Consider the following 288358-nt stretch of genomic DNA (forward strand, 5'->3'; position numbering starts at 1 on the left):
TTCTGCATCTCCTACAGATGCTGGAGGACATTAACTAAGTGGAAATGTGAATGCAAATAAAAGCAGTATGAACTTGTGGATTTTTCTGGACTGTTCATGCTTCTAAATAAAAATTTATTTCAGCAGTTTGCTTCCCATCTGTGTTAATCAGTTCCAGAGAGACTTCATTTATCATAAAGACAATGCTTTATGTATTACAATGGAAACATTATAAATAGAAGGATAGTCCCATAAAGGAATATAATTTCATCCTTTACAGATTTTTAAAAAAAATCATTGTGTGTCTGTGATTCTCTTTATGAAGCCAACACAATCATTTGGTTTCTTATAGTTTCTCAAGCTGCGTGCTGGGTTAATGATCAAATATTAGGAAAATGTTTAAATGACTGCTTGAATTGTATAAAGCTTATTATAAAGAGAATGGTAAGCAGCTGTTTTCCATTTCTCCTGATAGAAAACAAGAATACAGCCCTATCCTAAGCTTTAGAAACTTGGGTAACAAAAAAAAAAAAAAATGAACTTTTGCCTAGAACAGAATGAATAATGGAGAGTTCCTGGAGTACATAATACCACATGGCTTCGTTGGACCATGATTTGGGGACTTCTTGGGGAATGTTCTCAGTTTCCATGGCTGTGGGCATTGCTGCAAGTGGGGCTTTCTTTTGAAACACATGCAGTTCTTAACTTCTCTCTGCCTTAAGCATCCGTCCATCCTGAAGATGGCAAAGCCTCTAGAATTTGATACCAATGTAATTTTGAAGATGTATTTCCCATTTTTCCCCTCGGCCCTCTATTTCAGGAAACCTGCTATCTCCAAATAGGGCCTTTGTGCCATTTTCAGACTTTTCTCTAAATCTTTGGACTATCTGACACAGATGTCCCTTCTCCCATGGAACCTTCCAGAACACCCCAATAAAATGTGATCTCTCCTTCTTACTGAATTCTTTAAGCTTTCTTGAAATGCCATTTATTTACAGCTCATTCATTCATTCAATAAACATGGACTGAGTGTCAACAGTGACGGGCTCTGTATTTGTGATAGATGCTGGGACTGAAGCAGTCCTTGTTCTTCTGGAGTTTGCATACCTGCGGCAGGCGAGCGGCTGAAGATTCCATGCTCGGGGCCACTTTTCCTGGTTCACACCCTGTTACTCTCTGTGTCTTCTTGTTCAGTTTTATATTTCTGGGCATCGGCGTCTTCCTCTGAAAACTGCAAGTAAATTGCAATTACCTGAACCAACCAGATCCATGTCTTCATCTTGCTTTCTAGCTGGAACCGTCCTGGTGACATCTGGTCTTCTTCCCTTAGGCGTGGAGCCAGGGTGTGGTCTTGGTGATAGACTTGGGTCCTGCAGAGTGGCTGCCTGGTCTGTTTGGAGCTGGGATGGTCTTTTCACAGACACAGCGATTTGTACTCCTCTGTCTCCCTGAGTAGCTCTTGATTTCCTGATAGCACCCAACTTGGCACGAAGCTGTGGCCAACTCGGTATCCCAGTCCCTCATGTTTCTCTTCTTCCCTGCCCCATCAGCCTCTTTTAACCCTCCAGCTTCCCGGGCATTGCCCACCTAATACAGTGTGTATGCCAGTGTGCTTCCACTAGCATACACATAGGCTAGTGTGTGTGCTTTGGGTGCAGGCTGTTTTCTAGGGAAACAAACTAGTAGGATACTACTTCAGTGGCTTACTGCGAGGATTATGTGTCCAAAACAGGACCTGGCACAGAGTAGATGATAAATGCTAGCTAGTATTCTTGTGGGAAAAGTAAATGAGAGAAGAGGGTCTAGGTTGAAGGAAGGTGGGTTCTCCAAGGATCCTCAGAAGAAACCCTGTTTAAACCAAGACCTAAATGTTGAGTTAATGGGACATAGAAACCAGACAGAAAGCAGTGTTGTATTTGAGAACCGGAGGATAAGAGCCGAGGTTTGAGGAACTGGATACATTAACGATTAACATTCATGTCTGTTTTATGCAGCCTTGGTTCTTTGCATATTTGCATTTCGTAGGACAGTAGGGTTGATATTTCGTAGTCTTCTTGCAGTTCTGTATAATCATATGTGAAAGCTGACCTGTGTCACTTCTGGGCTGAGGCAGGGTCAAGTCCATATTCCTCATTTGCTACAGTGATCAGAGACCATGTGTTCCAGAGGGATGGCATGTGAACGAGAATCCTTTGTTGAGCATTTGGGGCCTGGTTTGTTATTGCAGCGTCTCCCAGCTTATCCTGCCTAGTACAGCCGTGAATCTTCCTGGTGGCAATGTTAACTTCTGGACTGCGATCACACCTGGGGTGAAAGTGAGTGAGCAGGACCAAGGCAGAGGGAGTGTGCCGGAGGTGAGTCAGAGAGCTGTGGCTTCAAAGGCCATTGGGTGATCTTTGGACTTGTGGTGGAATTATAGTTTACTCTTGTTTTCTACAAAGTAAGGCAAGGATGTTTAAAAAACCAGAAGACTTCATATAGACATTGAAAACTTGCTTTCATTATTTAAAGCAAAGTTGTACTCCGAAAAGGGGCTTCTTTGAGAAGAAAATTAATCTTCTCCATCCACTTTCTTAAAAGTCCTCCCTGGAGATTCCGCGTTGTCTGTGATAAACTTCCTTTGAGTTATCTCTACCTAATACTTTCTTTTGATTTAAGTCTGTGGTTACAAAAGAACAACTCTACCAGGTATAGAGTCATTTTCTGAGGGAGGATAAAAAAATAATTTGGCTTAAGCCTAGATTCCCGAATAACATTCTCCTGTTCAACTCTCTTATTAATATTATTGGGTCTAACCCTTTTTCACTGTTGCTGAATTTGAAACACCATGTGTGTGGTGGCATGGCAGTAGGTCACGCCTACACTCTGGGTTAGAATCCAAATGTTCATGTGAGAACGTATGTCATGCTTATGTTCCTTGATAAGGAGATTTTTCCTGAAAATGCCCAGAACGAATCCAGGATATCAAACTGTGGCTTGGAAACCAACAAATGATGAACAAATGATGAACTGGCCATCGGTTTCTTTAAAGTCTAATTATAACAGGCACATATTTGCCATCTGACATAACTGGCTTTGTGAAAACAATCCTAAGCAACAGCAATATTCTCTTCTGTGTCCTTTGGAGAAACTTGCTTTTGGGGAAAGTACATGTTTTTCTAAGAAGTTATTAATTGACTTAAGGGTCCATGTGTAACTGTCCCTGGTGATTGGATAGTTGAGAGATACTGCCAAAAAAGAAACAATGGGATGCTTTCAGAGAAGACTGTATATTGGATGTGCTCAATTCTTAGAAAAATAAATGCAGAACATCTAATCTCACCACAGTTGGATACATATGTTTTTGCAGATGGAATGTAATTTTCTAAAATGTCAGCTGTGTATGTCTCATAAATACTGAAAACATATGCTAATTTTTGGCAGCAGCCGAGGGAAGCCTTGGCTTCCCTTAAATGGGGCCTTAAATTCAAATTTAAATGCACAATTGGTGAGTGAATCCTCAGCAATGATGGGAATGTACAAGAGAGATGGCTCATGTGGTGCAGAGTCAAAGATTGACAGAAGGAAGAGCAGCAGGTGGAGAAGGAGGCTGCTGAAGGCACTTAGGGGCCTGGTAGAAAGGCAAATGGCAGCAGGGCTCAGGTTGTTGGGGGTGCAGTGGACCCCAGGACAGGATGGCTCTGACTCAGACTCTGAGACCATTACAGTCCCAGAATGGCTTGAGGGATGTTAGAGCCTATTATCTTATCCCTCCTTTCCAAATCAGCTCTTCTGTTGGCCAGGGCTTTAACTTGGCTTTAAACTCCACTTTCAGAAAACTAAGATCATGGCATCTGGTCCCATCACTTCAAGGCAAATTAGATGGGGAAACAATGGAAACAGTGACAGACTTTATTTTTTTGGGCTCCAAAATCACTGCAGATGGTCACTGCAGCCATGAAATTAAAAGACACTTCCTCCTTGGAAGAAAAGCTATGACCAACCTAGACAGCATATTGAAAAGCAGAGACATTACTTTGCCAACAAAGGTCTGTTTGGTCAAAACTAAGGTTTTTCTAGTAGTCATGTATGGATTTGAGAGCTGGGCTATAAAGAAAGTTGAGTGCCAAAGAATTGATGCTTTTGAACTGTGGTGTTGGAGAAGACTCTTGAGAGTCCCTTGGACTGCAAGGAGATCCAGCCAGTCCATCCTAAAGGTAATCAGTCCTGAATATTCATTGGAGGGACTGATGCTGAAGCTGAAGCTCCAATACTTTGGCCATTCTTCTTGATGTGAAGAAGTGACCCCCTAGAAAAGACCCTGATGCTGGGAAAGATTGAAGGCGGGAGAAGGGGATGACAGAGGATGAGATGGTTGGATGGCATCACTGACTCGATGGACATGAGTTTGAGTAAGCTCCAGTAGTTGGTGATGGACAGGGATGGTGTGCTGCAGTCCATTGGGTCACAAAGAGTCGGGCACAACTGAGTGGCTGAACTGATTGGCCAGGGCAGGGTATCTCCAAGAGTGTTCCTTGGGAGTGCTGCTTCTGCTGGGTATATTGGATGTTTATATGTTCCCATTAAAACAAAGGGCAAGGGGCCAGTTGGGGTAAAGGGGGGCTGAAAGTAAGTTGGAGATACAGTGAATTGAACAAAGTTATATACAAATCTTTACTTTTGGACTTTGCAAAGCCATATATTGCCAGGTGGTGCTAGTGGTGAAGAATCCACCTGCCAATGCAGGAGACACAAGAGAAAGGGGTTTGATTCCTGGGTGGGGAAAAACCCTTGGAGAAGGAAATGGCAATCCACTCCAGTATTCTTTTTTTGAAAATATTTTTATTTATTTTAACTGGAGGCTAATTATGTTGCAATATTATAGTGGTTTTTGCCATACACTGACATGAATATTCTTGCCTGCAAAATCCCATGGACAGAGGGGCCTGGCGGGCCCCTCACAGTCCAAGCGCGCACACACACACACACACACACACACACACACACACACACGGGTTGTCCAGAACGTTTGTTTGGGTTTTTCCAAACTATCTTACATATATATATATATATACACATATATATGTACATATATATGTATACATATATAAGAATTTTGAGTCTTTAAAATGGAATATGGTATTCAGTATCTCTCAAAATGATCTAAACACAGATTAGTTTTTTCCTTTGCTATATCTCATAGGGCAAGCGTTTGTGAAATATGCTTGGGGAATGCTGGCTTGGATGCCTGAAATTTGCCCGTCAGCTAATTATTCAATTGAGTTAAGATAGTAAGATTCCAATCCTCCTTTTAAAATAAATATAAAGCTATTTCCAGAGGTCCTGCAGAGTGAAGTGCTATCTGGTACACACACCCCAGCACTGACAGAGCAAGCAAGGGGTTGCTTGCTAACTGAGCGTGAGTAGGGAGTAGGAGAAGTGGAGGTGAGTGGCGGGGGCATGCTTGTGGTTTTTGAACAGTGAGTCTGAGGCTGCAGGAGGGCAACCGAGGTGCTGGGATGGATGCAGGCAAGGTGAGAAGTTGGAGGTGAAGTTACTGTATCGGTATGAAGAATGGATATTTTAAGACTCTGGGAGCAAGGGTTGCATGCATGTGCGAAGTAGCTGGGGAGAGTCGAACGGTGCTCATGGCTGGAGCGAAATGAAACAGAGGGAGACAGGCTGACTTTGGGGCTACGATCTAAGTATTTAAAAGACATATGCCTCTGAAAATAAATGAATTGTCAGCTTCTGTTGAAAAAAAAAAAAGTGGGGTTGTTTAAAAGTTATTCCTAAAACACAGTGTGAGCTTTGTCAAGAATTTCAGCATGTCCAGAGTTTCTGAGTAATGTCTAAAAGAATGAGAAAAAAATGCATCTTCTTAGCCAAAAAATTTCTCCTTAAAATATCATTTTTAATCATAAAATAACATGTATCTATTGTAGAAAATTCCAGAAATATAAAAAATAAGACAAAAAGAAAGGTCATCTTTATCATCCATAATCTTTCAAACTAGAACAATCCATTATTATAAAATACTGTAAATCTTTTACCATATTATCTTCCAGTTTCCCCTCCCCTCTCTAGGCTCCTCAGTTTTCAAATTGTGTAGTTCTGATTGATATTGAATATCAAACATAACATTTTCATGATGATATCATAGCTTAACTGAGTGCGTGCTTAGTCATGTCCAACTCTTTGTGACCCCATGGACCATAGCCCACCAGGCTCCCCTGTCCATGGGATTTTGCAGGCAAGAACACCAGCGTGGGTTGCCATTTCCTTTTCCAGGCGATCGTCCCAACCCAGGGATTGAACCCACGGCTTGTGCATTGCAGGTGGACTCTTTACCGATGAGCCACCAGAGTCGGCAAATATGGCCTGCTACCTGTTTTTGTAAAAGCCCTGAACCAAGAATGGTTTTTACATTTTTAAACTGTTGAAAAGAATCAAAGAATAATATTTCCTGATATTTGAAAATTCTATGAATTCACATTTCAGTGTCCACTAGTAATGTTTACGCGGACACAAGCATGTCCACGTCTTTACTGGGCTGCTTTCCTGCCACCATGACAGAGAAGTAGTTGGGACAGACACAGCACGGTCTGCAAAATTTAAAACATATACTCTTGGGAAAATTCCCGAAAAATCTTTGCTGACTTCTGGTTTAGTCAGTCTACAATTTGTGAGCTTCTGTTTGTTTCTTTGTTATTATTTTGCCTATTATATTAATGTTTTAACTGATATCTTTTGATGGAAATCTTTGCCTACTTTTTTGGTTATTCTACTGGGTATTTGCCTAAAAATATGATTACTCTGTCAATATGAGGTATGAATATTTTAGGGCTCCTGATGTATGCATATCAATTTCTTTCCAGAAAGGTCAAACTAAGTTTTACTCCCACTGGAAGCATACAAGGGCTGCATAGATTTTGCTTTTGGAAAGATAATCTTTGTACTATCCTGTCTTAAACTATCATCAGTTTGATAATGAAGCAGTATTAGTCAAGTCCAGCCTTGCTAGTTATGAGGATTTGCTGGGGAGTAAGTTTCACTTCCTTCATCATTTTCCCTTCTCCTTTCAAGGCAGCCCTGACTGCTAACACTTCCTGTTCTGAGACCTCAAACAACCTGTCTGCTCCTCAGTCACTGCAAGCAGGAATGTCTAGTGGAGAAGGAGAAATAAAAGATTCATCAGGGTCTGCGTCTGATTCTGTGCAAATCTGAGGTTAGGGCTCCTTTGCTGGTCTACATGAATATACCTATATTTTGCATGACTGATTTTATACTCAGCCTTACAAATTCCACCTGAATCTGCCCACACCCTCCTGTTCTACTGGTGAATATTTTCATGTCCTGAAGAGGGAAGCGTTGTTAGTATCACTCCCACGGGGGCTAAAAAGGATAGAACGGCGCACATGCCCAGGGCCTAGCGACTCTCACTGTAATGGTATTTGGTTGGAGAATGGATCTTTAAGCTTCAAAATGTTAAGTTTAGATTTTACCTGTCCTTAATGTGAAACTGATTTAGGCTCTAGAGAATCCAGTTTTTTTAAATGTATTTTTATTGAAATATAGTTGATTTACAATGTTTCAGGATTAGGGTGGATTGATTCATATATATATATATATATATATATGGTATATAAATAGAATGATATATATTTATTCTTTTTCAGATTCTTTTCTGTTATAGATTATTACAAGATATTGAATATAGTTCCCTGTGCTATACAATAGGACCTTGTTGCTTATCTATTTTGTATACAATAGTGTATATCTGTTAATCCCAAATTCCTAATTTATTCCCCCCACCTTTCCCCTTTGGTAACCATAGTTTAGGTCCCAGGTTCCAGCCTATCTTCGCGGGACTGGGACTGAAAAGTATTATGAGACCATTGAATTAATTAACTTTAATCATTTTACTTTATTATTTTTTATAGCACATCATCATATACCACATTACCTCATACCTCATGTGTACCACATAATATAATACATATACTACAAATTGTTTAAAACATTTTTTATATTGGAGTATAGTTGATTTACAGTGCAATGCTAGTTACAGGTATACAGCAGAGTGACTCAGTTATACATATACATACATCTGTTCTTTTTAGAAAGCTCTTTTCCCATTTGGGTTATTACAGAACATTGGGCAGAGTTCCCTGTGCTGCACAGCGGGTCCTTGTTGGTTATCTGTTTTAAATATAGCCGTGTGTACATGTCCATCCCAATCTCCCAGTTTATCCATCCTCACCATATTTCCCCTTTGGTAACCATAAGTTTATTTTCTAAGTCTGTGAGTCTGTTTCTGTTTTGTAAATAAGTTCAGTTGTATCATTTTTTTTTTTTTTTTTAGATTCCGCATGTAAGGATATCATTAATCATTTTAGCTTGGCCTTAGGCTGGTTGCCATCTAGAGACCCTCATTCCTTTATTCAGCAACTATTTAATGGAGTAGTCTCTACTGAAAATATTCTTGAGCCCTTAACTTTTCCTTTTCAAAAAATCAGAAAAAAAATCCTAGGGAGACCGCAGAATTACCACCTCCCATGCGTCCTCACATAGGTTCCACCGGTGACTGGATGGGGCCCTGATGAGGCTCCCCCAGCTGAGCCCAGCAGGTCTCCCAGGCTCCTCACACTGCGGGTCTGCCGGCAGCCTGTGGGGCCGGGCCTTCTGTGAGGCTTGCTGTGAGCAGGTGCACTGTGGCTTTCTCAAACTCAGGCGCCAGCAGGTGCTCAAACCCGAGCTTTCAGGAGGGCTGAGGGGGAAGCCACGTCTCTCCCGTGCACAGGTTCTAGCAGACGACTGGCTGTCCCGGCAGAGCTCCTCTGAGTCACTTGGCGTCTCGGAAGCCGTGTGCAGCCTGCCAAGTCTCCACCCCGCCCTCGCCACCCCAGGAGGCCTCCCAAGTATGCTTTTAGCCAGGGAGAGACCTTGGCAGAGTGTAAGGGACAGATTTCTCCCTCTGTTCCTTACAACAGGATGTCATGCAGGCAGGCGGCCTAATTTATCATGGCAAGTTCTAATAAAGAAGGCACATACATCTTCAAGAAAAAAATCAGCTTCCCAGGGCTCTGGGGCAAAATCCACAAAAGTACACACACACACTCTCCCTTTGAAGGACAATGATGAATCTAGAAAGTTAGGAAAGAAAGATTTTATACCAAACTCTGAAATGAAAGTGATGAATCTAGAAGACAGTTTGTTAAATTAGCTATGATTTACAGAACATGGGAAGTAAGGGAAAAAAATGCAGTTTCTAAGGTAGGATTGTAACGCTGATGTGACAGTCCCCACAGAGGACACAGAAGTTCAGACTCTTTAGATCTGGAAAGACAGAGACATAATTTCATCCATTATCCTAATTTTTCATATGTCATATGATGAAATATCTCTTAAATATGGTCTAAGTGACCTTTATAAAAAAACATTTGGAATTAAACAGAATTAAAATTTAAGAGGCTGAGTGCTGAGTCATTTACCTGGAGAAAAACTGCAAGTTGGATAATAAATGTCAGATGATGACAGAAAATAAGTCAAGGGATTATGAGCATGAATTGTGAAGCTGAATAGTATAGGACTGATTTTTTTTTTTTTTGAAAGTAAGTAGCATACTGCGGGGTGTTCTCTGCAAGTCATCACTGACAATTTTCTGGATGAATTATGATTCAGGGACATATGCAGCACTTGAAGAAATCTCAGAGGGGTACTAAGAAAATAACTACAGAAATGAAAATACAGCATTTAAGAAAACTTAAGGAACTGGGACTTTTAGAGTTTTCAAAAAATATATTAAATAACTTCAATATCTTTAAATATTTCCCATTCTCTCTCTCTTTTCTCTCTTTCCCATTTTCTTTCTCTTTTCTCTCTCCATCCCTCTCTCTGTCTCTCACACACACCCATTGGAGCTTGAAACAATTTTTTTCTCACATATTGATATATTAACTTCAAAGTTAATAGAAATTGAGCTGTTCATTACCTATCCTAGCCTGTTACTAACCATTCCTATTAAGAATTCAGGCTAAATGTTCATTCATGGATGAATGGATAAAAATGTGATACATATATACAATGGAATACTACTCAGCCATAAAAAAGGATTAAGTAAAGCCTTTTGCAACTACATGGGTGGACCTGGAGATTATCATACTGAGTAAGTCAGAAAGAGAGAGATAACTATCATATGATATCACTCATGTGGGGAATCTAAAAAAGATAAATATGAGCTTATTCACAAAACAGAAACAAACTTCACAGACTTAGAAAACAAACCTGTGGCTACCAAAGGGGAAAGAGGGAGGGTGAAGTATGAGTTTGGGGCTAAGAGAACAGATGTATACTACTGTGTTTAATGTGTATACAACCAACAAAGAACCAGTGTATAGCACAGAGAACTCTGCTCAATATTCTATAACAACCTAAACGGAAGTGAATTTGAAAAACCTAAGTACACGTATTCAGATAACTGAAGCATGTTGCTCTACAACTGAAGCTAACATAACATCGTTAACCAAATATCCTCCAACAGGAAATAAAAATTAAATAAATAGATTCATTGAATTAAAAAAAGAAAGAATTTGGGGCCCTGTAAAATCCTAACTGATGAGTCCAATTTTTAACCGCAACTCAAAGGAAAACCAGTAAATATGTTTTCACTTCAGATACATTTCAATCATAGAAGGATGACCAACAAAGCATTTATCTTCCTCCTATTTTTGAAGATGTCTGCATATAAATGACTCCAACACAGAGGCCAGTCACATCTCCACTTCCCTCTCCACTGGGATAACCAAAGTGAAGCATCTTTTGAAGAATTTCTGTGGGAAGAGGCCTCACAAGAAATCATGGGTTAGAAATAGTCTAGTTTCTCATTTCTATGTTATGGTTTAAATCTGAGGAAAGTTGAATTTGCCTTTCAGCCCTAAGATAAAAATATAAGAAATGTGACCCAAACTGTGGGGAACGTAAATTCCTTCAGTGTTCTTTTGTCCAGGAAAACTTGGGACTCTGAAATTAAGGAAGAAAGAAGCTATAAAATGGAGGAATTATCTCCAAACTCTTTTGGAGTATACTTGTATGCACTTTCGTATATACTTGTAATTTTTCTTTCTGCATCTTTATTTGCCAATGTGGGGGTCTCACAGTTGGATCTAAGAACAAGCCTTCAGAAATAAGACTTGCAGATAGCCTGGCCAAATTAGAATGTAAGTCAAATTTCCTTGGGCTTTTGGACTTTTAACTGAAGTTATAAAAATATCCATTATAGGTGCTAAGTTGTGATATTCAGCACTAATAGTTAGCAGTGAAAGTTAGATATTTAAGCAGGACTTATGGCACAAGAGGGTTTTATATTGACATTCTGTTTTCCTAAGTGTCTTTCATCTTCAGAATTGCTTTGGGTGTTCAACTCAGGGCTCTTCTGGTTGACAGCAACAGAAACCCAAGCCAAAGGAGCTTAATGAAAGCAAAAAGGGTTTATTAGCTCACAGAAGGGAAAAACCTGAGAGTAAGCCTACTTGCAGGACCCTTGGTCTTATTGCATTAGGTCCATTCCTTCATGCAGTGAATATTGGTTTATTCTTCCATAGGAATGAGCTGGTGAGAAGTACAGACATGGCCCTTACACTCCACGACACTGCCTCTTAGGTGTAGGTTTGTGGCTCAGCAGGTGTAGATGGATGAAAGATGCTTTAGTTGTTGACACTTAAAATGTAATAGTACAGCAAATATATAATGGTTTATTCTTCTGGACCTCAAGCAGAAGTGAGTCCTGAAGAGTCAAGGCAGAAGGCAGAAGCCATTTCTAAGATGGCAGTATTTCACGTACAGGCAGTCCCTTTGTAACATAACTCCTAAATCTACAGCCTGGGTTGGTATGAAGCTGAGGTGAGACAAAGGTAAGACTGTTTCCTGTTTTCTAATTTTGAGGTCTATGACTTAGATCTCTGTCATTGAGGAGGAAGGGGCCACATTGTGGATTTGGATACAATAATGTTCTCAAACAAAAATCAAGGAATTTTACTTGACAAACATAGAATTTTCTAATTTTAAAATTTAAATGCTTATATCCCTGTCTTAATAAAGAAAACAATTAATAAATATTAAATAAATAAATTATTGAATAAAATGAAATAATAAGATATTTACTGGAGGATATGATAACTAAATGATATTAAACTAAAATTGAGAGACTTGCCTGGTCAAACCAGTGGTTAAGAATCTGCCTTCCAATACAGGGGACCTGGGTTCGATCCCTGGTGAGGGAACTAAGATTCCCACATGCCATGAGGTAGCTAAGCCTGTATGTTCTAGAGCCCACATGCCACAACTAGAGAGAAGCTCATGTACCACAACTAGAGAAGCCCCTGAGCCACAACAGAAGATCTCAAGTGCCTCAACTAAGACCTAACATGGCCAAATAAATATTAAAACAAAAATAAAATAAAATTCACATTTTTAAAAAATTGGGAAACTTTACTTGGCACACATATTCTATTTTTAAAATTTCAATATTTCTACACCAGTCTGAAAGAAAATATTCAGTTCAGTTAAGTAGCTCGGTTGTGTCCAGCTCTTTGTGACCCCATGGATTGCAGCATCTCAGGCCTCCCTGTTCATCACCAACTCCCAGAGCTTGCTCAAACTCATGTCCATTGAGTCAATGATGCCATTCAACTATCTCATCCTCCTCTGTCGTCCCCTTCTCCTCCCGCCTTCAATCTTTCCCAGCATCAGGGTCTTTCCAAATGAGTCAGTTCTTTGCATCAGGTGGCCGAAGTATTGGAGTTTCAGCTTCAGCATTAGTTTTTCCAATGAATATATAGGATTGATTTCCTTTAGGATTGACTAGTTGGATCTCCTTGCAGTCCAAGGGACTCTCAAGAACCTTCTCCAACACCACAGTTCAAAAGCATCAATTCTTCGGTGCTCAGCTTTCTTTATAGTCCACCTCTCATATCCATACATGACTACTGAAAAACCATAGCTTTGTCAGCAGACCTTTGTCAGCAAAGTAATGTCTCTGCTTTTTAATACGCTGTCTAGATTGATCATAACTTTTTTTCCAAGGAGCAAGCATCTTTTAATTTCATGGCTGCAGTGACCATCTGCAGTGATTTTGGAGCCCCCAAAAATAAAGTCTGTCACTGTTTCCATTGTTTCCCCATCTATTTGCCATGAAGTGATGGGACTGGATCCAATGATCTTAGTTTTCTGAATATTGAGTTGTAAGTATTAAATAAATGTACTAAATTATCAAATAAATAAAAATGAAATAATTCATAAATAAGATCTTTACTGATAACTAAATGATATTAATCATATATTAAAATATATTTATTAAAGTAAATAGCTCAGAAAGTTCACACTCTGCTAGAATAGCTGGGTATACAGTAGTTGTATTAGTTTTCTATTGCTGGGTTACAAATTGCTACAAATTTAGCAGCTTAAACTAACACAAATGGAGTATATCACAGTTTCTGTAGGTTGAAGTTGGGCACCGAGGGTCTGGGGAAGCAGAAGTTTCCTGTGATCTGTGATAAGGGATGAGGAGGTGGGGAGGAAGTGGCAAGCCCAGAGGGTGGAGAGTGTCTTGGAGATGGTTCAGGAGCTCAGAGCTGATGTTAAGTGCAGTTGGATTCGTGTCAGGGTTTCAACAGGGAGAAGGTCAGAGTCACTTCAGAGAGGAGACAGTGGCAAAGTCTGACCTTGACCCATTGGATGGGTGGTGGTGACTTTGGGAAAGACAGGGGAGCAGAAAGGGGGAGCACATTGTCTTGGAGGGAAAGAAAGATAATAGATGCAAGTCTGACCACATTTCATTCCAACTGCCTGTCATTCATGCAAGAGAAGATGTCCAGTGGACAGTTGGGATACTGGCTGAAAGTTAGAGAAAGAGACCTGGGTCGATAAGGGAGTGGTAAGAAACTATTCCAAGGATATGGTAGGGGCCAACTAGGTGAAAAGCTAATGAGAGAATACAAGGAAAAAGAAAGAAGTGATGTGGAGCCTTTGCAATAGTTCTTAACAAAAAATATGTACTTGGATAGCTTCAGAGGAACTTCTGCAAGCTGTGGATCTGTAGATCCCATCACCAGCATCCTGAATCAGAGCCTGGTTAAGCACCCCTGGTCCATTGAGTACAGTAGACCCTCTGTATCCATGGTCTTTGCATCCTTGGATTCAACCAACTGCAGAGAGGAAATTATTTTTTTAAATCCAGAAAGTTTCAAAAAGCAAAACCTGAATTTGCTGTGTGTTTGCAACTATTTTCTTGGTGCATGCCTGTTAAGTTTCTTCAGTCATGTCTGACTCTTTGGGACCGTGTGGACGGTAGCCCGCCAGGTTCCTCTGGATGGGGTTCTCCAGGCAAGAATACTGGAGTGGGTTGCCATGGTCTCCTCCAGGAGATCTTCCCAGCCAGGGGTTGAACCCACATCTCTTATGTCTCCTGCTTTGGCGGGCTGGTTCTTTATCACTAGCGCCACCTGAGAAGCCCCATTTACTTAGCATTTATAATTTATAATACATTTACTTAGCATTTACATTGTGTTATGTATTATAAGTTATAAATGAGTTAAAGTATATGGCAGGATGTGCATATTTATATGCAAATAATGCGCCATTATATAGGGCACTTGAAAATCCGTGAATTTTGGTATTTGCTGGGGTCCTGGAATGAATGCCCTGGAGATACCCAGGGACAAGTGTGTAAGAGATTGTTTGCAGATTTGGCTGGGGCATTTCAGGAAGTTGTAAGAGCACAATTATATAGTGAGTTGGGATAGAAGAGCCTAGAGTAAGTTCAAACAGGCTATTCTAGAGGAACAGTTTAAGACAGGAGGAGATGGACCCATCCATAGGGTGTTTTGTGAGAAGACAGACCGTGGTGGGACACAGATCAACAGATCAACAACTGAAGGAGGGAATGTGGGAAATGATGATCATCCCAAGACCCCAAGACTTTCATATCTGACCTGAATTCTGTAGGACTCACTTCCTGAATGAGAGCATTTCCTCCTGGGGAGAAATTAATTTGTACATTCATTCAGCCCAGATTCACTGAGCACTTACTATATTTCAGATATTTCTAGCTGCAGAGGATAAAGCTGGGAGCAAGAGGACAGGAGCCCTCCCTGTCTCTTAGTGCTCACCTTGAGACGAATGCAAGACACCTGAGCATCTAACACCTAGAACTTCATATAGTGATCTGTTGAAAATAAAGTGCAGTCAGGGGTCCTGGGTGGTTCTGTCTGGAGCGGGTACGCAGGAAGGACTCTCTGGAGGGGACCTTTGAGACCTGAATGGAGGCATCTGTGATAACGTTTGGAACAGAGCTTTGGAGGCAAAAGAAGAATCGAGTGTGACTAGAACCCACTGGTGTGGATTTGTTTGCTGTTCAAACGCTCAGTCGTGTCTGCCTCTTTGCGACCCCATGGGCTGCAGCACACCAGGCTTCCTGTCCTTCACCATCTCCCCCGCAGCTTGCTCAGACTCATGTCCATCGAGCCCAGGATGCCATCCAACCACCTCGTCCTCTGTCGTCCCTTCTCCTCCAGTCTTTCCCAGCATCAGGCTCTCTGCTAACGAGTTGGCTCTTCGCATCAGGCGGCGTGCGTAAGGAAGGGCACAAAGGTCTTGGGCGGAGGGGGAGGGATGAGAAGCCAGAAGAGTGACGGGTCAGCCAGGGCCAGAGCGCTTGCAGGTCTGAGCGCGGGTGATGGTTAGAGAACTTTCTGGCTGCCGCGTGAGGGACGGACTAAAGGGGGCAGAGCGCAGACCGTCCATTTCTCAGGCACCTTGTTCCCGACTTTCCCTGCCGCCCCTAAGTCCTCCAAGGTAACTGCCTACTTATTTGAACGCGAACTTCCCTCAGGTGTTCCTGCAGCTCAGGTCAAAGGCAGGTCCACCGGTCAGCCGCTGGACCAGGTGGACCAGGTGTCTGATCCCGGCGTCCGGCGGCGGGCCTGGGGCTCCCCGACTCCGCGCCCGGGATGCGCTCGGGTCGCGTCTCACTTCGCCCTGCCGCCTTCCACCTCCGAGCGGCCTTGCCCTGACCTGCTTCCCGGGAATGCCGGGCCCGCCTCTCCCCAGTCCCACTGGGACGTGAGCTCCTCTGGCTTCTAGCGGGGTGCCCCGGCAGCTCGCATTGGGGATTCGGATCCAAAACCCACCCTCTGGCCGCGGCTCGCGGAAAGGGGGCGGGTGGGGGCGCGAACCTTATCTCGGGCTCCGCCTCCGGGACCGGGAGCGTCCCGCGCGCTCCGCACCGGCCGCCCGGGGCAGACGGGCTCCGGGCTCCGGGAGGGGAGGGCGGCCGACCCGCTCCGGCCCAGGTGGTGGCAGGGCCGCGGCCGGTCACTTCCAGGACCCCCGGGCCCCCGCGGGGCGCGCCGCTGCCGCGACAGCACCCCTGAGCAGGGACGCGCGCCAGGTAAGGCGGCCCCTTCTCCTCCCCTGTCCCTGCCGTGACGGCAAACCGGGGACCTCCGGTTGGAGGTCCCGCGTCTGCAGGGTGCAGCGGGCCGTCTGGAGGGTGCAGTTTCTTCCCGCGCGTACGGAGGCAGCGGGTGAACCGGGAGGCAAGTCGGGACCCAGGATGGAGACAGGGACCCGGGATCTGTCCCGCAAAGTTCCTGGGCGGTTGCATGATCTCCGGAGCCTCTCGGGTCTCTGATTTCTGCTCGGAGCATTCTGGCCTCGGAAAATGGATGGTGCGCGGTGATTTACTCCCCTAAGCTCGTCTCTCTGGGCCGCGGTCTTTCTCGAAGGGGCTCTGCTGTCCGCACGTGCGGCGCCGGGAGCGTGATGCAGAGCGCGGGGTGGCGGGCTGTGCGCGATGCCCCGGACGTTCTCCGAGACTGCGGCCCCGGAGGCTCACTCAGGGGAATGTGAAAAATCCGGGGCCGGGGCAGCACCCAGTCAATTGTATCGGAATCTGTGGGAGTGGGCTGCACGCTTCCCAGGTGACTGCTAGGTGGGGTGGCTTTGGGACCAGTGGGTGAGAGCCTGCTTGTCCAAGGAAGGGGTGTCTCTGGGCAGCGGCAGCAGCCTCCCCTGGGAACTTTCAGAAATGCAGACTCGGGGGCCCAGCTCGGGAGGCGCAGACTCTCCGAATCTGAAACTGCGGGGGAGGGACCAGCCCTCTCTGTGTTCCTGGACCCTGCAGGTCATGCTAGCGCTGGCTCTCTGTAGAGGACTCTGGGTCGGGTTTCAGCGGAGGGAAGGGCAGACGCCTTTGGATTTCCTTCCAGAGAAGGGAGGAAACAGACCCCTTTCCCGAAAATTTTAGATATTGATCAGTAGGGTTCTTCCCATATTAAAAAAAAAAAAAAAATGCCGTGGACTTTGGAGGATTCTAAAAAGGGTGGAGACTTAGCCATCACCTGGAGCCAGTTTTCCTGTAGTAAACATTTTCTATTTTTAAGAGTTGAAAGGAAGCCAAAGAAGACATGTACCTAAAACTCTCCTGGCTGCAATAACACCAACGTTTGGCCCCCGATGGGGCTGCTCCCTATCATCCCTGTCATCAGTACATGTTACAGGACTCATATGAGGTATGAGCAGCTCGAGGTTTCAGGGATTCATGCCATTTCTCCAGAGTACAAGGAAATTCAGCCTTGCAGGTCTCTGAATTCTCTGAGTGGCTTTTTTTTTTTTTTTTTTTTTAAATAGAGATCTGAGATTTCAAAATTTTGGCGAAAAAAAGTTCCAGCTGTTCCTAAGTCATTAGTACAGAAATAGAATGACTTTGCAAATAGGCTTAAATGGATCTGAAAATCTGATGTTGGAACAAAAGCTAGAAGAGGCGTGACCGTGGTCCTAGCACATGTGTGCTGGGGTGAATACTGCTCCGTGTATGTGGGACTTTCTGCGTGGAGAACAGGTGCTTTCCAAGCTGCTATTTTCAGAACCAATTTGTGATGAGGTATAGAGACAGGTTCGAAGCATGTGTTTAGAGAACTGGGGGAAATACAGGTTGTGGTGAGGACCAGGAGCCTTGATCTGAGGCCTAAGCTGCAGGTTCAAGATCTGCTCTTCTGATTCTCTGAGCTCTGGGGCAGGGGTATAACTCTGCGAGCCTCACCTTCCCCATCTGCAAAATGGGTACTGCCACAGTTCTCATGTTTTCAGAGTTAAAGGAAATAATGCTTCCAGCAAAGTCAATGAAATATTTGCTAGTCCAAAATGTGCACACACACACAGACACACACCCCAACTAAAAAGAAAGTAAAGACCTAATCCCCAAACTCTTGGAATGAAAACTATGTTGAGAACATGGTCACATTTTAAATTTACGTGTATTTATGTGTCAACCTCACCCTTAGAATTTACAGTTTTTCCTTACTAAAATCTGAATATATGGACATCCTCTATCTTCCTAATTTTACTCTATGTTTTATATAGAACTTTCTAGAAAAATATTTTTTCTAGTAGATTATCTTCAAGTCAACAGCCTAGTTTTTTTTTTTTTTTTTTTTTTTAGATAGTGGAGTGCAGTTTATTACACCGGCGGGCCCAAGGCAGAGTCTCCTCTTAGCCAAGGGCCCCGACCAGCATTTGTGAAAATCTTTTATACCCCATGTGTCCAAACCCACTACCCCAATTCCCTTGAGACTTACATAAACAAAGGAAGGGTAAATACAACTACAATAACCCCATCATTCACGTGTTATGTGTTCAAACAGTCAATAATCAATAAGCCCGCAGTTACATTCCAAATAGTTAATAACTGATAAGCCTGTGCTTACATTCTGATAGATAGTGTCCGGAGGCAGGGGTGATTAGTGTCTGTTCTTCAAGATTCCCCTGCCCAGAGGGGGGTCTTATCCTTCCATCCATAACGAGCATCATTTATTGAGATATATTGTACCTTAGCCCTCCTGCCACCCACATGAGAGCAGCCTAGTTTTTAATCTACTCACTGTGTATGGTAAAGGATTTTACCATTTGGTGGAATTTATAATCTAATCACATTCAAATTTAAATAGCCTTAAATCTGGCTCTCCAGAATATTACTCCTTATAAAAGACAGTTCAAATGATAGGCCTGGCATGCTGTGGCTTCCAAGAACATCAGTTTAGAAGTCCTACCTGGCATTTCCTAGGTTCTTGAGAGAGAAAAATGAAACCTTATCCAGTTGCATCAAGGTTTGTTCAAGACAATGTAAGAGAAAGCAGGTTGAGGACACAGCAAGGACAAGCCTAAACTGGCAGAAAGGTTAGGTGAGGTCCTTTTCTTTCTTAGCTGCAATATTTTCCCAATGCTTCAGAACCACATACAGAAGAAGCAACTCCTTTTACAATATTTGATTGGAACTGATCTGGGTGATCCTCTTAGAACCAAAGAGTTCTAGTAAAAAAAAAATATGGGTATTAATTCCAAAAGAATATACCATTTGATTCTGTACTTTGAAATGCGTCTCGATTCACCTTTAATTTCAGTGATAAATTGACTATTAGATTTCCAACTGAGGATGCAATTTTAGGACTCATCTTCCATCTTTAAATGTAAGAGATTGTACCCTTTCTGTTGCCAATGTTCTGTGACTTCTAGAAGACTAAATAGAATACAGGTTTCAGCACATAAACATCTTAGTTACTTCATTCAGGAAATCAGGTCTTCATTAGGATACTTTGGAATTTTCAAGGTAATGTTATTAAATTGAATGAGTAGAACTTAATGTTATTAAATTAAATGTAATTGCAACTTAATGTAAGTAGGGTTTTCTTTTTGGCTTACTATGTATGAGATGAGGAGTGGCTCTGGGCATGAAAAGTGAAGATCAGAGGCACTTCTCTTGATGGGGAAAATGAAGGCGTGTGGAAGCAAATTTAAAAGCTCAGTAATCAAATTATGTATCCTGGATAATTTAACTCAAGAGCTGAGTGTCTGTGATGTTGCAAGTCAGTGACAAGATGAGGCAGCCCAGTGAGTGGCCAATTCAGAAAGATGCTAATGCCCCATGGTGATTTCATGATTCTCCGCTTGCAGGCACAAGGGCAGGAGCAGAGATAATCATAAAGGAGTGAGTGTAATTGCCTTTATTTTTCATAACTTGGCTCACTTAGAAAGGTTCTGATGGTCTTCATTTCAGTTCATTTATTTTGATGGCCCACTTTGTTCCAAAGTTGATGGTTTTACCATTAAGGCCAACCTGGAAAGTCGTGTGAGCAAAACACATCACAGGAAAGGCATATATGTTTTTATTTTGTATTTATTATTTTTGGATTGTATTTCTCAGCATGCAGTAGTAATTCTTTAGTTTGTTTCATTAGCATTCTTGTGGGAAACAAGTTGAAATATTTATTTCTGGCAAGTGATCCAGTCTTACGAAAAGAGAATTGGCTCTGGAGGCTGAGATCGCAAACCTTTTCCATCTCACAGTTATGAACACACACTCTTCAGCCATAACACCAAGCCTTTAGTCCTGACTGTCACTTACTAGTTGTTTGAACTTGGACCAGTTGTGTAACCTTTCTTTGTTTCTGTTTCCTCCTTAGTAAAATTGGGGTGAATGCATATTAAGTCGCTTCAGCTGTGTCTGACTCTTTGACCTCACGGACTGTAGCCTGCCAGGGTCTTCTGTCCATGGGATTTCCCAGGCAAGAATACTGGAGGGGGTTGCCATGCCCTCCTCCAGGGGATCTTCCTGACCCAGGGATCAAACCTGTGTCTCTTAAGTCTCCTGCATTGGCACCACCTGGGAAGCCCTAAAATTGGGGAATAGTACCTACATAAGGGGGGTTATCATGAGGAGTAAATGAATCAATGAACATAAAGTTCTACTAACGGTAAATGCTTAATAAGTATTTCCTATCATTTCACCTTGGATGTTAATGGTTTAAGCTGAAGCTCTCTTTTTCTCTTTTCACCTCTGACAGTTAGATCCTGAAAAGGTAGTGCTAATTCAAGTTATGTTCATTTGATGCTTTTTCTGTTTTAGCTAGTAAGAGAATTTGTTTCTGAATAAATGAAGTCCTTCAACTTTCTTGGAAAATAATACAAACTTTTGAACAACATTCTAAAAGTTCCCAGATGCTGCTACTGTGGGCCTGAGATCACACTCAGAGAATGACTGCTTCACACACTAGTTCCCAAACTGGACTAAACATTGGAATCACCTGAGATCAGAGCTGTAGCATGTTGATGCCCAAACTGATTAAACAGTTGATCAGTTGGGTTAATTTATTGTGAATGTAGTTGTCATGTGCTTTGAAAAAGAGAGGCTGTGTAACATTACACCTTACCTGTCTATGTGGAATTCCCATGCACTCATAGCATTTTTAGGGATATTATAATTTGTCCAATCAAAATGGGGAAACAGTCTTGGGGACCTCATTCTTGGCTGAAAGCTCAGGAACAGTCAGTGATGGCACCAGATAACATCAGGATTCCTGTATTCTGCTCAGTACATTTTTCACTCAACCGCCTTGTCTTCTGAAAAATCAGATAATGTGGTAGAAGCACATAATCCAAGATAGAGTGCCCTGGGAATCCTATGGACCTGCCTGTCTCCCTTGACCCAGTTTGATTTTTGATTTCAGGGTTGTTTATTAAAAAACTTCTCTAAATGAAAATCCACTGACACCACCATACTTAAATTTAAGAAAATAAACCTATAGCTACTATCCCTTGTGAAAAGGATGAATATTTTTCTAGCTAGGTTAAGGATCCAGTTGAGTTTTCCCTCTTTGATGTTACTTTAGCAGTTTGGCTTTTACTAATGAAAAACTCAGAGGTATTTGAAAATTTCAGAAAACATGGGCAGTTTTCTCAAGTCCAAGTTTGGTGACCTGCTGGGAATCCTGCCAGGTTCTCGTGTTGATTCGCTGTTTAATTTTGGTTCTGACTTGTCTTGTTTTGATATAGGTCAGTGTAGCCATGATTGCAATGTTATGTTACCCGTAAACTGTTGGTTTTTACAGTTATTGGTGTCGAGAAGAAAAGATTAAGAACTGACACAATTTTCTTTTTAAATTGAAAGTAAAAACTTCTAGTGAAGTTTGAGCTTTATAGGAAGTTCTTCTAAATATATTCTTTGGAAATGTAGCCTTTTACATTTTAATTATGTAACAGGGGTAAATAAAAACAAACACTCAGAATATACGTTTTATATTTTTATGGTAACTTTCAAATCTATAGGTGATTCAATGAAACAAAGTATTGAATGTTTTACAAATGCTAAACCTTGCTGTATTTCTCTACTGAATTAGGAAGAGACAGTTTGATTCCACCTCAAGGGGTTGTCTAGGCACTCACCAGTACCCAGAATTAGATACAATATTAAAGATAAGGAAAGGAGGGACATTCTTTTTAAGTGTTCGGCCAATAATCACACGGTGGTAAAGCGCCTGTCCAGCCTGACTGTCCCCTGGGATTCAGAGAAGTTACTTTGTTCAGTTTAGTAAGTCTATTAATAGCCAATTGGCAGTTTTCTTTTTTCAAATGGAAAGCGCCTCTTAATTTATTTCATAAAAGTAACACTTTGTACCTATTTTTAAGTGAAAAAAGGTATAAGGCGAAAATAGTTTTGATTTAAATTTATGAAAATCAACAAGTGTGGCATTCTCATTTAACATAATGTCTTGAATTAATCTTTAGAAAGGGCTGAATATGATTAAAAAAATTATTGAAATATAGTTGATTTCCAATATTGTGTTAGTTCCAGATGTACAGAACAATATCCAGTTATGCATATGCATAGTATATATATGTGTATATATAGGTATATATGGTCTTTTATAGATCTTTTTCATTGTAGGTTATTACGAGATGTTGAGTATCATTCTCTGTGCTACACAGTAAGTCTTTGTTTTATATATAGCAGTGTGTATCTGTTAACACCAAGCTCTTGATTTATCCCTCCCCCTCTTTCCCCTTTGGTAATGGTAAGTACGTTTTTTGTTTCTGTGGGCCTATTTCTGTTTTGTAAAATAGGTTCAACTGTATGATGCTTTTTAGATTCTACATATAAGTTTTATCATATGGTATTTGTCTTTCTCTGCTGACTTACTTCACTTAGTATATAATCTCTATGTCTACCCATGTTGCTGCATATGGCATTATTTCATTCTTTTTTATGGCTGAGTAGTATTCCATCATGTATGTAGACCGTGTCTGTATCCATTGATAGTTCATAGCAGCACTATATACAATAACCAAGACATGGAAGCAACCTGTGTCCATTAGGAGATGAGTTTGATTTGAATTTATATCATGGCAAGAAGTGGAGAAGTTACCCCAGAGGGAGGCAGAGTGGAGAAGGGAAAAACCTGAGGCCTTGAGAATGCGGACGATTCCGCCACGTCTCTGCAGAAGCTGCCCTTCTCCCTCCGGCAGTGTCTTTCCATCCTCTCATAGTTCCTTTGCTTTTCTTTCCCTGTTCAAACCACCTGTGAGCCAACACTTCTGGACTAAGGTTTGAAATGAGAGAGAGTGAAAGATGCTTCGTGAGGAGCGGAGATGCCAAGGTAACTGTCTTAGGTAGAGTGGTTCATATATTTCCTACTTAGCTCCCTTCAGAATGAGGAGGGAGCAGGGATGAAAAGAAAACGTGGGATTCAGAACTCTTGATGAGATGTGGAGGCACATGGAACCTTATTCAAACTCCCGTATAACTTAGTGGTGGCAAGTATGTCAATGTGGGATGTGAGCAGGTAGGTACCTACAATCTAAGTTATATGTTGTTTTCATTCTGCCATTTGAATAATAGTACAGTATCTGTACATGAAGTACTAAATAAATAGACACACATTATTTCCAAGAAGGCTCTGGGCCAGGAAATGGGAAACCTGGTTTCTCATCCCAGTCCACCACTAATTTACTAAATTGGTCGCTTATCAGAAAAGCTTGTAGTAAAACAGACCCTTGGTAGGTGTGATCGGAAAGTCTTCTTTCATTTTCTTTTTCTTGGTGAAAAGCACCATTTAAGACCATCATGGATCATGTGAAAAGTTTCAGCTTAGACCATCTGTGTTCAGAGGTGAAGTCAGTTCAAGTAAAACCCTTCAGGATGTTAGTCTCTGAAGAAATGTAGCATTCACTCCAAAAATTCCTATAACAATGTTCTTGAATGTTCACTGAAGATGGATGTTACTATGCATGGGAAATAATGAGATAGCAGATCTTTTTATTTCAAGAAAATTGTATTTTCCTTTTCATGATGCCTAAACAAACTTTTTTGGCATTCATGTGGGAATTATATAAAACATATTCACTGGTCTTTTCAACACTTGGAAAAAAAATTCCTATTCTTAATTATGGGTTTTATAAGCGAAATCATGTTTATATGAGTAATCATATTATGTTTTTGAGCTCAAAATTGTATGTTTCCCAAAATGTTAACAGTTGCGTTTTGGAGGTAGTATGATAGATACTTTCTTCCTGCTTTTCTTTGTTTCCTCTATTTTTTGACACACGTGTATTAACTTTATAATGCAAAAATAAATACATAACTACATGCTTTGTGGAGGAAGCATATGAAATGGTAATTTTGAATTCTAATACAAATGGGAGATAATGATGTTACAGTGTGATTCATATACATTCCTATAATTCACAAAGCACTTGTTATTCGAGATGTACTTTGAAATACCAGACACACTAATAAGAGATAGTAAAATCTGGCGAAAATGATGGGAGTGATTTTTATGAAAAGCAGAATATCACTTTCTTAATCCATGTGAATGCCAGAAGAATATTATGTATTCTGATCCTGTAAACCCATCGAGGATCATAGCTGAGATGGGCGGGGGGGGGGGGGGGTGTGGTGAGTCATGGCCTTGCCACTTAGCCCCTGTGTGACCTTGTTCATGGTTCTTAACCTTTTAAAGCTTAATTTGCCCATCTGTCAAGAGAGGATCAAAGGACCTACTTCATGCTGTGGTCAAGAGTGTTCGGTGGAATAATGCACATAAACTCTTAAACACAGTGCCTGGCAGAGAAAAGTACTCAAATTAGTCATTATCACGAGTATAATATTCTTCCTACTTCTGAGCTTGTTCACACATCTGATTTGGATGTCTACCTTGTGGAAAGCATGCTGCTTCTTTAGGGGAGGATATCCTCTGGGCAGCCTGGGTCGTGGTGGAGAGGTGAATCCAGACTTTTACCCTTCTCCACGTTGTGCTGGGGATTCAGGGGAGTGTGTCTCCCTAAGCTGGCAGCGCTCTGGGGGTGCCGACAGAGGCTTTGCCGAGCAACTCCTGTATCCATTTGCCTCCTCAAATAGAGGTCTTTGTGGCTATAGCCCAGAATTGGTGTGTCTGTATAGGATATGCATTAATTCATCCACTAGGCAATTATTTTTTCAGCTCTTTCCATAGATTAATTCCAGATCCTAGAGATGCAGCAAAAATGAGACATGATCCCTGTCCTCAAGGACTCACAGTCTCTTTGCAAATTTCACTGTGTCTGCTTTGTCTATCAGGGTTGGTATCATATCACGGAACTCTTAAACCTAGTACATTGCTGCTCTCAGTAGAGCGCTTCAAAGAGGGTGTCATGGTTGATTTCATATGTTAATTGCTCCCATACCCACTAATCTGAAGGTTTATTATTGGGGGTCCCTGGTTGGGTCTATGCTTTTCTCAAAACTGCGATGAACTCTACATGTATAATGTACATCAGTAAGTTTTGCAAAGTAGACTAGGCACATAGTCTACCAATCCAAAAAGTAAACAAAAACCCATGATGAGCTGAATTGAAGTGATCAAGGCTTAAAATAGAAGGAAGTTATGGAGACACTCCAGTGTTCTTGCCTGGAGAATCCTAGGGACAGGGGAGCCCGGTGGGCTGCCGTCTATGGGGTCACACAGAGTCAGACATGACTGAAGTGACCTAGCAGCAGCAGCATGGAGACACTGGGAAAATCGGAATCAATTATTTTTAGACTACACATGTCAGAGCCCTGAAAAAAAATGTAAATATTTTTGAGCTCTGATTCATTCTCAATTAGTAAATTAAGTGAATGTCTGGCCAGTTACCAATATAGGATAGTGAGAGCCATTTGTGCATCTGTATTTCCTTAACTGTGCCTCGAAATATTTTTAATTTTTAGCTGGATAGTGTAATTTCACATTGGACATTTTTCGGCCAGACCCATTACATCATTAAACGCTAAACTTGAGTAGTACAATGAGTTTGTGTGTTTTAAATGTTTCTACATCATCTTGGATGGATAAGGCTGCCAAGTTGAATTTCACATCTCATATCTAGAAACCTGCCATGTTTTCCATACATGAGCCTAAAACAGTTTAAGTAAGACTAGTGAAGCAATTATAATTTCATATTTTCAAACTTGATTTGAATACTAATGACTTTAAGAATAAATGTATGCATGTTTTCCACTTCATTCCATCTTCAGCTTTTCTGCAAAGAAAAGCATGTATCATAAAGGTAGCCGCAAGAAGAACCTCTTCCCTCTCCCTCTCTATAGTTGTTTTCATGTTGCCAGTCCTTAAGCAAGGCCAATCTATTTCTCAAGACAGTGTCCTCGAGGAATCTGATTATTACAGGGTTGCCATCTTCCCAAATGCAGGGAAGAAGAGTCCTAGCCCTGCTTCTCCAGAGGGTAAGGCTCTGCTACTTTTACTGTTCAGTTCACTCACCAAGTCGTGTCCGACTCTTTGTGACCCCATGGACTGCAGCACACCAGGCTTCCCTGTCCATCACCAACTCCCGGAGCTTACTCAAATTCATGTCCATTGAGTCAGTGATGCCATCCAACCATCTCATCCTCTGTTGTCCCCCTTTCTTCCTGCCTTCAATCTTTCCCAGCATCAGGGTCTTTTCCAATGAGTCAGTTCTTCACATCAGGTGGCCAAAGTATTGGAGTGTCAGCTTCAGCATCGTCCTTCCAATGAATATTCAGGACTGATTTCCTTTAAATTAGACTGGTTGGATCTCCTTGCTGTCCAAGGAACTTGCAAGAGTTTTTTCCAACACTACAGTTCAAAAGCATCAATTCTTTGGCACTCAGCTTTCTTTATAGTCCAACTCTCACATCCGTACATGACCACTGGAAAAACCATAGCCTTGACTAGATGGATCTTTGTTGTCAGAGTAATGTCTCTGCTTTTTAATATGCTGACTAGGTTGGTCATAGCTTTTCTTCCAAGAAGCAAGTGTCTCTTAATTTCATGGCTGCAATCACCATCCGCAGTGATTTTGGAGCCCAAAAAATAAAGTCTGTCTCTGTTTCCGTTGTTTCCCCGTCTATTTGCCATGAAGTGATGGGATCGGATGCCATGATCTTAGTTTTCTGAATGTAGAGTGAAAGCCAGCTCTTTCACTCTCCACTTTCACTTTCATCAAGAGGTTCTTTAGTTCCTCTTCACTTTCTGCCATAAGGGTGGTGTCATTGGCATATCAGAGGTTATTGATATTTCTCCCAACAATCTTGATTCCAGCTTGTGCTTCATCCAGCCTGGCATTTTGCAAGATGTAGTCTGCATGTAAATTAAATAAGCAGGGTGACAATATACAGCCTTGAAGTACTCCTTTCCCTATTTGGAACCAGTCTGTTGTTCCATGTCCAATTCTAACTGTTCCTTCTTGACTGGCATACAGGTTTCTCAGGAGGCAGGTCAGGTGGTCTGGTATTCCCATCTCTTTCAGAATTTTCCACAGTTTGTTGTGACCCACACAATCAAAGGCTTTGGTGTAATCAATAAAGTCTACTTTTACTGTAGACAATTTCAAATTTTGACTTTTTTCCTTTAATGTCTTTCTCCTGGGATTTGTTTTCTCAGAGCCATTTCTTGATGTGTGCTAAAGCAAACAGGGAAAGAAAGAAGGCATATGTATTATCTGCAAAAGCCGCAGGAATGAGTTTCAGTCTCTGTGGTCATTGCCCTCATTTGGGAGTTGCCTGTGTACTCGGTTGCTCAGCCGTTTTGTCTGACTCTGTGACCCCACAGACTGTAGCCCACCAGACTCCTCTGTCCAAGGAGTTTTCCAGGCAAGAATACTAGAGTGGGTTGCCATTTCCCACTCCAGGGAATCTTCCTGACCTAGGGATCGAACCCTGTGTCTCTGGCACTGGCAGGCAGATTCTTTATCACTGTGCCGTCTGGGAAGCCCCCATTAGGGAGTTGGGGAGTTTTAAATGCAAAACGAGGACTTTTGATATATGAAAAGGGCAAGGGGAGACAAGTGTTCCCAAGAAAGCTGTTGTTGTCTTTCTTCCCATTCACAAGAAGGGGCTACTGACAATTGTAAACATGTTGATTTTGTGCTGTGGGCGGTGGGTGGGGGGAAAGTGATGAGTCAGCAAGGTCCCTGGCTCCCTGGGTACCTGGTAGACTGAGGTTGCTTATGGTATGACTGGGAGATGAACTACTTCAAATATAAGTTTGGAAGCAAAGTAAGACTCCAAGTGGTTTAATGCTGGAGGTCGGTGCCAGGGAAGATTTGGTCTGTGTCATACTTTGCTTCATGGAGGAGGTGTGGCGTGAGCCTGCTTCTTGAAGCATGGTTCAGTTTAGACACACGCAATAGTCAACATAAATCATAGGGCTGGAAATTACCTTACAAGTAATTGTCATTTATGATTCAAATGTTGTTTATACCAATGACGCTTGATGCCTTAATTTCTCCCGATAGCATAACTAATGAGCACATGATCTGATGCCAGATGCCATTAAGGATGGGAAACTTTCAGCTTTAAACATCCTTATTTATTAAAAATGATTTTCTTAGGTTAAACTGAAAAATTCCTCCTTGGAGTGTCCATGCATTGGCCCTAATTCTGTGCTCTCGGAGTTACAGGGACAAAAAAATCTCTTCCACTTCAAACGCAATCTTGCCAGGATTTGAAGACAAGTGGAACATGGTATTCTAAAACGGCTTCTTTCTTTTTTCTTTGTCTTTTGTGTGGTTTACAGTTACATCTCCAGCCTGGTCAACCTTCCCTGGACATGCTGAGTATTGATTCTTTCTGACCATTGGTTGCTAAATAGAAAGGGTGTAGCCCTGCTCTTTTCTCACTGTGGCCCAAGAGCAAACTAATTTTTGGCAGCTAACTCACACAAATGACTTCAGTTTGCCATTAGCTAAGGTCTTTTTGTCTGCTCAGCCCTCCTGCTGTTAGGCCAACGGATTCCTTTTAAGCATTCCACAATCCAAATTTTGGATCCCAGGATTTTTGTGTATTTCTTTTGAATTTTGTCTTATTGTGATTGGCTCATTATTTATCCAGGTGAGATCTTATCCACAGGCTTCCAGTCAATCAGTTAGAAATCTTTTTTAGCTTTTCTTTATCTAGAAACTTGATTTGCATGTCATCATTTTCCTCACTCATATTATGGATAACCAGTGAACTTGGCAGGACACAAGACGGAATTCTAAAATATCTCACCAGAAACCTCTTGCCAGGTTGGCAACCACTGTTACTCACCATGGGGGAGCCATTTGATTAGTTTTATACTAGACTACATTTATCTGCTTTCATTTTTGAAGTGTCATAAGTATAGTCCTCTCCTGATAGCAGCTTGGTGCATGCGTGTGCTAAGTCGGTTCCTTCGTGTCCGACTCTTTGTGATCCTGTGGGGTTCATAGGCTCCTCTGTTCGTGGGATTTCCCAGACAAGAGTACTGGAATGGTTGCCATGCCCTCCTCCAGGGAATCTTCCTGACCAGTGATTGAGCTCACGTCTCTCATGTCTCCTGGATTGGTAGGATGGTTCTTTACGGTTCTTTACCACTAGTGACACATAGGAAGCCCAATCCTATCAAAAAAGTACAGGTCAAACTGCACAGCGCAGGGAACTCTACTCAATATTCGGTAATAACCTGTATGGGAAAAGCATCTGTTGAAGAATGAATATATGTGTATATATGATTGAATCACCATGCTGCACATCTGAAACTAACAACACTGTAAATCAACTATACACCAATAACATTTTTTTAAAAAGTGAAAAAAGTGCAGGTCAGTTTAATGTGATTTATTCTTGGTACTCAAAAACATCGTGTCATGTTTAGGACATATTCCTTTTCTAAGTTTTGTAAGTGCTCACAAAAAGGAGTGAAGTTTAGAATGTTTAACAACCAGAAAAACCAGGGCACCAGCCTTGCAGCTCGGGCCCAGGGCAGTCAGAAGAGGCGTCAGGGCGGCCAGCTGACAGCTGATTTAATCCCTCAGCCTTGCGGGTTTCCCAGAAGCCCACATACTCTTGATCTTCAGTGCTATTTCTTTTCTCCTTTCTGTAAGTTTCTGCTGTTTACTTGGACTTTGAGCACTGGTCTATATTTCACAAATGAAGATGTATTGTGAAACAGACTTAAAACTGGGAATGGGTGTGATTTGTTTAAGGGCTTGATGGGAAGGGAGGGTTTATTGAGGGGAGAGCTGGTAATATTTCCAAGTACGGGACCTGGAACCCTTCTGTAGAAATGGTCACTGAAGCAGAGAGGATGGTGGTGTTTCTGGCTGAGCACAAATCTGTCAATCACAAGCTAACCAAAAAAGTCTAGAAGATGAAGACCAATCAAGACAGATACTACCTTTTGAGAAATAGTGAAGAAATGTTGCCAAGGGCACTGTAAAAGGATCGGTTATCTCAAGGAAGAATAACTCTCATGGAGGGTATGATCTTAATCAGAAGGAGATAAAGGAGCAGGGCATGGGCGTGGGTGAGAGGAGGCATTTCTTTGGAACTTGAGGAGGTCATTGATACTGAGGTGTGTGTTTCCATAATGGTGAGTATGTACATACTACTTTATTGGATTTTAGAAAAAATGAAAATTAACCTTTGAAGTTGTAAGATGAGTATAATAATTACTTGAGATGTATGATCAATAGAAAACAGTAGGGAAAAACCTAGAGTGGGCAGATTTAAGTAGAGAAACATAAACTTTCTGCCTTCCTGGTTAATATTGTTGTATTATTCAGTGGCTAAGTTGTGTCCTTCTCTTCATGGCACTGTGGTCTGCAGCACACGAGGTTTCCCCGTCCTGCACTATCTCCCAGAGTTTGCTCAAACTCATGTCCATTGATGCCATCCAACTGTCTCATCCCCTGTCACACATTTCTCCTCCTGACCTCAGTCTTTCCCAGCATCAGGATTTTTTCCATTAAGTCAGCTCTTCGCACCAGGTGGCCAAAGTATTGGTGCTTCAGATTCAGCATCAATCCTTCCAATGAATATTCAGGACTGATTTTCTCTAGGATTGACTGTCCTTACTGTTCAAGGGATGCTCAAGAGTTTTCTCCAACACCACAGTTCAAAAGCATCAATTCTTTGTGCTCAGCTTTCTTTATGATCCAACTCTCTCATCCGAATGTGATTACAGGAAAATCCATAGCTTTGACTAGATGGACTGTTGTTGACAAAGTGATGTCTCTGCTTTTTAATATGCTGTCTAGGTTTGTCATAGCTTTTCTTCTAAGGAGCAGGCATCTTTTAATTTCATGGTGGCAGTCACCATCCGCAGTGATTTTGGAGTCCAAGAAAAGAAAATCTGTCACTTTTTCCCCATCTATTTGCCATGAATTGATGAGATTGGTTGCCATGATCTTAGTTTTTTGATTGTTGAGTTTCAAGCCAGCTTTTTCACTCTTCTTTTCACCCTCATCAAGAAGCTCTGTTGTTCCTCTTTGCTTTTTTTTTTTTCCTGCCATTTTGCCATTCTGCCATTTTCTGCCATTAGACTGGAATCATCTGCATATCTGAGGTTGCTGATATTTCTCCTGGCAATTTTGATTCCAGCTCATGAGTTATTCAGCCCGGCATTTTGCATGATGTACTCTGCATAGAGGAGAAGGAAGTAGCAATCCAGTCCAGTATTCTTGCCTGGAAAATCCCATGGACAGAGTAAGCTGCTGGGCTACAGTCCATGAGTTGCAAATAATCAAACATGACTGAGTGTGCACACACACACACACATACACATGTACACAATGTATAGAAGTTAAATAAGCAGGGTGACAATATACAGCCTTTACATACTCCTTTCCTAATTTTGAACCAGTCCATTGTTCCACGTCTGGTTCTAACTGTTGCTTCTTGACCTGCATACAGGGTTCTCAGGAGACAGGTAAGGTGGTCTGGTATTCCTATCTCTTTAAGAATTTCCCAGGTTTTTGTGATCCACACAGTCAAAGGCTTTAGTGTAGTCTGTGAAGCAGAAATAGATGTGTTTTTTCTTCTGGAATTCCTTTGCTTTTTCTATGATCCAGTGTATGTTGGCAATTTTACATCTGGTTTCTCTGCCTTTTCTAAATCAAGCTAGTACATCTGGAAGTTCTCGGTTCACATACTGCTGAAGCCTAACTTGAAGGATTTTGAGCATCACCTTACTAGCATGTGAAATGAACATAATTATATGCTAGCTTGAACATTCTTTGAAATTGCTTTTCTTTGGGATTGGAATGAAAACTGACCTTTTCCAGTCCTGTGGCCACTACTGAGTTTTCCAGATTTGCTGACATATTGAGTGTTCAGTTCAGTTCAGTCGCTCAGTCGTGTCTGACTCTTTGCGACGCTATGAATCGCAGCACACCAGGCCTCCGTGTCCATCACCAAGTCCTGGAGTTTACTCAAACCCATGTCCATCGAGTCGGTGATGCCATCCAGCCACCTCATCCTCTGTTGTCCCCTTCTCCTCCTGCCCCCAACCCCGAGTGTAGCACTGGTTAATATAGCAGTTTCATTATTATGAAATATGCCTTCATTACAGAGAATAATTAGTATATCAGTGTGAATGAACCTTTCCGCCTGAAGCATTGTGCCATACCTTGCTTGGAAGACCCTTACCGCTCTGTTATTCTAGTGGTGATTTATTTGCAGACTATCCTCTAAGCAAAAGTACAAAGATTTGTGTCCCTCCGATTTTAGAAATATTCAGTCCTGCTGGCCATTTCTGAATCTGTGAAGGAAAAAGGAATATTGAATAGAAGGAAGAGGGAGGGTAGGTGTGAGGACGCACCATGGAAAGTTTTCTGTGGACCATTGTGAATTCCAAATATGATCTTCCAGAAAGTTGTAGGCTATCATTGTACCTCACTTTAATTCCTAAATTGCAAAAGGGAAAGGGGGTGGGGAGAGAGATAACTTAGAAAGTTGGTTATAGATATAATATACAGAATATTATATCTATTCTATATATAATAGAATAGATAGCCAACAAGGAGCTTTGTATAGCACAGGGAACTATACTCAACATTTTGTAATACCTATAAAGGAAGAGAATCTAAAGTTATATATATAATACTGAATGTCTGTGCAGTACATCTGAACATATCAACTATACTTTAATTAAAAATTAAAAAAAATATACCTGAGTTAGGGAGCTCTTTTTTCTTAATGTTTGCCTTGTGTTTATTTTTACAGAGTTAGCATTCTTACTAAAAGAAATACTGAGAGGGAAGACAAAGGTTTGCAACACATGAATCAGGTTATTTTTGACTCTTTCATAGAGATGATTTAATGGGGGAGAGCAGAGTCTGGTTTTAGCTGTGGATCGGTTGGTGAGCATGTTGTGGTTCTAAGATCCTTAGAAGTGTCTGTGTTGAGAGGGACAATATCAGCCAGTTCCCCTGTTACCAGCATCCATTTCCCTTCCTGTCTGATGGTCTGAAGGTCTGAGAGTCTGAGGTTCAGTTGGTTGGTGGGTCTATCAGTTGGGTTATCAATTCATTGCCTCTTTTTCTTTCTTTCATTTTAGAAAAAGTGTCTCTAGAATGGTTTATTATTCTGCTATTTGTATAAGTAAGGCATAGAAAATATCCTAAATGTTCAGTATTAGAAACAAGGTTGATATTTGCATTGATTATGAAATGGCATTAAAAATGGTGTTTAACAGTAAATGTGTCTTTAGATATAAGTAGAAAATAGTAAACAAATTTGTATACATAAATGTTCATGTCAAAATATTCAAAGGAAAAAGGATACAGTTTTAGAACTTATTGCTTAGGAAATGAGTATTTTATAAATATGGAATATTCCCTTCTTGGCCCTGTTTAATCATTTTTTGCCTTCTATTTTATGTGGTATGCCTATTTTGTTTTATTAGCATTTTCCTAGTGAATTATTTCTCTGACTGCTTATTTTCAACACTTGTTGTCACTGAATTTTAGGTGGATTTCTTATAAGAAGCATGTAGGTGGACTTAAAAAAATTATCTAAAGTATTTTTGAGTTCTAAATAGTCAAATTTAACTTGTTAAATTTTATTATGATTGCTAATATGTTTGAATTCTTTCTTTGCATCTTACTTTATATTTCTATGTCTATCTTGTTTTCTTATTCTTTATTATAATTCTTACTCTTAGCTTTTCCATCTTTGTTTGGAATTAATAAAGTTTGCTTCATTTTCTCCCCCTACCAATTATCTCTGAAAGTTCTTCTTTGTGTAATAGTGATTACTATTACATTTCTATGTATCAGTTAAAACTTGCATTTTCTTACCATGGGATAGCCAGTTGAGATCTATCCCTCCCCCCCAAATAACTTACTTATCCTATTTACATGGCTTTTATCACCTTCACTGCCCTCCATGCCCCATTCCACAGCCAGTCCCCAGTTTGAGGGTTTATGTTTTATTTCCAGAATGTTATTAATGTCTTTTCAGTAACAACTTTATATTGAAGTTTTTTATTTTGAAGGAATAGTTATTGGAAGGTGGCATATTCATTGATTATTAAGAAAATTTCTATTTCAGAACTAGCTCTTAGTTTTATCTTCTAGTGATTTTTTTGCAGAGATAGTAGACTTTTGAGTTCTTAATCTTCAAATGTTCAAAATATTAAAAAATAAAAGTAACTTTGGTTAAGTCCAAAACTATTTTCATGCATAACTTCGAAGATTTGGATCCATTATCTTTTGGCCTCACTTTTGTGATAAGAAGCCTGAAGAAATCTGAATTTTATTTCTTTTTATATATCTTTTCTATGCCCACACCCTCCCACTCACCCTACCTTAGGATTTTTTGCTTTCTTCTTTGAATTCTGATTTTTTACCAATACTGCTCTAAAAGATCTTTTTCCTCCCTGCTCAAGCAATTCGGTACTTATGAGACCCTCTAAATCTGAAGATTAAAATCTTTATTTAGCTCTCAAAGCTTTTATTTTACCTTTTCTTACATTATTTCTACACATATATCATTGTGTTTTTTCCTTCCGAAAACTTTTTGAATATTTCGTAAGATCTGTGTCCTTTTGCTTGTGGTCTGGTAGAATTCTTCAGCTTGATTTTTCATCTAGCTACTTTCCTTATTATTTTCACATACATTTCCGAATATGTTAATATCTGTATTCAGACATTCTTACACACATCTCTAAATATGAATGACATCTAAGCTAGTCTTTTTCAGGCTGTTATTAACTCTGTTTCTATGGGTGTTAGTTACTACATCTGCTGAGTTTGTGGGCTTCCTCTGTGGTGCTGTATTTTATCATTCACATCTTTGTTTTTGCAGTTTCATGTTTACTACTGTATGGGTGTTTTTTCCATTTACTGTAGCTTACCCTCAATGACTGTGGTTTGCAGTACATATTGGTGTTATGTCATCTGGACATGCCTATCTGCTGTTCCTCTTGGGTTTGTTCGTGGTGAACCTGAGTCAAGCTCTGCCCATCCAGTCCAAGAACCCACAGCTTCCCCAGGGATCCAAAGAAAGAGCTGCATAATGTCCAAGAGGCCATGGTTCTTTCTCATTCTATCCACTTCTCTCAGTGTTTTTCCTCTGCCTGCTCTGAGAACCTTCCTTCTTTCAGCAACCCTGCCTCCCCAGCAATATAGGCTGTGAAATTCTGAAAAGGTCACGTCCAGTGCTACTCTGACAGTGTTACTCTAAAGTACCTATAATTGTGGAATGGAACAAAAGACATTTTAGCACCTGCTTTATTACTTCTGCTCTGAAGTGAACATTCTGGACCAAGCAAATATCACCCTCGGGCTCTTGCATGATATGGCTTTAAGGATATTGTTTGCAATTTCTTGTGAATAGCATTTGGATGTTATAGAAAAATTAGAACATTTCCTTTTGGATAATTTCTGACATATTGTAATTCTGAGTCTGCTCTTGGCACTTGCTAGATAAATGTCAGTTTCCCAACAGGAACAAAGTCCAGTGCAGCTGTTTCTGCTTCCACCATGGAATTTGAAAGTCTGTGTAAGAGACTGGATGTAACCAGCCAGTTTGGGAGTGAACAATGGGAGGCATGAGAGTTTCCCACATCATGAATTTCTTGCATTGTAGATGGTAAATTTGGTAGTAATAATGCTGTCTTGAATTTGGGCATTATGATACCTTTGAGGGTTCCTTTCTGTAAGATTTTTAATGAATATTTAATAATTATATTTTAATTATAAATATAATAATTTATAATTTAATAAATATATAATAGCTCAGTCTCTTTATCACACTTATCTCACATAACAGAGATTTAAAGATATCTTTTTAAACACTGCCCACTGATCTCATTTGCCAAGGTGTGGACCAAAATATTTACAAAGTAGAATGATTTCTAGTTCTTGGGGCTGGTTTTTCCCAGGAAATGTTCATTATTTACTCATTTTGAAGTATAATGTTGTCACTTTCCAGAATACCAGGGATAGTTTTATTCAACTGTAAGCATGAAGCACATTTCAAAGCTCAAATGCACATCCCACTGCTCTCTGCCATTTAAGAGTATCTAGACTAGCTTTCACTGCCATCCTAGGTGGCAGAAGATCAAAATTCGACCATGGTATTTGTTGGTAACATTTGTGTGTATGTGTGTTGAGGAGAACAAAGTAAAATAGTTTAAGAAATCCCACATTTAAGGATCCAAAACCCCACTGCAAGCTTTCAGTTGGGTCTGTGTAGTTCTTGTCATTTGTTTAGAAGGAGGACTATTTTCAAGGGTTTATGTTTTGATCTCATAGCTTAGCAATAGCAAAGAAACACTTTCATGAAAAGAGATCACAGTGATATTGTGCATATCTTTGAAGCTCTTTGAATGTAATATAAATAGGTATGTTACTTTAGATTACAAAATACTTATAGAAAATTCAGAGTCTATTAGATCTAGTAGATCCAATTTGGAACAATGGGAAAAAAATGACCTTTTGGAGGAATTTGTTTTAAGAAGCTACTTATTAGCCTTGTATTTAATGGAATAAATCATTCAATAAGTCATTTGAGAGAACAGAACTGTAGCCAATTTGAAATGGAAGTGCTCTCCAGCTCACTCATCTCTTCCCCCTGGTTTGATAGAGGATATGCTGAAGTCCAGCCAGCCCTGTTTTCTTGCCCAGATTCCAACAGTATCTTCGTGACCTTGCTGGGTCTGGGACACAGATGGTCCAGCTGCCAATACAGTCCTTTTTTCCCCCGCACCTGGCTGAATATGGCCAGGAAGGAACTGAATATTGTTGACTCATCACTTTAAAACAAGTTACTGTTATTGAACTGAATATAATACTTCTTTAATTAACAAATGCAGGATGTTCATCATTTTCCATGTCAGAGCTTCCTTTTATATGGTAAAAAATTGCACACTAGTGTATTTTGGAAGATGGGCTTTTCATTTTCCATTCTTTTAACACAGTTAGTCACATTTTATTTGGTTCTCTTAAAGTCAGGATGGTAGATTGTTCACATTGGCTCTTTTTTTTCCTCAGGAAACGTCTCTGGCATACCTAATGAGACAGTGGAACCGTCTGGGAGGTTAATGAAGATGTACTGCCTGAGACATTTATTTGTTACTCTTGGCTGTTTAGCAAACATTTTCCCCATAGAAACAAAGGCTGGCTTTTGGACTGACAGAGCTATGAAGGGTATATAGGAAAAAGGATGACAGTGTACTTGAGGGAGGGGCAGGAAACACTGGCATTGACTGAAACTCTTGCATTTAAATAAGCATTATAAATATTGCAACTATTTCACATGGAAGCTAGAAAGTAAGAGTTAATATGAATTCATTTTGGGAACAAGAAATTTGAAACTAGATTGATAAATGCTGCATTTTCCCCATAAACAAACACATAGAATGGGCATGTTTCCCATTAGTATATTCTTGCTGCTGCTAAGTCACTTCAGTCATGTCCGACTCTGTGCGAACCCATAGACGGCAGCCCATCAGGTTCCCCCATCCCTGGGATTCTCCAGACAAGAACACTAGAGTGGGTTGCCATTTCCTTCTCCAATGCATGAAAGTGAAAAGTGAAAGTGAAGTTGCTCAGTTGTGTCCGACTCTTAGCAACCCCGTGAACTGCAGCCTACCAGGCTCCTCCGTCCATGGGATTTTCCAGGCAAGAGCACTGGATTGGGGTGCCATTGCCTTCTCTGAGTATATTCTTAGTTGAAGATAAAAATAGACTATTGGAAATTTGGAATTTTAATTCTGTGACAAGAAGTGAGATGCAATAGGTATTCTGTAGTTTTGAAATATACATTCTGCCTTAAACATCACAACATATGTGAGCCTGATAAAAATCACCCATGACAATGTTTTATAAGTTAAGAACAATACAAAGTAAAAAATTTTTATTACAGTTCATCTTGGTCAAGAGTGCCACTTAAATTAATATGAGAATTATATATATTCTCTCACCAATAAAATGAGGCTTTGTAGAATTAAGGAAAATTTTTTGAAGCTTTAAATTTATTTTAGGAAAAACAAAAAGTCATGGAATCCTTAAACCTTGGAAGGTGCTGAAAATATGTCACTTCATGGTATTTATTTTTAAAAAGTTTAAAATTGAAGTATAGTTGACTTTTACAACTTTGTGTTAATTTCAGCTGTATAGCAAAATGAATCAGTTATACATATACATATTCTTCTTCATATTCTTTTTCATTATGGTTTAATCACAAGATACTGAATATAGTTTTCTGTTGTATATGGTAGGACCTTGTTGTTTATCCATTCTAGTTTGCATATGCTAATCCCAAGCTCCTAATCCATCCCTTCCTTACTCCCCCTCCTCCTTGGCAACCACTCTGCATCTCTGAGTCTGCTTCTGTTTCATATTACTCAAAAATTACAAGATAATTACAATCATTTCTTTATGAAGATTAAGAACATGAGAAATAAATTTGTATTTTTAAAAGGAGAGCCCTAATTACATATTCCAAGGCAATTTACAAGTGTTTCCTGTGTTAATCAAATATGTCATATTCAGTGGTATACATATTCTTCATATGTGTGATTTCTTATGAAAATACAGTCAGTCTGTTTTTTAAGATATAGAGTTTGAGTGCTAATTATAAACTATGTTAAATTCCATTATGGTTTATCATAAGATATTGAATATAGTTCCCTGTGAGTAGGACCTTGTTGTTTATTCATTCTATGTATGATACTTTGTATCTGCTAAACACAAACTCCCAATCCTTCCCTCCCACACTGTTCATGATATTTCTTAATTGATTTATTCTTGAGAGAGCTTTATATTAAAGAAAGAGTAAAACTTGGACTCAGTTCTTAGAGTTGATGCTATGAAGGAACACCGTGTTTCCTTTGGTCTTCTGTGGTAGTCACAGAACTTTGGGTTAGAAAAGCCCAGTCATTATGTTTTTGTTATGTTTCAATATACTGGCTTACTTGGAGCTTCCATAGAACAATGGCTTTAAAAGTTTTTTTACAGGACCCCAGGAAGATATTTTATATTGTGGCACATCTGTACTTATTTGATAGATGTATATTAAATATTGTCTCATGACAAATACCCACCTTTTCTACATGATTGATGTTCTGACATTTCCAATTCTGTTCATTCTGTTGGAAAAAACACTGCTTATGACCTGCTAAGTTGTAGTTTGAACAACTGCTATAAAACTCCATATTTGTTTTGGGGGGGGGGGTGATGAATGTGTAGTTATATGTGATCATCATTAATTTTTTTGCCAAGTATATTTCAGGTCCATGATAAGTTGACATCTCCTGACCCCACATTAGTTCTGGTCAATGAGTTCAGTGGAAATTGACATATGTTTCTGGACTGGAATATTTGAGACCCTCTAGAGTAAAGTGCAACATTCAGAAAACTAAGATCATGGCATCTGGTCCCATCACTTCATGGGAAATAGATGGGGAGACAGTGGAAACAGTATCAGACTTTATTTTTGGGGGCTCCAAAATCACTGCAGATGGTAATTGCAGCCATGAAATTAAAAGATGCTTACTCCTTGGAAGGAAATTTATGACCAGCCTAGATAGCATATTAAAAAGCAGAGACATTACTTTGTCCACAAAGGTCCATCTAGTCAAGTCTATGGTTTTTCCAGTGGTCATGTATGGATGTGAGAGTTGGACTGTGAAGAAAGCTGAGCACAGAAAAATAGACGCTTTTGAGCTATGGTGTTGGAGAAGACTCTTGAGAGTCCCTTGGACTGCAAGGAGATCCAACCAGTCCATCCTAAAGGAGATCAGTCCTGGGTGTTCATTGGAAGGACTGATGCTGAGGCTGAAACTCCAATACTTGGCCACCTCATGCAAAGAGTTGACTCACTGGAAAAGACCCTGATGCTGGGAGGGATTGGGGGCAGGAGGAGAAGGGGACGACAGAGGATGAGATGGCTGGATGGCATCACTGACTCGATGGGCATGAGTTTGAGTAAACTCCGGGAGTTGGTGATGGACAGGGAGGCCTGGAGTGCTGCGATTCATAGGGTTGCAAAGAGTCGGACATGACTGAGCGACTGAATTGAACTGAACCGAGAGCTCTTTACTTCTATCATTGAAAATGGTCATGTTCCCAGAATGGGCCTGAAAATCGGTCATGTGTAGCAGAACCAGTAGCCAGCCCACAGTGTACATAGAATATGAGCAAAAAATAAACATTGTTGTTAAAAGGCATTTCAATTCTTGGATATATTTGCTCCTCAGTATGGCTTAACCTTTCCTGATGCGTAGAGGATAATTCAATTATGTATTCTGCTGGTAGGAAAGAGCCTTCATTTGAAATATTAACACTACACAGTTCCATATGTACATACCTCATGTGATGCTCATACCTACTTTCCTAAAAACTAAGAAGCGTTTTATTTCTACTTGCCCATCACCCAGCAAGCAATTTGGGTTTCCTTCTGAGTTCTTTTTCTTGGAAAGGACCAGAGGTGGGTCATTCTTATTTCTCCCCCACACCTATGAACCATCACTCTTGGCCTGTCTCAGCTCCCAGGTCTCTTTCCACTCCAGGGAAAGGGTGGAAGGAGACATTCTGCCTCAAGTCCTCCTGCTTCCTGGGGGCCTTTCTGTTTCCTTATGCCTCCACAGTGAACTTTATAAAATGTGACCCAGAGCATGTCTATTGGAAAATCTCTCTGAAGAATCCCAGGATGAGCTTTAATGACAAAATCTGTTGCTCTTCACTTGATTAAAGACACTTCGTGGCTTGTTTGCATCACTGTCATTCGTTACCTTCAGGGCCTGCTGTGGACTGAACTGTGTCTCCTCCAAATTCATGTGTTAAAGCCCTCAACTGTATTTGGAGATAGGGCCTCTAAGAAGAGAGGATTTAGGTTAAGTAGGGACATAAGGGTGAGATTATAGGATTAGTGTTCTTATAGGAAGAGACACTACCCAATGCACACAGCCAGCAAGATAGTAGCCCACCAAGAGCGGGCCTCACCAGAGCCCACCAAGCCATCACCTCACCTTGGACCGCCATCCTCCACAGCTGTGAGGAAGTAAACGTCTGTGGTCAACCCCCTGCTCTCTGGAATTTTATAATAGCAGCCAGAGCTCCTCAGCCCCCACAGCGTTCCCTCTGGAAATCTCACTTCAGGAAAGCTGTTTCACTGCACACATTCTGCCCTTTAATTGTGCTCTGGGTATGATTCGGTATTATCTGTCTCTCCTTTTAAGATTACCTGCAAATCCCTGGTTCTCCTTCAAGCCACAGGTCAGACTTTACATCCTCCTGGAAAACTCTCTTGTCTTCTTTCCCAGGTGGAGTTAGATCTTCATTTCTCTGAGCTCCCCTGGCACCCAGCCCACACCCCCATTAACATTTCTCCTCTTCTGTGGTAATTGTACGGTTCATGTCTTTCCACTGAACTCTACATTTTAAAAATTTTCATTGATGTATAGTAGATTTACAATGTTACATTAATTTCTACTGTACAGCAAAGTGACTCAGTTATACACACTCACACACACTTATATATACATTCTTTTGATATACTTTTCCATTATAGTTTATAACAGGATATCAAATATAACTCCCTGTACTGTACAGTAGGACCTTGTTATTTACCCATCATATATGTATGATAGTTTGTATCTGCTGATCACAAAGTCCCAGTTGATCCCACCTCCAATACCACTTTCTCTTGACAACCACAGGTCTGTTCTCTATGTGCGTTTCTGTTTTGTAGATATGTTCATTTGTGTTCTGTTTAAATCTTACGTGTAAGTGATATTGTATGGTATTTCTCTTTTTCTTTCTGACTTACTTCACTTAGTATGATAATCTCTAGGTCCATGCATATCAGTGCAAATGGCATTTCCCATCCTTTATTATGGCCAAGTAATATTCCATTGTATATAGGTACTCGTGCTGAGTCACTTCAGTCATGTCCAACTCTCTGCGACCCCATGGACCATGGCCTGTCAGGCTCCTCTGTCCATGGGGTTCTCCAGGCAAGAACACTAGAGTGGGTTGCCATTTCCTTCTCCAGTGATAGTATGAAGTGAGTGAAATGAGTGAAGTGAAGTCGCTCAGTCGTGTCCGACTCTTTGCAACCCCATGTGCTGTAGCCTAGCAGGCTCCTCCGTCCATGGGATTTTCCAGGCAAGAGTACTGGAGTGGGTTGCCATTTCTTTCTCCATATATGTACTACATCTTCTTTATCCATTCATCTGTGGATGGACATTTAGATTGTTTCCATGTCTTGGCTATTGTCAACAGTGCAGCTATTAACATAGGGCTACATGTATATTTTTGAATTATAGGTTTGCTTGGATATATGCCCAACAGTGGGATTGCTGGATCATATGACAACTCTGTTTTTAGTTTTTTGAGGAACCTCCATACTGTTTTCCGTAGTGGCTGCACCAATTTACATTCCCTCCAACAGTGTAGGAAGTGAAACCTAATTTTTAAAAGGCCATTAACTATACCTTTCTCTGTATCCCTAATGCCTAGGATGAATGCCCCATTGTCTGAAATGGGGTGGTCATGAATATTATTGATTGAATACATGAATAATAGTGGTAAAGGAGTTAATCATTTATTAACTTTTATCTCCTGAAGATTTTTTCTTCCTTCTTACAATCCAAACAACAAAGCTTCATGTGTTTTCCTTATCAAAACCAGCTGTCAAGACAGGATTTAAAACCATTTACACTGAAGTATAAATAACTGATTAACAGTTATATCTCCCAAGGGAATTTCCATTTTAACAAGGATAGAATTCTTGATCTACAAAAACAAATCTTTCTTGGTAGAATTTCAGGCCTAACAAGCATATGGGATTGGTTATAACTGGGGGTGAGAGTGGGGCTTAAGAAATTTTCTCTGCTCCAAATGCATACCTTAAATGTGAGATCAGATCTGTTACCTGCTGGCTCATGGAGCAACAGGCATGTCAGATTACACAGCAAATTCACGTTTGTTTCTACTGCTCAGCATAGATCAGATGGACTGCACATCTGGTAAATGTTTGCACATGAAATGTGCATCTGCCAAGCACTGTGGTTTCCTGGTATATCCCATCCCAGTGGCTCTGCGTCAAGGTCACAAAACCAGCATTACAGAGATTTGGTGATCTGGAACTGCATTCTGCTGTTAGTTGTTGAGAAAGTTGCTCTCTTAATTCCTTTGAAGACCCTCCATGTTGCCATTAAAGGCTTGGAAAAGGACTTGGGTGATTCAGAGTCCATTCAGTTGTTTGAAGCCATCCCATAGGGATGAGAATCTTGACTACTAAGAAAAAAGTCTCCCCAGGAAGTTCTTCCCAATTTTTCTCATTGCCCCATTTTCATGTCTGGTTGTCTCATTGAAGGTTTCATTTGCTAAAAAAAAGTAGGTATATGTATAGGTATCACTGGTTCACTTTGCTGTACACTTGAAACTAATGCAAATTGTAGATCAACTATACTTTAATAAAAATCATCTTTTAAAGCTTCATTCTAAATACTAACTTAAATCTTGCCTAACTTAGCTTTGACACCTTGCTCTTCATGGATGTGAAGAGCATCTGATTTTCATATAAACTGTAATACTAGAGATACCAATCAGTACTTTGCTTCATAAAAGCAAAGCAAGCTAAAGAACACAAAAGCCATCCCAAAACAATTCAAACTAAATTAAGTTAGGAAAATAGGATTTTCTAAATGCAACGTGACTCAAAGCAGACCTGTTAGTTAGCAAGTCTGCTGGTTAGACTGGAAGGCTGACATTTTTTTTTCTTTTTTTCATTTTTTTCTACTACAGCATAGTTGATTTACCCTCTTGTGTTAACCTTAGGTATGCAGCATAGTGATTCAGTATTTTTATAGATTATACTCCATTAAAAGTTCTTACAAGATAATGGCTATGATAAACCTGTGCTATATAATATATTCCTATTGCTTATCATTATTATTTTTTCTTTTTTTTCTTTCTTTTTTTATTAGTTGGAGGCTAATTACTTCACAACATTTCAGTGGGTTTTGTCATACATTGATATGAATCAGCCATAGATTTACACGTATTCCCCATCCCGATCCCCCCTCCCACCTCCCTCTCCACCCGATTTCTCTGGGTCTTCCCAGTGCACCAGGCCCGAGCACTTGTCTCATGCATCCCACCTGGGCTGGTGATCTGTTTCACCATAGATAGTATACATGATCTTCTTTTGAAATATCCCACCCTCACATTCTCCCACAAAGTTCAAAAGTCTGTTCTGTATTTCTGTGTCTCTTTTTCTGTTTTGCATATAGGGTTATCGTTACCATCTTTCTAAATTCCATATATATGTGTTAGTATGCTGTAATGTTCTTTATCTTTCTGGCTTACTTCACTCTGTATAATGGGCTCCAGTTTCATCCATCTCATTAGGACTGGTTCAAATGAATTCTTTTTAACGGCTGAGTAATATTCCATGGTGTATATGTACCACAGCTTCCTTCTCCATTCATCTGCTGATGGGCATCTAGGTTGCTTCCATGTCCTGGCTATTATAAACAGTGCTGCGATGAACATTGGGGTGCACGTGTCTCTTTCAGATCTGGTTTCCTCAGTGTGTATGCCCAGAAGTGGGATTGCTGGGTCATATGGCAGTTCTATTTCCAGTTTTTTAAGAAATCGCCACACTGTTTTCCATAGCGGCTGTACTAGTTTGCATTCCCACCAACAGTGTAAGAGGGTTCCCTTTTCTCCACACCCTCTCCAGCATTTATTGCTTGTAGACTTTTGGATAGCAGCCATCCTGACTGGCGTGTAATGATACCTCATTGTGGTTTTGATTTGCATTTCTCTAATAATGAGTGATGTTGAGCATCTTTTCATGTGTTTGTTAGCCATCTGTATGTCTTCCTTGGAGAAATGTCTGTTTAGTTCTTTGGCCCATTTTTTGATTGGGTCATTTATTTTTCTGGAATTGAGCTGCAGGAGTTGCTTGTATATTTTTGAGATTAATCCTTTGTCTGTTTCTTCATTTGCTATTATTTTCTCCCAATCTGAGGGCTGTCTTTTCACCTTACTTATAGTTTCCTTTGTAGTGGAAAAGCTTTTAAGTTTCATTAGGTCCCATTTGTTTCTTTTTGCTTTTATTTCCAATATTCTGGGAGGTGGGTCATAGAGGATCTTGCTGTGATTTATGTCGGAGAGTGTTTTGCCTATGTTCTCCTCTAGGAGTTTTATAGTTTCTGGTCTTACATTTAGATCTTTAATCCATTTTGAGTTTATTTTTGTGTATGGTGTTAGAAAGTGTTCTAGTTTCATTGTTTTACAAGTGGTTGACCAGTTTACCCAGCACCACTTGTTAAAGAGGTTGTCTTTTTTCCATTGTATATCCTTGCCTCCTTTGTCAAAGAGAAGGCTGACATTTTGATGTTGTTTATATTCTCAACATCCTCAATGAATTCTGTCCTAAAAAGCCAGGTAACATCAATATAATTGATAAACTGGTTTATTTTCTATTGTTTTAATTCAGAAAGTCATTGAAGAATTTCATAGTAGTTATCTTTTTTCCTCTAGGATTATGAGGGAGAAGGACAAATACTTATCTCTTGACAAGTGGACTTTTTTGGTAGATAGATCCATATAAATTCAAGGATGAGGGAAATTTTCTATCAAGTTACGTTTATCTAGTTTCTAGAAAGAAATAATATAATATTCCTATTATTCCAGGTGAGGGAATCAAAGTGACTGGTCTTAGTATAAACGTCACTGAAGCTATGCAGATGGTATTCTGCTGTGCTTGATCATGTCAGTATTTTTCTATTTGGTGAATGATTGGTTATGTTTTTGATGTTGAACATGAAAAGTAGTCAAGACATATGGATTTTTTTAAACATTTCTGTTTAGTATTTGTATTATATAAACAATTCTGTTCAGTTTTTGTGCTCTGTTGAATTTTGGGAAGATTATTTAAAATACGGTGGAGAAAAGCACAAAGTGTTGAATAGCAGGCACAATACTGATACTAACTTCTATAAATAGATACATCTTTAAAGGTATATCTGGTTTTAAAACAATAAGGTGTTCTATTAGGTAATTAATACATTTGAACATTACAAGCCATGAATATATTTAAAATCTACACTTTTAGAAAACCCTAAAGACACCACCAGAAAATTACTGAGCTAATCAATGAATATAGTAAAGTTGCAGGATATAAAATTAAAACACAGAAATCCCTTACATTCCTATACACTAACAATGAAAAAACAGAAAGAGAAATTAAGGAAGTAATCTCATTCACCATTGTGATGAAAAGAATACAATACTTAGGAATAAATCTACCTAAAGAAACAAAAGACCTGTATATAGAAAACTGTAGAACACTGATTAAAGAAATCAAAGATGACACAGACAGATGGAGAAATATACCATGTTCATGGATCAGAAGAATCAATATAGTCAAAATGAGTATACTCCCGACAGCAATCTATAGATTCAATGCTACCAATGGTATTTTCACAGAACTAGAACAAATAATTTCACAATTTGTATGGAAATACAAAAAACCTTGAATAGTCAAAGTAATCTTGAGAAAGACAAATGGAACTGGAGGAATCAACCTTGCTGACTTCTGACTATACTACAAAGCTACAGTCATCAAGACAGTATGGGACTGGCACAAAGACAGAAATATAGATCAATGGAACAAAATAGAAAGCCCAGAGATAAATCCACACACCTGTGGACACTTTATCTTTGACAAAGGAGGCAAGAATATACAATGGAGAAAAGACAAACTCTTTAACAAGTGGTGCTGGGTAAACTGGTCAACCACCTGTAAAAGAATGAAACTGGAATACTTTCTAATACCATACACAGAAATAAACTCAAAATGGATTAAAGATCTAAATGTAAGACAAGAAGCTATAAAACTCCTAGAGGAAAACATAGGCAAAACACTCTCTGACATAAATCACAGCAAGATCCTCTATGACCCACTTCCCAGAGTAATGGAAATAAAAGCAAAAATAAACAAATGAGACCTAATTAAACTTAAAAGTTTTGCACAATGAAGGAAACTATAAACAAGGTGAAAAGACAGCCTTCAGAGTGGGAGAAAATAATAGCAAATGAAGCAACTGACAAAGAATCTCAAAAATATACAAAGAGCTCATGTAGCTCAATGCCAGAAAAATAAATGACCCAATCAAAAAATGGGCCAAAGAACAGACATTTCTGCAAGGAAGTCACACAGATGGCTAACAAACACATGAAAAGATGCTCAACATCACTCATTATCAGAGAAATGCAAATCAAAACCACAATGAGGTACCATTTCACACTGGTCAGAATGGCTACTTTCCAAAAGTCTACAAGCAATAAATGCTGGAGAGGGTGTGGAGAAAAGGGAACCCCCTTACACTGTTGGTGGGAATGCAAACTAGTACTGCCACTAAGGAGAACAGTGTGGAGATTTCTTAAAAAACTGGAAATAGAACTGCCATATGACCCAGTAATCCCACTGCTGGGCATACACACTGAGGAAACCAGATCTGAAAGAGACACGTGTACCCCCAATGTTCATTGCAGCACTGTTTATAATAGCCAGGACAAGGAAGCAACCTAGATGTCCATCAGCAGATGAATGGATAAGAAAGCTGTGGTACATATACAGAATGGAATATTACCCAACCATTAAAAAGAATACATTGGAATCAATTCTAATGAGGTGGATGAAACTGGAGCCTATTATACAGAGTAAATTAAGTCAGAAAGAAAAACACCAATACAGTATATTAGCACACATATATAGAATTTAGAAAGATGATAATGATGACCCTATATGTGAGACAGCAAAAGAGACACAGATATAAAGAACAGACTTTTGGACTCTGTGGGAGAAGGCAAGAGTGGGATGATTTGAGATAATAGCATTGAAACATGTATATTACCATATGTTAAATAGATGACCAGTCCAAGTTTGGTGTTTGAAATAGGGCACTCAAAGTCAGTGCACTGGGACAACCCAGAGGGATGGGATGGGAGGGGGGTTTGGGATGGGGACACATGTACCCCTGTGGCTGATTCATGTCAATGTATGGCAAAAACCCTCACAATATTGTAAATTAATTAGCCTCCAATTTAAACAAATTAATTAAATTAAAATTTTTTTTTCAAAATTTTGCCAGTGACCCATATTAGTGACACATTCTTACCATCTGAAGTCCTTTTGTTAAAAAATGACAGTATTGTGCTGAGTCTTGACCAAATTCTTTTATAATGTAGTTGATATTCTTTTCATTGAGTATCTGAAAACAGACTTCCTTTGGCCAGAAACAAGCTGAAAATTCAACCAAGTGGCAACCTAAAGGCAGCCAAGTGCCAGGATGCTGTGGTCAGAGTAGGTTTTGGTTTCTGTCATTCACCAATTACCATATGTTCTCTTTGCACTTGAGCAGAGAACTTAGCTACTTAAAAGCTTTCCAGTTTCCTTACTTGACAAACTAGGAGCAACCACTAAAAGTAAAGCTCTGTAGAGGGTTTCAGAAAGCTGGGGTCAGTGCCTCACTCATCAGCAGGTGCTCTGAACCAATGATGCACAGTTGACCTAGTGGTGGGACAGTTTCTTATCAGTCCAGGGTTTCAAATGGATTTAAAGAAATGCCCATTTAAAACAGGAAGTTGTTCGCTTGAATAGCAGCGTTATTGTAACTTGTATAATGTTAAAGGAAGATGGAATATTTTAAGGGTTTTGTGGGGCAAAACTTAAGTTGTGGCTTTGAAGGAGTCAGTGGTGTTTAAATGAAATTAGTGGTTAGAATGATCATTTTTAGGGTTTTGAGAAAAGAGAAATCCTTCTGATTTTTTTTTTTTTCCTGAAGGGTCAGAATTTTGTTTTTATGTCCCTGCTTATTGACTAGCTGTACTTTTTGCTAAATGCATTTAGATAATGGAGTTACATAGAATGGGAGACTGTCCAACTATAACATTTCAACATAGTTGTCAGAATGAAATCTAATATGTTATTATTTCCATCAAATGGCTCATCATGATGTGTCTTTTCCAGCTAAGGACTTGTAAAATAGAGCAATGTCTGGATAACAATAGCTTGTACGTAGTGTCACTGTTTTTATGTTTTGGTTGGGTCAAATCTGCTGATTTCTAAAAACACAATCCAGCTTTCAAGTATATTAAATATGATTTTATTGTTCATGTCTACCATGTTCCAAAGAGATTGAGATTTGTTAAGTATCAGTCACTTATTGAAATAAGGTATGTAGGTATCAGAATGAAAAGTATTAATATAATTAGTATTTTTGTTTTAATTGTGTCTAAAATTGTAGACTGTAATGTATCTTTGTTGCATAAAACTGTAAATCCACATAATAAATAATGGAGTTCAGTTAGAGACAGTGATTTGGTCTCTTTATTTAAAAAATAATGATTGTTTGTCTACTATGCTTACATCAAAGATTGTGAAGCATCTGAGATTTCACCCTACTTGAAGTCTAAGAAGTTACTCTGCCATTGTTTCAGATTGGCATACTGGAGACTCTTGGATCAGAGGCAGAGGACTTTATTACAACACAGCAGACAGTATGAGCTTCATATTTGCTTTGGTTCATCTTGTTCCCCAAGTCCCAGGAGGGATCCAGGTAGATTCTGCTTACACAATAGTTTATGCCACAGCAGAGGAACTCTGAACTTAGGAAATCCCTTTTATAATAAGGGTACTAGAACACTTGTCCAAGATTTGTACTGGAAGAAGTAGTCATCTGTACTAAACCAGCCAGGAAACAAATCCCTCATCCCACAAGAGGTACTATTTATCACCACAGCTATTTGGGATATTCCCAGCATCCTTGGGAATAGTCTGGACAAAAGCTGATTGAAAGACACAGAAACACTATGCAGAACTGTCTTCCAGTGCTTTACAGTTAAATTAAAATGGGAAATTTTAATATACATTATAGATCAATTAATTTAGTTCTTATCAGGTGGAAATGTTTTTGGTGATTATCCAGATGAACCCTGGTTCATTTTGTTACTCTGGTAATAGTACATGATATAATATTCCTGAGTATCTTTGATTTAAAGGCAGTTTGCCATGAATACATTATGCAAGTATAGTTTTACACTGATTAGCGATGTTATATAGTTTCTGAAATTAGAATTATTCCTTCAACTGTGAAAACCAAATCTGTTGAAATCATTTACTGGTGGCCTCCAAAAAACTTTAATGTACTTTGTTTGCCAACATATACAGAAAATGACATATTCTTCATATATATGAAGAATATATATAATATATATATAACTTCATATAATTTTATATTAAAATGTAATGATTTAGTTATTTGGAAAAGCAAACTGGTGCTTTGCACAAAGCATGTTGTAAATTGAAGAATATAGCCTATGGCATCCAAATAAAGAATGAATAAAAATATAAAATAAGAAATTACAGGCCTTTTCCTTCATATTGCCTCCATAAAGGACACTTTTACTTTTCAGTGGAAAGAGAAAGATAAAATCAAGATGACAAAGAAGCAAAGAATATAGAAAAAGACGTGTTATATCCTCCCTTCCACCGGTGTTATTATCACTACCAACCTTTTTTCAAATGAACACAACTAATATGTGGATTGATTATCATGGAAAGTATTATTGGTAGGACTACTGTTTATCCCAGAAGTGACTGGTCCCATCATGGCTCATCTAGGGGTTGCAATTTTTTTTTTTTTTTAAATTCTGAATAGACCAAGGATATGTCTTCCCTCAGTATGTACCTTCTCAGCATTTAATAAAAAATAAAAATATGAGCCACTCAAGTGAGATTTCTTTAGAATGAGAACAAAAATGTAAAGGATGGGAAAAGCAAAGTACATAAAACTAGCTTATTTGCCTACCATTGCCAAAGTCATCAACTAAGCTTAGTTTTTTAATCTGTGATCCACTTTGAAATACCTCCCTGGGAGTCCCTTTTTTTCAAAACAAAGGGCTTAAACTGAATGAAAATATATCCAATTGACAATCACACTGAAAATTCTCTAGGCTCAAAGCCAGAGTATCTTTTTGTACATTATTTTTTTCTTAGCCTTAAGTGTAGCCAGATGAATTTTCATTTAGTGCTATCCTATCAACAGATTTAATGAGTCTTCTAATGGGAAATCTGCATTTCATCACAGAGATGGGTTATATGCCTAAAACTTTACTCCCTAGAGAACTAGAACCTCTTTCATATTATATTCTTTAAATGTACTAAAGACTCAGATTATATAAAAGTTTCATTCTAGGCGTGATATCTTAGAGCTTTACAGATGTATAGATTGAAAAAACATGAAAAATACAACCATCACTATCATGCAAGTGTGTGTGTGTTAGTTGCTGGGTTGTGTCCGACTCTTTGCAACCCCATGGACTAGTGCGCCAGGCTCCTTTGTCCGTGGGATTCTCTAGGCAAGACTACTGGAGTGGGTTGCCAGTTCCTTCTCCAATCGTGCATGTGAGTGAAATATAATAAAAATTTTGTAGGCAATATTATTATAATGTTTTACAATTAGTTGTTTGCGAAATCAGAATAGATTAGAAGGAAAATACTTTCAATTTTAAAAGGACTTTCCTGTTCATGGCCAAAAATGAAAAGCAAACGCAAGCAATGAAATTGTGTGTGGTAGGTTTGTTTATTTCCTTTTAAGTTATTCTTACTTTAAATATCTAATCTACTCCCTTTAGAATGTTTTATTCTGAAATGAAAGCACAGCCCAGAAACACTGATAGTAAAAGTATAGACCTTATGTCAAATCTGAAACAGAAGGCTAACCAACAAATTTTTGTTTTTACTTTATTGCTTTACTCTTTGGGCAAAGGATTATGAACATGGTGGTTGACTTCTAGCATGAAACCTAAGACTTAGAAAGTTCAAATGAAGTTTTATTCATCAATGTCTTCCAAGTGCCAATCCTTGAGGCAAGCCTCTATTGAATTGTAGGTTTTTTAATGTGGTTGATTTTGTCCCTCAGGGGTACAACTGGCATCCAATGGGTAATAGGCCAGAGATACTGCAGACATTTAAAATGCTTTGCACAGACCCCATGATAAATTCTCATCTGGCCTCAGATGTCAATAGTTGAGAAACCCTGGACTTAATAAACAGTAGTGCATTTATTGCATAAAGAGGAACCACAGCATATTAATTAATGAGAGGCAGACTTTTGCCTTAAATGCAGCATTGATGAGTGTGGTAGAAAACCGGGGCCACGTGGCCTCAGAGGGACTTGATTCAAACTTTTAGTTCTGTCGTTGTGCGATCAGCTTTTAAAAAATCTCTCTGAGCCACACTGTGCTGTTGTAAACAGAACCAATAGTTTAGTTGCTATGTCCAGGGCTTGTAGGATTAAGCAAAGTAATATATATAATTGTTTAGTCCATTGCCTGGTTCCTGTAGGATCTCAATGAGGTCAGCTATTGTTCAGGAACCATTCAGGAAGAATCTTGCAGCAATTAGAATTGTCTAAAGATTGATGTTTGGGGGCAGCAAGTTTCCTGTTCTTAAATAAGTTCAAGCTGAGGATGGACAACATCTTATTATACAAGTTGTTTTCTTGTATTTTTTTCTTAGTTATACAAGACTATTCCTAAATAAAATGTAAAATGATTGATGGCTTCCCTTGAGTCTTTAAGAAATTTTAGGCAAGGTTGACATAAAGTAAGCATAGAACTGATATCATTACCAAATGCAAGTTCATGTGCCTGATACACAGGGAACCCTAACAATACTGCAGCGTCAGAGTCTGAGGCAGAGAAAGGTTTACTGCAGGGCCAAGCAAGAAGGTGGATGGCTCATGCCCTGCAAAATCCCAAACTCCCTGAAGGGTTTGAGCAAAGCCCTTTTTTTTCCCTCAGCAGAGCACTTTTAAAGGCCAGGTAAGAGAGGAGCATGGTTGGTTGCTGCAAACTCCTTGCTGTCGGAATCCTTTGTTCTTAACAGCTGTCCACAGAGGTCAGGTCACGATGTTCCTGCTAACCTCCAACAAGATAAATGATATATAACACTCTTTTACAAAAGTTGCAGAGCCAGTATGACGAAGCACAGGCAACGGAACACAAGGGTTAAACTAAAGGGAACAGACCTAATGTAGAATCAGATTTGTTCTTCCTATTACAGTGCTACTCAGAGATACTGAACTTGCTTTGTATTTTGACATTGAAGCGATGACTCTCATTCCTTGCACGCATGTTTCCTGAGTTCCCCCTGCTAACCAGTATTAGTTACTTGCTTGGATTTCCATAAGCTATTTTCTGTGTTTCTATCATCAGATTTTTTTGTATGCTCCTTATAGTGAAACACAGGGAAGCTTGGTGCGCTGCAGTCAGGTTGCAAAAAATCAGACACAACATAGCAACTGAACAACAGCAATGCTTAGCGCAAGTCACGGTTGGCTATCTGACTCGCTATCGAACATGACACTTACTGAACTCCCCTGTATGTAAGGTCCCATGCAATGCACTGGACATGTGCTATAGCATTTGGCCAGTGGTAAATGTTTGTTGAATGAGTGAATTAAATATATTAATAATAAATGTAATATTAAGTTTTTACTCTGTATTATGCAATATTATTAAAAATAAACAATATGAGATACATCTTCAACCCATACCTTAAAAGCTCTTAATATTATAGGATAAACAGGGTATATAAATAATAACTTCTTCTTCAGTTAAGAGCTTTGATGAAAATGGTGCTCATGTGATAGGAACTACAGAGTACTATATATTGGCTGTTTTCTCCATGATTGGAATGGATGAGGAATACATTTTTTTTTTTCCCATCTGAGATGGAGATCTACAAGATGCCTTGTAGATCTATAGCAAGGGCAACCCATATGATGATTTTTACTACACAGTTAATTTAAGGAAAAGCTTTTGAATTAGAGTTGTTGAGAAAGGTACTAAGAAGAAAATAATGATATGATGAACAACATTCATGAAGTTATTCTGACTTGTTTTTTTAAACAAAGAAACTATACCTTTTAAAACTTTTATACATGGAATTAACATTAGAGAACAATTAGGGGTATAAAACTACTGAATATTCATCAACTATGTTTTTCTCTGTGAGGCTTCCCTGGTCATTCAGAATTAAAGAATCCACCTGTCAATGCAGGAGACATACGTTTAATCCCCAGGTTGGGAAGATCCCCTGGAGAAGGAAATGGCAACTCATTCAAGTATTCTTGGCCAGGAAATCCCATGGACGGAGGAGCCTGGTGGGCTACAGTCCATGCAGTCTCAAAGAGTCGGACACGACTGAGCGACTAAACAACAATAACTTTATACTCTACACTTTAAAGGCATGGTACTGTAGAAAAATTTGGATACCTTTCTAATATTTTGTACCAAGCTGATGTTCTATAAATACTTTTAATGTATTCTTCTTTATAGTACAGATCAGTGACTCGGTATCTACTCATTTGGGGATTCAGAATTTTTAGTACTTTGTATAGTATGTCACCATATGAGAAATTATCATCTTTAGTCCTCGCGTAGTAGGGTTGGCCTCCCACCTCGGAATGCACACATTTGAAGAATATGATACTACTGGAGATGATATGTTTGATTAATACAGGAAATACTTGTGAGTTGTTTTGGAATATGTAATTAGGGCTCTCCTTCTAAATATACACATTTATTTTCTCATGTTCTTAATTTGCAGAAAGAAGTGACTGTAATTAGCCGTAATTTTTAAAGTAATATGAAACAGAAACAGACTCACAGATGTAGAGAATGGACTTGTGATTGGCAAGGGTGAGGGGAGGTGGAGGGAGGGAAGGACTGGGAGTTCGGGATGAGCAGATGCAAACTATCACATACAGGATGGATAAACAGCAAGGTCCTACTGCATAGCACAGGGAGCTATATTCAGTATACTGTGATAACCCATAATGGAAAAGAATATGAAAAGGAATATATGTATATGACTGAATCACTTTGCTATGAAGCAGAAATTAACACAACATGGGAAGTCAATAGTTCTTCAATAAAAATTTAAAATATACAAATATGAACAATGCTGAGGCAAATGATCTCATAATTAATACAATTTTCTGTTTACAAATGCAAACAGATGTGGAAAATGTAGCTTAGCTCTCATGTGTTTTGACCCGGATAAAAAAGACAATGTCAAGAAAATATAGTTCCAATTCTGCAGGTGGTTAGGGATGAGACTTGAATTGGAATCTTCCTTAGTCAGAGGCAGTAAATAATGCTGACCTAGCCCTAGCTACATCCAACTGTCCACCCTCACATCTGTGTGCGGTTGACCATAGTCAAGAGGCTCTGTGATTATTCCAGTGGGAGTTATTGGAATAACAGAGCCCAGAGTAGGAGGAGAGAGAATGGGATTTTCAGCATCTCTTTGAGTCATCCTAGTGTGAATTGGGTTTTAAAAGTCATCTTGGGCCAAAAAGGAAGTTTATGTGTATGTGAATAGGGAATGGATATCTTTTTGCTGTTTTTATATTTTGTTGTATTACCCTTTGATTCTACTTGGTTTATAATTTCAAAGCTAAGATATAAATTTTATAAAAATAAGCTCTTCTCCAAAAATAATAATGTTTGTTTTCTCTGTGGGGTTGAATGGTACCTGGGCTGGCTTGGTTAATCCATTGGAACTTGACCACTGGTGTGGGGAAATGTCCTACATGCCAGTTGACTTTGTAATCCTCCACAATGGCATTTTGTATACTCTGTCCTAGCCAATCATTACATGGATGTGTGAATTCAAAAGAAGTCATCTTGGAAGGTGAAGATGGATTAGTATAAATCTATCACCATTGTGAAAACAAATAAAACTCAATATCAGTGGTGGATGAGCCATCAAAATATTTAACTGATGGCCTCTAACATGTAAAGCATAGTGTGGCTTAGGGAATTAGTGGTTTTAAACCTTGTCATCTGGGAATTTACGTTACTGAATGCAGGTTCATGTGCCCATTGCATGGTGAGGCCAAACAAACCAAAACATCAGAGTTAGCAGCTGAGAAAGTTTTACTGCAGGGTCATGCAAGGAGATGGGTGGATTGTGCCCCTAAGCCCCAAACTCCTCAAAGGGTTTCAGCAAAGCACTTTTAAAAGCAAGGTGAGCATTGCAACAAAAAGAATAAAATACTTAGGAGTATATCTACCTAAAGAAACAAAAGACCTATACATAGAAAACTATAAAACACTGATGAAAGAAATCAAAGAGGACACAAACAGATGGAGAAACATACCGTGTTCATGGATTGGAAGAATCAATATTGTCAAAATGGCTATTCTACCCAAAGCAGTCTATAGATTCAATGCAATCCCTATCAAGCTACCAACGGTATTTTTCACAGAACTAGACCAAAGAATTTCACAATTTGTATGGAAATACAAAAAACCTCGAATAGCCAAAGTAATCTTGAGAAAGAAGAATGGAACTGGAGGAATCAACCTGCCTGACTTCAGACTCTACTACAAAGCCACAGTCATCAAGACAGTATGGTACTGGCACAAAGACAGAAATATAGATCAATGGAACAGAATAGAAAGCCCAGAGATAAATCCACGAACCTATGGACACCTTATCTTTGACAAAGGAGGCAAGGATATACAATGGAAAAAAGACAACCTCTTTAACAAGTGGTGCTGGGAAAACTGGTCAACCACTTGTAAAAGAATGAAACTAGAACACTTTCTAACACCATACACAAAAATAAACTCAAAATGGATTAAAGATCTAAATGTAAGACCAGAAACTATAAAACTCCTAGAGGAGAACATAGGCAAAACACTCTCCGACATAAATCACAGCAGGATCCTCTATGACCCACTTCCCAGAATATTGGAAATAAAAGCAAAAGTAAACAAATGGGACCTAATGAAACTTAAAAGCTTTTGCACCACAAAGGAAACTATAAGTAAGGTGAAAAGACAGCCCTCAGATTGGGAGAAAATAATAGCAAATGAAGAAACAGACAAAGGATTAATCTCAAAAATATACAAGCAACTCCTGCAGCTCAATTCCAGAAAAATAAATGACCCAATCAAAAAATGGGCCAAAGAACTAAACAGACATTTCTCCAAAGAAGACATACAGATGGCTAACAAACACATGAAAAGATGCTCAACATCACTCATTATTAGAGAAATGCAAATCAAAACCACAATGAGGTGCCATTACACGCCAGTCAGGATGGCTGCTATCCAAAAGTCTACAAGCAATAAATGCTGGAGAGGGTGTGGAGAAAAGGGAACCCTCTCACACTGTTGGTGGGAATGCAAACTAGTACAGCCGCTATGGAAAACAGTGTGGCGATTTCTTAAAAAACTGGAAATAGAACTGCCATATGACCCAGCAATCCCACTTCTGGGCATACACACTGAGGAAACCAGATCTGAAAGAGACACGTGCACCCCAATGTTCATCGCAGCACTGTTTATAATAGCCAGGACATGGAAGCAACCTAGATGCCCATCAGCAGATGAATGGAGAAGGAAGCTGTGGTACATATACACCATGGAATATTACTCAGCCATTAAAAAGAATTCATTTGAACCAGTCCTAATGAGATGGATGAAGCTGGAGCCCATTATACAGAGTGAAGTAAGCCAGAAAGATAAAGAACATTACAGCATACTAACACATATATATGGAATTTAGAAAGGTGATAACGATAACCCTATATGCAAAACAGAAAAAGAGACACAGAAATACAGAACAGACTTTTGAACTCTGTGGGAGAATGTGAGGGTGGGATATTTCAAAAGAACAGCATGTATACTATCTATGGTGAAACAGATCACCAGCCCAGGTGGGATGCATGAGACAAGTGCTCGGGCCTGGTGCACTGGGAAGACCCAGAGGAATCGGGTGGAGAGGGAGGTGGGAGGGGGGATCGGGATTGGGAATACATTGAAATCCATGGCTGATTCATATCAATGTATGACAAAACCCACTGGAAAAAAAAATAATAAAAAAAAATTAAAAAAAAAATAAATAAAAGCAAGGTGAGGGAGGGGCGTGATTGACTATTGCAAAGTTCTTGATATAGGAATCCTTTGTTCTTGCAACTGTCCATGTGGATCAGGTCATGATGTCCCTGTAAACCTCTAAATGTTATTTTCTGTTCTGAAAATTTTTGTCTCTCTATGAATGGACCCTTAAAGGTCAGAGCCCTGAGAATGGGCTCTCCTGTATTTTTCAGGCTGTAGGCAACATTCTTTCCCAAGTGGCACAGAGCTAGCATGACTAAGCACAGGCAACAGAGCACAAGGGTTAAAGTAAAAGAAACAGATCTGACATGGAATCTCATGTGTTCTTCCTTATTACACTCAGAGCTAGTCAGGCAACTGGACAACACACATATACATGAATGTATATTACCTTACAGAAAAGTGATAGACATCTTAAAATTTATAGACAATGGTTTATGAATATTCAGGGAAGGGGGAATTCTTTTCAAGTACAGCCATCATTGTTTTTTTCTTTTTCCAATCATAGTTTTGCAAACCCTGGTGTTAAAAAATTTAAGGAAAGAGGGAAGAAAAATATTAGTTATTGATGAGCAAGAGATTTTACTAGTTTTTCAGTTCAGTTCAGTTCAGTCGCTCAGTCGTGTCCGACTCTTTGTGACCCCATGAATGCAGGACGCCAGGCCTCCCTGCCCATCACCAACTCCCAGAGTCCACCCAAACCCATGTGCATCGAGTCGGTGATGCCATCCAACCATCTCATCCTCTGTTGTCCTCTTTTCCTTCTGCCCTCAATCTTTCCCAGCATCAGGGTCTTTTCAAATGAGTCAGCTCTTTGCATCAGGTGCCCCATTTTATTTAGCATTCCCAACAAGCCTTCAAGGTAGAAAGGTACTTCAAGGTACATTTATTTCTTATTTTAGAGAGAAGAAAAGTAAGCTTCAGAGAGATTAACAACCTTGCTTTAAGCCACACAGTAAGTGGTAGACGAAGGACTTAAATCTATTTTAACAAAAAGCCTGTATTCTTTCAACTATGCTATGGTTTCTAGCAATGCATGCAGAAAGATAAATAAGTGCTTAGATTTGGGAAAATCTAAAATGCTTCCATTTTGATCTATAGGTAATTGTACTTCGGCATATAGATGGTGTGAATCAGGAGTGGACACCCAAAGAAAGTACAGGTGCAATGGAAGTGGTAGCATCAGTCTTGGAAATCGGGGATAAGTGAGCTTGTGGGAAGACAGCCAGAGGCCACCCAAACTCTCAGAGTCCCCTAGGGCTGGACAAGTGTGTATGTCCAATACTTCCCTGGCAAAGAACATCTCTCCAATAACTTAAACCTGGTAGGAAGCAAGGCTGACTTTTAGCAATAAAGGTCTGTATGTATCTCCATCCATTACCCACTCACTGAATTTCTAGTATGTGAAAGCACTATGAAACACATTGGGAAAGAGAGAGATTCAGATATGTCTCTGTCCATAAGAATCTCGTTAACAAACTAGGGGTCACAGTGGGGAGAGGGAAGATGGGACAGGCATTTAGGTCTCTCATCCATCTGTACTTGCTGTTAGTATAGAGTGTGAATAGTGGTGCAATTTTATTCAATTTACCCTTCCCCATATGCTTACCTATTACAGCACATTTATCCAACAGTCCACCTCTTCACAACTCGTTTATAAAGCCACTTCTCTGTTATAACAAGTTCCCATACATAGGTGGATTTTTTTTTGAATCTTTCTTCAGACCTGTTTTTCTAGTCAAAACTTTTATTGATACTGAATCTTTATAATTACTATAGTTTTAAATGAAACAATATCTGTTGTTGTTCATTTGCTAAGTCATGTCCGACTCTTTGTGACCCCATGGACTGCAGCACACCAGGCTTCCCTGTCCTTCACTATCTCCCATACTTTGCTCAAATTCATGTCCATTGAGTCAATGATGCTATGTAACCATTTCATCCTCTGCTGCCCCCTTCTCCTTTTACCTTCAATCTGCTAGTACAAAACTATTACTTATTTTTCTTCCTTAAAATTGTCTTGGCTAATTTTGGCCTGTTTTGCTTTCATTGAAATTTTTGATTAGACTTATCAAGTTTCATACCCACATTCAAACACAAAACATCTTGGTTTTGATGAGAATTGCATTGAATGCATAGATTCATTTGATGGAAAATTTGTCACCTTTATGATATCAAGTCTTGTCATATGAATGCATTCATTTTTTCATAAATTTAGAACATTTTGCCTTTCAATTATAATCTTGTTCTAGTCACCCTAGACATACCATTATTTTTATTGCCACTGTAAATAATATCTTCAAAAACACATGCATAGAATAAGAATTTGATTTTAAACAGCCTAGCTTTGTATGCAATGACTTTGCCAAAATCTGTTCTTTTTAAATTATTTTTATGGAAATTTTTATTTATGTAATTTTTCTAATGATATTGGTAATTTCATTTCTTTCTCAATTCTTATATCTTATGTTTATCTTACTTTCCGAGATGGAATGTCTATTAAGTGCTAAATAGAGATGATTGCAGGCATCTTTATATTCTGTCTGACTTCATTCAAAGAGAATTCTTCTCATATTTTACCATTAATTGTTATATTTCCTATTGATTTTTTTATTTTATCATATTAAAACACTTGTATGTTTATTTTAAAATAAGTAATGGCTGTTGTATATTTCAAAATAGTAAGTGTTGAAATTCTCAAATGTTTCTTCTGCATCTATTTCAGTGGTGTGGATGGATATGAAATGAAAAAGCCCCAAGCCTATGACAGTAGGCTTGTGAATAGGAGACAGTAGTCAGTGAATATAGAGAAAGTAGAGTCTTTGGGGTTTTGTTGTTCATTGCGAGAGGATGAACAGAAAATAGCTGTTGGAAGACACTCATGGTTCTGATTTAGGATAGCTGGGTAAATGGTAGAGTCATTACTTGAATACAGAATAGAAAGACAATTGCCGTTTTTCAGAAATAGATCTTGAACTCACATCAAGATTGGATGAAACTGAGATGCATGTCAGCTGTATAAAAGTTGGTATTCACTAGACTTTTGGATGTAATTATTTAAAAATGGACTCTTGAATGAAGGAGTGAAGGGTACTCTGGAGATAAACATTTGGGATTCAATGTTATCAAAGTAGAAGTTAAGGTTGTAGGAGAGGATAAAGTTCTCCAGTGAGAGTTTGCAGATAAGAAAAGTAGAGATGGTGTGAAGTAAGTCAGAAAGAGAAAAACAAATGTTGTATATTAGCACAAAAATGTGGAATCCAGGAAAATGATGTAGATGAACTTATTGGCAAAGCAGAAATAGAGACACAGACATAGAGAGGAAATGTATGAATGCCAAGGGGGGAGGGAGAGAGTGAGATGGATTGGGAGACTGGGACTGACATGTATATACCACAGTGTATAAAACAGATAACTAGTAAGAACTGACTATATAGCACAGGGGGCTTCCCTGGTACTCGGTAAAGAATCTGCCTGCAGTGCAGGAGACCCGGGTTCAATCCTTGGGTCAGGAAGATCTCCTGGAGAAGGAAATGGCAACCCACTCCAGTATTCTTGCCTGGAAAATCCTATGGACAGAGGAGCATGGAGGGCTACAGACCATGGGGTCGCAAGAGTCAGATGTGACTTAGCAACTACACCACCACCACCATATAGCACAGGGAGCTCTATGCAGTGAGAGCTCTACACTCTGGTAACCTAAATGGTAAGGAGATCCAAAAGAGAGGTGTATGGATACATGTAGCTGATTCACTTTGCCGTACAGCAGAAGCTAACAGCGTTGTAAAGCCACTATATTCCAATAAAGCAAACAAAAATAACAATGCAAAAAAGATAAGTAGAGACTCTTTGCTAACCTCCAGGAACCTAAAAACACACGGGAGAGTAGGAGGGACTCCCAGAGGAGTCTGAAAATATGTCATCCCCAGGGTGAGTGTGACGGGAAGCCTTAGCGTGAAAGTTTCAAAAAAAAGAAAAAGAAAAAATGAGCCATCTGTATGAGCCCAACATTAGGAGGTTGAGAGAGATGGCTGGAGAGAGTTGGGTTACTTTGGCAATCAGGAAATCACTGGTGTGCTTGATGAGCAGCATCAGTAGCACGCTGGAGTCAGACCTTGCATTGCAGCTGGGGAGGCTTTAAAAGAATGTGGGGAAATGGGGGGGAAACAGATGAAGACCTTGCCCATGCTCATGAACCTTGGCCACAGAGGGAAGGATTGAGATAAAGGAGCATTTACACAAGAGAGTCAAGGGAAGAGTGATCCTGTGAGAATTAACTGTAAGTTTCCCAACTTGGAAACTGTTGGCTGGGTAAAGCCTAAAAGGTTCAACTTTAGTTACATGGGATTATGAGCTGGTTATTGGACGTGGGGAAGAACTGAGTGAGTTTGTGTGATTGGACGGTTTTATTTATTTATTTACTTTAATCTTTTTTGTATTTTGACCTTTCACGATTTTAAAAATTATTTAAATATTTAATTAAAAAAATTACATATTGTCCTTGGCTTTTCTGACTTAGGTCTGAAATCATGGTGTCATGCAAAAAAAAAAAATTCATAAGAAGCAAATTCAAAGACTGAGCCAATCCCTACATGACCAGGAAGTCCTTAAGGGTATGCCTTTAATGAAAGTAAAACATAAGACGAAAATATGTTTATATAAACCATAAACATTTTGACACCTTATTTGTGGCCTAATAGTCCAGTGATCAAATGGATCTCTAATTTGAAAACGATAATCTAAATGAAAAAGAAAGGTAACCTTGCCATTTGGGGTAGAATTGTGAGTCTGTTTTGGTTATCATGATTCAGTAAAAGCTCTTAAACCCACAGAATCTGCTGGTCTGTAATAGAGGAAGTCTTTGTCCTTGTTCTTGCTCCAGCGTTAGAATCAGAAGAGAACCATATTCTAGATTCTGTTTGTTCTGGCACATCTTAGTTCATTGGATTTGTTTCCAATTTAAATGATATCTTTGCCAGGTGAAGTTGGTAATGATTAAAGAAGTTTAAAAATAGGTCTTAAATCCAGTGAGATGCTTTTCATGTATTTAGCTGTCATTTGAAAATTATATTCATTGTAAAATGGGGTAAATCTTTTTAAGTTGCCACATTTATTTTCATAGTTGAAATTAGCCAAAATTGCCAGCTAAGTTGGGCTGTAACAAAAAAGTTCAGAGTTTCTATGGAAACATGATTTCATCCCATCTATGAAAACCCATTTTGTTTTTTCTCCTTTATCATGGAACTTGAATCTCTGCAATGTTTTTCCTGTGAGTCCTACTCCAAGAAAAAGAAAACAGGTTTCCAATTATACAAAAATTCACATTTTGTCCATTAGAGTTTAACTCCAAGGGACTTTCATCAAGGGAGATAAACAATGGCCATAGCCTAAAATCTTTCCTATTTGGGTATTAATATGCATTTTTGTTATTTTTGTCCAGTATTTTTAAATACTTTGGTCAACTTCTAGTTACAGTTGTTCCAAGTTATGTGAAAATTACTTCATGCTTCTAATATCCTTGTGTGGTAGCTGGCTGATTTAGAAATCTCCAATGAAAGAACTGTAACATTCATCTTCATTTTTACTTTCTTCCCATGCTGACCCCAAAGTGTAACCCAAGTTTATTCTTAACAAATTCTTATTGAACCAATGATGCAAAAATTATTTCAGTGCCTTCTGGGAATTTAGCATTGTTGAAGGCTCTGCAGGATACAAAAGACAGACAAAATAATTTCTTTTTTGTAATTAGGAATCTAGAGAGAGTGAACAGTGAAATGTAAAGTGCTTGCTAGCATTATTTAACCTCATGCGAACCAGAGTTTTACTATCTCATTTAATCTTTACAGTAGTCCTAGAATAGCTGTTTCATTTTTCAGATGAAGAAACAGGTTTGAGAATGGGCCCAAGAGAGAAACTGGGGGACCAGGGTTGAATACCAGCCCTATGCTGACTAGTATGTGTACTAGTTGGAGAGACAATTATTCTACATAGAAACCCACTGGTGAAGTAGGAAATGTTATTGGTTGGGAGGAGCTCAGACGAGGAATGATGAAGTAGGTGAGAGTAATCATGAATAATTGTAAGTGAAAGCACTCTTTACTACATGGTGAACATTACATGTGCCTGAAGACAGAGTGCCTGAAGACAGAGTGCCTGAAGAACTATGGACAGAGGTTCGTGACATTGTACAGGAGGCAGTGATGAAGACCATCCCCAAGAAAAAGAAATGCAAAAAGGCAAAATGGTTGTCTGAGGAGGCTTACAAATAGCTGTGAAAAGAAGAGAAGTGAAAGGCAAAGGAGAAAAGGAAAGAGATACCCATTTGAATGCAGAGTTCCAAAGAAATGCAAGGAGAGATAAGAAAGCTTTCCTTAGTGATCAGTGCAAAGAAATGGAGGAAAACAGTAGAATGGGAAAGACTAGAGATCTCTTCAAGAAAATTAGAGATACCAAGGGAACATTTCATACAAAGATGGGCTCAATAAAGGACAGAAATGATATAGACCTAACGGAAGCAGAAGATATTAAGAAGAGGTGGCAAGAATACACAGAAGAACTGTACAAAAAATCTCCATGGCCCAGATAACCACAATGGTGTCATCACTCACCTAGAGCCAGACATCCTGGAATGTGAAGTCGAGTGGGCCTTAGGAAGCATCACTATGAACAAAGCTAGTGGAGGTGATGGAATTCCAGTTGAGCTATTTCAAATCCTCAAAGATGATGCTGTGAAAGTGCTGACCTCAATATGCCAGCAAATTTGGAAAACTCAGCAGAGGCCACAGGACTGGAAAAGGTGAGTTTTCATTCTAATCCCAAAGAAAGGCAATGTCAAAGAATATTCAAACTACCGCACAATTACACTCATCTCACACACTAGCAAAGTAATGCTCAAAATTCTCCAAGCCAGGCTTCAACAGTACATGAACTGTGAACTTCCAGATGTTCAAGCTGGGTTTAGAAAAGGCAGAGGAACCAAAGACCAAATTGCCAGCATCCGTTGGATCATCAAAAGAGCATGAGAATTCCAGAAAAACATCTATTTCTGTTTTATTGACTATGCCAAAGCCTTTGTGTGGATCACAACAAACTGTGAAAAATTCTTCAAGAGATGAGGGGAATACCAGACCACCCCACCTGCCTCTTTAGAAATCTGTATATAGGTCAGGAAGCAACAGTTAGAACTGGACAGGGGACAACAGACTGTTTCCAAATAGGGAAAGGAGTACATCAAGGCTGTATGTTGTCACCCTGCTTATTTAACTTATATGTAGAGTACATCATGCGAAATGCCCGGCTGAATGAAGCCCAAGCTGGAATCAAGATTGCTGGGAGAAATATCAATAACCTAAAATAGGAAGATGACACCACTTTTATGGCAGAAAGCAAGGAAGAACTAAAAAGCCTCTTGATGAAAGTGAAAGAGAAGAGTGAAAATGTTGGCTTAAAACTCAACATTCAGAAAACTAAGATCACGGAATCCGTTCCCATCACTTCATGGCAAACAGATTGGGAAACAGTGGAAACAGTGACAGACTTTATTTTTTTGGACTCCAAAATCACTGCAGATGATGACTGCAGCCATGAAATTAAAAGATGCTTGCTCCTTGGAAGAAAAACTATGACCAACCTAGACAGCATATTAAAAAGCAGAAACAGTACTTTGCCAGCAAAGGTCCATCTAGTCAAAGCTTTGGTTTTTCCAGTAATTATGTATGGATGTGAGAGTTGGACTTAAAGAAAGCTGAGCACCAAAGAACTGATGCTTTTGAACTGTGGTATTGGAGAAGACTCTTGAGAGTCCTTTGGACTGCAAGAAGATCCAACCAGTCCATCCTGAAGGAAATCAGTCCTGAATATTCATTGGAAGGACTGATGCTGAAGCTGAAACTCCAATACTTTGGCTACCTGGTGCGAAGAACTGACTCATTGGAAAAGACTGTGATGCTGGGAAAGATTGTATGTGGGAGGAGAAGGGGATGACAGAGGATGAGATGGTTGGATAGCATCACTGACTCAATGGACATGAGTTTGAGTAAACTCCAGGAGTTGGTGATGGACAGGGAGGCCTAGCATGCTGCAGTCCATGGGGTTGCAAAGAGTCAGACAGGACTGAGCAACTGAACTGAACAGAACATTATATAGTATATCTAATCAACACTGTATATTGTTTTTTATCCAGTGAAATATAGTATCTTGGTTCTGATACTTCTTTCTTAAGTGTCTATAATTTGTTTTTTAAAAAAGTAGCAATGCAGTGGTATATTATTTTGTTGTTGTTGTTTGGTCACTATGTTGCATTCTACTCTTTTGCAACCCCACGTACGGTATTCCTCCAGGCCCCTCTGTCCATGGAATTTCCCAGGCAAGAATACTTGGAGTGGGTTGCCATTTCCTTCTCCAGGGGATCTTCCCAACCCAGGGATCGAACCCTCTTGTCTTGCATTGGCAGGCAGATTCTTTACCAATGAGCCACAAGGGAAGCCACCTGGTACAATTATACTTTTCTTTTTAAAAAAGCACACGAAAGAATACATGTAAATTGATTTTGCTGATTATCACAGATTCACAGAATTCCAAAGTGGTCACTTCTTTTCTTTTATAGAAAAGAGCACAAGTCTCAGAGAGCAGTCCTGGCTGTTATTTTTTTATTTTTTTTTCCATTCTCTCTTGCTTAAATTCTAATAATGGCAGAATCAGGCTAAATATTGTCCTCCAACACCTAATCTAATAGTTTTAAGTCACATAGTACTTTCACCCATTGATTTGTAGCAGATAGATTGTTGTTATTGTTTAGTTGTTAAGTCGTGTCAGACTCTTGCGACCCCATGAATTGTAGGCCACCAGGCCCCTTTGTCTTTGGGATTTCCCAGGCAAGAATACTGGAGTGGGTTGCCATTTTCTCCTCCAGGGAATCTTCCTGACCCAGGGATTGAACTTGCATCTCCTGCATTGGCAGGCAGATTCTTTACCACTGAGCCACCAGGAAGTCCTGCAGCAGGTAGATATACATCATTAGTGGGTAAATATAATTCTAATAATGTTTGAGTGTGTACCTTTTGTTTCCTCATGCTTCTACATAAAAATATCTGACTGTGGAAACCATACATTTAGTGTCTTTGTACAGAATGTTCTCAGCAATTACAGAGAACTTTAAGTACAGCATTACATCAGATGATAATCATGTTTTCTATTTTTCCTTACCTTTTTTTGTGCCTTTTCCTTGGTGATATTTTGTTTCTTTGTCAATGACTTTAAATTTTAGATTTTCCCTGTGTTTTCTCTTGGGTTCCACCGTAAGTGCCATATATTTCCATTTTCTATGATTAGTTGTTTTCCTTGAAAGGGAAAAGTTATAAGTTCACAGAGATAATTATGATCATATTCTATTTAAATGCTGTCTTTATCAATGTGCTGTTTGTTTAACAAGCCTAGAATTTCTACTGTAAACCAAAAATAGCTCAGGTGGGATCAAATTTTGTATTTGTAACAAAACTATAGTATAAAATCATTTAATAAGTGGTTCATATTCATTATATCATAGAAATCTTATTCTGTGAGTGGTGGTCTGTTTCTGACTAGCAATTAATATTAAATAATCTGTCAATGGTTAACTCTCAACAGCAGTCATAGATCCATGACAATTCAATACCAGAAGAATAATGATCTAAACCTTTAAAAATGAATTAAGTACACAGTGCATATGAATTATATGAGGCCCCAAGTTATCATAAAGTAGTTCCAGGAAACCCTCTAGTGTATCATAACTACAACCTGAGTATGAGGAATGTTAATAAAATGCTTTGCACTGATGCTTTTAGAATTAAGAATGATTTAGCAGTAATTATTCAGGTTCAACCAGGTCTCTTAAACTCTCCAGGAAATTTGAATTGTAGCCATCCTATTCTCCAGTGTTCATTTGACCATTTCATAATTTTGAAACTCATCAAACTTGGTTAGAAAGATCAGAAAAAGAACTAACTACTCATAAAACATCATGCTAAAAGTTGTTGATATGGGCATACACATTCACTGAGTTTTAATAAAAGTCTAGAGGTATTTTATTAATTAGGTGGCCTTAAGTTTAATTTGAAAGTAGAAGCTGTAAGGAAGGGCAACTTAAAGAAGAGAAAGAAATTTGAATTTTCAGGGAATGACCCAGTGAGATAACATTTGTTTTTTTAAAAAGGGGGATAATTACACTAGTAGCTAGGTATGTCACCCATCCATTTAAGCTACAATCCCCAACCCGGTTCTAGCTCATGCCACTGCTCCAAATTTAGTTAATTCACTTAGAGTAGAAACACTGAAACCAGGTGAGGGGTTTTTTGTTTTGTTTTGTTTTCTTGCTTCCCAGGTGGCGCTAGTGGTAAAGAACCCTCCAGCCAATGCAGGAGACATAAGAGATGCAGTGCAATCCCTGGGTTGGGAAGATCCCCTGAAGAGAGCGCATGGCAACCCCCTCCAGTATTCTTGCCTGGGAAGTCCCATGGACAGAGGAGGCTGGCGGGCTACAGTCCGTAGGGCCGCAGAGTCTGACATGAGTCTAGCGACTTAGCATGTGTGCATGCAAATAATTCAATGCATTGCCTTCTTTCCCACAATAGCTGGGTGTTTACGCTATTGTCACACATGGTCTGTGAGTATCAATCTGCTATTAGCCATACCCAGGAATTTTGTGACATATTTTTTAGTAACCTCTGGCCATTAAAAAGTTTTAAACTAAGAAAAAGATAAAACCAATAGGGTTGGCTATTCATCTTACAAAACATTTAGAATAGAAAATTTGTGTTTTGGATACAATTTTTTTTTTTTATTGTATCTGTTACAAATATTTTCCTCCATTGGGTGGCTTCTACTTTTATTATATTTGTATAATAAACATTTATATTTTTTTCTTCAATTACTTAAGAAGGTGATGCAAACAAACCACCATGCTTCTATTATACCCAGTGAATTTTTTAAAATGGTGTATGTCATCTAATTCCCAGTCCATGTTCAGTTTTCTCTGTCTCAAAAATATGTTCAGTTTGTTGTTTCAATCAGGATTCCAACAAAGTCCACAATTACATTTAATCTCTCTTTTGTTTTTATGGCACTTGTTTATTAATTGTACAAATTTTCACTTTCACTGATTTCATCATCTTGGTGTCATTTAAGACAGGATGGAATTTCTTGTAATTGGGTAGATACAGAGACATGAGTAGTTTCAAGTGTTCTTTATTATTGACGGAAAATACTTCACAGACGGCCATGTGCTCCTATTACGTCATGTCTGGAGCAGCATGCATCTTACTCACTTTAATGATGCTCAATAAGGTAGGTGAGTGGGTTCAAGTGCCGTCAAGTAATGCGTGTGTTCTGATTTCGTCTCTGACCTTTCACCCAGTCATACTGGCAGCCCTGGCTTTCTTTGCCGTATTGTATTTATGAATATAAAGAAGGCTGAGCACTGGAGAACTGATGCTTTCAAATTGTGGTGCTGGAAAAGACTCTTGAGAGTCCCTTGGACTGCAAGGAAATCAAACCAGTCCATCCTAAAGGAGATCAACCCTGAATATTCATTGGAAGGACTGATACTGAAGCTGAAGCTCCAATACTTTGGCCTTGTGAAGAGCTGTGAAGAGCTGTGAGATGTGAAGAGCTGACTCACTGGAAAAGACCCTGATGCTGGGAAAGATTGAGGGCAGGAGGAGAAGGGGGTGATAGAGGCTAAGATGGTTGAATGGCATCATAGACTCAATGGGCATGAGTTTGAGCAAACTCTAGGATATTGGGAAGGACAGGGAAGCCTGGTGCACTCCAGTCCGTGGGGTTGCAAAGAGTTGGACATGACTTAGTGACAACAACTCATTCATTAGTAGTTGCAAAATATGATTTTTCTAATTCTGTTATGTTCTGGCATTTATTAACTGTTGCCTCATTAATTGTATTATTACTCTGAATTATTATCCATGTAGGAAAAGTAGGATAAATATTTGATTCTTTTTCTTTATTTGTATGCTAGCAATCTCCAAAGGTGACCCAAGTGTGGTTTTTATTTTTAGTATTTATCATCATGAATTCATAGGTTTAGTGTAGCCATTATCATTTTCAATGGTCAGATGGTCTTATCTTTAGCAAATAGGAACCCCTCAGTTTAGCTTTTGGGTCATTTTGATCTAATGCTAGTCACTCTTAAGACTTTCCTTGTTTTTAGAATGACAAGATTCCTCTGTCTCATGACCCTCAGACCTGGAATCTGCTCTTCTCCCTAAAGAGCCTGATTTCTTTTAATGGGAAATGGTATAAGAAACCACATTGGGGTACTAGAGTTGCTTACTGATGATTTTCTTCATATCACTTGGGCATTAGTTGCTTTCTTCTTCCCGTTTTCTTTTACCCTGGCTCCTCTTTTGTCTATCCATTTATTTTCTCTTTATTATCCTGTACTGCTTTTTCGCTTTACAAATGCTTACATTTTATTTTCTAAGTTGGCATACCAGGCACATCTAGGACCAGAACTCACATCACATGCGCTGTTTTCCAGCACACTTTTTGGTGTATCGTGGAAGAATTGGGAGATTAGGAAGCTGGAGTACAATTTGACCTGAATTAGAATTTCAAAATTTTATTAGCTTTCCCTTTGGAAATTGATGTCTTTGCTTTTCATATGCCTTACTGTAAAAATTAGAACCGAGTTAAGAGAAAAAAATAAAAATTAGGCTAATTTATGTTAATAAAAGAGGAATTTGAGGATAGGAAAAAGTGCTACATTTATATGCACAGTTTAAAATTACCAACAGGATCCCATGTCCTGATTTTAGTGGATTTGCTGGTACAGGCCAATAAAATACACTGTACTCCATGTTCCTTGACTATCTTTTACTGGCCTCCTTTTAAATGGTTACACAGACATGTACATTATTTCATTGCTTGAATATTTAGAAGCTGCTATGGCCAGATGGGATTTTAAACCTCCCCGCCAAACTTCAGTGACTCCACCAAGTCACTGCCATTCACTTTTTCTTGTATAGCTCTAATGGGTGCTGTGTGGTATACTCTATAAACAGATCAAGAAAGCGGTCTCCCACTCTGCAGCATGAGAGCAAATTCTGCAAAGTGTAAAATCATAGCTTCTTGGAATCTGTTAGCCTCCTGTCTACAGAATGAGGATTTATAATTACCTGTCTCCTTACAATACTAGATTTTTATTTAGAGAAATATGATAACAGATGTCAGTTGTTTAGTTAACCACGAACTGTTATACATAATCAAGATGGCCTTGGTTAATTACATATTTTGGGGAGCTTAATTTGACCTATGAAGTTCCAGAAGATATAACTTTAGTTGTGTTGTTTTAATGATTACTCACACAAACCAAACTTTTCATGTGTCCATGAACCCATTCTTAATTCTTTCACTGGTTTGCCAGCATTTTGTGGTTTTCAGTTCTATCTGTCCCAGTTGATACTTCTCCCACCACCTTAGTGACTCAGACAGCAATGCAGGAGACCTGGCTTTAATTCCTAGGTTGGGAAGATGCCCTGGAGAAGGGAATGGCAAACCACTCCAGTATTCTTTCCTAGAGAATTCCAAGGACAAGAGGACCTGGCCAGCTACAGTTCATGGGGTCGCAAAGAGTTGGACACGACTGAGTGACTAACACTTTCCTACCATCTTAGGGCTTCCCAGGTGGTGCTAGTGGTAGAGAACCCACCTGCCAATGCAGGAGACATGAGACATGGGTTCAATTCCTAGAGGAGGGCATGGCAACCCACTCCAGTATTCTTGCTTGGAGAATCCCATGGACAGACTGTAGACTATAGGCTGATAGTCTGTAGTCCATAGGATCACAAAGAGTAAGACATTACTGAAGCGACTTAGCATGCATGACTATCACCTTGATGCTAAAAATATAGAACACAATAGGAGTGTGTGTGTGTGTGTGTGTGTGTGTGTGTGTGTGTGTGTGTGTGTGTGTAAAAGCATGGAGTCCAGAATTTCAGTTTCCCCTCCTTTTCCTGTTTTACAATTTGGTTCAAAGAGCATATAAATATGTGCATGAGTGTTAGTGTCTCAAGAGGGGACTATTTTTAGTCTTCAAATTTATTTGATGGGTTTATGACCAAGCTTAGCAACCACATTTTGAGATGGCATTTTTCCCGACAGTCCCTTGTTTTCAAAGCTTTGTTGCATTCCTGGTGCTGCTCACGCGAATTCCCATGCCTTTCCGGCCACAGACCCAGTGAGACCCATTCACTGCAAGGAGAAAAGGAAGTTGCTCTCATTTGTATCCACTTCTCTCAGAAGTTGACTTACAACTTATTACAAAATAAAGTATTTATTTTGATCTTAACAAAATATTAGTGATAGTGGCAGTGGAACGTAATATAGCAGATATATATATATATATGTGTGTATATATATATTTAAATTGGAGTATAGTTGTTTTACAACATTGTGTAAGTTTCTGCTCTACAGTGAAGTGCATCAATTATATGTATACATATGTCCCTTCCCTCTGGACCCTCCCTTCCCACCCTTATCCCGCCCCACTAGGTCATCACAGGGCACTGAGCTACGCTCCCTGTCCTATGCAGCAGACTCCCGCCAGCTCTCTGTTTTATACGTGGTAATGCTCGCTCTCTCAATTCTTCCCGCCCTCTCCTTCCCCTGTGTCCACGAGTCTGTTCTCTACATTTGTGTCTCTCTTCCTGCCCAGCGAATAGGTTCTCTGAACCATTTTTATAAACTTAGAAAATGGAAGAGAGATAAAAAGTAAAAGAAGATAATCATCAATTGATCTCATTTCTCGAGAGTCACCTAATCCTTAAAGTTTAGAGATCTCTTTGATTTTGAAAGTTGGATGCTCTACCCAATGGGAAAACCTTACCATGATGCACAGGAGCTGCCCACCCTCCCTGGATTCACTGTGCATTCAGGGGGAAAGGTTCTCAATATAACATACCCTCCCTGGATTCATTGTGCATTCAGGGGGAACAGTTTGAGACATAACACACCAGGTGGGGTCCTGCTGACTCGGTGTAGCTCCTGCCCTTCCTCCCCTTCCTCTCTCACCTCTCTGTCACTAACCTTCCACCTGTCCCTGGAACAAACAAACTTGCTCCATCCACAGAAGGAAAGCTGGTCCTCCATTTCGGGCAGGATGGCTCCTTCATATTCCTTCAAGAGTCAGCTCACAGGGCAGCCTTTCAGATGCCTTCTCTGAGCTCTGTATTGAAATCAGCCCTTGCTCTGCTCCTGGCCAAGGTACCTTAGAGCATCTACCAGTGTCTGAAATGGTCTCATCAATCATTTATTTAGTCTTTGGTACGTAGGCACCACGAAAGCAGATTCCTTATCTAGTTTGGTCACTTCTGAATGCCCAGCACCTGAAAGAGTGTCTGTTACATAATAAGCACTTGAGAAATATTTGCTATTGAATGAAGACTGGAAAGAATTCTGGAGTGAGAGAATCTGAGTGTAAGTTCTGAGTCTGTTGCTTATAGAGTATGTGCAACAGGCCAGTCATGTTCTCTAGGTCAGTCTTATTTTCCTCAACACTTCCCAAGATTAAATGGCATAGAATAGTCTCAAGCATTTTACACTGTAAGTTTTCCTTATCACAATAATCCTATGAGGTTATAGTATATAGATCATCATCTCCATAGTTGAAAGAAGATTACAAATCACCGGTTTCATTTCCTTTTTTTGAGCATTAGAACACTGTAAGGATATTGAATTATAGTGGGTTAGGGGCAGTGTTAAATCTATAATCTGGATTGCTTGGTGGATAGTTAGCCTAGTATATATTTTCCATTAGCAGGAGAGCTCAGTTTAAATTCCTACATGCTATTAAAAGTAATTTCCCCCTTTATCCTTATTCATGAGGAAGTTCTTTAAGTAACATTTTTCTAAAACAAGCTTTTTCATGTTTAAGGACAGTGTGTGTTCCTATGTTCCTTAGAGGCCTTCATTCATATGAATAATCATAGGTGACAAACTTACTGAATCAGAGTCTGCCCTTTAATGAATCTCTTATTTGTGTGCATGTTGACGTTTGAAGGATGCTAAGGTTGCCTAATTACTCTCTGAGTAGTCAATTTTGAATGTAGAGATTCTGAGTTACGCTTTCCTATTTAGGGTTGCTAACTTACTTCTCTATAAGGGGAATGCATGCATGCATACTAAGTCTCTTCAGTCCTGTCCGACTCTTTGCAACTCCATGGACTGTAGCTCACCAGGCTCCTCTGTCCATGGTGATTCTCCAGGCAAGAATACTGGAGTGGATTGCCATGCTGTCCTCCAGGGGTTCTTCCTGACCCAGGAATCTAACTCACATCTGCAACTCCTGCATTGCAGGCAGATTCTTCACTGCTGAACCACCAGGGAAGCCCCATAGGGGAATAGGAAGTGTCTTTTTTCTTATACCAGAATTTCTAGAACTTTGGTGGACATTAGTCTATGGGAAGCTTTTTGTTTTAAGCGTTTGGCCCCTTGCCCTGCAATCTGAAGCCAGTGGGTAGGGTTAAGTCATCCATATGTTTAATAAGCTCCCCAAAAGACAGAAAAAAATGATAAAACTCAATATGCCTCAGTTTATATACTCCATGCATAAGTATGTGTACATGCCAAGTTACTTCAGTCATGTCCAACTCTTTGTGACCCTATGGACTGTAGCCCGCCAGGCTTCTCTGTCCATGGGATTCTCCAGGCAAGAATACTGGAGTGGGTTGCCATGCCCTCCTCCAGGATGCATAAGCATATGTCCAATTGAATAACTGTAAAATGTATTTGTTAAATATATGAGTTATGTTTCCATGGTGAAATAATATGGTGGTGATATTTATTTAATGCGCTTTTTATATTGTCTACATTGACAGTTGTCAACTAAAATATAAAGCAATTAGACAATTCACTTTAGCCCAAGGATTCTGAAGAAATTAAATACTATGTAGAAATAATGAGGATATTTTTGGTAGAGGAGCAGAATAGCTTAATTTGAGGTTTTGGAGAAGGAAGTTAGTCAATATTTATTAGTACATGTTGTTGCCATAAAACAGTACATTCTGGTGATGACTCACCAAAAATGCTTCTTTCTCAATGACATTTTTTGACCTTTATAAGCTCTTTGTTAAAAGGGCCAGCCTAATTTAAAAAATGATGGTGATGATTTTGGACTCATTGTTTTTCACTGAGGTATAAATTGTGTCCAACAAATTTTACAGCTTTTAAGCCTATTCCAATCTATGCACCCAAATATCATCACTGCAAATATGGACTATTTGTAACACACAGTATAGTAATTTGTGCTACATTCCAGTCTCTTCTCATCAAAGGCAAACTTTTCCTAACAGTGCAGTTTTTTGTTTTGGGACTTCATATACCTGGGATCATGCTCTGTGTATTCTTCTGTGTTTGTCTCCTTTCATTAAATAGAATATATTTAAAATTATTCATGTTGTTGAATATAATAAAAGTTTATTTTTTGTTGCTCTGTTCCATTACGTGAATAATCAACAACTTGTTTATCCATTTTCCTGTGGATGGCATTTGAGTTATTTTTAGTTTGGAACTATTATGAATAAAATTACTATAAACATTGTTAAAGTCTTTTTGTTGGCACATGTTTTCATTACTCTATTAGCGAAAGGATTGCTGGTCATAGTTTAATTTTGTAAGAAACTGAACTTAACACTTCTCTGAAGTGGTTACATCATTTTACACTCTTATCATACATGTGTGTGTTCCAATTTCTCCACATAGACTCATAAACATTTGATATTGTCAGTTTTTTAATTTTAGCCATTTTAGTGGGTGTGAAATGATATCTTATTCTGGTTTTAACATACACTTCTTTGGTAACTAATGATGAGAACCATTTAATATGCTTATTGGCTATTTCTATATTTTCTTGATAATTTAAAGTTTGTCCAAGACTTTTGCTCTTTAAAAAAATGCATTGTTTTCTGTTGATTTCTAGCAGTTATATAAGTTAGTCTGTGTATGAATCATGTTTTGTAAATATTTTACTCTAAATATTGACTTATTTTCTTAATGGTATCTTTTAATTTTGGTGAAATCCAATGTGAATCCATTTTTAAAATTGCTAATGGTTTCTATGTCCTAAGAAAATTCACCTAATCCAAAGATTATGAAGCTATTCTCTTATGTTTTCTTCTAGAAAGCTTATAATTTTAGCTTTACCTTTAGATCTATACTTCATCTAATTTTTGCATATGAAATGAGGTGGGGTCAAGATTTGATTGGGATTGTGTTGAATCTATTGATCAATTTGAGGAGGATAAAGATGTAATCAATTCTGAGTCTTTTAATCCAGGAATATAGATTTCTCCATTTATTTGATCTTTAATTTCTTTCAACAATGTATTATATATTTTAGTGTAGAGATTGTTCACAATTTTCAATAACTTTATTTCTAGGTTTATGATGCTTTAATAGTATTGGATTATATTGAAAACTTTCATAATATTGCATATATTATATCCCTCATTGTGTTGCCTGTATGTATATATATTTTTAAAAAAACTATTAACCTTGTATCCTGTGACCTTGCTAAATTTACTTACTGGTTCTGCTAGAGTTTTAGTAGATTTCAAGTTTCTATGTAGATAATCATGTTGTCTGTAAATAATTGCAGTTTTAATTCTTTGTTATAGTTTTTTTATACCTTTTATTTGTTATTTGAAATGTGGCACCGGCTAGGATTTCCTGTATATTTTTGAATAGAAGTAATGTGAGAATATGGCCTTAATTTTTACTGACTTGGGGGAGACTGCATTTCACCACTCAATATGATCTGAGCTATAGATTTTTCATAGATGGCATTCGTCAAATCGAAGAATTTTCTCCTAGTCTTAGTTTACTGAGGGTTTTATCATGAATGGGTGCTAAATTTTATTAAATAACTTTGCTGTGTAAATTGAGATGTCCACACAATTTTTTTTTTTTTTACTTTCTTAGTGTTGTAAATTACATCAACTGAGATTTGAATTTTTTAAAAAAGTATTTATTTATTTTTGACTGCCCTGGGCCTTAGTTGCAGCATGCGGGGTCTTCCTTGTGGCACACGGGTAGCTTGCGGGCTCCGGAGTGCGTGGGCTCTGTAGTTGGCAGCACGCAGCCTCTCTAGTTGAGGCAGGGGGTTTAGGAGTTGTGGCATGCAGTCTTAGTTGCCCTGTGGCATGGGGGATCCTAGCTCCTCACCCAGACATGGAACCTGCGACCCCTGCACCCGAAGCTGGAGTCCTAACAACTGGACCACCAGGAGAGTCCTGAGATTTAAACGTTAAATATTCTTGCATCAGTGAGCTCAGCCTTACTTGGTCATGGTCTTTTTCACATGTTGCTAGATTTTATCTGCTAAAGATTCATTCTGTATTTTTACATCCTTGCCTCATGAAGGATAATGGACTATAGTTTTATCTTTTAATATCTTTGTCTAGTTTTCTGTTAAAGTTATGTTGGCTTTATACTAGAAGTTGAGGAGAGTTTTCTCTTCCTCTATTTTCATTTAATTTTGCTTTATAAAAGTATTTATTACTTTTTTAATGTTTGGTAGAAATTACTGGTGAAACTATTTGGCACTGGAGTTTTATTTGTGGGAAAATTTTTGAATAAAAATTCAATTTCTTCAATAATTTCAATTTAGATCAGTTTCAGTAAATAGTGGGCTTCCCTTATGGCTCAGCTGGTTAAGAATCCACTTGCAATGCAGGAGACCTGTGTTCGATCCCTGGGTTGGAAAGATCCTCTGGAGAAGGGAAAGGCTACCCACTCCAGTATTCTGGTCTGGAGAATTCCAGGGACTGTATTGTCCATGGGGTCTCAAAGAGTTGGACATGACTGAGTGACCTTCACTTTCAATCTTAAGACTTTGACCATTTCATCTGCCTACTTATTATCCTTTAAGGTCTGTAGGCTCTGTAGTATCATCTCTTGTTTCAATTTTGACTCAGGTAATATATATTTTCTGTCTTATTTCTTGACTATTCTTGCTAGGATTTATAAGTATATTTATTTGTTAAAGAATGAATTTTTTACATTTGTTGTTTTTCAGTTTTCTATTTCATTGATTATTCCTTTTTAAAATATTTTACGTTTAATTTGTTGTTCTTTCTTTAGCTTATTAAGGTGGAAGCTTAGATATTGATTTTTCATTTTTCTTCTTTTCTAAAATACGCTTTTAAAACTAAAGTTTCCCTCTTAGTAGAGCTTTAAATGCATCATGAATTTTTGATTCTTTCTTTTTTTAAATTGATCAGTTGAAATGCTTTAAGATTTTCCTTTGATTTTCTTTTTAACTCATGAATTACTTAGAAGTACATTGGTTAATTTCCAAGTATTTTGGGATTTTTTTCCTTTAAAAAAATCACTTGTTTTATTAAAAAAATTTTAAACTAATTAATTTATTGTTTGTGGCTGTGCTGGGCCTTTGTTGCCGCCTGTGCTTGGGCTTTCTGTCATTGCTGCGGGTGGGACTACTCTCCAGTTGTGGTGCTAAGGCTCCTCACTGCGGTGACTCCTGTTGCAGAATATGGTCTCTAGGGCATGCAAGTTTCAGTAGTTGCACCTGTGGGCTCAGAAGTTGTAACCCACTGGCTTAGTTACCCCTCGGCTTGTGGAATATTCCTGTCCCAAGAATCAAACCTGTGTCCCCTGCATTGTCAGTCAGATTCTTAACCACTAGGCCACCAGGGACATCCTTCTTTTTCTAATTTAATGTCATTTAGGTCAAAGAACATAATTTGTGTGGTTTCATTTCTTTGGAACTTGAAGCTTGTTTTTTTTGCCAGCATGTGGTCTGTTTGGTGACTTTCACATGTACAACAAAAGAATGTATATTCTGCTGTTGTTAGGTGGAGCATTCTATGAATGTCCACTAGGTGAAGTTGGTTGATAATGTTTTTTAAACCTTTTGCACTCTTACCAGGTGGTGCTAGTGGTAAAGAACCCACCTGCCAATACAGGAGACATAAGTGATGTGGATTCAATCCCTGGGTTGGGAAGATCCCCTGGAGGAGGGCATGGTAATATACTCCAGTATCTTGCCTGGAGAATCCCATGAACAGAGGAGCCTGGCAGGCTATAGTTCATGGGGTTGCAAAGAATTGGACACGACTGAAGAGACTTAGCATGCATGCATGTACTCTTACTAATTTTTTTTGTCTAATTCAATAATTACTGAGAAATGAATGTTAAAATCTCACATTTTGATATGAATTTATCATTTTATTTTATTTATTTTTTAATTTAATTTTATTTTTTTCATTTATTTTTATTAGTTGGAGGCTAATTACTTTACAATATTGTAGTGGTTTTTGCCATACATTGACATGAATCAGCCATGGATTTACATGTGTTCCCCATCCCGATCCCCCCTCCCACCTCCCTTCCCATCCCATCCCTCTGGGTCTTCCCAGTGCACCAGGCCCGAGCACTTGTCTCATGCATCCAACCTGGGATGGTGATCTGTTTCACCCTTGATAGTATACTTGTTTCAATGCTATTCTCTCAGAACATCCCACCCTTGCCTTCTCCCACAGAGTCCAGAAGTCTGTTCTGTACATCTGTGTCTCTTTTTCTGTTTTTGCACATAGGGTGAATTTGTCATTTAAAAAAAATTTCCCCCATTTTTCTTCATGTATTCTGAAGCTTTGTTATTAGATATCTACATATTTAAAATTTTATGTCTTTCTGATCCATTACCCATTTTTTACCATGAAATTTCTATCTAAAATTCTTACTGTTGTTCCTTTGTATGTCATTCATTTTTTCCCGCTGGTCAGTTTTAAGAATTTACTCTTAAACTTTCAACTAATTATGCTGTACCTAGGTGTGACTTACTTTGTATTTTGTTTGCGGTTTGTTTGATCTGATTGGTGGCAGGGTTTGTCAATTGGAAAATTCTTGGCCATTGTATTTAAAAATATTTCTTTATTCACTTTATCCTTTCCATATGAGAAGCTAATTACCTGTGTGCTATTAATAAATGAAGACCACTTGATGCTGTCCCACAGAGTTCAGAAGCTCTGTTGCTTGCATGACTCACTCATCTTCCTATACCTTTGAGTTTAATTTGGTTAATTTCTCTTGATTTATCTTCAAGCTTACTGATCTTTTCTTTTGATATATGCACTCACTGCATTAGTTCTTTTTAAATATATATTTGCATTGGCATCTCATTCGCATATTTTTTCAATAGTTTGTATCCCTCTTCGAAATTTCATGTTTTTGTATACTGTTGTCCATCTTACTCATTAGATCCTTTAACATGTTTATCATGGTCATTTTATAAATCCTGCTTGGTGCTTCTGATATTGAGATCATCTCTTGTTGTTCAGTTGCTCAGTTGTGCGCAACTCTTTAGGACTCCATGACTGCAGCAGGCCAGGCTTCCCTGTTCTTCACTATCTCCCGGAGCTTGCTCAAACTCATGTCCATTGAGTTGATGATGCCATCCAACCATCTCATCCTCTGTCATCCCCTTCTTCTCCTGCTTTCAATCTTTCCCAGCATCAGGGTCTTTTTCTATGAGTTGGCTCTTCGCATCAGGTGGTCAAAGTACTGGAGCTTCAGCCTCAGCATCAGTCCCTCCAGTGAACATTCAGAATTGATTTCCTTTAGGATTGATTGGTTTGATATTTTGCAATCCTAGGTACTCTCAAGAGTCTTCTCCAACACCACAGTTCAAAAGCATCAATTCTTCAGTGCTCAGCCTTCTTTATCTCTGAATCTGCTTATATTGAGCGTTTTTCTCCTGATCAGAGTAAAATTTTCTTGTTTCTTCTCATATCTTGGAGGACACTTGGAAGATTTCTCTCAGCTTGTCAGTATAGTTTCCGCCTTTTGTGTTTGAGTTCCATTTCCTCTCGTGTCTCGCCACTGTAGTGAAGGCCCAGTGTGCCTTGGAAGGGCTTTTCTCGGTTCTGCTGCTTCTCCCCTAACCTTCAGCAAGACAAGGATTTGTATTTGAGGAGTTCCCCGGGTACCTGAAGAAGGAGAGGGAGGGAAAAAAAAATCTCTCTAGATTGTTTTATCCTGCTCTCAATTTTCTCTGTATTACTTGTCTATTCCATGTACCTAGATAAGGCTCCTGGGGAAAATTGCTGACTGAGGGCATCCTTGCTCTGTGGCTGGGGCTTCTCAGAATTCTAGTCTTCACACCAACTTTGGTTTCTTCTATACTGTGGCAAATTCTTCCTCCTCCTGGAATGAAAGGAGCCCTGGATCTTTTCTGTTCTATTAATAACTTTTGGAATTCAGCTCATTTAGGTTTCTATAAACCCTGTCTTTTCTGCTGGGTGTTAAAAGCCTATAGTTTATCTGGCATGTTCTCATTGTTGGGAGTGTCAGTCTTTGGCAACATTACACACTTTAACCAGGAGTGAAGTCCCGGGACTAACTTAGAAAACATGTTAAAGTCACATAGCTGAGTGCTGATGAGTTAATTAAAATAGAGCTGAATGTTTATAATTATTACAACCATTAAAAATGAAATCCCATCATTCAGTTTTATCATATAAGCTTTTTTTTTTTTTTTTTTTACCAGATACCCTTTGGGCATTTCTTAAATGAAAATCCACATTTAGAGAGAAGGATATGTGTTGCCCCTGAGATAATAGAAAGAACAGGATATGGCTCTACAGGCTGTGTTAAAAGAAGGGATTCTAGTAAATATTTTGAGAAAAGCTTAAAGTTTTAGGGAAGTTTTTGCTTTCCCAAGATGATTATGAATTAAAAAACTTATGTTCTTCCTCAGCTCCGATTCATTATGTTGTATTAATATATTTGAAATGTGCCTATTTGGACACATATGTTAATTCCAAGATTAGTAAAAATTAACTTGGCTTTAACTGGGTATTGTAGTTTCCAAATTCAAACTTACAATTGTTAGGTATTTATCTTTATTTTTCTAATATATTTAACTTTCTTTTTTCCCCTCTTTATTTCTTTTTAGGAGTCCTAAAGCAGAACAAAAACAGAAACATGGCTCACCATATTACATTTCTTTGGATAATTTTGGTCCTGCTCCTTCAGAATTCTGTATTAGCTGAAGATGGGGAAATAAGATCAAGTAAGAATTATCAGCATTGTCTTTTTTTGTTATCAACACATTGACTGGGGAAATGAAATAAAAGTAGCCCAAGTATTGGCTTTAAGGATCTCATTCTTACTGTCTTTGACGCTGTGATTGCCTGAAATAAATGAATTGCTATGTTACACATTAACTGGGAGGAAAAGCTATCAGAAGTCATTTTAAGAAAATTCTATGGTAATAGCTTATTTTATTAACCCACACTTGTTCAGTCATTTATATAAGCATCATGATATGGAGATAAAGTACCTACTCACAGGATTGATTACCAGGACCATCCTGTGAACTTATCTCATAGAGATAGCAAGATAATCTATGTAAATAACACAGGTGTATAAATGACTCAGCCTAGTGACAGCTCGATGTGTTGACTCTTATTCCACTGCCTGTAGGAAAGCTTGCATGGGAGAAGGAAAGCTGGGTTTTTTTGTTGACTGCACCTCGGGGCATGCAGGATCTTAGTTCCCTGACAAGAGACAGAACCTGCTCCCCTGCAGTGGGAGGTGGAGTTGTAACCACGGCACCACTAGGGAAGTTCCAAAGGCTGCTAATTGTAGTTCTGCAATCCAGGGCACCTTTTACAGACATCCTAGCATGCACACCGAGGAAACCAAAATTAAAAGAGACACACGTACAACATTCATTGCAGCACTGTTTATAGAAACTAGGACGTGGAAGCAACCAAGATGTCCATCAGTAGATGAATGGATAAGAAAGCTGAGGTACACATGCACAATGGAATATTATTCAGTTATAAAAAGAACCCATTTGAGTCAGTTCTAATGATGTGGATGAAACTGGAGCCTATTATACAGAGTAAAGTAAGTCAGAAAGAGAAACACCAATACAGCATATCAACGCATATATATGGAATTTCGAAAGACGGTAACAATGATCCTATATGCCAGGCAGCAAAAGAGACACAGATGTAAAGAACAGACTATTGGATTACCTGGGAGAAGGCGAGGGTGGGATGATATGAGAGAATAGCATTGAAACATGTATATTACCATATGTGAAACAGATAACCAGTGCAAGTTGGACGCCTGAAGCAGGGCCCTCAAAGCCGGTGCTTTGGAACAACCCAGAGGGATGGGGTGTGGAGGGGGTGGGAGGGGGTTCAGGTTGTGGGGGGTGCACCTGCATCCATGGCTGATTGGTGTCGATGTCTGGTAGGGGCCACCAGAGTGTTGTGAAGTGATTGTCCTCCAATTAAAATAAATAAATAAACATTTTCAAAAAGTGTGTTTATATTCATACTTTAAAACTTACAAATATAAGCTCTCTATGATAAATGAATTAATGTTCCTCTAACAGTAAAAAACAGGTTTGGCAACTTGATTCAACTTGACTTAAAATTTATTGAAACAATAATATTTAATGTTTGCAGAATGCTTTCATAGTTCACTCCACCCAAGCATTCCATGAGGTAGACACCCTTTGTTTTTGAGTGGGAAAAGAAATTCATAAACTGCACAGGCTTTGCATACATCTGGTTAGAGCTGGAGCTCATATTTGAACCCTGCTTTTCATCTTCAGTGGGCTTCCCTGGAGGCTCAGATGGTAAAGAATCTGCCTGCTATGCGGGAAACCCAGGTTCAGTCCCTGGGTCAGGAAGATCCCTTGGAGAAGGAAATGGCAACCCACTCCAGAATTTTTGCCTGAAGAATTCCATGGACAGAGGAGCCTGGGGGGCTACAGTCCATGGGGTCACAAAGAGTCAGACATGACTGAGCGATTAACAGTAACACTTTTGTCTTCAGTGCATTCCTTTCCTGTGACTCTGGTGATCCACCTCTCTTACAAGGGCATCTCTCAGAGTGGTATTTCATCTGGGGTTTATAAATGGCAGTACTTGCTTTTGTGTCCGTCCTCTTGGCTAATCTTGCAGTTATGAAATATATGCCCCATGGCCCTGGACTGGAGTAGAAAGGGCCAAGAATAACCCTGTACAAGTTTATGACCACTGAATCAAGTGGTACACAAACACTCGCAGTTCCAGGCACAACGAGCTTCATAGCATCAAAGAAGGGCAACCTCGAAGAGCCAGCAAACACAGCCTTCCTGTCCTGTCTCTCCCTCAAAACACCAATAAAAGCGTAACCCTATCATCCTCATCCAGCCTCCAAAGATAACAGGAGAACTGAGTTCCCTTGGGTGGGACAGTTTGTCTCTGGGCAGAATCCCATTTCTGCAGTTCCTGCCCTGAAGTCTGGCGATGGTCCCCATGACAGAGGTTACTGAAAGAGTGTCTGTCCTTCACACCCCTCTGCATGGCGACACCACCTCATTCGAGTAAAATCACACGACTTAATCATCCCCTTTACAATGTTGTGTTGGTTCCTGCCATACACCAATATGAGTCTGCCATAGGGATGCGTGTTACCCCTCCCTCTTGAACCTGCCTCCAACTCCCATCCCATCCCACCTCTCTAGGTTGTCATAGGTCACCGGGTTTGAGCTCCCTGCCTCATACAGCGAAGTCCCACTGGTTATCTGTTTTACATACTGTAAATGTAAACGTACACAAATTGTAAATGTACACATGTTCTAATGCTATTCTCTCAATCTGTCCCACCCTTTCTTTCCTCCACTGTGTCTACAAAATGTCCTCTATGTCTGTGTCTGCACTGAAAATGAAAGTGAAGTCGCTCAGTCGTGTCCGACTCTCTGCGACTCCATGGACGGGCCCGCCACCCTCCTCTGTCCATGGAGTTCTCCAGGCAAGAATACTGGAGTGGGTAGCCTTTCCCTTCTCCAGGGGATCTTCCCAACCCAGGGATCAAACCCAGGTCTCGAGCATTGAAGTCAGATTCTTTAGTGTCTGAGCCATCGGGGAAGTCCTCCAAGTCTGTCTTCACTGCTGCCCCGCAAATTTGTTCATCAGTACCATCTTTCTAGATCCCATATATATGCATTAATATGTGATACTTGTTTTTCTCTTTCTGACTTCACTGTGTATAATAGGCTCCAGGTTCAACCAACTCATTAGAACTAACTCCAATGTGTTACTTTACATGACTGAGTAATACTCCATTGTGTATATGTACCACAACTTCTTATCCATTCATCTGTCAGAGGACATCTAGGTTGCTTCCATGTCCTAGCTATTGTAAATAGTGCTGCGGTGAACACGGGGGTACATGTGTCTTTTTCAGTTATGGTTTCCTCAGAGTATATGCCCAATACTGTGATTGTTGGGTTATATGGTAGTTTTATTCCTAGTTTTTTAAGGAATCTCCATACTATTCTCCATAGGGGGCTGTATCAATTTACATTCCCACTAACAATGCAAGCATCCATTTTTTAATCTCTGATTTTAAAGCAGATTCATTCATTAATCCTTAAAATGAGATAATTCAAAAATATCAACAAAAATCATAGCCCTCATTTATAAAGAATTTTCATGAGTTAAGCAGTGTGTCAAATTAATCTTCACAAAATTCTTATAAACTGCTTACTCTATCTTTTACTTTAAAAATTTTCAGCTTTATTGAGGTGTTCAACATAATTGATATGTAAAATTGTACGATATTTAAGGTATGCACTGTGGTGACTTTATATGCATACTCATTGTGAAAGGATTCCCCAGTCTGGCTAATTAAAAATTCATGCATCTGAAACCTTCCTCTTTTTGTTTTTTGTGTAACACATGTACACTGATGGTTTTCTTTCTCACTTAGGTTGTCGTACTGCTCCGACCGATTTAGTTTTCATCTTGGATGGCTCTTACAGTGTTGGCCCAGAAAACTTTGAAATAGTGAAAAAGTGGCTTGTCAATATCACAAAGAACTTTGACATAGGACCGAAGTTTATTCAGGTTGGAGTGGTCCAGTACAGTGACTACCCTGTCCTGGAGATTCCCCTGGGGAGCCACAAATCGGGAGAGAACTTGATGGTGGCCATGGAGTCAATACATTACTTGGGAGGGAACACACGGACTGGAAAGGCCATCCAGTTTGCCCTTGATTACCTTTTCGCCAAGTCCTCACGATTTCTGACTAAGATAGCAGTAGTCCTTACGGATGGTAAATCCCAAGATGAAGTCAAGGATGCTGCCGAAGCAGCGAGAGACAGTGGGATAACGTTATTTGCCATTGGTGTTGGGTCAGAAACAGAAGAGGCAGAACTTAGAGCTATTGCCAACAAACCTTCATCTACCTATGTGTTTTATGTGGAAGACTATATTGCAATATCCAAAATAAGGGAGGTGATGAAGCAGAAACTTTGTGAAGGTAAGCCTTAATATACTGTAGAAACAAGAATGACAGTTCCTTACAGTTTTGTATGACCTGTTCATTTATAGTGGGGGAGACAGTTATATTCAATGTCAGATGAGTTAAGTCAGAATTGAAGTGAGCACATATTTCTGTGTTAGAGTTATTCTGGATAAATTTTGTTTTGGGGAACAATTGCTTTCTTGTAAAATCTACAGTTGGAGGAGATAACAGTTTGTGATTTTTTTGTGTGTGTGTTTTCCTTTCAGATACAATGTGTTTATATTGTGGAGGTCATAGAAAGTTAAGATACATAAAGAATGAAAATATATGTAAATCATATATTATTGTATCACTCCTGTTAGCAAGATTTCTGCCTTTTTCATTCTAGTCTTTTTTGATTTCAGAGTGTTTGAGAGTTTATTCATGTGCCTAAATAAGGATGTGGGGTGTGTGTGTGTGTGTGTGTGTGTGTGTGTGTGTGTGTGTGTGTGTGTGTGTGTGTGTGTATGTGTTTATTCAGTTGTGTCTGACTCTTTGCGACCCCATGGACTGTAGCCTGCCAACCTCCTCTGTCCATGGCATTCTCCAGGCAAGAATATTGGAGTGGGTAGCCATTACCTCCAGGGGATCTCCCCAATCCAAGGATCGAACCCAAGTCTCCTGCATTGCAAGTGAATTCTTTATTGTCTGAGCCACCAGGGAAGACTGCCTAAATAAGGATAATATTGTATAAATAATTTCATACTCTACTTTCACATTATTTATACTATATTACTCTATGCATGATTTTAATATTCTATTAATATAGCATATAATCTTTTAAGATTATTTATTTAATTTTTCTCCATTTTTGTATATTTGGTTTATTCCTCACTTTTTCTAATACAAATAACTGAATATTCCTGTACCCAATTGTGAATGAGAATTAAAGAAAACAGAAAACAAATATCAAATTACTAACATTTTTAAAACTTTTGAAGAATCTTAAAAACTTCACTTGAGAAAAACAAACTCCCACCAGCAATGAGGAAGCCTTTGAAAATGTAGTGCTTGCTAGTCTATTAATTATGTTTACATCATTCCATAAAGCATGGGAAAGTTCCAGTTTTTGGTAAACATTAAACCTGTTAGAGTACAGACATGCTTGTGTTCACGTTATTTGGGGGGAGAATAATTTATTCATATCATTTATTTTTAATATTATAGGCATTTAATGTGCCATCTACCTAAAATCATATTCATGCAAATGGAAATGTTTTTTCCCAGTTTACCTACAAAAAAATCTAAAAATTGTTGGTTCACTTTTCATAGAAAAATTTCTACATGATTATGACTTAGAAAATTTTCTTTGTATTTGAGGGGACTGTGGTAGAGAAAAACACTTCAAAGTTTTTTAGATTATCTGCTAATATTTTAAGAAACCACTTCAAAACAAAGAGCGTAGAAAATTAAGTATTTTCTATAATAAAACTTTTAGAAAAGAGTCGGGATGGGGAATACATGTAACTCCATGGCTGATTCATGTCAATGTATGACAAAACCCACTGCAATGTTGCGAAGTAATTAGCCTCCAACTAATAAAAATAATTGAAAAAAAAACAAAAAGAAAAAAAAAACTAATAAGTAAATACAAATGCTCAGTATTCTTTTTATGATTCTCTAACAGTAAGACTGTGTTAACTTTTATTGCGTTGAACAGGTCAAAGGAATTTAGATTTTTAATGTGTTGTTGGATTAGTTAGAAATCTTTCACTTTGAAGTTAGGTATACTTCATTATTAAAATAAACTTTCCATGGTAAAATTACGCTTACCATTCATTTTAATCATAAAATATAAATTTGATTAAATATGTCTGTTTAGTATTTGCTTCACAGACTTTTCCTGAAGATCTGTATTTTGATAAATGCATTCTCTGTACTTAAATTTTTAAAAATACACATGAAAGAGTAGCTGTGTGTAAAGGGGTAAAGCTTCTTTCAGCTAAAATGTCTGATCTGTTAAAAAAAAAATCAAATTTGAAATCTTGCCAAATATTTCTTCATCCACACTCAGAAAAAGAATGTAAGTAATGTCTGTGTCTATTCAGTTCACATATTCACTGTACAATAGACATCTTTTAAAATGTACATTTTGAAGTTGTGCTTGTGGAAGATACGAGTTTTTTTGCACTTGACATTTCATACTGCATTACATTGTTGTTAATGCACTAAATTAATGCACTGCTGTATTTCAGAAGCCTCACATTATATATTTGTGTTTGATTATTTGACAAACTCACCTTTTTTTTTTGACAAAAGTTAACTTCTATTTTGAGGTGTTTACATATAAGGTTGTTCCCTTTTATATTTTACTGTTGTTGATCCAGGATGAACAAAATATTATCCACATCTTTGTTCCTGCATAGATTATTTCATCTTCATGAATCTACTGTTTCCTTGAAGGTGTATTGTTCAATATATTCCTTATTTCAAGACCACCTAAAAGTGATGGAAAATGATTTCTTTCTATAGCGGGGAGTATTTCTTTCAATTTGGGCTTAGTTTGCCCTTTTTCAGTTCTTTTGACTTGTAAAGGTAGGCTGTTTATTTGAGATCTTTATTATTTTTATTGCTATGAATGTCCTTCTCAGCACTGCTTTTGCGGCATCCCATATGTTTTGGTATGTAGAATTTTACAGTTTGTTTGTATCAAGATATCTTCTGTCAAATAAGTCAAATCCTTATTTGACTTAAGGATTGTTCAAGAGTGTATTAATTTCCACATATTTGTGAATTTTCCAGTTTTCCTTCTGGCATATTAATGAAAAATATTAATAAAATAAAATAATAAAATTATTTTAATATCATTCAGTTGTGGTTGGAAAATATACCTGGTATGATTTCGATCTTCTTAAATTTGTTAAGGCTTATTTATTTATTTATTTTAACCTAACATGCGACCTATCCTCGAGACTGTTTCATCTGTGCTTGGGAAGAATGTGTATTCTGCTGCTGTGGCCATGATGGGGGTGGGCAGTGTGTTCTATATATGCCTATTAGATTCATTTGGCCTATAGTGTTGTTCAAGTTCTTCTGTTTTGTTGACCTTCTGTCTGAATATTCTATTCATTATTAAAACTGGAGCATTGACATTCCTTATTGTTATTGGACTGCTGTCTGCCCTTTCAGTTTTGTCAATGTTTGACTCATATATTTGGGTGCTGTAATGTTGGTTGCATATATATATTTATAAGTCATATGTTTTGTTGGCAAATTAACCATTTTTATCATATATATATATATATATATATATATATATATATATATATATATATAATGTCCTTCCTTGTCTCTTTTGAGAGATTTTTGACTTAAAGTCCATTTTGTCACCATTATTGTTCGCTTTTGGTGAACTTTTGTATGGAGTATCTTTTTTCTATCCCCTTACCCCTTTACTTTTATCCTATGTGTGTCCTTAATTCTAAAGTAAATTTCTTATAGACAGCATGAATATTATTTTTTAGAATTCATTTAGCTACTCTATGTCTTTTATTGGGGATTTTAATTAATTCACATCGGAAGTAACTACTGATAGGGGATGATTTAATATTGTCATTTATTAATTTTTTTCTGACTTTTTTTAAATTCCTCTTTTCTCTCTTCCTATTTTATTTTGTGTTTCATTGATTTGTGTAGTGACATGCAAATTCCTTTTTAATTTACTTTTGTATATTTTCTATAGGTGGTTTGCTTGGGGTTACTATGTAACACAGGCACGCCTACTCAGTCGTTTCTGACTCTGCAACCCTATGGACTGTAGCATGCTAGTTTCCTCTGATATAGAAAACATCATATAGTTATATCAATCTATTTTAAGTTAATAACTTCAAAAACTCTAATCTTTGTTTTTTTTCTGCTCCCTTTACACTTCTTAAAGATGCCACAAATTATATCATCTTACATTGTGTATCCATTAATATATTTTCACAGTTTTTTATATCAGAATTAAAAGTGATTTAAATATCACTGTTACAGTGTTACAGTATTCTGACTGTGTCTCTGTATTTACCTTTACCAGCAAATTTTATACTTGCCAGTGCTTTTGTGTTGCTGCTTAATATCCTTTCAATTTGAAGGCCCTCCTTAGTATTTCTTGTTAGGCAGGCCTAGTGGTGATGAGCTTTTTCTTAATCTAGAAAAGTATTTATTTTCCTTTCTATTTTGAATGACAGGTTTGCCAGGTATGTTATTTTTGGTTGGCAATTTTTTTCTTTGAACACTTTGAATATAGCATCCCATTCCTCTGTCGCCTGCAGTATTTCTAGCAGACATCTGGTGATTGGATTATGGGGCACCCTGCATGTAGTGAGTTGCTTTTCTGTTAGTGATTTCAAAGTTCTCTCTTTATCCTTGTGTTTGAAAATTTGATTATAATGTGTCTGGATGTGGATTTCTTTCAGTTCTTGAATCTGAATGTCTGCTTCCTTTCCTACATTTGAGAAAATTTTGGCTATTATTTATTTAAATAAGCTCTTCTTCTTTATCTCTTCTTCTTCTGCAGCTCTATAATCTATATATTGGTCTACTAGATGGTGGGCATGAGTCATTAAAGCTTTCTTCAAGTTTTGTCATTCTTTAAAATTTTTGATCCTCTACCTGGATAATTTCAAAGGACCTGTCTTCGAGTCTACTGATTCTTTCTTCTACTTGATCAAGGCTGACTTTTAACCGCCCCCAGCCAGTTTTCTGGTTAAATTATCTGTTTTTCTGCTCCAAAGTTTCTGTTTTGTTCTCCTTTATATTTTCTCTTTGTTGATTTTCTCATTTTGTTCATGTGTCATGTCCTTGAGCTCATAGAGCCTCTCATGATGGTTATTTTAAACTCTTTGTGAGATAATATACTTCCCTTTCTTCAGGGTCAGTATCTGGAGAGTTATTATGTTCCTTTGATTGAGTCATATATTTCATAGTTTTGTTTTGAGATTTACACATTTGAAAAAGCAATCACTTTTCCCAGTCTTTACCAACAGGCTTTGGCCAGTGGAAGTCCCTCAGCAATCAGTCTGGCTAGAGATTTTGAAACCATTTTCGGAGGGATGTGATTTCTTTGGGACTGTGTAAACCAATTTGTTAATTAGTGAGACAGGTTTCTTTTTCAGAAACTTATTATCTTTCACTCCATTTGGTATCTTCCTGTAACACTTCAAGTCCTCTAGTTTTACAGATTTCCCCCCTCTTCCTTGTTCTTAGTGGCCACCAGATGTCCAGGTGTGCTGGCTCCTTGTCAGCATCATTAGTCAGGTGAGACCAATATCATTCCCTCAGGCAGCCCTTTGAAAACCTGGGATGCTGGATGCACGCTCCACTCTTCTCTTCCTGAGGGAGAAGCTTCAAGTCATGTGTCTTCTCCTGACCATGCAGAGCCATATCACAACAAGCCACCCTCACACTCTTGCTTGTTCTCTGCAGTCCCCAGGCATTCAGTTGATTCTGATTCCATCAGTGCTGCAAATGAGTCAAGGCAGAAACCAGTCTGTCCATCTCTCCAGTCTCTCTGAAAGCTGGAGCATTAGATGCAGGCTCCATCTTTCTTTCTTCCTCACTGGGGAGTCATTATAAGCAAGGGCATCTCTCTTGGCACTTATTTGTGTCATCCTGGAGAGGGAACTGATGTGAAATTACTCTTATTGCCTACGCCAAGATGTTATTCTTATTTTTGCGCTCATCTGGGGAACTTCAACTTCCTGACTGGAATATGGAATGTTCATAAAGGTATTTTGGCCCATATATCATTGTTAAACCAGCATTTCACTTAGGGAATGGTTGTCGTGACTTTCTATTCTGCTATCTTGCTGATATCATTCTTCTGTTGTTTTTAGTTTCTGTTTGAGTCAGCCAAGCATGTTCTTATTTGAGTCAGTCAAGCAAGGCCTTGATGCAATAGAATGAGGAGGGAAAAGAAAGTGATTTCCCCTTGTGCTTTGGAAGGTACCATCCTTAAGTATCTACAAGGGCTTCCAACAGCTTGTGGCTTGAAGGACTTGATTTCAGGACCCGTATTTTGATTCAGGTGAGCTGAACTCGCCTGTGCACAGGAGAAGACAGTTAAAAAGGCAGGACCTAAAAACAGCCTGTGTATTCTTACCATTCCTTTTTCCACCATCGTGATTTTTGGATGAAGCAGGAAACATATCTGTTTCTTAAAAGAGTATATGGTGTGGACTCAGGAGGGACCAGAAGTCAGAAGGCAATTAGCTGTGCAAATGTAGCCATATGTTCTTAGAGTGATGAGAGGGGAGCGGGAAAGAGAGCTGGCTTCCCTAATTGGAACTCTGGCGTCTTTCATCCCAAAAAGCACTGGGGCTTTTTTCCTTCCAGTGCTTTCCACCATTGCTGTACTTTAATTTGGAATGATATTCAGGACTTCTGAATTTCTTTTTCTCTTGTTGAAACTATTCACATTTTGGATGACTCTTTGCTTGCAGATTGCTGGGTAATTTGATTATCTAATTCAAGGCATAATACTTACTAATAACAGCCTGGTATACTACTCTCCCCTACTCTGTTTAACTTGCATTTCAATGGAAGCCACAAAGGGTAAAGATACACATATTAGGAGTCATGGCCAGGACAACTGAGTTGCTTTTGGTGATAGTATTTTATGATTACATGATTTCATAACAAGCGTGTGATTAATTTCTCCGTCCTTACATGAAACTCATTTCCTTCCCTCTGCCTCTCCACTATTGGTACGTATGTGCTTGAATTCCTAACCACAGAGATGGGGTACAGGAAAATGAGAGGTGGGAGGTGGGGTGAAGTTTGGCAGATGGGATTTGATGAGGGGTAACATTTCATAAAACCTCATTGAATATTCAGGGGAGTCATTTTGTTTTCTATCTGTAGATTAAAAGAATTTAAATATAATCTGAATTGGTGACAATCTACATTGTGAAGGGCTAGAAGTGTATGCAAAAATATGGATTTTCCATTCATTTAATTAGAGAGACTAGAGCTATGTTTCTAATAAAGAAATATGATATGTTTATATTTCAAGTGAAAACCAATGATGAGTATTAAATTTGAAAAAGTGAGATGACTATGGTACGGTATGATTCAGAAAATATTCAAATTATAGCACACAGACCTTGCTCTCAGGGTTTATGATTGGATCTAAATGCAGCTGTGTACGTTCAGTTCATTATTTCTAGCAAAGAAAGAAATAGAAAATATTCAGGATAATTTTCTTAGGAATGTTTAAAGTGTATATAAGTAGCTCACTCTCCCATTCTTTCTCTCCCTCTAAAATGTTATTTATATAATACACATTACTTAATGACATATTTTATTATTATAACATCCTTTTAAATGATTGTTGGCATGCCCATAGGACTAAAAATTGTACAATCACTTTGGAAAAGTCTTTGACATTATCTATTAGGGCAGAGCATACTGGTATCTTATGAAACAGCAGTTCTACTTCTAGATATTAATATTTAACTGTGAGAAATAAGTTCATATGTTCACCAAAAGACTATTCAAGAATGTTCATAGCAGCTTTATTTAAAGTTACCCCAAACTGAAAACAACTCAAATGATTGCTCACAGGAAAGGGGGTAAGTACATCATAGTATAATTCATACAGTAGGTCAAGGCATTTTACTGAATTGTAGGTTGTATCTTAATAAAAAAGTTAAAAAATTTCAGTAAGCACAATGCAATGTATATTAAAGTACTTGATAGTTCTTTCTATAAACCTGAGGCCATGTGAATATATATGATGGCCCAATCTCTGGAGTCAGAACCAGATTTGAATTTGGTTCTTGATTTGGTCAATACCACCAAAAAATTGATGCTTTTGAACTGTGGTGTTGGAGAAGACTCTTGAGAGTCCCTTGGACTGCAAAGAGATCCAACCAGTCCATCCTAAAGGAATTCAGTCCTGAATATTCAGAGGAAGGACTGATGCTGAAGGTGAAACTCCAATACTTTGGCCACCTCATGCGAAGAGTTGACCCATTGGAAAAGACACTGATGCTGGGAGGGATTGGGGGCAGGAGGAGAAGGGGATGACAGAGGATGAGATGGCTGGATGGCATCACCGACTTGATGGACATGAGTTTGAGTAAACTCTGGGAGTTTGTGATGGACAGGGAGGCCTGGCGTGCTGTGATTCATGGTGTCGCAAAGAGTTGGACATGACTGAACTGAACTGAACTGTTTCTAAATATGATATTAGGCTAATTGACTGACTCCAACTTTGGTAATAGAGGCCTTATTTTCATTTCATTTCATTCATTTTATCTTGTATTTGGATTAAATAATAATATCATTTATTATCTCATACAGTTTCTGTGGATCAGGAACATGGGCAAAGCTGGGCTGAATGATCCTGACTCAGGTTCTCTTAAGGAATGCAGTCAGGATATCAGCTGGGGCGGCAGTCAGCTGAAGGCTTGACTGGGCTGGAGGTCTGCTTCTAAGGTGACTCACAAGGTTGGCGAGTCGGTGCTGTTGTTAGCAGGAGGTCTCAGTTCCTGGGCAGGAAAACATTTCCAAGGAACTGTTTGAGCATCCCTGCAACATGACGACTGGCTTCCCCCAAAGTGAGTCATCCAAGAGAGCCAGGAGGATAGCAGTGTCTTTCCTGTTGGTCACAGAGGTCAGCCCTAATAGTGTGAGAGGAAAGAGACCACACTGTATGTGTATTATTATCAGCGTGTTAGAGGCTAGAGCAACAGAGAGTCCTGTTAAGATGACTGGATGTCTGTTAAGTAAACAATAGAGTCAGCATGTTAAAATGATGCATGACTGTAATATTTAACAAAAGTTCTTCTCATTTAAGTTAAAAATGAAAAAAAAGAAGGAGTAAGCAATGAGTTATAGGAATGGGATACAGACTGTTGTCTGGATTTGCATAAAGGTAAAATGCATTAACTTTCTCCATCTCTGGTATTCAATCAGAGAAAGGAATAGCTTAATATTTCATCACATAATCAATGCTTTTAAAATGAAAACTGACAAAATTGGATGAGTTATTTTTGTAATTACCCTTTATTTTCTAAGCCAAGGATAGATTTCCATTCCTTATATTTTTCTTATTGTTGAAAAGTAATACATTTTATGTTAGTGAGACTACTCACTGGTGAAAAAGATTTTTACTTTTCTGGGTTGTGCACAAGTTGTTCTTGAGGCTAATTGGAGTTTATTGGTTCCATTGATTCGCCCCTGAAAGGAGTCTTATAAAAGTCTATGCTTGCTATGTTTGGCAGACATCTTCCTCTGAGGAAGTACTGTTGACTTTAAATCAATCTATATTTCAAGACAGTGGGCTTGCTTGCTGGTAAAAAGGATGAGATCATTTAATCTGTGATGAGAAAAGAAATTTTGTGAATCTGGGCTTTGGTAAATGGACTTTTGCTTAGATGATTTATTTAGGATTTGCTATTGCTATTTTATTGTATTTCCAATATGATGAGATGGAGTCTAAGTTATTACAGTCTTAGTACTAAATTGAAACTGAAACCGTGGTGGATGTGGCACCTTTTCTATGACTTGTACGTTGCATGATAGTGAAGTCCCTGATGATATAACAGACGTTCAGAAAGGCAAATTATTAAATTGCCACTGAATGTCATTGAGGAATGTGTGTCAGTGACACCTATACTCACATTTGCCTTTCCATTAAGGCCAAGTTCAATTCAGGAAAGCTTAAAGGAGCTGGCTTGCATAGATCTGAGCTGTAGACAGGGGCATCACAGACAACTATATTTTACTGGACTATTGGATCTAGATCAGTCAAGTTGCTTTCAGTCTCTGACTGCAAATCTCCATATAAAATTCCCCAGTTATCAATAAAATATGTGACTTCTGCAGAGGGGTGGCTTACAAACAATCTAACAAGTAGAATTGTATTGAATAGGCACTTATAAACTAGGCTAGGTGAGATCTGGAAAAATGTGTTCATTATTAATTAGTATGATAATCCCACATCTTGTTAATGTCTGGCTTCCCTGGTGGCTCAGTTCAATTCAGTCACTAAGTCGTGTCTAACTCTTTGCAACCCCATGGATTGCAGCACACCAGGCTTCCCTGTCCATCACCAACTCCCGGAGCTTACTCAAACTCATGTCCATAGAGTCGGTGATGCCATCCAACCATCTCATCCTCTGTCGTCCCCTTCTGCTCCTGCCTTCAATCTTTCCCAGCATCAGGGTCTCAGGGTCTTTTCCAATGAGTCAGTTCTTTGCCTCGGGTGGCCAAAGTATTGGAGTTTCAGCTTCAGCATCAGTCCTTCCAATGAATATTCAGGACTGATTTCCTTTAGGATGGACTGGTTGGATCTCCTTGCAGTCCAAGGGACTCTCAAGAGTCTTCTCTAACACCACAGTTCAAAAGTGTCAATTCTTTGGTGCTCGGCTTTCTTTAGAGTCCAATTCTCACATCCATACATGACTACTGGAAAAACCATAGCTTTGACTAGACAGACCTTTGTCAGCAAAGTAATGTCTCTGCTTTTTAATATGCTGTCTCGGTTGGTCATAGCTCATGGTTGGTCATAGCTCTTCTTCCAAGGAGCAAGCATCTTTTAATTTCATGACTGTAATCACCATCTGCAGTGATTTTGGAGCTCCCCAAAATAAAGTCTGTCACTGTTTCCCCATCTATTTACAGTGAAGTGATGGGACCAGATGCCATAATCTTAGTTTTCTGAATGTTGAGTTTTAAGCCAACTTTTTCACTCTTCTATTTCACTTTCATCAAGAGGCTCTTTAATTCCTCTTTGCTTTCTACCATAGGGTGGTATCATCTGCATATCTGAGGTTATTGATATTTCTCCTGGCAATATTGATTCTAGCTTGTGCTTCCTTCAGTCCAGTGTTTCTCATGATGTACTCTGCATATAAGTTAAATAAGCAGGGTGACAATATACAGCCTTGATGTACTCCTTTCCTGATTTGGAGCCAGTCTGTTGTTCCACGGTCAGTTCTAACTGTTGCTTCCTGACCTGCATACAGATTTCTCAGGAGGCAGGTCAGGTGGTCTAGTATTCCCATCTCTTTCAGAATTTTCCACAGTTTGTTGTGATCCACACAGTCAAAGGCTTTGGCACAGTCAATAAAGCAGAAGTAGATGTTTCTTTGGAACTCTCTTGCTTTTTCAATGATCCAACAGATGTTGGCAATTTGATCTCTGGTTCCTTTGCTTTTTCTAAATCCAGCTTGAACATCTGCAATTTCTTGGTTCATGTACCGTTAAAGCCTGGCTTGCAGAATTTTTGAGCATTACTTTGCTAGCGTGTGAGATGAGTACAATTGTGCGGTAGTTTGAGCATCCTTTGGCATTGCTTTTCTTTGAGATTGGAATGAAAACTGACCTTTTCCAGCCCTGTGGCTCAGCAGTAGAGAATATGTCTGCCAATGCAGGAGACGCTGGAGACACAGGTTTGATCCCTGGGTTGAGAAGATACCCTGAAGGAGGAAATTGCAACCCTTTCTGCTATTTTTGTCAGGAAAATCAAATGGACAGAGGAGTCTGGCAAGCTATAGTCCATGGGGTCACCAAAGTCAGACAAGCACACACAGAAAGGAGTAGCTGGACATATGTAATTGTCCTGGTCAGACTCAAAAGATACACAGGTTTTCTGTCCCTGACTATGGTGGGATTTTAAATAGAACACATTTTTATGACCCTGATAAGACTGAATTACTTATATTACTTAGCCCTTAGATTTAACAGAAAGCAATTATTACTGTACCCTAGTGTTTAAAATAAGTTGGAGTGATCCATGCTTGTTCTAGAAAGCATTCCTTTCCTGAATACTCTCTGTACATATTGGGGTAAAATTACAACTGTTTAGTTTCCTGCACTTGAGAACTTAGATCTTGAGTTCTTTTTCTTTTTTTGTCCTTGCTCCTAAATGTACTTCTTCAAACTAACTTGCTTTATCTAGATTGTTCAACTTACCTGTTGTGGGTATTATCCTCTGACTGACTCTGTTAGCATTTGATTTTCTTGGTCCTTAAAATAACTTCCAAGTTCCAATTTTTATTTCCAATTTCCAATGGAAATTGGTTGCATGCTAAAACATACATCTTTTTAGGACACTATAGAAAAGTTAGTTTTTTACCTTTATTTCCCTGGAAGGTTTTGATTGGCAATCAAAGTAGCTTTTTATTTATGGAAACTTTCTTTTACCTGTTTCCTATAGCTGCTGCTAAGTCACTTCAGTTGTGTCCGACTCTGTGCGACCCCACAGATGGCAGCCCACCAGGCTCCCCTGTCCCTGGGATTCTCCAGGCAAGAACACTGGAGAGGGTTGCCATTTCCTTCTCCAATGATGAAAGTGAAAAATGAAAGTGAAGTTGCTCAGTCGTTTCCGACTCTTAGCGACCCCATGGATTGCAGCCTACCAGGCTCCTCGGTCCATGGGATTTTCCAGGCAAGAGTACTGGAGTGGGGTGCCATTGCCTTCTCCTCATTAAAGCTGCTGCTGCTAAGTCACTTCAGTCGTGTCCGACTCTGTGCGACCCCATAGACGGCAGCCCACCAGGCTCCCCCGTCCCTGGGATTCTCCAGGCAAGAACACTGGAGTGGGTTGCCAGTTCCTTCTCCATTCCCATAGCTAGGTGTATGCAAATACGCAAACTGCATTTGAGCATTTTAGCTACATTTTACTTTTTAGTTCCTGTGTGTAAGGATATTTTATTGTTCTTGTAGGCGAGCAAATAGGGAAGAAAGATTATTCCTTCAAGAAAATATGAGGGTACCAGGGGCTGAGAAGAGAGAAACATGATGAGTTATTGTCCAATGGGTACAAAGCTTCTATTTCTGAAAATTGAAGCTTTTCTGCTTTTGTGGAGTTTTCCTTGTTTTCTTTTCTGGTTCCCTGGAATAGTGGCAGTAGATATACAACATTTGAATATACTTGATGGTAGTGAATTTACACTTAAAAATAGTCGAAAGGATAAATTTTATGTTTACTTTACAATTAAAAAATTGAAAGCCGATAGAAAAATAAAATGTAAATATTTAAATACATTTTCCCTAATGAGGGGGCTTCTCTGATGGCTCAAGTGTAGACACGGGTTAGAGCCCTGGGTTGGGAAGATCCCCTGGAGGAGGGCATGGCCAGCCCACTCCAGTGTTCTTGCTGGAAAATCCCACAGACAGAGGAGCCTGACGGGCTTCAGCCTGTGTGGTTGCAAGGAGCTGGACACGACTGAGCATGCATGGTCACTAATGAGATGTGCTGGATGTTAATGAAACCATGGCTACAGTGTGATTATTAATATACATTTTTGATTTCATGCATTGTACCACACTGTTTCCTATACAATCCTGGGGATTATTAATAGAATACAGTGCAAAAGATTTGATTATAGAAAAAGGATGAACACAGTACTTGCTTTATTCCCCACACTTGCATGCTATTTTGAAGTTATGAAGCATTTCCACATACATCATCAGACGAGCCCTGTGAAGGAGAGCATTATTCTCACTTCACAGATGAGGGGCCAGAGGCTCGTGAGAGGTTAAGAGCAAGGCTTTGGTCTAAACCTCAGATCCTGATCTTCAGTTGGAGCTCTTTGTCTAATATCTTATAACTTCTCTTTGGTAAAACAAATCAAAAGAGCAATTCAAATCTGAATATTCTTATGATATAATGTTTAACACATTTTCTTTTCAAATAAGCTTCTTTCTTTTGCAATTTTAAATCAAATGCATTTGAAATGAGGCTTCATGTTGTTCTGTATTAGCCTGCCCCCTGCCAGGAACAAATCTTGCATCATAATGACAGGAAGAATTTAATTTATTGATTTATGATTTCAGTTATGTAATACAGCATTAGTACCACATTTATTCCCTGCTTCTTGTGTTTTCATGTGAAGGAGCTTCAGCCAGATTAGCTCTTCTTTTAATAAGTTGTCTTGATTTTACATTAAAATGAGTTTTTAAATGATAAGAAATCTAAGTTTTAAGTAGAGGTGAAAAGACAAATTAATTCAGTAATGTAGTAAAAGAATAATATTTGTCAGAACATGGATTATTTCAAAATGTAAAGATGGTTTAATAGTGAAGTCCAATTTGTCACTTCTCTGTTCAAAGTTCACTTGAGTTGGCTCTTTTCTAGGTATAGGCAAAGTTTTTTTGGGAGTTCTCATTCAAATCAAAAGCAATGCTGCAATGAGTGTATAGATTGACCTTTCTCCACCTTCTTTCACTCCTTACCACTAATGAGAAAGTGCGTCTCCGGATAAGGGCATCTGAGAAAAGCAGATGGTCATGTTGGCAAAGTGCCTTTAGCTTTTTCTTTCTGGATGGATAGGCGTGTGAAGCCGGAGCTCCCTTTTCTCTTTGGTCCTGTGTGAGCTTATGGGCAAGTCCTGTTCCTCGGGTGGTTGGGGAATGAATCAGACCTGCTGGGCTGCCAGGCCGGGTGGTAAATTACAGTTCACTGTCTCATCAGACTCACTGGATCACACCCCTAACCAGCATCTTCTGCTTGCAAAGTTTCTATATCTTCTCATTAGCTAAGCTTCCTAGAGGAAGAAGAATGTGATTGATTAGGTCCTTCAAAACTCAGCAACCTCTGATCTGAGAGGAAAATACCCCTCCCTTCCCAGGGATACATCTGATTCTATTTATATCAAAACTTAATTTTATTTGCAGTATTAGTGATCCAAATGTCCATCAGCAAGCGTATAGATAATTGTGATATATCCGTACAACGGACACTAATCAGCGACCAAAAAGAATGAACTACTGAAACAATAGCCAGAGTGGATCTAAAATAATCATGCTGCATGAAAGAAGCCAGACAAGAAAGAGGACAAACAACATGCTTCCATTTCTATAGAACTGTATAAAATTCAAACTTACCTGTAGTGACAGGAGATAGTGGTGCCTGGGAATGCGGATGGGATTGGGATAGGAGTGGTGATCAGAGCAGACTGCAAGGAACAGAAGGATGCTTTTGGGCCAGATGCACATGTTCATTGCTTTGTCAGTGGAGACAGGTTCACAGGTATATACATGTGTCAAAACTAATCAGATTGTAAACTTTATGTTTGGTTTATTGCATACTTTATGTTTGGTTTATTGTATCTCAATTTACCTCAGTAAAGCTATTTAAATAGCAAAAACCCAGAACTTCCCTGGGTGTCTAGTAGTTAAGACACCAAGCTTCCACTACACAGAGCGTAAGTTTGATCCCTGGTCAGGAACTGAGACCCCCCCCCCATGCTGCGCTCTGTGGCCAAAACGAATAAACAGACAACTGCAGCCAAAGAAAGCAAAAACAAAATAAGAAACAAACAAGCAAGCTAAAAAACAACTCAGCATCCTCAGACCTGAAGATGCAAATATCCATATCTTCTCAGGAATACATCTAGTTTTATTTATAACAAAACTTTAATTAGTTTCAGCATTCTATGGTTCAAGTTATGAGAGTATTATTGACCTAATAAAATCCATCCGATTACTTTTTATTATAGGATAAGTATGATACTGTTCCCGCTCTTTAATGTTTTTCAGGAGAATGATTATCTTAAAGCACATTTTGTGGAGTTTCTTCTTTTTATATTCTGTTAGCTGCTCTATAAAATATAGGCAGTCAGGCTCAGTGTGTATATTATAGGATGGCCTTGGAAGAATCTGAAAATGTTGCAACATTCCTACAGTATAACAGCTTAATAGCATTTCAACTGTACAGAATTTTCCACATAATTTGAGACACTAGTTTCCCAGATAATTGAAAAGCACATCACATTTTTATAATTTATATAGATGACTGTATAATACAAACCTTAATGACTCTTCTTAAGGAAAAAGTCTTTGTTCTTTTGTGAATGTGATTAATAGAATACATAATCCGATTAATCATAGATGAGATAATAGGCCCATTTGAAGAATTTCCATGAACAGAAAAGACCCGCAGTTAAGTTTTTTCCAGAGTGAGACAACCAATGGCATTTAAACTGTAAGATTATAAACTGCTAGAACTGGAAAGAATATAAGGAACAACACACATGTTTTTTCTTACCTCTCACATGCTGGGAAAGCAAGAAGGCAGTCAGAGTTCATCTCCCGGATCCAAGAAGTTCAAGAGCGTTATCCAAGGGTGTGTGACTACCGGACGGTCCTGGATGAGAAGCAGAAGTCCTGCTCCAGCCCTCCACCGCAGCCCAGGTGTTTCGTGGCCTCACAGTCAAAGAGTGACGTGTAGACTTCAGCACAGTGTTGCCCTTAAAACAGTTCATGAACACATATTCGTCTTACATTTCATTCTCTTTTAGGGAGAAGGAAGACAAGACTCCATCGTCAAGTAACAAAAGCACTCTGAAAACAAAAGAACAACGTTTTCTCAGAAATACATTTGTGTACATTTGTGTGCATATAGAGATTTTATAATTCTATGTTCTTTATTCCTCCCTTAATTTTCTTTGTTGTTGAAGTAACCCAGGATTAATCAACTTTCACGCCTTTTCCTTCATAGAATCTGTCTGTCCAACACGAATTCCAGTGGCAGCACGTGATGAGAAGGGGTTTGATATTCTTTTAGGCTTGGGTATAAAGAAAAAGGCTAAGAAGAGAATTCAGCTTTCACCAACAAAGATTAAAGGATATGAAATAACATCCAAAGTTGATTTATCAGAATTCACAAGGTAAATGTTATATGTGTTTTTCTATTTTATTATTTTCGTGTGTGTTTGTCTCTCAGTTGTGTCCAATTCTTTGTGACCCTGTGAACTGTAGCCCACCAGGCTCCTCTGTCCATGGTATTCTTCAGGCAAGAGTACTGGAGTGGGTTGCCATTTCCTCCTCCAGAGGATCTTCCCCACCCAGGGATCGAACCCGGGTCTACCTTACTTCAGGCAGATTCTTTACTATCTGAATCACCGGGGAAGCATAATTGCTTTACAACGGGCTAGTTTCTGCTGTATAATAAACTGAATCAGCCATATGTATACAGACATCCCCTCCCTTTTGAACCTCTCTCCCAAGCCCCCACAATGTCATATGTTGATACAGTTTTTTCTTGATAAATCTGTAGACATGTTGAGAATTCTTTAAGCTCATACACATTCTTCTTTTTCCAGCAATGTTTTCCCAGAAGGTCTTCCTCCATCATACGTATTTGTCTCCACTCAGAGATTTAAGGTCAAGAAAATGTGGGATTTGTGGAGAATTTTAACCATTGATGGAAGGCCACAAATAGCAGTTACCTTAAATGGAGTGGATAAAACATTATTATTTACAACAACCAGCAACATTAATGGCTCACAAGTGGTCACCTTTGCTGACCCTCGAGTTAAGGTAAAGATGCCTGGGTATGATTGTGGTATTCATGGGGAATTACCGTCAAGTTGGTGTGTTTTGGGAGAGGAGAGCCATAATTTAAGATGACTGAAAAGATACTGATTTCATAATGTAATTTTGCTTACTGAATAGAAGCAGCAAAGGAGGAAAATTAGCATTTTTTAATTATTGGAGTATAGTTGATTTACAGTGTGGTGTTAACTTCTGGTGTACAACAGAATGACTTATTTATATGTATGTGTTATCCTTTTTCATATTCTTGTCCATATGGTTTCTCACAGGATGTTGAATATAATACTCTCTGCTCTACACTGGGAAGGACCTTGTCGCTTATCCATTGCATAAGTAGCAGTCTGCATCTGCTAACCCCAGCCTCACACTCCATCCCACCCGTCCTTCCTGCCAGCCACAGTTCTGTCCTCCGTGTCTGCAAGTCTGTTTCTCTTTCTTAAATCAGTTTTTGTGTCCTATTTTAGATTCCAGATATCAGGGATATCACACTGTGTCTGTCTTTCTCTTTCTGGCTTGCTTCAGTTAGTGTGATAATCTAACCCATGTTGCTGCAAATGGCATCACTTCATTCTTTTTATGGCTGAGTAGCATTCCATTATATATACATATATATAAAACATATATACACATATATAACATCTTCTTTGTGCATTCATCTGTTGATGGGCATTTTAAGTTGTTTCCATGTCTCTATGAACATAGGGATGCATGCATCTTTTCGAAGTATAGTTTTGTCTGAAGTATAGTATATTGTCTGGATATATAACCAGGAGTGGACCATATGGCAACTCCATTTTGGTGAAAATCTGTCTTAATTCATGTGAGATTGTGGGGTGGGGAAAATCATATTTTTCAGTTCTTGCTTCTAAGTGCCAGGAATATTTACTTATAATAACGACCCAGGGAAGAAGCTATTGCTCTCATTTTACAGGAAAAAAAAATGTTCAGGGATATTAAGTTCTCCCTCTAACTAGCATGGCTAGTAAATTGTGACATCAGGAATTTAATTTCAGTCTAGTCAGTTTCAAAGTCCATGTTGGTCTGCTTTATACTGCCATGTCCTACAGGATATTGAGGTAAAGTCACATTTGTCAGAACATTAAATACAGGTAGATAATGATATAGAATTTGCATTTATTAGGGGGACAGTTTATATCCCCTGAAGGAACATACATTTAATAAAATACATAAACTAAAAGTGTATTTTCCAAGGCACATGTGTTCAGAATATAGATATCATGATAAAAACAATTACATTTTGATTATTATTATAATTATAACAGTCTAATAGTATGTTATATAATTTAGGAAATATACAAGGCTGTACATGGAACTATGCATTTTTGCAATTTCTTCATTTGGTGAGAAGAATAAATTTAAAACATTGTTGTCTGCTGTTTTCATTAAAGTCAACGTGCTGGTTTCTGTAAGAAGTGGCAAATGAATATGGCATGTTTCTCACCTAAATGAACTTATTTATGATGTGATATCCAGTGCTTCTGGTATCTCATAGAAGTGCAAAATGTTACTGCAGTGTGGAAGAAAAAGTGGATTCCAATACAAAATGTGGGCAAGTCTTCATAAATGAGTTGGTTTCTGGAATGGGCTTTGAAGGATGTATAGGATTTTCTGAGATTTAACCCTGTTTATTTTTATTTTTTTTCCATTTATTTTTATTAGTTGGAGGCTAATTACTTTACAATATTGTAGTGGTTTTTGCCATACATTGACATGAATCAGCCATGGATTTACATGTGTTCCCCATCCCGATCCCCCTTCCCACCTCCCTCTCCACCCGATTCCTCTGGGTCTTCCCAGTGCACCAGGCCCGAGCACTTGTCTCATGCATCCAGCCTGGGCTGGTGATCTGTTTCACCCTAGATAATATACATGTTTCGATGCTGTTCTCTCGAAACATCCCACCCTTGCCTTCTCCCACAGAGTCCAAAATTCTGTTCTGTACATCTGTGTCTCTTTTTCTGTTTTGCATATAAGGTTATCATTACCATCTTTCTAAATTCCATATATATGCGTTAGTATACTGTATTGGTCTAATGAGATGGATGAAACTGGAGCCCATTAGACAGGATGTAAAGGATTTTGATGAAAAGAGAGGACACGGGAATTGGTGGTTCATTACTAAGGAGTCACGTGTAGTAAAGTGCAGGGTTTTTATGTAGAGAATAGAATGTGGTGCCCCCTGTGTTTCGAGTATAAGATACTCACACACACACAAAGTTAGCCAGGTATAAGTTCAAACTTGTATCTTGTATGTGAACGTGGGCCTGGGAACTCTACACACAGTTTTGCATTTCGTTCAGTCGATGATGGAATTCCATCAGAAAGTCTCGGTCACTGTCCTGTCAGGATCTAAGCAGCTCTCTCCTCTGCTCCTTCCCCTTCATAAAGAATACCTTTGACTCTTTCCTGGACCTGGGCTCGGTCCGAGGAATACAGAAACTATGAAGATGGGGGCATGAGATTAATTCTAGTAGAGAATTCTAGGTTGGCTTGGAGGGAAGGGACAGGGATTGAGATGTGTTTAAAAATTATTCAAACAAAGCGAGATACCTGTGAGCCTAAATTATGACAGAGAAGGGCAGTGCAGAAGTGAATCTGAGTTTTGCTTAAACACAGCCTTGCTGGAATTTTGCGTCTACTTGTTATGGCAACTGAGGTAAGGAGGAGGAGGTAAGGGTGCTTGCTGTGATTTAAAAACGGGGGATATTATTAATATCATTTCATGGAAATCAGGAGAGGAAGAAGGTTTGGCGGAGACTGTCACAGTGGACGGACTAGTTACATGATCCACGGTTGCTATGAAGTACGTAGGATGAGGGGATGAAAGAAGCCACTTGAACTGGGACATGAGGAACTTTTCTGTGACCTTGAGGGAGTTGTTTCCACAAACACTTTGGTCCAGCTTCTTGGGAATGTGCGACGGAAACTCATGTAGGGATTAATAAAGTGACTGGTGGGTATTGGCCTTTGGGACCCAGCTTGGGTCAGGGTGAGTTAGAATATGATACAACCAATCTGCGTGGTATGGATTTATGGTTGATGACTAAAGAATAGAGACAAAGAAGATACAAGATTGCTAGGAATTCTCTTTATGAATCTCCTGTATTCCCTTCCTATAGACATTATTTGATGAAGGCTGGCATCAAATTCGCCTCTTAGTAACAGAACAAGATGTAACTCTGTTTATTGATGATCAACAAATTGAAAACAAGCCGCTACATCCAGTGTTAGGGATCTTCATCAGTGGGCAAACCCAAATTGGAAAATATTCTGGGAAGGAAGAAACTGTTCAGGTGAGTAAAATGATTTGCTTTTTTCATCCTATAAAATGGAGCTTTGGTGATAGTATTTATCACATTTATTGTATTTAATTTAATTCCTTTAAGGGACTTAGTCAAAAAGTGGTCAGTTCTTTAGTGAAATTGTATGTTTGTGTATGTATGAAAATGAAAAATCAGACTTAATATAATAATTCTTAGAAATATGTTCTCCCGAGTGCATGGTAGAATTCTATGCTATTATGAAACATTAATTTCATATTTCCCAGGAGAAGCATAGATTATATCATGAATTTGGAAAAGAGAATGTGATTAAAGTTGTGAGTGGCAGTTATAAAAATTTCTTTGCAGCTGTGAGGATAAAATTAGATTAATGTGTGTCAGGATTTTCATAAGCAAAACTGTGACTGTTCTGGTATTCTTTTAAGCTAGCATATCTATTATGGGTTGAGAGGTGTATATTTCAAGCCATGTCTTGAAAAATCCTTTATTTGAAAAGGTATGTCTTTCTCACTCTGTTTCTATCAAGAGAAGATGGTGTCATATTCAAATGTATGCTTATGGTCTCTATGTACTAATGTCAAATTGTAGTAAATATTTAAATAGTAAGAGGTGCTGGGTTTACTCATCACACAGCTCTCTGTGCCAAAAACTAAATATTGGAAACCATAGATGGTTTCTTGAGCCTACTCTGTGCAGTCAGGGATGTGGAGAGATGCAGGGTGAACATGGAAAGCCTGGGAAAGCTTTCTGGTGGTCCAGGAAATGCTTTCTAGAGGAGCTCTTAATACAAGGGTACTACATAAGTACCACTGGGTTTCCCAAGGAAACCAGAGATTTGTGTTTGCTGCTAGGAAAGTTTTCCTTGGAAGTTACATTGCATCAATCTTTATACTGTACGTCAAGAATTCAAATTTTGTGTTCTTATTATTTATTGTATTTTACTGTTATCAAAGATAAGTGCTTTGATCTGTGACACATTATTACTACAGTGACTGCTTCTGTGTATCTGAGCTGCTTTTTATAAGGCAGTTTGTTTGGCCCTCAACTTTAACTTCACTGGTTTTGTGTTTCCAGTTTGATGTCCAAAAGCTACGAATCTACTGTGACCCAGAGCAGAACAACCGGGAGACAGCGTGTGAAATTCCTGGATTTGTGAGTAGGATGGATTATTTTTTCCACCAGGTGTTGCTTTAGAACTTTCAATGCAATAAATAGAATGCAGATAGCATGTGAGCTTGAATTTAACTTACAGAGTTAATCTGTTTCTTCATTTTCAGTGCAAATAAAATGATATTGATTAAAACATATTTTGAGGTTCATAATTGAAATACTGTTACTATGTATTAATGTAGAAGTGTAAATGGAAGAGCACAGGGAACATTTTTTCATCATCTTGGGGGTCGTTGTTGTTCCACTTCTTGAATGAAGCAGGGTTGGACCTGCTCTAGAAAAACATAGAATTCATTGTCTGAATGTCCAGTGAGTAAAACACGTTTGTAAACCTCATTGATTCTGATGTGGCACAGTTCTGAAGAGTAGAAAATTATTCATTTTCCTGTTCATTAGCATGTTTTTTCAAACCATAATGAATATAAAGTTTTCTTCTTATTGTTGTTAGTTAGGTAAGATTTTCTTATATTTCTAGGATATAAGCAACTTTCTATCTATTTAGAGATTTTAATGCATTAGGAAGAAAAAGATTATAAACTAAAATGTTAGAGTCTGATCATACGCATGTGTGAAACTGATTTTTCTCTGGGGAAAAAAATGGTATATTGTTGGTAATGCAGAAATGGTAGAATATAAAACTCTTTGACGATGTGAATTCTCAGTGACATTTGAGGCCTACATGGTTCTTCTCCTTGTTATAGTCTTGTCATCATCTTCCTTTTCCCTATTAAACTGAGTAACTTATGGATCCACATCTTCTGAAAATTTGAAAGCACAGAGCAGTGAATTTAAGAGATCTATAATGAAAATCAACAATGGAAACTTCTAGAAATGATTCCTTCTGCATTTTCTACTTTAATTTTTTAAACACTAACTTTTATACATACTTATAACTTGGAATATAAATTTCTTTTGTTTAAACACTATAATGTTTATTTTAGATACTTATAACTTGGAATATAAATCTCTCCTAAAAGCATTAAGCAGTTATTGTATTTTGAGAGTCTGTTGTACATACTTGATTTATTGCGTTTCTCCACTGACTTTTGCCATGACCATGGCCACTCCACCCCCCGCCTCCCATAATAGAAGCATAGCTTGAGACTGTAGATTCTGAGTTCTCATATCCACCTTCTGTGTTTTATGCCTCCTTCCTCTCATGTGTGACTTCTTCAGGTTTTTTTATACCCTTTTTCACCTTTATTCCCATCTTCTCAGTTTTTGATTGAATCTATTATTGTTTGGAAAGACTACTAACATATTTAAAACTGTGCATTATTCAGTAAGAAATAGAATGTTTAGCAAGAAGCTTTCCTAAAGTAAATTGCATAAATTGAATGTATGTAGTTTGTGACTTGCTTAGATGTGTTTTGTCTTTTTCTCGGGTTCTCAAGTGATTTCCCCAGGGTGCATGCATGCGTGCTAAGTCACTTCAGTTGTGTCTGACTCTTCGCATTCCTGTGGACTGTAGCCTGCCAGGCTCCTCTGACCAGGGGATTCTCCAAGCAAGAATCCTGGAGTGGGTTGCCCTGCCCTCCTCCAGGGGATCTCTCTGACCCAGGGACTGAACCCGAGTCTTTTATGTCTCCCTGGAGAATTCCGTGGACAGAAGAGCCTGGTGGATGACAGTTCATGTAGTTGCAAAGAATAGGACACAACTGAATGACTTTCATTTCACTAAGTGATTTCCAGAAAGTTCAAGAGAGCATAAAACCCCACGTTGAGGTATTTTTATTCCTGCGTGGCTGTTTTACCAAGCACACTCTCATCATTGCTAATTTCCTTCCTTCATCCTATTATAAATGTAAGAATAACATATATAGGTAATTTTTTAGGATAGTTGCTATCAAATGTTTTAGCTCTTGCTGGTTTTGATACTTCATTTATCTCTGCTCTAGACAAAGAAATATCTGTAAATTAGAAAGATAATTTAGAAATTTAATTCAAAGCATGTCTTAAAAACATGTTTGTTGTTGTTTTTCTTTCAGAATGGTGAGGTAGGCCTGGATACTATTATTCTTCTTATGGTAATGTTTGCATGGTGGGACTGTTTAGCTTCTTCCATCAATTGTAAGTATATTAGAGAAATAGAGTCCATTTCTATGTGGTTTGAGTGTATCTGGTATTCATAGCTTGTTTGTGTGATGCTGAATTTCTTATTGGATTGGGAAGTAAATGTAAGTTGTCTTCACCGTTTCACACACACATTGACACATGTGTGTGTACACGTGTGTGTGCATCTTGCCGTGTGGTGTGTGTACACGTGTGTATGCATGTCGTGTGGTGTGTGTACAAAGTGTGTGTGCATCTTGCCGTGTGGTATGTCTCCTTCTCTTTTAGTGCCTCAACGGTCCCAGTGATGTAGGTTCAACGGCAGCTCCCTGCATCTGTCCTCCAGGAAAGCCAGGACTACAAGGGCCCAAAGTGAGTAACACCTAACTTGCTTTTTTTGTTAAAACAGACAAACTAAAGCTGAGCAAGCACAAAATTCCTAATCACCACTGAGCCTGTTGTGAATATTCTGCCTAATATCTTAGAAGAGTTTAAATGGTGAGTTTTAGTGATTTTTTAAAAAAAGTGTATCCTAATCTGTAATTGCCTTTGAACCTTAAATTGATACCACAATAAAGTGGGGGAGAATATTTTGTTTCCTTGCTTGTCCGTTTGTGTTTTTTCCCCTTAATGCCGCTACTGTATCCCAAGAATGATACTTGCTTACAACCAGGTGAAAAATGAAGAATGATATGTTCAAAATTCTTAAATGTCTAAATGCTTAATCTGTCAAGATGATTTTCAGATAGAAAAATGAAATAAAAACTTTAAAATTGGTTTGAGTGTTGTGTTTGATGTCCAGGTCTAAAAAGAGAGTCAAAGGTGTGTATATGTACTCATTTATATTTTTACTTATCATGCAATAATTATTTTTAGAAAGTATATTCTTTTAGTCATTTTCATACATGCATATCTCCCAGTTGCATTTCCATATTTATTTGCAAATGTATCTGCATACATATTATTTGTGTGCATATGTATTTTTTGTGTATATTTGTATAAACACATATTCATTTGTGTACACATGTGTATATGATTGGAAGTATGATGTGCATGCTATTTTATAACTAGTTACCTTTTACATAATAGTCTGAATCTGTTTCTATCTATTAAATGTGAATGACTGAATTTTTAAGTAAGTTGACACTGACTTTGGCATCACTTAGACATAGCCTAGGACACTGAGATGTTAGTGGCTTGTCCTCTGTAGATGAACCTTGTTTGTGCCGCTGTGCTGTGCCTAGTCGCTCAGTCGTGTCCCTCTCTTTACGATAGCATGGACTGTAGCCCGCCAGGCTCCTCTGTCCATGGGATTCTCCACGCAAGAATACTGGAGTGGGTATCCTATCCCTTCTCCAGGGGATCTTCCCGACCCAGGAATCGAACTGGGTTCTCCTGCATTGCAGGCAAATTCTTTACTAACTGAGCTACCAAGGAAAACCAAATCTTGTTTACTTAATATTATTTAAAAATATCATCTAGATAAAAATGTCTAACTTGAAAGAAGTATGACTTCTTAGCTTGAGAGGATGTTCTGAGTATTGATCATTTATTACCTGGAGTGACCATAATAAATTTTGCTAAATATGAATTATAATATTCATTTAGATGGAATTTTCTGATAAATTTAAATCATCACAACTAAAAAATTTCAGATTTTAGATTGGTGATCTGGGAGAATTGAATTCTGGTCTTTTGTGCGTGTTTCCCCATCCATTTTCAGGTGATAGTTTATGACCCACTTCAAACCTAGCTTGAAATTAGGAAAGAAACATAATTTAAGAAATAAAAGGATAAATTCAAAGTAAACCTGTTTGGCTTGAAATTTGACTTCAGTCCTTCATAATCTATTATTGTGAACAATTTTTAGGTTGCATTTAGGAAGATTAATTCAAGTGTTCTTCTGATAAAGTAGCCATGTTATTTAGGACGCTTTGACACAAAGGAAAAATACCTGCAATATGCTTCTCAAACAATTTACCTTGCAAGGCAGGTGTGACCTACCTACCCACAGACTATCTTTTGATATATGTTTATACAACTTTACTTAACTTGGAATATTTTACATTGAAGTGATTTGATCTGCAAGAGATACCATGTGGAAATCAGAGTTCCATGACATTGACCTCTCTAAGCCCAGAGGAACTTCCATCTGCTCAGGTTGCCCCCAGGGCCTCTAAGGGGCTGTCCATTCTGGGGGCAGGCATCCAGGGTCTCCTGATGTATCCTGATCTTCATTAGTGGTCCATTAGGCATCTTGAAGTGATACCAATTTTTATGCATGTATGTTCCTACAGCAAACTTTTAGCACGCCCTTTGTCTTATCTGTTAAAGCCTCTGATTTTCAGTATTTTCAAGTTTCATGTGTTCCTCATTTTCATTCTCTCTTCTTAGTCATCATCTCACCCCTTTGCCACCTACTACTTTAAGTGAAATTGCAGTTTTCCACTGATCTTCAAGTTGGCGTGCTTTCTCAATCTGCTTTCCATTTTCTTCAGAAACGCTGGCAGGAGGCCAGGAACACACACACACACTCTTCCATCCTTTCAGGGCTGTTTCCCCTGGAGGTTGTTCCTCACTCACATCAGGGACCTGTATGTGAAAAACAGGGTCCATAGCGACAGCCTGAGGTTTTCTTCCTTTGGAGAACTTCTGGCCTGGAAAATTGATAGGTTTTTAATTAGTGCACCAGAATCAGAACTAAAACAAATGAAGCGATTTTACTATACATCCAGCTGAGATGTATTGGTCGTTTTTGGTAGATGTTGTCTGGAACGTTTTACAGATTTCCATCGGGCAGACTTACCTGTGCAGGAGAGTCTAGTCTTCCCAGTAGCGAGACATTGGGTTCTGGGAGCTGAGAATTAAGTCATGAAACTGAAAGAGGAGAAATGCACGTGTGGATGGGTGAGTACATGCTGATTCTAAGATGCAGTCAGTCATCTGCTTCAAGGTTTCTGAACTTCCAACAAATATGACAACCCTTTTGTAAAACCAGGTTAACTTAACTGAGATAGCCCATACGTTGGCTTCCCTGGTGACTCAGATGGTAAAGAATCTGCCTGCAATGTGGGAGACCTGGGTTCGATCCCTGGGGTGGGAGTATCCCCTTGAGGAGGGCATGGCAAACCACTCCAGTATTCTTGCCTGAAGAATCCCCACGGACAGAGGAGACTGGTGGGCTACAGTCCATCGGGTCACAAAGAGTTGGACACACCTGAGCGACGAGGCACAGCACGTTCCATACTTGGCGTCTTCAATAATCATAGAGAAATATATCTGTTGTGGGGCTGTGAGCCCCTGAATGAGGCTGGCTTATTCATTCTGTGTCCCTACTGTCAAAGGGAGTGACTAAATTAATGACACTCTGGGAATGATTTTTGTATGGAAGCATTTCACAGTGAAGGTTATAACGTTCAGTTCTCCTTTGGAATTTCAGTGTCTAGAGTAGTGCTTAATAGTAATAATTTTTGTTTAATGAATTATAAAATGATTGAAAAAGTAAGATTCACCTATCCCCCAATTAACCCATGTGGAATGCCTTTGTTCTATATGAACGATCCAGGCAATCTCTGGTTTAAAAATAAATCCCTTCCAAAAGACCTGTCCATGCAATGGCAGCTTCTTCCTCCACTTCGTGGCTAAAGGGACATTTGTGGGGACAAACTCCCCACATTTGATCTAATCTTCATAATCTGCCTGCCAGTGCAGGAGATGCAAGAGAAGTGGATTCGATCCCTGGGTCGGGAAGATATCCTAGAGAAGGAAATGGCAACCCTCTCCAGGATTCTTGCCTGGAAAATTCCACGGACAGGGAAGCGTGGGCTCCAGTCTGTGGGTTCTCAAAGAGTCAGACACGACTGAGCACACACACACACAGAGTGAAAATGTGGAAAAAAAGCAATTTTTTTTCCAACTTTTTCCTAAGGAAGAAGCAATTTCTTAATAACTTATTTTCTCTGAAATACCATTCTTTCTACAAGTTTATTGATGCCCTTTGTTTCAACCCTGATGGTTCTACTGAGTAGGGATTCCTTTGGGTTATCAAAGTAACCTCGGGCTAAAATACAAAAGCCTTTGGAAAATTTTAGGAACCACTGGGCGTTCACATATTTATGCTGATTTCCCCAAATTAAGTGGATTCCTTCTAGCTGAAGAGAATTAGCATTTGAGTTTTGAGGGAGAGAGGAGGTTGGTTTTGGTGAAAACCAAAGGAATTGGTCTTAGGTCAGATACTTCTGTGGAGGCCAATGGGTAGTCTCAAGGCACAGGGGTTTTGAGAAGAAAGTTTTAAAACACTGGATTCAGTCCTAGGAGACCTTTGCTTTGGATGAATAACTTAAAATAATTAGCTTACTTTTGCAAGCGCAATTGTTTCTCACTTTGTTCATATTTGCACACTTGCAAGGCCGTGTGCAGGGATGTTTCAACTTAGTCCATGATGTTCCCATTCCTGGCAGAAACTCAGAAATTCTGTGGCACAAAATCAATTCATCATAAGTAAGAATTGCTTTTCAGCTGAATACTTATTTTTTGAAATTGCACATGTTTCAACTAAAGTAGAAGAAAGTAGATTAAGAATTTAGTCACAGTTGTGTAATTATATGTCATATGTCTAATTTAATATATTTGGAAAATCATTTCCACATTAAGCTTGCTAGCCTTCCCTGGGTTGGTTTTGATAACAGTTTGCATTTTGATGTGGGCAGAGAGAGAGGCATTTAGGAGCATCGTATCTAAAGTTGAATTAGCTGAGTTCCCATCTCCACTGCTGCTTTGTAACCTTGGACAAGTTACCTAACCTTCCTGGGCCTCAGTTTTCTTATATATAAAGTGGGAACAGTAAAATTACCTGCTTCATGGGATTCTTATGAGGATTAAGAAATTGAATACAGGTAAATCTCATAGGGGGCTTCCCTAGTCGCTCAATGATAAAGAACCTGTTTGCCAATGCAGAGGACATACGAGATGCTGGTTCAATCCCTGGGTCTGAGAGATCCCCTGGAGAAGAAAATGGCAATCCACTCCAGTGTTCTTGCCTGGAAAATTCTGTGGACAGAGGAGACTGGTGGGCTACAGTCAATGGGGTCTCAAAGAGTCAGACATGACTTAGCAACTGAACAACAGCACATCTTGTGGAGCAGTGCTTAATGTGTAGTAAGCAATCAGTAAAGGTTGGTGTCAGCTTTTACTACAGTAGTAAAATCGAATTTTTATTCTAATTAGCCTTCTCTTAAAAAATCAGTTAGGGTTTACTTTATTCTTCCAGTTTTTTGGAAGCAATAGCAAACCTACCTGAGGTTTTGCAAATAAACCAGTAGGGCAATAGTTCAAATAACCACTAAAAACCTACCAGAAATAATACAACCTGCAGAAGAGATTATTTTCCCTCTGCAGGCCATTGACCTGTGTTGCCTTAAGAAGTCACATTGGGTTTATCTCGTGGGTGATTTTTTTTTCCCTTGGAAACTTAGTTTTGATTCATTTAAAATATTATCATTAAGTATGTTTTGTACTTTTATGCAGCTTAAAAACACAAGTCCTGTTTCTTCTCATGCCAAAGTTTTATTTCATCATCATCATAGAAGTTAAACCTTCTCAGATCCTTTTGATGTTGTGAATTTTGCTGGTAATTAATACTGTATGAGTAAAGAGGTCATTAACAGATTGGAAATAATCAGTTCAGTTCAGTTCAGTCGCTCAGTTGTGTCCGACTCTGTGACCCCATGGATTGCAGCACACCAGGCTTCCCTGTCCATCACCAACTCCTGGAGTTTACTCAAACTCATGTCCATTGAGTCGGTGATGCCATCCAACCATCTCATCCTCTGTTGTCCCCTTCTCCTCCCGCCTACATTCTTTCCCAGCATCAGGGTCTTTTCCAATGAGTCAGTTCTTCACATGAGGTGGCCAAAGTATTGGAGTTTCAGCTTCAGCATCAGTCCTTCCAAAGAACACCCAGGACTGATCTCCTTTAGGATGGGCTGGTTGGATCTCCTTGCAGTCCAAGGGACTCTCAAGAGTCTTCTCTAACACCACAGTTCAAAAGCATCAATTCTTCTGCGCTCAGCTTTCTTTATAGTCCAACTCTCACATCTATACATCACTACTGGAAGAACCATAGCCTTGACTAGACAGACCTTTGTCAGTAAAGTAATGTCTCTGCTTTTTAATATGCTATCTAGGTTGGTCATAGCTCTTCTTCCAAGGAGCAAGCATCTTTTAATTTCATGGCTGCAATCACCATCAGCAAATAGTTATTGATATTCTCCTTGGTACTCAGCATTGTCCTAAAACAGTGGAAGACATTGACCATGTGTTTAAGGGGCCTAGATCCAAACGATGGATGAAGAGCAACCAAGGGATGATTTTGAGAGAACCCCTGTTATGAATGAGTGACCAGTGAGTGACTCGGGAACTGCTGCAGTATTCAGTAGAAACGGCATCAGGAGGAGATGCAGGAACAAGGAGGGTACACTGACTGGAAACCTTGTTATCCTGACTCAGACGCAAAAGGAAGAAAGTCTTCCCAGGAGAAAAAAAGAAGAAAAGAAAGATGGAATTTGTTGAGAAGTAGTGAGGCCAGTCGGAACATGGTTAAAGAAAGATGGCAGAGAGGCCAGAAATCAGTGTGGATCTTCTCAAAATAAGAAGAAAAAACATCTAATACCCTAGAGAATGGAAACCCTGCTCTCTAGTGCCCCGGCTGACACTGGCTATCTTTGGATTAGAATTACAAACTGTGCCTCTTCAGCATGAAATTACATGTCCCTGCATTACTTTTCTCCCCAAGTTTACAGCTATTCCTTTTCCATCTCTTTTAAAAACGGCGTGTCCCTTCTCCTCAGCCTTTCCACATGGTCGACCTCTTGGGCAAGCATAAGGAAAAGCCCATCCCTTCTCCACTGGCTCCTTGATAGAGTTCACACAGTTCTTTCCATTTTTCCTGTTATGTTTCAGGAACAAACCTCCCTCAGCAGTAGCCTGAAGTCGAATTTCAGACCAGAGCACTTGGCTCTCTACAAGTTCCCTTAGCAGTGGCCTTTAGTTAACATATAACCGCTGTGGTATATGTGAATGATTTCTTGCCGTAGATGTGAAGCCCTGCTGAATTGAAATCAGTTATCTCTCTGTAGTAGTTCACCGATAAATGATGGCTGAGACATGATTTTTTTCATCAAGATGCCACTCATGGATTCCATAATACACAAATATGATATTATTATTATTGTTGTTTTTGGATACACCCTGTGTTTTGTGGGATCTTAGTTCCCCGCCCAGGGATCAAACCTATGCCCTCAGTGGATGGAGTCCTAACCACTGGACCACAGGGAATTCCCTGATACTATTTTTTGAAGTATTTCTTAGAATTAAATTATAACACACACTCACCCCCCAAAAAACGTTGCTTTCATTGCTTTTCACACATGGTCACCTTCTGACTGGTCAGTTCAGCTCAGTCGCTCAGTTGTGTCTGACTCTTTGCAACCCCATGGACTGCAGCATGCCAAGCCTCCCTGTCCATCACCAGCTCCAGGAGCTTACACAAACTCACGTCCATTGAGTCGGTGATGCCATCCAACCATCTCATACTCTGTCGTCTCTTTCTCCTCCTGCCCTCAATCTTTCCCAGCATCAGGGTCTTTTCCAATATGATTGGTCAGTATTGGCCATTGTGCAACATGCTACAGTTTTTAGAATTTGTCTGGGCTTGTTGCTAAGCTGTACAGAATAATGTTCCTTGAAGGTCTCTGGTTGGTGAGGACAGCATTTGTATTTTAGGTGTGACATGTATTCAAGGACGCTGGGAGCTGGACAGGGTTGTTTGACTTGGGCCTGGTTTTCATGAGGCTTTGTTTTCATGGGGCTTCCCTTGTAGCTCAGCTGATAAAGAATCTGCCTGTAATGCAGGAGACACTGGTTTGATTCCTGGGTTAGGAGGATCTGCTGGAGAAGGGATAGGCTACCCACTCTAGTACGGTTGGACTTCCCTAGTGGCTCAGCTGGTAAAGAATCTGCCTGCAATGTGGGAGACCTTGGTTCAATTCCTGGGTTGGTAAGATCCCCTGGAGAAGGGAATCGCTACCTGCTCCAGTATTCTGGCCTGGAGAATTCCGTGGACTGTGTGGTCCATGGGGTCACAAAGGGTTGGGCATGACTGAGTGAATTTCACTTTTTCTTTCACTTTTCATTTTGATGGAAATATTCAAATTGTAGAAGTTTAATAGTGTATTAAAATGAAATTATAAATATAGGCAGAGACACAGTGACTAGATTGAAAGGAACAATTGTTCTATGGCTTTAAACTTCACTCCCACATGGAAGATCGTGTAGCCTGTGGACTTTAAAAAAAAAAACAACTAACTTTTTTTGGATATAAATTATTCCTATTTTTATTGAAGTATAGTTGAATTATAATGTTGTGTTAATTACTACTATACAGCAAACTTATTCAGTTAAGCATACACACACACACACACACACACACACACACACACACACATATATGTTTTTTTTCATGGTCTTTTCCATTATGGTTTATTGTAGGATATTGAATATATTAATAGTTCCCTGTGCTATGCAGTAGGACCTTGTTGTATATCCATCCTGTATATAATCATTTGCCTCTGTTAACCCCAAATTCCCAACCTATTCGTCCCCCACCTCTCTATCCCCTTGGCAACCACAAGTCTATTTCTGTCTTTGAGTCTGTTCCTGTTTCATAGGTAAGTTCATCGGTGTCATATTTTAGATTCAACCTACAAGTGATATCATATTAAAAATAATTATAAATTGAATTGTTAAATCATAAGTCGTGGATTCCTGTAGTGTAATGTCTAGAATAGAATTAAAGTTGCAGATTTCTGAGTGAAATATTAGTTGTTGAAGCCATAATTGTTGTGACATTGCACAGTTGTTCAGAATTCTAAAAATGTTTCCTGTCATAAATACTGACATTTTACATTAGTGAAAAGTACTTCCCTTGTTATACCTGTAATATTCACAGAATTAAATTCCAGAAATGTTTCATAGTAAAAAGGCTTTACTTTTAAAAGTAACTATGATATCATTTTCCTAGCCCTATTTTGGGATTTCCAGTTTTACATTTGTTTGTTTGTTTTACAAAAAGCTGCAAATGATGGAATTGGTTTTGAACCCTGGAGGGCTCTGACCGAATCAGTAGAATTGGTTGTTTTGGACTGAGAGCATTTTTTTCCTCTCTAGGGTGACCCCGGACAGCCTGGGAATCCTGGCTACCGCGGACAGCCTGGTCAAGATGGTAAGCCTGTGAGTACAGAAAGCTTGGTCATCTCCAGTACTGGGATTTTAGGGTCAATGTAACCTCATCGCATGGGGCCAAGTTCAACAGGCAGGGGAGATTTTATTCAAGACAGTTGTTATAGAGGAGAGTCAGCTTCACACAGTTGAACCAGAGGGAGGGGGGCTCCTGAGTGCGGGGTGAACTGGGGGGAAAGTGCTGGAGGCCTTTGAGGGGAGGCTGATCCAGGGATGGAGCAAAGGCAGTTGCTCCTGAGTCTGGCGGGTGTCCTCTGGGGGTTTAGCCCATGTATTTGCTCATGTGCACCTGTCCAAGTTAGGCTCCTCACCTGTTTCCTTCATGGTTCCGTTTAAAAAGGGACGGCTCCTGGGCCCTGGGGAGAGACCTGGGCTGTCAAATGGGCAAGAAGCTTTCTAAAAGATTTACATCTCAAAGGACCAGATAAAGAATTTAGATGATCAGTTTTCCAAAGTAAATGCTATAAGAAAGGAGATCAGGAGTGTAGAGTTGGGAAGAAAAAAACTGAAGTTTCTTCAAGCTGAGTGCAACATTAGGGCTAGCTTGATCAACAGAACTAGTGTCTTAGTCACCTAGGTATCTTCACAAGAGCATACATCTTCACTACTTTTAAAAAATTGCCCAGGGAGTTCTTAATAACAATGAATAGATGGGTTCAGAAATCCTATTTTATTTGCTTCATATCTTAAAGTTTTCAAGTTAAAGATGATGTTATTTTCCTAAGAATGTATGCACTGTAATATCCCTATAATCTGACTTTTAAAATATCTTGTAAAGTGCATAGAGAATTTTAGGGATATTTATGAATTAAGGAAACATAAAGCTTAACCACTTTTAAGCAACTGAGGCAAATGCTTACAGGTAAGTCATCTGTCAGAATGTTTATCACAGTAAACAAACACGATATATTAGGTCTTGAATGTTAAATAATTTTGCCAAAAGAGTATCTCCTGGGAGACTTTATCATGAGATATTAACTCTTGCCATGAAGCCTGGGAAGGTTTATGCTGTGAGTCAATAATTTTCGAGGCATGAAGAAGTATAATCCTCATGTTAAACCAGCAACACCCCAACCATCAGGACTGAGGAGCTTGTTCAGTCCCTGATGGAGGTTTGCTAGCAAATTTCATACCAAAGATACAGCCAGCTTTGGAAGCGGCAATGGAGGGTGCCTTCCACGTCTGTGTTGCGTGGGAAGGGGGTTAACATACAGGGGAGCTCCTGTGAGAGAGATGACAAGGAATGGCATCTGCAGAGGTGACGGGGCGGTGGTCAGCTTGAGCCCAGGAGCTGTTGGTCGGGGGCTGGTGCTGTGAACTGACCACCCGCACCCCCAAGACTCACTCCCTGGGGAGTGAGTGTGACGGAGATAGGTGGGGGCTGCAGAAAGGGAGTGACGTGGTCTGACTCACGATTCAGAAAGATAAAAATGAACTTTCTGTGGAGAGATCACATGAGTGTCAACTGAAAAAAAGTCATAACCTAAAGCTTTATTCAGGGGACTTTCTGAGGACTTCAAGCCTGGGAGGCGTCCTCTCAGACAGCGCGAGGGACTGCTCTGGAAAAGGAGAGGCCAGAATATAGAGGGGTTATTGGCAAAAAAGATCAGGTCATGCAGACATCAAAGGTTATCCGACATCTCAGCTCAGGAGTTCAGTGGGTCTCCGTGTTTGGGAAGGGCCTGAGGCTGGGCTCCTTGAGGTCGTTCCCTGACCTGCACCTCAGCCGTCTGGAGCCAGTTGTCCTGCCTCCTCATCCCGCGGCTCCTCAGGGTGCATCCGGGGGGCTGCCGGGGCTGCCGGCCTGATGGTGGGCAGGCTGTTTCCACCCGAGTCCCTCAGGGCTGACCGTCCAGGCAGCTGGAGAGTGGTGGCTGCAGCATCCTTTGATTTCTGATAGGGCAGGTGGCGTTTCCCAGGCACATTCACAGTCTGTGCCTAGACTGTCGAATTTGCTTTTCATAATTTTTATTTTGGCTGCGCTGGGTCTTCGCTGCAGCGTGTGGGCTCTTAGCTGTGATGGCCGTGCTTCCCTGGGGGGACAGGAATTTCCCTCGCTGTAGTACGAGGGCCCAGGAGTCCTGGCACACGGACTCCCCGTTGCATGTGGGATCTTAGTTCCCTGACCAGGGATTGAGCCTGAATCCCCTGCTTTGAAAGGTGGATTCTTAACCACTGGACTTCTGGGGAGGTCCCCTGGATTTGCTGCATAAATGTCATTGAGGACCTTGATAAATGAGGTTTCAGGGAGAAGCTGGGTAGAAAACTGGATTTGAGAGAGGTAAATCAGGAGGTCAAATGGTAACAGGGTACAGATGCTTCTGAGGGGCATAGCAGGGAAGAGAGACCTGGAGCGGCGGCATGTGGAGGATATGGGATGAAGGGGGTTTGAAACAGCAGGGGGTGTTAGAGCATGTTTCTGTCATGAAAACGAGGCGGAAGGGGGCAATGTGGTGTTTTGGGAGATAAGGGGTCTTCTCGGGAAGAAAAGTCTTGGGTGGGTAAGGGCACTGGTTCCACTCACTAGAGGGAGAGTATGGCCTGGATAAGAGTCTAGGCAGTTAAATGTTTGCATGGGGGCAGAGAGCCAAGCCGCCCAGTGTAGCAACAGCTAGGCATGAGGATGGAATGTTTAGCATCAGAGTGCTTCTATTTGAGTTGAACGAAATAAGTAGATTTCAGTCCTACCATCTCCCCCTTTTCCTTTATCCACTCCTGTGAGGTACCTGTCAGTTCTCTTATAACCCTCCCCTTTCTCAGGATAGCTGCACCAGTTACGTGACCACAGCTCACTCCCTCAGCCCCACTTGCAGGGGGCAGTTCCCACTTGATCACACAGGGGGAGGTGGGCTTTATGAAGATGAGCCGGCTGCCTGGAGACCCCTTCCACGGGACACGCTCTTCCTGTTGCTGGCAGGTACAGCGCTGTCCCGGCTCCAAAGCAGAGACATTTCACATGCAGACATGTCACCTGCTGACCCTTCCCAGTGACGTGCAGCTCCCCGGACAGGACTGCCAAATTATTTGGGCTTTTGTCTTTTTAGTGGTTACGAAGTCCTGGGAAGTATTGAGAGGTGAGTGCGTTCCACAGGTTATCAGTTCTAGTTTGCTCTTTTTACCACTGGAAATTAACTATAATTAGACTTCCTAGTTGGCACTAGTGGTAAAGAACCACCTGCCAATGCAGGAGACCCAAGAGGGGCAGGTCGATCCCTGGGTCAGGAAGATCCCTTGGAGGAGGAAATGGCAACCCACTCCAGTATTCTTGCCTGGGAAATCCCATGGACAGAGGAGCCTGGTGGGTTGCAGTCCATTAGGTCACAAAGAGTCAGACACGACTGAAGTGATTTACCATGCACACAGCCTGATACAATAACTTTGGATGTTATACTGTGTGACTCTCATTTGAACGATACTAGGCTTATTGTCTCATCTCATTCAGCACATGGATATTTGTGTGTGTGTATATAGCTGTAGCTCTGCAGTGTCTGACATTAAACGTTAGACACTATCAGGTAATATCTGCTGTAAGAGAAAGGACAAGCTTAATAGACAGGGTAATGTCCACATCCTAAACTCCAAGCCCTGTGAATATGGCACCTTACGTGGCAAAAGAGACTTGGAGATGAAGACATTTTCTTGACTAATCTGAATGGCTCAGTGTCATCACAGTGGTTCTTATAAGAGGGAGGCAGGAGCGTCAGGCAGAGGAGGAGATGCTGTGGGTGATGGAAGCAGAGATCAGAGGGAGCTGCCCTGAGCCAAGGGATGCAGGCAGCTTCTAGCAGCTGGGCAAGCGAAGGGACAGATTCTCCCCTGGTGCCTCTGGAAGGAAGGCAGCCCCAACGACACCAAGAATTTAGCTCCCTAAGACCCATTATGGATTTCTGACCTCCGGAACCAGGAGTGTGTGTGTGTTAAGGCACTCTGTTTGGGGGGATTTCTTATAGCAGCCATGGGAACTGATACACTACCGCCAATCCTGTTTACCCAAAGGGATACCTTTTTCTCTTACATATCTTCCCACCCCCTGTCTTTTCCCCTCTACAGGAGATACGAGGTTGGGTGGCCAGGCAGTAGGAGAAAGTGAGCCTGGAGCCAGAGCAGCTGAGGGTCATTAGTGTGTGTCCAGGGCCAGCGGTGGAGTGGGGCGCGGTGGGTGGGGCCTCTGGCTGGTGACAGAGGCCATCTGGCCAAGGAAACTTGGATGGAACAATTCGAAGGGAATTCTGCTTTGTTTGGATTTGGTTTTGTGCAACCCCCCTCAATCAGCAATTTGAATCTTTTTCACATTATAACCAGGCCAAGTCAACTGAAGCTTTAAATAGGAAATTATTCCATTCTGGAGAAACACTAATTTTCATCAGGAAAATGCCTTCGACCCGAATTAAAGAGCTGCCTTCAAATCCTTCCACTGCTTTCTCATTTCTCTATCAGTTAAAGACTTCTCTCAGCACAGTGTCTGAAAGTATTACTATTTTACTGTTTCAACACTATCAAAAGAGAGGCAGAGGAAGTATTTATGTATCCTCTTAGGTACTTAAGGGTAGGAAAACTATTAAAGGCTCTGCAATGCTATGTACATTGGAGTTTTTAAAAGAAGGCCATTTTGGGAAACATAATGGGGCTACTTTATGATCTTGTAGAAGTTTTGGCTTTTATGGTGTTTGTTTCTGTCTTTTTTTCTGTCATCATTAATTCCTCTTCATGAAGGAAAGTACTTCCCTGAACCCAAAGCCCCGGCTGGTTGTTGGGAGGATCTGGGGCCATTTTGCTCTCTGCTTTTGAAAGTTGTTTTGCTTTCTTGGGTCTCAGCTTTTCTGTCTGGAAAATAAGAAAGTGGTGCCCAGTGAGGCCCAGTTTCTCTCCAATGCTGATTTCCTAAGATTTTATCAAAGTTATCACATTTGCTAAGAGAGAAAGGTGAGCTGGACCTAGTTTCAGGTTTCTGGACAAGATTCTCCATATTGGCCTTCAGAATTGAGGACTTCCCTGGCGGCTCAGATGGTAACGAATCTGCCTGCAATGTGGGAGACCTGGGTTCAGTCCCTGGGTGGGGAAGATCTCCTGGAGAAGGAAATGGCAGCCTACTCCATTATGATGGCCTGGAGAATTCTATGGACAGAGGAGCCTGATGGGCTGCAGTCCATGGGGTCCTAAAGAGTCGGACGAGTGAGTGACTAACCCTTTCTTTTCAGAACTGACCCAGGAAGATGACCATGCACTGCGTCTGCTGGACCAGCGTGCTCGGTCCAGAGTCAGCCGTGGGATGCAGTGCGTCCCCCAGCCCCGCCCCTCTCAGCCTGTCCCCAAGTGGTCCACAGATGCCAGAAGAAGGGTGACTTTCTCCAGAGATTAAACCTTATAGAAGAGGCAGTTAGCACAGATGGGGAATTCCAAACTGCAGGACCTTCTCCAGCCGCAAATGGGGTGGGGCCGGTCCTCCAGATGAAGGGGAAAGGTCTGCGGGAGGAAGGAGGGGTCTCTTAGAGCCTGCAGGCCGTTGTGACCACTTGACTTTGGTTTCAGTCGGAATGAGCTCAAGAGCCACGGGAGGGTCTGGAATAAAGGAGTGATGTGATATCGCTTATTTGTGAAGGAAATGACTCTGACTTCCGAGTTGAAACTGAAAATTGGACTTTAGGGCAATAAGGGCAAAAGCAGGGAGATGAGACAGGAAATAATCCAGGAATGAGACGAGGGTGGCTGGCATCAGGATAGTAGGAGTGAGGGGAAGGGAACTGCTTATCTTCTGGAGATATTTTGAAGTTAGAGCCCCTAGGATTTACTGATGCATCAGACATGAGTTTGCGAAAGAGCAGTCAAGGGTGAATCTAGTCATGTAGAGGGATGGGGGCAGAGAAGACTGGGGAAGGGGTGTCAGGAGTTTGCTTTGGGATAGATCAGATTTTTACATTAGATGTTCAAGCAGAAATTGTAAGTGGATGACTGAACATAAAAGTCTGGCATTCAGAGGGAGTTCTCTTTATGAACTGTCCTTTCTTGTATTTTGGATCCCAGTTAATGCAATTCTTGTACATTAAGATAATGAATTCTTTGCTATAGATGTTGTCAATAGTTCTCTTTATTTGGTTTGCAAAAGAGGAGTAAAATTTCCCCACTATTAAGTATTTTGCTGTTTCTTCCAGGGTTTTTTTTTTTTTTTTTAAAGCATTTGATATTCTATGTTCACTGACTTAATATGATTTTCAAGAATTTTTGATTCTTGATTTCATTTTGGGAATTTATTTTGGCTTTTGTGTTGACATGAAGATCCAAATAGCTTTGGCGAATTTGGAGAATGGCTATTCTAACAGACTGAAATTCAAATGGAATATTTTTCTGGGACATGGCATTTAAATTTAACCTTGTCAAAAGAAAAATTAACATATGTAATGTGTGACTTAAAAGGCTAATGTGACTTTTGGCATTGTTGGTAATATATGATGTGAGTATTAAGAAAGACTGCAGTCCTGCTTTTGGAGTGCTGAAATTGGTTAGAGGTACGAAGGAGCTGGGATTCACTCAGAAGTGAGTCAACTCAGAAGACAACCTTGGGAGGGGCGAGGGGGTTACTGAGCTTCAGGTGTAATCCCAGCAAGGAAGCTCTTCTCAAATTCCACAGTCCTCCAGAGTGACGGTAGAGAATAGGAGGAAAGGAACACTAGCAAATAAAAAATAAAATAAAAAGGAACACCAGACTTGCAGAGTAAGCTTGGCAGGGGCTGGGGGGATAATTAGTAATAGGACCCAGGAGCAAAGCTTTTTATGCTTTTTTTTTCAGACTCTGAACTGAATACGGTGTACTCGGTCATTTAAGAGCTATGGGGAGCTGGAGTCTGGGTGCTATGGAGATGGGTGGTCTGGAAAATGGGAGATGTTAGGGGACATTCTAGACATTCTAGATGTTGGGGACATTCTAGATGTTGGGGACATTCTAGACAGAACACTTTCTACCTGAGCCCTCCCTTCCCCTGGGTCTGTGTTCCTCACAAAACATGCTCACGGTCACACCACACACACACATCCTCAGGAGTCTCACTGATAAACTCAAATGTAGACCATTTGCCTCAGGTGAAGGATCCAGCGCTTGGGCAGTTTATCTTCCTTTTTCTGACAAAATGGTACATAAAACTCACCTCTTCTATAAAGCTTTTCTAGACAAACCTTAGTGGATTAGCTACTTCATTTTTTTTCAACACACCCCTTATGTCAACCTCACATATGAATCTTTCCATGTTTATCTCATGCATCCCTTAAATAGATTACAATATATTTTATATATTATAGGTAGTATGTACAATAATAATGATTGTGCGTAATCATTATATATGTGAAAGCTATTTGTATATTTAATTAAATTAAGGAATTGTTTGGTGACACATCTAGCACTTGTGATTTATTTTTTAGCATTGTGATTTTAAAGGCCAATTCATGCCTACATCATATCTTCTTTTGATTATAATCTGTCTGAATGCAGAGCTGTTTCCACTATTATTTTTAGACCCATAGGTAGTGGTGACTAGTTGGACACAATGTTTATATGTTTGCTTGTTTATTTGTTTTTTCGTTCTTCCATTCACATGCTAGGTATTTCACTGGGTGTTCTTCTAGGCTAAGGGAATATAGCAATGAACAAAACAGAAAAAATACCCTGCTGTTTTGAAGCTCACACGCTGGTGGGGAGAGACAGATAATAAATTCACAATTATGAAATAATAAATAAGCAATATCAGATGGTGGGAAGTACTATGAAAAAAAGCAGCAGCAGAGCAAGAAATGGAATGAGGAACTATTGATCATTCCCCTTTGAACATAAAGCATAACTATAGAGTTTATAATAATTACTAAAATGGTACCAGTTACCTTTAAAATTTGTGTGTTCTCCTTTTGAAATAAGCTTAGTATAACTTTAAGTGTAACCTCATTCAGGGAATGAAGTAATTTACCTAAGTTTAATTGAATCTGTGAATCTGAGAACAGAACAGAGCTGTATCTGCAGAGATTATTTGTCAAAGGAAGGCAGTGGTTAGTTCAAGGCAAATTATTATGGGAAAGTGGATCATGTTGTTTTATGATTATCATCCATTCTTTTATCTAAGGCAGGGAAAACTAGATTTAGATTAAGTTTCACTTACAGATGTTGCTGCCCACTCCCCACCTTTGGATGTTTTAATGACTTTTCAACTTTTTAAAAAGATAGTACAAAAGCACTATGTATTCAATAGAAATTATACGTTGAATTTTGATCTTTCCCTTGACTGGGTTTTGCCCAACTGTAGGCTAACAGAAGTCTTCTGAGCATGGTTAAATCTTCTGGGCTTAGCCATGATGTTGGGTAGGTTAGGTGTATTCTGTGCATTTTCAATTTTAGATATTTTCAACTTAAGATGGTTTTTTCTGGACGTAATCCCATTGTAAGTCAAAGAAGATCTGTATAGTAAATGTAGCTTGCTTTCATTTGCAGTAGAAATTCTGTTTTTTATTCCTCAAAAGCATATAACTTCTTTTTCCTTTATAAGTCAGTTTTATAGAGGTATAGATTATTTACAATAAAATACAAAATACACTCATTTCAAGTCTTGACAAATGTATAGACCTGTCTAATCATTACTCTACTCAAGATTCTAAGTTTCCATTCCTCTAAAATGTTCTCTCTTGCCTCTGTGCGATCATTTCTCCCTTTCTGCCTTTTATTAAATAGTTCCATTGATTCTATGCCCTTCAATGTTAGCCACCAATTCTACTAAAAATACTTCTGGAAGTAGGTGGATTATAAAAAAACAAGTCTCCATAAATGAAATAGACTTTTCAAGCTCTAAGCTTTCTTCCTGTGACTGTCATTCAATTTATTTATTTATTCTTTAGTCCATAAAAATATTTTTCTAATGTTTGTGCTACTTAGTATTTGAAAACCAATTAAACTGTATTTCCCCCAGAGGCCTTCAGTCAATGGCAGGATCAGCCATCTCTTGCAGGAGCCAGAAACCTAGGCTTCATTCCACAAATTCCACACCCCTCACTCCCTGTTCCCCACCTTCAGGTTAGACTAAACACCCCTGAGTTAGCTCGGGGTCTACCTCTCATCCTCTCCCTTGCAGGAAGCTTCCACTGTGTCCTCATGCATTTCCTGCCCCCTCTCACCTGTCCTCCAAGTAAGCTTTGCAGACCTCGAGTCTGCCTGTGTGGCCCGCTGGCTGAGCGGCTTGGATAGCGCGCCCACAGTGCTGTGTCCTGGCTCCCATCCGCCCGCGCTGGCCCTATCTCACAGCCTGCTCCCTCCTGCCCCCTCTTCTCTCTTCTCATGGATGCGGCTCATCCCGCCCACTGCAGGGCGGCTGAAGGGCTCCCTCTGATGCACGGTGCTTCCTTGACTGTTCCTTTGAGCCTGTCTCTTTAGGAAGCTTCCCTGGACTGCCTACCCTTCTCCCCCCATAGCATCATGCTTCTTTCTTAGAGCTCAGCGTGTGTGTAATTGTATAGATATTCATGTGATTTATTTATCAGGTCATTTTAGCAATCAGTTAAAGCCTATGAACTCCTTGGGATAGGTGACAAACTAATTTCTATAGTCCATATACCTGCAAAGACAGTTTTATGAATATCGTTAGAATGTAGCTGTGTAGAAAATTTAGTTGTGTGTAGACCTGAGTTGCCCAGAAGAATCCACAGCACACATTAAAAGTATATACTTGATTTTGGTTGCCTAGTTACCCTGGCTGGGTATCTAAGAGACTCTATTGGAAATTTGGGAAACACTGAAGAAGGTTATGTAATAGCGTAAAATTTAAATCACATTCTTTTTTACATTTAAAAGTGGGAGTGACATCCAAAGAGATTTCTCTAGATTTCATTCTCATTTTTAAGTTTAGAGTATTTAAAGGAAACCAATGACTATCCTCATTACTGAAACAAAATTATGCATTTAGATTGGCAGAATATTTTATACTATGATTAGAACTGGGCTCAGAAGAAATTGTGACCCTTGCACAATGATTTTATTTCTTAATTTCCTTTTCAAAGCTATACATCTTTCCTGGAGCATCAGAATTCTGAATCATGGAAGAAAGTAAATTGATTCTGTATTCTTCAACCCTGCAATTTGGCAGCAAGAATATTTTTTCCTAAAAAATGACTCATTTACAAAGAGACTGTGTGTGAACGTGGAAAAGACTTTCATACTCTCAGAAATCTTGCAGTTGGGGGAAGGGTGGGTATTTGGACCTGCTAAAATTGCAAAAGGGCAAAATTAATGTTGAGTAGTATTAATTGGTCTATGATAATGTGAAAGTTGCAGTTCTACAAGAAAACATAGGAACACCTATATTCCCAAAAAGAAAAACTCAGTAGCCTATATGAAAAGCTTATCATTTGTCCTATTTCAGGACTTTTTTTTTTTTTGGTTTTAATGTACCCTGCTATGAGTCAAGCAATGTTTTATTTCTTGCTCCTCTTGGAAAGTGTTCTATGTTGTAATATTCCTCCCTGTTAACCTTTATTTTCCTGATCTTTAGTCCAAAATTTGTTTTACTGAATTTCATCCAACTTCTCCTGGTGATTTGCCTTGGGATCCCCCAGCTCGGATGTGGTTTTGGTTTTTCTTTATTTTGTTGCTAATCATGTTTCCTCTAGCGCTAAAATAATCCTTGAGTCTCTTGATACAATTAAGTTTTCAAGAATGCATCTTGTATGTCAGGAAAACAGCAGTCAGCTGGTTCTTATATAGTGGGAAGCATTGATTATTCCCGTGTTGCAGTTTTTCTAAAGACAAAGCAAACAGGCCCCTCGAGACACACAAGACCTTTTTACATGTTCAGCATTGGATCTGTACATGTGCTGAAGAAAGCTTAAGTCATGATGTGATGCCCAGCGTGTCATTCCTCATGCTCTGATGGTGGCCCTTAAGGCTAAAGAATAAGGTTCTGCAGAAGCGATCTATGGCTTTGTACATAGTCATTGAGTCTAAAGAAAAGGAAGAAGCTCACCTTTCCTGAGATTCTAACACCTGTCAGACATTTTCACCTGTGAGTCCATTGATTTACTGTTATTCCGGTTTATGGTCAGAAGCTGAGGCTTAGCTCTGTAAAATGGCTTAGCTGGAGTCCCGCAGAAAGTCAAGGGAGGAGCAAAAATTCAGCCCCAGGTCTTTTCCAGTTTTAAAATTCATTGTCTTTCCATTTCACTGTGTTGCCTCCCAAGACTTGGGGATGTGATGAGTGTGCCTGAGGTCACATTATGAGTCAGAGGTGAGTTGGGAACACTGTCTGGGGTATCTCCACATTGCCTTAATCCATTAAAATGTAACACAATCACTTACTCCTTCCTCAGAGGGGAGAGATGCCATGGCAGCTTTTAATCTACTAAAGATTAACTTTCTGAAAAAAGTAATAAAGTTCATATGACATTTGACTTAACTTTTGAAAAAAAAATGTGAAAGCAAAAATTCATTAAATGAGAACCATTGCTGATGACCAATCATTTTGATACATAGTCAATTTCCATGGTGACTTTCTTTTGAGGAATTGTATTAACACTTCTTTCCTCTGGGTCCTCAGAATTCTAAGCAATTTAAAACAAATCTGGGGACTTCCCTGGTGATCCAGTGGTTAAGACTCCGTGCTTCTACTGCAGGGGACATGTGCTCAGTCCCTGGTTGAGGAACTAGGACCTCTCATGCTATGCAGTCAATGATTAAAATAATAATAATAATAATAATAATAATAATAATAATATAATAATACCAGCACATACTAGGCATGCAATAAATGCTAGCTATTAAAAATAAAGCAATAAAAATATGATCAAACTAGTCTGGCACATGGAATTCTTGAATCTGATTAATTGTTCTAGAATCCTAGGACTGGATGTGTCACGAAGCATTTTCTGATGAGAGGGTATTTCTACCTACTTGGTCTAGTATGTCACTTTTGGCAATTTCTCAGTTTCATCCTTTGCAAATGGGGATAATCTAGAACTGACCTTAAAAGGTGGCTGTAAGGATTAAGTAGATTAACATATATGAACATATTTATAGTTCATATATGAACTATATTTGTTGATTAATACTGTATAAATTATTGGTACTATTATTTTTTCCAATAATAGGAGCATGTTGTAAGTCATGTCACTCTCTCCGGATGGTGCACGCAGGGTTTTGAAGGATGTAAAGAGCATCTTGAGTGTTGGCATTTTTAATGGACCTGGTTCTGTGTAGGCACGTACTAGCAGTGGCAGCTGAAAAGCAATTCCAGGCCCATCTGATTCCAAAGGTGGAGAGAAGGAAATTCAGTGATGACTAGAGTGGTAGAGATTCCAGGCTGAACAAGCTGCGTCCATGGCTTTTCTTTTTCCTCCCTGATCTTGAGAGCATGAACCATGTGATATTACTAACAGTTTCAATTCCAGAAGCTGCTAAAGCAAACATGGTTCCTTGGGAAAAGAGATTTTTTACACTTGCATTCTGTGTGGATGACTTGGAGGTGAATTTTTCCAATATTTGATTGACAAAATATGTAGCAGATGCTCTGTTCAATGATATATAGAAATAAATGATTCTTTGTCTTTCATCTCAAGGGGGCAAAATCCAGTGACACGGAGACAGTGCCTATCTTAGAGAGCAGATGGTGGGTTTGGAAATTGCAGGTTGCTTTGTATGGAGTTTGAAGAGGTTAGTTTTGAGACTTGTTCATGGGCTGGAGTAAAATGTTTAAGGAGGGGGCCAGTGGACTCAAGAGAAATATAAGTTTAAGGAATACTGGAGAAGACATAATGATACATTTTGTGAACCAGCAAATGGGGAAAGATTGATGGTTGATGATAGAAATCATAGTCACCCCCATTCTGGGAGTAGCTGAGAGCATTTTACAAAATGAAAACTGCAAGTGTATATAAAAGGAGAAAAATAATAATCTGCGACTGATCTTTCTGAGGCCCTGTTATTGTTGCTATTATTGTTATTAGAGTTAGCAAAGGATAGTAAAAGGAATATTTGAAATTGGAATGGAAAAGCAGGGAATTCTGATGTCTCTAAAAATTGCAGCTGAAAATGTACTGACACGTGACTGAGTGGATACAAAGATCCATGCAGACATTCATGAATAGCCATGTGGGAATATGGCGCTTTTGGGTTTAAGAATGAGGGTGTTATTGGAGACATTAATGAGATCTGTGCTAATAGTTATTGGCAATAGAAAACTGTGCCTGAACAGTAAGGTCTGAGAAAGATGGGATGTGAATAAAGAGGGAATGTTTGTAGGTGCCAGGTGGTCCAAGTCAACCCGACACTGATCCTGGGAAACTTGGACAAGTGTTGAGGGTCTGAAGTTTGTTTTGGAGTTTAGTGACCACGCAGGGAATGAAGACTGAATAGTCTGCATCTGTCTGAAAAAGTTGTGTTTTACCAAGTTTCCAAATTCTGGAAGGATGTGTAGGACACAATGGATTTGAAAGTGACCTTAGCAGACAGCTCAGCCTTGGGAGGTGGCAGGACACATCATAGCCATGTTTGTGGGGTGAACTTTCTAAATAGGCAACCCAAAGTCTGTTATAGACTTATCCTGAAGAATAGCATTCATCCAGTTATAATTTATTGCAGATGACCATAATCTGGTTTTTCCAGTGGTCATGTATGGATGTGAGAGTTGGACTATAAAGAAAGCTGAGCACCGAAGAATTGATGCTTTTGAACTGTGGTGTTGGAGAAGACTCTTGAGTCCCTTGGACTGCAAAGAGATCCAACCAGTCCATCCTAAAGGAGATCAGTCCTGGGTGTTCATTGGAAGGACTGATGTTGAAGCTGAAACTCCAATACTTTGGCCACCTAATGCAAAGAACTGACTCATTTGAAAAGACCCTGATGCTGGGAAAGATTGAGGGCAGGAGAAGAAGGGGACGACAGAGGATGAGATGGTTGGATGGCATCACCGACTCAACGCACATGGGTTTGGGTGGACACAGGGAGTTGATGATGGACAGGGAGGCCTGGCGTGCTGTGGTTCATGGGATCACAAAGAGTTGGACACGACTGAGCAACTGAACTGAACTGATACTCAGGTAGTTTTAAAATGTGTCACATTTGTTTAATCCTCCAATCCTAGATGGTTTTCTTTTGAATACATTAAATGTGTTTCTAATGTGCAGAACATTTCTCCAGGAACTCTGAACATTGACTCTGCATTTCCCTCTCAAAGCCTTCCTTTGCAGTGAAGCATTTGTTGATAATTTTATTGAGCTAGAGATATTTAATACTGTTTTCCTAAAGACTGGACGGTGTGCATTCCTTATTAAGCATTTGCCCCTTTGTAGTTGTGGTTTCTTAAACTTCTTAAACAGTCATGAAATGAAGTTGTAGGTGTGAGAAATGTGAGAAAGAGTGAATTCTGAAATGGAAGGCTGGGAATTCCCTGGAGGTCCAGTGGTTAAGACTCTGTGCTTCTACTATAAGGAACACGGGTTTGATCCCTGGTCGAGGAACTAAGATTTCGCATGCTGCGTGGGAAACCAAAAAGAAAATCGAAATGGAGGGCTGCCCTTTGTGAATATGATGAAATAATTATTTATTGTTTCCTTCTCTTCAGGGATATCAGGGAATAGCAGGATCACCAGGTGTTCCAGGATCCCCGGGAATACAAGTACGTGGTCTGTGTATTCATATTTTAGAAGTACTGTTTCTAGTGAACCAAAGAACATAACTAACAGAATTTTATTTTGTGGTTAATTTAGGGAGCACAAGGACTGCCAGGTTACAAAGGAGAACCTGGGAGAGATGGAGAAAAGGTAAATACACACAAACAAGGGCATATCTGGTTGTTTCAGTCACTCAAAGACAAAGGCTGTTACCTGTGAGGACCCCCATTCAATGGTCTTCATCCTGGTGAATTCCAAGATTTTGGCTCAGAAACGTCAGGGACCATTGGCTGATCAAGCACACAGGAGGCGTTTATCACCAGAACAAAGTGGTTGTCCCTAGATACCACTGCAGATGGTGCGGGTATTTGCCTTGCCCTGGTACTGTATTCTCTGTCTGTGGTTAAGCTCCACAGGGAGCTGCCTTCTTAGAGAGAAGAGAATTATATGAATGCAGTCTGTTCCCACATTAGTCGCCTATAGTCATTCATCCATCTCTATAATAGAAACCCATTTTAATCTTACTGGGTGGACTTCTTTCTCCTGTAGGGATTCTGTGGGTGCAGACATTTGTCTGACTTTCCTTTTCTACAGCTCTAAGATTTGCTATGTTTATTTACTTATTTTTTGTTGAGAGTGTTGTTTTTTTTTTTTCTTAAATTTTAGGTGCTTGGGGTATTTATTCATTCTTTTTTTTTTTTTTTTAAATTGGAAGAGCTATGTTCTTTAAGTTTGTTCAATATTTTAGTACCTCCCAAAGGATCCAGTCCTGGATCCAGGACGCTGTTGCACATCTAAGATGGCCATTTGGATTTGCTCAGATCCCCAAGATGATTTGTTGGCTTAATTCCTAAAGCACAATCTTATTTCTGCATTCTTTGAAGGCTCTTCTGCTGTTTGCACCTGATGAAAACTTGTGCTTAATTTTCTAGCTACAATCCTTGCAAAATGATTGTCTTTTAAAAACAGGGTGCATGGCATTTACATCTGAGAAACACTGATCTGGACTCCATCCATTTTACATTTTTGTGGTTGTTCATACTGGTTATGGGAAATTGTAGCTGCTCAAGTTCTATCTCTGGATGGACCCCCTGGCAGATCTCTTGATGGGGGTGCTGCTTTCAAGCTGTTTGATCTTGGCTTGTGATTTGATGTCTTTGAATCTAATTTTGTTTGTTGAATCAATGGGGATTTCTTTATAGGTTTATATCACAAAATAAGTGTGATAACATATGAAAAATACTTAGTGTGGTCCCTGGTACAGGATTTTCCTTAAATAAATGTTTGTTGTTTTATTGTTCTGTTCTGTTTACCAAGGAATGAGATTGTGGTTGGATTGTTGCGTGGGGGTGGCTGACATGTGTCCTGGGCAGGAATTTTTAGGGCAAACAGGACAGTTAGTGACTGAAAAACATACAGAGAATGTGGAATTGGTCAGGGGAGCTCTGTAATGTCGGGGGAGCCAGGGAAGACAGAGCAACAACAGCAGTTGATAGAATTCTGGCAGAAATGGTACAAAATCTTCTTGCCTCTCAAGGGACCTTGGCCTCTGTGAATGTTTTTAGCCACTGGCAATCTCTGCCTATTTTAAATGATGAAGGTGCATATTAGGAGGTGATGGAGAGCAGGCCAGGCCCACAGGTATGGAGATGTTTTATATTTGTATGCTCTGTATGAGAGACCCCCAACTCCTCTACGAGAATGAGGGATCCCACTGGGAAGCTGCAGCTATTTGTTATGAGACCACGTGCCGGTCCCCTCACTCTGTTCTAGTCTACAGGATCATTGCTGTTTCTTTAATGTGTTCACGAGTAGCCTGATTCAGGCATGGGGTGAATATATAAAAGTATGCATGCGTGAATAAATGTATTCAGGAATGGATAAATGAATATATTTATTTAAATATTTTTGTGTTGACTTGGGTTTAAATGGAAGATTTTTATTCATTCACCACAAAAGAATTGGAGTAAAACACCTTATTTAAACATAAAGAACAGTAATCTACAAAACAAACAGACCCACAGACACAGGGAACTTGTGGTTGTCAAGAGGGGAGGAAGGATGGAGGAGGAAGAGAGTGGGAGGCTGGGGTTAGCAAGTGCAAGCCCTTATAATAAGAGGAATAAATAGCAAGGTCCTACTGTATGGCACAGGGAGCTATATTTAATATCTGCTGATAAACTGTAATGGAAAAATAGGAAAAATATAAATATATATACACACACATACATATATGTATTTACATATGATATATAGCAGCATCAGTTTGCTGTTTACCAGAAACTAACACAACATTGCAAATCCACTATACTCCAATAAAATAAAAATTAGGGGAAAAAAGAATACTGATTCTATTAGTTGCCTCTTAAACTACCTGCTCTATCATTTTGAGTCATTATATTATCTTTCAAATAAAAGTGAGTGACTCTCACAAAGCCATATATTCTAATGAAGAAGACAAAATGAATAAGATGTGTGTTTATATAAATTTCTCTGTTTTCAGACTAATAGTGATTTTGTTCAGTGTTGTTTTCTGAAGGTCATTGTTTGGGCGTCAACTCTGGTGGACGTTAACTATGGGCCTAAAATCCCTATGCGTTGCCCCTAACTTCCCTCCTGACGTCTCATGTGGCTCTGAGAATTTCTTGACTTGAGAGCTACAATAATTTAGTGAGTTAAAGGCTTTTCCTTGGTTCTTTCTCCAGAATGTTCAGCAGAGGGAAGGTTGAAAACATACCCTGGGGATGGCCTTGACTTGTGGTCGATCAGGGCATTTTTTCCAGGCATCACCCATGGCCTTCAGGGGATTGTTCCACATGTACTGTTCTCTACAGGGATATTTTCCCAGAATAATTTCCATTTTGTGGATTCCACTGAAAACTCCCATGGGAGTTTCCACTTAAGATAATTAAAATTATATGCACTTTCTTGCTGACTGTAACATTTGTTCCTCACATATCAGACAAGAGAATGTATATAGATTTTGTATGGTTTCTTTTTCCTTGAATTTACAAAATTAAGAGGACATCTTATCTACCAAATGGTCTTCAGCTGATGACTTTCAATCCAAAGCTATTCTTTGGTCTCTAACAAATACTTTAACTACTTCAAAGCACTTCCCCAACCTTAAGGAAGACTAATATATTTAAATCATGTGGAGAAATATATTTTGTTAAAGCACATTAAGCTGGGTTGATTGATGTATATTTATGGGTTTTCTAATTGACTATGAAACTTGCATGGCAAATGCAATCCTGGAGACACAGGAAGCATTAATAATTTTTTTAAACTAGCCAGACTTCGTTCAAATTCATCATTTGGTTTTTCAGGGTTTAAGAAAAAATATATCTTAATTGTAACCAAGGTTATCTTTATGGAACCAATTATATACATTGTATTTAGTACCTTCATTAGAGCGTCAGACACCTGAATTGTCCTTTCGGCATCTCCCTGTCCAGTTGCTCTCAGCATCACATCAGGGCATCATGTGATGAGTAAACCTTTCTTAGATGAATAAGCTTCATTATCTAAGCTTTGAAAGGCAATGATATCTATTACACAGTCAAGGAATTCCAATATATATATGTTGAGAATAGTAATAAAGGACCAAGCTGAAAGGCTTATTAGGGAATAATATTTTAAAATTCAGCATTCCAGTGGCTTTACTTCTTCATCTCTCACCTCTAGCAGTGTTCCTGAGGATAAAAAAATTGTTTTTTTATAAAATTGAAATGAAGCCAATAGTGACATAGGAGGGAGAAATAAAACTGGCTTAGGAAGGGGCCACTTTTTCCTTCTTTCTTCTTCATTTTCCTTCTTTCTTAAATAGGGAGAGTAATCTGCCCATGTAGATTTCTGATAGCCCAGTGGTCCAAACGTGGGTGTGTGCACATGTGTGTTGCACGGTGGGGGAAGGCTTAATGCAGTGACAGGTTTCAGGCTGTACCCTGAATTCAGACTGCTTCACCTTCCTAGTCATGCTTCTTAATCTCTTGAAATCTGTTTTCCCAAAGCTAGAAAGTTGGGCTATAAGTATTTCTTCATAGCCTTGTTGTGAAGACTGACTAAGGCCATGCATATGCTTGACCAGAATTAAGCACTGTAAATTAGAGATGATGACCATGATCATCATGGTGGTTTGTAAACTGCCCCCCCCCAAAAATTGTGAATTAGTTTGCCCGTTACTGTTTCTCTGCATGTTGAATTGCACCTTCAGGAGCACCATGAGCCTTGTTTTGCTCCCTTTACCCTCGTTGATGTGTGTGTTTCTCTGTTCTGCCCTCTCCTGTTGCCACGGATGAACTGTCCTTGTATAACGCCCAGCCCGCCTACGTGCTCGAGGTCTCATCCTTCTCCATTACTGTTATTCATTAGTCCTGCTCTTCTGTGTCACAGGCTTTTTTTTTTCTTTTTAAAAAAAATTACTGAAATAAAGTTGATTTACAATGTCGTGTTGAGTTCTTCTGTGCAGCAGAATGACTCAGAATGACTGAGCAGAATGACTCAGTCGTGTGTCTGTGTCTGTGGATATACATATATGTTCTATGGGCTTCCCAGGTGGCGCTAGTGGTAAAGAACCAGCCTGCCAATACAGGTAGACATAAGAGAAGTGGGTTCGATCCCTGGGTCTGAAAGATCACCTGGAGGAGGGCATGGCAACCCATTCCAGTGTTCTTGCCTGGAGAATCCCATGGACAGAGCAGTCTGGTGGTCTTTAATTCATAGGGTTGCAAAGAGTCAGACATGACTTAAGTAACCTGGCATGCACGCATGTTTCCCATGATGTGATATATATAAGGATTCTTTTTCATATTCTTGCCCATTGTGGTTTCTCCACAGGATATTCAGTGCAGTTGTCTGTACTATACAGTAGGGCCTTGTTTTTGCATGCTATAGTGCATCTGCTAATCCCAGACTCCCACTCCATCCCCCGCCTCCCCGGCAACCCCCAGTCTGTTCTCTATGTCTGTGAGTTTGTTTCTGTTTCAGAGATAAGTTCATTTGTGTCACATTTTGGATTCCGCACATAAGTTATATTATATGGTACATGTCTTCCTCTTTCTGGCTTACTTCACTTAGTGTGATAATCTCTAAGTTCATCCATGGTGTTGCAAATGGCATTATTTCATTCTTTTTTGCTGAGTAATATTCCATTATAGATAGATAGATATATATCCCCCACATCTTCTTTATCCATCCATCTATTGATGGACACTTAGGCTGTTTTTATGTCTGGGTTATTGTATGTAGCATTGCTGTGAACACAGGGGTGTGGACACCTATTCAGGTTACAGTTTTGTCAGGTCACATGCCCAGGGGCAGGATTGCTGGATTACATGGCTAGTTTGTTCTTTCTTATTAAATTTTCCCAATCACCCAAGATGTGACCCATCAGAAATGAACCAAACTAAACCCACTACAAAGCTTCCTTCAGCTGCCCACTATTTCTCTGTTTCCCATCACAGTGTAAATACTCAAAAAACCTCTTGAAATCCCTCCAGTGGGATGCCCATCACAAGCTTATGTTGCATGGTTAGATAATCAGTTTCCCCTCTTTGAAAGCCAGGAGTTGTTGTTTTCAGGTATCTGTTTATCTGTGTCTCAGCAGCATTTGACACAACTGTCTATTGCCTTCTTTTTGGAACTATTCTTCTCCTAGCTTCTGGGCCCACATGTTCCTAGGTTTTCTCTTGCCTTCACTGGTTGCCTTTTCATGATTTAATTGTTGTCTTCTGTCTCTGTTCTCTAGATACTGGGGAGTCCCATTTCAACCCCATGCCCTTTCTCTCCTCTAACAATAGAGTTTATTATTCTATTATTAAATATAAATGAATATGAATATCAATTTATGTGTCAAATATATATACACATCAGTGATAAGCATATATTGGAATCATTGTATGTTGGGGCTTCTCAGGTGGCGCTAGTGATAAAGAACCCCCTTGCCAATACACGTAGATGTAAGAGATGTGGGTTTGATCCCTGGGTCGGGAGGATCCCTTGGAGGAGGGCATGGCAACCCACTGCAGTATTCTTGCCTGGAGAATCCCATGGACAGATGGAACCTGGTGGGCTATAGTCAATAGGGTTGTAAAGAGTCAGACATGACTAAAAAGACTTAGCATGCATGCATGAATAAGTATATGTTATAAATCATAGAATAAATAATAAAGTATTATTAAATAAACACACACACTTTTTTCTTAATAAAATATTTTGTTTCATGAAGAGAAATCATGAAGTTGTTATAAGCAAGGACTTTTTAGAAAAACTTTCTTTCCTTTGTATAGAAGAAGTGGTACCGCATTTCCCTTCTCTCCTACCTCCTTTCCTTAGAAGCTTTTCTTCCAAGGTGACAGGACCCTCCAGAAATCTTCTCTGGAGTCAGGCTTGGCTGAACATCCCTCCCATCTGTCCATGTGGTGCTGACCTGTGTGTTTCGTTTTTGCCTACGTCTGCAGACACTTTTGCAGTCTCTATTGTTTCCTGACCCTTTATCCTCTTTCCTTGTAGGGCACTATAGTGGATTCAGCCTCTCAGTTTATGATGAGGAACCATTCATTCTATGTCCTGCCTCATTTCTTCGATGTTCTGCCACTTCTTGTCCTGTTTCCTTTTTCTCTACTGCTGTCATTGGGAAGCTTAAAACTTTTGTTGAATTTTTACAGAATGTTTCATCTTTTCTTGATTTCAGACTCTTATTTCTTGTCTTCACTTGAGTGTGCTCTGTGTTATGGTCACTGATAAACTATGGCAGGGATGCTCTGGAAGGTGTAGTCCGATGGTGACTCCCAAGCCTAAGGGAATGCCCCTATGAGAGAGGGAACATACTAGTCAATTTAAATAGTTACCAGTAAATCATTATGGCCTGAGCCCATGTGACACTTAGGGTCTGCTTTTATCTAAGAGGATAAGAAGCAAAGAAGAAGTATAAGACTTGTACTATCTTGGATGCCTAAAGGTGTTACTGTTGTGTGTACTTTTTTCTGTTTTATTTTTAGACATATTTGCGTGGATGCTATCCACATGCATTCTCTATCACATGCCTCTCAAAAAGTCCTATAAGGTTAGTAGCATAAGTCACGCTTTGCCCATTTTACAGTAATTGTGAGCTAGATGATCCCTATTTTACAAGTTTGAAACTGAAAATTGAGAAACTTATCATCTACCTGAATTTACTCAAGAATTGGGGGTTGAAATAAAATGTCTTCATCTCAGTGTGGCTTTCTTTTCACTTTTTTTTTTTTTTTGCTTTAGCCAGAATCTTTTTTAACACTATGATTATTCCTTTTTTGCTCTATTAGCTGCGGTATGGAAAGACCTGTGAGCAGCTGAGGAGAAGGGGAGGGGAGAGGGGGCACGGGATGCGGAAGGGGAGGGGAGAGGGGAAAGGGATAGGGAAGGGGAGGGGAGAGGGGGCACGGGATGAGGAAGGGGAGGGGAGAGGGGAAGGGAGGTGGAAGGGGAGGGGAGAGGGGAAGGGAGGCGGAAGGGGAGGGGAGAGGGGAAGGGAGGCGGAAGGGGAGGGAGCAGGAGGCTGGAGGGATGAGTGATGGTTTGCACTGGTTGTGCCAGGCGAGTGGACTCATTATCTTACTTTTCCATGTGTACCTGTAAGATGTTTCTGCCATATCTCAGAAACAAAGGCTTTAAGAAAGTAAAAAAATAACTTTTGAGAAAGAAGGGGTTTTCACTTTAGATCTTAGTTCAGCAAACTTTTAAACTGCAAAATCTTTGCAATGAAAAACTTTTGGGCATGTAGTCTCATATATGTATGAATTGTACACTGTGCTACTGAAGATAGGATTATAAACATCAAAAACATAGACACATGGAAATTTTAAAAGAATGAGAGTTTTAAAATATTAGTTTTCATATTCTCTTGCTACTCAAAGATGTCATCTCAGCCTAACTTTGGAGACTGTGACTCTCAGTCAACCTATCAGATTGACATTCTCATCAAAGGCATGTTCATCAGTCATAAAAGGGTTGGAGGCAACCTGGAGAAAATGGAACTATTTTACTGCAAATCTTGGATTCTCTTTGATCCTAATCTCTTGTAAACTAAGTGGAAACTAAGAGTGTGACTCCTGAAAATAATTATTTTAATGGAATTTTCTTGGAGGACTCGAGTATTTACTGTAATTTAGAAAATGGAAGTATTTATATATTCAGTAAATTATCATGAATCATCATTAAGTCATCAGCTAGGATGGAGTAGGTTATGCTGCAATGACAAATCCCAAATGCTGATGCCTTAAAAGATTTATTGTTTATTAAATTAAACTAAGTTCTTAGCAGACTCAGGCTAACAGAAGTTTCACTCTCTAGATTATAACTAATTATGCTACCAGGTCCCTGGAGAATCAAACAGCTGATCTTAAACCACTTCCATTCATCGTTGTTTAGCCAGAGCAAATTTTGTAAACCACACCAACTTCAAGTGTCAGAAAAGTGTGATTTCCCCATATGCTTAGAAGTAGAGAGATATAAATATTGATGAATAATTATCACATCTACTAAGATAAAATAGGAGTGCAACAATGGATGCTTTTCTCAAGGAGATTGGGGTCTAATAAAGCACATGACCCATACAAAGAACTATTTTGAGAGAGATTATTAGCATTATGTGATAAAGATGAGAGCTGAACTCAAGGAGTTTAGTGGAAAGTTGAAAATTCAATAGGCTTTGTGAGTGAAGCTGTAAACAGAAGGTTAACCACAGCTACAGACTTATAGGGGTTATTTTTTTTTCAATTTAAGAAACCTCTAACTTAGGTATGCTGTGGTTCCTTAGTGTGGGTATGTTATCAACAATACTGTAATGAACATCTCTGTGTATTCAGTTCAGGTCAGTCACTCAGTCGTGTCCGACTCTTTGCGACCCTATGAATTGCAGCACACGAGGCCTCCCTGTCCATCACCAACTCCCGGAGTTTACTCAAACTCATGTCTATCAAGTCGGTGATGCCATCCAGCCATCTCATCCTCTGTCATCCCCTTCCCCTCCTGCCCTCAATCTTTCCCAGCATCAGGGTCTTTTCCAATGAGTCAACTCTTCACAGCAGGTGGCCAAAGTATTGGAGTTTCAGCTTCAACATCAGTCCTTCCAACGAACACCGAGGACTGATCTCCTTTAGGATGGACTGGTTGGATCTCCTCGCAATCTTCTCCAACACCACAGTTCAAAAGCATCAATTCTTTGGTGCTCAGCTTTCTTTATAGTCCAACTCTCACGTCCATACATGATTACTGGAAAAACCATAGCCTTGACTAGACAGACCTTTGTTGGCAACGTAATGTCTCTGCTTTTTAATATGCTGTTTAGGTTGGTCATAACTTTTCTTCCAAGGAGTAAGCGTCTTTGAATTTCATGGCAGCAGTCACCATCTGCAGTGATTTTGGAGCCCCCAAAAATAAAGTCTGACACTGTTTCCACTGTTTCCCCATCTATTTGCCATGAAGTGATGGGACTGGATGCCATGATCTTAGTTCTCTGAATGTTGAGATTTAAGCCAACTTTTTTACTCTCCTCTTTCACTTTCATCAAGAGGCTCTTTAGTTCTTCTTCACTTTCTGCCATAAGGGTGGTGTCATCTGCATATCTGAGGTTGTTGCTATTTCTTCCGGCAACCTTGATTCCAGCTTGTGCTTCCTCCAGCCTAGCATTTCTCATGATGTACTCTGCATATAAGTAAAAGAAGCAGGGTGACAATATACAGCTTTGAGGTGCTCTTTTTCCTATTTGGAATTAGTGTATTGTTCCATTTCCAGTTCTAACTGTTGCTTCTTGATGTGTATACAGGTTTCTCAAGAGGCAGGTCAGGTGGTCTGACCATCTCTTGAAGAATTTTCCAGTTTGTTGTGGTCCACATAGTCAAAGGCTTTGGCATAGTCAATAAAGCAGAAGTAGATGTTTTTCTGGAACTCTCTTGGTATTTCGATGATCCAGTGGATATTGGCAATATGATCTCTGGTTCCTCTGCCTTTTCTAAAACCAGCTTGAACATCTGGAAGTTCACGGTTCACATACTGTTGAAGCCTGGCTTGGAGAATTTTGAGCCTTACTTTGCTAGCGTGTGAGATGAGCGCAACTGTGCACTCTTTTGAACATTCTTTGGCATTGCCTTTCTTTGGGATTGGAACAAAAACTGACCTTTTCCAGTCCTGTGGCCACTGCTGAGTTTTCCAAATTTGCTGACAGATTGACTGTAGCACTTTCACAGCATCATCTCTTAGGATTTGAAATAGTGCAACTGGAATTCCATCACCTCCACTAGCTTTGTTCGTAGTGATGCTTCCTAAGGCTCTCTTGACTTCACACACCAGGATGTCTGGCTCTAAGTGGGTGATCACACCATTGTGATTATCTGGTTCATGAAGATCTTTTTGTACAGTTCTTCTGTGTATTCTTGCCACCTCTTCTTAATATCTTCTGCTTCTGTTAGGTCCACACCATTTCTGTCCTTTATTGAGCCTATCTTTGCATGAAGTGTTCCCTTGGTATCTCTAATTTTCTTGAAGAGATCTCTAGTCTTCCCCATTCTATTGTTTTCCTCTACTTTTTTTTTTTTCATTTATTTTTATTAGTTGGAGGCTAATTACAATATTCTAGTGGTCTTTGCCATATGTTGACATGAATACAGAGTGAAGTAAGCCAGAAAGATAAACACCAATGCAGTATCCTAATGCATATATATGGAATTTAAAAAGATGGTTACGATAACCATATATGCAGGACAGAAAAAGAGACACAGATGTATTGATTTCCTCTATTTCTTTGCACTGATCGCTGAGGAAGGCTTTCTTATATCTCTTTGCTATTCTTTGGAACTCTGCATTCAAATGGGAACATCTTTCCTTTTCTTCTTTGCCTTTCACTTCTCTTCTTTTCTCAGCTATTTGTAAGGTCTCCTCAGACAGCCGTTTTTCCTTTTTTCATTTCTTTTTCTTGGGGATGGTCTTGATCATTGCCTCCTGTACAATGTCATGAACCTTCGTCCATAGTTCTTCAGACTATCAGATCTAATCCTTTGAATCTATTTGTGACTTCCACTGTATAATCTTGGAAATAATGTTTCTTCTCTGCAATTTGATTTTACTCATATGCATTTTTTTCTTTTGGGCTGTTCATCTTTTTTTAAGAATGATTTTTATATGCATGTCATAAATTTGTGAAAATAATTTTCCTGGATTATATTATGTCTTTTAATTTGTTTTTTTTAGAATTTTAGTCATACAGAAATTTAAAATATGTATATATATAATGTATGTATATGTACACAGGTATAAGTTTTACTTCTTATCTCCTATATTTGTATCTGTATAGAAAGATTCAGCATTCTAACATTTTGAATATAATTACTCATGATTTAATTTTTTGAATTTCTATTATTTTATGTTTTAATCTTAAAATTTTTGGTATTTGGAGTAAAGTTAGATGAGTATTCATATTTTTACTTTTCTTTTTCTAAAAGAATAGCCAATTGCTGCAACAGTATTTATGAAATTTCACTTTTTTCTCCATTTATTTTAAAAACCAGCTCTATTCCTAAATTTCCATTTTCCTTTGGTTCCAGTGTTTTTGGCTTTCCACTCTGTTCCACTTATCTGTCTACATCTTCTCCAAGGCCAAATTGTTTAATTATTGTCACTTCATAATGTTATTTAATACTGGCAGGCCTAGTACTTCTTCATTACTCTTTATGATCAAAATTTTCCTGGCTATTCTTACATGCTTATTTTTCCAGATAAAGTCCTGTATTTTTTTTTCAATTTTTAAAGAGGTTTCTATTTCTATTTTAATGAGGATTCCTTTGAATTTATAGATTAATTTTAGAGGCATTAACATCACTTCAATATTGAGCTTTCCTAGTCAGGATTGTGATTTACCTTTCTTTTCATTTCAATCTTAAAACTCAATGGAATAATATTATAATTTTATTTTCTATTGGTTCTCAACATTACCTAAGTTTACATGTAGGAATTTTTTTTTTTCATTTATCTTTATTAGTTTGAGGCTAATTACTTTACAATATTGTAGTGGTTTTTGTCATACATTGACATGAATCAGCCATGGATTTACATGTATTCCCCATCCCAATCCCTCCTCCCACCTCCCTCTCCACCCCATCCCTCTGGGTCTTCCCAGTGCACCAGGCCCTGAGCACTTGTCTCATGCATCCAACCTGGGCTGGTGATCTCTTTCACCTTAAATAATATACGTGTTTCGATCCTGTTCTCTCGAAACATCCCACCCTTGCCTTCTCCCACAGAGTCCAAAAGTCTGTTCTGTACATCTGTGTCTCTTTTTCTGTTTTGCATATAGGGTTATCATTACCATCTTTCTAAATTCCATATATATGTGTTAGTATGCTGTAATGGTCTTTATCTTTCTGGCTTACTTCACTGTGTATAATGGGCTCCAGTTTCATCCATCTCCTTAGAACTGATTCAAATGAATTCTTTTTAATGGCTGAGTAATATTCCATGGTGTATATGTACCACAGCTTCCTTATCCATTCATCTGCTGATGGGCCTCTAGGTTGCTTCCATGTCCTGGCTATTATAAACAGTGCTGCGATGAACATTTGGGTGCACGTGTCTCTTTCAGATCTGGTTTCCTCAGTGTGTATGCCCAGAAGTGGGATTGCTGGGTCATATGGCAGTTCTATTTCCAGTTTTTTAAGAAATCTCCACACTGTTTTCCATAGCGGCTGTACTAGTTTGCATTCCCACCAACAGTGTAAGAGGGTTCCCTTTTCTCCACACCCTCTCCAGCATTTATTGCTTGTAGACTTTTGGATAGCAGCCATCCTGACTGGCGTGTAATGGTACCTCATTGTGGTTTTGATTTGCATTTCTCTGATAATGAGTGATGTTGAGCATCTTTTCATGTGTTTGTTAGCCATCTGTATGTCTTCTTTGGAGAAATGTCTGTTTATTTCTTTGGCCCATTTTTTGATTGGGTCATTTATTTTTCTGGAATTGAGCTGCAGGAGTTGCTTGTATATTTTTGAGATTAATCCTTTGTCTGTTGCTTTGTTTGCTATTATTTTCTCCCAATCTGAGGGCTGTCTTTTCACCTTACTTATAGTTTCCTTTGTTGTGCAAAAGTTTTTAAGTTTCATTAGGTCCCATTTGTTTACTTTTGCTTTTATTTCCAATATTCTGGGAGGTGGGTCATAGAGGATCCTGCTGTGATTTATGTCGGAGAGTGTTTTGCCTATGTTCTCCTCTAGGAGTTTTATAGTTTCTGGTCTTACATTTAGATCTTTAATCCATTTTGAGTTTATTTTTGTGTATGGTGTTAGAAAGTGTTCTAATTTCATTCTTTTACAAGTTGTTGACCAGTTTTCCCAGCACCACTTGTTAAAGAGGTTGTCTTTTTTCCATTGTATATCCTTGCCTCCTTTGTCGAAGATAAGGTGTCCATAGGTTCGTGGATTTATCTCTGGGCTTTCTATTCTGTTCCATTGATCTATATTTCTGTCTTTGTGCCAGTACCATACTCTCTTGATGACTGTGGCTTTGTAGTAGAGTCTGAAGTCAGGCAGGTTGATTCCTCCAGTTCCATTCTTCTTTCTCAAGATTACTTTGGCTATTCAAGGTTTTTTATATTTCCATACAAATTGTGAAATTATTTGTTCTAGTTCTGTGAAAAATACCGTTGGTAGCTTGATAGGGATTGCATTGAATCTATAGATTGCTTTGGGTAGTATAGCCATTTTGACAGTATTGATTCTTCCAATCCATGAACACGGTATATTTCTCCATCTGTTTGTGTCCTCTTTGATTTCTTTCATCAGTGTTTTATAGTTTTCTATGTATAGGTCTTTTGTTTCTTTAGGTAGATATACTTCTAAGTATTTTATTCTTTTTGTTGCAATGGTGAATGGTATTGTTTCCTTGATTTCTCTTTCTGTTTTCTCATTGTTAGTGTATAGGAATGCAAGGGATTTCTGTGTGTTAATTTTATATCCTGCAAATTTACTATATTCATTGATTAGCTCTAGTAATTTTCTGGTAGAGTCTTTAGGGTTTTCTATGTAGAGGATCATGTCATCTGCAAACAGTGAGAGTTTCACTTCTTCTTTTCCTATCTGGATTCCTTTTACTTCTTTTTCTGCTCTGATTGCTGTGGCCAACACTTCCAAAACTATGTTGAATAGTAGTGGTGAGAGTGGACACCCTTGTCTTGTTCCTGATTTTAGGGGAAATGCTTTCAGTTTTTCACCATTGAGGCTAATGCTTGCTGTGGGTTTGTCATATATAGCTTTTATTATGTTGAGGTATGTTCCTTCTATTCCTGCTTTCTGGAGAGTTTTAATCATAGATGGATGTTGAATTTTGTCAAAGGCTTTTTCTGCATCTATTGAGATAATCATATGGTTTTTATCTTTCAATTTGTTAATGTGGTGTATTACATTGATTGATTTGCAGATATTAAAGAAATCTTGCATTCCTGGGATAAAGCCCACTTGGTCGTGGTGTATGATTTTTTTAATATGTTGTTGGATTCTGTTTGCTAGAATTTTGTTAAGGATTTTTGCATCTATGTTCATCAGTGATATTGGCCTGTAGTTTTCTTTTTTTGTGGCATCTTTGTCTGATTTTGGAATTAGGGTGATGGTGGCCTCATAGAATGAGTTTGGGAGTTTACCTTCTGCAATTTTCTGGAAGAGTTTAAGTAAGATAGGTGCTAGCTCTTCTACAAATTTTTGGTAGAATTCAGCTGTGAAGCCATCTGGTCCTGGGCTTTTGTTTGCTGGAAGATTTCTGATTACAGTTTCGATTTCCTTGCTTGTGATGGGTCTGTTAAGATCTTCTATTTCTTTCTGGTTCAGTTTTGGAAAGTTATACTTTTCTAAGAATTTGTCCATTTCTTCCAAGTTGTCCATTTTATTGGCATAGAGCTGCTGATAGTAGTCTCTTATGATCCTTTGTATTTCAGTGTTGTCTGTTGTGATCTCTCCATTTTCATTTCTAATTTTGTTAATTTGGTTCTTCTCCCTTTGTTTCTTAATGAGTCTTGCTAAGGGTTTGTCAATTTTGTTTATTTTTTCAAAAAACCAGCTTTTAGCTTTGTTGATTTTTGCTATGGTCTCTTTAGTTTCTTTTGCATTTATTTCTTCCCTAATTTTTAAGATTTCTTTCCTTCTATTAACCCTGGGGTTCTTCATTTCTTCCTTCTCTAGTTGCTTTAGGTGTAGAATTAGGTTATTTATTTGACTTTTTTCTTGTTTCTTGAGGTAAACCTGTAATACTATGAACCTTCCCCTTAGCACTCCTTTTACAGTGTCCCATAGGTTTTGGGTTGTTGTGTTTTCATTTTCATTCATTTCTATGCATATTTTGATTTCTTTTTTGATTTCTTCTATGATTTGTTGGTTATTCAGAAGCATGTTATTTAGCCTCCATATGTTTGAATTTTTAATAATTTTTTTCCTGTAATTGAAATCTAATCTTATTGCACTGTGGTCAGAAAAGATGACTGGAATGATTTCAATTTTTTTGAATTTACCAAGACCAGATTTATGGCCCAGGATGTGATCTATTCTGGAGAAGGCTCCATGTGCACTTGAGAAAAAGGTGAAGTTGATTGTTTTTGGGTGAAATGTCCTATAGATATCAATTAGGTCTAGCTGGTCCATTGTGTCATTTAAAGTTTGTGTTTTCTTGTTAATTTTCTGTTTAGTTGATCTATCCATAGTTGTGAGTGGGGTATTAAAGTCTCCCACTATTATTGTGTTACTATTAATTTCCTCTTTCATCCTTGCTAGCATTTGCCGTACATATTGCGGTGCTCCTATGTTGGGTGCATATATATTTATAATTGTTATATCTTCTTCTTGGCTTGATCCTTTGATCATTTTATGTAGTGTCCTTCTTTGTCTCTTTTCACATCCTTTATTTGAAAGTCTATTTTATCTGATATGAGTATTGCGACTCCTGCTTTCTTTTGGTCTCTGTTTGCGTGAAATATTTTTTTCCAGCCCTTCACTTTTAGTCTGTATGTGTCCCTTGTTTTGAGGTGGGTCGCTTGTGGACAGCATATATAGGGGTCTTGTTTTTGTATCCACTCAGCCAGTCTTTGTCTTTTGGTTGGGGCATTCAACCCATTTACACTTAAGGCAATTATTGATAGGTATGGTCCCATTGCCATTTACTTTGCTGTTTTGGGTTCACGTTTATACAACCTTTCTGTGTTTCCTGTCTAGAGAAGATCCTTCAGCATTTGTTGAAGAGCTGGTTTGGGGTGCTGAATTCTCTCAGCTTTTGCTTGTTTGTAAAACTTTTGAATTCTCCTTCATATCTGAATGAGTTCCTTGCTGGGTACAGTAACATAGGTTGTAGGTTATTCTCTTTCATTACTTTAAGTATGTCCTGCCATTCCCTTCTGTCCTGGAGGGTTTCTATTGATAGATCAGCTGTTATCCTTATGGGAATCCCTTTGTGTGTTATTTGTTGTTTCTCCCTTGCTGCTTTTAGTATTTGTTCTTTGTGTTTGATCTTTGTTAATTTGATTAATATGCGTCTTGGGGTGTTTTGCCTTGGGTTTATCCTGTTTGGGACTCTCTGGGTTTCTTGGATCTGTGTAACTATTTCCTTCCCCGTTTTAGGGAAGTTTTCAGCTATTATCTCCTCGAGTATTTTCTCATGGCCTTTCTTTTTGTCTTCTTCTTCTGGGACTCCTATGATTCGAATGTTGGGGTGTTTCACATTGTCCCAGAGGTCCCTGAGGTTGTCCTCATTTCTTTTGATTCTTTTTTCTTTTTTCCTCTCTGCTTCGTTTATTTCCACCATTTTATCTTCTACCTCACTTATCCTATCTTCTGTCTCAGTTATTCTACTCTTGGTTCCCTCCAGAGTGTATTTTATCTCATTTGTTGCATTATTCATTTTTAATTGACTCTTTTTTATTTCTTCTAGGTCCTTATTAAACATTTCTTGCATCTTCTCAATCTTTGTCTCCAGGCTATTTATCTGTAACTCCATTTTGTTTTCAAGATTTTGGATCATTTTTATTATCATTATTCTAAATTCTTTTTCAGGTAGATTCTATCTCCTCCTCTTTTGTTTGACTTGGTGGGCATTTTTCATGTTCCTTTACCTGTTGGGTATTTCTCTGCCTTTTCATCTTGTTTAGATTGCTGTGTCTGGAGTGGACTTTCTGAATTCTGGTGGTCTGTGGTTCCTTTTTATTGTGGAGTTTTTTGTCTCTTTTGGTCCTATGATAAGTGAAACATTTTCTTTAACATATTTTTATATTGATTATTGCTTATACATATAAAAACTGCTTTGTATGTTAATTTTTAGAATAGCAATTAACTGATTTCTCTCATCAGTTATTTCAAGGTGATAGGTATATTGGCAAATAGATGTATAATCATAAATAAATATATTTTGTACTCTTCTTTCCAGGTTTCACCTCTTTTATTTTTATATTTTGCCTTAATTCATGGTCTAGTAAAAACTGGCAGAAAAACATTAAAAGTATTGGTGATAGGGCAACTTTGTTTTAAAGTTTTGCACAGTCATAGTCTCTTTTAGTACAGATTTGTGGTTCTTTTGGTAGAATAATTCTCTCAACAGCAAATATTTATTTGTAATTTTTTTATTGTTGACTTGTGATTCCAGCCTGTAGCATCATCCACAATTTTATTTTAGTCATGGCCCTTTCTGCATTCACTGATTAGTTATTAATAAGTAGTAGTTTCTTCTTATGAAGCCATCATGTCCAGCTTGAGAGAATGTTTTGATGCAACTTTTACTAATTTAGAGAATTTGGGAATAGTTTTTCATGTTTATGGGGTTCTCAAGGCAAGAATACTGAAGTGGTTTGCCACTCCCTTCTCCAGTGGGCCACATTTTGTCAGAACTCTCCACCATGACCCATCTGTCTTGGATGACCCTATACAGCATGACTCATAGTTTCAATGGGTTAGACAAGGCTGTGGTCCATGTGACCAGATTGGTTAGTTTCCTGTGATTGTGGTTTTCAGTCTGTCTGCCCTCTGATGGAGAAGGATGAGAGGCTTATGGAAGCTTCCTGATGGGAGAGAGACTGAGGGGGAAATTGGGTCTTGTTCTGATGGGCAGGACCATGTTCAGTAAATCTTTAATTCAATTTTCTATTGATGAGTGGGGCTGTGTTCCCTCCCTGTTATTTACCAGGGCCAAACTATGGTGCAGTTAATTGAAGATAATGGTGACTCCCTCCAAAAGGTCCCATGCATGCACTGCTACACTCAGTGCCCCCAGCCTTGCAACAGGCCACCATCAACCCGTGCCTCCACTGGAGACTCTTGGACACTCACGGGCAAGTCTGGGTCAGTCTCCTGTGGGGTCACTGCTCATTTCTCCTGGGTCCTGGTGTGCACAAAGCTGGGCAAAGGCTAATAGAGTTTTGCCAAGAAAATGCATTAGTCATAACAAATACCCTCTCCCAACAACAAAAGAGAAGACTCTACACATGGACATCACTAGATGGTCAATACCAAAATCAGATTGATTATATTCTTTTCAGCCAACGATGGAGAAGTTCTATACAGTCAGCAAAAACAAGACTGGGAGCTGACTGTGGCACAGACTGCGAACTCCTTATTGCCAAATTCAGACTTAAATAGAAGAAAGTGGGGAAAACCACTAGACCATTCAGGTATGACCTAAATCAAATCCCTTACAATTGTACAGTGGAAATGACAAGTATATTCAAGGGATTAGATTTGACAGACAGAATGCCTGAAGAACTATGGACAGATTCATGACACTGTACAGGAAGCAGGGATCACCACCATCCCCAGGAAAAAGAAAAGCAAAAAGGCAAAATGGCTGTCTGAGGAGGCCTTACAAATAGCTGTGAAGAGAAGAGAAATGAAAGACAAAGGAGAAAAGGAAAGATATACCCATTTGAATGCAGAGTTTCAAAGAATAGCAAGGAGACATAAGAAAGCCTTCCTCAGTGATCAATGCAAAGAAAGAGAGGAAAACAATAGAATGGGAAAGACTAGAGATCTCTTCAAGAAAATTAGATATACAAAGAGATATATTTCATGCAAAGATGGGCTCAATAAAAGACAGAAATGGTATGGACCTAACAGATGCAGAAGATATTAAGAAGAGGTGATAAGAATACACAGAAGAACTATACAAAAAAGATCTTCATGAACCAGATAACCGTGATGGTGTGATCACTCACCTATAGCCAGACATCCTGGAATGCAAAGTCAAGAGGGCCTTAGGAAGCATCACTTACAAACAAAGCTAGTGGAGGTGATGGAATTCCAGTTGCGCTATTTCAAATCCTAAGAGATGATGCTGTGAAAGTACTACAGTCAATATGCCAGCGAATTTGGAAAACTCAGCAGTGGCCACAGGACTGGAAAAGGTCAGTTTTCATTCCAATCCCAAAGAAAGGCAATGCCAAAGACTGTTCAAACTACTGCACAATTGCTCATCTACACACTAGCAAAATAATGCTCAAAATTCTCCAAGCCAGGCTTCAACAGTATGTGAACCGTGAACTTCCAGATGTTCAAGCTGGTTTTAGAAAAGGCAGAGGAACCAGAGATCATATTGCCGATATCCATTGGATCATCAAAAAAGCAAGAGAATTCCAAAAAACATCTACTTCTGCTTTATTGACTATGCCAAAGCCTTTGACTGTGTGGACCACAACAAACTGTGGAAAATTCTTCAAGAGATGGGAATACCAGACCACCTGACCTTCCTCCTAAGAAATCTGTATGCAGATCAAGAAGCAACAGTTAGAACTGGACATGGAGCAGCAGACTGTTCCCAAATCAGGAAAGGAGTAAGTCAAGGCTGTATATTGTCACCCGGCTTGTTTAACTCATATGCAGAGTACATCATGAGAAACGCTGGGCTGTATGAAGGACAAGCTGGAGTCAAGATTGCCAGGAGAAATATCAATAACTTAAGATAGGCAGATGACACCACCCTTATGGCTGAAAGTGAAGAAGAACTGAAGAGCCTCTTGCTGAAAGTTGAAAGAGGAGAGTGAAAAAGTTGGCTTAAAGCTCAACATTCAGAAAACTAAGATCATGGTATCTGGTCTCATCACTTCATGGCAAATACAAGGGGAAACAGCAGAAACAGTGAGAGACTTTATTTTTTGGGGCTCCAAAATCACTGCAGATGGTGACTGCAGCCATGAAATTGAAGGCTTGCTCCTTGGAGCAAGTTATGACCAACCTAAACAGCATATTAAAAAGCAGAGACATTGCTTTGCCGACAAAGGTCCATGTAGTCAAAGCTACGGGTTTTCCAATAGTCATGTATTGATGTGAGTTGGACTCTGCAGAAAGCTGAGCACCGAAGAATTGATGCTTTTGAAAAATGGTGTTGGAGAAGACTCTTGAGAGTCCCTTGGACTGTAAGGAGATCCAACCAGTCCATCCTAAAGGGAATCAGTCCTGAATATTCATTGGAAGTACTGATGCTGAAGCTGAAACTCCAATACTTTGGCCACCTGATGTGAAGAACTGACTCATTGAAAAAGACCCTGATGCTGGGAAAGATTAAGGGCAGGAGGAGAAGGGGACAACAGAGGATGAGATGGTTGGATGGCATCACTGACTCAATGGACATGAGTTTGAGCAAGCTCCCGGAGTTGGTGATGGACAGGGAGGCCTGGTGTGCTGCAGTCCATGGGGTTGCAAAGAGTCAGACACGACTGAGCGACTGAACTGAACTGACTGAACTAAGAATGGCTTTTAGGGCCACACACTTGAGCTGTTTCTTCTCAGAGGCTGTGTTTTGACTGAACTTCTTAAAGGCCTTCTCCAATTTCATTATTTGCCTATTAGAGATGGGGGTGAAAAGGTGTATTCTCCCCATCCCAGTATTTTTAGACTTGGTCTGTTCTTTTCATTGCAGCTTGCAAACTGGCTGATTCTTTTCTGAACTGATCTCTTTTTAGTCCCCTTTTCAAGTGCAGCCAATACCAGTTGATTCATGATACTGTCATTCTGTTTTTTGGTTCTTTAGCTAAGTTCATTGGATGCATTCTTTGCCTTAGCAGTTTATTACAAGCGAAGTTTTCATTAAATATTCACTGTATTACATAAATCACTGTATTTCCAACCTCCAACAATTATTTTTCACTATCCACTACTTAGCCTCAGAGCCACCACCACATCTATTTTTTTTTTATATTATTATTTGGCAGCCTCTATTTCCTAGTAGATAAATTTCTATATTAACCAACTTAGGCTCACCTGTCCTGCAGTAACTGATGACTCAACTGCTCAATCGCCGACCCAGCAGCATTTGTCTTTCACATTACAGAACCACTGTAGATAGACACTGGCTTACTTTTACAACTTCTTTACCACCTATTGCTTTTAAACCTTGGACACTACTTGGCTGAGTATATAGGGTTTGAGTTGCACTTTCTTGTGTTTTGTATTTTGTAGATATTGCCTTAGTCGCCTCCAAGCATTTTACTGTTTCTCTGCCCCTCCCCTCTTCATTGCTGGATATTAATATGGATGCTGTGCCTTTTAATTTTACTTAAAAATCTTGCTTATGCACGTGAGGGTGGTTTTGTTAAGATTTTATGTCTTCTTGGTTCCAGTATGGGTTAATTTTACTGGTCTTCTCTCTTCATCCAAGGTTGGTTTATCTTATCTCCAGGAAAACATCACCAATTTGATGATGGTGTCTTCTATAAGTAGTCAGAGAATGGAATTCTTAGGTGGGACTAGGTTCATCCTTGAAGGGAGTTCAGTTTACCCTTCTTTTTGTACTTTTATTAAGTACTCATTACCCAGCTAAGTTCCATCTTATCAAGAGTGTATCTTTGTCTACCTTGCCTTCAACTGTTGTCTCAATTCAGACAGGTGGTTCTCTCACCTTTAACTTAGTGCTGGGAACTGAAAAATGGGGCAGTAAGGTAACCATGTGATTTGGTGAGTTGGAATTTAGGGTGGAAAGAGTTGCCTTTCAAGGGTTCTATGCCTTGAATAACTGTCAACTCTTTAAAACGTGTGAATAAACAACCTTCATTAAAATTGAGATTTTTAAGAATAACATTTATCATAGATAACTGGTCACATCCTCTTCTCTCTCTACCAGACAGCTAAGGAAATCATAACTTTTTTGTGTGCAGTGTCTTAATTTGCTTAAATAAATGTGAATTAACCTAAATCTTGCTGAGTGAGCCATTGGACTTCTCTTGAAACTGTGTCTTGGCAATTAAGATTTTTGAAGCTAAGACATCAGCACTAAGTCCCACAGAAATAAGTATTAAAATTATGTCACCAAATACCAAGCTGCTGTGATTTTCTCTGTCTCTCCTCTTCTGGAGATCATGTAGGTCCTTCCCCCTTCATAGACACATGTGAATAGACACCTACTACGAACAATTTACTGAGATCAGCAATAGGAGAAAAATTCTCTACAGAATCCTAGACTTTCATCTCAGGTCTATCCTCACTGTGCTGGGACGTCAGAGGATGGCTCTCTTGAGGAGAATATTAGCTCTTGGCCATTTCCATTAAGTCCTAGGTCTTGCCACATAAGAGTCTAGGTGTTTTTAGAATAGATGACTGCTCTCTAAGGGTGGGGTAAGGGCTGTTGATGAGATTCCCCTGGCCTGTCATATTCTCCTTCTCTGATCATAAATGAAACTCTGCTAAAAGAGGATTAGTCTTTTATAGAGACAGGGTTTTAGTATAGATGTATATTTAACTGTTTGCAGATTTGTTTCCAGTAGATTTTGTCAATAATGAGGTGGAAGAGTATATGTTGATATTTTTAGGCTGAAATGTGTTTTCTTTAATTAATTTGTTTTATTTTCAGGGTGACCGTGGACTTCCTGGTTTTCCTGGGCTTCATGGAATACCAGGATCAAAGGTTGAAGAAATCTGTTCTTTATAAAATTAAGCAATATTGCATTTTACTTCAAGTTGAAAGTACTCTATGTTATAAATGTGCTATCAATAAATGCTCATATATTAAGTTACTAGGTTAAGATTAATATATAGTTTACATAAAGCTTTTACAAATTTCATTTAAAATTTTCAGCCATAAATCTTACAGTATTTAAAAATTGTTGAGTAACTTTGATTATACAGAAATTTTCTTAACCTTTATCATATAAAGCCCTGTTAGAGTAACAAATGCCCTCACTTTTCCTTGCTTTTGTTTTATAAAGCCTGGGATATAAGATTTTTGTAAATAAACTTTAAATAATTTTATTTCTATTTTATTTTGATGTTAGCGTAGTAAACTCCACTGTGTATAATTGGTGTTTTTCTTTAATCCATAAGAGAAATACTAAATACTTCTCTAAAACTCAGGATTTATATTTTGTCTTTTAGGGTGAAATGGGCCCCAAAGGAGATAAAGGATCACCTGGATTTTACGGCAAAAAGGGAAGTTTAAATCCCCAAACAGAGTATCTTATTGAACTTTCAATATAATGGAAACAGAAAATTGAAATTTCAGTCCCAGTCCACTGTTCTGGCAATTAGCTTTTTTCGCCTTTCTCTGTGAGGTTTATTCAGAACAACGAAATAATGGGAAAATGACTATTGACTGTTAAACTTGATTTTCTATAAGAATACTTTGTGTTATTGACCCTTCTGAACTTTCAAAATATTTATAGAGGGAGATTACTTGGAAGTAGTAGCTGCTTAACAGTGTGTCCATTGAGAACCTTATTTTTTCTCATCGAAGGGAAATTATGTTTTCTCTATATTTAAGATACACATTTCTTTTTAATTCTGCCTAGACGTGGTTTCTGTGTTAAGATGCTTTTAGTAATTCTGTATCCATCTTATTCTCAATGTCATGTTGTGTCCTGGTAAAATAGTGCTTTGCCCGAAGCTGCAGGGCCAACACAAGCTGTGGTTCCATGAATTCTATCAGTCCACGAGGAAATTATCTTTCTTTCCTATTTAAGTTTGAGTTGGAATATAAAAACCTTCTTGTAAGGATTGTTTTTGTTTGTTTTTAAAAACAGGGTGCAAAAGGTGAAAAGGGGAATGCTGGTTTTCCTGGCCTTCCTGGACGTGCTGTGAGTTTGATGGAAAATTTTCTTAAGTATTTACATTAAACAAAATTTATCCTGTACTATCTTCATTTAAAAAAGAAACATTAGTGTCAAAATATATTAAAATACTTGTACTTATTTTTCAGGGAGAACCAGGAAGACATGGAAAGGATGGATTAATGGGTAGCCCTGGTTACAAGGTATTTACCAAAGAAAAGATTTCTGTAACTAGTGAGTTACGAGGAAAATGTACAGATACTAGACATTTGTTTACATATGACATTGGTATAAAATGAATGAACTAAAAGTTGTAATTTAAAGATCATAATCAATTTATTTTGAATATATTATGAATTCTTATGTGTTGGAAATAAAATCCCAGGACATTAGAAGCTTCTTCAATGAGCCATTCAGATAGGTTTGTTTAGTGGATCTGAGCCACAGGTTCTTAGATGTGTCTCCCAAGGGATTTGACTTTTTTTTTTTCAGAGAGTAGGGGAATGAATCCTCAACCCTAACAATTTTAATCTTAACCCTGACAACTTGTGTGATATGAATATTGGAGAATTAGAGTAAGAAGAATGGGGAAGTGCCAATCACTCATCAATCCTGAAAAAACTCAAAGGCACATGCTCCTATGATGGTGGGTGAACCCCATATTATTCTTACATATAGAAGATTTTCTGGGTCAATTATCAAACAGAAACAGTCTTTCTATAGTTGACCTATTAAATAAAAGGACTTCAGGGACATATATGTATTCAAGTCAGTATATCTGGAATAAGCCAACAGTCCACTTCATTATCCTGCTGTAAGTGTGTTTGTTTGTTTGTTTGTTTATTTGTTTTGATCCCTAGGAGAGAATTTTTGTAAATCCATCAGCCAGCAAGACCACTTGGTCAAGCACTGGATTAAAAATGTCATCATGTTTCCTAACGGTCACAACTTGGATGGCCACACTTGCTCAAAAATTCAGTTCAGATTTCCTTGATCTATAGGTGTTTTCTTTTCCTTTGGAAACATTGTCCATTTTGTTACTTAAAGGTTATGGAAGTTCTCCAAGTGTCAAGTGATTCCTTAAAGATTACAGATAGTGCTTCCTGAACATACAGTACGGGGCCCTGTTTTCAAGAGTTCAATCGTGTTATTAATTTTATTTGACTAGTTTTGTGTTTTATTTCCTATTTGTTGATTAAACAAGTATTTATTTATACTTCATAGGTGCTGGACATAGAGAAGAGAACAAAACTCTCATGGGTTTTATAATCTAGTCTTTTGATGTTTTTAGAGAACATAGATTCTTATATATATACAACTTGGAGAGTTTGCACATAGGTATATACAGTGTACCATCACCACAATTGACGGTATAAACATATCTGTCCCCTCCAAAAGTTTCCTTCCTCCCCCCTTATCATTGTTTATTGTTTTTTGTAATATGAGCACAATGTAAGATCTACCCTCATAGCAAATTTTAAAGTTTACAAAGCAGTATTGTTATCTATAGGCACTAAGCTATATTGTACAGTAGATTTCTAGGACTTATTCATTTTGCATAATTGAATCTTTCTATCCTTTGACCAATACTTCCCTGTTTCCCTTTCCCCAGCCCCTGACAAAAATCATTCTATTCTCTGCTTCTATGAATTTGACCATTTTAGGTTCCTCATGAGAGTGGGACCATGTAATGGTTATCATTTTGGATATGGCTTATTCACTAGTGTATGTCCTCCAGGTTCATCTATGTTGTTGAAAATGGAAAGATTTCTTTCTTTTTTGAGGTTGAAAAATATTCCTCTGTGTGTGTGTGTACCTATCTATCTCACATCTTTAAAGTCATTCATCTATCGATGGACATTAAGTTTCTTCCATGTCTTGGCTATTGTGAATAATGCTGCAATTAACACAGTAGTTTGGATATCTCCTCAAAGTTTTCATTCTTTTTGTTAAATATGCAGAAGTGATATTGCTGGATAACATAGTTTTATTCTTAATTTTTTGAGGAACCTCCTTACTGTTTTCTATAGTGGATGTACCAATTTACATCCCTATAATAGTGTACAAGGGTTCCAGTTTTTCCAAATTCTTGCCAACACTTTGTATATATATATAAAATAACCCCAACTGGTAAGAGGTGATATCTCATTGTAGTTTTGATTTCCATTTTCTTGATGATTAGTGATGCTGAGTACCTTTTCATTTACTTGTTGGTCATTTGTGTGTCTTCTTGAAGACGTGATTACTCAGTTCCTTTGCCTATTTTTAAATGGGTCATTGATTTTTGTTTCTATTGAGTTGTAGGAGTTCCTTACATATTTTCTATATTAACTCTTTATCAGATATATGACTTACAAATATTTTCTTCCATTACATAGTATGCCTTTTCTTTTCATCTTGTTGGTGATTTCCTTTGTTGTGCAGAAGCGTTTCAGTTTGATAAAATCCCAGTTGTCTACTTTTGCTTTTGTCATCTGTGCTTTTAGTTATTTGACTACTAGGATTGTTTTTGTTATTTACGTAGAAAAATGCCATTAGGGTTTTGGTATGGATTGCATTGAATATATAGATCTTTTGGGGTTGAATAAACATTTTAACAATATGAAGTATTCCAATCCATGAGCTAGGAATGTCTTTTCATTTATTAACTAATGTCTTTAATTTCTTTCATCAATATTTTATAGTTTCTAGCATTCAAGTCTTTCACCTCCTTGGCTTAGTTTATTCCTAAGCATTTTATGATTTTTGATGCAATTTTAGGATTATTTTCTTAATTTCCTTTGTAGATAGTTCATTGTTATTGTATAACATGCACTGATTTCCGTATGTTGATTTTGTACTCTGCAACTTTACTGCATTTATTAGTTTTAGCAGTATTTTATGTAGTCTTTAGTGTTTTCCTTATGCAATATCATATTGTCTGCAAACAGAGAGTTTTGCTTTTTCCTTTCCAGTTTAGATATTTTTAATTTCCTTTTCTTGCATTACTGCTCTGACTAGTACACTCAGTACTATGGTAAACAGATGTGGTGGATGTGGGCATCCTTGCCTTGTTCTTGATCTCAGAGGAAAAATCTTTACCTCTTTACCATTGAGTATGATATTAGCTGTGGGCTTTTCATACATCTATGGTCTTCACTGTGTTGAGGTAAGTTTCTTGTATACCTAATTTGTTGAGAATTTTTGTCATGAAATGGTGTTGAATTTCATCAAATACTTTTTCTGCATTTATTGAGATGATTGTGTGATTTTTATCTTCATTCTCTCAATGTGGTATATCAATATTGAAACATCTTTGCATTCCAGGGATAAATCCCACTTACTCATGATGTATGATCCTTCTGATGCACTGTTGATTTCAGTATGCTAATATTTGTTGAGACTTTTTGTATGCATGATCATGAAGGATATTGGCCTGTAGTTTTCTTTTCTTGTAGTGTCTTCTTGGGCTTTATTTGATACTGGCCTAATAAAATTGGTTTGGAAGTGTTGTGTCTTCTTTTTCTTGGAAGACTGTAAGGTGGATTGGTACTAATTCTTCTTTAAGTATTTGGTAGAATTTACCTGATAAGTCATCTGGTCCTGGGACTTTCTTTATTGGAGGGCTTTTGATTGCTTATATAGTCTTCTTTATTTGTCATTGGTTCAGGCTTTCTATTTATTCAGTCTTGGTAGATTGTAGGAATTTATCTTTTTTTCTAGTTTGTCCATATAATTATTCATAAGAGTTTTAAAATTTTTCTTTTGCATCAATTGTAACTTTTCCCATTTTTATTTCTGATTATGAGTCTTGGCTGTTATTATTTTTTCTTAATTAGCCTCATAAGGATTTATTCATTTTCTTTTTTCAAAAAATCCAAACTCTAGCTTTGTCTTTTTTTATTACTATTGTTTTCCTATTCTGTGCTTCATTTAGTTTTCTTCTAATTAATTATTTCCTTCCTTCTGCTAGGCTTCCCTGATAGCTCAGTTGGTAAAGAATCTACCTGTAATGCAGGAGACGCTGGTTTAATTCCTGGGTTGGGAAGATCCCCTGGAGAAGGGAACAGATACCACTCCAGTGTTCTGGCCTGGAGAATTCCGTGGACAAAGTCCATGGGGTCAAAAAGAGTCAGAAATAACTGAGTAACTTTCACTTTCACTTTCCTTTTGCTAACTTGGGCTAAGTTTGTTCTTCGTTTTCTCCTTTCTTCCCCTTTCTGATATTAATCTGGGTGATACATTCACATGTATATACCCACAATTGTAAACCTCAGTTCACTCTTTTTAACAGCTTATTGATAAAAAAAGCCACATATCATACATTTACTCATTTGATGTATAAAATTCAATGGTTTCTAGTATATCTAAAAAGTTACTCAATCAACACTGCAGTTTAATTTTAGATAATTTCCATCACCTCAAGAAGAAACCCTGTACACACTGGCAATCACTCCAACTCTACTCATGGACATCATCATCTGGTGGCGTACTGACATCACCTTAGTCAGTACTGAAATCAGATTGATTATATTCTTTGCAGTCAAGGATGGAGAAGCTCTATACAGTCAGCAAAAATAACCTGGAGCTGACTGTGGCTCAGATCATCAGCTCCCAATTGCAAAATTCAGGCTCAAATTGAAGAAAATAGGGAAAACCACTAAGCCACCCAGGTATGACCTAAATCAAATCCCTTATGATTATACAGTGGAGGTAACAAATAGATTCAAGGGACTAGACCTGTTAGACACAGAGCCTGAAGGATTATGGACGGAGGTTCATAACATTGTACATAACATTGTACATAATGTACAGTGTACATAACATTGTACATAACATTGTGACCAAAATCATCTCTAAGAAAAAGAAATGCAAGAAGGCAAAGTGGTTGTCTGAGAAGGCTTTACGAATAGCTGAGGAAAGAAGAGAAGTGAAAGGCAAAGGAGAAAGGGAAAGATATATGTAACTGAATGCAGAGTTCCGGAGAATAGCAAGTTTTAGTAGAGGTAAGAAAGCCTTCTCCAGGAAACAATGCAATGAGAGAAGAAAAAAATAGAATGGGAGAGACTAGAGGTCTTTCTAAGAAACTTGGAGATACCACGGGAACATTTCATGCAAAGATGGGCTCAATAAAGGACAGAAATGGTATGGACCTAACAGAAGCAGAAGATATTAAGAAGAGGTGGCAAGAATACACAGAAGAACTGTACAAAAAGCTCTTAGTCACTCAGATAACTATGATGGTGTGGTCACTCACCTAGACCCAGATATCCTGGACTGTATAGGCAAGTAGGCCTTAGGAAGCATTACTACAAACAAAGCTAATAGAGGTGATAGAATTCCAATTGAGCTTTTAAAAGCCTAAAAGATGATGCTGTTAATGTGCTGCACTCATTATGCCAGCAAATTTGGAAAACTCAGCAGTGGCCACCCTGCTCCAGTATTCTTGCCTGGAAAATTCCGTGGACAGAGAAGCCTGGTGGGCTACAGGCCCTAGGGTCACAAAGAGTCAGACACGGCTCAGTGACTAACACTTTCACAGCAGTGGCCACAGGACTGGAAAAGGTCAGTTTTCACTCCAAATAAAGGCAATGCCAAACAATGTTCAAATTACCATATAGTTGCACTCATCTCACATACCAGCAAGATTATGCTCAAAATCCTTCATGCTCGGCTTTAACAGTACATGAACGGAGAACTTACAGATGTACAAGCTAGATGTAGAAAAGGCAGAGGAACCAGAAATCAAATTGCCAACATATACTGGCTCATAGAAAAAGCAAGGGAATTCCCAGAAAAATATCTGCTTTGCTTCATTGACTATACTAAAGACTTTGACTGTGTGGATCACAACAAACTGTGGAATATTCTTGATGAGCTGGGAATACCAGAGCACATTGCCTGCCTCCTGAGAAATCTGTATGCAGGACAAGAAGCAACAGTTAGAACCTGACATGGAGCGATAGTTCAAAATTAGGAAAGGAATACATCAAGGCTGTATATTGTCACCCTGCTTAATTAACTTATATGCAGAGCATATCATGCGAAATGCAGAAGTGGATGAATCACAAGCTGGAATCAAGATTGCCGGGAGAAATATGATAACCTCAGATAAGCAGATGATGCCACTTTAATGGCAGAAAGTGAAGAGGAACTAAAGAACCTCTTGATGAAGGTGAAAGAGGAGAGTGAAAAAGCTGGCTTAACACTCAACATTGAGAAAACTAAGATCATGGCCTCCAGTCCTATCCCTTCATGGCAAGTAGATGGGAAAATTGTGGAAACAGTGTCAGATTTCATTTCTTTGGGCTCCAAAATCAACGTGGATGCTGACTGCAGCCATGAAATTAAAAGGTACTTGCTTCTTGGAAGAAAAGCTTTGACAGACCTAGACAGTGTATTAAAAATCAGAGACATTACTTACCAATTAAGTTCCTATAGTCAAAACTATGGTTTTTCCAGTAGTCATGTAAGGATGTGATAATTGGACCACAAAGAAAGCTGGGCATGGAAGAATGGATGCTTTTGAACTGTGATGCTGGAGAAGACTCTTGAGAGTCCCTTAGACTCAAACCAGTCAGTCCTAAAGGAAATCAACCCTGACTATTCATTGGAAGGACTGGTGCTGAAACTGAAGCTCCAATACTTTGGCCACCTGAAGTGAAGAGCCAATTCATTGGAAAAGACCCTGATGCTGGGAATGATTGAGGGCAAGAGGAGAAGAGAGTGACAGAGGATGAGATGGTTGGATGGCATCACTGACTCAATGGACATGAGTTTGAGCAAGCTCTGGGAGACGGGGAAGGACAGAGAAGCCTGTCATGCAGTCCATGGGGTCACAAAGAGTCGAACATGACTGAGCAACTGAGCAACAACAACATACTCAACCTCTCACCTACTTCCTTTCCACATGAATTTGCCCATATGGACATTTCATATAAACTGAATCATATGAACCATGTGGTCTTTTGTGGTTCATCTCTTGGCCTATCCTAACATTTGTGAGGTTCTTCGATGTTTTGCCCTGTGTTAGTACTTTATTCCTTTTCATTGCTGATAATATTTCATTGTTTGAATATATGGCTATTATTCATCTATCAGTTCATAGACATTTGAGTTGTTTGTAATTTTGGGCTCTTATAAATAGTACTTTATGAACATTTGTGTAAAAGTTTTTGCATGGAAATGTGTTTCCATTTCCCTATATTTCTGATAGTGAAATATCTTGAGAATACAATTATGGTTAACATTTTTAAGTTAATTCACTGTTGATATTTACTTTCCTGCTAGGTCCATGCTACCCTTCATATTTAACTTTGGTTATGTCCTGAATTTTCTAATTAGTGTGGATCTTCTAATATAGTTCTTCTTGTCTGTTTGAAGTTTTTTACTGGAGTCATTCACAGTTTTTTAAAAGTCTATTTAATTAAAAAGATAGACTTTATTTCTCAGAGAAGTTTTAGGCTCACAGTAAAACTGATCAGAATGTACTAAATGTTTCCATATACCTCCTGTCTCCTCCTCCTGTAGATTTCCCCAGAATTGACTTCTCATACAAGAGTGGCACTTTTTTTTTTTTTTTTAAACAATTGATGAACTTACATTTACACATCCTATCACTCAAAGTCCATAGTTTACACTGGTGTTCATGCTTGATAGTGTACATTCTGTGAGTGTAGTCAAATGTATAATGACGTATCCACCACTACAGTCTCACGCAGAATAACTTTACTGCCCTAAAAATTCTGTTCTCTACTTATTTATCTTTCCCTTCCCCTAGCCTCTGACAGCCACTAATCTTTTTACTGTCCCCAAAGATTTTCCTTTCCAGAATGTCATAGAGTTGGAATTATATTGTGTGTAGTCTTCTCTGATTGGCTTCTTTTACTTAGTAATATGTGTTTAAGACTCCTTCGTGTCTTTTCATGACTTGATAGTTCATTTGTTTTTAGTGCTTAATAATATTCTTTGTCTGAATAGTCTGCAGTTTATATTTCCTTTTTGGAATGTTTGAATAATGAATCATACCTAATTTTTTCTGACCTTATTAAAATCTGTTTTCTTCCTCCCACCCAGCTTTTTGTTTTGGAATTTTTCAGTCATACAGAAAATTGCACCACATAAATATATAAGTATTTATTTCTATATTTTTTGTTGAGCCACTGGAAAGTAAATTAGACTCTGTGCATTTCTCTCCTAAACACTTCAGCTTGTATCTCCTAAGTGAAAGTCACTCAGCTGTGTCTGACTCTTTGCGACCCCCTGGACTGTAGCCTGCCAGGCTTCTCTGTCCATGGAATTCTCCAGGCCAGAACACTGGAGTGGGTAACCCTTCCCTTCTCCAGGGGATCTTCCCAACCCAGGGACTGAATCCAGATCTCCCACATTGCAGGCAGATTCTTTACCATCTGAACTACCAGGAAAGCCTGTGTCTCCTAAGAATACTTTAATTTCATCATGATGCCCAGGAGATTTAATGTCAATACAACACTATTTTCTAATATTCAAATTTTTCTAATTTTTTAAAAACAGTGTCCTAAATAGCTATTGTTACACTTGATACAATCAGTATCTGTGCATTGCATTTGGTTGTGTATTGGTCAGGGTTGCTCTAAGGAAACAATATCAATAGGATGTGTGTATGTGTGTTTATATTGTTTATAATATATGTGTCAATATAGAAATGTATATTCATATATCAAAATACATATTTATGTTTTCATGTGTGTGTATATATATTTTATATAGAGAAGGGTAAAGAGGTGTTGGTGAGGGAAAGGTTGAGGAAGAGGGAGGGATGGAGATTGATTAGTTGATTCATTCATTCATTCAAAGGAATTGAGTGCATCCACATGCATTCGTGTGGACTATGCTTTCTGTCACTAGAGTTTTGCTTCTTACAATGTCAATTAAATATAATCATATAGTATTTAAGGCTTCGCAGGTGATGCAGTGATAACGAATGTGCCCGCCAAAGCAGGAGACGTAGGAGACGAGGTTTCAATCCCTGGGTCGGGAAGACCCCTGGAGGAGGAAATGGCAACCCACTCCAGTATTTCTTGCCTGGAAATATTTCACGGACAGAGGAGCCTGGTGGGCTGCAGTCCATGGGGTCGCAAACAATTGAATCCGGCTGAACGACAGAACACACGCGCACACACCATGCTTAGTGGTATGGATATATGACAGTTGGTTTCTTCATTTATCAGCTGATGAACATTTGAATTGTTTCCTATATTTGGCATTTATAAATATTATTGATATGAATATGCTTATACACATCTAGATTGGACATGGTTTCATTTCTCTTGGGTTGATACCTAGTAGAATTGCTGCATTGTATGGTGAGTGTATATTTAACTTCCTAAGAATATCCCAAACTATTTTCCAAAGTGATTGTATTATTCGCTATTACCATCAGCAATTCAAGAGAATTCTACTTTTACCACATCCTGGCAACACTTAATATTTGGTATTTTAACTCTTTTTAACTCTTTTATTTGGTACGTAATAGTATCTCATATGGTTTTAGTTTGCATTTTTCTGATGACTGACAGGGTTGGCATCTTTTTATGGGCTTCTTGGCCATTTGTATATCTTCTTTTGTGAAGTGTCTATTCAAAACATTTGACAATTAAAAAAAAACAACTTTTGGTTGTTTTCTTGTTAATGAGTTGCAAGAGTTCTTTGTACAATAGATCTTTTATCAGACATGTATTTGTAAATATTATCTCCTGACCTTCAGATTGCCTTTCATTTTCTTAATGGTATTATTCAATGGGAAGAAGTTTTTAACCAGGATGAAATCTAGCTTCTTAGAATTTCTTTTTGCTTATGTCTTTGTGTTGTCTTTAAGAATCTTTACCTAAGGTCAGAAATTTTCTCTTTTCTTCTAAAAGAAAATATTTTCAAATGTTCTAAATGCATATATAAAATACTATAGTTTCTAACATTGTACCACTGTAGCTTACAAATGGTGTGATCACTCACCTAGAGCCAGACATCCTGGAATGCAAAGTCAAATGGGCCTTAGGAAGCATCACTATGAACAAAGCTAGTGGAGGTGATGGAATTCCAGTTGAACTATTTCAAATCCTAAAAGATGATGCTGTGAAAGTGCTACAGTCAATATGCCAGCAAATTTGGAAAACTCAGCAGTGGCCACAGAACTGGAAAAGATCAGTTTTCATTCCAATCCCAAAGAAAGACAATGTCAAAGCATGTTCAAACTATCGTACAATTGTGCTCATCTCACACGCTAGCAAAATAATGCTCAAAGTTCTCCAAGCCAGGCTTCAATAGTACAAGAACCGTGAACTTCCAGATGTTCAACTGGATTTAGAAAAGCAGAGACAAGAGGCCAAATTGCCAACATCCACTGGATCATTGAAAAGCAAGAGAGTTCCAGAGAAACATCTATTTCTGCTTTATTGACTATGCCAAAGCCTTTGACTGTGTGGACCACAACAAACTGAAAAATTTTTAAAGAGATGGGAATACCAAACCACCTGACCTGCCTCTTGAGAAATCTGTATGCAGGTCAAGAAGCAACAGTTAGAACTGAACATGGAACAACAGACTGGTTCCAAATCAGGAAAGGAGTTCATCAAGGCTGTATATTGTCACCCTGCTTATTTAACTTACATGTAGAGTACATCATGTGAAATGCCAGGCTGGATGAAGGACAAGCTGGAATCAAGACTGCCGGGAGAAATATCAATAACCTCAGATATAAGATCACACCACCCTTATAGCAGAAAGAGAAGAAGAACTAAAGAGCCTTGTGGTGAAAGTGAAAGAGGAGAGTGAAAAAGTTGGCTTAGAACTCAACATCCAGAAAACTAAGATCTTGGCATCTGGCCCCATTGCTTCCTGGCAAATAGATGGGGAAACCATGGAAACAGTGAGAGACTTTATTTTCTTGGGCCCCATAATCACTGCAGATGATGACTATAGCCACTAAATTAAAAGACACTTGCTCCTTGGAAGAAAAACTATGACCAACCTAGACAGCATATTAAAAAGCAGAGACATTACTTTAACAACAAAAGTCTGTCTAGTCAAGGCTATGGTTTTTCCAGTGGTCGTGTACGGATGTGAGAGTTGGACTATGAAGAAAGCTGAGCACCGAAGAAATGACGCTTTTTTTTTTTTTAACCAGTGAATATGCTTATAACTTTAATAGTTTCTATCTGAAAAAAATTACAGGCTTGAATCTGTGTTTTCCAGGAGCAGGGAAAACCATCCCATCAAACTAATTATGACAGTAATTTGGTAAATATACATTTTTTTCCATTTATTTTTATTAGTTGGAGGCTAATTACTTTACAATATTGTAGTGGTTTTTGCCATACATTGACATGAATCAGCCATGGATTTACATGTGTTCCCCATCCCAATCCCCTCTCCCACCTCCCTCTCCACCCGATCCCTCTGGGTCTTCCCAGTGCACCAGCCCCGAGCACTTGTCTCATGCATCCAACCTGGGCTGGTGGAATTGATGCTTTTGAACTGTGGTGTTGGAGAAGACTCTTGAGAGTCCCTTGGACTGCAAGGAGATCCAGCCATATCATCCTAAAGGAGATCAGTCCTGGGTGTTCTTTGGAAGGACTGATGCTGAAGCTGAAGCTCCAATACTTTGGCCACCTGATGTGAAGTGCTGACTCATTGGAAAAGACCCTGATGCTGGGAGGGATTGGAGGCAGGAGGAGAAGAGAATGACAGAGGATGAGATGGCTGGATGGCATCACTGACTCGATGGACATGAGTTTGGGTAAACTCCAGGAGTTGGTGATGGACAGGGAGGCCTGGAGTGCTGTGATTCATGGGGTCACAAAGAGTCGGACACGACTGAGTGACTGAGCTGAACTGAGTCACTGGAAAAGACCCTGATGCTGGGAAAGATTGGAGGTTGGAGGAGAAGAGAACAACAGAGGATGAGATGGTTGGATGGCATCACCGACTCAATGAACATGAGTTTTAGTAAGCTCTGGGAGTTGGTGATGGACAGGGAGGCCTGGCATGCTGCAGTCCATGGGGGCACAAAGAGTCAGACACAACTGAGCTACTGAGCTGAACTGAGTTTACAAATTTAGTTCTATGAACCATTTTGATGATTTTAATTCCTGTGTGATATAAAAGTTAAAGTTCTTTTCTTCCCTATTCTCCCTGGAGATCTGGTCATTCCAGTGCCATTTATTGCAAGGTTTTCATTTCCCATTGAATTACATGAGCATTTTTGCCAAGTATCAATTGATCAATATATGTGTTAACTGATTTTTGAACTCTTGATTCTGTTTTACTCATCTGTGTGTGTGCTAAATCACGTCAGTGGTGTCTGATTCTTTGTGACCCCATGGACTGTATCCCACCAGGCTCTTCTGTCTATGGGATTCTCCAGGCAAGAATACTGGTGGGTTGCCATGCCCTCCTGCAGGGGATCTTCCCAACCCATGGCTCAAACCCATGTCTCCTGTATTGCAGGTGGATTCTTTATGATCTGAGTCACCAGGGAAGCCCAGAATAAGTCTTGAAATTAGGTAGTTTAAGTCTCTAAATTTGTTTTTCTTTTTAAAATTGTAATAAATAATTGAGGTTCATATAAGCTTCACTTAAGTTTTAGTATCAGCATGAAATTTTCTAACAACAACAACAACAACAACAAAAAAAACTGCTGGGGCTTGTTAAAGAAATTTTTTAGTTTGGCGTACTTTTGTATTTATAGAAAAGTTATAGATAAATAGTACAGTGAGGTTTCCTTATATACCTTACCAAGTTTCTCATGATGTTACTATGATGCATTTGTCAAAACTAAGAAATCAGTATTGTCAAATTCCTATAAATTAATCTGAACTCTATAGTTAATTTGGATTTCATTAGTTTTCCATGAAGGTCCTTATTCTGTTCCAGGATCCAATCCAGAATACACCACGTTCCTTTTTTTTTTTTTTTTAATCATGTCTCCTTAGTTTCCCCTTATCTGTGATGATTTATTAGTCTTTTCTTACTTTTTATAACAGTTTTGCAGAGCATTAGTTAGGGCTTCTGTTAGAAGTCAGTCAGTTCAGGTTTGTCTGATTAGATTGGAATTATTTGGGGGTGGTAGAGAAGGATAACAGAGAGATGAATGTCCTTCTCATTACATCAGAGTAAATACTACCCACATGTCTAATCATTGGTATGTTACCCTTGGTCCCTTGATCATGGTGTTACAGTTGACCCTTGAACAACACTGGGGTTGTGGGCATAACCTTTCCCGCAGTTGAAAATCCAAGTATGATTTATAGTCTGCCCTTTGTGTTTGTGGTTCCTCTGTATCCATGAATGTGAATCCATGGATGATTCGACCAACCGGGAATCATGGGGTACTATATATATAACTTTGCTAGCGTGTGAGATGTATGCTAGTCAGAACATTCTTTGGCATCACCCTTCTTTGGGATTGGAATGAAAACTGACTTTTCTCAGTTCTGTGGCCACTGCTGAGTTTTCCAAATTTGCTAGCATATTGAGTGCAGCACTTCAACAGCATCATCTTTTGGGATTTTAAGTAGGTCATCTGGAATTCCTTCAACTCCTCTAGCTTTGTTTGTAGTGATGCTTCCTAAGGCCCACTTGACTTCGCACTCCAGAATGTCTGGTTCTAGGTGAGTGATCACACCATCGTGGTTATCTGGGTCATTAAGATCTTTTTTGTACAGTTCTTCTGTGTATTCTTGCCACATCTTAATATCTTCTTCTTCTGTTAGGTCTATACCATTTCTGTCCTTTATCATGCTCATCCTTACATGAAATTTCCCTTGATACCTCCAATTTTCTTGAAGATACCTCTAATCTTTCCCATTCTATTTTTTTCCTCTATTTCTTTGGGTTGTTTACTTAAGAAGGACTTTTTATCTCTCCTTTCCCTTCTTTGGAACTCTGAATTCAGTTGGGCATATCTTTCCCTTTCGCCCTTGCCTTTCATTTCTCTTCTTTCCTCAGCTATTTGTGAAGCCTCCCAGACAACCACTTTGCCTTCCTGCATTTCATTTTCTTGGGGATGATTTTGGTCACTGTCTGCTGTACAATATTACAAACCTCCATCTGTAGTTCCCCAGGCTTCTGTCTACCAGATCTAATCCCTCGAATCTATTTATCACCTCCCCTGTCTAATCACAAGTTATTTGACTTATAATATTGTAAATCAATTATATATCAATAAATATAAATACATAGATGAGGGGAAAAGACATGAATATATAATTCTTAAGGTGAAAAAAAGATGTAAAGTGGCCCTTAAATGTACAGAGATGTTCAACTTCACTCATAATAAGAGAAATACAAATTGGAGCTATTCCAAGGTACAATTACCCACCCATTAGATTGACAAAAGTTCAAAAGCTTGAGTTAAAAATCCATTCTTCTTGTCAAGGCTGTGAGTAAACAGACAGTGTCATATATTGTTGGTATCCAGGCAAACAGTACAACTCTTACAGGGATATGTGTGAAAATAATTGGGGCAGGAAGACTGGAAAGTGACCCCCACCTGCTGGTGCTGGTCTTTTTTAATTCCCGACTTTTGAATGTGCCTGGGAGCTATGACTTGCTTCTAACCAACAGGTGTCACTCCTGTAATGATGGTACATTATTAGGGGCTCCATTTAGAGCCTACTTGCTCAATTCTGCCAACATGGTGAGTTAATGTGAATGTAGATACTTTTGCAGTCAGACCTCTAGAGGATGAGAGCACAACCCAGCAGACCTCCTGGTTACCACTTTGTAAGACCCTACTAAGAGAACTGGGCTTCCTAGGTAGTAAAGAACCCACCTGTCAATGCAGGAGACATAAAAGATGCGGTTCAATCCCTGGGTCGGGAAGATCCTCTGGAGGAGGGCATGGCAACCCACTCCAGTATTCTTGCCTGGAGAATCCCATGGACAGAGGAGACTGGGGGCTACAGTCCATAGTGTTGCACAGAGTTGAACATGACTGCAGTGACTTAGCACGCATGCACACACACAGATAACTCAGTAAAGCCATGCCCAGACTTCTGGCCCCTGCTGCTGCTGCTGCTGCTAAGTCGCTTCAGTCGTGTCCAACTCTGTGCAACCCCATAGACGGCAGCCCACCAGGCTCCCCCATCCCTGGGATTCTCCAGGCAAGAACACTGGAGTGGGTTGCCATTTCCTTCTCCAATGCATGAAAGTGAAAAGTGAAAGTGAAGTCGCTCAGTTGTGTCCGACTCTTAGGGACCCCATAGACTGCAGCCCACCAGGCTTCCCCGTCCATGGGATTTTCCAGGCGAGAGTACTGGAGTGGGGTGCCATTGCCTTCTCCGTCTGGCCCCTAGAAACTATGAAATAATCAATGTGTGTTTTTTCAAGTACCTAAAAAGTAATTCATTTTTCCTAAATTATAATGCCAAACCATAGCAGTCAAATAGAAAAATGACATATTATTTGAAAATAGTGTAGCCTGAAACCAATCATAAGAGTTAAAGAACTGTTAAAATTCCACACTCTTTGATGGCAGTAGAGCAGCTAACTTCTCTGGATCTTCCCTTCTGTTTCTAGAGATGTTCAAGTCACTTTCACAAAGACTCTTATTTTATTTTCCTAAAAAAAAACAAACTATGAAGTTGAGAATATCAATGTCAGTTTGAAATTAAAATCAAATTAAGAGTAATTAAAGAATTTACCCCAAAGTGAACAGTCCTTTACATGGCACAGCCTGAATTTCAGGCCTAGTTTGTGTGATCCCTTTATGCATGATGCATTCCAAATTTCTTGTCTGTTTATTTGGTTAGCCAGGAGGAGCTTACCCAGTCTTACATCTTTAATACATTCTCTGGCATGCTAGAGTTTTGTTTACATACTAGGAATAAACCATGGAATAAGATCAAAGGTAAATTATAGTGTTTAATAACAAAGTAAGGATCTTCTTCAAAATTAAATTATATTTTCATGGTCACACACCTTCCGCCAGATTTTGAGGGTTGCAATGGCCACATACTAAATTACTCATGCTTTCATTTTTGTGGGTAAGTACCAAAGACCATCACATGAAAGGAAATACACATGCAATGCAAATTTCACATCTCTGTTTTTGGTTAAATTTGCTTTTTAAAAATAACTGGTTTGCTGTAGAATAAATAATCTTTGACATTAGCTACAGAGACTGGATTGAGGAATAATGTTTAGCATGACATTTTCTATTTATCTTATATCAGGAAGGAATTAATAATATAATAGCAAAGTGATAAATTAGAGGTAGAGACATGCTACATGCCTTTTTTCCTACCAGCCAAACATACTGGTGTATGCCAGGATCTCCAGGTCATGAAAGGAATCAAGTGATAAAGTTAAGTTCTGGATACAGTACTGAATTTCATACAGTAGTTGTGTGTAGCATTGGAAAATTTTATGGATGATAACTAAGCAGAAATCATCCTTTCATTTCTCAATGAAACCTTATTAAAACAGTGAAGAGATCATTCCTAGGTCAAGATTACTGGCCATCATCTGGTCACAATTACCCTGCATAATCTTCCGACAGCATTTGCAATAGTTCTGTCCACAAATGCTGTATCCCATTTCCTTTTACAAATAGCTCTGTCCACAAATAACTCTATCCCATTTCCATTATCTTCCCAAAATTGAGCATTTGAGAATAAATCATCCATTTCTTCTACCTTGATGTGCTCTAGCAGTTATACATATAGTCATATTATGTTCAGCACAATTCTAAACATTCTGGGTGATTAAAAAAACTTCTACAGGATGTGTTTCTATCCTTTAAAGAATGTGCAAGCCAGGAAACCAGTGCTTACATAAATGAGACACTTGCTGAACAGTCTGGCCATTATAAAACTCAGTACCAAGTGCAAAGCCAGACAAAGCCATTGTGGTTCACTAGAGACGGGTGGGTGAGTGCAGAAAGCGTATAGAGTCTCTTCCTTAAGATCTGGGTTCGAACCACGGTGGTTCTCAAAGTGTGGTTGCAAGACCAGCAGTATCAGCACTTGTTGAATTAGAAACTCTCGAGTGGGGTCCACCATCTGCAGTTTATCTAACCCTCCAGATGATTCTGATGCAGCTAGAGTTGGATAGTCTGCTATACATTATAAAGAGCAGATGCTGTTTTATTCATATGATTCTGTATCCTTCTGATTATCACTCTTAACAAGAAGTACAAAGAATAAGAAGAAATTAAATTTTCAAATAATTGTGAAACTTCATTATTGATGTATGTTGCTGATGGTGACTTTTTTTTTAAATACCTCTTAATCAGAGTAACATATTAAGATAGAGTTAATGATCAAAGTAATAAAAGGGGAGGTCTTTACCAACCAAAGTGGTCATGTAATACCAAATTAGTTGTTCCCACTGTTGGACAAACCTGTATGCAAGATAAGAAGCAACAGTTAGAACCGGACATGAAACAAGGGACTGGTTCAAAATTGGGAAAGGAGTACGTCAAGGCTATATATTGTCACCCTGCTTATTTAACTTACTTGCAGAGTACATCATGCAAAATTCTAGGCTGGATGAATCATAAGCTGGAATCAAGATCACTGGGAGAAATATCAATAACCTCAGATATGCAGATGACACCACCGTTATGGCAGAAGATGAAGAGGAACAAAAGAGCCTCTTAAGGAAGGGGAAAGAGGAGAGTGAAAAGCTGTCTTAAAACTCAGCATTCAAAAAACTAAGATCATGGCATCTGATTCCATCACTTCATGGCAAATAGATGGCGAAAAAGTGGAAACAGTGACAGATTTTGTTTTCTTGGGCTCCAGAATCACTGAGGATGGTAACTGCAGCCAGGAAATTAAAAGATGCTTGCTCCTTGGAAGAAAAGTGCTAAAAAGCAGAGATATTACTTTGCCAGCAGAGGTCCATCTAGTCAAATTTATGGTTTTTCCATCAGTCATGTACGGGTGCAAGAGTTGGACCGTAAAGATGGCTGAGCAGTGAGGAATTCATGGTTTTGAACTGTGATGCTGGAGAAGACTCTTGAGTGTCTCTTGGACTGCAAGGAGATCAAATCAGTTAATTCTAAAGGAAATCAAACCTGAATATTCATTAGAAGGACTGATGCTGAAGCTGAAGCTCCAATACTTTGGCCACTTGATGGGAAAAGCCTACTCTTTGGAAAAGACCCTGATGCTGGGAAATACTGAAGGCAGGAGGAGAGGGGATGACAGAGGACGAGATGGTTGGATGGCATCACTGACTCAGTGAATACGTTGTTTTTGTTGTTCACTCGGTTATCTCTGACTCTTTGCGACGCCAGGCTTCCCTGTCCTTCACCATCTTCCAGAGTTTGCTCAGACTCATGTCCATTGAGTTGGTGATGCCATCCAACCATCTCATTCTCTGTTGTTCCCTTCTCCTCCTGCCTTCAATTTTTCCCTGCATCAGGGTCTTTTCCATTGAGTCACTCTTCCTATCAGGTGGCCAAAGTATTGGAGTTTCAGCTTCTCTGGGAGATGATGAAGTAGAGGAAAATCTGGCGTACTGCAGTCCAGGGGGGTGCAAAGAGTTGGATGTGACTGAGCAACTGAGCAACAACTGTTGGACAGCTCTCCTGCCCCCTTTAATTTATATACAGATGATCTAAACTACGGATTTGCTTCACTATGACAATCACATATGATAATACCTGGAGGTGGTGGAAGTTAAGTTACCTAATGACTCACAAGTCTCCCATGGTTCTCAAATCATCAGAATTAGCTGTTCACATAAATTGCTGGGCCCCACCATCCAGAATTTCTGACTCAGTGGGTTTGTAGCAGGGCCTGAAATTTTGCATTTTGGAGAAGTTCCCAAGTGAGATGAAGCTGATCTGGCTTGAGTAGGGACCATCCTTGAGAACCAGTGACATGGGTGGTTCCTCCTGATGTGATCAAATTGGGTCCTGCTGCTCAACTTTTACAAAATCAATACTGACAAATGTTGGAGGAGAGGAAAGTCGCCTTTAATCAGAATGCCAGCTGCCTGGGGAGAAGGTGAACTTGTGTCTCCCAAAAACATCTCCGAAGAGTCTGCTCAGCCATGAAAGCTTTCAAAAGAAGTAGGAAGTAGTATCAGTTAATCACTGGGATGGGGGTCAGAGTCCTTGCTATCCCCACTGCGTGCCAGCTTGGGTGCAAGCTTGTCGACTCCTCATAATATTTCTTTAGATCTTGTCTGGTTCCCACAGTTTATTTGGAAGGTTACTGAACCAGAAGCTGGGGAAGGTATCTGATCATCTGTTAAATACTTATTCTTCACTTCTATTCTTTCATCTCCAGAAAGAATCAAAAAGTTAGGCAAAATATCATGTGATCTAAAGATCTGAAAAGTGTGTCAGGACGGGAGATAAGTAGAACAGAGGGTGCCTGGTTTAAGGTTAGTGTCAAGACAAAGGGACATCTTGCTGAGAGCTCTCTCCTGCAGAGAGCTTTTTCCTGCCCAAAGCTGCAGTACTGATCCTCCAGTGTCAAAATTTGACAGAGTTCTTGTCTCTAATTTTTCAGGCTCTTGAACTTGTAGCTTTTGTGAATCTGACATCCATTTTCGTTTCTCTTTGATATTTTTATAAACTTTTCTGTAGAAATGTTGGGTCAGTAGGACCTCCCTGACCACTAGTTTGGTTTATTTACAGGAAAACATTATCTTTTGCCCCCTTCTATTCTCAACTGTCATCTAGTGCTTGTAAATAAAACTGAAACAGATGAAATATTTGGCTTTAGTTGGTATTTCACTATGCTAATGAAATGCAAGGATTCATAAAAGTGGGGTAAGCACTGTTTATATAATGTGATATGGTTGGATTTTTTTCTAAGGGTGATTGTGTTAGCCAAGTGTTATTGGTTCTCCCCTCTGTGGTTCATTTTTTACAATTTGGGGAGTTCATTTGGATGTGAAATTATGGAAAATGGTGTTGACACATGCTTTAATACATGTATTCTGAGACTCCCCCCTCCCCACCTTTTAAACTTACCTGAACTCAGATATGTGAGTTATTTACAAGAAAAATATTTTCATTTTGGTTTTACTTTCTCCTTTGCTTTCATGTTGAATGAAATGTACTCTCTGGCAATTCACATGTGGCATAATTGTTTGCAGAGAACTTTGCTTGTTAAGACATAATACTTTGCCAAACAGACATACAACCTCATGGCTCTTTATGACCGATAGGTTTTAAGAAGCCTAAAACATCTATTTCAAGGGACTCTTCCCAACTGCCCTGTATTTTTGTCCAGACAGTTTAATGGCCATGTTGATCTGTGGATATTATACATTTTAGGATTAAATTCAGCTAATACTTAAGTAAGCATAATGTCATGATATGTTTTTACATGCTAGCAATGGATTCATTTGGGAAAAACTTATAGCGTGCCAGAAAGTGGATGTAAGATAAGGTGCATAAATAATTTGAGCAGAATAATTTAAAGATATATAACTGAAAACTATTATAATTTTAACAGCTACCTAAAATACACATTTTATATGTTTTTTTTAAACTAATACCAGATTAAAGTGCTGAGTAATTTCAAGTAATAAGCTATAGTAACTACATTCTTAATGAAAGCTTTGTTTTGATTTTAAAATGCAACTCTTGAGAGGTAAGGTCACATATCTGACAGGGTGATCAATTATTTTTTTTTTTAGGATGATCAATTTTAAAGTAAAAGTAAAACTATGGAAAGGACTGATATAAATATGTCACGTTTACTTTGAAGACAGAATCATCCTGTTCTCATAAGAATGAGTATACATGTATATCTTATGTATTCTCATAAGAATGAGTATACATGTATCTCATAAGAATGAGTATATGTTATCTTATAACTACTCAGTTATCTTCTGTCATTTATAGGTTTGATGTTTATATAGTCACCTTATGGATTTCAGAATGAGTTATTTGATGTCAGGAAAAGTTGACATCAATAATCCAGACAACAGGACCTATTGTATAGCAAAAGGAGCTATATTCAATATCTTGTAATAAACTATAATGGAAAAAAAGAACTATAATGGAAAAAATCCTCGAAAACTATATATACATATATGTATGTATACATATATATGTATGTATACATATAGGCTTCCCTTGTAGCTCAGACGGTAAAGCGTCTGCCTACAATGCAGGAGACCCAGGTTCGATCCTTGGGTCAGGAAGACCCACTGGAGAAAGAAATGGCAACCCACTCCAGTACTGTTTCCTGGAAAATCCCATGGACTGAGGAGCCTGGTAGGCTACAGTTCATGGGGCTGCAAAGAGCCGGACACAACTGAGTGACTTCAGTTCGCTTCACTTCATACATACACATATACATACATATACAAATATACATATATGCCTGAAAATGTACGTGTGACTGAATCACTCTGCTGGACACCTGAAACTAATACAGCATTGTAAATTAACTACACTTGAGTTTTTTTTACTTTTTTCATTTATTTTTATTAGTTGGAGGCTAATTACTTCACAACATTGCAGTAGGTTTTGTCATACATTGACATGAATCAGCCATGGAGTTACATGTATTCCCCATCCGGATCCCCCCCCCCCCCCCACCTCCCTCTCCACCCGTTGAATTTTTTTAAATGAGGAAAGAAATCCAGGGGTAATTTTACTTTTTTGCATCTAACGTGCTTCAGTATATATGTGCTGTATGCTTGGTCATGTCCAACTCTTGGCAACCCCATGGACTGTAGCCTGCCAGTCTACTCTGTCCATGGCCAGTGCTCTGTCCAGGCCAGAATCCTGGAGTGGGTTGCCATGCCCTCTTCCAGAGGATCTTCCCAACCCAGGGATCGAACTCAGGTCTCCCGCATTGCAGGCAGATTCTTTACCAACTGAGCCCCTGGGGAAGCTGGTAATGTTGCATATACGTAATGTCACATATTACTATTTTAGTGAGAGCACCTGCAAATGGGATTCTCTGTTTCTTTTTATCATTAAAAGGGAGAAGCAGGACCTCCAGGTGCTCCGGGGCAGGATGGATCTCGAGGAGAACCTGTGAGTACCTTCTGGATTCAGTTCTAAAGGATGACGTTCTTCACCCGTCATGAAATCGTTTGACTACTTAAGTTCTCCTCTTGCCTCCCAGATGTTTTAGGAACTGTGGAATGCTATAAAGTATTAAAATATTCTACCTTCTTTTACAAACTGGGTAAGGCTTTGCTGACAGAAAATTTATGTACTGAATGGATCTAAGTCACACAAATGACAAGCAGGTGCTTGACATGACAAGGAATCATGGCAGTGGACAGTGAAGGTATTTGGGTTTAATCTCTCCTCCTAAACCAGCAGACAGAAAACTGGGAGTTACAGAGTGGGACTTCATCCCCTCCTCTGCCCCATGCCGTCGGTTCAGAGAAGGCAAGAAAAGATCACTTAATCCCTTTTCTCTGACTCCTCGGTCCTTCCTGCTGACTGGTGGGGAGGAAGCAAGGTTTGCTGCACTGAGAGATGTACTCTGTTGGGAAAGCAATTAGTAGATTAAATATCTAAAGTTTGCCCATATTATCTGGATATAATTCTTCTGGTCTGTATTCTTTTCCAATTAAGAATGTATATCATTATGTTATTCTGTTATTTTGCCAGTCACGGAAACTTTGGTTTTTAGAAATATATCCCATGAAGATTGATCTTTACCAAAGATCAAATATTTTTGTGTGTGAAAAACTTTGAAAAACAGGAAAAAAAATTGTATTAGATTTTGTGATGCAAAGGAATGAAGACTCTTCTGTTGTGTGTGATGCTGGTTTTAAGTATTTGTGATGAAGATTTGGGCCCCACTAAAAGGAATATGTTCACTTTATTTGTTCTATAAATGTGGTAGCCAAGAAAATTAGTGGTGCTTAAGTAGGAAGGACAGAGCACTTATATAAACGCTTTAAAGCTAATTAAACACAGCTTGTAGAAGCAGAATGGTGATTCATCCCTGCAAGCAGATTGATAAATGTGAACACTAACTCTTGGAATTAAAATTGAGGATAAGGGATGTATTTTACTGGGAAATGATGATATTGTTTTAAAGTACAATTGCATGCACAGTCCTGTTCTTTGAAACTTAAAGGCTGGTATTGATCAATCCTAACAGTTCTTTAGTCCTAAGGGTAATTTACTTTCTGAGTGGCAAATGATTCTCAGTTAACTTCAATCCAGGTAATAAACTCAGTTCTACCACTTGCTGAATTTATTAGCATTCGTTTCAACCGTATATCACTGTGTTTAAGAGTTATAATCTTTTAGTCATTCATTCAGTAAGCATCTACTGTCTGCTTTGTGCCAGACATTATATCAATTGAGGAGAAAATGAAGATGAATTTGCCATGGTAGTGCCCTCAAGAAATCATATGACACAATAGACAAAAACATTGTATAAAATGTTCTGGAGTGAGACATGAAGTGGGGATGGAGGAGGTTTGCAAAGTTGGCAGAGATGTATATGATGCTAAATGAGTTTTAGGACATCACTGAAAAGGACACATTTTTTTAATAACCATTTTTGGAGATATGATTCACATACTACTGTATAAAATTTATCTATTTGAAGAGTATAAGGATCCATTCTTAAGCAAGATGCTCTCTTGGCCAAATTCTGGAGGATAAATAAGAGTTGTTTAGTTGTTTGGCCTCCTAAGGAAGCAACCTGTAACATGTTCCAAAATATGAGAAAACTGATGTTAGTTGACTGCTTAGAACAGGTGGAGGGGATGGGATAGAAAAAATAAATGAGGTTGCGGACTTCCCTTGTGGCTCAGCTGGTAAAGAATCCTTCTGCAATGCGGGAGACCTGGGTTTGATCCCTGAGTTGGGAAGATCCCCTGGAGAAGGGAAACGCTACCCACTCCAGTATTCTGCCTGGAGAATTCCATAGACTGTATAGTCCATGGGGTCACAGAGAGTCGGATACGACTGAGCGACTTTCACTTTCACTTTGCAGGGGTAGGTAGAGGCCAATACAAGACGTTGTATGTCTGTGCTATTTGGACTTAAATCTGAGAGTTGTCGTGGTCATTCAAATGTCCTAAGGAGGGAAGCAAGGTGTTCAGTGACATTTTAGGAATGTCACTCCGACAGCAGAAGGAGAATGGGAAGTGGGCTGAGGTGGAGGGCAGAGCATGGCAGGAGGCCAGCTGAGCCCTATGGCCCCACCTCCCACTGAAGCAGGGTCATTCAGAGTTGGGAGGGGGAGAGGGCTTCTAATCTGAAATGAACTAAAAAAGCATCAACAATGCCCAGGGGTCAATTGGATGTGAGCAATATGAAAAAGGATGGCTTTCAAAGTCTTACCTCACAGATGGAAGCACAGGAAGACCAAGCAATGAACAGGAAGTAGAGTCAAGAAGGATTTATTTCAGTTGGGGAGGTGATCCTACGATATTTTCAAATGGGACAGTAGCAAAGCCATTTAAGTAAGAGGCCCATGATTTGCATAATTAGCATAGATATAGAAAATGGGGACTAATGTAATTCCAATAAGAAAAAGTAGGTCAAATTCAAGGCAGTTTTAGAAGAATTTCTATGACTACTAGGTATAGTAGATTGAAATGTGGTCCCCGCCAGGATACCAGATCTTAATAACTTAAAACATGTAACTGTTATTGTATCTGAAAACAGGGTCTTGCAGGTGTGATTAAATTAAGGATCTTGTGATGTGGTCTATCCTGGCTTGTCTGAAGGGAAGCGGATCTAATCAGTTAAGAGCAGAACTGAAGTTTCTCAAGGGAGACAGTGATATTGGAGTGACGGGGCCGCAAACCCAAGGGATGCTGGCAGAAGGCAGAAAAGGCAAGGGATGGATTCTCCCCTGGGGCGTCTGGGGGAGTGCAGACTTCCAGCCTCTATAACTGTGAGAGAATAGCATTCTGTTGCTTTAAGCTACCAAGTTTGTGATAAATTTTTACAGCAGCTATGGGAGATGAGTACACTAGTCTAATCTTTAACCACCGTTTATGTCACAAATCTATGTAAAAAGCCCATACTGATACACACCAAACTCTTCATAGCACATGTATTGATTAAAAATATTTGGGTTCAAAGCAAGTAGATAGACAGGTTTAAATGACAATTTGGTTAAAAGCAAAGCTCTTCAATCATTAGCATTTTCTGAGTCATCAATTTTGTTAAACTCTCATGTGTTTTGCAAAACTTCTTTTGCCCACTTCATATTTTTCTACATTTTTGCATTATTTTGTTTAGTAACTTTCATCCCATCTGTCTGCTCTGTACTATTCATCATATTGCAAAATTGGAACAACTTAAATGCCTGATACATTATTGTGTATGTAAACCATAGTATAAAAATATAATATTCTATGTTTACATAAAACATAATGTCTTCCCTGGTAACTCAGCTGGTAAAGAATCTGCTTGCAATGCAGGAGACCCCAGTTCAATTCCTAGGTTGGGGTGGTCCGCTGGAGAAGGTATAGGATACCCACTCAAGTATTCTTGGGCTTCCCTGGTGGCTTAGCTGGTAAAGAATCTGCCTACAATGTGGGAGACCTGGGTTTGATCCTTGGGTTGGGAAGATCCCTTGGAACATAATAAAGTCTGATACTTTATTATGTATGTAAGCCATAATATAAAAATATAATATTCTATGTTTATAGAGAATATAATACTCTCTGAATATACATGCATAAGGAAGAATCTACATGACAAAAGTTTGGTTTAATCACGTTTTGGTTACTTTGCTTGTTTTTCCTCCCCAGTTTGCATTTTGATTCCTGCTTTTTGCTTGTCTGTGTTTTATTTTCTCCTGTGAGCATGATATGGTTTTTGTAATACATTATAAAAAAATAAGGCCTGGCTTTTGCGTGTTTTGCAATGTTTCTTTGTTTTTCAAACATATTAAGTTTGTCAGGTTGTATTTTCATTTTTGTGCCAAGGAATGGCACAAAATCAGATTGCTTCAAGGAATCTTCAGTTGTTGGAAATGTGTTTTCTTAACTTCTTACTAAATCACTCTGATTTTACCTTGTGCAGTTAGGTGGATGGGGAGACAGGGCAGTATGGGAACAGCATCATGCCAAATTTACTTGTAGTTGATACAATAGCTGTGCATATTCATTTTTGACCAAATTGGCTTTTAGATCAAATTATCATGTCAGTCAGCTACTTGGCTTTTGCCGGGGGTTGGTGACCAAGTTACCTGAACTGTCATGACTTCCCCCACTGTTCATCATAGCTGTTCTGAGCAGGTTGGAGCTCTGCAGTGTCTTGTGTTTATCGTAGTTTTTCTTCTTGAGTGTCAGATCCTTCACATCCTTAGTTCTCTGATCACCAGCCCACCCACTGCGCACAGGGCGCAATGTCTCTTGGTGAGGACTCGCAGGCAGGACTTGGGTTCCACTCTTTGCACTAAGATCCCTGGAGCCCCACGAGGATGAAAGGATGCCACACTTCCTGGGTCTATGGAGGTGAGCACATCTTTCTTTGTTAAGAATGCCTTAAGTCATTTTATTTTGCACACACTTGCCGTATCATTTTTCCAGAGATGAAGGTGTGGGGATCTCTGTATTGTATTTGAGGACATTGACTCATAGAGGCTTTTGTTTCATTTCCTCGTACCTTATGAATTCTTGCTAAACCACATCTCATGCTTCTCTTTATAGTGTGTGTTAACTGCTGAGGTGGTCTGAGGTATCATTTACTTAAGAGACAAGTAGGTTTTTTGTTTCATCACCTTTTCTGTGGTGCAATTATTTGACATGCCACCTTATACACAGAGGTCAGAGGCAGAAAATCCTTGAGGGAAGTTAAGTTGAATTGCCATGGTTGTTTCCCACGTGGAATAATCCACTTTATTATACTAGCAATGTGGACGTGTCTTTATTTACTCACTTGGCTTTATCTTTTACTTAAAGGAAAAAGGTAAGAGGAAACAAAACCCCACTAGTTTTGATGTGGCTCTTATTTAATTTGCAACTGTATGGCAAGCTTTTTAAAGTCAGTACATATTTGTAAGATTTTTTTTTTTTCCCCACTCCTCTTTCAGGAACCAGGAGTGGCACTTCCTTGGTATGTGTTGAGTGAAACAACCTTTTAAACCTGATATCTGCTGTTAAGAATTTCACAAGGCACTTAGGGTGAAGGCAACTCACATTTAACAACTGAGAACATTTTGAAAATTAAATTGTCTTTATTATTGTATTAGTGCTAGTTCCAGGGTTATGTTTTAAAACCTGATTGAGAATAACTCTTAGCGTGCACTTTGAATGAAAACACATAAATATCCCATTGGTCTACAGGTGTTACTACAGTTGTAACCAATATATGCAACTTTTTGGTCTCCCAAAGAATGATGTTTGGCATTGTTATGATCACGAAAATATCCTTTAATCTTAAAAGCAAATGTTGGCCTGTTATTTACAAATTAGTTCATCAAGTCCCACTAGGTTTATTTATGCATATGTTTCTTTTCTATTACAAATGATTCCACTGATATAGTAAAATCTGACCACCAGATTTATTTAAGATTTAAATAAACACCAGTGTGTTTATAAAACAACACTGTGGATTTTAAATTTAGAAGTTCTGTGCATTATGGTACTGATTATGTTTCTTACTGATGTTTTGAAGAAGTCTTTTAAAATCATTGTTAGACTGTTAGTAAGCATTAAATAATGCTTTATTTAAATCTCCTTCATTCATTTCTTTAATTTGAAAGAGGCTTTACTGAATCCTGAAATGACAAGGTGAATAAATTCAGTTGAACCTATGAAATGACGCATGAGTTATTCTCAGAATAGGTGGCAAATTCTTTGAGTCAATAGAATGTCTTTGTTGCTTCCAGGGGGCTCTGTGTTTCTGCTAGTGTGGGGACTGATGACACCCATCTTTGCTTTGAAAAGAGGGGTTGAAAGGAAACTGACACTGCAATTGGTATAGGATATTGAGTCTAGACTTCAAGGCTTTTAGGACTTTGACTTTAAAATTATCTTCTGCAGTCATAAGGGGACCAAGGGAGATTTTGTATACTTTCATTAAAAGCTTTTGCTATAAGGTCCTTATATGATATTCTTGAATTAGTCCAAATAAGTTCTTTTCTCAAGGCATGAAAATACATAATTAACAAAACACTGTTGTTCAAGACAAAGGCATATTTTATTGTATATTTGGTTCATGAGCTATCTAGATGGCTATGTTAGCAGATGAAATAAGGAAGTTTCACATTCTACTTTCATGAGTGTGGTAGCTATACTTTTTTGCATGAGCTGATGAACACATCCTTTTGGTAACTAGATCATTTCATTTTAAAGATCTCTTTCTTGGTTTCTATTTTTTAAAAAAAATTTCAAAATGCTTGAGTGTGTATCACACGGAACACTGAATCAAATATTTTGATGCCTTGAGAGTTTGACAGCAGAAAATCATTGATGTTCTAGGTATGTTTAAGGGAGGTGAAAACACAGATGGGGAATTTCTGAAAAAGCACTTGAAAATTTTTGCTTATATCAAAATACGTTTTTATTTTTGAGAATCAGGTAAGAAGCTAATAATTAGTTAACTGATTGCTAATAGTTCTAGATACTTAGTTTATAAAATGATTTTTGTAGCTTTTAATACTGAACTAAAGTGTTCCATTGTTTGAAATAGAAGTAGTTTAGCTGTAGTTAGGTGTGTTGCTCGGTCTTGGATTTATAAACTAAGTAAACTCCGGGAGTTTGTGATGGACAGGGAGGTCTGGCGTGCTGCAATTCATGGGGTCGCAAAGAGTCGGACACGACTGAGTGAGTGAACTGAACTGAACTGAAGTACCTAAAACTATTGGTAATCAGTTAACTATTAGCTTCTTACTGATTTTGCTCTTGCTTCATTAAAGATTATGGCTTTGAAATGCTTTTGGCAAAGATTCACATTTTGGAAGTTGTAGAAATAAAGGTATGCGTTAACAAAAGATTAATCATGAGTAGACTAGTATTTATTAATACAATCCAGAAGTCCTGTACTACTCTAATGGTTCAAAATTAATCTAATTCAATGAAAAGTATCTTATCAATGCAAGATATTAGAATATGCATTTATTTTAGTAATTTAATTATAACATAAGTTCTTAGGCTTTTTAAATAAAATTATTTCTTGAAAATAAAATATAAAGAGTAATTTATAAAGTAAAATTAAAATTAAACTAGAGTAAAGGAATTGCATAATGATTTATTTGTTCTAAGAACTATGAATAATTTCTTTGTTGTGATACAATATTCTTCCTTTCTGCTGTCTATGGAAAAAGAAAATGCTTTATTCATGGATTTAGGTGAAATATGAAGAACTTCTGAACAATATATATCAAAACTAGATTAAAACCACTAGTAGAGAACTTTTGGGGCTTCCTGGGTGGCACAGTGATAAATAATCCACCTGCCAATGCAGGAGATGCAGGAGATGTGGGTTTGATCCCTGGGTCAGGAAGATCCCCTGGAGGAGGAAATGGCAGCCCACTCCAATACTCTTGCCTGAGAAATCCCATGGACAGAGGAGACAGGCAGCCTACAGTCCATAAGGTGGCAAGTCCGACAAGACTGTGCGACTGAGCACACATACACAGCTGTAGAATTGTTGACAGCTCTTAGTGAGATGGGTAGTTAGGTGCAAATATTTGCTGAATGATCATAGAAAGTACAACACTGTACCAAGTGGTTTTAGTTGGAACATTTATTCTCTAGTTAGGAAAACAGAAAATTCACTCAAGAAACATATATTGTACAGGAGAGTGTATCAAAATCCTACTGTGGATAGTGTTCAGTCCAGTCACTCAGTCATGTCCAACTCTTTGTGACCCCATGAACCACAGCATGCCAGGCCTGCCTGTCCATCACCAGCTCCCGGAGTCCACCCAAACCAATGTCCACTGAGTCCGTGATGCCATCCAACCATCTCATCCTCTTTTGGCCCCTTCTCCTCCTGCCCTCAATCTTTTCCAGCATCAGGGTCTTTTCCAATGAGTCAGCTCTTCACATCAGGTGGCCAAAGGCTGTTAAAAGCCATTAAAGACAAGTGAACTTAATCACGAAAGGGAGAGTATGAAGATTTTTTTTTCTTTTTGATGAAAGGTTAAAGATTGGTGAGAGAATGATCTACATCAGTTTTTAATCAGAGAGGCATATGAAAATTCAGTTTGTAGAACTTCATAAGTCAAAAATACTCCAACACAAATAATTTTCAGGAGAGTTGTTTCTTTTTTTTTTCATTTATTTTTATTAGTTGGAGGCTAATTACTTTATAATATTGTAGTGGGTTTTGTCATACATTGACATGAATCAGCCATGGATTTACATGTGTTCCCCATCCTGAACCCCCCTCCCACCTCCCTCTCTACCCGCTCCCTCTGAGTCTTCCCAGTGCACCAGGCCCGAGTACTTGTCTCATGCATCCAACCTGGGCTGGTGATCTGTTTCACTCTAAATAATATACATGTTTCGATGCTGTTCTCTTGAAACATCCCACCCTCGCCTTCTCCCACAGAGTCCAAAAGTCTGTTCTGTACATCTGTGTCTCTTTTTCTGTTTTGCATATAGGGTTATCATTACCATCTTTTAAAATTCCATATATATGTGTTAGTATGCTATAATGTTCTTTATCTTTCTGGCTTACTTCACTCTGTATAATAGGCTCCAGTTTCATCCATCTCATTAGAACTGATTCAAATGAATTCTTTTTAATGGCTGAGTAATATTCCATGGTGTATATGTACCACAGCTTCCTTATCCATTCATCTGCTGATCGGCATCTAGGTTGCTTCCATGTCCTGGCTATTATAAACAGTGCTGCGATGAACATGGGGGTGCACGTGTCTCTTTCAGATCTGGTTTCCTTGGTGTGTATGCCCAGGAGTGGGATTGCTGGGTCATATGGCAGTTCTATTTCCAGTTTTTTAAGAAATCTCCACACTGTTCTCCATAGCGGCTATACTAGTTTGCATTCCCACCAACAGTGTAAGAGGGTTCCCTTTTCTCCACACCCTCTCCAGCATTTATTGCTTGTAGACTTTTGAATAGCAGCCATCCTGACTGGTGTGTAATGGTACCTCATTGTGGTTTTAATTTGCAAGGAGAGTTATTTCTTAATTTCATGGCTGCAGTCAGTGTCCACAGTGATTTTTGGGGCCCATGAAAATGAAATCTGTCACTGTTTCCATTTTTTCCCCATCTATTTGCCATGAAGTGATGGGACCAGATGCCATGATCTTAGTTTTTTTAATGTTGAGTCTTAAGTCAGCTTTTTCACTCTCCTCTTTCAACTTCAAGAGGCTCTTTAATTCCTCTTCACTTTCTGCCATTAGAATGGTGTCATCTCCATATCTGACATTATTGATATTTCTCCTGGCAATCTTGATTCCAGCTTGAGCTTCATTCAGCCTGGCATTTCACATGATATAATCTGTACAAAAGTTAAATAAGCAGGGTGACAATACACAGCCTTGATGTACTCCTTGTCCAGTTTGGAACTAGTCTGTTGTTTCATGTCTAGTTCTAACTGTTGCTTCTTAACTGACACACAAGTTTCTCAGGAGGCAGGTAAGGTGGTCTGATATTCCCATCTCTTGAAGAATTTTCCACACAGTCTAAGGCTTTAACATAATCAATGAAGCAGATTTTTTCTGGAATTTTCTTGCTTTGTCTATGATCCAGTGGATGTTGGCGATTTGATCTCTGGTTCCTGACTTTACTAAATTTAGCTTATACATCTGAAAGTCCTCAGTTCATGTACTGTTGAAGCCTAGCTTGAGGGATTTTGAGCATTACCTTGCTAATGTGAAATGAGTGCAATTGTGTGGTAGTTTGAACATTCTTTGACATTGTTCTTCTTTGGGATTAAAATGAAAACTGACCTTTTCCAGGCCTGTGGCTAGTGCTCAATTTTCCAAGTTTGCTGACATATTGAGTGCAGCACTATAAGAGCATCATCTTTTAGGATTTGAAATAGCTCAGCTGGAATTCCATCACCTCCACTAGCTTTGTTCACTGTGAGGATTCCTAAGGCCCACTTGACCTCACACTCCAGGACGTCTGGCTCTAAGTGAGGTATCACATTATCATGGTTATCCAGGTCAGTAAGACCTTTTTTGTACAATTCTTCTGTGTATTCTTGTGTATTTTTCCTTTCAGTTCAGTTAAGTTCATTCACTCAGTTGTGTCAGACTCTTTGTGATCCCATGGACTGCAGCATGCCAGGCTTCCCCGTCCATCACCAACTCCCGGAGTTTACTCAAACCCATGTTCATTGAGTTGGTGATGCCATCCAACCATCTCATCCTCTGTCGTCCCCTTCTCCTCTGCCCTCAATCTTTCCCAGTATCAAGGTCTTTTCCAATGGGTCAGTTCTTCGCATCAAGTGGCCAAAGTATTGGAGTTTCAGCTGCAGCATCAGTCCTTCCAATGAATATTCAGGACTGATTTCCTTTAGGGTGGACTGTTTACCTCCATGCTGTACTCCAGATCAACTGTACTTGAAGGAAAAAAAATTTAAATGTTTGAGAACACTAAAAAACAAAAAACCAAAAAACAAGAAAAATGACAATACACACGAGAAAGCACATTCAACATCGTTAGTCATTTGGGAAATACAAATCAAAACCACAATGAGATATTACTTCACACCCACTGAGATGGATGGTTATAATAAGAAAGACAGACAATAATAAGCATTGGTGAAGATTTGGAGAAATCAGAGTCCTAATATATTGCTGGTACAGCAACAAATATATATATATATAAATAATATGTTTATATATATATAAAATGGTACAGCCATTGAGAAATCAGATTGGCAGTTCCTTAAATGGTTAATCACACAGTTATTATATGAGCTAGCAATTCCATGCCTAGGTGTATAGCCAAGTTACATGGGTGTACTGGAAGCATGCATCCACACAAAACTTGTGTGCAAGTGTTCATGGTAACATTATTCATAATAACCAAAAAGTGGGAACAACCCAAGTGCCTGTCAATGAAATGATAAGCAAAATGTAGTATTTCCATACAATGGAATATTATTGGGTTACCTTATGGACTAAATATTTTGTTTCCTACCCACCCAAATTCATGTGTGAGGCTCTTACTCCAGTGTGATGATTTTTCCATTAATGACTGTTAGTTAATCAATTATCTCATTATGTTTCAATAGGATAGATGGTGATATGCATTGTATGCACTGGTTAAATGTAATAGTATACGCAATATTTCAAAAATATGATTGTAATTAAAACACATTTTTGAAAGTTGCTCAGTCATGTCTGACTGTAATCCCATGGACTATAGCCCACCAGGCTCCTCTATCCATGAAATTCTCCAGGCAAGAATACTGGAATGCATTGCCATTTCCTTCCCAACCCAAGGGTTGAACCTAAGTCTCCTGCACTGCGTGTGGACTCTTTATCATCTGAGCCACCAGGGAAGTCCATAAGATACATAGAAGATAGCAAATTTAATACAATTTTCAAATAAGTGGTTTTTTTCTTTTAACCATATAAATTAACTAAGGTTAAAAATTCATCTGTTTTGTTCATCAAACTAGCTTCACCTTGATTTGGTGTTTTAAAATGTTTTTTTGTTTGGTGACTTCTAGTATATGTGACTATGCCAAAACCTTTGACTGTGTGGATCACAATAAACTGTGGAAAATTCTGAAAGAGATGGGAATACCAGACCACTTGACCTGCCTCTTGAGAAACCTATATGCAGGTCAGGAAGCAACAATTAGAACTGGACATGGAACAACAGACTGGTTCCAAATAGGGAAAGGAGTATGTCAAGGCTGTATATTGTCACCCTGCTTATTTAACTTATATGCAGAGTGCATCATGAGAAACGCTGGGCTGGAAGAAGCACAAGCTGGAATCAAGATTGCTGGGAGAAATATCAATAACCTCAGATATGCAGATGACACCACCCTTATGGCAGAAAGTGAAGAGAAACTAAAGAGCCTCTTGATAAAAGTGAAAGAGAAAAGTAGAAAAGTTGGCTTAAAGCTCAACATTCAAAAAACTAAGATCATGGCATCTGGTCCCATCACTTCATGGGAAATAGATGGGGAAACAGTAGAAACAGTGTCAGACTTTAGTTTTTTGGGCTCCAAAATCACTGCAGATGGTGACTGTAGCAATGAAATTAAAAGACGCTTACTCCTTGGAAGGAAGGTTTTGACCAACCTAGAGAGCCTATTAAAAAGCACTTTTGACTCACTTATGTCAAAGGATAGGTTACTTTCCCAGATTTGGGGGTTCAAGAAAGTTACATGACTTTCCTGTGACATGGCAGTACAGTTTTGCCCCTGGATCTCTCAGTCCTCTTCCGTTCATCCTCTGGGTTATCAGGTGTATTATTTCAATTTGATAAGCATTTTTCTTTTTTTTTCTTGTCATGAAAAATAATACTTTAACAATAGCAAAATTTGAGAGGATATCTTCTTGGATTAAAAAAATAGAATATTGGGATTAACATATATACACTCCTATATAAAACATAGATAACTAGCAAGGACCTACTGTATAACAGAGAACTGTACTCAATACTCTGTAATAACCTATATGGGAAAATAATCTGAAACAGAATGGATATATGTATACGTATAACTAAAGAATCTGAAACAGAATGGATGTTACATGTATAACTTACAAATAGCTGAGAAAAGAAGTGAAAGGCAAAGGAGAAAAGGAAAGATATACCCTTAGATTTCAGAATTCCAAAGAAAGCAAGGAGAGATAAGAAAGACTTCCTAAGTGATCAGTACAAAGAAATGGAGGAAAAAAATAGAATGGGAAAGACTAGAGCTCTCTTTAAAAAAATTAGAGAGATTCATGCAAAGATGAGCACAATAAAGGACAGAAACAGTATGGACCTAACAGAAGCAAAAGATAATAAGAAGAGGTAGCAAGAATACACAGAAAAACTATACAGAAAAGATCTTAATGACCCAGATAACCACAACAGTATGATCACTCACCTACAGCCAGATATCCTGAAATGTGAACTCAAGTGGGCCTTAGGAAGCATCACTACAAACAAAACTAGTGGAGGTGATGGAATTTTAGCTGAGCTATCTCAAATCCTAAAAGATGATGCTGTGAAAGTGCTACACTCAATATTCCAGCAAATTTGGAAAACTCAGCAGTGGCCACAGGACTGGAAAAAGTGAGTTTCATTCCAATCCCAAAAAAGGTAATGCCAAAGAATGTTCAAACTGTCACACAATTACACTCATCTCACATGCTAGCAAAGAATGCTCAAAATTCTCCAAACCAGGTTTCAACATACATGAACTGAGAACTTCCAGATGTTCAAGCTGGATTTAGAAAAGGCAGAGGAACCAGAGACCAAATTGCCAACATCAGTTGAATCATTGATAAAGCAAGAGAATTCCAGATAAACACCTACTTCTGATTCATTGACGCTAAAGCCGTTGACTGTGTGGATCACAAAATACTGTGGAAAATTCTTAAAGAGATGGGAATACCAGACCACCTTACCGACCTCCTGAGAAACCTGTATGCAGGTCAAGAAGCAACAGTTTGAACCGGATATGGAATAGCAGACTGGTTCTAAATTGGGAAAGGAGTACATCAAGGCTGTATACTGTCACCCTGCTTACTTAACTTATATGAAGAGTACATCATGTGAAATTCTGGGCTGGATGAATCACAAACTGGAATCAAGATTGCTGGGAGAAAAATCAGTAACCTCAGATATGCAGATAACACCACCCTATGGCAGAAAATGAAGAGGAAATAAAGAGCCTCTTGATGAAAGTGAAAGAAGAGAGTGAAAAAGCTGACTTTAAAAGTCAACATTCAGAAATCTAAGATCATGGCATCCGGTCCCATCACTTCATGGCAAATAGAAGCGTAAACAATGGAAACAGTGACAGACTTTATTTTTTGGGGCTCCGAAATCACTGCAGATGGTGACTGCAGCCATGAAATTGAAAGACGCTTGCTCCTTGAAAGAAAAGCTATGACCAACCTAGACAGCATATTGAAAAGCAGAGACATTACTTTGCCAACAAAGGTCCATCTAGTCAAAGCTGTGATTTTTCCAGTAGTCATATGGATGTGACAGTTGGACCATAAAGAAGGCTGAGCACTGAAGAATTGATGCTTTTGAAGTGTGGTGTTGGATAAGACTCTTGAGAGTTCCTTGGCCTGCAAGGAGATCAAACCAGTCCATTCTAAAAGAAATCAACCCTGAATATTAATTGGACGGACTGATGTTGAAGAGAAACTCTAGTACTTTGGCCACATGATGTGAAGAACTCACTCAGTAGGAAAGAAACTGATGCTGGGAAAGATTGAAGGCAAGAGGAGAAGGGAACGACAGAGGATGAGATGGTTGGATGGCATCACTGACTCGATGGACATGGATTTTAGCAGGCTCCAGGAGATGCTGAAGGACAGAGAAGCCTGGCATGCTGCAGTCCACAGGGTCAGAAGGAGTCAGACACGACTGAGCGACTGAACACCACCACCAAATTACTGAATCACTAGCTGTACACTTGAAACTAATGTAACATTGTAAATCAACTATATGTCAATAAACATTTTAAAAGAAGAAAAGAAAATGTAGAGATGACTTTAGGTGCAAAAGAAAAATGCAAGTAACATGAAGCAACTTTTCATGGGCTCTCCCAGAGAGTCTTCCTATGATAGCCCTGGTCTCATTCTGTAGCTTATTATGACAAACGGGTGGTATTTTCTGTTATATGTAAACACAAGTAGATCATCATTATTTGCAAGGCATTTTCTGTTGAAATTATCTTTGGCTATTTTGAGTATAGCTCCAAGTAAGTCCTAGCCTGTAGACTAGGGAGAATAAATTCAACCTTTGTTTCTTAGCTTACTTTTTGTCCCCTTAAAGATGAAAGGGAGTAGTAAAACTGTTTTAAAGGGTGTCATAAAACTGATAATTTCCTTATAAGGATGTACTGCAAGTACTTGTATATTGGTTTCTTTTAGGTCTGGCAGCTATGATTGTGAGTTACTTCTCTTCAGAATTATTTCACCACAAAATAATCTTTTGTACATCATTCGTAATGATCTGTCAGTGTGAAATTTTAGAAAATTGGAAAACATTGCAGAATTCCACTACAAACATATTTAAAACTTTTAGTCATATTTCTTTCTCAAAAATAGTAATGAAGCATACTTGAAATATTTAAAAAGTCAAAGTCATTATAGTATTTTTCCTTTTTAAAAATGAAGTATAGTTTACATAGAATATTACCATATTTTCAGGTGTACGATGTCACTATACTACATTATAATCAGACATTTCTTTTCATTATGAATTGATAACCTCAGGAAGTCTAGTAACCATGTCCCCATGCCAAATTATTACAATATTATATACCATATTCCCTGTGCTGTACAATACATCTGCACATCCCTGTGGCTTATCTGTCTTACAACTGAATATTTCTGTCTGTTAATTCCTTCACCTGTTTTGCCCAGCACCCCACCCATCCCCTTTGAGCACCCCTCATCCCTTCCACTTTGTTCTCAGTATCTATGAGTCTTTGTCTATTTTGTTTAGTTTATTCATTTGTTTTGTTTTTAAAATTCTGCATATAAGTGAAATCACTTGATATTTATCTTTCTCTGACATTTCACTTTAGCATAAAGTGAAATATATATATACACACTATATATATATATATATACCATATATATATATACACACCCTATATATATTTATATAAATATATATACACACACACCACAGCTTCTTTGTTAATTCATCTACTGATGAGAACTCAGGTTTCTTCCACATCTTGACTGTTGTCAATAATGCTACTGTGAACATCGGGGTGCATACATCTTATCAGATTAGTGTTTTCACTTTGAATAAACACCCCGAGGTAGAGCTGTGGCATTGTTGGACCACACGGTCATTCTATTCTTCACTTTTGGTGGACCTCCATACTATTTTCCATAGTGACTGTAGCAATTTACATCCCACCAGCAGTGCACAAGGATTCCCTTTCCTCTACATCCTTACCAGTACTTGTTATTTTGTGTCTATTTGTTAATAGCCATACTTACAGGTGTGAAGTGATATCTCATTGTGATTTTAATTTGCATTTCCCTGCTGATTAGCTGTCTTGAGCATCTTTTCATGTGTATTTGGCCATCTGTACCCTTTTCTTGGAGAAATGCCTATTCAGGTCCACTTCCCATTTTTTAATTGGATTAATTATTTTTTGATGTTGACTTATATGAATTCTTTGTATATTTTGGATATTAACCTTCTATCAGATACATAATTTACAAATATCTCCTCCCCTCCAGTAGGTTACCTTTTCATTTTGTTTATGGTTTCTTTCAGTATGAAAGCTTTTTAGTTTGATATAGTCCCATTTGTTTATTTTTGGTTTTGTTGCTCTTGCTTGAGGAAAGAGATCCAAAAAATTTCTCCTAGGAGTTTTATGATTTCAGGTCTTACTTTTAAGTCTTTAATCCATTTTGAGTTTATGGTGTAAGACAGTGCTCCAGTTTGATTATTTTGCATGTAACTGTCCAGTTTTCCCATCTCAATTATTGAAGAGACTTTTTCCTCCACTATGTTCTTGGCTTTTTATTTGTAAATTAATTGATCGTGTAAGTGTGTGTTTATTTCTGGGCTGCCTATTCTGTTCCATTGATCTGTGGGTCTATTTTTGTGCCAATACCAAACCAGTCCATCCTAAAAGAAATCAGGCCTGACTCTTCATTGGAAGGACTGATGCTGAACCTGAAACTCCAATACTTTGGCCACACGATGTGAAGAGCTGACTCATTGGAAAAGACCCTGATGCTGGGAAAGATTGAAGGCAGGAGGAGAAGGGGACAACAGAAGATGAGATGCTTGGATGGCATCACCAACTTGATGGACATGAGTTTGAGCAAGCTCCAGGAGTTGGTGATGGACAGGGAAGCCTGGTGTGCTACAGTCCATGGGGTCGCAAAGAGTCAGACACAACTGAGTGACTGAACTGAACTGAACTGCAATGTTTAGGATATTATAGCTTTCTAGTTTGAAATCAGGAAGCAAGATATCTCCAGCTTTCTTCTTCCTCCTTAAGATTGCTTTGACTACTCGGGGTCTTTTGTGGTTCCATATATATTTTAGGATTATGTCTTCCAGTTCTATGAAAAATGCCCTTTGGAATTTTCTTAGAGATTGCATTGTTTCTATAGATTTATTTGGGTAGTATGGACAATTTTAACATTATTAACTCTTTCAATCCCTGATCACAGTGTATCTTTCCATTTATTTGTGTCATCTTCAATCTCTTCCCTGGTGTCTTACAGGTTTTGGATTACAGGTCTTTCACTTCTTGGTTAAAATTATTCCTAGGTATTTTTTTTTTAATTTTTGATGCAATATTGTAAATGGGATTGTTTTCTTAATTTCTGTTTCTACTAATTATTATTAGTGTAAAGAAATGCAACAGATTTCTGTACAGTTGACCCTTAAATATTTAGGAAATTAGGAGCACTAACATTCCATGCAGTCAAAAACCTGCATGTAACTTTTAGTCAGCCCTTCATATGTTGGGTTCCTTTGTATCTATATCTGAATTCCACATCCTTGGATTCAGCCAACTGCAGATCTTGTACTATTGACTTTTGAAAAAATCTTCATTTAAGCAGACTTGTGCAGTTGAAGCCTGTGTTCCTCAAGGGTAACAGTGTAGTAATTTTATATCCTGTAACCTTATTGACCTCACTGATGAGTCCTGACTGTTTCCCAGTGGTGACTTTGGTTTTCTATATATAGTATGTCATTTGCAGATAGTGACCATTCTTCTTCTCCCTTTGCAATTTGGATGCCTTTTATCTCTTTCTCACATCTAATTGGACTTTCAATACGATATTGAAAAAAAGTGGAGAGAATGGCCATCCTTGTCTCAATCCTAACCTTGTAGGAATACTTTCCACTGTTGAGTGTGATGTTCGCTGTGGGTTTGTCATATGTGGCCTTTCTTATGTTAAGGTATGCTCCCTTTGTCACCACTCTGCAGAGACTTTTTATCATTAATAAATGTTGGATTTTGTCAAATGCTTTTCCTGCATCTATTGAGATCATCACATGATCTTTATCATCTGTTTTGTTAATGTGATGTATCACATTGATTAATTTGCAGATATTGAAACATCCTTGCATCCCAGGGATAAACCATACTTGATCATGGTGTGTGATCCTTTTCATGTATTACTGAATTCAGTCTATTATAATAATATTTTGCTGAGGATTTTTGCATCAATGTTCATCTGAAATATTGGCCTACAATTTTCATTTCTTAAATGTTTTTATCTGGTTTTGGTATCATGGTAATGCTGTCTTCCTAGAATGAGTTTGGAAGTATTTGTTTTTCTTCAGTATTTTGGGAGTAGTTTCTGAGTGATAGGTATTAACTCTTCTTCATATGTTGGTAGAATTCACCTGTGAAGACTTCTTGTCCTGAACTCTTGTTTATTGAGGGTTTTGGGATTACTGATTCAATATCATTGCTAGTGAGTGGTCTGTTCACTATGTTTTGATTTCATCTTTGATTTCTTTGTTAAACCGTTGGTTGTTTACTAGCGTATTGTTTTGCCTCCATCTGCTGCTGTTCAGTCACTTAGTCATGTCTGACTCTTTGTGACCCTATGGACTGCAGCACGCCAGGCCTTCCTGTCCTTCACTATCTTCTGGAGCTTGCTCAAACTCATGTCCATCGAGTTGCTGATGTCATCCAACCATCTCATCCTCTGCCATCCCCTTCTCTTCTTGCCCTCAATCTTTCCCAGCACCAGGGTCTTTTCCAATGAGTCAGCTCTTCGTTGTCAGGTGGCCAAAGTATTGGAGTTTCAGCTTCAGCATCAGTCCTTCCAATGAACACCAAGCACTGATTTCCTTTAGGATGGACTGGTTGGATCTCCTTGCAGTCCAAGGGACTCTCAAGAGTCTTCTCCAACACCATGGTTCAAAACCATCAATTCTTTGGCACTCAGCTTTCTTTATAGTTCAACTCTCACATCCATACACGACTACTGGAAAAACCATAGCCTTGACTAGATGGACCTTTGCTGGCAAAGTAATATCTCTGCTTTTTAATATGCTGTCTAGGTTGGTCATAACTTTCCTTCCAAGGAGTAAGTGTCTTTTAATTTCATGGCTGCAGTCACCATCTGTTGACTTTGGAGCCCAGAAAAACAAAGTCAGCCACTGTCTCCACTGTTTCCCCATCTATTTGCCATGAAGTGATGGGACCAGATACTATGATCTTAGTTTTCTGAATGTTGAGCTTTAAGCCAACTTTCTCACTCTCCTCTTTCACTTTCATCAAGAGGCTCTTTAGTTCTTTTTCACTTTCTGCCATAAGAGTGGTGTCATCTGCATATCTGAAGTTATTGATATGTCTCCCGGCAGTCTTGATTCCAGCTTGTATTTTATGTGATTGGGTGCTCCTAATTTGAGTGTAAGGTGTTGCAAGTGTTGTATTCTTTTATATGATGGATCCTTTTGCCATTATATGATGCCCTCCTTTGTCTTTGTAACAGACTTCTGTCTTCAGTATTGGTACCCCAGCTTTCTTTGTTTCTATTTGCATGGAGATTTTTTTCCCATCCTTCACTGTCAATCTCTGTGTGTCTTTAGGTCTAAAGTGAGTTTCTTGGGGGTCGAAGATAGATGGGTCTTTTTTCAAATCCATTCAGTCACCTGTGTCTTTTGATAGGCACATTTAGTTCATTTACATGTAAAGTAATTATTGATGGGTATACTTAGGTATACTGCCATTTGGTTAATTGTTTCTGTTTTTTTTTTTCTTTAGTTCTTTTCTGTTTTTATTTTCTTCTCTTGTCTCTTCATTTTTTATGTGATAGCTTTCTTTATTCAAATATCTCATTTTTTGTTCATCTCTTATAGATTTTTGGTTTGTACATACCATGAGGTTTATATATAACAACCTCTATATATAGCAGTCTATTTTTAAGTTGATGTTTGCTTAAGTTGAAGGACACTCAAAAAGTCCTATATTTTAATTCCCTCAACCATGTTTTATGTTTATGGAATCATATTTTGCATCTTTTAATATTGTGTATCACTTAACTGTTTTAGATATTCTGATTTCCCTGCTTTTGTCTTTAAACATCATACTAGGTTTTAGTTGGTTGACCCACTACCTTTACTATATGCTTGCCTGCCACAGTGATTTTTTTTTCATAATTTTCTTATTTCTAGTGATGACCTTTTTTTTTTTTTAAACTATTTAAAGAAGTCCCTTTAGCATTTCTTATTAGATTGGTTTAGTGGTGAAGGACTCTTTTAGCTTTCGTTTGTCTGGAAACTCTCTCTCCTTCATTTCTGAATGCTAACCTCTCAGGGTAGAGTATTTTGATAGTAATTTTTTTCCTTTCAGTACTTCGCACCAGTCCCTTCTGACCTATAAAGTTTCTGTTGTAAAATCAGCTGAGAGTCTTGTCTTATGAAAGTCCCTTTGTGTATAACTATTTGCTTTTCTCTTGCTGTTTTTAATATGCTCTTTTCAATTTTTGACATTTTAATTATAATGTCAACTGGATTCATCTTGATTGTGATTCTTTGTTTCCTGGACTTGGATGTTTATTTCCTTCACTAGGTTGGGGAAATTTTCAGGCATTATTTTTTTTTAATATATTCTCTGTCAGTTTATCCTCTGTCTTCTCCTTCTACAACCCCTATAATGTAAATGGTGGTATGCTTGTTGTTGTCCCAGACGTCCCTTAAACTATCCTAATTTTTTTCTTTTTTTTGGTTTCTTTTTTCTACTCCTATTGGGTGATTTCCACTACTGTGTCCTCCAGATCACTGATCCATTTTTCTGTATTCTCTAATCTGTCATCGATTCATTCCAGTCTGTATTTCATTTCATATTCAGTATTCTTCAGTTCCTGGTTGCTTTAAAAAAAATTTTTTTTTTCTATCTCTTTATGGATGTTCTCACTGAGTTAGGCCATTTGTCTTCAGAGTTCAGTGAGCATCTCTGAGACTATTGCTTTGAACTCTTTATCTGGAAAATTTGTTATCTCCATTTCATTTAGTTCTTTTTCTGAGGTTTTTGTCTTTTTCTTTCATGCAGAAGGGCAGAAGGTATTCTTTCATCTCTTCACTTTGCCTAAATCTATATGTCTCTTTCTATGTATTAGGTATAATAGCTACATCTCCCAGATTTGAAAGAACAGTCTTATGTACAAGATGTCCTGTGGAGCTGAGTGGCACAGTCCCCTCTGGTCACCAGAGTCAGCTGCTCCCGGGGTATCTCCTGTGTGGGTCACGTGTGTCCTCCTATTGTGACTGGGCTGTGATGGCTGCAGGTTCCCTCATGTGTGGGTTGACTCCCTGGATCAGGGGCTGCTTTGGAGGGGTGCTGGGGCAGCCTGCTGTGGAAGGATGGGGAGGGAGGTGCTTTACAGTAGGCAGCAAGGGCAGGTCCTCTGGGGAATGCTGGGGAAGGGATGCATGGTATTAGCTAGGTTGATAGAGAATAACAGAAGTACCAGGCCAGCTAGGTAGAAGGAGAGTGAAAAAGAATGATGTCTGCCAGCAGTTCTGACCCCAGAGAAGCTCCACCAGATCCCTGTCCCCCAGCACCTGCCATAAATTAGTCAAAGGATCTCCTTCTCATATGACCCAGGAGCTTTTCAAGCTGCCGCATCTGTTCTGGGACTTGGAGCGAATGTAACCCCACTGGTTTTCAAAGCCAAAGCTCATCTTCCCAGTGTAGGGCCTCAGGCTGGGAATCTTGACGTGGGGCTCACACCCCTCACTCCTCAGGGGGCACCTCTCCAGCTGTGATACCCCTCCCCCTGGTGGGTCTTCACACTGGGGATGAGAATTATAACCAGATTGCTTCTCTGCCCCTGTGTAGCCTTTTCCTTTTGTCCTGAATTGTAGAAAATCTGTCTTGCTAGTTTTCAGGTTGTTTTCAGAGATGGTTGTTCCCTATGCAGTTGTGATTTGATGTGTCCATGAGAGGGGATGAGCTCAGGATCGTTCTAATCTTCCATCTGGATCTGGAACCTCATTATAGTATTTTTCTGCAGTCAGAATCAGCCAAACATGAAAAGGCAAGGTTAGTGAATGACCGGCAATGCTAACCTGTTGGTGCCCCCTAGTGGTAAGCCTTAAATTGCCAGAGTCCTCTCGAGCACTGAACTTTGGGGAATGAGGTAGAGGAAGGCAAAGTGAAAAGATGTTAAAAAAAGAAGAAAGACACAGGGAAAAAAATCCTCAAAATGAAAGAAAACAAAAATTGAGTCTTGGAAAAATAATTGACTTCATTTATTTTGCGACTTTCAGGAATGAGCTCTGAAAAGTCATGAAAATTTGTTTTAGTCCCAGCACTGAGCTGTGTGCGCGTGCTTAGTTGCTCAGTCAAGTCTGACTCTCTGTGACCCCGACTGTAGCCCCCCCCCCCCAAGGCTCCTCTGTTCATGGGGATTCTCCAGGCAAGAATACTGGAGTGGGTTGCCATTTCCTCCTCCAAGGGAGCTTCCTGACCCAAGGATCGAACCCAGGTCTCCCACATTGCAGGCAGATTCTTTACCATCTGAGCCACCGAGAAAGCTTGAGCTAAGTGCTGGTAAGAACTCACTGACATAATATACCAACCACAGAGCTAAGTTCTGTTATTTTTCATCAGGTATAAGATGGGGACACTGAGATTCTAATTTAAATATCTGGCCTGGAGTCAATCAGTATGAGATGAAGGGCTGACTGGTCCAGAGTCCAAACTTTCAACTGCTTCTATTCTGGCCTTTATTAATAATCATTTATAATGTCTGTAGCTAATAAGAATGATACTGTCAACATATGTTTTGTATTCATTGCATCTTTAGGAATGAGCAAATAACTTCTTGATATAATAGAAGAAAACTTTATATACTTCTAATATTTTGATAACTGTATGATAATAAATATCTGTAAAATTCTGTAGAAAGGTTGAAATTTTTGATTTAAAAATTCCACTAGTTGATTAGATTTGCTTTTGTACATTGAAATTATTGCATTACTTAACAGCAGATTTGATACAAAAGTCAACAACCATACCATCAGCAGTGCACCCAATCTAGTTAGAGTTGACCCAAGATGCTCTAACTTCAGGAGCTAAATATTCCATTGCATGTGGAAAAGTATAAAGTGATATCTTGTCTTTTCTAAGTAATGCATCATGGACATATTTCCTTCATTATGAAGTGGTCTCTAGGAAATAGGCGCCAAACCCTTTATTCTAAACCATGCATTTCTATTTTTAATGACTTTTTTGTTATACATAATGGTTTAATGGTTACAAAGAAGCTTCTAGAACATTTTTTCATGTCAGCATTCTTTCACCACAGCATTACACAGGATTTTCCATTTGATTTTCTGCTCTTCTTCAAGCCCAAACTGAAATCGTAGAACTGGAAGAAACATGTTCCTTTATTCTCACCAAATAAAATTCTTGCTTCTGTTTTACTTATACATGCTCACAGTAGCCTGAACCCAAAACCACACAGGCTGAATTCGAAATACAAAATAGTTTGCTTGGAAAAACATTTACCCTATGAAGTAATTGTTACTAAATACTTTTGAATCAACAAACTGGTAACACTCAAATGGTTTTGAATAATATTTCTAATGTGAAACTGGAAAACTTTAGTCAATTTCAGTGAATGTATTGGGAGACCCAGGAAAATATTGTCTAGGAGAATTTTATTAATTAATATAACTCTGAGTGATTTCAGTTCTTCTCATGAACCTCTCTCTCATCAGTTTTTTATTCTTTGCATGCTTGTGGTATTATATTAGTTTTGCCAAGTATTGCTTTTATTAATTGTTTTACATTTTATTTTTAATATTATATGGTATTATGTGTTTTGCTTGGTATTTATGAAGTATTTAGTAATTCTTGATACAGTTGAACTAGAAGATATTATGACTTCTTTTCATATCTTTGACTGAATGTATTCATGTTTGACTAATTTATGAAGACAGGCAATAGGAAAAGGAATCTATTTTTCTTAATCTGAAATCCCCCCAAATACACTCAATATTAGATATTGGATATGTTGAAATAAAGTAAGATTTGTGGGTATGTCCTAATGTAGACCATGCTTAGTATTAGAATTATTCAGATCAAAGGTATTAAATCCAGGGACTGAAATGGGTGGAATGGGGGCTCTTAAGACCTTCTAGGAGGTGATGCCTGGGTGCTGCTCAGGGATGTTTGGGCATAGTTTTGTTTTTCCTTCAGAGTGAAAATGTAGCCTTGCTGACAGTGGGGTTGCCTGCAGAGACAGCAGTAACTAATAACTACTAATACAGATTGTGTAAGAGCATAGAGATTTGAACAGGGATGAAACCTTAAGTGACAACAGTTTCTATGCAGCGCAAAATTCAGCTTCTCAGGTCTGATGGTATCAGGGCAATTGTAGGATCTTGTTAGGAATTCTTGGGGCCAAGCAACACAGCACTGACACTGCTGAAGAACTATGTAAGTCCACCTTGCATCTGGTAAGAGTTTACAGACAGATTTTATTTGAATTTTATTTAAATTCAGACCTTTGTCATTTTACTGAATTGGTGTGAGTGTGTATTTGAGTGGGATTTGGTTCTGGATGGTTTCATGCTGAAACATGGTTCTATTCATGAAACATGAAGTGGACTTTAACTGATTGCTTTGAGAGTGTGCATTTTCTGCCTTACAAGTATACAGTTCACATCACTCTATCTCCTTTATAATCATCGCTCAATTATTTACTTTTGATTTCCCTTTAAAGTGCTAATGGGCATACTGTGCTCATGTATTATAATGTTACTTTGAATTTTTATATTGTTTTATTCATTCTCTAGTTAGTATGTTTATAAAGACTTGTGTTTTCAACTGGTGTGTGAGCCCCTTGTTGATGGTCGCCGCTCTCATACAACTTCTGTTCTCCGCAAAGTGTGAACTGAATTGAGCCAAATAGAATCAAACTGAATTCCACTTTATGGAATTTAAGTTTGGGTTTTAAAACTAGAACTGTGTGCTGTATCTTGCACCATAATTGTGGCTACCGCATGGACAAATGTTAAGAGTCAAGATGTGAACATCAAAACAATGGCAGACCCTCCCTGCAGTAGAAAATACTTGATTTCATTGTCCTGATTTATGGAGGACCACTGCTGTTTTTTGAAAGCCTTGAGGATGCAGAGGGTTTCAGAGAAATACTGATGGTGCTCAATTTCCCTATCTTCCAAATTCCTTTTTTTGCCAGAGTCAATACATATACATAAAAACAAATGTTATCCATTTGTTCAATTGAAGTGTCATCAAGAAAGGAGCTAGGAAGAAATAAATATTGATTGGTACCATCACTGTTCAATAAATATGTGTGATAAATGATCATTTTGGTAAATGCGTCGAATGATGATAGAACTACTTTCCTATTAATAAATGTGCTCACATTATTATTAAAGTTAGACAATTAGCATTAATTTTCTCTGAATCTTGCTATAGAACTTGTACATTTGGGTCAAACCAGGTGAATGAATTATCTTTCTTTCTCTCTTTGTGTCTCTCCACAAACTGGTCTGCATATGCTCCACAATTTTCTCAGCAAGGAAGTCATCAGGAGAAAGATAGCTGTATCTTACATAAGGAGTTAAGTTCCTGGGTGTTTCAAGGCTCAGTTTGAAGGAAATTATTTAGTTTCATTAGGTTTTAGTTATGGTTGAGAAACTGTGAGGGCCTTTGGACCTGTTTTGTTGAATTTGAGCTCCTATGATTTGACAGTGTTTTTGCATTAATCATTATAAGTAAAGTAAGAAAGTGTTCAAGTGAAATATCCTTATTTTATCACTTAAGTTGCTCTGAAAGAAGAGCCAAGGTTAATGTCCTCATAGTTTCTTTTCTTGAGTCTGTATTTAAAACTATAAATATCAGTACATGTTCATATAATATTAAATCCCATAAATTTTTTCTTTTCCAAAATTTAATTCCTATAAATAGCAGTTTCATACTGTCAAGAGCTATGCTTGATGATTTGTATCATTTGCAAGTTAAAAGTCCCATTTTGGCCTATTCTTCTTTAATGATACTGTCTAAATTTCTTAAATTAAAAATCTACTTTATTTCTTTTTAGGGAATCCCAGGATTTCCTGGAAACCAAGGATTAATGGGACAAAAAGTAAGTACGACTGAAAGTTGAAAGATTTGGTCCTGGGGTCTGTTTATGAAAAGGGCAAAGTGGTGATGTCTCTACATAGAATATATTTTGTCACATTTATGGCAATAGTATGGTTCAAATATGATATAATTTTGGAAGCTATTATTTTGACCTTACAACTTGTTTTTCTTGTTTTATACAGGTAGTATAAATTTGAATTTACACACATGCTTTCCATTTTACTTGGTTACTTTCTGTCTTGTTCTCTTAGACCATCCCTTCAGGGCAAGTTTTCTACTTCCTGAACTATATCTTTAGAAATTCCTTTAGTACAAATATCTTGATTGTATATGTTCAGTTTTTATGTAATTACTTCCCTGGTGGCTCAGATGGTAAAAGCGTCTGCCTACAGTGCAGGAGACCTGGGTTCGATCCCCGGGTTGGGAGGATCCCCTGGAGAAGAAAGTGGCAACCCACTCCAGTATACTTGCCTGGAAAATTCCATGGACAGAGGAGCCAGGTAGGCTACAGTCCATGGGGTGGCAAAGAGTCAGACACAACTGAGTGACTTCACTTCACTTATTTTACTCTTGTGTTTGAGAAAGGATTTTTGTAGGGTATACAATTCAGGGTTAATGATTATTTCCTCTTGATACATTGAAGTTTTTCTACTATCATTTCCTGGCTTCCATGGTTAACTATGAAAAATCTGCTCTTGTTTCTAATCATCATTCTTTTGCAGTGATCTGTCCCTTCTTTTGGCATTCTTTAAGGTATTTTATTTGTTTTTAGTGTTCTTAAAGCTCAGTGCAGTGTGTCTCAATATGGATTTGCCTGTATTCATCTTGGTGGGAATTCAGTTTTCTTCCTGGCTCTCTGTAGGTATTTATATTAGGTCTGAATGACGTGGGCTGTTAATCTCCACGTTACTTCTCTTCATTCTCCACTTTTCCCTCTTTCTAGAAAAGCTAGTTAGACATATCTCATTCCTTCTAACTTTGTCCTCTCCATCTCTAAATTGCTTACTTTCGTATCCTTGATCCTTAAATTCTGGTTAATGTTTTGGTTATGTTTTCCAGTTTATTTTCTATCTATTCTTCCTTTACTCTGTCTAACCTGCTGTTTAAACCATCAGTTGATACAAAAATACAAGAAATCATATTTTTCATTTTAGAATTTCAAATTTTAATGATATCTTTTTACTCTTTTTTCTTGAGGTACAGCTGATTTACAGTGTTGTGTTAGTTTCAAATATACAGCAAAGTCATTCAGTTTTACTTATATATATATATGTATATAACTGAATGACTTTTTGGATTCTTTTTCCTTATGTGATGTGAAAGTTGCTTAGTTGTGTCCAACTCTTTGTGATCCCATGGACTATACAGTCCATGGAATTCTCCAGGCCAGAATACTGGAATGGGTAGCAGTTCCCATCTCCAGGGGATCTTCCCAACCCAGGGATCAAACCCAGGTCTCCCACATTGTAGGAAGATTCTTTACCAGCTGAGCTACCAGGGAAATATTAAATATAGTTCTCTGTGCTAATAGCGTCTTTTTATTCTTGATAGCCTCTTATTCTGTTTTCAGTTCTAATCGTCTTTGATGATTCTGTTCTTTCATTTGTAAAGATTTCAGAGAATAGCTCTGAATTCAGTTTCTAGCCATTCTAACATCTGCAGTTCATTGTTGTTTCTCTTGATTCTCTTGTCTGGGTGGTTTTCTGCTTCCCTTGTCTTGATTGTTGATTCTGAGCTCATTGCTTCATCCTAGCTGGCAGGCATCCTGTCAGCCTAGCTGAGGCGTGGGGAGCCTAGCTGCCTCCTGCTGGCAGGCCTGTGTACCCCTTCAGCCCGCTGTGAGAGTCTTAAGCCTTTGTAGGTGTTAAAGACTCCTGCCCTCTCCCTGTGGCTGCCCAGTGTTCGGTTTCCGAAAAGCTGAGCATGTACCCTCCACACCCCCAGCCCTCTGGTTTCCTGCATCTCTATCTCTGATGAGGTTTCTGCACAGTTCCAAGTCTTCATAATTATAGTTGTAATCCAGAGTATATTTTATTAAAATAAAGGATCTTTGAAGACTTCCCCTACTTCTCATAAGGCCAGCACTCTCTCAAAGAGGATGAGGGCTTTTGTTCTTGATTCGGAGAATCTCTTGGAGCATAAGGTCAACCACAATCCCCAAAGTTGAAATCTAAATGCTATGATTTGCTCAGTCATGTCCAACTCTGTGACACCAGGGACTGTAGCCTGTCAGGCTCCTCTGTCCATGGAATTTTCCAGGCAAGAATACTGGAGTAGGTTCCCATTTCCTTCTCCAGAATGCTTTGCTAGGAAATTCCTAATGATGAATTGGTAATTTGCAATTTTAAACTTTATCTGTATTTGATTTTTAGGGAGACATTGGGCCTCCAGGACCGCTAGGGAAGAAAGGCGCTCCGGGAATACCTGTACGTTAGTGTCATTCTTTGGGGTGTTGAAATAGTGTTGCTATGTACCAAGAGTTCTCATTCTGAACCTCACACAATGCAAGTGTTCAGCAACGAGATGCACAGGCTCCACAACTGCCAATCCATTTGTATGAAAAAGATTTTGTCCATTTTTATAGAGAATAGACTTCTTCAGCTTCTGAAAAAGTTGGCTATCCAAGAAAAGATCAAGAACTCTTACTGTAGCTAAACCAGAAAACAAATACTCCAGCTCTTTATTTAAAAAAATAAAAACAAAAAAACTGAGCACCACAAAAAGGTCTAAAAATAAATGTTCTTTTTTATTTTTTAGATAATTTACAAATTTATTTATACAAATGAGGAAGAATACATTCAGAGCAGATAGTATAGGAAGATCCTGATTTAATGAGAAAATAATTTTGGAAGTTTTGGGAGTAAAGGGACATATGAGTTTGCTACTAAAAGTTATGAAAATCCTATGGTATATAAGACTCCATAAAAAATTTCTGAAAGTTATTACTAAAAGTGATGTGGATTTTAACCTATGAATCAAATTGCCTCTAACAGCTTTTTCTTTGAGTAATAATATCTGATAGTTTCTGACTTTTCTTTTAATTATTTAAATTTAAAAAGCAGGTATTTACCTTGTGAAATGATTTGATAAAATTTTGGTGAAAGACTTGAATGGAATATTCTTCCTCTACCTCCATCATCATGACCAAATTATTTTTTCATTGAAATATTAAACTTAATTATTTATCAGTATTTAAGTTAGTCTCCAGAAAATGAAAGTATTGATTAGAACTTCACTGAACTTAAAAAATAAGTATATTTAATATTTCTAATATTTGAAACACTATGCTATGAGTAGTATATTTTAAATTTTATAGTTGTGATAACAGCCTAAATTGATAGCAAAGCATAGTAGTGATGAAATGGTATTTTCAGTGTGACTATATTGAGATTCCGTTTTCTGATAATGCTAACTGAACATTTTTGCTTATCATATTTTCCTTGCTATGATAAAGAGAAAGCAAATGTTTTTAATACATATAATAGTATTTAAATTGAATCTAAATTAAATTATTTCCTTGTTGCTAGGGTAGTTATTCAGTGTTTGTAACTTACAAATTATTATATTCAGAGAATTTATTAGATTTTAAGACTTTAAAAACATTATTCAAGAAAATAAAAAATGTAAGTAAAATTGACCAAAATAATATCTAGGAAGAAATTTAAATGTTGATCATCATGAGAAAAGGAAGAAAGTGAGAGCATTGGAAAAATACACTTTTCTTTACAGTTGTTTTTTACTAGCTTTCTAGTAATTTTTGCTATTGGTAGGTGATGTAAGCAACCAGTTATAAGGGCTTTGCTGGCCTTCATGTTATCTTGCATAACTTGATTCTTTATTCTCCTTTATTTGGTTGTGTGAAGGGAAGTTTCCGGTATGTTGCATTATACTTTAGTGGATTAATTATTATGGGACTGTATAACTTGAAAATTGATCGACTGCTGTTTAATATTCTTCTCTAAATTGCTCTTGCAATTCCCACTTAAAATGTAGGGTTTGATGGGAAGCGATGGCTCGCCAGGTCAGCCTGGAGCCCCAGGATCTAAGGTAAAGAAAATGAATTTAATAAGACTGAGGACTGTGCAAAATGACCATTGATGTACTTTGGTCAGAGTTTTCCCTACACTGATATTATTTTGAATGTGCTGTGAATCTATAAACAAGCACTGAAGGAATGAAGTCTTAGGTGAAAACAAGGCACATAAAGCACAGTAATGTGAAGGAGCCCTAGTTTAAGCCGGAAAGAGTCCCGGAGCCTCGTGACAGCGCTCTGTCCGCATGGGTAGCCCCGCGCACTGAGGAGCACCCGAATTCTAAGCAGCCCAGAGCTCAAGCCACTGTCTAGAGCATCCGTAGTTATGAGGGAGGGAACTTTACCAACTTCCAAGCCCTCCTTTGGTATTTTATTTTGTGGAATATATATGGAATTTTTATTTGTAAAATGCCTGATAATGAGTTGTATTACGCGTTTCCTCCCTGAGGACTGGGTGTAAGTTGGCATGTTCTCTTAACTTCCACATTTAAAAAAGTAAGGCAAGCTTGACAAATATATTGAGATTTCAGGTGATGCTGGTTTTAAGTTAGAACTGAAATTCTTTGAGTTTCATGGTTCAACCATTTTCTAGGTGTACCGAGTCAGGTGCTAAGAGAATTTTTCTTTCTTTCTTTCTTTTTTTTTTTTTTGACTTATTAGAGGATCAGATTGGGTACCTTCTGGCTTGACTTAAGAAACTATTCTTGACTATTTAATGAGTAGATTCTAGGATAGCTTTCTGAAAGAAAGTGATGGAATCTGCTCTTTTGAGAGTATTCATCCTTGAACAAGACCAGGGAAATAGATCCTGGCATACAACGTGAGTTGTATGGCCTAATCTATTCTACTTTTAATTTCTAAAGTACCTAGAGAAAGAGATGGGATAAAATGTCGTGGGAGTCCAGTGAGTCAGGAAAAGTAGCTGCCCGATTACCAGGGGTGAACTCTGAAGGTCCTTGGAACATTGTGGGTCCCAGCAGTACTAAATGTGCCCCTGCCAAATGGACCTTCTCCATCATTTCTCAAGGTCATTTTGTAAGGAAAGTAGAGTATTTGTATGCTCCTTAAATAACTGGGATACAATGGACTCTCCCATGATTCTGGATGCTCTAATTCTTAAGAATTGCAGCCTAAGATTTTATCAGCTTTTTAAAATGAGCCACTTCCCATCATTGGCTCACTCTGAGCTGGAGATCAATTAAATCTGTTGGACTTTCCATAAAAGATTTTTGAGCAATGTATTTGTGGCATCCACCCCTTGGGCAGGTCTGCTGATACGGCTGGCGAGTCAAGAGATTCTAACATCCTAGTTTGTTTTTACATAAATTACTATGAAGTTTGATTTTCCTCATCTTGTACAATTTTAAAAATAGATTCAAGATGTTAAAATAGATTTTTAGCATCTATTTTTGAATCTATTTTGTTTCAAATAGACTCAAGATGTTAAAATTATACCTCTAAAATGTAATCTTTTTGGTGAAATGTTTGACCTTATTTTCATGCAGTGTATTAGCTCAGGTCTTAGAATGTTTTTCTGCCAAGCACCAGACAGGACATGTTTTGGTCTTTGAGGGCCATATAGCTTCTGATGCAGTCACTCAGCCCTGCTCTTAGAATGTAGAAGCAGCCACTGTGTGGGTAGACTCACATTCCTGCACAACTTTATTTATAAAAACAGGCATTGGGCTGACTTAGCCCGCAGGTCATAGCTTATCTGCCTCTGTATCAGGAGTCTCCAACCTCTGGGCCTAGGTACCAGCCTGTTAGGAACTGGGCCACATAACAGGAGGTGAGGGGTGGGGGAGCAGTGAAGCTTCATCTGATGCTCCCCATCACTCCACATCACTTGTGTTACCGCCTGGACCATCCCCTCCCCAGTCTGTGGAAACCTTGTCTTCCACGAAACCAGTCCCTGATGCCAAGAACTTTGGGGACTGCTGCTCTATATTACTGTATCTCTCTGGTTTTGTCAACTAATATATCTGGGAACAGTGCCTACAATATCAACGGACATAAGGTCAAGAGTAGGATAATAACGCTGTTGCAAGCAAGTCCGGTATGATGCTGAGACCCTGTGTAGATCTTCAGAGAACTTCCAATTTCAACTATAATATTTCTTTTTAGAATAGGTGTTGAACCACATGTAAGTCTTTTTTACCATACCAGATTCCAGTTTTATAAAATATTATCTAAATGACATCAAAGTGCATTAACATAATCAAGTCATGTAGCTTTCAGCCAGTCCTGTCACCCCTGTGAGTTTCAACATGAGCATTTGTAAAATTAGAAATTTTAAGGAACCTTGATGCTATGGTATAATCATGCTGTTAATGTGACAAATGCTTTAATTAAGTGCAAATATTAAGTTCATGTGGTTCTCAACATGAGCTGAGAATGAAGGTGGTTCCCTTTACTGATCACTACACCCGCCCTGACTCTGGGTGGTCATCACCTCCTCTCCCGGGTGTCACACCAACCTCTTTAATAACAGGGTTTTGCCAGACATGGACAGGGTTATGATTTCAGGTGTCAGAGCATATTTGAAAGCCAGAACCGCGTCTGACAATCCCTCCTGATGAACCGGAGGCGGGTTGTCTCTTTTTGTAACCAATCCTGTTTTCCTGTCTTACATGCTTTGGTCTAATAAGTTGGTTTTGCTTTCCAAGTGTCTGTTAGCAAGGACTGTACTGGAATTCTAAAAAAGCATGCAAACTAAATGTTATCTGATTCATGTTTCTTCCAAAAGCCACTCAAAAGTGCATTTGAGGCTAATTTTCTTTCCTTAAGTTACATACTGAAAATGAGCTCTACAGAGAAAGTAAAACAGGGAAGGATGATTTCCAGCCTAGAGGATGCTATTAAGATACATGGGTCTGGCCTCTGCAACACAGACCTAGCTGATTAGGGCTGGTCCCTAAAGATTTTTTTTACTTGGAGCTACCAGCTTCAAACAGGCTCATTGAAGACTTTATAAATATGCAGACTCACTTCCTTGCTTAAAATTGTTTTTTTTTTTTTTTTAATAAGAAGACCTAACATATAGATTCTATTTTTTAAACAATTGGAAAGTTGAAACTGTATAAAAATTGTTTAAAATATGTTCCTTTAAATGTCTTGTGACTAAATATATATATGGTGACTAAATTCAAAATTTAAAATGATTTTGATGCATTGACAGGGAAATAAAGGTGAACCTGGACTTCAAGGGCTGCCTGGGGCTTCTGGTCTCAAGGTAATTCATTGTGTTTTGACGCATTTGGAAATGTTTTCGAAGTATGCAGTCCTCTCATTTTTTTGGTAAGATTAACAGTTGTATTAAGAAAAGATATATGAAATGAAGGATGATCTATTAGCATAAAATTAAGGTACCTGAGTCAGTGGTGAATGTGGGCCAATTTCATTTCTGTGTTTTGGATATTTTATCATAGTTTGGGTAATAAAGGCATGGCATGTACCTTAAGTTTTCTAGAATTGGTAAAAGTTGGTTGCTAATGTGACTATCCTCTCTGGTCCAGAGAACATCACTCTCTTCTGTGGCTGAGCATGAGAGTGTGTGTGTGCGTCTCCCAGGGTGGTTCTGATACTTGGTTGATTATTGATGGGACTTTATTTTCAGTTTGGGAGTCACAAATGCCTTACCAGTTTCCTCCAAACCAAATAGTTGATGTCAGTCATTTTAAATTCTTTTCTAGCCTTTAAAAATCTAGAGTCATATTCAACAACTCACAGTGAGCAAAGAGAACAGAACTTAGTTTCCACAAAAGAGAGTCATTTTTAGTTAATGTGACTAGAGTTTAGGACTAATGGTAAAACAAACAAAGCAAAGCCAAAGCACCATGAAACATGTTCGGGAGTACATCCTATCTCTTAAAATTTTAACCTAAATGTTGAGACATCATCATTATATACTTTCACATTGTAAGTCTTTCTTATTTAAGGCATTTAAAAGAAAGGAAATAATATCTATGACATGATAGGGAATAGAAAATTCAGTTAAGATAAGTCACAGAATATTCTTTGTTCTGAAAACAGCTCAAGAATTTGTCTAAGAAAATAATATTCCAGATATATAAAGTAAAAATCATAAATGTGTATATTTAATGATAAGAATGTTCACCCCAATATTGTTTATAAAAATGGTGAAAATGAGTGTTTAGCAGTAGAAATTTTATTAAATATGGTAAATCAATACAAGTGAATGATGTTCTATAATTTTAAAAAATTTAAAACATGTAATGGTATATTAAAATTTTCAATATTAATATATTTTGAAGTGAAAAATGTATTATAAAATTATGCATACCTAGCACATTTTAGTAACTAAGTTTCCTATACGTTTGTGAGAGGTAGAGGGAAAATATATAACCAAATAAAAATATTGGGTAATGAAATTTTTAATAATTTTATTGCTTCTTTTTATTACCAGTTTTGTAACAATAAATTTTTTAAAGGCGGATTTATGAGAGAAAGCAATTTCAAGGATGAAGAGAAATATTAGTAAATGCAAAGAGAGATACCCGTGTTTATTATTTTCACTGCTTAATTTTTTATTGTTGAAGTTATAAATATAAGAAAAATGCCAAATATTTATGAAGCTTTCAAATATGATATGCTCTCAAAATTTCTTAACTAGAAAAGATAGGAGGAAGCATAAAAAAGTTTATTAGGACATCCATGGACTTTTCATTCTTTGCTAGTTCTGTAATAATATCTCTGAATGTTAATAAAGTTTTTAACTATCAGTTTTAAGTTTGAGATGAATGTAGAGATACAAGCAGTGGGGCTGTTCACAAGCAGTGGGTCTGCGATGTTCACGTGATTTCTGTGTTATTTAGGGAGAACCAGGAGCTGTGGGTCCCCCAGGAGAACCAGGATACCTGGGTTTACCTGGAATTCAAGGGAAAAAGGTATGATTTTTAGGATCCATAATTCAGTGTTAATCAGCTGTGAACATGTAGGTTTTTCTTTTGGGCAAGTAGCATAGGAGGACCGATGATGCATTCAGTGGTGAGATGACCTACGTACTTGGTGCACATATAATGTGTTCAACCCCATGCTAAGAGCAGTGGCCTCTTTCATGTCCCTGCATGGGTACCGTCTCCTGTGTGAGGACCTTGGAAAAGATAGATCAGAAAATAAACAGTTAAGTAATATCCTGTAAATTCATATTGTTCAGTAGTCAATCCAGGCGAGTCAAGAATTTTTTAGGGAAAGTGTGACCGAGTCCAAACTCGCTCTGCTCTCCACACGACTAGTCAGTAAATCTGAGAGATGAGTTTTAAGGCAAGGAAGAGACTTTAATCAGGGAGCCAGCTGACCAGGAAGATGCAGGCTAGTGCCCCAAAATAACCTTCTTGTCAGGGCCTGGTTGCCAGGTTCTTTTAGGAATCAGAGATTGGGGGAGGTGAAGAAACAAAGGAAAAAGACTATTCATTCCTTGCAAGTGTCCTATAGAATCGCAAGGCTCAGGCAGGGGGATGTGGTAGTTTCACTTCCCAACAGTCCTTCATGGGTTGCTCAGGTTACCTCCCTCAGGCAGGCCATTATATATGCTAACAATAACAAAAAAGGGTAAAAGTCACAGAAGCAGATTCAGTGTAAATTTAAAACTAACCCTTTCGGGTTACTAAAGGATTCAACTTGAGACACTCAACCAAAGTATGAATATCTTTCCCAAACTGAAGCAAAAGTCACAAATGATAAAAATTACAACCAAAATGCTTGACCATGACATTCTTGTCTCTGAAACAATTATATTTCATAATAATTCATCTAAAATTAATTTGAGTTTAAAATATAAGGCTTATATATTCACATAAAATATTTTGGGGAGATAAAAGAGCATTATGTTGGGTTATCTATCCCGTTAAATAAAAGTGTTCTGAGTTTTATCTGTATAAATATTACTGTTGGCTCGAAGGCTTTGAGCAAGAACTTAGCTGGCTGTCTGTCAGAGAAGTCCACAGCCCTGAGTTAGTATCTGAACATTCAGGTTAAAAGTGATTGTACCAATTTTCTTCTGTAAAGGGTACAAATTCTTATGTCTCCATCTTTGCATCGCTTGCTGTTTCAGTTTCGTATCATTTCATTTTTTCTATCCCTCATGTGTTACCTGCTCGGGCCCTCGGTTACTGTACCCAGAGCGATCCTTTTTGCTCTGATGAGTGGCGGGCAGCACTTGTTGACACAGGGATGGTCCACACAGCAGAGATTAAGTGTTGGATTTTTAGTGGATAGCATTTACTTAATACTATTGACTATACTATTTACTTACTAAATCTATATGAATATATGTTTGGACTTAGAGAATTTCCTTGTTCAGAAACTTGCCAGTTAAAAGAAAACCTGTGTTTTATTTGCTGTAAGCACAAAACTCTATGTTTGGATAGCATGGTCCAAGTTCAACTTTGGGCAAATGCTTACCTTTCCTGATCTGTGTGTTCATTATAAGAGCAAAGACATTGAACTAGTTGGTTTCAAACATCTCTCCTGGCTGAGAAGCTCCAGGAAACAATATTATGGTATATGACTTTTCCCCCAAAAGTTAATTTTTAAAGCACATATTTTCTAAAATACCATTTCAACATTGTTTAATTTCATTGTTTCTTATAAATCTGTGGCTACTGTTAGCTGAATAGTAAGAAGACTTTTCAGTTTGATTTCATAAAACAAGATTTGTCAAGTTTTCTCTTTGTTTAACCTCAGATTGTCATCAATATGGAAAAGTTTTCTTCTTCCTTATAACAAAGAAATTGTAGTAAACTTTCTTTTGAATATAAGAGCACAAGAAGTATTCATTTAGAACATCACTTTGACATAATGTGGTTTTACTCTCTTCCCAAATATTATGTTAGCTTCTGTGTATAAGGCACTTGTGGAATTTGCATGAGACCATGTATTTTTCTTTGCTGAAGAAAAACATGTTTATTTGGAAGGCTACAGAATATATTATATTATGCTACATATAAAACTGCCTTTTTGCAGGGGGACAAAGGAAGTCAAGGTGAAAGGGGTATTCAGGTATGTTACTGGCTTTTTTTTGGCTTGCAATAAAATCATGACCTCATGCTTTATTCTTGTAATATCTGTTCATTTATATACTTTATGGTGTGTTGGTTTCCCAGATGATTTGACATGACTTATAGCACAAATAAATTTGATAAGACATTATTCACTCTACATATAAAGCACATTCAAACTAATAAAAAGAAGGAGAATTATACCAGAAAATTATATCAGGCTGAAGAAATCTAGGGTGATTTAGAAGGACATTTGGTTTTGGGTGTCTTAGCAAAAAAGGTGAAGAGAAGAAATGTGTTACAGCTTTGAGAGGAGAGGACAGTTCCACCTCAGTCCAAGTGGCTCTAGAAGAGATTTTTCCTTAACTGATCACTGGTCCCTGAATAGGACGCTGCTGGCTGAATCAGTGACATACTGATCAGGAATAAACTGCATCTGTCAGCCTTTCAGTCTTTCATGTTCTAGAAATATATAAGATTTTTTCCGACCAAAATTATAAATCTGGACAGACAGTATTTCAGCGATGTTTTTAAAATTACGAAGCTTAGCGATAGTGGCTGAATTTTGCTACATAAAATAAGCTTCACATAAAAACAAAGACACTGCAAAAGTTCCCAGAATTTTCAAAATTTTGGGATATCTGGAGGCATAAAAGAAAACTTCAGGATAAAAACCTGCTAGGGTCACAGTCTCAACGTGTTTCAGACAATGAAAGTGGAATTAAGCCCCTTCTCTGAAATCCACCACCCTGGTCGTTTCTTGTCATGGGTCCTGGGTGACTGAAGCATCATTCTAACTGGTCTTCTTGAGTCCAGTCACCCTTTCCCCCAACCTTAAGAAATGTGTAAGTTGTGTAAGTTGAAAGTGTAAAAGGTATTGGTTTGATCCATTTATATACTGCAATATGATTACTACTGTAGGGTCAGCTAATACCTTTATCATGTCACATTAGTTTGTTTTTGTTTTGAGAACAGTTAAGATTTAGTATCTTAGCCACTTTGAAGTTTGGAATTTAACTGCATATTTAAGATATTAATTTGCTTAGCTTCTGCACCACACAGTAAGCAACTCAGGGGCACTCTTATAGGGTCCTGCCAGCAAATAGGGCCCCTGGGAATTCATGGATGTAAGTAAATGAGAAAAATTGCTATTCAGGAGTGATTTAAAATTTCAGTCACTAGATCTTTAATTGATTGTATATCTAGGTGTATGTTTTACTAGACTATATTAATTACCCTTTCAACATAGGGATGAAATAGTGGTATTTCAGGGTCTGGCCCAATGTCTTATACAAGATGGATGTCTTATACAAAATATTAATTGAATGGACAAATATGTTTGTATCTTTATTAAGTTTTATTTATTTGTCCCAATTTAAAGATCTTCTTTCCAAATATTTTTCACAGTGTAAATGTAAAATGTCTTTTAAATTTAAAATTTCTTTCAAGTGGTCTTCTTGCCCTCACATGTGCATAATCCACGCCAAACATAATGCCATTGAAATTAAGAAAAAGACCACAGTCACTGGATTTTTGAACAGTTTTCATGCTGTGAACATGGACTCCGCAGAACACCCGCAATTGTCTAACATGTTTTATTTACATGTTCCCCAAAGTCAGTAGTTTGTTCCTTGTCTCCGTCAATTTAGTTAGGCTAACTTTCCTCTCGCTTCTTTTTTTCTCTTCTCTTGCATCATTTTGCATATTTGCATCACTGCTCTTGTGACCTTTGTTCTAGACAGCAGGAAAGTACATAGTATGTGTTGTATATGTGAATGCATCATGTATGTGTAAACTAATAAATAACATTTATTCAATTTTAAAGGGTCAAAAGGGAGAAAGTGGAAGACCAGGGATTCCAGGATCACAGGTATTTTTCTTTTTTTTTTATGGAAAATGAATTAATGAATCACATAACTGAACAAGACTGAGAGAGAGTTACTTGCAAATAAAAGTGAGTGAGGAGAAGGGGAGGTGTAGTGTGCATTCTAAGTGCCCAGGATGAGAGTCCTCGTGGTGATGGTGGTCAGGGCTTGCTTTAATCGCTTGATTTATGTTTTTATTTTCCCATGCTGATACTCTCTGTGGCTGTGAAACTTGATTTTCAATGCTTACATCTGACCGAGTACATGACTAAAGGTTGGGAGTTCCCTGGTGGTCCTGTGGTTAGGACTTTGCCTTCTAGTGCAGGAGACACAGTTTCAGTCCCTTGCAGGGAGCTGAGATCTCACGTCTCTCAGCCAAAAATCCAAAATGTAAAAACAGCAGCAATATTGTAATAAATTCAATAAAGACTTTAAAAATGGTCCACATTTTAAAAAATGACTGAAGGTAGACAATTCCGCCTGTTTCTCGGAGTAGTAATGGCCCAAGGCAGCCATCCATAGCAGCATCTCTGTACCTATTGTCGAGTTTTTATTTTTTTGTTAAAAATGTGAGCAGTTGAGGCCCTGTGTAGTGAAACGGTGAATCAACTTGTTTCCCTCTAGTTTGTTCAAAGATAGAATTTGCCACCTTACAGATGTGTTAATCCTATCTCTGGAGAACTGTGTCATGAAATACATACATAATACATGCTTTTCTTCTTTTTCAAGAAACATTTTAATCAGAGTATAATTGCTTTACGGTGCTGTCTTGCTTTCTGCTGTATGACAAGAACCAGCCATAAGCACACTTATCTCCTTCCTTGTGAGCCTCGCTCCCAGCCCCATCCCATTGCTCCAGGCCGTGCTCCACGGGCAACTTCCCACCAGCTGTCTGTCTTCCACATAGTAACCTGCGTGTTTCAGGGCTGACTTTCTTCTTCTTTGACTAAACTCCTCGTGAAGCCATGTTTCTGTGAGGTTGTCTCACGGAGTGTAGGTTCAGTCAGAGCCAAACTGGACAAATAAAATCGTCCCACTGATGGGGAGTGTGGGCCTAAGGCAGATCCCATGGCTGCGCTGACCCTGCTGCAAGGGGGATGAAGCTTGAGGTGACGCCTCCAAGGGCGGAGTTTCCTGGTCCTCGCCTGGAGGGATGAGGGAGGGATCGGAGAGGCCCTGGCGGGTGGGAAGGCGCGTCTTGGACGAAAGGTGAGGGCTGTGGTGTCCGGAACTTGAGAGCCTAGAAGCCGAGCTGCAGAGCGGGCGTCGCTGAGGCCGCCCGTGTGCCGTGACGTCAGGGAGAAAGGCCTCAGTGTGGGCCCGCTCGCCCCACGGTAAACCCGGATGACAGGCGGCTCTGTCCTGCTCCTCGCCGACCTGCTGTCTCCCCGGGTTAACCGCGCGGCATCCTAGGGCTCTTCCCTCAGGAGAGCCTCACCTCTTCTTGCGGCAGCCTGCACGACCCGGCCGTTTCCCCCACGCTTTTACTCACGGAAACTCTGATAGGAGGCCATTCTTTTGCATTTTGAGCGCACAATTTGGCTAGCTCACTGGTTGACAGATGACACTCTTCGCAAGTTTCCCTTAAAATGTTCTTTTTTTCCCCCCTCACTTCTCAAGAGAAAAAGCAAGTCTGTTCCCCCAAAGTAGGATTTGGGTTCCCTGGAAAGCTCTGTCCTGGGTGTGTTGGAAGCTGAGTTTCCACCACCATGACCTGAGTCTGCAGAGGGGTCAGGGCAGCTGTGGCCTCTCAGCTGCTGAGTGGTTGTCCTACCCCCCTAAGTAGACAAAGCCCCAAGTTACCTGTCATCCTACCAAGTGTTGCACGTGTGCATTTGATGTTTTTTGGCCTTCTTGTTGTGAATGGAGTCCAAGTGAATGTTTCTCTCACAAGATCATCTAAGTGGATTCTCAGCTGACAGCTGTTTTCAGTTTCAGATCTAATTTGGTTCTCCTCCTGGGAACTTTTATCTTTTTATCTTATCTTTCCCCTTACCTGGATCCAATTGGAGGATTCTATCTGGTAGCAGACACCTCTGCATTTCTTCAGAAACCTCTATATTTAAAGAATGGCTTGACAAAGAGTGTTTTACTCACTGATTGATTTTTATATGAAAACTAAAATTTAGTCTTTATGCTCAAGTTTTGAGAATCTCCCTTTCTCTGTGCCAAACATTGATTTTCCCTAGTTTTGTTCTTCTGTCTCATTTGGATCTTCATGTTGAAGGAACCTAGAAATAAATCAACGTAAATCCTCAAACTTCATTGTTATACATGGAATTCTCTATTGAAATGTTTGTTATACACTGAATTTCATATTGAAATGATATATACTGAATTTTATATTGAATTGCAGAACATGAATTTTTAACTTTAAAGTTGATTGATGATCAACTATATTTCAATAAAAAATAATAAAGTTGATTAATGAAATCCCTCCTGTGTATTGTGAAAACTGTACCCTTTGTTCTAAACTAATATTGGGTGATTTTGGAGCCTGAATGTACAATGAATTTAAAAAATGAACAATTATAGTGTATTTCCTAAAGGTTCTTATCATTGCTCAAAAATGTCATTGGAATGACTATGTAAACTTTAAAGGAACCATTCAGATGTATCCCATGATTGTGATGATGAGAGAGCTTCAGGTAAAGGTCCCTAGTTTATATCGTGGGAAGGAAAAACTGCCATATTGGTCAACATGAACACATGCATGCTAAGTTGCATCGGTCATGTCTGACTCCTATGGCTCCTCTGTCCATGGGATTCTCCAGGCAAGAATACTGAAGTGGGTTGCTGTACCTCCTCCAGGGGATCTTCCTGACCCAGGGATCAAACCTGCATCTCTTGGGTCTCCTGCATTGGCAGGTGGGTTCTTTAGCACTAGTGACACTTGAGAAGCCCATTGTACAAAATTTGTGTTGTTCAGTTTCTAAGTCATGTCTGACTCTTTGTAACCCCATGGACTGCAGCATATCAGGCTTCCCTGTCCTTAACTATACCCCAGAGTTTGCTCGAACTCATGTCCTTTGAGTCAATGATGGCATCAAATCATCTCATCCTTGGTCGCTCCCTTCTTCCCCTGTCCTCAATCTTTCCCAGCATCAGGATCTTTTCCATTGAGTTGACTCTTCACATCAGGTGGCCAAAGTATTGGAGTTTCAGCTTCAGCATCAGTCCTTCAATGAACATTCAGGACTGATTTCCTTTAGGATTGACTGGTTTGATCTCCTTGCAGTCCAAGGAAATCTCAAGAGTCTTCTCCAGTGCCACGATTCAAAAGCATCAGTTCTTTGAAACTCAGCCTTCTTTATGGCCCAATTCTTACATCCATACATGACTTTTCCAGTAGGAAAAACCATAGCTTTGACTAAATGGATCTTTGATGGCAAAGTACTATCTCTGCCTTTTAATATGCTGTCTAGGTTGGTCATAACTTTTCTTCCAAGGAGCAAGCATCTTTTAATTTCATGGCTGCAGTCACCATTTGCAGTGATTTTGGAGCCCAGGAAAATAAAGTCTGTCACTGTTTCCACAATTTCCCCATCTATTTGCCATGAAGTGATGGGACCAGATGCCATGATGTTAGTTTTCTGAATGTTGGGCTTTAAGCCAACTTTTTCACTCTCTTCTTTCACTGTCATCAAGAGACTCTTTAATTCTTCTTCACTTTTTGCAATAAGGGTGGTGTCATCTGCATATGTGAGGTTATTGCTAGTTCTTCCGGCAATCTTGATTCTACCTTGTACTTCATCCAGCCCAGCATTTTGCTTAATGTGCTCTGCATATAAGTTAAATTAGCAGGGTGACAGTATACAGACTTAATGTACTCCTTTCCCAATTTTGAACTAGTCCTTTGTTCCATGTCCAGTTCTAACTATTGCTTCTTGACCTGCTTACAGGTTTCTCAGGAGGCAAATAAGGTGATCTGGTATTCCTATTTCTTTAAGAATTTTCCACAGATTTTTGTGATACACACAGTAAAAGGCTTTCGTGTAGTCAATGAAGCAGAAGAAGATGCTTTTCTGGAATTCTCTTGTTTTTTTCTCTGATCCAGTGGATGTGGACAGCTTGATATCTGGTTCCTTGGCCTTTTCTAAATCCAGCTCATACATCTGGAAGTTTTCAATTCATGTACTGTTGAAGCCTGGCTTGAAGGATTTTAAGCATTACCTTGCTAGCGTGTGAAATGAGTGCAATTGTACAGTAGTTTGAGCATTCTTTGGCATTGCCCTTCTTTGAGACTGGAATGAAAGCTGACCTTTTCTAGTCCTGTGGCCGCTACTGAGTTTTCCAAATTTGCTGCCTTATTGAGTGCAGCACTTTAACAGCGTCATCTTGTAGAATTTCAAATAGCTCAGCTGAAATTGAATCATCTCCACTAGCTTTGTTCATAGTAATGCTTCCTAAGGCCCACTTGACTTCACACTAACATGCTGCTTTCCTAATCTCTGAATTTCCATCCATGAGTGATTTAAGCATAGGACAGTATGTTTTTCTTCCCTGTGAATCACTTTTAATGTTATCTTTTCTTTAACCCATCTTTTATCTCTAGTACTCAAGCAAAATTTAATTTTAAGAATACAAATTTGAAAAAAAATAGAATACTCTTTTAATCACTGAATAAAAGAATAAATATTCCTTATTTTAGTGATTTAAGTTTTTTACTGAAGTATAGTTAGTGTACAATCATATATAAGGTGTATAATATAGTGATTTGCAATTTTTAAAGGCTATATTCCATTTATAGTTATTATTAAATATTGGGTATATTCCATGACTTGAGTTTTAATTTTCCTTAAACTAATAATATAACTTAAAATAAGAGTAGAGTTTTAAAAGAATTCAGATAGAATGCCATTCTAACCTACATATTTGACCTGCATCATATGAAAATATTCATGCAGAAGAATGAAAGTTCTGTAAATTAACCCTTTTATATTATTCATTTATTACATTTCCTAGTTATTAGTCTCCTTTAAAAAGGTAAAAAAGGTCTCTTGTATATATAATTTTGTCACTATTTCTATTGCTGTCTCCCAAACCAAAAATTAAAGTTTGATTAAATATGTCTAAAGGGTACATGCCACATTGCTAGTACTGTAACTTGCACATTTTTTTTTTTCCTATTAATTTTTGAAGGGAATTCAAGGCCATCACGGTGCAAAAGGAGAGGTATGTTTCTTCTTGTATTATGCTGTCCAGTCCTCACAGCTTAATTTTCAATACTGTATAAATAAATCTAGCTGTTGACATCACGAACAGAAAATATCTTTCATGTTCTTCAATAGTTCCTAAATATTTTCAGAATATGTAGGTTCACTGAATTAGGTATGAAATGGTATGCATTTGTCAATAATATTGATTCCAATTCTAAATTAGGAACTGTTTTTCTGCATATTTTCCAATGAGGAATATTATATATTTCTATGCCTATCGCTAGAATTTAAACTCCTTGGAAACAAGACTGTCACGTTCACTGATGTATCTCTGGCACTATGCATATTGCCTAATCAATAAATGTACTAAGTAATGGTTATTTGTAGGGTTGGATTGATTGGATGGATAAATTGCTGTTTAATATAGTATGAAATTTCCCTCCTGATCAGTTATGGTGTTTCCCAGCAGTTACTTGTATAATTTAGATATATGTTTGTATATATTCATATCTGTATTCTTGAGGAGTTCTATGGTGCAATTATACCTCCTGAAATATTTAAATAGAACTTCTGAAGATTTCTCTTGCTTTTAGAGAGGTGAAAAGGGAGAGCCTGGTGCTAGAGGCGCCACTGGAGCCAAAGGAGAGTCTGGGGTGGACGGTCTGATGGGGCCCCCGGGCCCCCAGGGGCCACCTGGGGATCCAGGTCCTCCGGGCACCCCAGGACTGGATGGGAAACCCGTATGTATTCTGCTTCTTCCACAGTTTTTATGTTTTCATTCTTTGTATTTGGCATGTCCATGTTATAACCCCTAATAATTTGATGCAGGGGAGAGAATTTTCAGAACAGTTTATTCGACAAGTTTGCACTGATGTATTAAGAGGTAAGTCTCAAACATACAGATTTTAATAACTTTCAAATTTCAGAAGTAATATAAATATTTTCCTAGAAATTATAAAGGTATAAGTAAGATAGAGAAAAAATAAAGGACATTTATCAATCTTTGTCTTTCCTAGATAAGTATTTTTATATTTAACTTTTATAATCTTTTTCATAAAGTAATTTATCATTATTTCACCATTGATTAAATTTTCTTTTCTGACATAATTCTAGTAATTTTATTCCCCAATATAACACTTATAATTTAACAGTTTCTTTTAGGGAGATATTTTTCCCCTTTATTTGAAGCAATTTCCACAATAAAATTATTGTAAAGAGCAATGGATATTTCCTAGTTAAATTTCTAGAAATAAAGTTATTGGCCAAGAATTAGGCATCTGTAATTTTTTTTTAATTATGAGTGATTTTATTAATGTCCATTCACCATTTAAACATAAGGGTGGGGGTTTCTTTCTTTTCAAGCCCATTTACCTGTCTTACTTCAAAGTGGAAGAATTCAAAGCTGTGATCATTGCCAGTCCCAGCACGGCTCCCCTGGTATTCCAGGGCCACCTGGTCCCATGGGCCCAGAAGGTCCCCGAGGATTCCCTGGTTTGCCAGGAAGAGATGGTGTTCCTGGATTAATGGGAGCTCCAGGACGCCCAGGTGCCAAAGGATTAAAAGGTACTTTGTTTGTGTAAGCAAATGAACAACAGAAAATGATATTTTTTGTATTCATTCACCTCTTAAAGTGATTTAATAGGCAAGAGTTCATTTGTCTTCTTAAAGACAAAAAATTTTTCTATCCCTACATCTTTAAGTAATTTGTTGACTGAGTTAAAGAATAATTACTGTATTTTTTGAAAGCATATCCTAAAGTCAAGAGAGAAAGGTCAAGGTTATGAAGCGTGTGAACGTGTAAATCAGATAATGTTGACAATGAACTTAAAAATTTTGCTTGAGTCCAATAATGTGTTTAAATAGAACATCACAGATACCATTTCCTTATGTTGACTTTGGTAACTTCTGTTACTGTATTCAACATTGTTTTCTATTATAAGAAAAATTAGAGACTTTGCTGGTGGTCCAGTGGTTGAGGCTTAGTCTTCTAGTACAGGGGGTGTAGGTTTGATTCCTGGTCAATGAACTGCAATCCCTCATGTCTTGGGGCCAAGAAACTAAAACATTAAAAAAAAAAAATAGTGGAGACAGTGTTGTGTCAAATTCAATAAAGATGTTAAAAATTGTCCACATTAAAAAAAAAAATCTTTAAAAAAAAGAAAAATTAGGTTTTGCAACCAAACTCTCTAATAGTAGTCCAGACTTACTGCTCTTTGCCTTTGAATGTTTATGTGAAATGTTGGTTGATAATACTTTCCTTTTAGTTTAATATGATTTGAACAATTTAGATGTTTCATCAAAGGAACAGCTATGATTAACAGAAAGGGCTAAATAATTTCAAAATTAATTCCAGCAATTTTCCTTTCTTAATATTTAATCTCATTATGTTTCTAGACCACTAATCATTTTGAAAATTGTGGCTTAAAAAATTCTCTTCCCCATTAGTAATAATAAATAGGTGGTAAGTAATAAGTAGGTGAAACTTCTTTTTGAAGATTTATTTTTCTTTAATGTGTATATTAACAGCTTTGAAAGAAGCAATCTAGGAGGAAGTGATTTTATGGGAAAAGTAAGCTTATTCCCCTCTCTGACACTCTGCAGGCCTCCCTGGACGGAATGGGGCGAAGGGGAGCCAAGGACTTGGGTACCCTGGAGCACAAGGTCCTCCTGGTCCCCCAGGTAAGAACTGGTGAGGGTCATAAGTGTTCCTGCACATTTTGCTTTAGAAAAATCACCATAGATCTATGTCCAGAGATTTGAAATCAAGACTTTTCTTTCCTTTTTTGAGTGATTCACATTCAGCACATTGAGATCTAACTACTAGAAGTTTTATCCTATATTACATTCATGAATCATTCAAGCTTCTCTCTCACTTATCATTTAGATTCTTTAGAATACCACTCCTTAGAATAGCTCTCATGTGGTTTCACTTGCTCATGCCTATCTAATGTATATCACTGTCTATATCACCGTCTTATCTTTATGATTCTCAGGGACACAAAATAATGCTGAAATGGACTCAAAAGCCAAACTCTGCTAGCTGTGTTAATTTTACTTTGCCTCCGTTTTCTCATTTGTAAAATATTGATGAGATGTTAGTTCAGTTCATTTCAGTTGTTCAGTCATGTCCAACTCTTTGCGACCCCATGGACTGCAGTACATACCAGGCTTCCCTGTCCCGTCACCAACTCTTGGAGTTTACTCAAACCCATGTCCATCGAGTTGGTGATGCCATCCAGCCATCTCATCCTCTGTCACCCCCTTCTCCTCCTGCCCCCAGTCCCTCCCAGCATCAGGGTCTTTTCCAATGAGTCAACTCTTCGCATCAGGTGGCCAAAGTATTGGAGTTTCAGCTTCAGCATCAGTCCTTCCAATGAACACCCAGGATGGATCTCCTTTAGGATGGACTGGCTGGATCTCCCTGTAGTCCAAGGGACTCTCAAGAGTCTTCTCCAACACCACAGTTCAAAAGCATCAATTCTTCAGCTCTCGGCTTTCTTTGTATCATGACACTGTTGGGTGATTAAATGAGTTAATATATGTTGTGCTTTCAGACAGTGAGTGACAACCAAAGCTGTGTTTTCAATAAAAGTTCATCATCATCATTATTTTAGATGTTACTACTTCTTGAGGCTTTTAGGTGGAGCAGATGATTCAATAATTTGTATGCAAAGCATTTTGAACAATACTTAAGTGTTGAATAAACATTTATTAGTAGTAATAGCAGGAATTATTAGTGATAGAGAGTGCCCCCAAACTGCACTGCTCCATCCCCAAACCTAAGTATTTCAGTCACCAACTTTAAAAGGCCAGTGTCTTGATTTAATTTTCCTTTCTTTGAGCATGCTAGTTGAACTAAATTATGGTTTACAAAGTGGTGTTATAATACCTTTGTGTATGGATTATTATGATATTATGCTAATGACAATGTATTTCAATGTGGAAACTATATACCTATAATGAAAATAGTCATTTTGACCGCAAATATAGCACAAAGGTGATTTTCACTTACTGATATATTACTGGCAAATTTAAAATAGTATTGGCAAAAGTAAGCAGAAAGTAAGAAATAGTGTAGCCACAAACTGAAATCTTAAAATTGAAATTTTTTAAATTGTGAAAATGTGAAATCCACAAATTGAAATCTTAAAATGTTAGCTTTGTGTCTTCATTAGCTGCATGATTTCTGTAATAACATAGCTTGGCTTAGTTTTTGAAAATTATTTTTGGATAGTTCTTTTCCAAATGGAAGGCATATAGAATTATCAAGAGGATTTCTTCTCTTTCCTCTTTGAGTGCAAATATGTAAAATGCTGAAGAGAGTCTTTTTTCCAGTTTACATGTTTTACAGATTCAGCTGTGTCAGCCCCAGAAACAAACTCCTGTGTTCACATGTTGCTAATGTTCCATCATAGGTCCAGAGGGCCCCCCTGGAATAAGCAAAGAAGGTCCTCCTGGAGACCCAGGCCTCCCCGGTAAAGATGGAGACCATGGAAAACCCGGAATCCAAGGACAGCCAGGCCCCCCGGGCATCTGTGATCCGTCGCTGTGTTTTAGTGTCATCGTTGGAAGAGATCCCTTTAGAAAAGGACCAAACTATTAGTTTCTGATGCCTCGTCCAGCAGCCTAGGCATGGTGCTCTTCTTTTGTGGTCTTTGCATCTCAGGAAGATAACAACAGTAATCCCTTGAAAAGAAACTCAAGTACCTCGGTGTTTTTATTATTGTTTTTTCCTTAAGGAAAAATATAGAAAAGGTCACGTATACTGATTTTAAAGGCTCCTCAGTTCTTCAGAGCCTTTAGATTGGTAGCATTAACTAAATCTCAAGGGTTTCTTGTAAGTCCATTCGTTTTAATCAAAGTTGAATATAAAAAAAAAAAAACCACCATTGCCTGTCAGCCAGTCGGTTTCACTCACTGTGAAAAGTTTCACATTCAGCCTCCGTGCAGCAGAGTATTTGAGTTCAATTTCTTGTCTGTGTGCATTTCATGTTTCATAGCTCATGCTTCTACATTAGCTGAAACGTGCATCTGGCCGTGGGAAATGAGATCAGGGCTGATATTCAGCTTGGGAACAGACTGTATCACTACACGGGCACTTTCTCCAGTGTCTGTGCTCATCAGACGGGGTGATGGACTGTTAGTTGTTCAGTGTTTTGAATGTCACCTATGAAATAGATTAATGTGTTTCTTACTCCATTTGCAAATTCTCAAATGATTCAGTGAATGATGATGCTAAGAAAGAGTAATGATTACATTGGGAATGGTCTAAATATGAACCATTAAAAACATTCTGGAGAAAAAGGTTCATTAGACCTGGTCAATATGTTCAAAGGAATCATAAGTCCAGAAACACTAAAAATACTTTCTTCTTCATACCTGTGTAATAATTGGAGTGTTTGTTGCATGCCTTCATTTTCCATTTCATTTATTACATGTGTATGTTCATATATGTTAACTTTTATTGTAGCAGAGCTAGTGGGAATCAATGCTCTAGTTGACAGGAAAGGTAACTCCACAGATCCTAGGATGTCTTGATAATTTTTTAGCAGACTTTAAAATATTTTAAACAATCTTTGTGTACTGTACTGAATGCTTTTGTAAGGAATGTAGTTTGAGATATTCCATCCTTATCATGCTCTAAATTTGTTACATGCTTGATATTCAAAGTACAATAAAATTTTGTAAAAGCTTGATCACAGCATTTTTTATACTTGTAACTGATTTTGAGTATATTATTCATCTCACACGATCATTTATTCAGTGGGTATAATTTATTAAATTATTTACCCTATTTTTAAATGACTGATTCATATGAAGCAAGAACTTAGAAACTGGGTTGGGTGCCACTCGCCTGGGCAGGTACAGCCCCTGCTTCCTGGTCCAGGAATGGCTGGTGACCAGAGTTTAGCTTAATTGATGACATGTCCTTCCATGATGAGGACCTTGGAGGGGACTGACACCCATACATTCAGCAGCTGAATCAGCTTAAGGCTTGTTTTGGTGTTCTGTCTCCAGCAAAGCCTCAGGTGTCTGTTAGACCTGACCAAGCTACTCCCCCTGCTAATAATCCCATTTTCTGGGAGACCTCGTGAAGGGGCAGAACGGGAACTCCCTTCTACCCCTTGTTCCTTCAACCAGCTTGGAGCACATGTGATGCTGAAAACTCAGCCTCTGTTTTCCAGTGCTGAGCTGAATCTCAGACAGAGTTTTAGGTAAAATAGAAAAGAATAGCTTTATTGCTTTGCCAGGAAGAAAGGGACATAGTGGGCTCTTGTCCTCGGAAGCTGTGTATCTCATCCTGGGAGGATCTGGTGAGGAGTTTTTATTGCAATGATTCAAAGGCCGCATTGCTGATATGGTGTGGTGTGTGCAGGGTCTGCTTTCCTCTAATCCGGTCTCAGGTGCCCTCTTGATGAGCTTCTCTGGTTCCTTTAACCTGGCCCCAGGTGGTCTTCTCTGGAATGAAGAATGCTGACATCTTCCGTTTATTGGGGGTTTTAGCTTCTGAGGCACCAGGACCCTGCCCCAAAGTTGTGCTGTTTCATGACTGCTCCTCCCTTGTCTCTGCATCCCTTCCCTTCCCTGATTAGTGACTGTTTGAACTTGCTCTTGGGACTCAGGGAAGGTCATGGAGGTTGGAGTCTGTCCCCTACACACAAGAAAGGGGGGACAGAAAAGCCTCCATGTTCAGGGGCCCCATGAAGTCCTGCTCAGCTTCACATGGCCATGAAGTGTGCAGAACTGGCCAGGGACACAGTGATGACGGAGTCATGTGGTCTGGCCTGAGGGCCCTCGTGTCTAAAAAGAAACAAAGCAACAGGGGATTGCTATATAATCATTCTAAAACAGGAGAAAGTGCTACAGAAATGTATGCATGCATGCATGCTAAGTCACTTCAGTCGTGTCCAACTCTTGTGACCCCATGGACTGTAGCCTCCAGGCTCCACTGTCCATGGGATTCTCCAGGCAAGAATACTGGAGTGGGTTGCCATGCCCTCCTCCAGGGGATCTTCCCGGCCCAGGGATCGAACCCACGTCTCATGTCTCCTGCATTGGCAGGTGAGTTCTTTACCACGAATGCCACCTGGGAAGCCCATAGAAATGTATAGGGTGATATCTATGGACTAAACTGTGTCACTTCCAAATTAATATGTTGAAACCCTAACTCCCTATGGGACCCTATTTGGAGATTGAGGTTTTAGGCTGTGATTATGGTTAAATAAGTTCGTAAGAATAGGGTACTACTCTTGTACAATTGGTAACCTCTTCTCATACGCCTGCATATGAGAAAAGGCCATGTAAGCACACAGCGAGAAGACAGTGATTTGAGAGCCAGGAAATTATCATACTAACTGAATAAGCCAGACAGAACATGATGAAAACAATACCAATGAACTCTTTTAAAACAGAAATATATTCACAGACATAGAAAACAACCTGATGGTTACCAAAGGGGGGAGGGGGGAGGAGGGACAGAGTAGGAGTTTGGAACTCACAGACACACTCTTCTATATATAAAATAGGTCAACAAGGGCCTGCTGTAGAGCACGTGTCTTGTAATAACCTTTAACGGGAGAGAATGTAAAATAGAATATGTATTTGTATAAATATATATATATACTTGAATCACTTTGCTGTGTACTTGAAACTAACAGAATACTGTAAATCAATTATATTTCAATGCTAAAAAAGTTGCATCAAAAAAAAAATTCAAGGACTTCCCTGCTGGTTCAGTGGCTAAGACACCTTGCTCCCAATGTAGGGGGCCCAGGTTCATTTGCTGGTCCGGGTACTAGATCCCACATGCCACAGCCAAGATTTCCTATGCCACAACAGCAAGATCCCACAGCCTCAAGGAAAATCAAAGATCCTGTGTGCTACAGCTAAGACCTGGCATGGACAAATACATAAGTAACAAATACTTTAAAAGAAGCCAGGAATATCACCAACATTGATCTTGCGCTTTCAGTCTCTAGGACCAAGAGCAAATCCATTTCTATTGTGTAAGCCACCCTGTGTGGGGTGTTATATATGGGAGCTCAAGCTGTGAAACAGAGGAGGGTGGGGGAAACTCCCTTAAAGCCATGATTATAAACTGAGATTGGAAGGCTAGGAGACATTAGCAGGCCACCCAGTCACGTAAAGGGAATGAAGATGAGCCAAATCTGGGGGATTAGGACTGAGAACAAAACCTGGGGAACAAAAATCGTATTTACTTTCAGTACCTGCTTTCAAAATTGTTATCGAAAGGTGAAATATTTCTGTAGTTTACCAATGGTATAGGGTATGTGCTAATATATTCTTGCCTAACAAATCAGTTACTACTAATTTGAGACTAACTCATAAAATGCAGATGTTTAAAGAATGAGTAAGTGGATGATTTTGTTCTACAAGTACATTTGGACCACAACGGTTCACCAGCATCTCACATGCCTCTTAGTGTGGTTACAAGGCCATGGCTTCTGTAGTGAGGTTGCCTGGGTTCAAATTTCCACTTTCTTTTTCTAGTAAGAGTCTTCAGGAAATGTCTTTATCTATTTGTGCCTAAATTTCTTCATATATTAAAAGACAAATTTTAGTAGTATTTGTTGTTCAGTCACTAAGTTGTGTCCAACTTTTTGTGACCCCATGAACTGTAGCATGTCAGGCTTCCCCGTCCTCCACGACCTCCTGGACTTTGCTCGAATTCATGTCCACTGTGTCATGATGCTATTGACCATCTCACCTGCTTCACCTTTTGCCCTCAGTCTCTCCCAGCATCAACTTCTTTTCCGGTGAGTCGGCTCTTTGCATCAGGTGGCTGAAGTATTGGAGCTTCAGCTTTAGCATCAGTCCTTCCAATGAATATTCAGAGTTGATTTCCTTAAGGATTGATTGGTTTGATCTCCTTGCAGTCCAAGGGACTTTAAAGAGTCTTCTCCAGCACCACAGTTCGAAAGCATCAATTCTTTCATGCTCATTCTTCTTTATGGTCCAGCTCTTATATCCATACATACATGACTATTGGAAAAACCATAGCTTTGACTATTCAGACCTTTGTGAGCAAAGTGTCATCTTTGCCTTTTAATACACTATCTAGCTTTGTCATAGCTTTCCTTCCAAGAGCAAGCATTTTTTAATTCTGTGGCTATAGTCACTGTATACAGTGATTTTGAAGCCCAAGAAAATAAAATCTGAAACTGCTCCACTTACCCCACTTCTATTTGCCATGAAGTGATGGGACCAGATGCCATGATCTTAGTTTTTTATAATACTGAGTTTCAAGTCAGTTTTTTTCACTCTACTCTTTCACCTTCATCAAGAGGCTTCTTAGTTTCCCTTCACTTTCTGCCATTAGAGTGGAACCATCTGCATATCTGTGGTTGTTGATATTTCTCCCAGAAATATTGATTCCAGCTTTTGATTCATCCAAGGTATTTTGCATGATGTGCTCTGCCTAGAAGTTAGATAAGCAGGGTGACAATATACAGCCTTGACACACTCCTTTCCCAATTTTGAGCAAGTCAGTTGTTCCAAGTCTGATTCTAACTGTTGCTTCTTGACCTGCATACAGGTTTCTCACCACACAGGTCAGGTGGTCTGGTATTCCCATCTCTCTAAGAATTTCCCACAGTTGTTTTTGACCCACACAGTCAAAGGCTTTCATGTACTAAATGAAGCAGAAGAAGATGTTTTTCTGGGATTCCCTTGCTTTTTGTCTCTGATCAAAGGAATGTTGGCAGTTTGAAGTTAAAAGACACTTGCTCCTTGGAAGGAAAGCTATGACAAACCTAGATAGCTTATCAAAAAGCAGAGATATCACTTTGCCGACAAAGGTCCCCATAGTCAAAGCTATGATTTTTCCAGTAGTCATGATGTATGGATGTGAGAGTTGGACCACAAAGAAGGCTGAGCACTGAAGAACTGATGCTTTTGACTTGTGGTGTTGGAGAAGACTCTAAAGTCCCTTGGACTGCAAAGGGGTCAAAGTAGTCAATCCTAAAGCGAATCAACCTTGAATATTCATTGGAAGGATTGATGCTAAAGCTCCAATACTTTGGCCACCTCATGGAAAGAGCTGACTCACTGGAAAAGACCCTGGTGCTGGAAAACATTGAAGGCATAAGGAGAAGGGGACGTCAGAGGATAGATGGTTAGATCACTGATTAAAGGGACAGGAATTTGAGCAAACTCCAGGGCGTCGTGGAGGACAGGAGAGCCTGGTGTGCTGCTGTCTGTGGGGTCGCAAACGTAGGATAAGACAACCACTGAACAACAAGAACAAGCAACAAAACCTTGGGGCTAATCATCTTCAGGCATTTTATCTGTATTTTATTTCATTAGTTGCATTTATATCAACTGTATTTTCATCCTGGTTCTTAGAGCTTTACCAGATAATTATTTCATTTCCATCATAAAGAGACTTTCAGTTGAGATGGAGCTGCATATAATTCCTTTTTCCTTTTTTTTTTTTTTGGTTGAGGTTTTGTTGCTTTACAAAGTTGTGTTGCTGATCATTCCTTCTATTCCAGTAGAGGGCAGCAAAATACACAGGCACAAACACCCACACACACAGAAACAAGCTATGAAAACTTACTACATTAATCATGTAAACTATTGCTGTGTATAGTTAGCCTGAACATTTTTTTCAGTTTTCTAAGTACAGTTAGATTTACATCCTTAAAATAGAATTGTTCCAAAGGAGAAAAGAATCACAAGGTTTTTATAAATTGAAAATCTAAGCCAGAGTGAATGAAGCTGCTTATACTTTGATGTCTTGCTGGGCTGCTTTATCTTGGTGTGATTTAGTTTATTGAATTAAAGTGCCCTGGCTAGGACCTTTGATGATATCTTCAGAGTGATAACTACTTTCAGGGAGAGGTTGGAAGCTCACTTTTTGGAGTCTTCAGTTACGGATCTGTCTCTTTGACTTGTCTTAGCTGTGCTGTGTCTGAGGAAGGCAGGGAACTGTCTTTGTCCTTGTGTAGTGATTCCAGTGAAGAGTCAAACCTCATGCCCTCTAATCTGGGACAGCACGTGGTATAGATGGTTAACACAACAGATGATCAGCTCTGTGGCTAAAACGTTAACAACCTAATTGTTGAAGGTTATGAGGCATGATGGGGAAACAGAAAGAAACTCAAAGTCTGTTTGCAGTTTAAAAACAAAAGACCAGAAACAAACCCAGACTTTAGTTAAATTGAGCTGCAAAGGTTTTAACAAAACATTTTCTTAGAAGATGGGATGAGGAGGGAGGTGGGAGGGGGGTTCAGGATGGGGAACACATGTAAATCCATGGCTGATTCATATCAATGTATGGCAAAAACCACTACAATGTTGTAAAGTAATTAGCCTCCAACTAATATAAATAAATGAAAAAAAAAAACAATTAAATGCACTGTAGGAAGTTGGAACAAAATTAAGTGAAGGATTACAGAGAAAAAAAAAAAGCTACACAGAAAATTTTCTTTTGCTCCAAATACCACATTTGAAATAAGGAATGTTACTATTCCTACGCACTAAGTTATTTCTGAGCTCCACTTTACCTTCCCCTAAAGTAAGTTTTCATGTAAAAATTTTGAGTAAATAGATTTCAAAAGGACAACTTGAAGTAGCTGACAGAAGTGTCATTCTGAATAAGAGAGAGTGACAAGCAGTGACAAGATGTTTCCCTTCATGTCCCCATCTTGAAGGAGGAAACAGACAGAACAGGCTCCGTCTTGAAAGCAGGACTCCATCCTGGGCTGGACTGTGGACTCCGAGCTCTATGCCCAGTATCTACAGAAATGATCTACCAACTGGAAAACCACCACCCCCTACCCCCGCCATGGAAGAGCCCCAGGGCTCGTACCTAGACTCTCCGTCACCTAAAAGAATACCCTAATTATCTGTGTAACTGAATAGAATCATACATTCTATTATGCTTATTGAGGTATGACCACAGGCCTATTGATAATTGTCCACTGTTTACCTAGGCTTAAGGCTTATGAATCACGGGTTAACTTTGATTGTATCTTTCTTTTCCTTTGTTCAGCCTAGTTTCAGAGAATTTTGGGAGGTGAGTTTGAGCACGTACACTTAGGGTATATAAGGTTTTCACAGAAACTGTTCAGGGTCCTTGGCTAAGAGAAGACTGCCTTGGGCCCACCGGTGCAATAAACTGCACTCCACTATCTGCATTGTCCTTCTGAGTGAGTTTGTTTCCCGGAACACTTGGCTACAACAACCTCAGTGTCCAATTCAAAATAACATTAAATCAAATTGGAAACATGTCTATAGATCTTACAGAGTGAAATTCAAAGGGAAATCTTGAAATAAGTAATTTTGACCCCCCAATAATAATAATAATAAAAATGTTACAGAGAGTCCCGTGATATGTGACCTTGGATGAATCTGATAACTTCCTTGAATTTTTTTTTTTTTAATTGCTAAAACAAAGGGTTTAAGTTACCATGTTTTGCAACTCTGGCTGCATTAGAATCACCAAGGGAGCTTCAAAAAATATTCTCTTGCCAGAGTTCCACCAAACATTCTGGGGTCACTTTCACTGCCTTGCCTTTGAGGCCTCCGGCCAGAGAACAGAGCCCTGTGAGAGTGACAGTCAGTCGTTTTTAGGCTTTGGGAAGCTCCTGTCGAGGGTGGCAAAAGATGAGAGCAGAGATGCAGGGAATGGGAACAGGGCTGGAGAGGGAGAAGGCAGACACCAAAGAATCTTGCAGGATTGCAGGGAGGAAATAACAGGAGGAGGTATGCCTTGCAGATAAATCACTCTGACTACAGTGAGAAGACAGGATATCAGGCAAGACTGGAAGTAGAAAAGCTAATTCAATGCCATTCCTGTGGCCCTGGGGATAAAAGGATAAGATAGAGGCAGGGGGGATGGGGGAATGACCATCAGCATATTGATGCTGAAAATTCAGCCTCTGTGCACTAGTGCTAAATTGAAATCAAAGATAGAGGCAGGGGGGATGGGGGAATGACCATCAGCATATTGATGCTGAAAATTCAGCCTCTGTGCACTAGTGCTAAATTGAAATCAAAGATAGAGATTTGGGTGAAGTAGAAAAGAATAGCATTGTTGCTTTGCCCAGCAAAGAGGGAAATAGCAGGCTGTGCCCTCAAAACTATGTGTCCGGACCTGGGGGGATTTGGTGAGGAGTTTTATAGCTATGGTTCAAGAGCTGGGATTGCTGATAAGAATCCTGGTATAGGCAGGTCCTGATCTTCTAATTTGGCCTCAGGTCATATACCTTTGGGCTTCCCTGGTGGCTCAGATGGTAAAAGAATCTGTCTACAATGTTGGAGACCTGGGTTCTGATGAACTTCTGTTCTTGAAGTTATTGAACTCTGACCTTCTCTGAAATAAAGTAAGCTTCATTAAGTAGTTCAGTTCAGTCGCTCAGTCATGTCCGACTCTTTGTGACCCCATGGACTGCAGCATGCCAGGCTTCCCTTTCCATCACCAACACCCTGAGGTTACTCAAACTCATGTCCATTGAGTCAGTGATGCCATTCAACCATCTCATCCTCTGTCTTCCCCTTCTCCTCCCACCTTCAATCTTTCCCAGAATCAGGGTCTTTTCCAATGAGTCAGTTCTTCCCACCATGTGGCCAAAGTATTGGAGTTTCAGCTTCAGCATCAGTCCTTTCATTGAATATTCAGGACAGATTTCCTTTATGATTGACTGGTTTGATCTCCTTGTAGTCCAAGGGACTCTCAAGAGTCTTCTCCAACACCACAGTTCAAAAACATCAATTCTTTGGTGCTCAGCCAACTCTTACATCCATACATGACTACTGGAAAAACCACATCTTTGATTAGACTGACATTTGTTGGCAAAGTAATATCTCTGCCTTTTAATATGCTGTCTAGGTTGGTCATAACTTTTCTTCCAAGGAGCAAGCATCTTTTAATTTCATGGCTACAAGTCACCATCTGCAGTGATTTTGGAACCCCCAAAAATAAAGTCTGTCACTGTTTCCATTCTTTCCCAATCTATTTGTCATGAAGTGATGGAAGCAGATGCTGTGATCTCAGTTTTCTGAATGTTGAGTTTTAAGCCAACTTTTTCACTCTTCTCTTTCACTTTCTTCAAGAGGCTCTTTAGTTCTTCTTCACTTTCTGCCATAAGGGTGGTGTCATCTGCTTATCTGAGGTTATTGATATTTTTCCGTACAATCTTGTTTCCAGCTAGTGCTTCATCCAGTCCGGCATTTCTCATGATGTACTCTGCATATAAGTTAAATAAGCAGAGTGACAATATACAGCCTTGATGTACTCCTTTCCTGATTTGGGAACAGTCTGTTGTTCCATGTCCAGTTCATACTGTTGCTTCTTGACCTGCATACAGATTTCTCAGGAGGCAGATCAGGTGGTCTGGTATTCCAGTCTCTTTAAGCGTTTTCCACAGTTGTTGTGATCCACACAGTCAAAGGCTTTGGCATAGTCAATAAAGCAGAAGTAGATGTTTTTCTGGAATTCTCTTGGTTTTTTTTTTTTTTTTGATGATCTGATGGATGTTGGCAATTTGATGTCTGGTTCCTCTGCCTTTTCTAAAACCAGCTTGAACATCTGGAAGTTCATGGTTCACATACTGTTGAAGCCTAGCTTGGAGAATTTTAAGCATTACTTTGCTAGCATGTGAGATGAATGCAATTGTGCAGTAATTTGAGCATTCTTTGGCATTGCCTTTCTTTGGGATTGGAATGAAAACTGACCTTTCCAGGCCTGTGGCCATTGCTGAGTTTTCCAAATTTGCTGGCATATTGACTGTAGCACTTTCACAGCATCATCTCTTAGGATTTGAGATAACTCAACTGGAATTCCATTACTTCCACTACTTTTGTTCATAGTGATGCTACGACCCACTTGACTTCACATTCCAGGATGTCTGGTTCTAGGTGAGTGATCACATCATCATGGTTTTCTGGGTCATGAAGATCCTTTTTGTGTAGTTCTTCTGTGTATTCTTGCCACTTCTTCTGCCTCTGTTAGGTCCATATCATTTCTGTTCTTTATTGAGCCCATCTTTGCGTGAAATATTCCCTTGGTATATCTAATTTTCTTGAAGAGATCTCGTCTTTTGCATTCTATTGTTTTCCTCTATTTCTTTGCATTGATCACCGAGGAAGGCTTTTTTATCTCTCCTTGCTATTCTTTGGCTCTGTATTCAAATGGGTATATCTTTCCTTTTCTCCTTTGCCTTTCTCTTCTCTTCATTTCACAGCCTCCTCAGACAACCATTTTGCCTTTTTGCATTTCTTTTTCCTGGGGATGTTCTTGATCCCTGTCTCCTGTACAATGTCATGAACCTCCATCCACAGTTCACCAGGCACTCTGTCTACCAGATCTAGTCCCTTAAATCTATTTCTCACTTCCACTGTATAATCATAAGGGATTTGATTTAGGTCATACCTGAATGGTCTAGTGGTTTTCCCCACTTTCTTCAATTTAAGTCTGAATTTGGCAAGAAGTTGTTCATGGTCTGAGCCACAATCAGCTCCCAGTCTTGTTTTTGCTGACTGTATAGAGCTTCTCCATCTTTGGGTCAAAGGATATAATCAGTCTGATTTAAATATTGACCATCTGGTAATGTCCATGTGTAGAATCTTCTCTTGTGTTGTTGGAAGAGGTTGTGTTCTCTGACCAGTGTGTTCTCTTGGCAAAACTCTATTAGCCGTTTCCCTGCTTCATTCTGTACTCTGAGGTCAAATGTGCCTGTTACTCCAGGAATCTCTTGACTTCCTACTTTTGCATTCCAGTCCCCTATAATGAAAAGGCCATATTTCGGGGGTTTTAATTCTAGAAGGTCTTTTTGGTCTTCATAGAACTGTTCAACTTCAGCTTCTTCAGCATTACTGCTCTGGGCATAGACTTGGATTACTGTGATATTGAATCGCTTGCCTTGGAAACAAATAGAGATCATTCTGTTGTTTTTGAGATTGCATCCAAGTTCTGCATTTCAGACTCTTTTGTTGACTATTAAGTAGTTAACATCTCCCATTTGTTGGTGGTTTCAGTTCCCTTAAAAGTTCAAAGATATTTCCGTGTGTGTCCCTTGAATAGGCACCAAAGCCCTGCCGCCAGACTGCACTCTTGTTTCTTGGCTGCTCCTCCTTAGTCTCCTCAGCCTTCCCTTCCCTGATTAGCAGCTATTTGAACCTGCCCCTTGAAACTCTGGGAAGGTCATGGAGGCTGTCTCTGTTATTCACTCAGTTGTGTCCAACTCTTTGCAACCACAAGGACTGTAGCCCACCAGGCTCCTCTATCCATGAAATTCTTCAGGCAAGAATACTAGACTGGGTTGTCATTCACTTCTCCAGGGGATCTTCCCCACCCAGGGATCAAACCAGGGTAGATTCTTTGCAGATATTAGGGTAGAATCATTGCAGGCAGATTCTCTACCATCTGGGTCATCAGAGAAGCCCCATGAAGGCTGAATGAAGCCTCAGTTCATACAAACAAAAAACAGGGGACACAGTGAAGTCTTCCAAGCCCAGGAGCCCCACGGAGTCTGGCTCAGTTTCAGTGTTAGTCCTACTAAAATCAAGGGTAACACCCAGAATCCAGCCACCATGTCCTCAGGGACCCGTGGCGGGCGGGGGCGGGGGGCAGTGAGGTCTTACGAGATAGGATTCCTAGGAATGGCTTTCCATCACGTAGCTGTGAGCGAAACAGCGTGTTTTTACCCTTGCCACTTTCATGCCAGCAAGACTGTTCTCTGGTAGCACCTCTGTTACCTTAGCCAACTGTCTTTTTATACTAACTGAACAGTCTGCCTGCAGTCCAGAGTGTGGCTCCTGTGGTCCTTGTCAGCAGTGCCAACAGGCAATGCTGCACAGTTCCTGGAAGAGGTGATAACATTTGTTCCTGAATAAATCCCTCTGTGTTGACTAAGACTGTGTTTAATCAAACCTCTTTGTTGCTGATAATTGCCACGATTTCTCCTATTTCATATATTTATTTATTCAATTCATTCATTAAGTAACTCCTTGGAAGTAAATTAGTGAACTTTCTTCTGTGCTTCTAGCAAGACTGGTTTTTATTATTTGAGTGAAACTTGCTGCAGCTAGCTAACAAAAATGTAATTTTTTTCATTTTCTGTCTTGTGAAAAACAAAAAGTGCTATGATGTCTTTGTTACCATCCCCAAAATGCCATATTATTTTAGAGTCAATAGAAAAACAATACTTTGAAGAATTTTAAGTACTTAGGCTAATTAAATGCCTTGAAAACATTGGACACTAGATAGAGAATTAGTCAGCTTTGGGAAAAAGTGGGGGAATGGATAATAGGAAAAAATAGACATGTTGTTAAGGAAAATCATAATTCCCAATTCCACTTTTTGTGATGTGTGATTTAATATTGGTGCTTTCTAAGGACATGACCACATTATCTAATTATCAGTGGAATAAAGTGGTTTTCTGGTGCCAAATGCTACATTCCATAAGACTAACTGCTGATGAGATTAGGAAAGCTTGTTGACTGTTAGAGATTCTGGTCTTTTGGCATGACAATTAAAGTATCAACTACATAGCTTTTTAAGGCCTACTATTATCTAATTTCTACACATGAAATTGGCAAAGAAATGTTGTTTCCCAAATGTATGTATTTATATGAAAATCTGCATCAATGCCTATTAAATGAAATTGGTAAATAATATTACTCAGGGGAAAGAAAATTCTAAGAGCAAAAACAATTGAAATTGTTTTGTATTTGATTACACAAAAAATCCTTCAAATAAAAATAAACAAATAAAATAACTATCCTCCTCATTTCACATTTTTAACACTGCCTGAGATCGATCTGTATCCTGTCATTTTTTAATCTCCTGCCTTTCTCTATTCTCTCCCTTTCTTCCTGAAAGTCCAAAATATAAACTAAAACTTGATTTTGTTTACTGTATATATTTAGCAAATATAATAGGCTAACCATAAAAACAATTTCATGAGGTATAATTTACATACAATTGAAATATATCTGTTTTTAAGTATACATTTTGATCAGTCAGTTCAGTCACTCAGTCGTGTCTGACTCTTTGCGACCCCATGGACTACAGCACACCAGACTTCCCTGTCCATCAGCAACTCCCGGAGCTTGCTCAAACCCATGTCCATTGAGTCGGTGATGCCATCCAAGCATCTCATCCTCTGTCATCCCCTTCTCCTCCTGCCTTCAATCTTTCCCAGCATCAGGGTCTTTTCCAATGAGTTGGTTCTTTGCATCAGGTGGCTAAACTATTGGACATTTTGATAAGTTTTGACAAATATACGTGCCCTGTGAAACCATCACAGTTAAGAAATGTGTGTCAGAAATTTGTGTCAGCCTCAAAGCATTTTCTTGAGGCTTTCCCCAGATAATTTACCTCTCTTCCAGCTGCATTTACCCCCAATCTGCTTTCTGTCGCTATCAATTGACAATTTTCTTTTCTAGAGTTCTGTATACATGGAATTATACACCATGTACTCTTGTTTCTGGCTTCTTTCATTCAGCATAACGTTTTTAAGATCCATCCATGATGCTGGGTCTACCAATAGTATTCCTTTTTCTTTTTAATATTTAATATTTATTTATTTGACTGTACCAGGTCTTAGTTGCAGAATGCAGTATCTTTCATTGTGGCAGGCAAACTCTTAGTTGTGGCATGTGGGATCTAGTTCCCCGACCAAGGATTGAACCTGGGCCCTCTGCATGGGGAGGACAAACTCTTAGCCACTGCTCCACCAGGGAAGTCCCTTGAATAGTATCCTTTTGAATGGCTATGTTTCATTTTGATTATTCATTCACCTGTTTATAGACAGTTGGATTATTATCAGTGTGGGACTATTCTGACTAAGTCTGCTATGAATATTCATTTACAAATCTGGATGGTGATGCTTTCATTTCTCTTAGATATTAGCAGGAGGGAGAAAATTCACTCTGAAAGAAAGAGGGGAGAGAGAAACATTTGTTTGGAAATAGTGGGTTGGCCAAAAAGTTTGCTCAGATTCTCCCATAAGATACAGAACACCCGAGAGAACTTTTTGGCCAATTGAATACATTCAAAAACTAAGTGAAGTACCATCCCATTTGTGATTTCAGGAAAAAGCAGGGGAGTTGGCTGACCTTTGGAATGAGGACACTGCGTGTTTCTGAGGCGGATTTGAGCTTCACAACACTGTATTTCAATCCGTGTGTGGGGAGAGTGGTGAAATTCACTTGGATGTGACCGAGGCTGGAAAGAATGACCTTCATCCAATGTGGAAGGCCACGGCTCCCTCAGTGTTTACAGTCACCAAATGCATCATGTTCTGAAAACTCAACCCGATAAGCTTTTCTTTTCAGTTCAAAATTAAATGTTCATGTCTATAGTTTTTGCAAAGAAAAGGAAAAGAAAAGAGTAGGTTACAAAGCACTTGTATTTGTTGAAGACAGGTTGTCCAAAACACAGTATGTTTGGGAGGAAAATGTTATTGCTATCTTGAGAGAAGTCTTACTTTACAGAGAAAGCTTGCACCCTATGAACAAAATAAAGTAAACATTTTCAACTCATTTTAGAAAAGGAAGCTGAGGTAAATAATTGTTGACTTTGTGAATATCAGGTATCTGGTTAAAAACAGAGAAAATTTCTACACTTTGATCTCTTAATCTCTTAATTCTCAGTTTAATCAATGTATTTCCTTCCTTCTTATCTGCTGCCTCACTCTGTGCCCAAGTGAAAATAATCTTTAAAAATCCTGCAAAAACATATACATAAGGCAGTCTAAGGCAATATCAATTAATATTTTAGCTTTAATAGTCTTTGAACAGCTGCACATTCCATAGACCTTGAATTTGAACAATAAGAATTTAACACTTATACTTCATTCAAATTACTTTCTTGAAATAGTCTTGTTTCCATTGTGACTTTCATTGTATTGCTCTTTCTTAATATGAGGATTAGAGCATATCTGATCATTTTTGTTGACAAATTCTTGACATTGCAGCACACTTGTTTGAACTTTGAAGCTATCCACTCTGGGTATTACAACTTTTTTTTTTTTTTAACTTAGATTTTCAAGAATTGAGAGTCTTGGCTTATCTTCTGTAGCTCTGCATTCCAATAAATACTCTGGATAATCATGATAGTGAAGGAAGATCATATTTGGAACTAATTTTTACTTTGGCTTTTGCTTTTCCAGAACATGTACTCACAATTCCTCTGAAATGCTTATAATCCCTCAGGTTTTTGAAATGAAACTAAAAGACAGTATGCATAGATCTTGAAGGCTAGAATAAATGGACCTTCAATTAATGAACTTTCAAAGATGTAAGCATGCCCCTGTATGCTAGCCGTTGTACTGTACTACTGTACTTTTCAAGATACTGTATTGTAAGATTAAACACAGTTTATTTATTTTTCATATTTGTTCTTTATGTATAATTTGTGTGAAAAGTATTATAAAACTATTTTAATACAGTACTATACAGTTGATTGTGTTAGATGGTTACCTAGACTAACTTTGTTGGACTTATGAACATGCTCTTGGGATGGAACTTGTTTGTATGTTGGGGACTTACTGTACTATTAATTAAAGAAAACCAGATATGTCAATTAAGAAAGTTCATACTTTTCTATGTATGGGAAGATGCAAGAGTCTGGGCTCCCTGAAATCCTTCCTTTCATATGCATCTAAGCTGTCTGAGGCCAGCATCCTGTGTTCTTGCATCCTAAGTTTCCTCGGGGCTCACCCTCGTGGGGAGTGGCTGCAGTCTGATGCCTGCTAAATGGCAGGTGGTCTTTCCTTCCTGAGTTCCCTCAGGGCTCATCAGCTCACCGTAGACTGCGGCTGCAATAGCTGATGACTGTGACATCCTTTGTTTACCAATATGGCAGGTAATATTCCATTCCTCAACATATAATATGAAGACTTCCAGCCCATGGATGGAGCCCAACGTGACTGGGGAGACGGGCTGAAGCTGCCAGTGCAGCTAGGACAGTAGCTGTGATGACTTTCACTGAGCCAAGATCTCTTGCAGTAGAAGATAGGTGTGGAAGCTACTTGGATGGTTTCCCATTTGGGTTCAGTTTGAGTATCTGCATTACCATGGCCTTCAAAAGCATTGCCTCCAAAATAACCAAGACCTGAATATTTTTAAGGCTGTGACGAGCTTCTTGAAAGGCCAGAGGAGGGGCCAGCTGCTCCTGGCTGCCCTTGGGTCCTTCAGCTCACACCAGGACCAGAAGGCAGAGACTAACCAGGTGTGTTTTCCTGGGGCAGCCCACCCCCACTGCTTCCTCTCACCCCTTCTCCTTTTCTCTTTTAAAAAAATTTATTTGCTTGTTTGTTTTTGGCTGTGCTGGGTCTTCATTTCTGTGCACAGGCTTTCTCTAGTTGCAATGTACAGGCTTTTCATTTCAGTGGCTTCTCGTGTTGAGTATGGGCTCTAGGTGCACAAGCTTCAGTAGCTGGTGGCATTTGGTCTTAGCTGCCCTGTGGCATGTGAAATCTTCCTACATAATGGATTGAACCAGTGTCCCCTGCATTGCATGGCAGATTCCCAACCACTGGACCGCCAGGGAAGCCCTGCCTCTTCTAGGGCAGGGTGGGGGGAGAGATGGTTTGTACTAGGGCGGGGTGGGGGGAGAGATGGTGCTTCCAGACAAAATGATTTATCTAATCATTGACAGAGGAAAGGTGGTCCTATTTCCTTTAAAGAAAGGAGGCAGTGGGGCAAGAAATATCTTAAGAATGTCACAGCATCTCAGCTTCAGCTACTTCATGCTTTGCCCACACAACTGCTCTCCGCTGAAAAGTTTTGGTGTGGAACAGTGGGTTGAAGATCATGTCAGTCCTCTGAGGATGAATTCTGATCTTAACTCAAAATGTAAAACCACAATAGACAAGGATTTTTGTATAGCCATTTGTGTATTTGAAGATTTCCAGCATGTTTTGCTCATGACAAAATCATCCTATTTTCCCCCCTCTTAAAATTTTGTCCCAATTTTGGATCCTGTGTCAGAGACCACAAAATCTCCTCAGTCTATTTCTTCCTCTTTCACGAGAGGCCAATAAACTCAGAGGAGCCAAGGGGCGTGAGATGTTCCATGCTTTTGTGCTCAGATCAAGCCCTTCACGTCCCTGGTTGAATTTCTAACCCTGCTCACCACTTTTGATAATTGCTACTTGAGGGGAAAGGGTTGCAAAAGAAGGAATTGCTCCCATGAAGTGGAATGATGAGTAGCTACAGCAGGAGAAATTTTGTATTCACTTCTGAAATCATGCAACTCAGATTGGGACTTGTACCCACAGTCTTTTAACTGAGGTCATACACCTAGTTTCCGGACTTAATGGTTCTTAATATCTCATCACAGAAAGAATTCAGTGAGGGACAAAGTCATAGATAAGAAGTGGATCTATTTAGAGAGAAACACACTCCACAGAGAGAATGTGGGCTCTCTCAGAAAGTGACAGTGGCCCCAGAATATGGCATGGTTAGTTTTTATGGGATAATTTCATAGGCTCATGAGTGGAAGGACTAGGGGGAAGGATTTCCCCTTTTTGGCCTTTAATGGTTGGCCTCAGAACTGTCATGGCACTGGTGGGTGTGTTGTATATATGCTAATATATTACAGCAAGTGTATACTGTGGCTCACAGTCCACTGGAAGTCAAATCTTCTGCCATCTTGTTGGCTAGGACCTTGTTGGCTCTAACCAGTTTTTGTCATATCTCGGGCTATGTCATTCTTTTAAAGGTTGTGCCCTGTTCCCCCTCCCTCCTGTTTCACTTCTGCCATGAGAGGTAGGGGTCACTCAAGTACACTCAGATGTCAGAGGTTCCTTCCCTGGAAGGGAATTTATCCCAGCTTGCTAGCCCTCTTTGCCATTTCTTTCTCTCTTCTATTTTTAAAAGTGGAGAATGGGGGACTTCCATGGTGGTCCAGTGGCTAAGACCCTGTGCTCCCACTGCAGGGGGCCTGGGTTCTATTCCTGGTCAGGAAACTAGATCCCATATGCCACAAGTTGAAGAATCTCTATGCTGCAGCCAAAGATCCTGCATGCTACAACGAAGATCAAAGATCCCAAGTGCCACAGCTAAGACCAGGCACAGCCACACCAAAAGAAAAAAGTGGAGAATGGAGCTGGGAAGTGTAACTGCTTTCTACCTCTAAAGGCATCTAAGATGATAGAACTCTGTCACCATAATGATTTGATGCTGAACGTGTTTGTAACATCAGGTTCCCTATTCAAAATCATGAGCATTCTAATTCTCTTGCACCAAGCTTTCCATGGTGAGTTTTTGACCCCTGATGTTTGGCTAAAGTTCTGTCCTTATGAAAGGTGCAAGCTAAGTAAATTGCTGTTGCTTAAGGCTTTTTTTTTTAATAAAGATATTTAAAATCCAACATCACTTTTGTAAACTGTCATTTTATCCCATTTTGACTCCTAAGCTGTGCCATGCTCCGCACAGATGACTTCATGGACCTTGTTCTTTCTGTACCATAATGCTAATAAGGTATCTGTTGTTGCTGTTAAATGTCTCACTAACCAACAATGAAAAGAGCTACTTAATGGAAGTTTGCTTAGCACCAAGAAGGGATTTATTTGAGGTCAAAGTTCTCAGCAAGGAGTTTGTCAATGGGTCTTGTGTGGGAGAGAGAGTCTCAGACAGAGCTAAAAACACACAATTGCCTTTTCATGATTATTTAGTTGGCAGCATCCAGTCAACACCTGGTCCTGAAATTTAGAGATGCTCATTCCTTGTGTGGAATTAGTTGCAAAAATCTTTAGGCTGAATATCATTTATAGGTCAAGGGAACTCCCATTTTTATTACTCTTCTCAATGGAAGAGTCTAAAAGCATCTAAAATTATGTTTTAACTCAAGCATCTAATTTCATTTTGGATTTCCTAGCAACATTGTAACTTCAGACAAACCAGTTGTAATGTGGACCTTCCTTGGGAAGATTAAATGAAAAGAAACAAAACTCATCAAGGGCTTAGTATAGTAACTAGATGCTTCATAAAAGCAGGTATTAGTGCTGACTGTATTTTGCATTCAATCATCCTCCCGTGGTTCTGTGTGGCCATGTGACCAAGCGCTGTCCCCTGATATATGCTCAGAAGTGACCAGGGCAATCTGCAGGTTGTGCTCACATGGGAGGAGAACTTGCCCTCTCGGAGCCCCTCCTCTATCCCATTGCTTGGAAGGTGGAAAAGGTAGCAAGTCCTCAAACTATGTAGATCAGACCAATCTGCTAGGGATAGCAGACCAACAGAGGATGAGGTGAAACAGATTCTTCAAACTTCCTTTGGACTGTTCATGGCCAGACAGAAAAATAAACTTAGCTTTTTTTAGAAATCTCTTGTGTATGACCTAATGTATATTCTAATAAATGTTAAAATAACTACCAAAATATTTGGTTTGTCAACATACAAGTAATACTAATTGTTCTTTTATGTGAACCATACTACTTTTTTTACATGAAGTACAATAATACATGTGTATACTTTAAATACAAGTACTTATTTTACTTGTGAAGTCAAGTGGGCAAAGTAAGTGGAGGTGACAGAATCCCAGTTGAGCTACTTCAAATCCTAAAAGATGATGCTGTGAAAGTGCTGCACTCAATATGCCAGCAAATTTGGAACACTCAGCAGTGGTCACAGGACTGGAAAAGGTCAGTTTTTATTCCAGTCCCAAAGAAAGTCAATGCCAAAGAATGTTCAAACTACTGCACAATTGCACTCATCTCACATGCTAGTAAAGTAATGTTCAAAATTCTCCAAACCAGGCTTCAGCAAAACGTGAACTGTGGACTTTCAGATGTTCAAGCTGGTTTTAGAAAAGGCAGAGGAACCAGAGATCAAATTGCCAACATCCACTGGATCATCAAAAAAGCAAGAGAGTTCTAGAAAATCATCTATTTCTGCTTTATTGACTATGCCAAAGTCTTTGACTGTGTGTATCACAATAAACTGTGGAAAATTCTGAAAGAGATGGGAATACCAGACCACCTGACCTGCCTCTTGAGAAACCTGTATGCAGGTCAGGAAGCAACAGTTAGAGCTGGATATGGAACAACACACTGGTTCCAAATAGGAAAAGGAGTATGTCAAGGCTGTATATTGTCACCCTGCTTATTTAACTTACATGCAGAGTACATCATGAGGAATGCTGGCCTGGATGAAGCACAAGCTGGAATCAAGATTGTGAGGAGAAATATCAATAACCTCAGATAAGCAGATGACACCACCCTTATGGCAGACAGTGAAGAAGAACTAAAGAGCCTCTTGTGAAAGTGGAAGAGGAGACTGAAAAAGTTGTCTTAAAGCTCAACATTCAGAAAACTAAGATCATGGCATCCGGTCCCATCACTTCATGACAAATAGATGGGGAAACAGTGGAAACAGTGGCTGACTTTATTTTTGGGGGGCTCCAAAATCACCACAGATGGTGATTGCAGCCATGAAATGAAAAGACGCTTACTCCTTGGAAGGAAAGTTATGACCAACCTAGACAGCATATTAAAAAGCAGAGACATTACTTTGCCAACAAAGGTCCATCTAGTCAAGTCTATGGTTTTTCCAGTAGTCATGTATGGATGTGAGAGTTGGACTATAAGGAAAGCTGAGCTCTGAAGAATTGATGCTTTTGAACTGTGGTATTGGAGAAGACTCTTGAGAGTCCCTTGGACTGCAAGGAGATCCAACCAGTCCATCCTAAAGGAGATCAGTCCTGGGTGTTCATTGGAAGGACTGATGCTGAAGCTGAAACTCCAATACTTTGGCCACCTGCTGTGAAGAGCTGACTCATTGGGAAAGACCCTGATGCTGGGAAATTTTGAAGGCAGGGAGAGGGGATGACAGAGGATGAGATGGTTGGATGGCATCACCAACTCAATGGACATGAGTTTGGGTGGACTCTGGGAGTTGGTGATGGACACGGAGGCTTGGCGTGCTGCGGTTCAAAGAGTCGGACACGACTGAGTGACTGAACTGAACTGAACTGAACTGAACTGAATTAGTCTATTCACTTTATATATGATACTTAACACATTTCTGTGTCCGCTGTTGAAGGAGTCTTTGGGCCTAGAAAAGAAAACAACAGTCTCAAAGGCCCTTGCTGAATCATCTAACTTCAGAGAAAACAAAACAGAACTTTAAGTCCTGCCCTGATGCTTCAGGCCGGTTGCACCTATCTGGGACTTATTACCCCCATCCAGAAACCTTCCACCCCCTACACCTGCCCAGAAGACTTATCACCCCCTGCCCAACTACAAATGGCATCTCAACTAAAGAATACCCAACACATCCCGCATGATTAACATTTTCCTTATCTCTTCCATAAACCTCCCTATAAATATGGAGCCTCCCTGATTCCTCTCGGCGCTCAGCCTGGTTGTTAGGCCAACTGTCGCCCCTCCTTGCCTGAATAAAGGCAACCTACTTCTGTTGAGGTCATCTTTCCTTTTCTGCCTTGGCCCGAACTATATCTTACAAATGTCATAACCATTGCTTGTTATTTATTAACACACACACACATACCATAAAGTATTATATATACTTTGTATATGTATACATATACATATACTTACATAAACACTCAAAATTTAAATAGCTTATAATCTTACCTTTCTGTATTTGATACTATATAACTCTCATTTAGCGGGTTTGATCCCTTGATTGGGAAGCTCCCTTGGAGAAGGATGTGGCAACCCACTCCAGTATTCTTGTCTGGAAAATTCCATGGACAGAGGAACGTGTCTACAGAGGCAGGCTACAGTCCATGGAATCACAAAGAGTCAGACATGACTGAGAGACTGCACACACACATACAATCCTTACTTAAAGTAAAGTGTGTGGTTCACTTAAATTACTACAAATTATAAGCATTTTTGAAGTATTGCTTTATTATAGGAAACTGATGTTTTAACACTTTATTGAATTAGAGATTTGTTTTAGCCAAGTTTATATTATGTCACTTTCCAAAAGTCTCACTCCACTTAGCTACATAATGTGGGCTTGGCACCTTACCAATTTCCCAACCCATCATTAGTTCAGAATCCCAAGGCTTCTGTAATGAATAAAGATAAGCCATCCTTAAGAAAGTACACTGTGACACCATCACAAGAGGAAGACAGGAGCAGGCTGCTACAGAGGGAGTCAGAGAGAGTCAGAGCATACGGAGGACTGGGTCAGCCATCGCTGGCCTTGAAGATGGAGGGCATCATGAGCCAAAGAGTGAAGGTGGTCTTTACAGGCCAGGAGTGACCCCTGCGTGAAAGTCGATAAGGACAAGGGACTTCAGTTCAGCAAGAGTGTGGGAGTTAACTCTGCCAACAACTGAATACAGCCTGCAAGTAACATCTTGATTTTAACCTGCTGAGACCACTTTCAGAATTCCACCCTACTCAACTGAGAGATTATAAAATTGGCATTGCTTTAAGCATCTAAATATGTACTCATTTGTTATATCAACAAAAGAAAACTGATCCCAGAATAGCTTTCTGGTTCCCCAGTCATGACAAGAGCACAGATTAGATTATCAATGAAACTTTGGCTCAGGACCATGTCACACTGGGTCAGTCAGATGTGAAAATGCAGCTTTATATTATTCACTATGTTTCCTAAGTATATTATTGAATTAGATATACTCAGTAGATTTGCAAAATGGCTTGAAAATTGTTACAGAGTCAAGTGATAGATACTGTAATACTAGTTCCCTACCAAATACAAGCTAAAGAAATACTGCATACCTGCATGGAGATTATATGCATTATTGAAAACTAGGAAAATGTATTTGTGGTTATCCTTGTCACAGGCTCACTTCCTGTTGTGATTGGGCCGTGGAGAATAAGTGCTTGAGTGCAAGCTTTATCAAGCAGGGATTTCATTGAAGATGTAGTTGTTTTACCCGAGTAAATTGACACAGCCCCTGGTTCTTGATGTGGAGCTATTGATCTAGAAAATACACCTTCCTCCCCCGCATTCCAGTAATTAAACCAGAAAGAGTTGGCTTTACCCCGCAGAGATGGCTGAACCACCTTAGGGCAACAGGAATAGGACCTGGAAACATGACACTCAGATGTAATCATTGCTTCTTGATAATAATCATTGTTTCTTAACTCTTGTTTTGGGAGAAAACCAGGGAACCTAAAGGTGGTAAATGAAAAAGGTGACAATAAATGCTCTGACTGAACTCTGATCTATTCCATGATCATGTTTTATACTGTGCAGCAAACACACTAATGAAGTCTGGACCCAGTCCCTGGTACATTCCCAGACTAGCCTGTGTGAAGAGCTTTTCCCATTTTAAATATATGACATTGGTATAAAGGGAAGTATTTGGGCTTTCAGGAAGTTTGACACAGCTTTCAATCATATATATATTTTTAACCTGCCGTTAATATTCCCTTTTCTAGGAGATCTGAGGAATTTACACCAAAATCTGATAAAAGCTACTGATTCCTTGGCAATATTCTGATGGCTCTGAGTTCTTTCTTACTCTATAGCAAATTGAGTAAACTTTACTAGATAGTGAAAGTCCCTCAGTCATGTCCAACTCTTCGCGACCACATGAACTATACAGTCCATGGAATTCCCCAGGCCAGAATACTGAAGTGGGTAGCCTTTCCCTTCTCCAGGGGATCTTCCTAACCCAGGGATCAAACCCAGGTTTCCCACATTGCAGGAGGATTCTTTACCAGCTGAGCCACAAGGGAAGCCCAAGAATACTGGGGTGGGTAGCCTATCCCTTCTTCAGCAGATCTTCCTGACCCAGCAATTGAACCAGGGTCTCCTGCATTGCAGGCAGATTCTTTACCAAATGAGCTATTAGGGAAGCCCTTGTATACCTATGACTGATTCATGTTGAGGTTTGACAGAAAACAGGAAAATTCTGTAAAGTAATTATCCTTCAATAGAAAGTAAATTAATTAAAAAAAAGAGAGAAGCCCTTACTAGATAATTAAACCTGATTTTATCTTCCTATGTCATGTCTTTGTATGCTGTCATCATCCATTTGAAATTACTATTAATATTTTCTAGCATGGTGATTTCATCACTCAATACAGATATTCCTCCACAAATGTTGGCCAGGGTACTGGCACTGCTCAGCGCCTAGGTTTCCAGCAATAGCAGCCAATCCTGATGTCACTGCCCCTTCTTCTCCCATCTCTGCCTCCTCCACCTTGCCTATGCATACCATGAGTCCTGGCCACCAAACTGATTGCAGGCTGAGTATCATGATACCTTCTATCAGGGACAGGAAAACACTTTGTCCTTGGTGGAATACACACTTGAAATAAGGTAAGCCTTTTCTGACCGCCATACATCTGAAAGTTTCCTCCCATTAGACAGCTCCATGTGGACCTTGGATTCAGAAGTGAGCAGCATGAGCAAGTGCTCTGGTGTGGGACTGTGCAGTTCCAAGATCTGCAGTGAAGACTAAGGCTCCCATCTCCAGTGCAACAGGGAAGGACAAATCTAACTCCATATTGGATTCTTTGCTTTTACTTCTGCATTCTATTGTTTTTTCTACAAGTTAATCACTAGAGGGATATTGCCTATAGCTTGACGTATACATAATGCCCCATGTCAGGGAATCCTGCTTCCCAGGTAATGAGCCTTAAGATAAAATACCTTTATTTAGCTCACAGGAAACACCCTGACCAGACCACCTGTGAATGGCTGCAGGTAAGAAGAAATTAATACATCACCTCTGGAGTCTGCCCAGAAACAGGAAATATTTGCAATAACTTATCATCTTTTTTTGCTCTACCTCCCCACCTCCCTCTCTTTATTCTATGAAAGAAACTAGCATCCAAGAAATCCCATCTGGGCAAGATGGATCTTTGGGACACTAGTCCATCATCTTCTCAGTCTGTTGGCTTCCCAAATAAAGTCACTATTCCTTGCCCCAACAGTTCATCTCTCCAATTTGTTGGCCAGTCCTGTGGTGAGCAGTATAAGTTTGGACTTGATAACACAAGTGGCCAGGGTGTTACTGCTGATAGCTCTCAGCAGAGTTTGTCTGCAGGAATTACCCATAAAGTGCAGCCCAATCCCCCTCCCAAGAAACAACTTATATGCCATGACTGGTGACTTTATTCGGGACCCAGCTGACCAAGAACCTGGTAGGCTAATGCTTCAAAAGAATCATCTTGTCTGGTCCTGGATGCCCGAATATAGAAGAGGTTCTTTTATGGATCAGAAGTGGGTGGGAAGTGAGGAAACAAAGAAAAAAGACTATTCAATCCTTGCAAATGTCTCCTAGAATGGCAAGCCTCAGGCAGGGGGGTGTGTTAGGTTCACTTCCTTACAGTCATTTCACGGGTGGTTTGAAATGGAATATCTCCTGTCATATCAACAAAGATGCCACATCCAGCTGTGATTCTGGCCTCCCCAAGTGTGTATTTCTGGGCTAAGCTGGTAAGCAGCAGATGAGGGGTCACCTGCCATTTGCACACAAAGCATTTAGGAATGTCACAGTCCTTCACAGGTGGGCAAGATCAGGGTTATCTCCCTGAGGCAGACCATTATGTATGCCTGTAGTAACAAAAGCAAAAGCAAGAAGATGAGGATTAAAGTCACAGAGCAGACCCAGTGTGAATTCAAAATGAACCCTTCCCAGTTACATACACTCTCTCATGGGTGCTGATCTCAAGTGTATTTCCTAATAAACTTCCTTCACCAAAGTCTCAAACCAAGGGATTTCCCCAATAACCAGACCTATGGCATCAGGTTAGTACAACAGCCGTGTACAGTGTTTTGGGGGAAGTCGTGTTGGAATGTACAGAATCTTGTCTGAGGCACTTGTTACAATTTTAATATTCCATTTTTATTTGTCCTAAAAGTGTACATGAGGTATTTTTGATCAGACACAGATTTCACATTTATTACCTTACCATGAATACAAATGTGACTCTCACTTCAGCACTTACCCCCGAGGGGATGTGGTGAGAGCCAGATGGAAGAGCCTTCTTCATAAGTAGCTGGACACTCCGTCGGTGAGCAGAGTGGACTGTGCTTACACGCAGGACAGTTGCCTTCCCTTTCCTCTCCTGAATGGAGCAAGAGACACCTCTGCTCTGTGGAGATGGGATGGGGAGGATCCTGGGTTCTCACTGTAACCTTCTGGAATGCATACATATGTCTCCAGAGGCTGCATGAACTTTGGGTATCTCTGACTTTTTATGACCTACAGATGTCTCCAAGGTCCTGGGCCTCATTTTCTCTTGAAATGCAAACACATACCTTCAGGATTAGGTCGGTCTTCCTGGAATTCTCTCATCATCCTGTGCCAGGATCCCCAGTTTTCAGCAAAATGTATTTAGGAAGCCCAAACCTTGCAGAAACACAGAAAATATTTTCTCTATATTCCACAGAGATCACAGATGCTGTTTAGAAGCATCGATGTTTTCATTAAAGATTTCATGATGTGATTGGACTGTGTAGTTTCACAGGCTGCCTTTTTGAGAGTTGTGGAGATTTTATTTAATATGAACTACTTAATATTCAACATAAATTCTCCTTTCTGCTTAAACTAACCAAAATAGATTCTTTTGCATTTGCAACTGAGATTCTTGGTTTTGGAAGATATTATTTATATAGTATTATAAAATGCAAGTAAGTCTATACATTGTTTAAGGAAAGAGACATGTTTAGTAAAACTAAAAAAAAAATCAAGGAATAATTAAATCAAATTTAGGTTTACTTGATAGTTACTTCAGAGGTTGAGTAAAGGAAATTTTTTGACTGGTAAAGGTCACATAGAACTGTAACCATATTGATAATGTTTTATCTACTATAAGGGTAAAGGGTATAGAAGTAGTTTCTGTTTTATCATATATATGATATTGTACAATACATATACAAATACCTGCAGAAAATCTTATAATGCAAAATTTCAGTCGCTATAACAAAGAACCTCTCAAATGCCACAGTTTAAATAAAAATTAATGTATTCCTTTTTCCACATAAGAATTCATACAGAAACAATCCAGGTTGTCGGGGAATCTCTGCTCCACAGAGTCATTTGGGGCCTTATTCCTCCAAGGTTGTGTCCTCATTGGCACAGTGCATACTGGGTCACAGCTGTGTGCTGAGAAAGGACCATGAACTTCATAGGCTAAAACAGCTCACACCAGAAAGGACAGATGCCCATGGCCAGAACAGGCTGCAAGAGCACCTGGGAAGTCTTTCCAGTCCAGTGATGATGCCAGCTACAACTTTCTTATGGTAGAAGAAAGAAGGAATACATTTTGATGAAAATAAGCCATCTTTCCTAAAGGGACTTTTTGAAAACTGTGTACAAAGAATGATTTAATAAGACATCAAAACCTATGTACAATTTTCTTCCTTGCTCAAGAATCTACAAATACTATCGATTACCATTTAATCTTCCTTGAGAGGAGAAATTTTGCATTTTAGAGTCAGATAAACTCCAGAGAATATGCCTTTTCTGGTTCTTAGTGGACTCAAGGACTTACATGGCAAACAACCTACTTAAGACTCAATAGGAAAATAGTTAAGAGCGTTTATAATCCTTCTCACTGGATCTCTTGCCATTATTAACCAATGCCCTTTGTGAGGAAACTTGTGGACTGCCACACGTCTTTTTCTGGTTGGTGTGTTTTGTTTAAGTTCACCTTTCAATTGCACGTTCTCACGTCTTCTCATGACAAAGAAGATTGTCTTCTTGCTCTGCATTTGAACTTATGAAGGTCTTCCCCAAACGAGGAAAAGTTACCGTGGCAACGGTGTGTCTAAATTATTCTCTCCAACTAACTAGTCATGATTACTATCTATGCTTAAAGAAAAGCAGTCTTTTGCTGGAACAGAATTACAGCCATTTAACAACTCATTTTGTGTATTCAGCACAAATTTTGTCTTTTAATATTTTTGGCTTTCTTTTTAAAAAGTTAATTTATTTATTTTAATTGAAGGCTAATTACTTTACAATATTGTAGTGGTTTTTGCCATACATTGACACGAATCAGCCATGGGTGTACATATGTTCCCCATCCTCAACCCCCCTCCCAACTCCCTCCCCATCCCATCCCTCTGGGTCATCCCAGTGCACCAGCCCTGAGCACCGTGTCTCATGCATCAAACTTGGATTGGCAATCTGTTTGACATAAGATAATATACATGTTTCAGTGCTATTCTCTCAGATCATCCCACTCTCACCTTCTCCCACAGAGTCCAAAAGTCTGTTCTTTACATCAGTGTCTCTTTTGCTATCTTGCATATACGGTCATCATTACCATCTTTCTAAATTCCGTATGTATGCATTAGTGTACTGTATTGGTGTTTTTCTTTCTGACTTACTTCACTCTGTATAATAGGCTCCAGTTTCATCCATCTCATTAGAACTGATTCAAATGCATTCTTTTTAGTGGCTAAGTAATATTTCATTGTGTATACACACCACAGCTTTCTTATCCTTTTGTCTGCCAATGGACATCTAGGTTGCTTCCACGTCCTAGCTATTGTAAACAGTGCTGCGATGAACATTGGGGTACATGTGTCTCTTTCAATTCTGGTTTCCTGGGTGTGTATGCCCAGCAGTGGGATTGCTGGGTCATATGGCAGTTCTATTTCCAGTTTTTTAAGGAATCTCCACACTGTTCTCCATAGTGGCTGTACTAGTTTGCATTCCCACCAACAGTGTAAGAGGGTTCCCTTTTCTCCGTACCCTTTCCAGCATTTATTGTTTGTAGAATTTTGGATAGCAGCCATTCTGACCAGCATAAGATGGCACCTCATTGTGGCTTTGATTTGCATTTCTCTGATAATGAGTGACATTGAGTATCTTTTCATGTGTTTGTTAGCCATCTGTATGTCTTCTTTGGAGAAATGTCTGTTTAGTTCTTTGGCCCATTTTTTGATTGGGTCATTTATTTTTCCGGAATTGAGCTGCATGAGCTGCTTGTATATTTTTGAGATTAATTCTTTGTCAGTTGCTGCATTTGCTATTATCTTCTCCCATTGTGAAAGCTGTCTTTTCACCTTGCTTATAGTTTCGTTCATTGCACAATTTTTTAAAGTTTCATTAGGTCCCATTTGTTTATTTTTGCTTTTATTTCCATTAGTCTGGGAGGTGGGTCATAGAGGATCCTGCTGTGATTTATGTCAGAGTGTTTTGCCTATGTTTTCCTCTAGGAGTTTTATAGTTTCTGGTCTGACGTTTAGATCTTTAATTCATTTTGAGTTTATTTTTTGTGTATGGTGTTAGAAAGTGTTCTAATTTCATTCTTTTACAAGTGGTTGACCAGTTTTCCCAGCACCACTTGTTAAAGAGTTTGTCTTTTCTCCATTGTATATTCTTGCCTCCTTTGTCAAAGATAAGGTGTCCATAGGTGCGTGGATTTATCTCTGGGCTTTCTATTCTGTTCCATTGATCTATATTTTTGTCTTTGTGCCAGTACCATACTCTCTTGATGACTGTAGCTTTGTAGTATAGTCTGAAGTCAGGCAGGTTGATTCCTCCAGTTCCATTCTTCTTTCTCAAGATTGCTTTCACTATTTGAGGTTTTTTTTTTTTTTTTTGTATTTCCATACAAATTGTGAAGCTATTTGTTCTAGTTCTCTGAAAAATGTCATTGGTAGCTTGATAGGGAGTGCATTGAATCTATAGATTGCTTTGAGTAGTATACTCATTTTCACTATATTGATTCTTCCAATCCCTGAACACAGTATATTTCTCCATCTATCTGTGTCATCTTTGAGTTCTTTCATCATTGTTTTATAGTTTTCAATATATAGGTCTTTTATTTCTTTAGGTAGATTTATTCCTAAGTATTTTATTCTTTTCATTGCAATGGTGAATGGAATTGTTTCCTTAATTTCTCTTTCTGTTTTCTCATTGTTAGTGTATAGGAATTCAAGGGATTTCTGTGTGTTAACTTTATATCCTGCAACTTTACTATATTCATTGAATAGCTCTAGTAAAATTTTCTTTCTCAATATTAGAACCATTTTAAAAATTAATAATGAAGCTTATTTTTGGCTGCATCAGGTCTCAGTTGTGGTACCTGGGCTCTTCATTGTGGTGCATAGATTTAGTAGTTGTGGTGCATCAGCTAATCTCTCTGGCAGCATGTGGGATTTTAGCTTCCAAACCAAGCATCTGACCTGCATCCCTTGTATTGGAGGGCAGATTCTTAACCACTGGACCACCAGGCAAGTCCTCTAGAATGTTTTTTTAATTAAAACAGTTTCTAGGTAGAAAAAATATGCATATCTCCATACACTTTATTCCTTTCAGCTATAAAAAACCAGAAAAAAGAAGATGGAAGTATAGAGGTTCTGTCCCATCACCTCCATTTTACCAGTAAGTTTTCAGTAGTTTGAGGCTTAAATTGGAGCATATTTTAAAGTTTTTGTCAACACAGATCAGTAGATACCTAGGGTTCAGGTTTGATTTAAAACACTTCATATTGAGACATCTTGCCATAATCACTACAACCTTTCTTTCCTTTCATATCTTGACTACATTTTTTCTACTATTAAAGTGGAACATAAACAAAATATTGATGGATCTGTACTTGTGATTAATAAATATGTTACGTGTGGTATATAATCCTTAATAGCAAGGGAAGTACTTAGGCGGATCTCTAAACTGTGCTCAATGTTTCATGTTAAGTCATGAGGCTTCTTTTTGGAATTATTCTTGCTACTGCTGTGAAAATAATAAACAATATTTTCTTCTTGGAATACTTTGACATTTTGTTTTTATACGTCCATGTATGGAGGATGATTGTAATGTTACTCATTGAGCAAAAGCCTTAATTGTCTTTTCCATCAGATTTTACAACAACCCTGAATTATATCTCCTCAGTCTTTTTTTTTTTTTTTGAAGGAAAAAACAAGAATTTGGGTTGTATATTTAGAATGTTTTCATGTTCTCAATACTCTTAAGTGTTGATTTCCTAAAATGTGTGTGTATACTTTGCACAGATTTAAAAGATCTTTTATTTGCTTACTTACTAAGGCTGTGCTGGGTCTTAGCTGAGGCTTGTGAAACCTCAATTGCAGCATGTGGGGTCTAGTTCCCACCAGGATGGAACCCCTGCCCCCTGCATTGGGAGAATGGAGTCTTAGCTGCTGGATCACCAAGGAAGTCCCTTTTACACAGATTTAAAATGATAAAACTGAAAATAATCTTAGATATAAAATCATCCAATACTGTTGTTTTACAACTACTGAAGGTGAAAAAATCACATGGGGAAAATCACAGAGCTGACCACCTGTGGGGCACATTGCTTAGGACAGAGACACTACACATGAAAGACTCCCACTCTCCACCTCTAAGCATGCTCCTTCCCAAGCCCATCTATGGTAAAACTTGCTAATCAGTATTGAAACCAAGCAGGACTCTGTGGGGCTCCAGGACACAAAAGCCTTTCCAAGACCCCTGTTTCTTGTCTGCAGGCAATAAGCTTCATTTGGGCCACCCAGATGGCATAGCAGTAAAGAATCTGCCTGCCAATGCAGGAGATACAAGAGACATGGGTTTGATTCCTGGATTGGAAAGATCCCCTGGAGAAGGAAATGGCAACCCACTCCAGTATTCTTGCCTGGAGAATTTCATGAACAGAGGAGCCGGGCAGGCTATGTCCATGGGGTTGCAAAGAGTCAGCCACAGCTGACTGACTGAGCAGGCACAGGCACACATGCTTCATTCAGCCTTCATGACATTCCCTGAGTTCCAAAGGTCAGGTTCAAATAATTGCTAATCAGAGAAGGGAGCAGATTCAGAGATAAGAGAAGAGCAGTCAAGAAACCATAGTGCAGCCTTGGGACAGGGTCCTGGTTCCCCCTCAAGGGATACACATAAAAATAGTTTTGAACTGTTTTGCAGATACTGAAACTTCCACCTGGTTGTAAAAGTTAACTGTAGTCTGCCCACAGGCACATAGGTACCAAAACGATTAGAACCAGAAGGTTGATGATACTGACTCCCATCTACTTCACCACCAACCAATCAGAAAAACATCCACAAACTAATCATGCCCTCTTTGGACCCTGACTGTAAACCTCCTCACTACCCTCTTCAGGCTGGGACACACAGCTTTGAGGGCATTAGCCTGCTCTAGCTCCCTTTGCCTGACAAAGCAATAAAGCTATTCTTTTCAACTTAACCCATAACTCTGTCTCTGAGATTTAATTTGATGCAGCACCAGTATTTGTCCTAGTGAATGCAGCTGTGGTCCATAACTCATTCTCCACCAAGTGTCTCAGATGGTTTCTGTTATTTGGAATTAATACTTGAGCTGAAGCCAGAGCTTGTCTAATTCCTTGTCTTTTCTACTGTAGTCTAATGTGTTTATATTTGCTACACTGTAGTTTTCACTGTCATATAAATGACTCAGGTGTTTTGTTTTAGGCTGTATTAATGTTTTCTATAAATCAAGCTACTTTTGTTGTTATCATACTATCAGTTCAGTTCAGTCATCATGTCCAACTCTTTGTGACGCCATGAACTGCAGCACGCCAGGCCTCCCTGTCCATCACCAACTCCCGGAGCCTACCCAGACTCATGTCTATTGAGTTGGTGGTGCCATCCAACCATCTCATCCTCTGTCATCCCCTTCTCCTCCTGCATTCATTCTTTCCCAGCCTCAGGGTCCTTTCAAATGAGTCAGCTCTTCACATCAGGTGGACAAAGTATTGGAGTTTCAGCTTCAGCATCAGTCCTTCCAATGAACACCCAGGACTGATCTCCTTTAGGATGGACTGGTTGGATCTCCTTGCAGTCCAAGCGACTCTCAAGAGTCTTCTCCAACACCACAGTTTAAAAGCATCAATTCTTCAGAGCTCAGCTTTCCTTATAGTCCAACTCTCACATCCATACATGACTACTGGAAAAACCATAGCTTTGACTAGACGGATCTTTATTGACAAAGTAATGTCTGTGCTTTTTAATATGCTGTCTAGTTTGGTCATAACTTTCCTTCCAAAAAGCAAACATCTTTTAAATTTCATGGCTGCAATCACCACCTACAGTGATTTTGGAGTTCCCCAAAATAAAGTCAGCCACTGTTTCCACTGTTTCCCCATCTATTTGCTATGAAGTGACAGGACCATATGCCATGATCTTAGTTTTATGAATGTTGAGCTTTAAGTCAACTTTTTCACTCTCCTCTTTCACTTTCATCAAGAGGATCTTTAGTTCTTCTTCACTTTCTGCCATAACGGTGGTGTCACCTGCATATCTGAGGTTATTGATATTTCTTTGGACAATCTTGATTCCAGTTTGTGCTTCTTCCAGCCCAGTGTTTCTCATGATGTACTCTGTATATAAGTTAAATAAGCAGGGTGACAATATACAGCCTTGACATACTCCTTTTCCTATTTGGAACCAGTCTGTTGTTCCATGTCCAGTTCTAACTGTTGCTTCCTGACCTTCATACAGCTTTCTGAAGAGACAGGTCAGGTGATCTGGTATTCCCATGTCTTGAAGAATTTTCCACAGTTTATTGTGATCCACACAGTCCCACCTCCCAAGCACAATTACTTCATTGATAAAAATGTTAATTTTTTCCCTTAAAGTTCAGGATTCTGCCTCACAGTTTCTACACCTGAATTACATGACACTTGAATACTGTAAGTGCCCTATATATGAACAAGTTCCATTCTGTGAGTGCACTTGTAAGCTCAATTCCATTTTAAGTCTAACAAAGTTACCCTAGGTACCCAGATAACACCATTGGCTATACAGTACTGTAGTGTAATAGGTTTATAACACTTTCCACACAAATAATACATAAAAAAACAAACACAAAAAATAAAGAAAACATTTTTAATTTTATAGTACAGTACCTTGAGAAGTACAGTAGCATAGTATAACAACTGGCATGTGGGACCTGGCATTGAGTAAACAGTCAAGAAGAGTTACTGACAGTAGGAAGGAGAGGAGACAGAGACATGGTGGAGCAGAAAGACTGTCAGAAATAGGAGATGCAGGGCGAGCTGCGATTTCACTCACTTGACACTGATAGCAAAGGTTCTGGTCCTTGCTGGATTCAGGTCTATCTACACTCTTGAAAAACTGATCCAGTGATGTCTGGGCAGTAGTTCTTTCTTTCTCATCATGCCAATGCCAGCTATATCACTGCTGCTTTTACGCTTGCTTCTGGACATCTCGGGCCTGAAATAAGACACTGTACTTTGGTACTGTGTACAGCACTCTGCACCAAAGTACAATGACTTGTAGAGGATGCATGCATGCGTGTGACAATGTACACAGAAACATGAACTAACATACATGGTTGGATGTGTCAATGTACATTCACATCTTTGAAAGTTCACAACTTGGAGGTTCAAGTGTAGGGGACTTACTCTTCTTTTTTTTTTTTTTGCTCTTGAAATAAGTTTGCTTGAAATAACTTTGCTCTTGAAATAAGTTTGCTTGAAATAACTTTGCTCTTGAAATAAGTTTCTCTTCTGGAGTTATTTTAACAACAGATGTCTTAAATAACTGGGTACCCTATCAGTTAGGCTTCCCTGGTGGTGCAGATGGTAAAGAATCTGCCTGCAATGCAGGAGTTGTTCAGTTACTAAGCTGTGTCCGACTCTTTGCAACCTCATGGACTGCAGCATGACAGGTTTCCCTATCCTTCGCTATCTCCCTGAGTTTGCTCAAACTCAAGTCCACTGAGTCAGTAATGTCATCCAACCATCTCATCTTCTGTCACCACCCCACCCCCCTCTTTTCCTCTTGCCCTCAATCTTTCCCAGCAGCAGGGTCTTTTCCAATGAGTTGACTCTTTGCATCACATGGCCAAAGTGTTGGAGCTTCAGCTTCAGCATCAGTCCTTCCCCTGAATATTTAGGGTCGATTTCCTTTAGGATTGACCAGTTTGATCTCCCTGAGGACCAAAGGACCCTCAAGAGTCTTCTCTAGCCCCACAGTTTGAAAGCACCAATTCTTCAGTGCTCAGCCTTCTTTATGGTCCAACTCTCACATCCATACATGACTACTGGAAAAACCTCAGCTTTGGCTATAAGGACCTTCATTGCCAAAGTGATGTCTCTGCTTTTTAATACACTGTCTAGGTTTGTCATAACTTTTCTTCAAAGGAGCAAGTGTCTTTTATTTTCATGGCTTCAGTCACCATCCATAGTGACTTTGGACCCAAGAAATAAAATTTGTCACTATTTCCATTCTTTCTCCATCTGTTTGCCATGAAGTGATGGGACCAGATGCCATGATCATAGCTCTTTGACTGTTGAGTTTTAAGCCAGTTTTTTCGCTCTCCTCTTCCACCTTCATCAAGAAGCTCTTTAGTTCCTGTTCACTTTCTGTCATCAAAGTGGTGCCAACTGCATATTTGAGGTTGTTGGTATTTCTCCCAGCAATCTTGATTCCAGCTTGTGATTCATCCAGCAATGCAGGAGACCCAATTTCAATGTGAGAGACCTGGGTTCAATGTCTGGATCAGGAAGATCTTCTGGAAATGGGAAGACCTACTTGCTCCAGTATGCCTGCCTTGAGAATTCCATGGGCAGAGGAACCTTGGGGGCTACAGTTCATGGGGTTGTAAAGAGTTGGACATGACTTAGTGACTGAACAATGACAAAATGTATTTGCATAAATATGATCTAGTGATGATTAAAGTATACACACTATAGAAAAAGCTCCCTGAATGGAAAAATTCTTAATGTCTCCTATTTTCAAAATGTGTTGTATAATCCTAGGTTTTTTGTTTTTTTATTTTTTTCCCCAGAATATACTAACATTTGTTGTTCAGTCACTAAGTCATGTCCCATTCTTTGCAACCCCGTGGACTGCAGCATGCCAGGCTTCCCTATTGAACCAGAAAGATGTGACAAGCAAACAAAACTGGACCTTCCTAAGACAGGATATTGGGTCAAATCCTACCATAAATCCACATATGAGACTTTTTGTAAGGCATCCTTTTCACAATTAAGGGTATAATTTAGATTTTGGTGGTTATGTCTGTGTATACTGAGGGGTGAAAAAAGAAGAGGTTGAAATAATTCAGAGATCACCATTGTTCTCGCTGTGTTTTTGGTAGACTTTGCAAAGAGTTTGAATTAGACGCCAAGAAGAAAGACCACACAGAAAAACAATCTTGCATCTTATTTCAACTTTACAAGTCAGTTTCTCCATCTCTTGTGATAATACATGCACATTTAAGACAAGGAAAGTGGCTATTCAAATTTCCATGCTCTCATCACCAAGCCAGGAATGTCATGCTAATCAGATTCCAGCCTTTAGAGCTGGAGTGACTGCTGCCTCCTGGTGCCTTGAATTACCATTGATGTTTTGAGTATCATTTTATGTCTCATTGGGAGCCCAGAAAGCTGCTTCTTTTAGAAAGGAAACAGGTTAACTTAAGGCCTCATTAGATTTTTGGTGATTTCCTGTAGTATTAGTAATTGTGTTGATGGATGATGTGGGGCTACTTATAAATCATAATAAATAATAATTCAAGCTGTAACTTTGAATTTTGCCAACAAATAGCTTTCTAAATGTTTTATCTGAGTGTTTCTTGTATCCAAATGTCTTTCTTTTAATGTGGTTTATTTATGATATTCAATGAGAAGGCTTACTGTCTTCTGTCCTGTTCCTTAGTGCTGTCCTCTTCTTTTTTTTTTTCCCCCTCCCCCTGAGTGCTGTCCTCTTCTGAAGGAGGATGGAATGGCAGCAACATAGATAAGTGAGTTTTCTCACTTTCATTTCTTCAGTTTCTTTCTTTTTTTTCCTTCTTTGTAGGGTCCTAAACAGTTATATCTTCAAAGGAGGCTGGGAGGTTAAGAATACGTTCTTTCTAATCAATTTATTTTACAAATAGAAAAGTAGATTTTTATTACACTTTATTCTTCCTTTAGTTTCTATTTCCTGAAACAAAGAGAAATCTGTGTATTTTCTATACGTTCTTTCAAAATTACAAGCAATTTTAATCTTTCTTCACTTCCAGCTGAAACTCTGATCACTGATCAATTTCTTTAACCACTATCTCATGATTAGGGACAATGTCCTATATACTCAAGTTTCCACAATGCAAATTCTTGATCAAATATATATATATATATATAGTCCACAAATTTAACTCAATTCTCTTAATATATAATGAAGGGCTATGTTTATGGGACTAAGAAGTTTGAAAATTATTTTTTTTTCACACCTGAATTATGATTTAAAAATTTGTATAGATGAGATCTAGCTTTTTGGCTAAATCTATAGGAGATTCTTTGAAGTTCATCCACTTTGCTATTGTCTTTGACAGAGATCCAATTATTGACTTGTACCCTCACCAGTCAAAGTATGTCATTTCAATCTTTTTTCTAGAGTGGCAGTGGCAATGTGCCATTGTTTCTCTTTTCCAACTGTTGACGTCCAAGCCACTTCCTCTCTGTGCTCCTGGGTGTTGATCTGACCTTCCTCCTCAATGCTGCTTGAGCACCTACCACAGCATCTGGCACATAGGGAATATAGTAGGTTCTTTGTAAATCATATTTGAATGAATGGAAGAGACGTTAGTACAACCTTTACTTAACCTTAAAGGTGACATGGACTGAGGGGACCACTCTGTCAGTTTGGGTGGCACTGTTGGCATTTTAGACTGGATAATTCTTTGTTAGGGGGGAGAGAAGCTCGCCTGTGTATAGCAGGATGTTTAACAGTATCCTCTGTTTAACTCTGGCCTCTACCTGCTAGATGCTTGCTTGGTCTTGACAATTAATAATGTCTCTCTGTTCAGTTCAGTTCAGTCACTCAGTCGTGTCCGACTCTTTGCGATCCCATGAATCGCAGCCTCCCCGTCCATCACCAACTCCCAGAGTCCACTCAAACTCATGTCCATCGAGTCGGTGATACCATCCAGCCATCTCATCCTCTGTCGTCCCCTTCTCCTCCTGCCCCCAATCCCTCCCAGCATCAGGGTCTTTTCCAATGAGTCAACTCTTCGCATGAGGTGGCCAAAGTATTGGAGTTTCAGCTTCAGCATCAGTCCTTCCAATGAATACCCAGGACTTATCTCCTTCAGGATGGACTGGTTGGATCTCCTTGCAGTCCAAGGGACTCTCAAGAGTCTTCTCCAACACCACAGTTCAAAAGCATCAATTTTCGGCACTCAGCTTTCTTCACAGTCCAACTCTCACATCCATACATGACCACTGGAAAAACCATAGCCTTGACCAGACGGACCTTTGTTTTTTTTTTTGTTTTTTTTTTTAATTTATGTATTTATTTATTTTTTCAGTGGGTTTTGTCATACATTGACATGAATCAGCAATAGATTTACACGTATTCCCCATCCCGATCCCCCTTCCCACCTCCCTCTCCACCCGATTCCTCTGAGTCTTCCCAGTGCACCAGGCCCGAGCACTTGTCTCATGCATCCCACCTGGGCTGGTGATCTGTTTCACCATAGATAATATACATGCTGTTCTTTCGCAACATCCCACCCTCACCTTCTCCCACAGAGTTCAAAAGTCTGTTCTGTACTTCTGTGTCTCTTTTTCTGTTTTGCATAAAGGGTTGTCGTTACCATCTTTCTAAATTCCATATATATGTGTTAGTATGCTGTAATGTTCTTTATCTTTCTGGCTTACTTCACTCTGTATAATGGGCTCCAGTTTCATCCATCTCATTAGGACTGGTTCAAATGAATTCTTTTTAACGGCTGAGTAATATTCCATGGTGTATATGTACCACAGCTTCCTTATCCATTCATCTGCTGATGGGCATCTAGGTTGCTTCCATGTCCTGGCTATTATAAACAGTGCTGCGATGAACATTGGGGTGCACATGTCTCTTTCAGATCTGGTTTCCTCAGTGTGTATGCCCAGAAGTGGGATTGCTGGGTCATATGGCAGTTGATTATGGCAGTTGATTTCTTGGGAGACAGATTCTGAATGGCCCAGTTGAGGTCAGGAGATGACCCATGGATTAGCTAATATTGTGTCCAATGTACCTGGTGTCTTAGCCCAGCTATGACCTGTGAACACCCACATCTGCAGGGAAAAGACATCCTCAGAGTAGAATGAGGACTGACTGAACTGAGTACCCGTTCCTTGTAACACTATATATCTATTGTCCTATAATAAATCATTACAAATACAGAGACTTCAAACAACACACATGCATTACTGCATACTTTCTGTGGATCTCAGGAGTCTAGGAGTGGCTTTACTGGGTTCTCTGCTTCAGGGTTTCACACGAAGCTGTAGTCAAGACACCAGCCAGGTTGGGAGTCTCGTCCAAAGGCTTGACTGAGAAAGAAGAAACTGACTTATCATGTGGATCTCTCCAATATAGCATCTTGTCTACCACAGTATACAAGTCGGGAAAGCTACCTAGTTTGCTAGCAAGATGGAAGTTATCATCTTATCCAACCTAAGCATGGAAATGAGTTTCCATCACATTTGGTGAATTTTGTTGGTTAGAAACAAGTCACAGGCTCTGTCTACGCTCAAATGAATAGGATTTCACAGGGTATGTGCACCAGGAGGCAGAGACCATGGCAGGTGATGTCTACCATCTGCCCTCATAAGCACTGCAATCTACCTCTAAATTATTTGGTTAGTTTAGCAAGTTCCATATATCAGGCACTATTTTAGTTGACTGAGGGTGGAAAAAGAAAAATGATGAATCCCTGCCACCACTGCCCTTAAAAAATTTTTAGTTTAGCACATGAGCCAATGACTGAAAACAATATAAACATAATAATTCAGGCCATATATTCCTCAGTTTAAACTTTTTAATTGCTTCATGTTGCTCTGAGGCTAGAATATGATTTCTTACCTTAGCTCAGCAGAGCCTGTGTTATCTAATTCTTTCCTGCTTTGATATTCTCATTGTATTTCCTCTATTTTTCACTAGGTTCTACCCATCTTAGCATCTGACAAGTCCTAAGACATGGACATGTTAGAAAACATTTTAAAAATAAAGTTAAATGTTGTCATTAAATTCCCATCATTAAAACCTCAATCATCCAATGAATATCTAGCTTTAAACCTTTAAAGTTCATATTATGACCACTAAGTAAACTAGTTGTCAAAATGTAACTTTTGATAATGAATTGTACTGAATTGCTTTGTAGGACTTCTAGCTATATGCTGGCTGATAATTGAAAGCAGCCTTGAAAAGATAAATGTTTTAATTTTAAGAAGTAACCTCCTAGACTTCGGAGTTCTTAGAACACTCTGGAAGAGTTGGAAGATTCTTACAGATTACATCTACCAATATCTTCAACTTAGTGGTTGTTTTTTTCCCTCTGCATCACACAATATTTTCTTACTGAGCAACCACAGAATAAATTATCTCCTTTTCAAGAGAAGCTTCTTTTCAGGAGTTGTTTTTAGTTCATCTATGAACACTTAATTGTGTAACTGATCAGAATACTGCTTTTCTTTGCCAAAGACACATTTTGAGTCATAGCCACAACTGAAACCTACATAGTGGCTGAAAAACCTGTGATCTTTCTTTATATGGAGGTCGCATCTTGTCGTGGCAAAGGGGCTTGCATAGCTCAATGAAATGCTTTTGAATTGTTATGCTGGAGGAGACTCTTAGAGTCCCTTAGACTCCAAGGGGATCAAACTAGTCAATCCTAAAGGAAATTAACTCTGAATGCTCATTGGAAGGACTGATGCTGAAGCTGAAGCTCCAACACTTTGGCCACCTGATGCGAAGAGTTGACTCATTGAAAAATACTCTGGTGCTAGAAAAGATTGAAGGCAAAAGGAGAAGAGGGAGACCGAGGATGAGATTAGTAGATAGCATAATTGACTCAATAAACACAAGTCTGAGCAAACTCCAGGAGATAGTGAAGGACAGGGAAGCCTGGCATACAGCAAAAGGTCAGACACAACTTAGCGACCAAACAGCAATAACACATCTTTTTATGTACATTGCTTTGTCTTCATCTTAACAGTTCACCTAAGTCAGTATAATATTCCTGCATTACAAAAGCCCCTTTTCCTTTCTAGTCCTTTTCCTCTCTAGTTTAAAGTTCCTCAAAGTATTATCTACCTAAGGTTCTAAAAGATTTGGGGTGACACATATTGTCTCTCTTACAGATTTACTCCTTTTTTTTGTTTTGTTGTTGTTACTTTGATGTGAAGCTCCTTCCCTGGTGATCATATCGTAAAGAATCTGCCCACAATTCAGGGAAACCCAGATTCAGTCCCAGGTTGGGGAGATCCCCTGGAGAAGGAAATGGCAACCCACTCCAGTATTCTTACCTGGAGAATCCCATGGACAGAGGGGCCTGGTGGGATATAGCTCACGGGGTTGCAAAGAGCTGGACATGACTGAGCAACAAGCACTTTCACTTTTGATGTGAAGAGTTTGACTCAGCAGTTATGAATGGGTAAGTAGAGGTCTCTCTCCCCTCTTCCTTCCATCCCTCCCTCTGTTCTCTTCAATTTCCTCCTCCACCATCTATTAGATATGTAATATTTTTGTAATATGTACACTCAAGTTAGAATGCATAAACTTTGAACCAAACCCCCTCAGGTTCTATTAGAAAGTCTATAAAGAAGCTGGTGAACTGTACATTTACTTGTTGCCCTCTTCTTTCTCAGTATAATTACTTATGTCACTTGGGGTGTTTTACCGTTTTACAGATGTCTCCTAGTGTAATAGGGAAAAATAAATCTGACCCCATGTTGGATCTCTTTCTTTTACTTTAACCTTTGTGCTCTGCTGTCTGTCATGCTGGCTGTACACCTTTTGTAAAAGAATGGTGACTATAGTCTGGAATATACAGGATAGACTGTTCTCAAGGCTCTGATCCTTAAAGGTATCACACCTTCCCATTCACACAGAGATAAAATGTTGCAGAACAAAGACTGTTCTGTTGTTCAGGCACTAAGTCATGTCCGACTCTTTGCTACCCCATGGACTGCAGCACAACAGGTTTCCCTGTCTTTCACCATCTCCCAGAGTTTGCTCAAACTCATGTCCATTGATTCAGTGATGCATCCAACCATCCCGTCCTCTGTCATCCGCTTTTCCTCTTGTCCTCAATTTTTCCCAGCCATCAGGATCTTTTCCAAAGAGTCAGCCCTTCGCATCAGGTGGCCAAAGTATTAGAGCTTCAGCTTCAGCATCAGTCCTTCCAATGACTATTCAGGGTTGATTTCCTTTAGGATGGACTGGTTTGGTCTCCTTGCTGCTCAAGAGACTCTCAAGAATCATCTCCAGCAACTCATTTCAAAGCTGTCAATTCTATGGTGCTCAGCCTTCTTTATGGTTCTCATATCCACACATGACCACTGGAAAAACCATAGCCTTGACTAGACAGACCTTTGTCACCAAAGTGATGTCTCTGCTTTTTAATACACTGTCTAGGTTGGTCACATCTTTTCTTCCAAGGAGCAAGTGTCTTTTATTTTCATGGCTTCCATCATCATCCACAGTGATTTTGGAGCCAAAGAAATAAAATTTGTCACTATTTCCATGTTTCCCCCATCTATTTGCCATGAAGTGATGGGACCAGATGCCATGATCATAGTTTTTTGAATGCTGAATTTTAAGAATAACATTTGTCTTGTTTGAGGTTTACTGGAACCTCATGACCTGACCTATAGGGACAACTCAAGAATAAAAGATTCTGACAACAAGAAGTTTGCAACAACCAATCACACCACTTCCTGTTTTAGGATAAAATAAGCTGGAATTCCAAGTCAGGGAAGATGGTTCTCTTGACATTAGTCTATCATTTTCTATGTCTGCTGGCTTTCCTAATAAAGTTGTTATTCCTTGCCACAACAACTGATCTCCCAGTTGGTCTGGGTTTATATTTGTCTGTTATGTGGTGAGCAGAATGAGTTTAAATTTGGTAACACTGGTATGGGGTTTCCCTGGTGGTTCAGATGGTAAAGAATCTGCCTGCATTATGGGAGACCCAGGTTCAATCTCTGGCTTAGAAAGATCCCCTGGAGAAAAGGGAATGGCTACCCACTCCATCACTGGTATAGGAGGAGAGAGGAGGAAAAGAGAAGGACAGAAAGAATGGCTTCATAACTAGTCTGAGGAAATAGCCTTTCTGAGAGTGACATACACAAGGAGCAGCACATCCAGTCAAGTGAGAAGTGACTTGGAGATGGATTTAGCTGCTCATCTCTAAGGGACTTGGATTTTCCTTCTGCTATTTAGAGAGGATCACTCTCTGGGTGAGCCAAGCTGAGCCCAAAAGAACACAGCTCCCCTGGCTCTTCTGAAAGTGCTGAGATTTATTTCTCTGGGGTGGCCCCCATGAGTCCTGCTTCATTCCAACAAATCTTACTGTTTTCAGTTAGAGATGAATATATTACCATATAACACCCAAAGAAAACTGGCAGAATTTGTGATGATATATTTGAGAGCCATCTCACCATAAAATAAATGGGAAACATAGGGCCTGTTGTATGTTTAGATATACAGAAAATTGTATGGGATTACCTAAAGGAATAATTTTGAAACCAAGGTCAGAGTGTCACAGAATTAAAATATCTCAGTTTCACCTAAGTTTACGGGAAACCACCAGAGGAGTTCCATTTAGGATGAACAAGCTGTCATACAGATTTCCACTTTGACTGTTGGCATTTATTTATTGCTTCCCACTTAAACATGATTTGCTCACTTATTCAGTCAATTAATTTAATAAACATTTATCATGTGCTAAGTGTGTGATGTTGCTTAGGATAAAAAGATTTATAAGATGTGACACTTGCCTCGAGGAGTTTCTAGGTGGTTGAAACTATTCATCTCTAAGGAAGACAGTTCCTCTCCTTACCCACCTTCATGGGAGAAGTACAGAAAGATAATGATAAAATAAGACTTAATGCTATAATAGTCCACGCATATGATCATATTGTTTCATTTTCTCAAGATCATTCATTTCTGTACTTACCTACTTTACTGCAGTTTCCTCCTGGTCTCTCCTTGAGACCTACTCCTATCGTCAATGATTTCCTTGATGTTTTGCTTCTTCTAGCTGCTTTTACCAACAGGAACCCCAGTGGGTCACAGAGAGGCACAGTGAGGTCAGCACTGACCCTTTCCTCCCTGGGGAGATCATCTTGAGATGATGGTGACTTTCCACTGAAGGTCATTTCCCTTCCTTAGGAAGGTTTCCCTTTGAAGACTCCGGTCCTGTGTTTTCTCACCACAGAATCTGAGCTTTTTTTCTTTTCTTTTTCTCTTTTTGAGGAGGTAAATGCTAATGCCATAATGTTCCTATTCTTCCTTCACACTCTGCCTACTCTTTTGAAAATAGTTTCTTTGTAAATCAAATCTCAGTCAGTTCAGTTTCAGTCGCTCGGTTGTGTCTGACTCTTTGTGAACCCATGGACCACAGCACGCCAGGCTTCCCTGTCCATCACCAACTCCGAGAGCTTACTCAAACTCATGTCCATCGCATCAGTGATGCCATCCAACCATCTCATTCTCTGTCATCGCCTTCTCCTCCTGCCTTCAATCTTTCCCAGCATCAGAGTCTTTTCCAATGAGTCGGCTCTTCACATCAGGTGGCCAAAGTATTGGAATTTCAGCTTCAGCATCAGTCTTTACAATGAATATTCAGGATTGATTTCCTGTAGGATTAACTGGTTGGATCTCCTTGCAGTCCAAGGAACTCTCAAGAGTCTTCTCCAACACCACAGTTCAAAAGCATCAATTCTTCAGGACTCAGCTTTCTTTATAGTCCAGCTCTCACATCCATACATGACTACTGGAAAAACCATAGCTTTGACTAGATGGTCCTTTGTCGGTAAAGTAATGTCTTGCCTTTTAATATGCTGTCTAGGTTGGCCATAGCTTTTCTTCCAAAGAGCAAGCATCTTTTAATTTCATGGCTGCAGTCACCATCTGCAGTGATTTTGAAGCCCCCCAAAACTGTCTGTCATTGTTTCCATTTTTTCCCCATCTCTTTGCCATGAAGTGATAGGACCAGATGCCATGATATTAGTTTTCTGAATGTTGTGATTTAAGCCAACTTTTTCACTCTCCTCTTTCAATTTCATCAAGAGGCTCTTTAGTTCTTCTTCGCTCTCTGTCATAAGGATGGTGTCATCTGCATATTTGAGGTTATTGATATTTCTCCTGGCAACCTTGATTCCAGCTTGTGCTTCATCCAACCTGGCATTTCTCATGATGTACTCTACTTATAAGTTAAATAAGCAAGGTGACAATATACAGCCTTGACGTACTCTTTCCCAATTTGGAACAAGTCTGTTATTCCATGTTCAGTTCTAACTGTTGCTTCTTGTCCTGCATACAGATTTCTCAGGAGGCACGTCAGGTATTCCCATCTCTTTAAGACTTTTCCCAGTTTGTTGTGATCCACAAGGTCAAAAGCTTTGGCATAGTCAATAAAGCAAAAGTAGATGTTTTGCTGGAACTCTCTTGCTTTTTCCATTATCCAGCAGATGTTGAATCAAATCTCCTAGAATTTTCCCATTTTGAATGATGGATTGATTATGACAGCAGTCTTTCATCTTCCTATTGTATCTTATTTCAGTCTGGCATTGTTCTAAAAAACATAACAAAATCTATTTGTATATTATTAATTATTTTTAAGTACAAAATTATAAGTTTTAAACTAAATGAATCTAACTAAATATTGCAAACATAAAAATGATGTTCTTTTCTTTAACCAAAGCATTTTCTCAGCCATTTTCATGTACATCACCAAGACTGTCAGTATAAACAACAAAAATACAGGTCTCACATACAAAATGAGATGGATAAAATTGTGTCTTAAACAGAAATAATTTACTCTTTGGGTTTTCTTGGTGTTTCTTGTTCTTGTTTTATTCTATTTTCCAGTCTTCAAAATTGAAATGAAAAAATACTTCTTTGATTTCTTGTTTCAGTATTATAATGGTCTTCTCTGACTTTTAATGGAGCATGTGCAGGCTTATAGTCTGACAAATCTGGGCAGATCTCTTAAAAGAAACAGAAGTAACACTGCTTGACCAACAGGTGTTTTGTTATTCTCACAGGCCAGATCAAATGACTGAGTTAGAAGTTCAGATAAAGTTTAGCAGACTGGCTTCAGGCTAAAGAACAGTTTTTTTTTAAACGGGTCAACTAAGATTTCTGAAAGTGGAGTATAAATCATGGCAGATTCAAAGACTGTAATTTTCATGATTTACAAATGTTTAATATATTCATTTATATTCTATGACATATTTTCATAATTTATAAACAGATTAGGGTTTATAGTCAACAGAATCACAGTACATTCTGGTTTTCTCAAAATACAACCTTTCAATTCTATAAAATTTATAGCCACCTAAGATTTCTTCTGGCCCCAGAGCTATAGACATCAAAGGTATATAATCAGGGGCTCTTAACCTACAGTCTCTGGCCTCTGGTCCTTGGGGACACTTAACAGGGGTTTCACAAGGCCTAGAAAATTATATGAAAAATATTCATGTTTGTTACATATTTGTATTTTTCTAGGAAGATATCACCAGAATTCAAAGTAGATTAAGAACCACTGGTTTAATTTTTATTGAGCATGGGAGATTTTATGATTGTTGAAAATATTCAGGAAATGTATATATTGGGACCCCTGTCCCTTACAGGGACTTATATCCAGATGAGAATAGATACGGGACTAGTTTTGGTCAATAAAATATGAATAAACATCATATGAGTCATATCTGAGAAGAAGCTATACAACCTTTTGCAATGTTGGCACCTTCAGATTTACCTCTGCCATTAGACTAGTTATGCCCCAAATAGAGGGCACTTTGTCAGCCTGGGTCCTATTACAGAGAAGTAAGTGGACTTTGAAGGTGTTTTTCATTTTTGAAGCAAAGATTACCTTAAGCGGTCTGATAAGTAAGATGATCAATTTTCCAAACATTTTTAGAGCAGACTAAATCCATTTTCCTGATTAAACAGTAAATCAGGTAAATTTTATTCATTGTTTTTCACGCTATTCCACAAAGCCTGGTGTGTCAACGTCTATGATTATCTCAACTCAGGCTTTCCTTCTTCCACAAATGTTTCATGAATGCTCCTTTGTTAAAATCAGTTCAGTCACTCTGCTTCCAGCCTAGGAGGACTAATAGGGACCATATTTATCCTCCTTCTCCACCCCATTCTGAAAAAAGCAATAAGAAAAATATAGACAAAAGGTATGACACAAAAGTTTTCAAGATACTGGACATCAGGCAACAAAAGGCAGTCTTCCCTAGAGACGGAAAACTAAGGAGATGAGTCTTATCTGACAAAAACCGTTCAAATGATCATTGAGATAATGATATTTGATGTTGCAAGTTAGCTTAGTCCATAGAATCGTATAAATCCAGAAACACTTATTTCTTTCATATTGAAGGTATTTTCATTGCTTGGCTAGCCTTATCAACAGAATCTCAAAAGTGATTTAAACATATGTTGATTTAATGCTAAAATAGCTGAAGTCATTTTTTCTGCAGCCAAGCAATTTGCAGTTTATTGAACTCTAGGAAAATTACATTCAGATGACAATTAAACAGCTTCTGAGTGTGAGTGAGCTTTAAGGATTCTAACTTGAAACTCTCATCAAAAAGAACTTCCACAAGAGTTGGCTCACAAAATCCAGCTTGTTTCTTGTTATTATGATTATTTGGAAACACATTTCATCCTAATAGTACCACACTTTTGCTATTAAAAAAAAGTAAGAACAATTGGAAACCTCTTCACTAAACTTAAAAAATTTATGGCTCTGGGATTTTATTAGAAAATGAGATTTAACATTTTCTACAAGGATGTATTTAAGGAGATTCTTTTTCTCAAAATATATATATATTTTTTATTTGACTGTACTGGGTCTTCGTTGCAGCATGTGGGAGTTAGATCCCTGACTGGAGATCGAATCTAGGTCCCCTGCACTGGGAGTGAGGAGTCTTAGCCACTGGGCCACCAGGAAAGTCCCTAAGGGAATTCTTATTTTCATTTCGAAAATCACAAAAGTAGAATATATACAAGACATTTTGACTCTAGACTAAAGTTGCTCTCAAGCTTGAAAATTATGTACATATGTTTCAAACAGCAGAAAGAAAAATTATTTAAAAATTTTTGAGATTTATTTCAAAATAGGAAGATCTGTATAATGAGACATAAAGCTGGAGAGATGGAGGAGCAAGAATTAGTCTGTTTTCATTTTGCTTCCAGCTTCTCTGAAGTTGTGAGCAAGACAGTTCATTTAGTGGTGCTTTGCTTCTGTATTCATTTATCTGTTTTACTGAAGCATAGTTGATTTACAATGTTGTGTTAGTTTCAGGTGTATGGCAACATATTCAGCTACACATATATGAATCCATCCTTTTTCATGTTCTTTTCCATTGTAAGCTCTTACAAGCTACTGAATGTATTTCTCTGTTTATGTATTTTATACATAGCAGTGTGTGTTACTCTCAAACTCTTACTTTACCCCTCCCCTCCTTTCCCGTTTGTTTCTGTATTCTTGACATTCCCTCCCAGTTAGAAAATCCTCTCACATAAAGCAGTCTAAGAAAGCTTTGAAAAGGGATGAAATACAATTGTCAGCAACGTCAGAATGAGCCATCACTTTCCCACAGCTGTCATGTCCTCGTGATGCATGAGAACAGCTAAATGAAGCCTGTGTAATCATTTGCGTTTGGGATTCAAGCTCCATCTTATCCATAAATAGGTTTTTCTGAACTAATTAATTCTAGTTATTATAATATGTGAACATGTTATGAAGGATGAATTCAACTTATACATGTGAACATGTTATGAAGGATGAATTCTGCTTTCAGAGAAGGGAACCCCACTCACTTGCAGCGCCCACCTGAGATTTAGACGGGCCAAGAAGTGTGGCTATGGAGATGCCTGCCTGTATTTTCTAGATGCCTTCTGTCTTTTCATGAACATTTCGGAGGTTGCTATTGCTTAAACAAATGTACAGCTACCAGAAATATTATCATCAACATTTGGATGTCTTGCTCAATCGCTTCAGTTGTATCTGACTCTGTGCGATCCCATGGACAGCAGCCCACCAGGCTCCTCTGTCCAAGGGATCCCCCCGGCAAGAATACTGGAGTGGGTTGCCATTTCCTTCTCCCTTGGATGTCTTACTTGAAATAAACAATCAGGCAATTGAAACTTATACCTAAACTTACAATAAGAATCTACAAATGCAGTTTTCAGTTTAATCATGATCATAATTGTGACTCTAATGAGGTCACTGTTTTGACTTTACCAAATATTTAAGCATTTCAGCTTAAAACTATGTTTCAGATAACTGTGATGGTAATATATTCATCTGGATAATAAATGCCAGCTACTTACCCCACTCCCCAAACTCAGTTGCTTAGCACAATAAAAGTTCATTCATTGCCGACATCCAGTTTCATGGCACTGAGGTGGCATTTTTTGTGGGGTTCCTTTCGCCACTAATTCAGGGGGTCAGTTTTTTTCTGTTGGGAATCACCGGCATCCACCAGAGGAGGCTGTGAATGGAGTACATAGCTGGAGGTTTGCACGGCTGACCCGAGAGTGTGGTCGTTTGCTTCCACACCCCGTTGGCTGAAAACCACACAGATGGCTGGTCTCAGCCTGACGTCATGGATGGCAGGGAGGTGTCACCTTGATGGCCACTGGCGAAGAGGAAGCAGATCAGAGAATGTCCCTTTAGCCTCTCCCACAGGGAATACAATGTTAGTATTTCAAAACAGATACTTTTTAATTCTTCTTTCCCCAAATTCACCTTCTTCCTCAGCTATTCTACCCTTCCTCAGGGGAAGGAGAAAAACAAATGTCTCTCTTGGGAAAGGGGGGGTGACACGCGGGTGCCCTGACCACGTGGGGGGGAGGTGAGTACCACGTCTCATGCAGGGACTCCGTGGAAGGCAGGGAGATGGGGGGACACACAAGCGGGGCAGTTCTCACAAGCGTTTGAGTAGAAAGCCGAAAGTCCTCCTGGGAGGACCCCCAGAAATGCCAGGAATGGCAGTTTTTTCATGAGGCTAGAGGGGCTCAAAAGAAAGTTAGGGAAATATCTCAGAGCCAGAAACAAAGACAGAACCAAACGCTGGAGCTTTGAGGGTTTACAGGTGATGCTCTGGGCGCTCAGTATTTCGGGAATTTGAGTATCGTATCCTGAGTGGGGACAGGAGACTGGGTGCATGAAAACAATGGAGTTGAAACTGAAATCTCAAGATGAAGCAAATCCCTTGGAAGACTAGAAGAAATTCACCCATTTGAGGAAGGAAGACGGTAAAGTAATTTGTCCGTATCAGCTTGGACTCTGGGTGATGTGATTTGTTAAATTAAAGCCTCCTTTTCATCATTGGAATACTTTCTACTGATTTCATCACATATCTTTATTAGTTTTGTTTCTTGTTCCAGATGGCGAAGGTGCTGGGGTGGGGATAAGGGGTGGGGGGACAAGGAAAGAGAAGGTTAATACTAGTAAGGAAAGGAGTTGTGTCCAAGTTTAGTTCCATTTTGTACTAGTCACATGCTCCCAAGCAAGACAAGGTCCTCAGTTTCCTCTTCTGTATAATGGGGCAATAATATGTCCATTCAAAAGGAAATCAACCCTGAATATTCACTGGAAGGACTGACGCTGAAGCTGAAGCTCCAACACTTTGGCCACCTGATGCAAAGAGTCAATTCACTGGAAAGGATCCTGATGCTGGGGAAGACTGAAGGCAAGAGGAGAAGCCGGGGGTGACAGGAGATGAGATGGTTGAATGGCATCATCAATGGACATGAGTTTGAGCAAACTTCTGGAGATAGCAAAGGACAAAGAAGCCTGGGGTCCTGCAGTCCTTGGAGTTGCAAAGAGTTGGACATGATTGAGAGACTGACAACAAAAATATGTCTCATAGATTTTCTTTGAGAATTAGTCTTTATGTGTAAAGGGCCTGGAACACTGCCTGGAATAATATAAATGTTAGCTAGAAATATTAGCATACTATGTGCTTTATAAATATATAAAGTAAGAAAACATTTTAAAAAGTACTGATATAAAAAACATTTTCAGGCATCTTCACGGCAGAGTTTTATCTTATTCTGCATGTGTGCTTTTAAGTGTCTTGCTGTAGAAAATGTCTTCTTATTGGCACTAGTTAATTTTCTAAGGCATAACCTTTAGGACAAGGATGTAAATGTATATTTTAATGTTACTCTTGCACAGTAAAAATAATTTACAATAGCTTCTTGGCACTTACTATGAGATAAGCATTATTTTACCTTTTAGTGAGGCTGGCTATACATTCACACTAGTAACTCTAAGCTTTCATTTTTCTTTTTCTCTTGAGTTTGTGTGTTATTAAGATTTTATGTTTTGAAAATTTTTGTGGGAATATTTTAAAACTGCATGCTGCATAATTAGATTAGATTATGCATGAATTGATCTGAAATCTACTCATTGGGTTACAGAAAGATGAATCATTTTGTTTTGCCTTTATAATCCAGGTATTTCTGGTGCCAGATGCCATAGAGCATTTTTTTGGTGTCTTTCACCCTTGTACCTTGATGTTGGGTGAGGTGGTTAACTCATACATACATAGCCATCTCATACACTGAGATGGTTGACAAGTATTTAACTAGACTTGAGCGTGACTGCAAATCACGTGAATATATCTCATCGAACCCAAACTAGAGGGATGCTCAGCTATGCATCCTCTCAGTCAGGTTCTCAGAATGCCTCCAGCATAACCCTGTGTAAGAGCTGTGATGGAGAGGTGGTCTCCATGGAAAGAGACAGGGGTCTCAGCTGGCTACAGCTAATTTATCAAAAAAAAATCACTGTGTCCAGATATGGCTGGAGAACCTTTAAGGACCTTGAAAAAGGCCCTTACACATGAAAAATACCCAAGTTTGGGGGTTTTCTTTTTACTGCAGGGCATGCAGGATCTTAGTTCTCCAACCAGGGACTGAACCCTTGTCCCCTGCAGTTGATTGACAGGGAAGTCCTGAAAGACGTTGAAGTTTTTAGTTTACTAGAGTTGCAGTAAATATGTTTTGGCTGCTCTCTTCATGGAACTCTCCAGGCAAGACTACTGGAGTGGGTAGCCATTCCCTTCTCCAGGAGATCTTCCTGACCGAGGGATCAAATTCTGGTCTCCCACAGTGCAGGCAGATTTTTGCCATCTGAGCCACCAGGGAAGCCCTTTATAAATAAATAACAGGATTTGGTAATTCCAGGCTCAAATTCCAGTTTAACTTGAACAGTCTTGAAGTATATATTCTTAAAGATTAAGGCCAGGGTAGGACCAGCACTCACCCTAGTGGATCCCTAGTAGTCAGTTATTTGATGATTAGTTTATTATTCTATTTTGTGATCTTAAACATATATTTTTATAAAGCCAAACATTTGTATATTTTGTTACCAAATAACATATCATGTTATGGCTATGATGGAGAATTTGTGATTTTGGCTGCCAGGGTGAGCCTTTTTTTCAGTTACAATGCCCATTTGTGCACTGTAATTGGTGGTAGGCTTTAGAAGATCCTCATAATGTTCTGCTCAGTGAATTTCTTGGCACTGAACCTTGAGTGTCGACTTCATATACCTGTGTTTACCTATCAGATTAAATGGTTGAACACTTGATAGGATGTTTTCCAGGAGAATTTAAAAACTATATTGAAGACTTATTATTGGTACCATTGTTCTATGAACCTTGATTTTGGAAGGTGTTTTAGAGACTTTAAAAAATTTACATTAATTCTCCAAATATTATTTGAGATTATGGCTTAATAAAAATTTCAAAATTTGAGGAAGTCATAAAATGTATCAAGTATAAAACTTATAAAAGTATTAATCTGATTAGGAATTTTAACATGTTTATTTCTGATATTTCTAGTTACTTCCTTTTTTGTAGAAAACACCTGTGGTCAAGCATTGGACTGTCATTGACCTCTGCCACGTAATAGTCCTTTCTCCAAAAGGAATTAAAGCTTTCATGGGGAGACTGAGCTGCATTGACTCCTTGAAAATGAAAGCTGCACCTCTCTGGAATGTATGGATCCAGTCCATAGATTTGGAATGATTATGGATCTTCTATATAGTGAGATATGTTATTACCCAAGATCTGCAAAGCCATTTTGAAATGAGAGGCCTCTGATACTTACATAACTTAACTGCATGCACTATTCATGAAGATAACTGGCACTTAAAACTTATTTCTGATGAATTAAGATTATTTAAATGGTGTCCCCAAAATAGTGAAAGGACAAATGTCAAAGATCTAGTGGCCAACTGTTCTTGCTTCTTTCTGGGATAAATCTTAGGCCAGTTGTTCTTATTTTTGTAGTATGTGGGACCTAATTCTCTGACCAGGAATCTAACCTGGGCCCCCTGCACCGGGAAGCACAGAATCTTAGCCACTGGACCATCAGGGAAGTCCCCTGGGCCAATTTTAAGACATCTTTAAGAATTTCCTTAAAGAATTTTAGAGATTTTTGTCAAACATTTAAGTGAGTACTAACTTAATCATGACACTCCTGGGAATCAATTTGAAATGACTCATCCCTCACTCAATAATTCCAAGGGATCTTTATACTATTGTTTGACCAACAGGTCAATCCTAAAAGCTCAAAGTTGATCACATTCACTTGAATGCATCATGTGAACTGTTTATGAGGTATGCATTGATCAAATTACATTTTAATGATTTAAATATGTAAATTTTATCAAATACAATTAATAACACTTCATAGCACTAACCAATAAGAATGTTAAAATGTTTATTTCATATTTGTACTTTAACTCGTTTGCTCATCACAACCTTGAGCTTGTGGTTTTATTAAGAAATAAATGTTAACAAATGATGAAAAAAAGAATTCATGCTTCAGAACACTTACCTTTAGCCCATATATGCCAAGAAGATTGTTACCACTGATGGTGTGGGCCTGAGGAGTTAAAACAGAAAAGCTGGCTATTAGAGTGGAATTTTATTTTTTCATATCACCCGCAGTCAGATGCTTTGTTTTCTCATGGGAAAATTACTCTAAAAGCATCTCTACCCTGGGAATGGCTTTGGCATTCACACACCAAGGTTAACACAGAATGTCTTAGACAATGTTAGAGTTATTTTTAACACAGGACAGAAGTCATGCGGTGGGAATTCTGAAATGTGAGAGTTATTCTCTCTGCAATCACATCTTAGATAATGCAAATAGGTGATGTTCATTCCTTGCATCCAATTTTGGCTTTATACAAATCCAAAACTAGCAAGTATATAGTTCTTCATCACATTTACAAAACCCAATGAGATTTGGTGCAAGAAATGTTTGATTTGAACGAATTAGATGGAATTAGGTCTCAGTGTAGAATGTAAGCTCAATGTCCCCTTTTCTGTTTCCTCTCTCACCACCCAACCACCAGCTTGGTAAGTGTGGAGAGAAAGGATCAAACATTTCACAGGTGTTCTGTGCATGCCAACATATCAACAGAGCTCAATATCCACTCTTTTAAAAGATAATAAATTTGTTACTTATTTTCTGGGTGTAAAAGGAAACATATGTTTATGGTAGACACTTTTGAAAATAGAATAAAAGACCAGAAAGAAATTTTAAAAATCCCCTTTAAACCACTGACCAGAAAAACAAAACAAAACAAAACTACTGCTAACATGTTGAGGTTCAACTTTATAGATATTTGTGTCTGCAGACATGTGAAAATGTTGGTTCATTTGCAGAAATTTGTGTGTGTGTGCATTGGCAAATGTTGGTTTTTAAAGATTTGACATACATTCATCTTATAGTATTATTTTAAAATTTAATTTCAGTAGATCAGGCTCTTTGTTTTGTTTATTGGTGTATCCCTACACCTGGCACATAGTAGTGAAAAAGTTTGTTAGTCGCTCAGTCATGTCTGAGTCTTTGTGAGCCCATGGACTGTAAGCCCAACCAGGCTCCTCTGTCCTTGGAATTCTCCAGACAAGAATACTGGAGTGGGTAGCCATTCCCTTCTCCAGGGGATCTGCCCCACCCAGGGACTGAACTCCCATCTCTTGCAGTGCAGGCAGATTCTTTACCATCTGAGCCACCAGGGAAGCCCAGCACATGGTAAGCTATCAATAAATATTTGTTAAACTTACCAGGACAGAATGACTTTTATTCACTATTAGCAAATACCCTTAGAAAGCATCATATTTAATAGTTGCCTGGCAGTCCATCAAGTAGTGAATTGTAACTTATGTAACAAGCATACTATTGCTGGGAATTTAGGTTATTTCACATTTTTTTTTTTAGAATAAAATTACCAGAATATCTCTTGTCCATGATTCCTTTAATTTTTGTACAATTTTGACCACTTGAAATAAAATAAAAAGTTGGGTTTGTTTGAAATTCCTTATTTTAAAAAGACTTCTATAAAAATTCAGTTAATGGACACACTTCCTTCATGGGACTGTGTTGCCTATTTCCTTTGACGGGCCATCCCTCTGACAGTCTCCTCCAGAGAGTGTGGGAGAGATCGGCTCCCTCTGTGCAGACACACTTCTGGCCAGAGTGAACATTCATGGATGGACCGTGACTTAGGTCACTGAAGTGAGAAATATTCACTTTCCCAGGACTGCTGGGAAAATCATTCTCTTGGCTCCTTGATGGAAAGGAAGAAGAACAGAGCTGTGGAAATGGCTGGAACTGTTGAGGTATATGAGGAATCAACTTTGGGTAAAGTGGACATCACAGAAAGCTGAGAGGAGACGCAGAAAGAAGGTGAATTTCTGTTCACTGGGGCCAGGCTTCCCTTGAAGTTTGACCTAACCTTGAGCTTTCCCAACGCCTGAACCAAAGTGTCCCTTCCATTCCCAGTCGAGATGAATTTTCTATTAGCTGCGATAAAAAGAAAATGATTCAATGAATTTCCCTCACTGTATGGAAAGACTCATTTCCCCCAGATCTGCTCAATATCAGTTATTCTTATACTGGCTGATTTCACAGGAAATACATTCTGTCTTCTGTTGATTTGAATTTCTTCAGTTGTTGTTGATGGTGAAAATTTTGTGTGTGACCATCACAGTTTAATTCTTCTTTTATGGTTCCAGTTCCTTGGGAGGCATTTCAACTACTTAGGTTCCATGAGACAAATCAGTACCCTTTTTTTTTTTTCTTTGGCTTATTTTTATATAAGTTATCATTTGGAATAATCTCAGATTTACACAAAAGTCATAAAGGCATTTCAGCAGGCCCTTGTATGTCTTTCACTTTCCTTTCCTGACACCCTACGCAACCGTGGTGCATTCACCAGAATGAAGAAAAACATTGGTACAATGCTAGTAAATAAACTACAGGCTTTATTTGGGTTTAACAGTTCTTCCACTGTTGAAAAAGGACTAATGTCCTTTTTCTGTTCCAAGACCCAATCAAAGTTATATTTAGACCAGTTACCCTTGGTAGTGAATTCCCCCGTGAGGAGAATTCACAAATTCTTGCAACCCAATTCCACTTGGCTGAGTCAACATGAACTTACAAAGTGCTAAGTGACTTTTAACATTAAGTAAGTGGGAGGAATATTTCCATTTGATCATGCTTTCATTATTTTTTCTTTTATTATCCACAATACTGCTCCATGAGAATCCAGGTTGATGTAAAGAGGATTGACTCAGTCTTCACCAAATGAGTAGGCTAATTCAATATTGTGGTTACAAGATGAATGCGATAATTTCTGAAGTCCCCTGAAATGTGCATTCCCTTTGAGAAAAGTACTGAACTTTAAATACAGTAAGACCCCTACATATGGATGAGTTTCATTCTGAGAGTGCACTCGTTTGTAAGTCCACTTTGTTCGTAAGTCAAAGGAAGTTAGCCCAGGTACCCAACTAACATGATTGGCTATATAGTACTATAATGTAGTGAGCTTATAATACTTTTCACAGAAATAATACATAAAAGAACACACACACACACACAAACCAGCTTTAACTTACAGTATCGTACCTTGACAAATACAGTAGTACAACGTAACAGCTGGCATTAGGGGCTGGCATCGAGTGAACAGTCAAGATGAGTTAACGATGGGGGAGAGAGAGGAGCTGGGAGATGGTGGAGCTGAAGGATGGTCCCAGCAGGAGATGGAGGGCAGGCTGTGATTTCACTCATGCCTGATGCTGATGGCACAGGCTCTCATTCCCTTCTGGATTCAATTCTATCCACCTTCTTGCTAAAATGATCCAGTGATGTCTGGGTACATTCTGGGCTTGAAATAAAGATACCAAACAATAGAACTCTATACCACACTGTACAGTAAAGTACACACACACATGACATAGTTCTCCAGACATGTAAGCTAACCTGTGTAACTGAACATGCAAACAAGACGTTCACGTTTTTGAAAGTATGCAACTTGAAGGTTTGTATGTAGGGGACTTACTGTACTGGAAAATGTACCAGCTGTGTGTGACCCTTTGAGAGTTCCCTAAAAATTGCCCTTGTAGACAATCACCTTATGAGGCTTTCCACATTTAACATCAGGACTAGGAACACTTGATTCCATCTCTCTTTCTCCTTGTGCTCCAAACTGTCCACCCCTCCCCTTTGTAAGGTCTTCCCTGGTGACTCAGATGGTAAAGAATCTGCTTGCAAAAGAGACACAGATGTAAAGAACAGACTTTTGGACTCTGTGGGAGAAGGCGAGGGTGGGATGATTTGAGAGAATAGCATTGAAACATGTATGTTACCATATGTGAAACAGATCACCTGTCCAGTTTCGATGCATGATACAGGGTGCTTGGGGCTGGTGCACTGGGATGACCCAGAGGGATGGGATGGGGAGGGAGGTGGGAGAGGGGTTCAGGATGGGGAACACATGTACACCCATGGCTGATTCATGTGAATGTATGGCAAAAATCATGACAATATTGTAATCAGCCTCCAATTAAAATAACTTAATTAATTAAAAAAAAATCTCTGCTTGCAATGTGAGAAACCAGGTTCAATTCCTGGGTCAGGAAGATCCCCTGGAGGAGTAAATGGTACACCTCTCCAGTATTCTTGCCTGGAAAATTCCATGGACAGAGGAGCCTGGTGGGCTCCACTCCATGGGGTCACAAAGAGTCGGACACAGCTGAGCGGCCAACACATACATGCCCTTAGTAAACTGTATCCTCTTCCATTCCACTGGAAGCCCAGCCCAAAACAGAGGTGTCATCCCTCAAGAGACACTGCTGCAATCTTAAGAATCCTAGATGACGGTTTCGCCAAGTCAAAGGACTCCACTCAAGCACAATAGTAGTAGCAGGCTGATTTGGCATCTCCCACGGTCTTCCTATCTCCCTTCCTCCCTCCATCAGTGATGGAGAAAGTGTCCGCCAGTCCTACCAGGCACTCACAATGCTGAATGAAGAAAATAGACATGTTTTCTTCCCTCCCCCATGTATTGATATCCTTTATCAATAAAGGATAAAGGAGGGAGTGGGCATTGATCACACAACTGCCTGGGCACCTGGTTGCAATTGGAGATGGATGGTGTGAGGGACAGCTCAAGCTGCACTAAGGGTCAAAGCATCTGGCTTTCTGAGAGCCAGGCTTTGGCAGGGGTGGCAGGCAGTCTTCTGAAGAAAGCTGACACTTGCTGCGGATGCGCAGTCTGAAAGGGAGGTAGCTATGGGTGAACGCGGTGTGGCATGCGGTCGGGTGGGCATCACGCATTCTG

The 288358-nt window shown here is 38.9% G+C and overlaps 1 protein-coding gene and 1 non-coding gene across 5 annotated transcripts; both read left to right on the plus strand.

The window, feature by feature from the left end:
* Positions 1–15729: 15729 nt before the first annotated feature.
* COL21A1 (collagen type XXI alpha 1 chain) lies at positions 15730–230521 on the plus strand. 4 transcript variants are annotated; one of them, XM_043907044.1, is made up of 30 exons: positions 15730–15810; positions 82496–82612; positions 86317–86868; positions 103331–103499; positions 103935–104151; positions 107307–107480; positions 108543–108620; positions 110627–110635; positions 110979–111062; positions 119916–119978; positions 134564–134617; positions 134709–134762; positions 157440–157493; positions 157961–158014; positions 158605–158658; positions 158781–158834; positions 180554–180607; positions 206706–206750; positions 209122–209175; positions 210743–210796; positions 213961–214014; positions 215618–215689; positions 217767–217802; positions 219627–219671; positions 224809–224841; positions 225419–225565; positions 225654–225708; positions 226188–226388; positions 227427–227504; positions 229241–230521. In XM_043907044.1, exons 2-30 carry the CDS (start codon positions 82525–82527, stop codon positions 229426–229428), a joined length of 2874 nt encoding a protein of 957 aa, XP_043762979.1. In that variant the 5' UTR covers positions 15730–15810; positions 82496–82524; the 3' UTR covers positions 229429–230521. The 4 variants fall into 4 exon arrangements, with proteins under 4 accessions (XP_043762979.1, XP_043762978.1, XP_043762980.1 ...); XM_043907043.1 differs by lacking the exon at positions 15730–15810 and adding an exon at positions 16259–16405; XM_043907045.1 differs by lacking the exons at positions 15730–15810; positions 82496–82612; positions 86317–86868; ... (3 more) ...; positions 108543–108620; positions 110627–110635 and having other exon boundaries at positions 110977–111062; positions 119916–119970.
* Positions 207104–207176, plus strand: TRNAC-ACA. The gene has a single exon. It is a non-coding gene; the product is annotated as a tRNA-Cys (tRNA).
* Positions 230522–288358: the final 57837 nt, after the last annotated feature.

The sequence above is a fragment of the Cervus elaphus genome, chromosome 7 (assembly GCF_910594005.1).
Source record: "Cervus elaphus chromosome 7, mCerEla1.1, whole genome shotgun sequence".
In the NCBI taxonomy this organism is placed as follows: Eukaryota; Metazoa; Chordata; class Mammalia; order Artiodactyla; family Cervidae; genus Cervus; species Cervus elaphus.

Excerpts from the sequence above, each read along its gene's own strand:
- COL21A1 (XM_043907044.1), top strand. The coding sequence starts at position 82,525 with ATGGCTCACCATATTACATTTCTTTGGATAATTTTGGTCCTGCTCCTT. Across the intron at positions 180,608-206,705 it reads ATGGATCTCGAGGAGAACCT|GGAATCCCAGGATTTCCTGG; the intron begins GTGAGTACCTTC and ends ATTTCTTTTTAG. Across the intron at positions 217,803-219,626 it reads AAGGTGAAAGGGGTATTCAG|GGTCAAAAGGGAGAAAGTGG; the intron begins GTATGTTACTGG and ends TCAATTTTAAAG.